The 288335-nt window shown below is 44.9% G+C and overlaps 9 protein-coding genes and 1 pseudogene across 12 annotated transcripts; 6 read left to right on the top strand and 4 right to left on the bottom strand.

Annotated features, from left to right (window-relative positions):
- The first annotated feature begins 1188 nt into the window (after positions 1-1188).
- Positions 1189-2088, top strand: LOC102264686 (developmental pluripotency-associated protein 4). Its single transcript, XM_070388883.1, has one exon. It carries the CDS (start codon positions 1189-1191, stop codon positions 2086-2088), a length of 900 nt encoding a protein of 299 aa, XP_070244984.1.
- Positions 2089-2390: 302 nt separating this feature from the next.
- On the top strand, positions 2391-3856 carry LOC102273631 (poly(A) polymerase alpha-like; annotated as a pseudogene).
- Positions 3857-34414: 30558 nt separating this feature from the next.
- CCL5 (C-C motif chemokine ligand 5) lies at positions 34415-43302 on the top strand. The gene is made up of 3 exons (XM_005899669.3): positions 34415-34646; positions 36155-36266; positions 40777-43302. The coding sequence occupies exons 1-3, from the start codon at positions 34571-34573 to the stop codon at positions 40862-40864; spliced, it is 276 nt and encodes a 91-aa protein (XP_005899731.1). The 5' UTR covers positions 34415-34570; the 3' UTR covers positions 40865-43302.
- A 1347-nt stretch (positions 43303-44649) lies between these two features.
- Positions 44650-61289, top strand: HEATR9 (HEAT repeat containing 9). The gene is given in 16 exon segments (XM_005899699.2): positions 44650-44737; positions 45899-45948; positions 48131-48262; positions 48264-48313; positions 48562-48688; positions 48907-48963; positions 49163-49219; positions 49821-49878; positions 50254-50384; positions 55863-56045; positions 56416-56508; positions 56602-56721; positions 59553-59626; positions 60104-60155; positions 60591-60677; positions 60884-61289. Coding segments are annotated over 16 exon segments (1728 nt in total). The 3' UTR covers positions 61253-61289.
- Positions 61290-68404: 7115 nt separating this feature from the next.
- Positions 68405-98690, bottom strand: TAF15 (TATA-box binding protein associated factor 15). The gene is made up of 16 exons (XM_070390488.1): positions 98555-98690; positions 91542-91581; positions 89953-90004; positions 89786-89870; positions 89601-89703; positions 87302-87495; positions 85925-86045; positions 77537-77571; positions 76900-76932; positions 75502-75611; positions 74330-74459; positions 72055-72147; positions 71389-71470; positions 71184-71272; positions 70428-71082; positions 68405-68735 (listed from the first exon to the last, which is right to left on the bottom strand). Exons 1-16 carry the CDS (start codon positions 98559-98561, stop codon positions 68696-68698), a joined length of 1869 nt encoding a protein of 622 aa, XP_070246589.1. The 5' UTR covers positions 98562-98690; the 3' UTR covers positions 68405-68695.
- A 14897-nt stretch (positions 98691-113587) lies between these two features.
- Positions 113588-139216, top strand: MMP28 (matrix metallopeptidase 28). The gene is made up of 8 exons (XM_070390487.1): positions 113588-113940; positions 124827-124906; positions 125121-125308; positions 131562-131786; positions 134691-134936; positions 136333-136482; positions 136811-136978; positions 138164-139216. Exons 1-8 carry the CDS (start codon positions 113839-113841, stop codon positions 138556-138558), a joined length of 1554 nt encoding a protein of 517 aa, XP_070246588.1. The 5' UTR covers positions 113588-113838; the 3' UTR covers positions 138559-139216.
- A 1220-nt stretch (positions 139217-140436) lies between these two features.
- On the bottom strand, positions 140437-143309 carry C19H17orf50 (chromosome 19 C17orf50 homolog). The gene is made up of 3 exons (XM_070357341.1): positions 143297-143309; positions 140727-141057; positions 140437-140632 (listed from the first exon to the last, which is right to left on the bottom strand). Exons 1-3 carry the CDS (start codon positions 143307-143309, stop codon positions 140437-140439), a joined length of 540 nt encoding a protein of 179 aa, XP_070213442.1.
- Positions 143310-147117: 3808 nt separating this feature from the next.
- Positions 147118-155483, top strand: GAS2L2 (growth arrest specific 2 like 2). 2 transcript variants are annotated; one of them, XM_070390485.1, is made up of 7 exons: positions 147118-147564; positions 147685-147898; positions 149256-149497; positions 150312-150419; positions 151467-151563; positions 152144-152396; positions 152961-155483. In XM_070390485.1, exons 1-7 carry the CDS (start codon positions 147514-147516, stop codon positions 154504-154506), a joined length of 2511 nt encoding a protein of 836 aa, XP_070246586.1. In that variant the 5' UTR covers positions 147118-147513; the 3' UTR covers positions 154507-155483. The 2 variants fall into 2 exon arrangements, with proteins under 2 accessions (XP_070246586.1, XP_070246585.1); XM_070390484.1 differs by having other exon boundaries at positions 147118-147898.
- A 152-nt stretch (positions 155484-155635) lies between these two features.
- Positions 155636-167483, bottom strand: RASL10B (RAS like family 10 member B). Its single transcript, XM_070390486.1, has 4 exons — positions 167222-167483; positions 163827-164190; positions 158670-158794; positions 155636-158090 (listed from the first exon to the last, which is right to left on the bottom strand). Exons 2-4 carry the CDS (start codon positions 164040-164042, stop codon positions 157820-157822), a joined length of 612 nt encoding a protein of 203 aa, XP_070246587.1. The 5' UTR covers positions 164043-164190; positions 167222-167483; the 3' UTR covers positions 155636-157819.
- A 7370-nt stretch (positions 167484-174853) lies between these two features.
- AP2B1 (adaptor related protein complex 2 subunit beta 1) lies at positions 174854-286218 on the bottom strand. Of its 3 annotated transcripts, none has more exons than XM_005899674.3 (22): positions 286074-286218; positions 280263-280322; positions 275779-275884; positions 270829-270964; positions 268903-269148; positions 256131-256321; positions 253861-254082; positions 253210-253330; positions 252985-253080; positions 246062-246177; positions 244714-244879; positions 243346-243444; positions 235251-235510; positions 230750-230942; positions 217143-217184; positions 216263-216409; positions 215462-215607; positions 210564-210693; positions 189633-189717; positions 188622-188708; positions 180486-180640; positions 174854-175675 (listed from the first exon to the last, which is right to left on the bottom strand). In XM_005899674.3, exons 2-22 carry the CDS (start codon positions 280297-280299, stop codon positions 175601-175603), a joined length of 2856 nt encoding a protein of 951 aa, XP_005899736.1. In that variant the 5' UTR covers positions 280300-280322; positions 286074-286218; the 3' UTR covers positions 174854-175600. The 3 variants fall into 3 exon arrangements, with proteins under 3 accessions (XP_005899736.1, XP_070246582.1, XP_070246583.1); XM_070390481.1 differs by lacking the exon at positions 286074-286218 and adding an exon at positions 284957-284976; XM_070390482.1 differs by lacking the exon at positions 217143-217184.
- Between the last annotated feature and the right edge of the window lie 2117 nt (positions 286219-288335).

The raw sequence follows: 288335 nt of genomic DNA, 5'->3' as shown, positions 1-288335 counted from the left end.
GTGCAGGGGACATGGGTTCGATCCCTGGTCCAGGAAGATCCCACGTGCCTCAGGGCAACTAAGCCGTGCTCAAAAGCAATGAAGAGTAGCCCTGGATCCCTATAACAAGAGAAAGCCCATGTGCAGCAACAAAGACCTAAAGAAAACACAAATAGATAAAACTTTCCAGGCAGAGGGCACAACCAGGGCAAAGCCCTAGGCTGGGGACAGTCCGGCTGGAGCACAGAGGTGAGGAGACCAGCACAAGCCGTGAGAAAGTCAAAGGCAGGGAGGGAGTGCTTTGTAAGCCCGGGCAAGGAGCATGCAGTTCATTTTAAGGGAGGTGGAAAGCCATCCAGGACATTTTTAAGCAGCTGAGGGAGAGCATCTGATTGACCTTTGAAGAATCACCTGCACAGACAGGGATTCCTGGGGGGCAAGGGAGACCCCCGCAGCAGTCCTGGCTCCAGGGGATGGTGACTTGGACCAGGAAGGAAGTGGTGGTGGCTGAGGAGATTAGGGACATCTCAGGGGACAGAATTGAAAAGACGTACTGAGAAAGATGGGCTTGAGCTGTTGGTGCAATTTATAGAAACGGGGATGTCTGGGAAAGAGTAAATTGAGGTGGGGGATCAAGAGTTCTGTTTGGCCTGTGTTTATTTTGAGGTGCTAATTAGGTGTCCATGAGGCCATGTGGAGAAGGAAGTTGGCTATGGGAGTTTGGAAGGCCAAGGAATGGTCAAGCTGGAGTATATAAAACCCTAGGGCCAGACGGAGTCAGCCGGGGAGAGTGTGGAACAGGTAATGAGTAATGGGCTCGGGGGCGTTCAAACATTTAGAGACCAGAGCGGGAGTGACACGTAGATGGGCTGGCACAGTGGCCAGGGAGATGGCAGGAAAACCCAGAGGGCGTGGTAACTGATAAGCCAAGAAAATCATTTAATCAAGAGAAAGTTATCAAATGTGCTCAGTGCTGCCAAGAGATAAAGGAGGAGCAGAGACGGGCTTCCCTGATGGTCCCGGAGCTAAGACTCCACACTCCCAACGCAGGCAGCCTGCGTTCGATCCCAGGTCAGGGAACTGGATCTCTCAGACTACAACTAAGACCTGGCATAGAGGAGGAGGAGACTTTTAAAAGAGCAATCTTGGGCCGGAGCCATTTCAGAAGTAAGGAGAGTCTTCATTTTATCAGCCTTGACCTTTCTGAGCATGGAGAGCAGAAACAAGGAGAACAACTCCACAGAGAAATCTGAAGAACCTATGAGTTGCAGACTTACATCAGTAGAAGCTGAAAAGGGACAGGGAACTTCTGGTGAAGCAGAGATAGCAAAAAATTCAGCAAAGGGAACCAAACGAAAAAGAGATACAAAAAATAGCACAGCTTGCCGTCCAGGAGACATGTCACAGCGTTGTGACTGTGTGAAACCTCCGAAGACACCGACGCAGATCCCCATCCCCCCTCTACCTGCTGTCCTGCCGCCTGTCAACCTGGTCCATAGGGACGTCATTCGTGCTTGGTGCCAGCAGTTAAAACTGAGCACCAAAGGCCCGAAACTAGATGGATATAAACGACTCTGTGAATATGCTTACCCTCATCAAAAAAACATTCCTGCCACAGCACAGGAGGCCAGGATCCTGTCACTATCGAAAAGGATAAAGATAGAAAAGGGGGAACTACCACTGGAATGCTCTGTTGAGAGAACGTCTTCTGAAGGGGCTGCTCCTCCTGCACGGGGGCCGCCTGCCCTTGAGGGAGCTCCTCCGCCTCTTGAGGCAGTTGTATCAACTTCTGCCCCCGACTCGGAAGCTGTGTTTGCCGCCTGGAGCAGAATGACAGCCAGGGCCGTGAAGACGGAGTCAGTGCGATCGCAAGAGACTTGTGAGGTCCAGTGGTGTGTGGTCCACGGGAGAAGTCTCCCAGCTAACACAGAAGGCTGGGTTCGTTTACAGTTTCACACTGGGCAGGCCTGGGTGCCTGGAAAACGAAGGAGGGTGTCTGCATTCTTCCTGATACCATCTGGTGACTTTCCACCCCCACACCTGGAGGACAATATGCTGTGCCCTGAGTGTGTACACAGGAATAAAGTATTAACAAAAAGCCTGCAGTGAGATCATAATGCCAGTAAAAGTGTACAGCTATGATTATAATTAATGATAGAGAAGTGACTACAATCAACTCCACGGTGACTTTAGACAGCTGAACTCTGGGCCGCTCCACTCTCTATGCTTCCTGCTCCCGGAGTGCACAGCCTGCTTAGAAGGTTGCATCAAAAAGAAAGCCTGTGAACTTATGGGAAACAGAAGCAGAAGTGACTGTCTCTCCAAAGATGCCCAGCCCTAAGGGAGCAGAGGATAGAGATGGGGACATTTTAAAAATACTAAGTCACTGAGTGGAATTAATTTGCTTGAAAATGCCTCAGGTAAATCTCTACATTGAACAAAATGGGTCTTATAGGCAACAGTTGAAATTTGGTCATATACACCTTAACCAGATGTATCTGGTTAAGGTATTCAACTTTATCGTCACCAGGCATGGTACAAGCAAAAATGTGTTTCCTGACATGATACAATGTATCACTGACAATATTCTTGCCCCAAAGAATCTATTCACAAGGAAGTAATCAGTCCTGATTATGCCTCTTGTCTCAGCGTAATTAGGTGAGCTTACCATCATCTGGGTGTCAGCTACTTAGATGCATCCATCCATATGTAAATATTCACAACCTATGCACTTAAGTTGTCTATATTTTATGTATATGTGAGTTATATATAATTTTTTAAGTGTTCCAGATTGAATGATACATTATAGTGCCTCTAGTAAAAAGGCAACTAGAAAATTTTAAACTTAAAACTTTTATTTTAAAATAAAATACTCTAGGCCAGAGCAGGAGTGAGGTTGGACCAGGGCTGAGGCAGCCAAGGCCCCTCCTTCCCACATCAGTTGATCCTGCCCAGAGTATGCCTGGCTGCCGTTGCAGGCAAGCGGGGTGGAGTATGACTGGGCAGTGCCGCCGCTGAGACAAAGCTGTTTCCAGTTACAAAGCAGGGATCACAGCAAACACCCGCCACAGAAGCACTATGGCATTGCTTCTCCCTTCTGCTTAGCAGCCCCCAAGGAGACTAACTGCCTACTTACACAGAAACTAGTGGAGACTCTGAAGCCCTTTGGGATTTTTGAAGAGAAAGAGGAACTTCAGTGCAGGATTTTAATTTTGGGAAGATTAACCTGGTAAAAGACTGGATACGAGAAATCAGTGAAAGCAATAATCTTCCACAATCTCTAACTGAACATGCTGATGGGAAAATGTTTACCTCTGGATCTTACAGATTAGGTGTACATACAAAAAACTGCCAATATTGATGCATTGTGTGTTGCACCAAGACATGTTGATTGAAGTGACTTTTTCACCTCATTCTATGATAAGTTGAAATTACAGGGAGAAGTAAAAGATTTAAGAGCTGTTGAAGAGGCATTTGTACCAAGTTACCAAACTGTTTGATGGAATAGAGATTGATATTTTGTTTGCAAGATTAGCACTGCAGACTATTCCAGGAAATTTGGACTTAAAACATGACAGTCTGCTTAAAAATTTAGATATGTATAAGAAGTCTTAATGATTGCAGGGTTCTGATTTTATTGCAAATCAATGAAATGGTTTTACGAGATGTTTTACATCTAGTATCAAACATTGACAACTTCAGGTTAACCCTGAGGGCTATCAAACTGTGGGCCAAATGCCACAAAATCTACTCCAATATATTAGGTTTCTTCAGTGTTATCTCCTGGGATATGCTCGTAGCAGGAACTTGTCAGCTTTGTCCAAATGTGATAGCATCAACTCTTGTACATAAATTTTTCTTGGTATTTTCTAAATGATATGTGTTTAGATTATATTAAAATAAAGTTGATTATAGACTCTGAAAAAAAAAAAGACCTGGCATAGCCCAATAAATATTTTTTTTAAAAGAAGAATAGAGAAAAGCTCTTTGGAGTTGAACTTTGAAGGTCATGGGCTTCCCTGGTGGCTCAGAGGGTAAAGAATCTGCCCGCAATGCAGGAGACCTGGGTTTGATCCCTGGGTGGGGAAGATCCCCTGGAGAAGCGGATGGCTACCCACTCCAGTATTCTTGCCTGGAGGATTCCATGGACAGAGGAGCCTGGCGGGCTACAGTCCAGGGGGTCGCAAAGAGTCAGAAACGACTGAGCGACTAACACTTCCACGTTTTTCCTTTTGAAGGTCATCCGTGAGTCGATAAGTCTCAGTGGAAAATAGTGATAGAAGCCCAACCAAAGGGGTCGGGGGAGAACAGAGGTTGCGGAAGAGGGGCCCAGAACACTACAGAGGCAGCTCCAGTAAGAACTTTTCTATGAAGGGAAGCCAAACTTAGGTCAACAGCAGAAGGTTCAAGGGAGGATTTTTAAAGATGTGAGCATCTGAGGCAGGTTTATGTGTTGATGTGTGATATAGTCAGCCTCTCGGAGATGCAGCTTTTCCTTGTTGTGAAATGACTGAAACACCAGCGATCACAGGTTACCAGGAGAGTCACACCAGTTAACATGTCAAGAGGACACAGCGCTAGGCCTGCCTCAGAGCTGGGATTCAGAGCTTGTGAGCTCCCTTCCCTGAGCAGGAAGGCACAAGGCCAGCCGGTTCTCGCTGGTGGGGCGAGAGGACAGCCCTCGGTTCCTACATTCCGATTATGACAGAGGAGGAGAAGCTGGTGGGTGGAAGGCAACCAGATTGTGAACGGCAGGATTGAGAAATTGCAGGGGCCCCGTTGTGTTCGCCCTAAACACACACTCAGGGCTTTCTCTTCCGTTGGCATTGTTCCCAGAAAGGAGCCTTCCGCTCCAGACCCTACAATGGGGGTTTCTTGTCTGAACCACAGAACACGAGCAGCTTGAGTGGCTATTTGGTCAACTTTCCCAAGAGTGATGCCCAGGAGAGAGGCTCATCCTTTACCTCCAGTGCAGGTCTTTGAACCCAGCTCAAAGGGCTGCTTAGAGGGCGGGGACCACCTCTTCTAATTTACTCTGCTCCCACCGCCGGCCCCCCCACCCCCTGTGCCAGGGGAGGGGTTGGAGGTGTTTACTAAATGTCTATTCATGAAATTCACACTAAGGAGGGGGGCAAGGGGAGGGGAGGGAGTAACACTCGTGTTCAGAAGTCAGCGTGAGAGACCCCTTCTGATTGCCAGTCAGGGGGTCAGGGCAAGGATGTGTCACCATGGACATGGTATTTTAAATAAGGTTCCCAGAGGTTAAGGGTTTGCAGCCACTGAAAAGGGATTCTAGGCGGACTTGATCTTAGGAAAATTGGAGGGCAGCGCCACCCAGTGGTTAAAAATCACAGTGACTAGCTGCTGTGACGTATTTTCTTGGGCTCCAAAATCACTCTGGACAGTGACTGCAGCCACGAAATAAGACACTTGCTCCTTGGGGGAAAAGCCATGACAAACTTAGCGTATTAAAAAGTAGATACATCACTTTACCAACAAAGGTCTGTATCACCAAAGCTATGGTTTCTCCAGTAGTCAGGTATGGATATAAAAAGTTGGACATCGAGAAGGCTAAGCGCCGAAAAACTAATACTTTTGAATTATGGTGTTGAAGAAGACTCTTGAGAGTCCCTTGGACTGCAAGGAGATCAAATCACACAATCCTAAAGGAAATCAACTCTGAATAGTCATTGGAAAAACTGATGCAGAAGCTGAAGCCCCAATATTTGGTCACCTGATGCAAAGAGCCAACTCATTAGAAAAGACCCTGATGCTGGGAAAGACTGAGGGCAAGAGAAGGGGGCAGCAGAGAATGAGATGGTTGGATGGCATCACTGACTCGATGGACATGAGTTTGAGCAAACTCTGGGATGTGGTAAAGGACAGAGAAGCCTGGAGTGCTGCAGTTCATGGGGTCACAAAGAGTTGGATACGACTTAGCAACTGAACTACAACAAGCCCCTGTGTATTCTTAAAGGGTTATCACACGTGGCTGTGTCCAGGAAGACCCACCTGTGCGTTAGACCCGCTGCTCAGAGGCCCCTCATGTTGCCCACCTCTTCCAGATTTCTCTCTCCCCTTTTACAGGAGCTGAGGCTTCTAGCTCATGTCGAAGCAGAACAGATAAAAGATCCTGCTCTCAGAGAACTTGCATTTTAGTGGGGAAAAAGTATCCAAATACACACAACGTCAAGCGGTGATAAGTTCTCTAAGAAGAATAAAGCACAGCAAAGGTGCTGGTAAGAGGCAGAAGACAGCGCCGTATGATTCGATAGGACCCCACCCCCCACCCAAAAGAACAGTTTAACATAAACTTGTCTCCCTAGAGAATCTTCGACTTCCAGCCTGGAGGACTGAGTATCTGACATATCCAACAAACTGATCCATCTGAAAACAGATGCTACAAACTCAGAAAATCTTTTTTTAAAAAATGCAGCTGTGAGCATGAGAGATTGTATAAAAAGAAGGTGGATTTTGGAGGGATGTTGAAAGTGGGAGCAAGCAACAGGCAGGCATGCAGTTCATAACGTTTGTGGCTTTGACCTGAAGTCAGCTGCAGTTGCTGCGGGGGATGCCACAGCGCTGGCTCAAACTCTGGTGAGAGAGTCTTTGGTCTTTCTGGTCAGATGAACCAGAGGAAGGAGCCTGAGACAAAAGTGAGGAGAACCCCAAAAAGAAAAAAGTCCGTGAAAGGGAATCCCAAATTCTTTATACAACCTTAGCCCACAGTTTTTAGCCCCGAGGGCATGGCAACCCACTCCAGCATTCTTGCCTGGAAAATCCCCATGGACAAAGGAGGCTGGTGGGTTACAGTCCATGGGGTTGCAAAGAGTCTGACACGAGTGAAGCAACTTAGTGTGCACACACCTGGACAGAACTTGCTTGAAGAAACCTGAAAGCTGCTCACAGCTGAAACTTCAAGAGCTGAACTAAGATCCTAGCCACCATCCTCTGCAGGCAGGAAGCTCACAGTTTGGTTTTGTTGTTATTGTAGTAGTTGTTGTTTTGATGGGAAGATGATTTAAATTTAGTGCGGAGCCCTTGCTTTTGTTTTTTTAAAGATGATCTGCATCGGCCAGTAAAACGCTTCTGTTTTATATTATTCAGCCATGCTACTGCTAAGTCACTTCAGTTGTGTCCAACTCTGTGCGACCCCAGAGATGGCAGCCCACCAGACTCCCCCGTCCCTGGGATTCTCCAGGCAAGAACACTGGAGTAGGTTGCCATTTCCTTCTCCAATGCATGAAAGTGAAAAGTGAAAGTGAAGTCGCTCAGTCCTGTCCGACTCTTAGCGACCCCATGGACTACAGCCTACCAGTCTCCTCCATCCATGGGATTTTCCAGGCAAGAGTACTGGAGTAGGGTGCCATTGCCTTCTGCGTTATTCAGCCATAAAGAGGAACAAATGTGAGTCAGTTGAGCTGAAGTGAATGAAGCTAGGGCCTGTTATACAAAGTGAAGTAAGTTAGAATGTGTGAAAGTCGCTCAGTCGTGTCTGACTCTTTTCGACCCCATGGACTATACAGTCCACGGAATTCTCCAGGCCAGAATACTGGAGTGGGTAGCCTTTCCCTTCTCCAGGGGCTCTTCCCAACCCAGGGATTGAACCCAGGTCTCCCGCATTGCAGGTGGATTCTTTACCAGCTGAGCCACCAGGGAAGCCCAAGTTAGAAAGAGAAAAACAAATATCATATATTGTCGAATCTAGAAAAACAGTACTGATGAACCTGTTTGCAGGGCATGAATCAAATGCAAACATAGAAAAGACTTGTGGACATAGCCAGGGAAGGGGAGGGTGGGACAAATTGAGAGAGTAGCATTGAAGCATATACATTACTGTAGGTAAAGCAGAGAACTAACGGGAAGTTTCTGTATAAAACAGGGAGCTCAACACAGAGCTCTGTGACAACCTAGAGGGCTGGGACAGGGTGGAGGTGTGCGGAGGTTCTAGAGAGAAGGGACATATGTATACTTGTGGCTGGTTCACATTGTTGTATGGCAGAAACCAACACAACATTCTAAGGCAATTATCCTCCAATTAAAAATGTTTTAAATAATTTCTAAATGCTTCCATTTTAAATTTTGTTTTACTGTTTTTACTTTTTCCTCTTTTGTCCCTAATTCTCAAGTTGATACAGAAAATACATCTATCTCTTGGCTAAAATCAGCATTAGGATGATTTTTGACATTTATATTAAAAATATATTATTACAGAGAAAACTGGTTATACACTTTTTTCTGCTGATTTATCTACTTTGAAAATATCATTTTGTTTGATCCAAGACAGTAAAATGCAGAAATAAAGTTTAACACTATGTCTACTCAAAAAATTGAACAGATCTGGCAGCCATGGGTCAACACCCCACATAGTGATTGCCGCTTTTTGCATGAGGCTTGCATTCTCCAGCTGGCCTATTTCACTCTTTTAGATTACTGCCTGGACTCAATGGGCATTTGAGTTTGTGTGCCGTGTCCCTTGCTTTAATCCATCACAACATGTCCACAGCTAATGACTGAAGTTGAGTCTTTAACTCTCTCAAAGAGAGAGAGCTGTGTCCAGGCATTTCTGCATAATTTCTGACTATCCCGACTATTCTATATCTGCAGAAAAAGCAGAAATGAAAAGTGGAGGGCAAGAAACTCCTGATGACATTGTTTGAGCCTCTGGATCAAGCCAGACCTGAAGCTGGGAACCGCTTGCTTTTTCCAGTTCCATGAACCATTATGTTTCCTTTTTGAGTAAGCTCATTTAAGCTAGATTTCTGCCACTTATGCCAAAAATTAGTACCTCCAAAAATTAGACCAGATGGGCCACAGAGTGAATGTGGCCCCTCGTATTACCGAAAGGACAGAGATGTGGCTGCACTTGGAGGAGACACAAAAGCAGAGGTGGGAAAAGGCACTTTCTCCAAAACTAATTCTGGAGGGTTAACTTAGAAAGGGAAAAGGTTGTCTAGGAATTGGCAAGGCTGAGGCATTGCTCTGGCAAGTAGTGAGCTAGATTACACTGTAATGGGATAATCTGAGATGCAGTGAGATTGCGTGGGAGAAGAGGAACTTGCAGTCATGATGAGGAGCCTTGCCCTTCGCGAAGGTCATGTCCACTTGTCATGTCATCCTCCTAATTGGCACCTCAATTTAGAACCCAGAGATACTGCTTTCCCACGCTAGCACCTTTAGGAAACTAACACACCAGCTGGGGCTATCCATTCCCACCATCCTGAGAGATGGAAAGTTTCAGAAAAGAGGAAGTGAGAGTATTATGGATTATGGGGAATTTCCTGGAGAGCCCAGGCTTGAAGTGGACACTTAAATGAGGGTTTCTAGAAACAGAAAGTCTTCAAGGGGCCTTTTGGTCCGTATCTGCCACAGTCCAGCTCTCATCCTGACCTCTGCAGACAAACTTCTCCCTCTGCAGTGTTGCCTGTCGGGTATCAGTGGGGTGTGCCCTGCTCCTCAGTGGGGTCCAGAAACAGTCATCTGCTCAGAAGCTCTCCAATGCCCCCAGAAGGCCATCCCAGCCTTTAGCTAAGGCCTCCTGGGGACAGGGGCCTCCCCGTGAAGGTCTGTCCTCCCGTCCAGCAGCCACAGCCTGCTTCCCCAGCTCAGTCCAGCCAGCCTTTTCCAAGTCCTTTCTGAATCAATCCAGCTTGCCCTGCTTTGCACGAGGCTAGGAACCAAGATGACCTCTGATCTTGGGCATCCTTGCATGAAACCAAGACTCCAGTTCGAGGTTCTCTGCCCTCAGGAGACCCGATTAAACTTGACGCAACCTGAACGCCACAGCCTTGTGGAAGTCCAGACCCCACCCCCAAGATTTCCTTCTATTCCTTTGGCCCGTTTTCTCCCTCTCCAACTGCCCTCCCCAGTGGGGAGTCCCACACAGGTTCAGCAGCAGGTATTGTCATACTGGATCTTCTCCTTGGCAAAACAGTTGCTCTCCCAGCTCAAGAAAGAAGGCAGGGCCAGTGTCTCCTTGGAAGGAGGAAGGCATGAAGTAGAGACAGCTGGAGAACCTGGAAATGCTGCCCCTTCTACTCTAAGAGTGGCAGAAGAGTAGAAGGCGGGACCTCAGGGTCAACAAGTGGAGAGCAGTTTGTCATACAGTTCTCCCTTCAGACCAGAGGTTGGGGGAAACCTGAATTCAGAGAAGCTTGTGTGCAGCCTTAGTCATTGTGGTACAATGGGACACACCACCAGCCAACCACTGATAGATGCAGTATGAATGGATTTCACAGACACGGTTTGGAGCGAAACAGTCAGACTCATGAGGGTAAATACTTTTGCCCATTTTTGTGAAATTCAAGAACAGTCAAAACAGTCATAGAGGGACTTCCTTGATGATTAAGTGGTTAAGACTTCACCTTCCAATGCAGGGGGTGCAGGTCTGATCCCTGGTAGGGGGACCTAAGATCCCACATGTCTCGAGGCCAGAAAACCAAAGCAGAAACAATGTTGTAACGAATTCAACAAAGACTTCTTAAAATGATCCACCCAAAAAAAATCTTTAAAAAAAAAAAAGAAAACAGTCATAGATATCAAATAGTAGTTACTTATAGGGGATTCACTGCAAAAAAAAAATGTGAGGGAGGGAAATCCTGGTGGTCCAGTGGTTAGGACTCTGCACTTCCACTACCAGTGGCCAGGGTTCGATCCCTGTTCAAGGAATTAAGATTCCACAAGCCCTGTGGTGTGGTGAAAAAAGAGAGAGAGAGAACAAGGGAGAAACTTCTGAGGAGCTGAAAATGTTCTTTATCTGGGTTTGGGTGATGACTACACACGCATATCCATGTGCCAAAATTCATCAAGCTGTAAGATGTACACGCTTAGCTGTATGCAAGCCACACCTCAATAATTCCTTTTAATTTTTTTATTTCATTCTTTGGCCGTGCTGGGTCTCCGTCACTGCTCGGACTTTTCTCTAGCTGAGATGAACAGGGGCCGCTCTCTCGTTGCAATGCGCAGGCTTCTCGCTGCAGTGGCCTCTCTTGTTTCGCAGCACAGGCTATAACACGCATGGACTTCAGTAGCTGTGGTTCCCAGGCTCTGGGGCACAGGCTCAGGAGTTAGGGTGCACAGGCTTAGCTGCTCTGCAGCGTGTGGGATCTTCCCGAACCAGGGGCCGAACCTGTGTCTCCTGTACTGGCAGGCAGATTCCCCACCACTGAGCCACTAGGGAAGCTCCTCAATAATTTTTTTTTAATAAGGAGCTGGGGGAACAGTAAAGCAGAGACAGCAGTTCTGTACTATGCTCTTGGGAACTACATATCTACCAGGCACAGGGCAGCTGGGATTGCAGGGGGAGCTGACGTCACCAGACTGTCTGGCTCTACTCTACTGCTTCCTAGCATATTCTATACTGTAATCTACATGGCATTTTTAAATGGGAAACTGGGAATGGGGAGGAGATGGGGAAATGCCCCTGGCTGTAGAGGGGCATGACCCTCTTAAGGACTAACTCAGGCTACTAAACCTAAAGTCACTTCAGTCGTGTCTGACTCTGTGCGACCCCATAGAAGGCAGCCCACCAGGCTTCCCCGTCCCTGGGATTCTCCAAGCAAGAACACTGGAGTGGGTTGCCATTTCCTTCTCCAATGCATGAAAGTGACAAGTGAAAGTGAAGTTGCTCAGTCGTGTCCGACCCTCAGCGACCGCATGGACTGCAGCCTTCCAGGCTCCTCCGTCCATGGGATTTTCCAGGCAAGAGTACTGGAGTGGGGTGCCATTGCCTTCTCCCACACACATGCAAATGCAGGAGACATCTCTCTAGGAGTGAACAGTGAGGAAGGGAGCGCTGTTGGAAAACAGACTGCCACATTTTACTCCCTGTTAGGATATTTAGTGATATTTTCCTATTTCTATCCCCTCTTCCCTTCCCTGAGTCAAGCAGCTAGTGTGCACCACACAGCTCCTGCAGCCCTCACAGGGGAGAGTTGATGCAGGGCAGAGAGCAAAATTGGGGGTCTCTGGCTTGTGTTCTAAAAGCCTATGCCCTCTGCACAAAGAGGATTCAAAGTGCATTTCCTTCATGTCTTCACCAGAATTATTAAAGAGAGTGGATTTCTTCCAGGACAAAAAAAGAGAGTTCTGCTGAGAGTCGGGTTAGTAGGTGCAAACGATTACCTTTAGAATAGATAAACAGGGACTTACCTGGTAGTCCAGTGGTTAAGATTTCCACTGCAGGGGGCGAGTGTTCAGTACCCTGTCAGGGAAAAGATCCCACATGCCCTGCAGCGCAGCCAAAAAGAATAGGATAGATAAACAGCAAGGTCCTACTGGATAGCATAGGGAACTGTATCCAATCTCCTGGAATAAACCTTAAAGGAAAAGGGTATTTTTTAAATGTATGCATGTGTATAAAAGAGACACTTTGCTGTTCAGCAGAAATTAACACAACATTATAAATCAACTGCACCTCAATTTAAGAAAAAAAAGAAAAAAGATAATGAAACACTCATTTAGAAAAAAAAAAGTGGGGGTGGAATTCTTTGCTGACCCGGTGGTTAGGATTCTGGGCTTTCATCACAAGGGCCCCCGGTTTGACCCCTGATCAGGGAACTAAGATCCCGCAAGCCATTTGGCACGGCCAAGAAAAGAAAGGGAGTCTTGGTTTGGGCTGGAGGGAGGCAGGTGCAACCTGGCATCCCAGCACCACCGCCGGGAAGCAGGTGTCAACACAGAGAAACAAGAGCATTGCTCACCACCGGGCTCTACAAAGATGAGGTCACAACCTGCTGAAGAAGCTGCCCGACAGCACGCTCTGAGGGGAAACGAAGCCCACAACAGGATGTACAGACATTTTCTAATTTTCCTTGTCGTGTCTTCTCAGACACACCCCTCATTTAAAAGTGGACATTTAATTTCAAAATACACGGGATTTTTAAGTATCGTTGATATTAATTTTCCATTTTGATATTAATTTCTCCTTTAAGACTTTTCCTCTCTGCAATCACCCTCTGTGTTTCTTCAGTCTTTTAACTTTATTGAGGCTTTCAAAGGCTAAGTCCAAGATTTCTCTTGGTAAACATCACACTGCACTTGAAAACGTGGGTTATTTTCAGATATCTTTTGATACTGATTTCTAGCATAATTCCACAGTAATAAGAGGACAGACTCTATGATTTCTGTACCTTCAGGCCATGAAATTTTTGCACCTTGTATTATGTCCCTATATATGTTCCAGTGTCTCCTGGCTTATAGACTATGGGGACTTGAATAGAATTTGTGTCCTGCTATTGTGTGAAGATTGTATAAATCTTAACTATGTGAATTGGTTCATAGTGCTTCTCAGGTCTACCATATCCACCTTTCTATCTTTTCATTCTATGAATTTTTGAGAATTTGACATTGAAGCTCCAACTTAAAAAGAAAACCGTAATTTATCTACTTTCAAAATAATTGTAATATATAGTAGAACTATATGTAACCTTGTTCTGTATTTTTCAAGTCTGCTGTAAATGTGTTATCAAATTTTCATAATTTAAACATAAAAATAAAGGAAGAAATTGTAATATATAGTGGAATTATGTGTAACCGTGCTCTGTATCTTCCAAGCCTCCTGTAAATGTGTTATCATACTTTCATAATTTATAAAGGAAACAAAGAGAAGACCACAACAAGACGAGACACTCTGTGCCTCAGAGAAGCAGACCTCTCAGTTAGCTAGATGTTTATCTCAGGAAGAATTTGAATGAACTCGGATTCTCACTTCTTCCCATACACTGAACGTCACTAACACCATTCACCAGAGATATCTGTTCTCTGTGACTAGCGGTACCCTTTCACCAAGATGTCTGCCTGACTGCTCATAACCCTCAGCCGATAATCATACATACCCTGGCTTCCCCCCCACACTTCTTTAGAGCAACTTCGCAGAGTGACTGGGAGGCTGGCTCCCAGGCTACAGTCCTCAGCCAGTCCCTGAATGAAACCTGAAGTCACAGCTCACACACTGTGTCTTTTTCTTTAGGCCAACACAGGGGAGACCCCAAAGAAGAAGGGCTGTGGAGAACATTCAGATAGACGGCCCAAGTCCTGGGGAAGGTCTCTGTGTCCTCAAGCAGACCCCAGACTATCGGAACACCATCACACCCGCCAGTCCGCACTAACCCCGGGGAGGAGGGCTCAGCAGTAACTGGTGGTGACAGGTCACCATACAGGGCCCCAATGCCTGGAACACCCCCCCAGAAAGGTGACATTAAAACTTCCAGCAACAGGGCAGGATAAAAATACATCTCAAACCAGGTTATAGTGGTAAAGTTCTCTTTCCTATAAACCTGAGTCTGTAACTTAGATTCCAGCCACAGCTCTAGGAGCTTCTGCATTACTTGAATTGGTTTTAATGATCTGCATGTTTTCTTTGTGTTTTATTTTCATCATTTCCCTTCATTCCCGCATCATTTCCCTTCATTCCCTTCATTCTTGTTACCCTATGTCTCCAGCATGGAAATCTACAAGGGAGGAGTCCTCTGGAGGTGCTCCCACCCTGGCTTCCCTGAGGCTTTGGTCTGCCCGCAGATGCCCTTGACCCTTCATCCTGAGGGTGGACCACAGTAGGACCCCTACCTGCCTCCCTCCTGGGCTCACAGAGCAGCCTGAGGCTCCCGGCTGTGTAACTGACAGGGTGCCTCCCCCACCTCCTTTCTTGCCTTACTACACAGCAGAGTCCCTGCCAGGATCACCATCCCGACCTCACTCCCCAGGGGAGAGAGGGAGAAGGAAGGGGCCCGAGCTCAGGAAACCCCCCAGTGTCTAGCCAGCGCTGGCCTGGCTCATTCTTGTCTGCTCAATCCTCCCAATCCTGCCTGGGAGCCTGAAATGGAAATTCTGAGTCATGAGCGTGCCTCCACTTCCCCTTTTCTAGCTGGAGTCCTCCTCAGCTCTTCCCAAGAAGCCTCCGTTCTCAAACCCATGTGTGACCCACAGCCCTGTCACAGCCCAGCTCCAAGAAGCAAGGGGTGGGGCAGTAGGAAATGAAAAGGAAAATCACACTCAGAGACCATCTTGTTATGTGTCAGGCACCTTACAGTTCAGTTCAGTCGCTCAGTCGTGTCCGACTCTTTGTGACCCCAGGCCTCCCTGTCCATCATCAACTCCCGGAGTTTACTCAAACTCATGTCCATCGAGTTGGTGATGTCACCAACCATCTCATCCTCTGTCATCCCCTTTTCCTCCCACCCTCACTATTTCCCAGCATCAGGGTCTTTTCCAATGAGTCAGATCTTTGCATTAGGTGGCCAAAGTATTGGAGTTTCAGCTTCAGCATTAGTCCTTCCAATGAATATTCAGGACTGATTTCCTTTATGATTGACTGCTTTGATCTCCTTGCACTCCAAGAGACTCTCAAGAGTCTTCTCCAACACCACAGTTCAAAAGCATCAATTCTTCTGATGCTCAGTATCCTTTATGTCTCTTAATCCTAATATCTACCCTGCAGGGCAGGGATTTTAGCCAAAGGGCATACAAGAAAACCATGGAGAATTCAGAATTCAAGCAACTTGCTCCAACACACCCAGCTAGTCAGTGACCAAGCCAAAATTCAAATCCATGCCTGTCTGACGCCAAGGCTCCCAGAGGGACGGATCAATGCCTGATCCACCTTCCCTGTGGTCTCTATGGGCCATCGTCATAGCATCTACACGCCCAGCTCAATGTCCACACCTACTAGCTGAGGAAGGTCCTATGCCCCTGATCTTTCTCCATCTCCGCGGCCACAACAGAGAAATCTTTCTGGTCCAGCTCATCCTTTTAATCCAGGCCACAATTGGATTAAATGGACCATTGGCTGGCCCTCTATAGCAAGCCCCTGCCTCCTGCCTCAGGGCCCACCCCCAGCAAGATGGGAATGCTGGGGAATTCATCCTGAAGAGCCCTTGATCAATGATAGATCCACACTGGTGGGCAGATCACTCAGCTTCTCACTCCACACCATGTCCCAGAGGTCCCCAGGGGACTTTGAGTCCAAGGTGCCCATTATGATCATTTGTTGTTATTTAGTTGTTCAGTCATGTCCAACTCTGTGTGACCCCATGGATGGTAGCCCACCAGGCTCCTCTGTCCATGGGATTCTCCAGGCAAGAATACTGGAGTGGGTTGCCATTTCCTTCTCCAGGGGATCTTCCCAACTCAGGGATCAAACCCATAGTCTCTTGCCTTGGATGGCAGATTCTTTACCGCTGAGCTACCAGGGAAGCCCATTTACAATGGTGGTAATCTGTTCAGTAAAGAACCCTGCAGGAGCATTCTTACTTTTTATGCTCCATTTCTCTGTGTCCCTCCTAGAAATTCCTGGGATCACCTCCAAGGGAAGTTGCTGTTATTCAGTAGCCAAGTCATGTCTGACTCTTCCAAACCCCATGGACTGCAGCACGCCAGGCTTCCCTGTCCCTCATCACCTCCCAGAGTTTGCCTAAGCCCAGTGAAGCACTTGTACTCAAATCCATATCTTGTATTCTACTTCCAGGGGAGACCAACCTCAGAGACGTGTGTGAGAAAGAAAAGTCAAGGATGACAACTCCTAGGTTGTTGGCCTGAGTGGTAGAGCTTCATCATCTCAGCTGAAGCAGCTACTTATCCTGAGCACCTGCCTTATGCATTCAGCTGGGCCCATGACATGAAACATGCCAGTCAACTATCCCAGCCCCAATGTGTCCTGCACAGGATCAGCCCCACGTTACCAATAAGGAAACAGGCTCGATTAAGTTCACCCCTTTGCCCAGGGTCAAACAGCTAGTAAGTGGTGAAACTGGCTTTCAAGGAGCTGAGGGAAGTAGCAAGTTCACACTGCTTTGGCAGGGGCCCAAAACCTGAGGTCCTCACGATCCCTAATTACCAGGAGCCAGATCCTCACTCCCAACAGGAAGGTTCCCCTTTCCTCACAGTAGAAATTCTTTTTTTTTATGATAAGCATTTGATGTTTAATGTAGGTATGCATTATGCCTTTTTTTTTCTCTTCTCATTTTTAATTCTTTTATTGGAGTATGCTGCTGCTGCTAAGTCGCTTCAGTCGTGTCCAAGTCTGTGCGACCCCAGAGATGGCAGCCCACCAGGCTCCCCCGTCCCTGGGATTCTCCAGGCAAGAACACTGGAGTGGGTTGCCATTTCCTTCTCCAATGCATGAAAGTGAAAAGTGAAAGTGAAGTCGCTCAGTCATGTCCAAGTCTTTGCGACCCCATGGACTACAGCCTACCAGGCTCCTCCGTCCATGGGATTTTCCAGGCAAGAGTACTGGAGTGGGGTGCCATTGCCTTCTCCTTATTGGAGTATAGATGCTTTACAGTGTTGAGTCATTTTCTGCTGTATAGCAAAGTGAATCAGCTGGACACATATATTCCCTCCCTCTTAAATGCCTCCCAGCGCCCCCATCTCACTCCTCCAGGTCATCAGCAGCGAGCTGAGCTCCCTGTGCTACATGGCATCTTCCCACTTGCTATCTATTTCTCACATGGTAGTGTGTGTATGCCAGTCCTAATCTCTCAGTTCATCTCATCCTCTTCCCTCTGTGTCCATATGTCTGTTCTTCTGTTGAGATTCTGAATGGTGCTACCATTCACTTTTTCACTGATGGAAAAAGGAAGGCAAGAGAGAAAGGAGAGACAGAGACCAAAAGTACAAAGCGGAGGCAAGAATAAACAAGATCATATCGGCTGGTCTGTAGTGAGTGCTTACAATGTGCTAAATCCTATTCAATCATTTATGTTATCTCAGAGAATCTTGCCAAAGCCGTAGGGGAAGAATTGTTTAACATTATTCCCTATTTAACAGGAGGGGGGAAAGGACGAGTTCAACAGAATAGTAAAGAGAAAATCCACCCACCTGACGTCCTGGTGGCCTGGGTCTAGCTGCACTGCCCTGTGACTCAACCTCCACACTTTCCATTTCTCTTCTTTTCTTTCTTTCTAATTTTTTGACAAAACCATTCCATATCCTACTCTCTGAGCCTTTCCTACTTGGTCCCTGGGAAGGAAATTAAGCCACATAAAGAGGACTGAAGGGGACTTCCCTGGTAGTCCAATGGCTGAGACTCCACACTCCCAATGCAGGGGGCCCAGATTTAATCCCAGGTCAGGGAACTAGACCCCACGTGCCACAGCAAAGATCGAAGATTCCGTGTGCCCCAAGTAAGTCCTGGCACAGTCAAATAAAGAGTTTTGTTTTGTTTAAAAAAAAGGTGGGGGGGTGGGGGACTGAAGCTACAAGTCACAGGACAGCTACATGACAGAAAAGGGAGGGTCCCTCGTGCTTTCAGCCGCACCAGCAGGGCTTTGCAGAGACAGATGCTCTGAGTATCTGCAGCACTGAGGCCAGAGAGCAGCCTATGTGTCTGCAACCCCAGGGGGTGGTTTTGTGGCTGGAGAGTGGTGCGCATCTGCGACAGTGGGGTAATCCGTCACCGTGCATCACGCGGCAGTGTCAAAAACGGACATGCCACCACTTAGCTACACCCCCAAAGACGGATGGATGTACTCTTTGTTCTGGGAACTGATCCCACACTGGTAGACCCATTCCCTCCAAGGATGGACGATGGGAAACCCTTTCCAAGAGGGCCTGGGGATGCAGGGGGCACTGAAGTAACCTCGAGGCCCTGCTGGGGGTGGGGGGCGTGGCTCTCACCCTCCGGGTTCCGGTTACTGCCTGCGGAGGTGTCATCTCACCTTGCTCTGAGCTCCAGAGACTCGCGGTCCGCTCACTGGGCGTGGTCGCCAGAGCCCCTGGTCCCTCACTTCCAGCCTCTGCCCCACCACGTGCTCCTGGACCTGAGTCTCAGCGTGTCCTCCTTCCTTTTTAAGCCACCCACCTGGCAGGTTCTGCTCTGGGGTCATCCGGGGCCCCACCAAAATATCCCCAAAACTGGTTCCCTCCGGCATCTCAGCGACTGCAAGCTGGCAGGAAGCTCAGCCCATCCGCATGCCCTCATAAGAACTGAAGGCTGGGGCTGGGTCCTGCCACCTCTCCCCTCCAGCTCCCAGCTTCCACTGAATTCTCTCTCCCTTCACAAGCAGGGCCCTCATCTCCCCAGAGTAACCCCTCTGCGAGTTATTGGGTGTGAACAGATGTTTACTGGAAATTTGGGCATATGATAGGTTCTGAATGTAGCACAGAATAATTTGGGTGAGAACCTAAAATTAGATATTAGGGACTTCCCTGGTGGTCCAGTGGCTAGGACTCTGTGCTCCCAATACGGGGTGTCTGATCCCAGTTCAATCCCTGGTCAGGGAACTAGATTCCATGTGCCACAACTAAGCGTTCATATGCTGCAGCTTGGAGTTTCATTGCAGCAACTACAGAGCCCATACGCTGCAATAAAGACTGAAGAGCCTGTGTGCTGTAACTAAGACTCAGCACAGCCAAATAAATTAATTAAAAATAAATAAAAAATAAAAGTAGATATTAGCCATAAAAATCCCTGCTTTAAAAATCCACTGGCCAGAGACTTCTCTGGTAGCCCACTGGTTAAGAATCTGCCTGCCAATATAAGGAACACGTGTTTGACCCCTGGTTCCAGAAGATGTCACATGCCACGGGCAGCTAAACACCACGGGGCAATTAAGCCCCAACTGCTGAAGCCCCCACACCGTAATGAGTGACCCCTGCTCACCGAAACTAGAGAAAGCCCGAGTGCAGCAATAAAGACCCAACACAGCCAAAAATAAATAGATAGCTAGATAGATAGATTAAAAAAAATTTTAATCCACTGGCCATTTCCTGACAGAAAAAAAATTAATCTCTTCCTGGCCTGACTTTCTTCCCAAGACCTGGGGCCCTTGGACATCTCCCCTCTACTCCCTCACAACTCCACACCAACTCTCACACTGACCATGAAAAACTCTCAAACCTATTTCTTTCCTTTGCAGAAAAATTAGCCCTCTCTAGACAACAGAGGTAGGGAGAGATAAGGCAGGGAGTCTCCCCTTTTTTAATCAGATATGCCCATTATGCACCTTTTCCCCAAACCCAAAAGTAATTCCCTCCCTAAGAAGATTTTAGCCCTCATTTTAGACCAATCAGCTCAAGTTTAACCAGCTCTCCTGAGACAACATTTCTGTACTGCCTCATACATTTCTGTGAATCCTCACAGTGCAAAGTGGGCAGCATTATTATCCCCATTTCACAGACAAGGAAACTGAGGCTCAGCAAAGTTAAAGAACACAGCCAACGAGTGAATCAACATCCAGGCAAGAACTCAAACCCAGGCAGGCCTTACTCTAAACTCTGTGGCCTCCACCACTGGCCCCCCTTGGAGGAGTGGATGTTTTTGTAGCTGGGAGGAAAACCCCATTTTTAAAACAATTCCCAAGTGGCAGGAAAGGCCAGTGTGCTGCAGAGTCATGTGTGGAGCCAGGAGATAAGAACCCCATGCTGGGGTCATGGCAGCCTCACAGAGCAGGTTTCAGCACTCCTGTTTCTTCCTGAGTCAGGCTCTTCCTTGACCAGAGTCACCACGGCAAACACCAGGGCAAGTCCCATCCTGCAAACAGTCACCCTGGGGCCGACCACAGCATCTCCAGACATCAGAGCTACAGAGAGGCGGCTGCAGACTTGAGGCTCTCCCAGACTACCTAATCACCATGCACCCTTGGCAGGCAGGCACTGTTCCCCCGTGGCTTCCAGGCACCATGCCCTTTCACCTCTACCCAGCAAGGGGCGAAGCCCAGGAGGCCATCAATTCCAACCACCACTGTTTCTTCCCTCCCTCGTGAGAAGAGGTCACCCTGACTTCAGTGACCATGTGTGCAGCTGCAGCTATTCACTGAGTGGCTGCTGTGTGCCAGGCACTGTACACAATGACCTCCTCTCGTCCTTCCAGTCCCAGGACTCAGTAGCAGTCAGCCCGTTTTACAGATGAGCAGACCATCTAGCAAGATGACGGCAGTTTCTTGAACTGTCACAACTTCAGCAGCAGAAGCTGGAATTTGAAACTAAGCTTGTGCAACTGCAAAGCCTGTGCAGTTTCCACTACGCAACACCTTCTCTCGGAGGAGATAGTAATCTCCCCCTCCTTTGCCAGGGTCCAGACATCAGTCTCCTTCTAGGGGAAAGCACAGAAGGCTGTGTTTTGGGGGTCAAAGCACGATTCTAAAAGCTGGTGGGATGAGGGGTTGGGTGAGAGACTGCAGCAAGAATGAGCCTCTGGGTGAGCCATCCCACCCCGGTGAGACCTGGGTCCCTCATTGGACTTAGTGATTAAAGAGACTCTAACACCGAGCCTGAAATGCCAAGGGACTCCCGGGCACTTCCTGCCAGATGACTCTTTATAAAGTGACAGAACATGCACATGATACTAAATTCTGAAGATACAAAAATAGTATCCCTCTGGTGGGGAGGAATAAATTGGGAGTTTAGGATTGACATATACACGCTATTACGTTTACAATAGATAATCAACAAGGACAGGGAACTCTGCTCTATATTCTGTAATAACCTAAATTGCAAAAGATTTTGAAAAAGAACAGATACATGTATCTGTTTAACTGACTCACTTTGTTGAACACATGAAACAGAACATCGTTAATCAACTGTTGTTGTTCAGTCACTAAGTCGTGTCCTTCTCTTTGCAACTGCAGCACACTAGGCTTCCCTGTCCTTCACTCTCTCCTGGAGTCTGCTCAAACTCATGCCCATTGATGCCATCCAACCATATCATCCTCTGTTGCCCCCTTCTCCTCCTGCCTTCAATCTTTCCCAGCATAAGAGTCTAACGAGTCAGCTCTTCGCGTCAGGTGGCCAAAGTATTGGAGCTTCAGCATCAGTCCTTCCAGTGAATATTCAGGGCTGGTTTCGTTTAGAATGCTCTAGTTTGATCTTGCAGTCCAAGGGACTCTCAAGAGTCTTCTCCAACATCACAGTTCAAAAGCATCAATTCTTAGGCGCTCAGCCTTCTTTATGGTACAACTCTCACATCCGTACATGACTGCTGGAAAAACCATCGCTTTGACTATACAGACATTTGTCAGCAAAATGGTACCCCAATATAAAATAAAAATTTTAAAAAGAAAAAAATCAACCAAGCTGGGTGAAGGAGTCATGTAAAAAAGGTAATTTTTTACCAGAAACTTAAAATAAATACTATAATAATTTTGAACGGTTGTATTGTTTAAAATGATACATGTTGGGGCTTCCCTGGCGCTCCAGTGGTTAATACTCGGCGCTTCCAATGCCAGGAGCCCAGGTTCAACCCCTGGTCAGGGAGTTAAGAGCCCACATGCTGTGCAGTGTGGCCAAAAAGTAAAAAATAATAACAATAATAATAAATTAAAAAAGAATGACTCATGTCAATTTTTCAAAATGTACTTTTGTCCTAAATAAACTCACATTTTTCCTTTGGGCTCTGCCATGCAGTATCTAGGGTCTTAGTTCCCCTACCATGGATTGAACCCCGTGCCCCCTGCATTAAGAGCTTGGAGTCTTAACCACTGGACTGCCAGGGAAGTCCCTAAACTCATGTTTTAAGTGTCTGAAAGATTAAAAAAAAAAAGCACTACCTCTCTTACCCCTACCCCCACGCCTCCTTTGCATTGCCCTTTCTGAGAGGAAGGGAAGGTAATTGATACCAGTTTCCCATGAGCCTCCAGAAGAGAACCTGTACATTTACAAGCATAGATGAGTTTTCTTTTTTCACACACATGCAGCAAACTTCAAAAGCTACTCTGTTTCTTGTCTCTTGTATCTTAGAGATCATTTCATATCTGCACATAAAGAACTACATCATTCTTTTTAGTAGCTGCCTAAAATTTCATTATATGGAAGTACCGGATTAATCAGCCCCTTGCATGCTCAGGCCCTTCAGTTATTTTTGACTTTTTGCGAGCCTATGGACTGTAGCCCACCAGGCTCTTCTGTCCATGGAATTCTCCAGGCAAGAATACTGGAGTGGATTGCCATGCCCTCTTCCAGGGGATATTCTCCACCCAGAAATCGAACAAACATCTCTTGCAGCTCCTGCATTGCAGGCAGATTCTTTACCACTGAGTCATGGGGAAAGCCCCAGTCGGTCCCTTCCTGATGGACAGTGAGGCTGTCTGGAGCCTTCACTATTACAAACCATGACTATCTTGTATATATTAAGTTTGTGCACATGTGTGTATGAATGTAAGATAAATTCCTAGAAGTAGAATTGCTAGTGCTTATTAAATACAATATGTGCTTTTAAAATTCGAATGGGTTTTGCCAAGCAGCCCTCCAGAGAGGTGGAAGTGTGTGTAGACCATAGACAATGAAAGGCAGCGCAGAGAGTGCTTTCCATATGAGGAATGACCATTAGCTGCAAGAGACGAGCTGGGGACAGACAGGCAGGCCTGTGCCTGGCCAGACATTCATCCTAGGACAAGTGACAAAGATGAGGCAGGGGCACCAACAGGCAAGCCACCCATTTCACAGATGGCGAAACAGGCAATGGGAATTGACAAGCTTCACCCAGGGTCATGGCCTGGGTCCCTGTAAGCACGGGGCAATTTCCAGACAATATCTGTTTCACCTTCTGATCTCAGCTCCAATCTCTTGTGCTGACTTAGCAAAAACTTGGAGAACCAGCTCCTTTCTACTGTGAACTGAAAGTAGCTGAGCCACCCACGTTGTTTAGGTGTTTCTGAGTCACTGTATTCCCCTCTACAAGAAACCAGGACCTGCTCTCACACACACACACACACACACACACACTCACCCAGGGGCTGTTTCCAACCTGCATGGGGCTCACAGAGCCCTGACCATTCACAGCTCCAAGGTGAGTAGCAGTGATTATCCTGGACATTCACCCACCAGCCTAAAGAACCAAAAATCTCAACAGACCCTCTCCGGGGTGACCAGCTAGGTGGAGGGCAGTGAAGACTGGGAAGAAGTGAGAGGGACACGTGAGCCAGGAGTGTTCTCATTAGCCATTCTGGAGACAGAAGTAAGTATGGCAAAAACAGTTCTCCGTCTTTGCACTTGGAAAGTACCTCCCACCCACTAACTCACCCCCCCTTCACAGAAGTTCCCTGAGTTATACTGGGCAGAGATTCTTATATTCACAGTCCCCGTTTGAGAGATGTTAAAAAGGAACTATGACTTCCCTATTGCTGGAGAGGTAAAGAGACTAGAGGCAGAACCTAGGATTAAGAGGCTTAATCCTGGCCACATCCTGTTGTGCACTTGTGGTGAGCAATCTCCTGCAGTGCACGTCCACAAAAACCATCCCTTGTCTGCCCGCAGGCAAAACGAGTCACTCTGTCCCTGGAAACATTGCTAGAGGGCCTGCAGCGCGTGGATAGACATGAATTCCTCTCTCTGTGTAGTCGTCTTTGTTTCAGCGCCACAGATACATCCTTTGTATGAACACCCAAGAAGACTCTTGGGATATTTCTGACGGATGGGTTTGCACTCTAAGTGCCTGGTATGGCCTCTGGAACGTGAAAGTGAAAGTGAAGTCACTCAGTTGTGTCCGACTCTTTGCAATCCCATGGACTGTAGCCTACCAGGCTCCTCAGTCCATGGAGTTTTCCAGGCAAGAGTACTGGAGCGGGTTGCCATTTCCTTCTCCAGGGGATCTTCCCAGCCCAGGGATCGAAACCGGGTCTCCCGCATTGCGGGCAGATGCTTTACTGTCTGAGCCAGCAGTGCTGAATAAAAAATGTGTTTCTTCAGGGACTTCCCTGGTGATCCAGTAAGACTCCACTCTTCCAATGCAGAGGGCACAGGTTCCATCCCTGGTCAGGGAACTAGGATCCTACATGCTACACAGACCAAAAAAAAAAAAAAGTTTTTTTACTGCGTTTCTTCTGCTGTATTTAAAATAGATAACCAACAATGACCTACTGCTGTAGCACAGGGAACTCGCTTAATGTTTTGTGGCAGCCTAGATGGGAGGGGAGTTTGAGGGAGAAGGGATACATGTTTATGTATGCCTAGTCCCTTCCCTGTTCACCAGAAACTGTTACAACATTGTTAATCAGCTATACCCCAATACAAAATAAAAGGTTTTGGCTTTTTTTTTTTTAAGTGTGTTTCTTGGTTGGCCGAAGGATAGATAGGTAGATGGATAGATGAATGGGTGGACGGTTGGGTGGAGTATTGGTTTAATATGCTTCTGTGTTTGTTTTTTAAGTTCCTCACACAGCATCCATTCTCCCTTCCAAATATCATCTTGATATCCTTTTGTGGACTTATTTCTGCTCCAGGGTATACAGTCTCAGTGGTACTGCAAAGCCCAGAGTTCTGTCCTCTCCCAGCGAAGAAGCAAGCAAAGGACACCAGCTTGGCTGTTTACCCTCCCTCCCCTAGGACTATGAATCTTTAATAGATTGAGATGTGGATAGGAAAAAAATGGCTGGGGTGTATTTATTTCAACAGTGGTACCCTGATGAGACTGTCCGGTAGTACTGCCGCCCAGATACCCTGGTGTCTCACTTGCCCTTTTTCCAAGTCAGGTTCTCCAATGCTCTATCCATTCTGTGAACTACTCAGCATTGCCCCCAGTACAATACCCTCCTGCTTAAGTTAGCCAGAGTTGTTTTCTACACTAAGAAACAAAGAATTTTATTTTTTATTATTTTAGTTGTTTTTGGCTGTGCTGGATCTTCACTGCGGTGAGGGCTTTTTTTCTCTAGTTGCAGCAAGCGGGGGCTACCCTCAAGGTGCAGTGCACGGGCTTCTCATTGCGGTGGCTTCTCTTGTGGAGCACGGGCTCTACGGCGCGCGGGCTTCAGTGGTTGTGGCACGTGGGCACAGTAGTTGTGGCACAAGGGCTTTGTTTTCACGCAGAGCATGGGATCTTCCTGGACCAGGGATCGAACCTGTGCTTCCTGCACTGGCAGGTGGATTCTTAACCACTGAGCCACCAGGGAAGCCTCAGAGAATTTTACATGTTACAGACATAGAAATGAATGGAAAGGTGGCGGGGATGTGGAGGAATGGAAGGAGTGGAAGAGGGAGTGAGGGGAAAGGACCGACCAGTACGGCCTACGCAAGGACTTCACGAGCTAAGTAATAAGGTGAGTCCCTTCCCTTGGACGGGAAGGAAGCAGAGATGATAAGATAACCCCTCAGCCTTACCTTCAGGAGAAGTGATGTGAATCAATTTTAGGGGCAATGGACACGTACCCCCAACTCTCCTCCAGGATACCACAAATCCTCTAGTTTTATATCTTTTAATCGTGAATGGCCTCAGAAACAATACTGTCAAACCTCCACTTCCTAGATGAGGAAACGGAGGGCCACAGAGGGCAGAGGTCTGCCAACATCTCACAAAGAGGTCTGGAGCTGAACTGGGGCCAGAGCCCAGATCTCCTAAATCCCTGTCCCCCCACCCCCCTTGTCACTGCCCAGAGCTGCCTCTGTCAGGAGTGACTCAGGTGCAGAATTTCCAAATCCCATTTTGAGAAAATTCCCCAAGGGGATTTCCTCGCGAATGCCTCGAGAAGTCCTAAGGTCCCTCTCTCTGTGGCCTGAACGCTCTGCGGCCGGGGGTGAGTGGGGGGCAGGTTGAAAAAGAAACAGGAGACTGCAGACCCCCAGCCCCAGGCATGGCTGCGACAGGCAAGAGGTCGAGGGGCGTCTCAGAACCAGCTCTTAAAAGGGGGCAGAATCCAGGCCACAGCCACAGAGCCCTGTGAGATTCTGAAACTTGTGTTACTTCCTTTGTCAATCTGTCTGTGAAACTCTTTGAAAACGGGGTCTGTGTGCTGGCCTGCAGGGCCAACCAGGAAAGGGGAAGTGGGGACCAGGTCTCACCCAGCGGCCAGGCTCAGAGAGCGAGAAATCCAGGGCCTGAGTCTCTGAAATCTGCCACACAGAAGGCAGGAAAGGTCAAGGCAGGCCTGAGTCATTACCGTTTTTTTGTGTGCTTTCTGCCTAATAACGAAATAACACCTGAAATATCTAGCAATGCCTAACATATCCAGCACAGTGCCGAACAGCTAGTGGAAAATCACTGACAACTTCCCTCGCCTGCCCCATGTCTCCTGATGCTGAGCTGAGATGAATACCTCCCCTGAGCAGGGGTAGGGTGGGGGGCCGGGTACCATGAGGGAGGAAACTCTGGAGCCTGACATTTGGGAAAACAGAGAGAAGGCGTTGCTTTCTTTATGTGCTGGTGCCAGGATTGGTGATGGGCGGTCAACTGGTTGCCTCCTTTCATCCTCTGGGGTGTCCCAGGAGCTAGGAGTTTCTGCCCTGTTTCTAGAAAGGAAACTGAAGTGTAGACGAGTTAATAACTCCACCAAAGACACACAGAGAGTAAGTGATCTGTTTGATTTCAGCCCCAAGTTTGTCCTCGCCTTCGCCAGGCTTTCTCCCTAGGGTCTAGGGACACTGGAAGGGGGCTCAGAAAGTGAGCACAGAGAAAGGGGAGCCTCCGACAAACACGCAGAGTAAAACAAAGAACAGACTCCCAAGTGTCAGGAGGAGGAGGCCCTGAAATTGCCCCATCCCCCATCCCCAGCAATTTTGGAAGAACTGATCCTTCTGCCCGGGCCTCGATGCCCCACCTCCAGGGCGCCTTGCGGTGGGCTCCTCCAGTCCTGCCCCCCCAACCTGCCCCGAAGCGAAAGGGGTGAGCACACGAGCAAACACACCGCCTGTGGTCTTCAGCCGCAGTAAACAAGCAGAGCGCACAGCCCCTGTCCTGTGTGGTGAAGGTGCGAGCGGAGGGGAGGCTGAGAAGCTGCAGCCCTTCGACCTCACTGTGGTTGAACCCGGAGAATGGGTGTCATGTTCGGTGCCCTGACAGTGAAATGTACCAGGGGATGGAGAAGGGAAGGGCGGCCCAGAACAGGATGACAGGACGTGCAAACCGCAGCTGGGCCAACAGGCGATACCATGCAGGGCCCCCTGGGCTCCTGAGCACAAGGCTTTCTGTGTCCCCCGTTTCTTTGATTAGAGGAAACTGCCTTCATTCAGCCTCCATGACCTTCCCTGAGTTCCACTGGGCAAATTCAGGCAGTTGTTAATTAGGGAAAGGAGGGGGTAATAGACCAGAGAGAAACAGTCAAGAGCCCCCTTGGGGCAAGGTCCTGGTTCCCCATCAAGGGATACACACTGTATCTTTGAGCTGTTTTGCAGATACAGCAGCAGCAGATACTGAAACCCTCTGCAGGACGGAGAAGTATGGCCTGCTGCCGACCCCAGACCCATTGGACCTGAAGGTTGATGATGCTGACTGCTCCTTACCTCACCACCAACCCATCTGAAGAATGTCCAAGAGCTGATCATGCGCTCTTTCAAAAATTCCTATAAAACTTCTCACTATCCTCCCCAAGTGATTTTGAAGGCATGAGCCTGCAATGACCCCATTTGCCTGGAAAAGTGATAAATCAATTCTTTTCTACTTCACGAAAAGCTCTGTCTCGGAGATTCAGAACTGGTATACAGAGAAGCTGAGCTTTTGGCATCAAAGGACAGGGCAGGATGGAGCAGGAAAACTCTTGAATAGGGGTTTGGATCCTGCTCCCACCTGGGCAAACTCCCCGCATCAGCTGGGAGGCCTCCCCTTCACCTTCACACAGCTGCCCCCTAGAGGCCTCCACCCTCACCAACTGAGCACCTACCCCAGGGGGCCCCAGCAGACACAGGGCGAGACAGCAGCGCACTAGCTTAAGCGGGAGATATTCACTCGTGTTAACGAGGGTGCAGAAGAAAAACACAGAGAGCAAATCTCCAATTTTTTGCCTTGCTGTTTGGTCGCTCAGTCGTGTCCAACTCTTTTGAGACCCCATAGACTGCAGCCCGCCAGGCTCCTCTGTCCAAGGAGTTTCCCAGGCAAGAATACTGGAGTGGGTTGCCATTCCCTTAACCAGGGGATCTTCCCGATTCAGAGATGGAACCTGTGTCTCCTGCCTTGGCAGGCGGACTGTTCACCACTGAGCCATCAGGGAAGCCCCCTCTCTAACTTGTGGATGGAGACAACTAAGGCTCATCCAGAGGAAATGACTTTGCTGCCAGCTTCTCTCAGGGCCCCTGACTGGGATTCCTAGAGGATGGAGGGAATTTCCCTGCTCTGGACATTTTTTCTTTTTTCTTTTTTTTTAATATCCACCAGAAAAGCCAGAGCGGCTCCCCACACAGTCACGAGGGCGGGGAACTCCAGGTCAGAGCAAAGCTTCGGAATCCAGAGGAGATGGGGTTTCACTTTCTTTGCCTGTCTTTGGTTTCCTAACGTCACAGTGTTGGGTTGGGCAGGCGGCCAGTGTAACTAAAGAAAGAGAAAAGGAAAGATTGGGCCAGGAGGGCCGAGGAGAGGCCATACTCGGCTGGGGGCAGTGTGCGTCTGGTTTCGTTCAGGACAGAGAACCAGCTGTCTGAACTTGAGAGACCCATCAAGGATCCTGCTGGGTCTATGAACCTCTTACATGCAAAATGTGTGCGTGTGTCTGGGTCGGTGTCCACGTGTTTGTGGAAAGCGTTCACAGCTTTCATCAGATTCTTAGCATACATACCTCCCTTCGTCCCTCTGCGGGGCTCCGCCTCTCGGCCAGCGGCCCATCCTCGGCGGCCACCCCCCTCGTCCCCGCGATCGGGGGAGGCGCCCGTCCCGCCTAGACCGAGGGGCCAGGGTGGACGGCGCGGTCCGGACGGAAGGAGGGGCGTCTAGAGGGAAGGGGGCGCCCCTCGCAGGCCTCCTGGCCTCGGCGAGCCGCGCCTTCCTCTCCATACCTCGGTGGGCTTCGCCCGCGGGCTGGTACGGGCAAAGGGGAGGGGCAGGGTGCGAACGAGAGGCCGGGGACATCGCAGTTCCCCTTGCGGGGGACGGGGGTGGAACACACGTGAGGTAGGGGGTCGACGCCTTGGTGCCGTATCCTTCCCCATCCCCGGCGCCCGGGGTGGGGTGCGGACGCGGCGGGTCTCCGGGCAAAAAATAAAACAAAAAAAAAGGATGCTTAAAGAGCTCGATTCCCCCAAAAAGGAAGCAACCAATCTCTCACCCTACAGATGAAGAAACTTAGTGCCAGAGAAAGTAAGCCGCTTGCTCCAAGCCAGGATTAATAACATAGCCGAGTTTTGAATGTGGGAGGCTACAGCGTCTTAATCAAGATGCTGTAAGAAGGTATCAAGAACAACCGAGCATTAATGTATTTATTTTTAATATTTTTATTATTAATTTATTTAGTTGGCTGCTCCAGGTCCTAGTTGTGGCAAGAAGGATCTGTAATTCCAGCCTGCCAACGCTTAGTTGGGGCATGTGGAATCTAGTTCCCTGACCAGGGATGGAACCCAGGCCCCCTCCTTGGAAGCACAGAGTCTTAGCCACTGCACCAGCAGGGAAGCCCCTAAACCAGCATTAATTTAGCATCAGTCATGTCCAAGACATTTGTTGGAACGCAGGGAAAGGATGCAATAAACAAATTGAAAAAAAAAAGCATAAGACGTTTTTACTGTATCCAGGAAGTGAAAACAAGAGAAAAGATGACACCAAAAGGAGTCTGTTTTCCCTTGTTCTGGGTTGGCTCCCCCCGCCCCCCGCCACCCACAAACAGAAGCTCCAGAGGGCAGGCCTTTGACTGGCTCACTCCGTGTCCCAAGAGAGGGTTGCCTGGCTCACAGCAATTGTCAGTGACAGTCTGTGGAAGGAGCGGTGTTAGCTAAGCACACTGGCAGGACAGGGAAGGCAGAGGCATCTTCATGACGTTTGTACCTCCCCTGGTCGCTAAGCACATCTGCCATCATCACTTCCCTAGGTCCTCTCAACCACCGTGTGCTGGGTCAGCCGGGCAGGCAGTCCTGGTTTTCAGGAACATAAAATGCTGGGTGAGTCTTAATGATAGTTGCCATTCACTGGACACTCACCCTGCACCAGGTACCAAACTGTTCACACAGGTGTTTTGATTTCCTCCTGGAATCAGTACCTTGGAGCCACAGATACACTGACTCCATGAGTCCAGACTCTGATTTCGCATAGGAGAAAGGGCAGAAGTGAATTACAATTGGGTTCTTCTCTCTCCTCTGCAACCCCACAATCCACTGGAACAACCGAAAGGGAATAAAATATTCCTGACATGCCCACTGCTATTCCTGCTTAGCAACCAGCCCTGCAAACCACATCCCCATTTCCATGACCACTTATATACCGACAGGCACACACACACAGCAGAAAGGTTCACTTGGATTTAAAAACGGGGATGAATGTGGTCCATCTGTGGTTCCCACATCTCTGTCCTTAGCTCGTGTCCCAACTCAGCAGATTTGGCATCCGGGAAAGTACTTTCCTTTCTTCCTGAAAGAGGGAAGCTGAGATCGAGGAAAGGCAACAGAAATGGAGCTCATGTGGGAAACTGAGCCTTAGCAAAGGTTTCAGGATTTCTCCAGAAACAGTGCAGTGTGGTGGAAAGCTAGGAACCCAGACAAACTTGGGTTCCATGTTGAATTCTACCACTTTAGGCTATGTGACCTTAAGCAGGCCATTTAACCTCTCTAAGCCTCACTGACCCCTGCTTAAAATTAGTCTCTAATAAATTCAGGCTTCCCTGGTAGCTCAGCGGTAAAGAATCTACCTCCAGTTCAGGAGACACAGGTTCAATCCCTGGGTCGGGAAGAGCCCTGGAGAAGGAAATGGCTTGGCAACTCACTCTAGTATTATTGCCTGGGACATCCCATGCTCAGAGGAGCCTATGGGCTACAGTCCATAGAGTCACAAAACAGGGGGACTCGACTTTAGTGACTAAACAGCTACAATAAAGTTCACTAATCCATATCAACGGTAGGAGTGGGGGGGTCTGGTTTAAATCAGTGAAGAACCTACAGTATAGAATATCCTTAAAGGGACTGCCATTTCCTTACTCTTAATAATAATATGATGATAATAGCTAATAACATTAGCTAATGTTATGAAGTACTTAATGGGAATTGTACTAAGACCCATACAAGCATGAGCACATTATGGGATCTTAATTGTCTCAACAGCTGTGGGAGGAGCCAGTATTATTATCCCTGATTTATAGATGAGGAAACTGAGACCAGGCAGATGAAGTAACTTGTAGGAAGCTACCTGGCTCATAAAGGAGAAAAACACCAAAGCACCTGCTCTTAACCACTAGGCCCCACAGCCTCCTATGTGTCTGGGGACTAAGGGGATTCTGTGAAGGGAGCAATTCAAACAGGCAGATCATTTTGTGTAGAAGGTTGGATGTTTCTTAAGTGCTTGCAACTTATTTCTTTAAATGACGTGGCCTTTGCTTTCCAAAACTATGTTTTCTATTGCTAATTGATTAATAGGTCAGGCGGTAATAAGAGGATTCTTATAGGTTTAGAACAATAACACCTGGCACCTAGAGAGGATGAACAGCTTAACTTAATGTGGGTCAGTGGGAAGGGCTTGAGCACGGTCATCAGAAGTACTTGGGTTCATAAACTGGTGCCGTGACTAAAGAGAACACTATGGAGGTTCCTTATAAAACTGAAAATAGAGTTACCATACGATTCAGCAGTTCCACTCCTTGGCATATATCCAGAAAAGATGACAACTCTAATTTGAAAAGATACATGTACCCCAGTGTTCATAACCGCACTGTTTACAATAGCCAAGACAAGGAAGTAACCTAAATGTCCATGCTGCAGCTGCTGCTAAGTCGCTTCAGTCATGTCCGACTCTGTGCGACCCCATAGACGGCAGCCCACCAGGCTCCCCCGTCCCTGGGATTCTCCAGGCAAGAACATTGGAGCGGGTTGCCATTTCCTTCTCCAATGCATGAAAGTGAAAAGTGAAAGTGAAGTCACTCAGTCATGTCCAACTCTTAGTGACCCCATGGACTGCAGCCCACCAGGCTCCTCCATCCATGGGATTTTCCAGGCAAGAGTACTGGAGTGGGGTGCCATTGCCTTCTCCGAAGTGTCCATAGACAGATGGATAAAGAAGATGTGGTACATATATGCAATGGAATATTGCTCAGCCGTAAAAGAAGAATGAATGCTATTCTGCTGGAATATGGATGGACTTAAAGATAATCATACTAAGTGAAGTAAGTCAGATATCTTAGATTATCATACTAAGTCAGAGAAAGACAAATATTATGTGATATAAATTATATGTGGAATCTAAAAAAAATGATACAAATTAACTTATTGACAAAACAGACTCACAGATATAGAAAACAAACTTATGATTATCAAAGGGAAAAGGCAGAGGTAGGGATAAGTTAGGAGTTTGGAATTAGCAGATACACACTACTATATATAAAACGGAGAAACAACAACACTACAGTACGGTACAGGGAACTATGCTCAATAACTTACAATGACCTATAATGGAAAAGGATCTGAAAAATAATATACAACGTGTGTGTGTGTGTGCTCAGTCCTGTCCGACTTCTTTGCGACCCCATGGACTGTAGCCCACCAGGCCCGTCTGCCCATGGGATTTCTCAGGCAAAAATACTGGAGTGGGAGTCATTTCCTCTTCCCAACCCAAGGGTCAAACCTGAGTCTTTTACATCCCCTGCATTGGCAGGCAGATTCTTTACCACTGTGCCGCCTGAGAAGCCGGTATGTATATACAGATAGATATAAATTTATCTATACATATATATTTGAATCATTTTGCTGTGCCCCTAAAATTAACACAATTTGTAAATCAACTATGGTTCATTTTTTAAGTCAGTCTGAAAAAAAAAATACTTGGGTTCAAGCCCCACTTCCTGCTGTGTGATCTGAGGACCTTAATGACCTCTTCTGAGGCTTAGTGTTCACTTCTATAAAAGGAGAATAATCACCATCCTGCCTCAAAGTCTTCAAAAGGAAGAAAAGAGACAAGTTCTCCCCATTCTGGGTGATTCAGTCCCCCTCAGCCGCCAAGTTACATATGTGACGGTAGCTAGCAAGAAACATCCTTGGTATAAGATCACATTTTTAAAATTACACTTTTTAGAATGTGTTTGCCTTTGTCACTGTCAACAGACTCTTTTAGATAACTCAGAAGTCAACTTCAGCCCAGGCCAGACTGTCACTAATTCTGAATTACCCAAATAGGAATTGATGAACAGCAACTGTATCTAATGCTCTGAGACAGAAGGAGGACCTTGGGTCTAATCCAGACCACCACTTGGGTTCAGTTTCGAGGATGCCCCAATGACACATCTCATCACGATGAGCAGTACTTCATGGACGGAGCACTGCACTGGGAACGAGGGCACCTGGACTCCCATCTGGTCGTTCTGCCCCTCCTCCTGCCCCGGGAGAAGCAGCTTCTGGATCTCTGGGAGGACCAGGGAGCGCCCTGGCAGACAAAGCCCAGACTGTCTGAGGTGGAAGAAATTTTCTGCCACCGAGGCTTGTGCTGGCTCTTCTCGAGGGCCAAGAGGGAAGTGATGAGCTCATTCTGGATGCGAAGGCCGTGAGAAGACAGAGAGAGACACACACACTCACTCACCACACACACACACACACACACACACACACACTCCCATACACACATATATTTCCGGAGGCTATTTCAGTTTTCTTTTCCGTTTTGTGCAATTTCACTGATGATATCAGCAGCAGTGTGTGGCTGCTATTTGGAAACTCCCCGAGCGGGGGCGCCCCGTCCGCCGGCCTGCCTCCCTATAAAGGGCCGCCTGGCACCCTGTAAAGGGCCAGCCGGAGCTGCAGAGGATCAGCACGCGGATCGCCCCAGCCTCTGCCCACAGCTACCATGAAGGTCTCTGCCGCTGCCCTCGCTGTCCTCCTGACCGCGGCCGCCCTCTGCGCTCCTGCTTCTGCCTCCCCATGTAAGTTCAAGTCCACAGTCCCCGGGGCCAGCCCTTAAAGGACTCGCCCGGATCTCACCTTCTTTTCTTTCCTTTTTATATATTTAAAAAAAAATTATTTATTTTTATTTATTTATTTTGGCTGTGCTGGGTCTTCATTGCTGCATGGGCTCTTCTCCAGTTGCAGTAAGCATGGGGCTACTCTCCAGTCGCAGAGCTTTGCATTCCAGTGGCTTCTCTTGTTGCGGAGTGCGGGCTCTAGGGTGCCTGGGCTCAGTACTTGCGGCTCCTGGGCTCTAAAGCACAAACTCAGTAGTTGTGGTGCCCGGGTTTAGTTGCCCCATGGCTATGTGGGATCTTCCAAGACCAGGGGTTGAATATGTGTCTCTTGCATTAGCAGGGACATTCATTACCACTAAGGCACCAGGGAAGCCCTCGCCCTCTTTTCAACTGCAGCGTTTATACCATCTGACTCCTATGATTTATATTCTTCCACATTGCTTTACTCAGATGTCCAGTTGTCCAGGATAGATCTCTAAGCCACTTTATGGCAGGGACCCCTCTGATCAATTTGTCTGTGTCCTCAAGGTCTACACCCCAAGCCCTGCAGGTGCTCACCGAATGTGGACTGGGGTTACTAACAGGCAAAGGCTGCTCGAGCTGACCTGCAAACACCACTAACTCATGTCTGTCATCACCAGCAGGGTTTCTAAGAAGGTTCTAAGTACTTGACTAAAATCCTCCTGGGACAGTCATACTTTCCCCATTTCATAGATTTAGAGAACAGATAACAAAATCTAATTAAATGTCCACTATGGATCAAGTATTGTGCTGATTGCCTTGCATATCTCATCTTACTCAATATTCTCATCTAATCTTTGAGTAGCTCTCTTTGACAGTCCAGAGAGGTTAAGTAACCTGTTCAGGGTCACGCAGCTAGGAAGTAAGAAAAGTGGTATTCAAACCCAGTTCTTCTTGGCTCTGAAACACTACTACTCTGTTCAGAAATGGCAACTGGCCCTTCCCGGGGGCATCCTGGAGTCACTGACCAACAAAAAGTCCTCCTTCTCTCAGTAGCTTCAGTCAGAGGCTCCCACAATGCAGTATGCATCTTCAGGCCCCTCTTTGGTGTCCTGGCTGAGTCATGAAGTCTGAGTTTTAAAAAACCTCCCCACAACCCAACCTAGGTCTCAAAGAAACCAAGTTCCGAATCCACCGAGGATCCTAGGAGGGCAAGAATAAGGGCGGAGGAACTAAGACCAGCCCAGAGGAGACCCAGCCTGCCCTGAGAGCCCAAGGCATGGGGTTGTGGTGTAGAAAGGAGGCGGCCAGCTGGCCTCAAGGGTTAGGTGAGAGAATCCCCACTCTGGCACTGTGTGTCCACGGCTAAGTGTCTTTACCTCTCTGAGCCTCAGTTTCAGCCAAAGGAGGAAAATAGTCTGCTGGAGATAAATCCTATAAAGCGCCCAGCGCAGTACCCACTGTGCACTGGCGATGGATCCAGGAGTCTCCTTCTTTCCTTCTCCCAGATGCCTCGGACACCACGCCCTGCTGCTTTGCCTACCTCTCCCGCCCGCTGCCCCGCACCCACGTCCAGGAGTATTTCTACACCAGCAGCAAGTGCTCCATGGCAGCAGTTGTGTGAGTCGCAGCCCCGTGGAACCCTCGGGGTGGGGGGGTTGGAGGGAAAACTCCCGCCCAGAATCAGTCTCCCCTGGCAGGAGCCCTCAGAGAGGGCATTCCCACCCACCCTCCAGCTGTTCAAATAGCTGTGTTCTGCCCTCTCTGGATTCAGATTCCCCAGCTATTGTGGAACAAGCTAGACAACGTGTTCCTGGAGGAGCCCCCCGATTCTGATAGGCTAGGTTAGCTCTCTGATCTTTATGGATGTGACTGTTACTTGAACCTGGTCTGCAACATGCCTGGCTGGAGAAGATTGACTCATACATCCCTTTCCAGAAAAGGACCCCAGAGTCCCCCACATCCTGCCCCCAATCAAAGTCACCCACAACCTCAGAGGAACTAGAGAGGGGAGGTCAGAGGTCAAGGCCCTAGTTGCAGCATGTTAAAAAGAAAAAAAAGTTATTGATTGATGAGGAAAAAATAATGAAATGAGATTCTCCTTTAAACACGCAAGCTATGACATTTGGAAAAATTATAATTCTTGCTACCTAGGAAGTTCCTGCTGTGTGTCAAATGTCTTACATGCATTAGCTCTGCATTTATCATAGCATCCCTGACGGGTATGAAGAATTCTCTCCACGTTTCAGAGAGTGAAACTGAGACCCAGAGAGGTTCGGTGACTTGCTCAAGGTTGCGCAGTAAGTGAGAGAGGGAGCCTGTCTCTAGAGCCTCGTCTTTCTACACTAGTAAGATCATTAGCAGTAATTGCTTATGGAGTTTAAGATGACAGAGACTTAAAGAATGAAAACGGGGCAGTCGTGAAGTTTTCTGTATAATGAGGACTTTGTTGTTGTTGTTTGGGGTTTTTTTTTTTTTAATATTTACTCATTTGTTGGGCCGCACTGGGTCTTAGCTGCTGACCTGCAGAATCCTTTTAGTTGCAACATGCCAACTCTTAGTTGTGGCACGTGGGATCTAGTTCCCTAACTAAGGATGGAGCTGGGGCTCCTGCACTGGGAGCGTGGAGTCTTACCCACTGGACCACCCACGATGAAGTTTTTTAATCCAAAAATTCCTGCGGCACTGGCAGAGTTGTAGGATTCAGAGTTGTAGGTATTCAGAGTTGGCCTTTGGTCCTGATGAATTCTTCAAATTATTGCTATACTATATATTTGCTGTTTAGTACTACTAATTTTATTTCTGAAAGCAAGTATTTTTCGGACGGAAAAGCAAAACAGAAAAACCTTCTTTGAGCACCTACTATGGACAGGCAGAGAGGAGTAAACCACCACCCCTGCCCTTCCGGGACTCAGTTAGATGCTGCAATGACCAGGACATCCTACATGAGAACACAAGAGGAGAGAAGGAACACGCAGCGCCTCGGGGCGCAGCTAAGAGAGGGGATGTAGGGCAAGTCTGCGCTGCTTGACTTGGGATCGGACTGAGGGACGGGTGTATCGGGCAGCAGGGATGTTGCCAGAACTCTCTTTAGGTTTTTGTAGGGTCTCCGTGTAGAAAAGCACTGAGGGCCTCGAGGGTCAGCACAAAGAATCAAAAGTGTGAAGTGAGCTAGAACAGGGAAAGTCTAGACAAGAGGGGTCCAGTGGAGAGGCCGTCCACATGAGTGGTACTGAGGTTGAAGAGGACTTGAAGGGAAGGAGAGACAGGGGTGGGGGAACTTCCCAGGCAGAATCAGCAAGCCTGGGAGGTGATGTGAGGTCGGGAGCAAGGAAGAGAGAGGCCTTGAGGGTGATGCTGAGGTTTCAGCCCGCACCTGGAGAAGGGTGGAGCGTGGAGCCCCCTCAAGTCCCAAGGAAGAGCTGTTTTAAAAGGAAGGAATGGGACTTCCCTGGTGGTCCAGTGGTGAAGACTCTGTGCTTCCAACGCGGGGGGCCTGGGCTCCATCCTTGAGAGGGGAACTGAGATCCCAGCAAGGTGGGATGAATTAGATTAGGTTTGACATAAATATCCATGTGTAAAATACAGAGCTAGGGGGAGCTGCTGTGTAGCCCAGGGAGCTCAGCTCGGTGCTCTGTGAGGACCTAGAGGGTGGGATGGTGGGGCGGGGAGAAGTCCAAGAGGGAGGGGATATATGTATACATATGATTCACTTGTAAAGCAATTATACTCCAATTAAAAAAGAAAAAGGAAAAGGACGAAGATGCCAGCACCATGAGCCTGTGGAAGTGCCAGCAGGGAGTGTGACCTGAAGGGTTAGGAGCCGAGGAAACAGGGCTGGGGCTGGAGGTGTGACATTTTTTTAAGGGAGGAGGGGGTCTTCTGATGTCAGAGTGGCATTTCAACCATCTCGGCTGCTCCAGCCAGTCTGTCTTCCCTGGAACCCCAGCTCTTCCACTTAGTAGCTATGTGAGCTCGGGCTTGTCACTTCACCTCTCTGAGCCTCAATTTCTTTGTCTGCAAAGTGGAGGAGAATAGAGGTATTTCCCTCCCTGCGTCAAAGTGAGAATAATAAAAAGAAAAATGAAATTAGACTATCTCTTGGCACACAGGTAGGTGCCTGGTAGGTGTTAACTAATCATCTTTCTCCCCACAAATGTATCCTTAGATACATAGAAGTGAAACTTGATGAGCGAATGCAATTCATCCAGTCACTAACTTTCGATAAACATTCATTAGGCACCCACGGTGTGCCACACCCAGGGCCAGAGACTTGAGGGAGCACATGGGAGGAAAGAGCAGCGATGCCGAGCACACTTGCTCCCCAGGAGGAGCAGGTGAAGGTGGAGGGTAGTCAGGCCAAGACAGGGTCCCCACGGACGCTGGGGGCGCAGGGAGAGATGGCCTGGCAAGGGAGGCTGCCATCCAGTCTCACATTCATCAGGGAGGAGCGGGAGGCTGGGGCACCCTCCAGATGGCGGTTTCCTGGCCTTTAATTTCCTGGCCACAAGCCTTCGGGGCCGAGGAGAGAGGACAGTGAGCCGGCAGGATTTCCTGTATGACACCTGGCTGTCCCAGAGCAGGGTCTGCGTCAGAAGCTCCCTCACCACCCCAAACAAGAAGACAACTCAGAACAGCCCTCTGCTCGATTTCTCTTCTCTGCACGCCGAGAAAGGGGGAGAAAGAGAAGCGATGGGGCGCTCAGAGCGCAGCTCAGAGAAGGCGAAGCAGCTCCCCTGAGAGCACATGCTCTCCATGACAGAGCAGGAAAAGGGGCCAAGAGATCCTCATCCTCATCAGACAACCCAAGCCTTCACTTTGTCTGAAAAAAATCCCAGAAAGACGCAGGAAAGCATCCTGCAGGAGAAGGCAAAGTAAGAGAGGTGCAGGGAAGCAGGGCGAGGTGGAGAGGAACCTGTGAATGAACCGGCGGCCCTGCCGGCCCCTTCCTGGCGCCTCAGTGGAAAAGAACCCGCCTGCCAAGCAGCAGATGCAGGTTCGATCCCTGGGTCCGGAAGATCCCCTGGAGGAGGGCATGGCAACCCACTCCGGTATTCTTGCCTGGAGAATCCCGTGGACAGAGGAGCCTGGTGGGCTACAGTCCGTGGGGTCGCAAAAGAGTCAGACACAACTTAGCTACTAAACAGTAATAACTCAAGAAGCACTGCTGGCCAGACCCGGGGCATCCCCCAGAGAGAACCAGGCTCCCAGCAAACTGGCAGGGCAGGCAGCTCGACGGAGCCCATGGTCCCCAGGCTGCGAGCCCTCCAACTGATACCATAAACACCTGTAGACTGGTCTCCACATCCTGGCCGGTTAATTGCTTTGACAAGTGTTCATATCTCAGGGCCCTCAACCTCTCCAAGCCACCACATCTACTACCAGAACCCCTGGTCTCATGTTGCTCTGATCCACCCTAAAACAGAGGCCCCACAGCACCCCAATAACAACACATATGTAGTATTTTCCAAAACTCATTCACTCACTTATCTCATCTGAGCTTCACAGCAATTGTGCAAAGTAGGGATTATTTCTCTCCATATTTTAGAGGTAAATGTAGATTCAGAGGCCCTAAGAGATTTGCCCAAGGTGATCTAACCAGTGAGTGGTGAACTCAAGACTCACTTGAGTCCTTCTTCCGTTCACCCACAGACGGGTTCCTTTGTGGAGTGGCTACGTGTGGCGGGCACTGTGTTACCTAAAACCACACCGGCGTGTTTGTTTTGCCACCTCGTCTCCCACTTAGTCAGCCGTGACTCAGTTCTGGAGGGTGCCTCTTTTTCTCTGCATCTTCAGCAGCCAGCACAGGTTCTGAAACAGGAAGTGCTGAGAAAGGCTAGTGGTTGACCCGCTCAACCCTGGGCTCCTTGAGCCCCGTATTCCCTGAACTCTCCGGGGTACATGTGTTTGTACAGAGGCGTGGGGGTTACAGTGCACACATAGCTGCTTCTGGCTTGTAGCCCTTTGACCCAACAGAAGAGAAAGCATCCTTTCCTTGAAAGCCACAAACACAATCGTGGAGCTCTGAAAATAACCCACCCGGTATCATTTCTTCCTGGCCTCAGTCCCCCTCATCCCCAAACCTGGCTGTCTCCACACTGACCAAGTCCCCCCCTCTTCTCTCCTGCAGCTTTATCACCAGGAAGAACCGCCAGGTGTGCGCCAACCCAGAGAAGAAGTGGGTGCGAGAGTACATCAACGCTTTGGAGTTGAGCTAGGGTGGAGGACGCCTTGAACCTGAACTTGCGCCAACTCTGCTTCTCGCTCTTGTCCTAAGCAGCTTGGGAGGCTCCCCCGCAATGCCCTCCTCCCACCCTCTCCTGGGAAGGCACAGATTCCACCCCGCGCAGCAGCAGCTGCTGTGAAAGACCCTCAGTGCTCCTGGGGCTCTGCCCTTGTGCACAGGAGGTCTCTAAGCTCCGAGCTCCTGAGCCCCTGCCCACCCACCGCTCTGCAGTCAGAAAGGATGCCGGCGTCTCTGGAGGGGAAGGAGGGCAGGAGACTGGGCTCCTCTGGTCATGGCCCGTGACCAGAGCCCCCATCTCGGTCCCTCACTGGGGAGGGCTGGACTGGCAAATGAGAAGAAATCAGCTGTTCATTAAAATTCTCCAAGCGATTGCAAAGCTGACTCTTGGTTTGCTTTCCTCTCCAGAACCACCCCCTCCCTCGTGAGCCAAGCCTTGGATCCAGGGCTTGACCCGCTGGGTGTCCAGCCTGGATCTGGGGGCTGTGAGCAGAGCCCGGGGGGCAGGCTCTGTGAGAAGGCACGTGGGCAGGACAGGGCAGATAAAGTGACCAGTGGCTTTTCTACTCTGAGTGAAGACCACAGTCACTATCTCCCAGCCCCGGAGCCCCAAGAATTTCTGTCCCTCCCTGCCTCACCCCTCCCTGCTTCCCCAGACCATGGTTGGCCTTTCCGCCTACTTTGCTGGCTTCCACCCAAGCCCACCCGACCCCTTACCTGCAGTGAGTTTCTTTAAGCCCCTGGAATGGGCTTTTATCCCATCCCTCCCAAATACCTCGGTTCTTTCAAATAAAGAGAAGGGGGGATTTTGTGGTTTTCTGCAAGGGTACCAGCACTTTGCAGGTGGGAGTATTCCAACTTTCCCATTGATGTGTTCCTTCCCGTGAACCTGTCTTAGCAAAATATATCTTCATAATTAGAGCAGGCGTTAACTGAGTGCTCACTCTCCACCAGGCACTGCCAGCCCCTTACATCCACCATCCTTCCTCCTCATAACCCTTTGGGACAGGTAGTATTACTAACCCTGTTTATAGTAGGGGAAAACCCTTGGCAGGAGATGGAAATAACTTGCCCAAGGCCCCAAAGCAAAAAAAAAAAAAAAAGGGGGGGTGGATAGGAGGAGGTACAATGAACATTTAGACCCACCAGGGCCAAGGTCCAGTGGCAAAGCTGATGTTTTTTTTCTCTTCCATCTTCAATCTGCAAAATTTCAAACCTACTGAAATTTGCAAGAATATACTTTCCATCTAGATTCAAATATTACTGTATCTATGTGCTTTATCTTTACATATATGTGCATGTGTGACAAACATGTGTCATATGGATGGTTGGCATACACATTTTTTTCTGAAATAAATGTTGCAGATATCATTTCCCCCTTAACAGTTTGTGTACATCTCCTAGTAACAAGACATTCTACAGAACCACAGAATGAGTAGCATTTAACACTGGTATTAATTTCTCACCTACCATCCATGATCAAACCCTCACAACTGTTCAGTAATGCTCTTTGTAGTCATTATTTTGTTTTAATCCAGGATCCAATTACTATTACATATTGAATTTAGCTAACATGTCCTTTAACAGACTTTGTCTTTAAGTATATTGTTATTTTCGTAGGAATTCAGATTGGATTTTTGTAGAATATTTTTGAGGGGGCTTTGTTTGCTTCTCCATAAGGAGATTCAGCTTGAATATTTTCGGCAGAAAGCCACAAGGTGACGCTGTCTTTCTCAATGCGGCCCATCAGGGCACGTGATGTCAGCTTACTGCAAGTGATGGCCCAGTCGGAGGACTTAGCGGCCGCGGTTTCTCAGAGCGAGCTGCCCACTGTGTGCCCACTGTGCCCACTCTGTGCCGAGCATTGGGGTACGGTATAGCAATCACTGCAAGCAATAAAAGGAATTCTCTGTGGTTCAAATGACACAGAACCTTCAACTGGAAGCAGTGGCTCAGCAAGCAGGACTCTACAGTCGGGGTGGCAATGCAAGCTGGTGGCAATGCAAGCTGCTGGTGGCAATGCAAGCTGATGTACAGCTGATAGACTTTGAGATAAAATCTGTAAGGGGTGACATTTCTCCTTATCAATGTTAATTGAGTGTCTATCCACATTTGCATTTTTATTATTGCTGTTCATATAATTTTTTAATAGTTCAAGGGTTTCTTTTATTTTTTAATTTTTGGCAGCACCATACGGCATGTGGGATCTTAGTTTCCCAACCAGGGATCACATCTGTGTCCCCTGCAGAGCAAACATGGAAAATTTAAATGGAGGGCTTGTTCATGCTTCAGATTGCTGTCATTTGGGACTTCCCAGCGTTCAAGTCTGGATGCACGTTTTCAGTTCAAGTTGGTGATGTATATGCTATTACCTTTTCCTGTTGTTTTTATTTTTCTTTTAATGACTGCATATTGAAATTAAACCAAACAATTCTCTATTTAATTTAATTCTCTATTAAATATTGGAATTGCATATTGTGTGTTTGTATCAAGTGGTTTCTGTTAACAAAGCCTTCAAGCCTAAAACAAAAGTAAAATTTTTAGCAAAACAGACCACCAGGGAAGTCCTCATATAGTTTTAAAAACTCACATTTTTTTTCTAAAACGAAATAAAATAAATGTGTTCGTGAACAACAACCCAAAGACTTCTATCTCTTGCTGCCAAAGAAGGAGGTATGTGTATGATTGGGAGAAGGGATAGTTAGGGAGTTTGGGATGGACATGTACACACTGCTATATTTAAAATGGATAATCAACAAGGACCTCCTGTATAGCACAGGGAACTCTGCTCAATGTTGTGTGGCAGCCTGGATGGCAGGGGAGTTTGGGGGAGAGGGATACATGTATATGTATGGCTGAGACACTTCACTGTTCACCTGAAAGCATCACACCATTGTTTGTTTTTTAATTATATTTATTTTAATTGGAGGCTAATTACTTTACACTATTGTAGTGGTTTTTGCCATACATGGACATGAATCAGCCACGGGTGTACATGTGTTTCCCATCCTGAACCCCCCTCCCACCTCCCTCCCCATCCCATCCCTCAGGGTCGTCCCAGTGCACCAGCTCTGAGCACCCTGTCTCATGCATCGAACCTGGACTGGCGATCTATTTCACATATGATAATATACATGTTTCAATGCTATTCTCTCAAATCATCCTACCCTCGCCTTCTCCCACAGAGTCCAAAAGTCTGTTCTTTACATCTGTGTCTCTTTCACTGTCTTGCAGATAGGATCATCGTTACCATCTTTCTAAATTCCATATATATGCATTAATATACTATATTGGCACACCATTTTTTGTTAATCAGCTATACCCCAATACAAAATGAAAAGTTTTTGAAAATTTAAAAAACTTCAGAGGAGACAAAAAAATAACAAGGGCTACGTGAGCTTGAGGCTCATTAAGTGCTTTGACTTTTTTTCTAATTTATGCCTCACCACTGCCCCTTGAGCTCACCAGACAGGCATGGCTTCCCTCCTTTCAGATGAGGAAAGTGCACCTCCCAGAGGGAAAGTGACTGGCTCAAGCCACAGGCCAGTAGATGCCAGGGCTGGGGCTCCAGAGTAGAACCAGAGTGTTCCATGCACCTAGGTGATCTTTTCACTCAACACTCGGAGGCTTCTAGCTCTAGAAGCCCAGACACCTCACTAGTCCCTCTTGAGCCACAGACGACAGGTCTCCCCGAGCTCTGCCCCAACTCTCACAGAGGAGCAGTCCCTGTAGTCCCTGCCCGCCCCCCAGGAGAAGAGGATGGCCTACGAAAAATCAGTCAACATCTCTGACATCAACAGGGCGATGTTCAACTGCCCATGGCTGGAATATCCAGGAAGGATCAAAGGTGAGGTTAGAATGGACAAGAGTGGAGTCGGGGACAGGGACCTGAAAAGGAAAGCTCCCTGGCCCCCACTCCCAGGCAGGAGTCCGGATGATGTCAGCAAATCTATGGGCAGAGTCAGGGCAGATCCTTGGGTACTTTCAAGGCTCTGTACACCCCTCAAGGTAAGTTTCCAGGGCCCTCTAAGGTGGGATGTCTCTGCGACTCCCCAGCTTCTGCTTCGTCACCTGCTCTGCACTCTCACAGTGCCAAGGTTTCAAGGTGTTCCTCTTGCCCACTGTTCTTCTCATCTGTCTGGCTACCTCTCCTACTTGCACTGAAGACTCAGCTTGTGGATAATCTCCTCTGGAAACCCTCCCTGCTCCTCCCCACCAGGTTAGGACCCCTCATCAAGACCACCTATGCCTTTATCCATCCTCACATTTATTTCCCTTTCTTAATCCCCAGAAAATGGTTCTATCTCACCAGTAGACCAGTGGTTCTGAAAATATGTTCCCAGGATCAGCAGCATCAGTATCTTGTTAGAAATGCAACTTCTCAGGATTTACCTGGCGATCCAGGGGTTGACTCTGTGCCACCAATGCAGAGGGCAGGGGTTCGATCTCTGGTCAGGGAACTAAGATCCCACATGCCACTCAGCATGGCCAAGACAAGCAAACAAAAAACAAGATCTCCAGTTTTTTCTAGTGCCACTCAAGTTTGAGAACCACTGACCATTTTTACATTAGAATCCATTGGGAAGCTTTCTAAAATGCCTAGGTCCCTTCCTCGGACAATCTGATTCAATTAGTCTGATGCAGGACTGGGCCATGTTAAAAAATTCCCTCAACTAATTCTAATACGCAGCCAGGGATGAGAACCACTCTGCCAGACCAGTGTGTCTCCAATTTCAACATGCATAGGAATCTTACTCAAATAAAGATCCTGACTTAGTAGGCCTGAGAGATTCTGCATTTCTGAGAAGCTTCCAGGCTATGGCAATGCTGGTATTGCACAGACCAAGACACCAGAAATGTACGAGTCCCTAAAGGACAGGAATTATGGCTTCTTTACCTCCCCGGTGCCTGATATCGTGTTTGCTAAATGCTAATGCTTGATAAATGAATGCCCAGAAGGACAACTCTTTCACTCACCCTTGTCCATGTGGTCTCCTTTGTGCAACAGAACTCAGAAGAGCTGCAGCTCCTGTCCTACTTCCCTGGTCCTGTCACCAGGTAAGACCCCTGACTTCCGCCACCCTGGGAGCCTTGTTGGAGGAAGAAGGTCAGCAGACCATCCCTTCCCATTAAGACTAGTTCATAGAACCCTATGGGCTCCCTGGTGGCTCAGACGGTAAAGAATCCACCTGCCAATGCAGGAGACCTGGGTCCGATCCCTGGGTTGGGAAGATCCCCTGGAGGAAGGCATGGCTACCTCCTCCAGTACTCTTGCCTGGAGAATTCCATGGACAGGGGAGCCTGGCGGGCTACAGTCCATGAGGCTGCAAGGAGTCGGACACGACTGAATGACTAACACAAACACATACTTAGAACTCTACTGTCACCCCTGGGAATGCCACTAACTCTGTGTGACCTTGGACAAGTGGCTTTCCCTCCCTGAACCGCAGGAGTAGCCTCTATCACAAGTCAACCTCTGTCCCGCTCCCTTTGTCGAGTGGCTATGAGATAACATCTGTAAGGCTTTGGCTGTGCAGGCAGTTGCTTAATAATGAGTTATTTTTGAATTTCAGATAAACAATGAATTTTTTTCAACATGCCTATGTCCTAAATATTGCCTTCACTGCCTGGAATCAAAATTCAGTGGGACATCCTGGAGTGTTTTGTTTGTTTGTTCTTAATTGAAGTAGAGAAGTTTATTTATTTGGCTTCTCTGGGCCTTGGCTGTGGCATGTGGGATCTAGTTCCCTGACCAGGGATTGACCACCACCCACCACGGCCAGGTCCCCTGCAATGAAAGCTTGGAATCATAGCCACTGGGCCACCAGGGAAATCTCAATCCTGTTTTTTATTTGCTTGGTCCTTATAAAATCTGACAACCCTACTTAGAGTGAGTCAATGTCCCATTTTCTGAAGTCACGACAATCACCTGCGAACTCATTATGATGGTCTCTGTCACCCCACTGGGAACCACTAGCCCAAGCCCTTTTTCAGAGAGCTGTTGTAGAGACAGGAAGGCTTGAGAAGGGACAAGAATGAATCCTTGTCAAATCTTCAGAGAAACCCCCTGACCCCTCTAAACCCTTGGTCACAAGCAGAGCTGCAGTTTCACAAGTGTCTAAGACAGATTATTTGAAGAAATCCTGTTTTTCCAATGAAACTATTAAGTTCCATGAGGACAGGAATGATAACTGTCTCCCCAGCACCGAGCACTTGGCACATAGTAGGTGCTCAATAAAAATCTGTCGAATGCCTGGGTGGATGAGCAGGAGCCCAAAATACCCCTCTCTTTACTCCACATGTTCCCTGTCCCTGGCCTTTTCATCTCCTTGCCCAGATGGCCTTTTTTTTTCTTTTTGGTTGCACAAGGTCTTCAATGCTGCACACAGGCTTTCTCTAGTTATGGGAAGTGAGAGCTACTGTCCACTGTGGGCTTCTTACTGCGGTGGCTCCTCTTGTTGCGGCTCATGGGCTCTAGAGCGCAGGCTCTGTAGTTGTGGCAGACGGGCTTAGGTGCTCCTTGGTATGTGGGATCTGCCCGGACCAGGGATCGAGCCTGTGTCCCCTGCATTGGCAGGCAGATTCTTATCCACTGGACCACCAGGAAGTCCCCAGATGACTTTCTCAAAGTCCCTTGAAATTCTAAACTAACTGAACTGTGGACAGTTGTCCCTTGGTATCCACAGGGGATACCAAACTCCACAGATACTTAAGTCTGTTGTATAAAATGGAGTGGTGTTTGCATGTAGCCTACACACATCCTCTCTAGATTATTTATAATACCTAATACAATGTAAATGGTATGTAAAGAGTTACCAGGTACATGGCAAATTCAAGTTTTGCTTTTGGGAACTTCTTAGAATTTTTTTTCCCCAAATATTTTGATCCCATGGTTGGTTGAATCCATGGATGTGGAACCTGTGGATACAGTGGGCCAACTGTACTCAGATCAACTTACAGACCAACAACAGTTTCCCAATCTTTATGTCATTAGTCCTTCACAACCACCTTGGGAGGGGTACAGAACAAGGATGATTAGCCCCATTTTGCAGATGAGAAGACTGAGACCTTGGTAGGGTAAAGTCACTTGCCCGAGTCACACAGTTGGTTAGGAGCTGGCTGTGTCTTCAGGACGAGAGGCTGAAGGGTATTTCCCTCGTCTAGTCCCTTCTCACCATGGCCCTCTTGCTGGCTGAGAAATGTCCCCTGTGGCTGCTCTGCCATTCACACCCACCTCCAGGCACCAAAGGAAGAGTCTCCCCCAAGTCCGGAGTGCTGGAGAGAGCGCCCGAGCAAGCCGAGTGCCGTACCTTACTGCTACTACAAGAAGCCCGAGCTGTACACGCACTGGTACACCCTGTATGATCGCCGAAAAGGAACGGGAGGCCCAGAAGACACTGCGGAAAATGAGAGATCACCCCAGGTGTGTTTCGTCCCTTCCTGTTCTCCACGCCCTCCCCATCTTCTAGGAAAGGACAGAAAGAGAAGAAAGGGGTGGAGTGGGGCTGGGGGGCTGGGGTGGGGCAAATCAGCCTACAGACCCCCGAGGAGACCCTGGGGTAGATGGAAGCTGATCTGAGCTGGGCTGAGGACCAGAGGCAGAGGAGAGTCCGTGAAGTAAGGAGGAAGGGAACGAGGGGACCAGGGCTACCTGTGTGATTTCTCCCACAGGTACCTCAAGGAGGGTACCCTCAGCCAAAAGCTCCGTCTCCCCATGAGCAAGCTGACTCGCAGGTCTCCGGTGGAGTCCAAGCCCTTAGACCCTGCTGGGGAGCCCCTGAAGTGGCAAAGGTTAAAGGTCAGGGAACATGGCAGGGGCCGGGGCAGAATGGGGAGACCTCTTTCTGAGGATGCCTTTACCTCGGGCTCACACTATCCTTCCACCCTCAGACCCTGCCGGCAAAATGGAGTGGGGGGAGGAGAGTGGATTGGGTGAGCTCCTTTCACTTTGAAGGAAGCATGGTAGAACTATATTTGTTCCTTTCTTCCCTTCCACTGGCTTCCCTGGATGGGCAGGAACTCACAGAAAGCCTGAAATCTCCCAGGGAGGATGAGCAGCTCTACGCAGCACAGGTGAGAAGTGGCAAGGGTGGAGGGGTGTGGTTACAGGCCAGGTAGGAGTTGGCTGAGCTGGTGAGGAGAAAGATGCTGGAGGTGGAGGGCAGGGAGGGAGTGATGTTCCAAGAACAACCTCCAGCAGTGTCCAGAAGGTGGCAGCTCGCGGCGGTGGTGTCCAAGCTCTCTCCCTTTTCCTCTCCCCCTGTTCCTGCAGGCTCTGGGGTGCCTGGGGGTCAGAGACAAGTTTGTCATGGACGCACTGTGTCAGGTGGTGAGTCTGGGGTTGCACGGAGTCCAGGAGAGGAGGACACAGGGCCCGCGGTCTGCAGAGCCTTGGGACCTGAGCACAGACAGGGCCCCCCACGGTCAAGGACGATGGGTCAGATGCCGGAAGGAGACAGCCGCCTTGTGCGACATATGCCCATCTCATGCCCTTGGCTTCTTTAAAGGGTAACTTGATCTTAAAGGATGGGGAAGGGGGGATCTGAAGATCCCCTTTGTCTGACAGAGAAGTTGACTTTGGGGGTGGGGGTGGGCTGTGTTCTTACCCATAATCTCATTTAAATCTTCTGATACTAGAACTAGTTAGCAGGAGCTGTATTGTTCTAATGAGAAAATGAAAGCTCTGAGAGGCCAGGTGACCTGCCCTAGGCCTCATGGCTATCAGACACCAGATAGTGAGGTGAACAAAAGTCTTACTCCTAAGTTATGGTCCTTCCATCGCATCACCCTGCCTGCACCCGGGTTTGAACATAAACAGGTCACTCGGTTTCCTCATCTGTAAAATGAAAAGTTAAGCTGAGCTGATCCTGAAAGCTCCTGATAGTCCACCACCTTAAGGCACGTTCCCACCCCCTACCCCCTTAAATCAGGCCCAAGCCGGTCCGGAGAAAGTGAAATATGAGGCCTGTCGAGCCCTGGCCATCCTGGGTGAGTGGGTCCTCCCCTGGGTGGGAGTAGGGGCAGGGGAGGAAGCAGGCAGTGTAGCCGCAATCCACCTTTAGGGAAGGACAGAAGACAGTGGACGGCGCCCCCACTGCAACCCAGTCATTGGCAGATCTGGGAGTGATCCGAGGGATTGTTGGGCAGAGCGAGGAAGGTGGGGTGAAGAGGGAGAAGAGGTGGGAGGGAGACAGAGAGCAGGCTCTGGGAACTGCGGTCACGCTCAGCCAGCTGCTCTGGTGTCCTGGGGGGACGGCCGACCGTGGGACCGAGGTTGTGAGGACACAGAGGAGTCAGGTGGAATCTGGCAGAGAGGAGCCGCCCCGGAGGCTCCGCCCTGACCTGAGGCTCCTCCCTGTCCAGGATGCCTGAAAAAGCACGTGATCCAAACTCTCATCAAGAAGTTGAAGGGGCAAAATGAGGGGCAGAGGATGGATACTCTGATAGCACTTCGGACAGCTCTGAGTTCCTGGGCTGCTGTCCCCAGAGATCAGGTGACTGTGGGGGAAGAGTCAGTCCCCGGGGCAAGGTCGGACAGGTCATCAATGGTGCTGGCTGGGGGTTAAGCTGGGGCGAGGGTACCTAGCTCCTAGCTCTGATAAGGGGGGACGATGTCCTTGTGGAGTCCCCTGTGGAATAGGTTGCCTGGACAGAATCACTGGCGTAGCTCCTGAACTGGTCATACCACCTCTGAAAAGCCAGCTTTCAGAGTTGTCATTTGTCCTGCTCTAAAATGGATATAGTAGTTACAGCATCGTTGAGAAGATTAAATGAGATAATATATGTAAAGCACCTACTTCAATGCCTAATTATTTTTTTATATATATTTATTTATTTGGCTGCACCAGGTCTTATTTGAGTCATGCAAACTTAGTTGTGGCACGTGGGATCTAGCTCCCCGTTCAGGGATCGAACCTGGACCCACTGCATCGGGAGTGTGGAGTCTTAGCCACTGGTCTCCATGGAAGTCCCAGTGCCTGTGCTCTTTCAGTGACCACGCCTCATTATTATTATCATCCTTAAAATAACCTGTTAAAGGAAAACCTCTGCCCAGAGGGGACAGGGACCAAGAAAGTCTGCTGACACTACTTGAGATTTTTCCCCTTTAGGGTCCTCTTATTTTGACCCCGTCACTGTTCCACATGAAATAGAATTCATTACATCCACTTACTCAACAAACATATTGAACAGCTATCATGGGCCAGACATCATCCTAGGCCCTTGGGATATGTCAGCAAACCAAAGCAGGCAGAGATCTCAGCTTTTGGTAGAGCTTACATTCCAGTGGGGTGGGGGAAGGGGAGAGGGGAGACATGTGAAAGTGAAAGTCACTCAGTCGTGTCCGACTCTTTGTGACCCCATGGACTATACAGTCCATGGAATTCTCCAGGCCAGAATACTGGAGTGGGTAGCCTTTCCCTTCCCCAGGGGATCTTCCCAACCCAGGGATTGAACCTAGGTCTCCCTCATTGCTGGCAGATTCTTTACCAGCTGAGCCACAGGGGAAGCCCGGGGAGACACGTAATAACCAACAAATTTCATTATATAGTACGTTAGATACAGCAAGTGCAACGGAAGAATTATGTAGAGGGATGAGAGTGATTAGGATGATCAGGGATGAGAGTGATCAGGAATGCTGAGTGCAGATGGAATGAGTTGCGATTTTAAACACGGAGGACAGGGGAGGCCTCATGTGGAAGTCGTCGTTTGAGCTCAAGCATGAAGGTGAGGGGTGAGCCTTGCAGATATCTGAGAGAAGGCATCCCCAGCAAAGGAAGAATCGAGGCAAAGTCCCGAAGGCAGGGGCAGGCTTGGTATGGGCAAGGAACAGCAAGGAGGCCATGTGACAGAAGTGGAGCGGGAACAGAGAAAGCAGGAGGAAATGAAGTCGGGTCAGAGGCGCTAACAGGAGACTGGCGCATGTGTGGCCTTCTGGATGACTTTACGTACTTGAGTTTTCTTCTGAGTGCAATAGGTTTTTGAACAAAGCAATGATGTGATCTAACTTATGTTTCAAAAGTTCACTCTGGGGGACTTCCCTGGTGGTCCAGTGGTTAAGACTCTGTGCTCCCAATGCAGGGGGCCTGGGTCCAATCCCTGGTTGATCCCTGGTCGGGGAACTAAGATCCCTTATGTGGCACAGTGGCCAAAAAAAAAAAAAAAAAAAGGTTTACTCTGACTGCTATGTTGAAGAAAGATGGGCAGGGGATGAAAGGCAAAAGTGAAAGCAGAGAGACCAGTTGTGCTCAGTCACTTCAGTCGTGTCCGACTCTCTGTGACCCCATGGACCATGGCCCACCAGGCTCCTCTGTCCATGGATTCTTCAGGCAAGAACACTGGAGTGGGTTGCCATTTCCTTCTCCAGCGATAAAGTATGAAGTGAGTGAAGGGAGTGAAGTGAAATCACTCAGTCGTGTCCGACTCTTTGCAACCCTATGGACTGTAACCTCCCAGGCTCCTCCATCCATGGGATTTTCCAGGCAAGAGTACTGGAGTGGGGTGCCATTTCCTTCTCCAGAGAGACCAGTTAGGAGTTGTTAAAGCAATCCTCGTGAGACACAATGGTGGCTTGGACCACAGTGGTTGCAGTGGGGTTGGTAAGCAGTTTTAAGTTCTGAATATGTATATATGTATTAATATTTATTGGTTTGTTTTGGCGGTGTCGAGTCTTGCTTGCGGCATGCAGGATCTTGTAGTTGCGGTATGTGGGATCTAGTTCCCTGAACAGGGATCAAACCCAGGCCCCCTTCATTGGGAGTGTGGCGTCTCAGCCACTGGACCACAAGGGAAATCCCCTGCATATATTTTTAAAGTAAAACTCTGACAGGTTAAATGTGAGCTGTGAGAGAAAGTGAGGAAACAAGGAGGAAGCTGAGGCTTTTGGCCTAGAAACGGAAAGGATGGAGTTGTCATCAACTAAGAAGGAGAATGAGTTTCCCTGATAGCTCAGTTGATAAAGAATCCACCTGCAACGCAGGAGACCCCGGTTCGATTGCTGGGTGGGGAAGATCACCTGGAGACAGGATAGGCTACCCACTCCAATATTCTCGGGGTTCCTTTGAGGCTCAGCTGGTAAAGAATCTGTCAGCAGTGTCAGAGACCTGGGTTCAGTCGAACCTGGGTTCAATCCCTGGGTTGGAAAGAAACCCTGGAGAAGGGAAAGGCTACCCACTCCAGTATTCTGGCCTGGAGAATTCCATGGACTGTATAGTCCATGGGGACAGGACTGAGCAACTTTCACTTCACTTCAAGATGGAGAAAGCTGCACATGCAACAGGCTTGGAGGTAATATCAGAAGTCCAGCTGTGGACAAGTTATGTTTGTGACGTCTTCTGGACATCCAAAGGAAACAAATAAGCAGCTGGATATACAACTTGGAGTTCAGAAGCCTGAGCTAGTGGAAGAGATCTACAAGTTGCCAGCATATAGGTAGCATATCATGTCATTCAATAAGATGAGATCACTAAGAACCAAGAATCAAGACTTGGGGCACCCCAGTGTTAAGAGGTCAGAGATAAGAGGAAGAACCAGTAAATACTAAGAAGTAGCCAACAGGTAGGAAGACAACCAATAGAATGGTATACTGAAAATCAAGTAAAGAACATTTATCAAGGAAAAGGAGACAAATCAACCATATCAAACAATATAAGGACTGAGAATCCATACAATGGATTTAACCATGTGGGGATCATTGATTATCTTAACAAGAACTATTCTGGTGGGGTGGTGAAAGTCTGAATGGAGTAGGGTTAAGAGAAAATGGGAGGAAAGAAGGGCAAGATGGCAAGAATAGGCAACTGTCCAAGTTTTTCTGGATAGAGCTGTAGTCAGCAGCAGGGGTAAATTCTAGAAAGAGAAAAAATAGCAGCCTGTTTCAATGCTGAGGATTAACGATCCAGTCGTCAGGAAAATGATCGTTTTGAAGAGGGTGGGAAGAGTTGGGCAGCAATGTTCTTGAGAAGATGAGAAGGGATGAGAGCAAGCACGTAAGAGATTGGCTTTATCTTTTTTAATATTTTTATTTATTTGGCTGCACCAAGTCTTGGTTGTGGCATGTGGGATCTTTAGTCGCACGTGGACTCTTGGTGGCAGCATGTGGGCTCTAGTTTCCTGACCAGAGATCGAACCTGGGCCCCCTACAATGGGAGTGTGCAATCCTAGCCACCAGATCCCCAGGAAAGTCCCCAAGACTGACGTTTTTAGATAGATGGTCATGGTCCACAGTAACGTGGAAAGGAAGGAATATGGGTGCAGGTGTTGAAAGTTGGACAGGAGTGGTGGTAAGTGTCTCTGGAACTTCTTTTCTAGTTGCTTTTATTTTGCTCGATAAAGTAGGAAGCAAGGTCATCAACTTAACAGAATAGAGAAAGAAGTGTTAGAGGGTCCAGAGGAAGGAATATGAATTAGGAAGGTGGGAAAGAGAACTGCCCAGGGAAAAGCAGTCTGACCATTAGGCATCATTAAGGGTCTACATAAGGTTTGTGTTCATATACTTCAAGCAAGATTAGTCATCATAACTTTGATTTCCTCTGGGAAGTGCATGCATAGAGTTGGTGGAGAGTTTAGTACAATAAAGAGGGGGTAAAGGAGTTCAGGGACCATGGAATTGAAGCTGGGTAAAAAGGGAAGAAAGTGAGGAGGAGGGCAGAGTTGCTCAATGAATTGTTAGTCTTCATGCAGTCCAACTTTTTTAATAGAGTGATTTATTAGCATTAAATATACAAAAAACATTCACTTTCATTTTTATTTATAAGAATCTGAAAGTAAGGAATATAAAAGTTACAGATAAATTCTTTCACTAAGAAAAGTTTAAAAAATAAGCAACGGAGATAACACGATATGTCTAAGTGATAGATCTGACCATGTACTTTTATAAACCCTCACAATCCCCCGCATATACATCTATACTTACATAAAAGAACTCATCTTTTATGTAATAGCCAAGTAAAAACTCCCAATTCCTGTTTAGAAGAATTCAATTAACAACAGGAATAAATAAAAGCACTCTGACCACACTATACAAATGTAAGGAACTTTTATAGACAATTTACGATAGAAAAAATACATGAATAACTAACCCACATATATACTCATATACAGGTAATGAAATAAGTTCAAAGTAAAGCTATTTAATATACTCCTTTTTAAAAAACTCATTGGCATATAGTTGCTTTACAATGTTATGTAATGTTACAATGTTTTCACTGTACAGCAAAGTGAATCAGTCATTCGTACATATTGTTGCTATTTAGTCAACAAACTTGGACAAAACATGTCCAACTCTTTGGCAGCTCCATGGACTGCAGCCCACCAGGCTTCTCTGTCCGTTGGATTTTCCAGGCAAGAATACTGGAGTGGGTTGCCATTTCCCTTTCCAGGGGATCTTCCCCACCCAGGGACCGAACCCATGTATCCTGCACTGGCAGGCAAGTTCTTCACCACTGGGCCACCAGGGAAGCCCCGTACATACTTTTTTGGATTTCCTTCCCATTTAGGTCATCACACAGCACTGAGTAGAGTTCCCTATGCTATACAGTAGGTATAACAATAACTGCTGACATCAGAGGAGAACCAGAAAGACAGGAGGAGAGGGAGTCAGAGAAAAGCTGCAGTAACGGGTAACGATGAGTCCCTCTGTGGGAATTAACGGCTGACGTAGCACCAAGGACAAGGTTATGGGAGGAGAGGCGTCGGGTCAATGACCTGTGTATTTTTTTCAAATGTCAAGAGCTGAGACAGCAGAGGTATTAAAGAGAGTAACGCCAACCCATCCACAAGAAAAAGTCATAGAGAAGTGAAAGGCTGTGAGCTGGGAGCAAGTAGATGGGAGCAAGAGGGAAGTGGGTAAACTAAGCTCTTGATAGGAGATTCCTTCTAGGGAAGAGGGAGAAGGGGCTGGAAGCAGTCTTGAATTGCCCTCCTCACAAAGCCTGGCCAGAGACCTAGTCCAAACGGCCCGTCTCCCTCTCAAGAGGACTCAGGTGGAGGATGAAGAGAAGCTGGTGCTGGCGCTGCTGATGCTGATAAAGAAGTCAGGGAACAAGGCGGCGGCGGAGGCGGCCCTGTGCTTGGGGTTCCTGAGGCCCCACAGCAACGTGGCCCGAGAGTACTTGCTGCAGTGCCTGTGTCAAGGGCCGAAGACCCAGCAGATGAAGGTGTGAGGGGCGGGGGGCCGGGCTCCCCGGGGACCCCTGGGGAAACGGTGCTGACTCTGCTGGGCTCTGGACCCTGTCATCCTCATCCCAGAGAAAAGGAGCTTCAGCAGGGAGCACCACAGGGTCCTCTGTGTGTTTGTGAATATGTATGTGGGTCACGTGGGCGTAAGTGGACACAGATCTGTGTATATTCCATTCATTCACGTATGGGCACATGTGTACACACGTGAACTTGCGCTGTCACTCATGAGGCCAAGAAGGAGGAGAAAGGACTCTGCCTGTTTCCTACAAGTTCTAGCCCTCAAGCGTGCTTGGCCATCCAAATGCCTCTTGGTCTGGTATACGCCACCCGCCCTGCCCACCCCCACAGGCACTCACTGTGCTGGTCAAGATAATGGGTGTGCACTCAGCCACAGTTGTCAGGAGCATCCTGGACCAGCTGTCTTGTTCCAGCGTCCTGGAGGTAAGCTCTCAACTGCCTAGTACCCTTCCTGCTCCAGCACAAGGATGTGCTGGGGGATGAGGAAGGCAGTCTGTCCTTTGTGTCTGCCCTCAGCACCGTTTTGAAGCCACGCAGATGCTCAAGGCCATAGGGCTGGAATGGATCCAGGCACATGGTCTGGAAGAACTCACATTTGACCTACTCAGGAGAAAGACATATAATGAACCCTTCTTCGTAAGTGAGACCAACACTCCCAAGCCCAGGCAGCCCAAACCTGTCTCTTCACCTTTCTCTAAAGGACCCCTACCCTGCCTTGGCTCCCACCACACTGCCCCCCAAAGTTCAGTTCAGTTCAGTTCAGTTGCTCAGTTGTGTCCAACTTTTTGCAACCCAATGCACTGCAGCAAGCCAGGCTTCCCTGTCCATCACCAACTCCCGGAGCTTGCTCAAATTCATGTCCATCGAGTCAGTGATGCCATCCACCACCTCATCCTCTATCGTCCCCTTCTCCTCCTGCCTGCAATCTTTTCCAACATTAGGGTCTTTTCCAAGGAGTCACTTCTTCATATAAGGTGGCCAAAGTATTGGAGCTTCAGCTTCAGCATCAGTCCTTCCAATGAATATTCAGGACTGATTTCCTTTAGGATTGACTGGTTTGATCTCCTTGCAGTTCAAGGGACTCTCAAGAGTCTTCTCCAACACCACAGTTCAAAAGCATCAATTCTTCAGCACTCAGCTTTCTATATTGTCCAACTCTCACATTCATACATGACCACTGGAAAAACCATAGCTTTGACTATGTGACCCTTTGTCAGTGAAGTAATGTTTCTGCTTTTTAATATGCTGTCTAGGTTGGTCATAGCTTTTCTTCCAAGGAGCAATTATCTTTTGATTTTGTGACTGCAGTCACCATCTGCAGTGATTTTGGCACCCAAGAAAATGAAGTCCATCACTGTTCATTGTTTCCCCATCTATTTGCCATGAACTGATGGGACATGAACTGATGGGATGCCATGATCTTAGTTTTTTGAATGTTGAGTTTTAAGCCAGCTTTTTCACTCTCCTCTTTCACTTTCATCAAGAGGCTCTTTAGTTCCTCTTTGCTTTCTGTCATAAGGGTGGTGTCATCTGCATATCTGAGGTTATTGATATTTCTCCCACCAATCTTGATTCCAGCTTGTGCTTCATCCAGTCCAGCATTTTGCATGATGTACTCTGCATATAAATTAAATAAGCAAGGTAACAAAATACAGCCTTGCCATACTCCTTTCCCAATTTGGAACCAGTCCGTTGTTTCACGTCTGGTTCTAACTGTTGCTTCTTGACCTGAATACAGATTTCTTAGGAGGCAGGTCAGGTGGTCTGGTGTTGTCTAAGAATTTTCCACCAGTTTGTTGTGATCCACACAGTCAAAGGCTTTGGCATAGTCAGTGAAGCAGAAGTAAGTGTTTTTCTGGAATTCTTGCTTTTTCTATGATCCACCAGATGTTGGAAATTTGATCTCTGGTTCCTCTGCCTTTTCTAAATCCAGCCTGAACATCTGGAAGTTCTCGGTTCACATACTGTTGAACTTAGCTTGGAGAATTTTCAGCATTACTTTACTAGCATGTGAGATGAGTGCAATTGTGCAGTAGTTTGAACATTCTTTGGCATTGCCTTTCTTTGGGATTGGAATGAACCTTTTCCAGTCCTGTGGCCACTGCTGAGTTTTCCAAATTTGCTGGCATATTGAGTGCAGCACTTTAACATCATTATCTTTTGGGATTTGAAATCACTCAGCTGGAATTCCATCACCTATACTAACACTGTTAATAGTGATGCTTCCTAAGGCCCTCTTGACTTCACACTCCATGATGTCTGGCTCCAGACAACACCATCATGGTTCTCTGGGTCGTTCAGATCTTTTTTGTATGGTTCTTCTGTGTATGCATGCCCCCCAAAGCATGCATCACATTTCCCAGAACATAGCTCCTGTCTCCAAGCCGTCTGGCCTCTGTGTGGGCAGTCCTCTCAGTTTAAAGTGCCCTGTTATTCCTCCCTCCCCTGAAAGGTGTAAAACTGCCTCTGCTTTCAGTCCCACTGGTAAGTAGCTGCTCTCTCCTACTGCCTATTAAAATACGATCACCCCTTCCAGACCAGCCCAGACAACACCTCCTATGGGAAGCTTTCCAATCACCACCAACAGAATCATCCTGCCTTCCTGTGCACTTCCTGGCTTTTACCTTTCTTAGAGCTTGCTACAAAGCCAGACACAGCACTAAAGACATTTTTCTAAGCTGTGAATCAGATTGCAGCTCACCTCTGCAAAAAACTTGTTACTCCCCAAGCTCTCAGGAGGGCTTACATAGCCCTTCACCACCCAAGGCCTGCCTGACTCTTTACCCTCACCACACTCGTGCCAAGCCACGCACCAGCAGTGCTTAGGAGCAGCCTGTCCTGACTTATACCCGTGGTCCCAGTGTAATTGCTCAGTGTCCCACTCTGAAGACTCTGTATGGTCACCTAGCTAAAGTGAACCATTTCCTGTTCCCTAACCTCTCTGTGCTCTCTCCTGCCTCCAGGCTTTTGTACCTGCTCTCCCTCTGCCCAGGGAAGTTGGCCCCCAGCCTCTCGGCCTGATTAACTCCTACTCATGCCTCAGGTTTCAGCTGCGGCATCACTTCCTCCAGGAAGTCTTCTTGGAACTCAGACTGAGCTAGGAGATCCTCCTGTTGTCCCTACATTTAGTTCAGGAGTCTGACTGCCTGTTCACTTGTCTGTTTCCCCCACCAGACCGTGAGCTCCCTGAGGCAAGGACCATCCACACAGCACAAAGTAAACTCTCAATGAAGGTTGATGGTCCAGTGGTTAAGACTTCACCTTCCAGTTCAGGGGTTGGGGTTCAATCCTTGGTCAGGGAGCTAGGATTCCACATGCCTTGTGGCCAAAAAGCCAATACGTGAAACAGAAACAATACTGTAACAAATTCAATAAAGGCTAAAAAATGGTCCACATAAAAAAAAAAAAAGTGGGAAGCACTTAAGAGCACACCCCTGAGTCCCTGTCCCACCTTAATCTCTCTTCAGGCTATAAGGCAGGCTGTTGCTGAAACTGTGGAAGAGCTCAAGATGAAGCCCATGATGTTGAACTTGGTGGAGGCGTGAGTGGTTCGGGCTGGGAGCTACCAGGGCCAAATCCTAGGCTGTGGGAAGGGGACAGAGGGTCAGTGAGAGCTGAGAACCTACTGCCTGGTCTCAGATCACACTGCCCAGGCCACTGGCCAGTCACTCTTTGACCTCTGGGCTTTTCTTCATCTGTAAAAAGGGGCTGGTAATACCTACCACTCAGAGTTGCTATTTAAAGCTCAAGTTAAGATGAGGACTTGGAAGGGATTTGTAACCGTAACGTTCTGGACAAATGTGAGTCCTGATCATCACTCAGAGCCCCTTGGAAAACTGTTGTACCGACCTTTCCCCTCCCAGTCCCTTTCCTGACCCAAGAAACAAGAAGGGGACATTAATGAAATTAACATCACTCATCAGCTTTATGCCTGAGTCACTCTGGACTATAAGAAGCAGCCAGTCTTCCTCCCCTTCCCCTTAACTGGACCACAACACACTCACTCCCTTCTCTTCAGGCAGCTGATGAGCTCAAATGCCATAGCACGCCAGGAAGCAGTCATCTCTCTGGTAAGGCCAGCTCCGCAACTCTGACCAGATGTGTTGATGGCTGGGGGAGTGGGCAGTCCAGGAGAGCTACTGAGGGAAGAAAGGGCTGCAAAGTGTGGGGAGGGGGTTTGCCGGCTTTTTTATTTTAGACTTCCCACTGTACCAGGAGTTAAGGGAAAGCTTTTCTGCAGGACTGGAGCTGGGTATGAGAAGGGACAGGTGAAGGGTGTGAGGGGCATTGCTAAGATGTGACAGAAACTATCTTGACTCTTCCGGTGAAAAAAATTGTACCGGAACCCAATGCAGAGGCAGGCCCTCAAAGGTAAGGAAGCAGCTGGGAAGCCACATCTCCTGTCCAGGGAAAGGGTCATCACGAGGGCACTAGAATGGAAGAGAGCATAGACGGGGCATCTTCCTGGGCTGGCTACTGAGGTGCCCTCATCCTGCCTCTGCCAGAGCGTCCTGGGGATCCGCAGCCCACAGGTGTTCCACTTGGTCCTGGACATGCTGGATGTGGAGAAGAACGCGTCTGTGAAGAAGAGTGTAAGGCATCCCTGCCCTCCTCTTCCTCCAGCCTTCCCACTCTCCTCACACAACATGCCCTCTGATGGAGGAGAGGGGAATAAGCCCTTAGACGTTGTCCCTCAACCTCATTTCCTGGGACTCAGAGTGACCTGTGGCCAGAACTCCCCTCCCCCCTCCCAGGGCTGGCCTGAAGGGAGCCAGCCACGGGGCTTGTTTCAATGCAGCTACAAGAAACATTAATTCTTTTGGCCTCCATCGATCCCTGGATCCAAAACAAGCTAAAGAACAAGGTTCTCTTTGTATGTGAGATGCCAAAGACCAGCATGAAGGTGGAGTTCACAAGGTTCCGGAAAGAGCCTGAGAACCCTGAAGAGACAAATATCCAAGACTTTAAACTTATAGAGCTGAACCCCTTGTTTCTTACAAAGTCCAGTGCCATGTTAGACCGACAGAAAAAGCTAAACCCCCAGAAAGGGTCTGATACCCCTGGCTTCCTACCCTCTTTCTCTATATCCCCCAAACACCAGTCACAGGGGCCCTGGGCACAAGGGATCAGAAAGCAGCTCCAGACCTTTGCTGAGACCCCCAACTAGTCAGGTGTTTAGGTCGAGTCCCTGCTCTTTCCTTAAGGGTGCTTCTCAGGCTCGCCTGAGAAAATGATCAGTACTTATCTTCCATGAATAAATGAGCATCACTCTACCTACCATGATGGTTCCCTTCATCATGAGCTGCACTGAAACACATATCTTCTCACTCCTGGCTGGGCCTTCCTTGCTCTCAGCTGCACATCCTTTCCACGAGACAAACCTGCTCTGGATGGCCAGCCTGTCTTCCTACATCAAGTCCTTTGTCTGCACCCAGAATGTGATGACAAAGCCAGAGCTGAGCCCCTGTCCAGAGGGGGCTGCTGAGGAGGAAAATGGGAGAAAATCCTGGAGAGCTTGGCTCTTGGACCATTTCCTCTTATTAACTTGTCCCTCCCCACCACCCCCCCCATTTCCCTATTGGTGGTCAAGAGATAAATTAGACTTAATTAAGACCAACCATCCTCTCCGCTGTCTCTTCTCTCACACCTGCTTTCCAACTCCCTTAGGGTCATTCCCTCTGACAGACTCTATTTACTCTCTAAGAAGTGCCTTAGTGCCTCCCTCATTCTACGAAATGCTTCAGTTTTCCTTGGCCAATAGGACTGGTCACATCAATCCCAACAAGCTATGTCCTCCATTAAAAGGAAAAGCCCAGACTCTGGAGTCAGACAAATCTGAAATCAAGTCCCAGGGCCCATCACTCACTTGATCTTCGACTGTGGAGAAGTTACTGAACCATCCTTACCTACAAAATGAAGGGAATGCATACTACTTCTGAGGGCTCTTAGGATTACGTGCCTGTGTGCAAAGTTGCTTCAATCGTGTCCCACTCTTGGCGATCCTATGGACTGTAGCCTGCCAGGCTCCTCTGACCATGGGGATTCTCCAGGCAAAAATATTGGAGTGGGTTGCCATGCCCTCCTCCAGGGGATCTTCCCGACCTGAGGATTGAACCTGCATCTCTCACGTCTCCTGGTGCCACCTGGGAAGTCAGAATAACACAGAACCTACTGGTGCCTGGTATTCCATAGAAGGCACTCAGGTGGAGATTTCTTTTCTCTATTCCTCTCTTCAGTGTTGCCCTGTGAGCCTGTGACCACCAGAGATTTAAAAAGCTCTGCTACCTTCATTTACCCCTCCGATCTTATTGAGCGGTCAATGAGAGGTCAAGTTCTTTCCATTGAGCTGCAGCTGCTGCTAAGTCGCTTCAGTCGTGTCCGACTCTGTGTGACCCCATAGATGGCAGCCCACCAGGCTCCACCGTCCCTGGGGTTCTCCAAGCAAGAACACTGGAGTGGGTTGCCCTTTCCTTCTCCAATGCATGAAAGTGAAAAGTGAAAGTGAAGTCACTCAGTCGTGTCCGACTCTTAGTGACCCCATGGACTGCAGCCTACCAGGTTCCTCCATCCATGGGATTTTCCAGGCAAGACTGCTGGAGCAGGAAAGGCCAAAGTGAAACAAATGTTCCCTTCTACTGCCCTACATACCAGGTTCTAGAGTAGTCCAGTTATTCTGAATCCAGCATGGTATATGTCACTGAGATTTATCTGCCCACCTGCCCTACCACTTATAAATTCATGCTTTGCTTTACAGAATTTTAAGTAAAAACCAAAGGAATGGTATCACTATTCTGGGGTATAAGCAACACTGCCTCTAATAGTGTGGCACAAAGGCCAAAGATGGAAAAATGATCTTTTCCTCTTTTGTCCACTCTACAGTTTTGCACCAGTGAGCATCCTAACCTAAATTTCCCTGGGCCTTAACAGTGGGTAGAAGTGAAAAGTAAAAGTGGGCTTCCCTGGTGGCTCAGACGGCAAAGAATCTGCCTGCAATGAAAGAGCCTGGGGTTTGATCCTTGGGTCAGGAAGATGCCCTGGAAAAAGGAATGGCTACCCACTCCCAGTATTCTTGCCTGGAGAATTCCATGGACAGAGAAGCCTAGCAGGCTACAGTCCATGGGGTCACAAAGAGTTGGATACAACTGAGCAACTAACATTTTTGCACTTTAACAGCCTGTGGGTACAAAATGAGTCCTTTACTGTATACTTTAGGCTCTCCACTCCTGCAATGTTCTGCCCACAGATCTCCAACCCTTCCTCTTCCACACTTCTGGATCTCTCCAGGGCGGGGGGGTACGGGGGTGGTCTCATTATTCAGCCAAATACCACAGGCTCTGCTCAGCAGGACCTCCATCCTAATTCCACCAGCCCTCACCAGATTTAAGACAGTACGAGCATAAAGGTCTGCATACAGCATCTACCATCTGGTAGACCATCAACATTCCAGTCTTCCCAGTACTAGAGCTACCTAGACCCAATGTTCTTAGAAACATGCTTAGTCCAAGCAACTTCTCTGAGGCCTGAACTGCCCACTCTTCTCAACCATCCGGATCTGCTGGGACTGATTTTCGACACCATCCAAAATGTAAGACCCCTCCTTTCTCCTCCCTTTCTAATGGGATCTCTAGATACTCCCACTAATGGGGCGGCAGGGGGGAATGGATTTATACTGTCTACCTCTTCAAACATTTCTCACCCCTCTGTGTTGTAAGTGAAATCTGGCTCTTGAACTGGCCTCTTCCTGAAACGGCAAATGTTGTTCCACCTCCTGCATTCCTTCCCAATGTCACGATCTCCTGTCATTGTTTCCCTAAGGGTCTTGGCTCAAACTAGCTCTCCCACCCTCTGCCCACTTCCTTATTTCCTCTCGTTCACTGCCTGAATCTTAGTCTTGCTATCACCATCCCTATGGACAACCGTCTTGACACCTCAGCTCCTTGGTCCTTAAGCTCAGCTACAAAGGCTTTTCCCTTCCAGTTACTCCAGCTACCCATTTCTGTGGCCACATTTAGCCCTTGTCACCCCCAGGAATGGCTCCAACTCCAAAATACTCATGAACATCTGTAATACTTTCTGACCCGAATCTCCCATCTATCTAGCTCTTTTTAACCCCACTACCAGTCCTTTGAACCTCATCAGTAACCCTCCCTAAGCTCTTGACTTCCCTACACTGTTAGCCAGCCCCCTCTCACTATAATTTCTACTCAGCCCAGACCCCATCCAGCAACCACTCTCCTCACTAGCCTCATACTTCCACTAGCATCTCTCTCCCTGACTAATAAAACTCCCAACCCTGAATCAAATTGCCTCTGATCCTATAACCAGGTTGCTGATTATGGTGGAGAGAATTCACACATCCATAGACTGGCTCCCCCAAAATACTTGCCTCCTATCTTAACTGAGCCCTTATTGCTCTCTGGCAACTTTATGGTGATGAGTGACGATACTTTACTATTTCCTACAAGTTATTTCAAGCGTTCTCTGTTCTTGTCACATTTCCTACAGTCTCTTCAAACTTTCTATCACATTACCTCCTCAACTCTCAGTAGACTGTTATAATTTCTCTTCAGGGAGGAAAAAAAGACATCAGATGAAAATTACCCCAAATACTTCCCATCTCTGTTGTAAGAATCCTTATACACAGTAGTTAAGAGCACAGGCATAAGGCCAGATACTCTAGTTAGTATCTGATCTCTGTAACTTAACTGGAGATGTGATACTGGGTAAGCTGCTTAACCTTTCAGAGCCTCTGTTCCTCAATGTATCCTCTGAAAGGCCCTTCCAGTAGCAATCAAAATCATTTACACCATTCACCTCTCCTGTGATTTCATATTCAAAGAGTATTTTTCCCTATACCTCTTTGCCTCACAGCATTGTTACAAGAATTAAATGAGTTAACACACACCAATTTCTTATTAAGAGCTTGGTACATAGTAAGCTCCCAACAAATGTTGGTCATCTGTTACTTTTATCAGCATCTGCACTTATTCTTACCTCCAATTACAATGCAAGAAGCACTCTCCTGAGGCAAAATCCTCCAGTGTGGCGATTCCTTCAAGGAATTTAAATACCAATTATCCCCACTTCCTTCCAAGTAGTGCATAAACATAATCAATTCCCACCCGTCTTAATAAAGATAAAAACCCATACCCTGGTCATGTCGCCCCTTCTTACCTCATCCTATTTCTAACCACCCTGCATAACCAAAGTTCTTAAATCGTCGTTCACATCACCTGTCTCCATTTCTCTATTATTTAATTATAAATTATTTAAATTTTAAATTATTTAATTATAAATAATTATTTATTACCCTTTGGGTTCAATTTTCTACCAAAACCACTTTTGCTAAGGCAGTGATTCTCAGAAATTCCTCCCCACCCTCCTGCCCCCACCAGCCAGGGGCATTTGGTAATGTCCAGAGACACATTTGGTTGTCACAACTGGGGACTGCTACTGGTGTCTTGTAGAGGGCAGGGAGGCAGCTAAACATCCTACCAAGTACAGGAGGGCCCCTCACAACCAAGAATTATCCAACCCAAAATGTGAGTAGCACCAAGGTTGAGAAACCCTGTGCAAAGATAATTTACAACTCCATGTTGCTATCAACAACAAATGCTTCCTATAGTGAAAGTCAAAGTCCGGCTCTTTGCGACCCCATGGACTATATACTCCAGGCCAGAAGTCCATGGAATTCTCCAGGCCAGAATACTGGAGTGGGTAGTAAGATTCTCCAGGGGATCTTCCCAACCCAGGAATCGAAGCCAGGTATGACTGAACCCAGGTTTCCGGCATTGCAGGCAGATTCTTTCCCAGCTGAGCCACAAGGGAAGCCCAATACTGGATTGGGTAGCCTATCCCTTCTCCAGGGGGATCTTCCCGACCCAGGAATCGAATCAGGGTCTCCTGCCTTGCAGGCGGATTCTTTACCAGCAGAGCTATCAGGAAAGCCCCTAGTCTTTATATAGCTTGGCCAACTCGAGCACTTGACATCAGTAGTTTTTCTCCTTGAAATCCACTCTTCCCTTGGGTTCCACAGACACCTCACTGGTCATTCAGTCTGCTTCCATATCTTCTATTATCTTTTAGATGTTGGTATTTCTCAAGGTTTCGTCCTAGGCTCTTCTCTCTAGTCTCCAAAACCATCAGAATCAAATGCAGCTTTTGATTTTTAAATGTGCCAGGCCTCTTAGATTCCATTGTTTTGGATTGGAGCCCAGACATCTTTTGCCTTGTAAAAAAGTTTCTAGCTAATTCTAGCATTCACTGAGAATGGAAAAACCACTACTGTCTTGCTTTATCCATATCCACTTCATCCCTTTAATTACCATTTATACATTAATGACTCAAATCTGTAATAGATTCATTTAGTCAGTATTTATTGAGTACCTACCTATTCTGTGTCTGACACTGTTCTAGGTAATCGGGTAGAACAGTGATCAAAAGAAGAGGTTCCCTACTCTCCTGGAGCTTACATTCTAATGGAGAAAAATTAACCACAAAAAGATTCACATAGTGCTAAGTACTATGATGACATTACAAGAGGTGATGATAGTGTGACTGGAAGAAGTATTGTACATAGGAAGGCCAGCAAAGACCTAGGAGGGAGGGTGGGATGTGACCCAACATTGTGGTGAGAAGCAGTCAGCCAGGTAAGCATGAGGAAAGAGAATCCGAGACAAACCATATACAGAAGCACGTTTGGTACCTTTAAGAACTAGGACTGCAGTGGTTAAGGAAGGCTAATATGGATAAATGTTCTATAATGAGGTGGCAGAGACAAAGGCCAGATCACACAGGGCTTTGTAATCCAAGGTAAGAAATTTATAGCCTACATACAATAGGAGGTCACTGAAAGGACTTTAAAGAGACATGACATATAATACTGTTGGCTACTGTATGAAAAATGGTTTTTAGAGGTGCAAGACTGTAGGGGGAGGGAGCCTGCTGCTGCTGCTAAGTCGCTTCAGTCGTGTCTGACTCTGTGTGACCCCAGAGACGGCAGCCCACCAGGCTCCCCCGTCCCTGGGATTCTCCAGGCAAGAACACTGGAGTGGGCTGCCACTTCCTTCTCCAATGCATGAAAGTGAAAAGTGAAAGTGAAGTCGCTCAGTCGTGTCCGACTCTTAGCGACCCCATGGACTGCAGCCCACCAGGCCCCTCCGTCCATGGGATTTGCCAGGAAAGAGTACTGGAGTGGGTTGCCATTGCCTTCTCCGCCCACTACTTCTGACATCCAGCCAGATCTCGTCAAATTTCCCCCTTCATTTCTCAAATCTATTACCTCCTTGTCCAGTCACTATCTGAGCTCAGACCAGTATCATCTCTCACCTGGTGTACCACTCTGTCTCCAGTCCAACCTCTCTACAAGGCAGCCAGAATTTTCCGTTGATGCCACTCAGGTCAGGCCACTCCCCTGCTTAAAATGTTTTAATGACGCCTCCATATGGAGGCGTGGGGAAAACGAAATGTAAGGACCTTATCATGGAGCTGGTTTACCTCTCCATCTTAACTTTTGCATGCCCATTCTTAAATTCCTTCTTCCAATTACAATCATACAGTTTTCAAGTAAATAGCCTGTTCTTCATTCTGTTAACTCTTTGATTTATTCATGTCAGTTTTCTGCTGGAACATCATTTCCTCACCCCAGCCTCTTTACTTTAACCAATTTCCTAGTCTTCTTTCAATACTCATCAAGCCTTCCCAACCCCACCTGACCAGTTAAGTATCCTTTCAACCAGCCATCAAAGGACCTTGCATTTATTCTTACTGTGGCCCTTATCAAACTATACACTATCTGTTCGCTTGATGAGCAATATGTCCAGCATTGATGCAGTACCTTATCCTTGGTAAGGATAGGAGAATATTGTAAAGATGTCAAATAACATGCTCTGTACATTGGTATCTTAACCCTGGCTTGTCAAACCCTAACTCTTCTACACAGCTCTTGTACCTCCATATTCCCAGCATCTAGAACACTCCCCTAAATAAATGATACTCAGCTGTCAACTAACTATATCAAAATTACCTGGTGATCTTAAAATAAGATTCCCAGCTCTACCTCCCCACATCCCACCGGTTTCTAATCCAGCAGACCTGGGATGAGGCCTAGGAATTTGGCATTTTTACAACCTCCTCGGGTGGTTCAGACACACAGTCATGCTTGGAAACTACTATTTTTAACGGAGTAGGAGATCAATAAATATTGTTGGAAGTAACATTTTAATTTCATGAAGTAGAATTCATTTCCTAATTCTTTAGGGTTCAAGTCTGCTGCAACTGCACCCTACGTGTGACCAAACAATGCACTACTGTACAAAAGTCCACAAAACAAGCATTCTTTATTGCAGTATTACAAAACACTTTCCATTTTGGCAATATTTTACAACGCACTTAGCTTCAAGAGTTGAGAAGGAGAAGGCTGGAACCTAAAGGGGGATATTTCAACTGACATTTCTAAAAGAAAAAACTGTCCCCACCCTCCCACCCAAATAAAAATTCAAATGTCACTTAATTTCACTACCCAAGAAGAGGCCACGAGGAAAGCAGCAGGCAAACTCTGGCAATTTCTCTATGGATCTTGTCAGAGACAAAGGAACATTCAAAACAGTCATCAGTATGGTCGGTTGCGCTGATCATTTCTGTAGTCGTTTCTAGGAATGAAAAATAAAGAGCCAGACTAAATTCTAATTTTCTACCAAGTGGGAGCATCAGACCCTTCTTCAGGATGCTGTTGACTAGCATCTGCTTGACAAATTTCTATAAGGATGACAATATGCCTAGTGTATTTCTCTACTTCTAGAAGGTGCTTACTAAATGTCTAATTTATCAGCTTTAAGACACACAAAGTTCCTAGAAGCTTTGCTGTGACTAATTCTCTTAAAAATTTTTTCATCTAGAATAAAGACTAAACCACTGTGGTATTTCAGGTTGGAGACCTTGCCATTCCAGCACTCTAAAGAGAGTAGATTACTGGAATAAGCAAGCAAACACATTCATGTAAGAATTCTGGATCTGCCACTTATTATGTGATCTTGGAAAAGTTACCTAACATTTCTTATTCCATAAAATGGAAAGTACATCTACTCCTGGGGTTGACAGAGGGACTGGAACTCCAGTATACAAAGACAGTTTCACACAATTTGCCACACACTAAGAAGTATTCAGTTGGAGAAGGAAATGGCAACCCACTCCAGTGTTCTTGCCTGGAGAATCCCATGGACGGAGAAGCCTGGTAGGCTGCAGTCCATGGGGTCGCACAGAGTCGGACACGACTGAAGCGACTTGGCAGCAAGAAGTATTCAGTAGATGATCATTACTAATAGGTAACAATTATTCAGTGATTATCATGGCCAGCTGTAATATAATCTAATACAACTCCACAAAATAGAGCTAAATGCCATTAGCCCTATTTTACAGATGAGAATATGATGCTCTAAAGAGTTAAGTAACTTACTTTAAGTCACACAGCTAATAATAAGTGGTGGGGCCAGGATTTCAAAGAAGAAAGTCTGTCTCCGAACTCTGTGCTCTTAACTCTATGCTATACTAATTCTGGCTGCCCTATACTGTTTCTGACATAGAGAAGCTTAGTACAGTAATTGAAATTATTTTCCATCACTGGTTACTCAACTCTTTCTGCCTCTACACCTTTCACGTGCATCGCACACTCCCATCAGTACCACCAGTGATTTTTATTCTGGAAAAAGTGTAACAATCTCCAAAGAAACAGCTGCAAGGTAGCACATGTGACTGAAAAAGCACACCCCTATAAAAGGTATGCTTGCCCCTCAGATTAAGATCAGAAAATTTGGGAAAGAGATAAGAATGTTGATAGAAAATGTTAGGTTTTAAGAAGCATTTTCAAGGTCAGAATTACTGTTAACTATTACTGTCTTCATTTGTATAAAATGAAACAAATCTGGAGAATATATAAGAACTTAGGAGGGAGTGCACCATATAGCAAGCAAGAGAAAAAGTTGATGCCAAGTTTGGCAGAACAAGATCAATAAACAAAAAACTTGGTAAAAAAAAAAAAAAGAATCCCTGATTTACACAGTTTCAAATCATCTCTCAATCTCTATTATCTTTAGCTATAAGAATGCACACACCTATCATACATTATTCAAATATAAAGATCTCAAGAATTTCCAAAACAAAATAAATTTTGGAAATTACTAAGTAGGGAACTAAATGGATCTTCTCCATCCTAACTGAAAGAGCTGACAATGGGAAATTCAAGTCATAAAAAACTGGACAAGAAGAAAATGTGATGAAAGGGGCTTAGATTCTAAAATCTAGGAGCAGTGAGGTAGAAACATTAGCGAATACATTCTAATACTCACCTTCCTCCCATTTTGCCTCCATAGCCACCTCGGTCTCCTCCATAGCCTCCACCTCGGTCTCCTCCGTAGCCGCCACCACTCCTGTCTCCTCCATAGCCTCCACTTCGGTCCCCACCGTAGCCTCCGCTACCACCACGGTCTCCTCCATAACCCCCCCCACTTCGGTCTCCTCCATAGCCTCCTCGGTCTCCACCATAGCCTCCTCGGTCTCCTCCATAGCCTCCTCGGTCTCCACCATAGCCTCCTCGGTCTCCTCCATAGCCTCCTCGGTCTCCTCCATAGCCTCCGCCTCGGTCTCCACCATAGCCGCCACTTCGGTCTCCACCATAGCCGCCGCCACGGTCTCCACCATAGCCGCCGCTTCGGTCTCCACCATAGCCGCCACCTCGGTCTCCTCCATAGTTGCCTCCTCGGTCTCCTCCATAGCCCCCACCACGGTCCCCACCATAGCCACCTCCTCGGTCCCCACCATAGCCACCCCCACTTCTGTCTCCACCATAGCCACCCCCACTTCTGTCTCCTCCGTAGCCACCACCACTTCTGTCTCCTCCATAGCCACCCCCACTTCTGTCTGCACCGTAGCCGCCTCGGTCTCCACCTCTGCCCCCACGGCCTCTGTAGCCCCTCTCTCCACCGTAGCCTCTTCCCCGGAAATCTGCAGGTGGAAATGAAAACCAGTAAGGCCAGCAGAATCATGGAAAGCCTCCTTAATGCTAGTCAAAAGATTAGAAGCAGATGCCGTTAAGGCTGACCCACCTCCTCCTGAGGGACGAGAGTCCTCTGGTCTGGGCTCATTGCACTGATTGCAAGAATTCCTTCGAGCAAAGTTCATATTTCCACACGACCTAAGAAAGAAGAAAAATAAAATGCTCAACAGTTTGCAATGGATTCAGAACCCCCTCTTGCACCTTCCAAATCCAATCCCAACTCCTACATCCACCAAAATAAATGGGATACTTACGGATTAGGGCAAACCCAGTCCCCACTTTTGGGGTCTCCACCTCTCCCCTGAAAGCCTCCACGACCTCTATATCCTCCACGGCCTGGGTAAGTAAGGAGGAGGGAAGAATCAGTAGCAGATATTAACAAAGCAGAGGAAAAGCATCAGATGAAAGAACTACGTGTTCATCAATAACTGGGCTGCTCCCCGCAAATTAACCTCTTATGGCAGAACTCCATGATTCTCTGATTTGGGGTTTTACTTATTCAGTCAACACAGGAAATATGGAAGAAGCTCCAAGGTGCACATTATAGTTCAAATAATGCACTAAGAAACTTCATTTCTACAGTACCCTCCTCAGTTTGAGAATCTCAGTGATAAAGATTAGGTGAGAAGACATATTTCAAATTTAAGAAATTAAGACACAACAGAAATAAGTTGGCAGTAACTGTATCAGGGAACTCACAAACAGGTCAGATCAACTACCAAATTAGGAATCAGTTAAACTGCCTCCTAATTTTCAACTGAAACAAACTGCATTATATAGCTTTCCAAAGGGATTCTAGAACCTTTTTCCATCCTTTCGTAGTTGTTATAACACTTTATTTACCTCATCTTCTATTCTGTATCTCACTTTAAGACAGAAAATCTAACCCTTTGTGTAATGCCTGTGAACAAGAATCTTACCTCGTCGCCCACCTCCACTTCCACCTCCTCTCATGAATTCAGGTCTTCTGGTGGCAAAGGACACTTTAATGATATTGCCGTGGAATTCTTTTCCTAAAAAAAAAAACAAAACAAAACAAAAATAGTTTTGAAGAAATGCTACTCCACATTTCCACCTCTTAACAAAATATAAAACTGCCTCGGAAATTTTTAATTTCAGAGAAATAACTCACACGTTCTCACAGAAATTCAAACACAGTAGCGTTCAAGAGTCAAGGTAACTGTACTAAAATATGACACAATCTACTGAATAGAACAAATTTGTCACTGGGAGACAGTCACTTCTTACTGAGCAAAAAAAAGCTCATGTCTAATCATTTTTACATGAAAGCCAATGAATGTAGTATGCGACCATTTCTTTTTTTAAGGGAATGAGTGTGTGTGTGTGTGTGTGTGTGTGTGTGTGCATGCATGCATATGCACACATATGCCTATTTATACACTGCCTATTGTTGCTTAACTCTCAGTAGGTGAAAAGGTAGAAAGGAAACTCAATTTTTACTATATACTGTTGGTACCATCTGAGGTAGTTATCTTTAAAAATAATGTGTGCATTTGTGAATTTATATGCATGTACATATGCACATATTCTGCTGTCCCAGGGCCTTGGAGACAAAAGTAGCCTTTTCACTTTATATATTAAACAAGAGAACAGACATATCAGAAAAAGGTGCCCAAGGATTCATAAAATAGTTATAAATCTAGGAGTCTTAGCCCCCTCAGCAAATTCTAATTGCTGTGACTGGCAACCTTCCACAGTGTCAAATGGTATAGCAAGCTCTTTGACATAGGAAACAAACCATGGATAAATATTTTAAAAGCTCTACAAAGACCTGGTAATTAAGATCTGAGCTATGGAGTTTCTGTTAAGAGGCTCATTTGCCCTATGAGGGAAAGACAGAGTAACTGTTTTAACCTATTATAAGCTAAATAGTTTTATGAGTCACAGAAACTACGAAACAGAGAAGTGAGGGAGGATGGACCTGGCTTTTCAAAGGCAAGAGGATAAGATGTGCTTAGAGCAAAAGATTCGGAGAAGGCAATGGCACCCCACTCCAGTACTCTTGCCTAGAAAATCCCATGGATGCAGGAGCCTGGTAGGCTGTAGTCCATGGGGTCGCTAAGAGTCGGACACGACTGAGCGACTTCTCTTTCACTTTTCACTTTCATGCATTGGAGAAGGAAATGGCAACCCACTCCAGTGTTCTTGCCTGGAGAATCCCAGGGACAGGGGAGCCTGGTGGGCTTCCGTCTATGGGGTCGCACAGAGTCGGACAGGACTGAAGCGACTTAGCAGCAGCAGCAGCAGCAGCAGAATAAAAGATTAAAATGCAACTATGTACTGGAAGACACAGGTGCAATAATCTTCGAACTGGGAGAAACCACATGTGCCTATCAATCAGACACAATTTACTTCTTCAGAGACAGTGCAGTCCAACTGCCTGAATTTGAGCCCTAACTCTACACTTCTTCTGTGATATTGGAAATTACTTATCTCTCTGCCTGAGTTTCATCATCTGTAAGATGGTAATAAAAGCAATAAAAAAAAACTAACAGGGTTACTGTGAAGATCTGAGTTAATGCACATAAAGTTCTTAGAACTGTGCCTAGCTCATAAACTACAGTAAGCATGCAGTGTTATTCTCCTACAATGGCAGGTGGGTTCTTCCCCACTAGCGCCACCTGGGAAGCCCCAATATAAGGTACAACAAAAACAATAAATGATAAGACATCAAGGAAATAAAAGCATGAGACAAAACTACATTTGGCGTAGAATGATAAAACTATTTTTAAAATACATTTTAAAAAGCTGGAAGAAATACCAGTAGTTTTCTCTATATAGACTATGGAAGCTTTACTCCTTTCTTCTATTTTTTAATATTTTCTTATTTTCAGGGGGAAAAATGTCTTATTGTACAAGTCTTCTACTACATATTAACATTGTATTTGAAGGGAAATTAACCTAAATTTTAAAAGAATATAGTTAACCAGGCCAACCCTTCACATTTCTATGAGGGTGGCCTCAAGCACAAAGGATGACATTAGGAAATATTTTAGACAAAGAAACAGTTCATCTCACTTCCAAAGGTATATAAGAATTCTGGCCTGTATTCTCAATAGGATATCTAAAAAAGTAAATATGAAGATAATCATTGTCTACCAGAACGTATTTTGACTTCAAGACCAGAAAACATTTATCAAAACCACACACTGAAAGTATATGAATGAGGTATACCATCAAACCAGTCAATGGCTGCCTTAGCTGAAGGAGGGTCATCAAACGATACTGTTGCCTCCCCTTTTGGCTTTCCTGTGTCCTTGTCTGTGTATAGATTTATCATTGGTTTTCCAGTCTTTTTATTTGTCTGAGGAACGAACAAGCTGGTGTTAGTATTTTAAGAAAAAGTGATGAACCACACAGAAAATTAAAAACTTAATTTTTTAAAGGAATTCACATATCCATACTATAAATACTACCAACTTAACATAAAAGTGAAGTTATCTGTAGGTTCTGAAAAGGAAAATCTAAAATACATTAAGTGAAAAGCAAACTATAAAAATGATACGTCATACTGTTTTATCCATATATAATTTCCTCAAACCCACAAAGAAATAAACATAATGCTTCATATAAACATTTACCTTGTAAAACTAAAAAAAAAAAAAAAAAAACCAAGAAGAACGTTCACCAAGCAAATAAATTACCAATAAGGCGTACACACTGGATTTGGCTGAGAAGGGAGTGGAAGACAAGAATTTTTACTTTTCAAAACTATGATAATTTTTTTAACATATTTAATGTGTTAATTTCTTAAGAAATGTCTGCTCCCCAAGAGGCGGAAAAAAAATTCAAGTAATTTCACAGACACCCAAAAAAACCTGATTTCAGGCAAATGCTATAATCTACTAACACTGCTCTAAATGCCGCTTTCTAGTTGAAGATGAAAATTTATTAATGAAACAGTGCACAAGACGCTTAAGTACAATAAAGTTATGAAATAAAGCATTATTATATTGGGCAAATATATAGCAGACATTAAATACCAACATAAAAAGTTGTTTGTAATAACTTGGGTTTTCATATGTTGTTATTTCAGAATATAAAAATGTTCACACAATTTCATTTGGTTCTCACAATTTTAGGAGGTAGGCAGAGACTATGTTTAGAGTACTAAGATTGAAAACCAAAGCTGTGGAAGGCTGCGGAAAGGTAAACACAAAGCAAGGAATAAAATCTTTATGCATTTAGCAAATTTACCAAAGGCCTACAGCCAGGGGTGAACACATGCATCAGGGAATTTTAAGAGACAAGTGATACTGGAGTGTGGACTTCTTACATTATTTATGTATCTTAACCAGAATGTTAATAATTATGAGATTTGCAACATAAGCCAACTTCTAACTCACCTTGATGATTCCTATTTGTTTAAAGAACTCCCCCACTTGATCTGTAGACACACCCTCCCCTAGTCCTTGTACAAAGATTGTGTTGTTATCTGAATTATCAGATTCTGAATCTAAAGGAAAAAAAATATATATGATTAATTTTATATACTGCTTAGGTTTAACTATATCCTGTTTAGTAACCAAGAACAGTAATTTATTGTCCAATATTCAACCATTTCTATGACCAAAAGGAAGAGGGACCAATACAGGAAACCTCTTATGATAAACATACAAAGTGGTCACAGTAATTGTTTGGTAGGTCAATTCTTACAACTAAACTTCATGAAAAGTGGCTCAAGTCCACACTTTGAAGATCTTATAAATCTTACTCTTCAAATTCAGATACAGGACTCAAGCTCAGGAAGAGATGAAGAAAGTCAGTATAAAGTAGCATTCCTTTCTTCGGAGGGCTTTAATTCTTTCTGGCTAATCAATACTTTTAAGGCTTTCTGGTAGAAATTCCCCGAATCTGACACTCTGGACTTCCAAGCAAGCCAGCAGAATTGCTCACTTCCCATTCACTGTAATAAGCTTTATATATACCAGAGGGTATAAATAAGAGACAAATGATACTGGAGTGTGGACTTCTTACGTAATCTATGTACCTTAACCAGAATATGTTAATACTCATGAGATAATTAGGGGCACCATGACACACACCTTACCTTACTCACATACTTTTGGATTAGTACAACAAAGTAAGAAAGATGTACAAAAATTCAGTCCATCAAGAGATAATTCAGAAACTGACATCCACATAGAGTACTTTAGCATCTTAATAAAAACCAAGTTCTGATTTCAATATATATTAAAAATTTTTAACTCAAATTTTTAATAATATCTAAATCATAACTTTCAAAAGGCTCCAGGTAGCCATGAACCTCATTTGAAAATAAAAAGGCATGTGAAATTAGGGACCTCTGCGCAGAATAAGACAACTCTCTCATATATGATTTCAGGTTTCTTAGGCCCATTAAGCAGACTATTAATCCAACATATTTTCTTCAACACAGCTATTCTACTTCTAATTCCCCAATGATACGAATCCTCTTGTACCTGATATATAGTCATTAAATAAATAATGCTAATGAGCAACACAAAATCAAGTGTTTCTTCACAAAAGCAAGAGGAGGGAGCAGCGGAAAGCACAAACAGTGATTTTCCTTAGCAAACTTTCCAAACCCCTTGAATTTTTCTTGCTGGAACATCTTTAAAAGGGAAGCTTCCTGGTTCTGGCAATACTATCAAGTCAAATCTTCCTCCTGTCCTAACTCTTCCAAACACACATATTCTTCCTTTGAAAAAATGGAAAACTAAGATTTCCTTAATGGCAAAGTCACAAACTATTATAAACCTTACCAGCATCTGGTCTGGGTCCATAATCCCTGTGACCTAAGGGAAAAGAAAAGAGAAAGAAAAAGAAAGCTATTTAAGGCGACTCATTAGAAATCATTTAAAACAGTAATAATAACCAAGGCATGAAAAGTCAATACTTTCAAAATCCTTGTAAGTAACCATCACAGATTTACAAAGTAAATATATAAACTAAGTTTTATTAAAAGTTTAAGAAATCAAGATGAATGTCAATATTCCCTTAAGCTTGTCCCAGACGGCACCAGCCACTTTGGCGTTATGCTAGTATCACTTTTGTTAAGCTCTGATTGTGAAGGCTGATTGGAAAACCCTAGTAATTTTAAAACACCATGTCAGCTACCTTTATTAAAAAACGTTATTGACAAAATCCAGTGACGGTCTCATTCATTGGTCACCACAGACTCTCATGCAAATTCACTGTGTAGAAACCCATTGGACTATTTGAGATCAACTTTGTCTTTTTAATATTTTGAGATAAATATGTATATAACTTTTTAAAGCACACAACACACACCAGCCTCAACAGAATAAGAAAGGGCTTAGACTACGTCTGCGGGATATTGGTGGCTTTTAGATTTATATAGCATTTCCACTGAAACATTTTGGGATACTCAGCACTTACCACCAAAATTTTTGAAGCCACCGCGGTCACCACCACTGCAGAGGAAAAATTGAAGAAATGATTTCTTCCTTAAGTCTCTAATGTGCTGAGCCCTGGGCTCAATCTACACTTAACTGTCTCAAGTAGAGTGCCCAGGAAACAGTAGCACCTCTAACTTTCCAGTAAATTTCATTTCATAGACTTCAAAATGTTGTTTTCACCTAAATGTTTTCCCAAGGATCTATTTCCACAAGGGTGCCTTTTCAAGAGCATTACAGAACATATCTAATATACTCTTACTTTAAAATCTTCCCAACCCCAAGCCAAAGGGATACTATTCAAATCAACTTAAACTGAAGACACAACAGGAAGAATGCTAAACTAGAGCAAACATTCTTTCCAAGGGGATATTTTTGTTAAATATGAGAAAAAGGAAAAGGCCTAGAAGAATAAAAAGCAAGGTTAAAATTTTGACAGAATGGGAGAGGAAAAAGCTTGAGCACTATGTTCTACTGTGATATCAAACAGTGGGTTTTATGAGATGAGGGAAAAAGCGAGGTACAAATACACACAAAAGTGAGACTGAATGAAAGCAGTCTTAAAAATTCAAATCATTCAGATACCTAGCAAAATGAGCTAGCAGAAAGTATAACTTTAAATTGGCATATGCTAGATCTCATCACAGAACTGCTGAAATTCAAGCCAACCCATGCTCTGCACACCAATCAGGAGACTATGTCAGAGACAGAATGCTACACACTCCACAAGAAATGACTTTAACTGGCAATTTCCACTGCCATTAAGTCAATGCCCCTTGTGTGCATAGCTTTATATAAGAAGTTCTCTTATCAAGGAACTCTTTAAATACTCATACATTAAAAGTCTGTTTCTCTTAACTGAACCATATTATCTTCTAAGATTCATGTGCTGATACGGACATAAAAATAATCAACAAGTTTTCAGATAGTGATACCTAATTTTCTACTACTCATCTTCTACTATAACCCAAGAAACTATTCCAATGTACTGCTGCTAAGTCGCTTCAGTCGTGTCCGACTCTGTGCAACCCCATAGACAGCAGCCCACCAGGCTCCCCCGTCCCTGGGATTCTCCAGGCAAGAACACTGGAGTGGGTTGCCATTTCCTTCTCCAATGTACTAATGTCCCTTTAATAATAACTCTGCCATCAAGATGGGTTTTCTGAGCCATCCTGAGAAAAATCCTCTGAATAAATGAGAAAGAATTTTTTAAGTCTATTCTAACTACCTTGATGTTAAAAAAAAAAAATTTCCCTTGAAACTGGTATACAGTTATAGACACAAGCATCTCAATTTGCTATTAATTTTTATTTGATACCCAGGAAATCTAAAAAGGAGAATAAGCCTATTTCAAGGCTATGCAGACAAAGAGAAGCTCAGGTCTTTCAAGTACATAGTTTCCTGTTGAGTATCTAAGACCTCTCTTTCAGAACATTACCCAAGCCCTCCCATCAACCCATACTTCTAAATGGCCTTTTTTATCACTGCTTAACTCTTTAGGGAAAGGAAGCCAGAGTTCTGAGATTAAACTGCTAAAAATCTTATTAGAAACAAGATATCTCAGATTTCTTCAAAGATGATCATATGATCATTAGAAATGATGATAAAAGAAGTAGTGAAAATATAAAGCCCATATTCCTATGTCAGGACATTAAAATACCCAGAATAAAGTTGTTGTTGTTTTTTTTAAATAGAAATTTTTCACAACTAAGTGCTGGAAGAGATACCACTGAATTATTTTGCTGTCACCTTAACCAAGAATCAAACTGTTCATATCTGGCTGCAATGGGGGGAAAATACACAATTTCATACATCATCTAGTTCCTGGAATATCTATTCTGGCCAGCAATACAACTTTGAACAAATAAGAAGGGGAAAAAAAAAAGGACATACTCCCTGTAAAATATAAAGGGATATAAAATAAATATCTGAATAGGTTTATAATCTCCTATTCCTCCATATAATAATATTTTAACTTAAGTCATCATTACTGAGCACTTTGAGAATTCAACAGCTGAACACTTCAAACACAGTATATTAAATAAGTACCAGTCTTCAAATTAAGAGACTCAAGATATATAGTCTTAACTATCACTAATCAATCTTGAAAACATAGATCAGTCAGTAATTCTCCCTTGGCTTCTGTTTCCTCTTTCACAAAATAAGGGTCTACACCAGGGATCCCCAACCAGTACCTCCTGTCAGATTAGCAGCAGCATTAGATTAGAAATAAAGTACACAATAAATGTAATGTACTTCAATCATCCCCAAACCATCCCCCTAATCCTCAGTCCACGGAAAAATTGTCCTCCATGAAGTCAGTCCCTGGTACCAAAAAGGTTAGGGATTGCTGGTCTCCATCCTTACTATCTGAAAGGTGGTCTATAGAATAGCAACAAAGGCAGAGCCTAGAAGTGTCTCAGAAAAGCAAGCACACCCAGACCTACTGAATCAGAATCTACATTTTAGTAAGATCCCCAAGGAGTTCGTATGTATATTACAGTTAGTGAAGCACTTGTCTAGATAATCTATGATTTTATGTGGGGCTTTCTTTCAATTTCCAGTATTTCAACACTTTTCTTTCCTTATTAACAAAGTTCAATTAATTACAGTTCCTTACCAGGAAACATTGTATTAAATACAGTAAACAAACCTCAAATAGTACCACTACCAAATCAGTTAACAGAAGACGGGCCTTTGGTTACGAATCTTTCTTTCAAATCTTCAGTCAAGTTACAAGTCCCTTTTCTATAAACTAAGCTAAGGCCTCACTAGCAAATTAAGACATGAAGGCATATGAACATCTGAGTCAAGGTGTTTGCCACAACAAATTTTTTCTCTTCCCAGGAAAAGCAAAACTGTACACACAAAGAATTCCTGAAGAATGTTTTAAAGTAAAGAAGTAGAGGTATTTACTACAGACACAATATAACCATACTCAAATTTATGACTGAGTGTCCCCTGCATAAGAAAATCAACTGTATATTCTTGACTCAACTACAGAAATGGTTGTCCCAGGTTCAAAATGATGAGAAGCCTACTCAAGGGTAGACTGAGGGTTCCTTCACTGTTACAGCATTACATACTTAGAGAAGACAATCAGATTTAATTTCAGGTGCTTGTCAAGAAAGAAAATGTTCTTCGACAGAATCTCTATTTCCAAAATTTAATTTTTAAAACTCCAAATATATCTATATTCAAGGACTAAAACTTCCAAAAGTAACAGGGGAATCCAGGAATTTTTATTCTCAGAAAACTCAATACCGAGAGAGAAAAAGCAACATAGCTAAAGTTGAAAAAGATTAGTTCTTAAAAAAACTATGTTTGATTTTTCATACCAGTAGTCCAGAATGTAATTTTTTGGATATGAAGACCAACATTCAGTTCAGTTTAGTTGCTCAGTTGTGTCCGAATCTTTGTGACCCCATGGACTGCAGCACGCCAGACTAATATTAATTCCAAACATAAATGACTCAAGTGGATTTAGATCCCATTTCTCAACAGTAGCTCTATTTGTTCTTTTTTTTTTAAGATCTTTTTGATGTGGACCATTTTAAAAATCTTTTTTGTTTCTGTTTTGTTTTGGCTTCTCAGTCACAAGGCATGTGGGATCTTTGCTCCCCAACCAGAGATGAACTTGTACCACCTACATTGGAAGGAGAAGTCCTAACCACTGAACCACAGGGAAGTTTCAGTATTTATGTTCTATTTCCTCCCATTCCATATAGGTGTGGTAAAAAGGCTTTCTGGATTCAGTACTTATCAACATTTCAGAAGACCAAGAATCTATCATTCTAGAGCTGCACTGTCCAATACAGCATTTATTAGCTATATGCAGCTGTTTGTTGATCTTCTGAAATATGGAGAACCTAAACTGACATGTACTCTAAACGTAAAATACAAAATGGATTTCGAAGTCTTCATATGAAAAAAAGAATGTGCAATATCTCAATTTCTATACTAATAACATGATAAAATATTTTTGATATATTAGAATAAAATTTATTATTAAAATTAACTTATTTTTTTAATGTAGCTACTAAAAAATTTTAAATTACATCTGTAGCTCACTGCTGACCCGCATTATATTTCTATTGGGCAGCACTGTCTGGACTATCACTAGCACACATGCACATTTCCAAGCAAGCTATTCAAAAACTCTTTTAAGAACATTCACAATTCAAGATAACTTTTTGAGACTTGAGATGTTAAAGCCTAAAAAACTACTTAATGTGATGACATACTAATAATGGAAAATGATTATCTAGTTTTAGTAATTTTACAATGCATTCACTGCAATGATAAAGTTAAAAACACTGAGAAAAATTATGGCTTTAAGCTTCTAGTACACTAGAAGGTCAGTGGCATTTTATGTGGTTGGTGCAAAAATAATTGTGGTTTTGCATTGTTGAACTTTGCTATTTGATACTGTAATACACTCAAATAAATGTGATTATGTTATACATCATTTTAATGCACATTTCTCACTTTTTTTTGCTAACTGACTTATTATTTGATGTCTATTTTACATTTATTTTAGACTAGGGAAATGATGTTAGGCAAAAGGCAAGTTCGGGCAATTTTCTTATTCAAAATGTGTCATAAAGCAGCAGAGACAACGCACGACATCAACAATGCATGTGGCCCAGGAATTGCTAATGAACACATTAGTGCAGAGGTGGTCAAGATGTTTTGCAAAGGAAATGAGAGCCTTGAAGATGAGATGTGTGTGGCTGGCTATCAGAAGTCGACAACGACCAACTGCGAGGATCATCAAAGCTGATCCTCTTCCAACTACATGAGAAGTTGCTGAAGAACTCAATGTTGACCATTCTATGATTACTAGGCAGTTGAAGCAAACTGGAAAGGTGAAAAAGCTTGATAAGTGGATGCCTCATAAGCTGACTGCAAATCAAAAAAATCATTTTGAAGTGTCATCATCTCTTACACAACAACAAACCATTTCTCAATGCAATTGTGAATTATGACAAACAGTGGATTTTATATGACAACTGGTGACAACCAGTTCAGTAGATGGACTGAGAAATAGCTTCAAAGCACTTCCCAGGTCAAACTTGGACCAAAACAGGGCCATGGTCGCTATCTGGTAGCCTGCTGACCATCTGATCCACTGCAGCTTTCTGAATCCCAGCAAAACCGTTACATCTGAGAAGTATGCCCAGCAAATTGATTGCACCAAAAACTGCAATGCCTGCAGCTGGCATTGGTCAACAGAAAGGGCCCAACCACACACCATACAACCAACGCTTCAAAAGTTGAATGAATTAGGCAACAAAGTTTTGCCTTATTTGCCACATTCTCCTGACCTCCTGCCAATCAACTACCACTTCTTCAAGCATCTCGACAACTTTTTGCAGGGAAAATGCTTCCATAACCAGTAGAAGGCAGAAAATGCTTTCCAAACTTTCATCGAATCCGGAAGCATGGATTTTTATGCTACAGGAATAAACAAACTTATCTGTCGTTGGCCAAAATGGTTGATTATAACAGCTTCTACTGTTGTCAAAAGATGTGTTTGAACCTAGTTATAATGATTTGAAATTCAGTTCAAAACCGCAATTACATTTGCACCAACTTAATAGATGACAATTAGAAATTCAATCTTTTTTGCTGCAAGTGCTTTTCCAAAGAAAAACATTGTTTCCTATAGTCTTCACATGTTTCTCTTTGGTAACTGGAAAGCTCACAGATGTCTTTGGTCTGAATTCTTTCTGCAGTCAAGCAACAACCTGAGTCTTAAGAATGTCCCATCCTTTACCACCCATCCCACCTTCACCAGCAAACTGTGCCCCTTCTTCTTTAATTATAAACCCAACTAATGTCAGATATTCTTCAAACAGCCCTGAAAGGATATTTTCAATTTTGCTATTTTTAAATAAGATGATTACAAACACAAATGGGAGTGTTAATGAAGACTAACGTAAGATGTTTGGGTATTTTGGTACTTAAATGTAAAACCAAGTACAGGAAAGCAAGCCCTGAAACTGGGCCTTTTTTTTTTTTTTTTTTTAATACTTTACTCCTGTAAGTAAGCTAAAAAATCACATCCTGAACAAGATATTGTGACACATGAAAATTATATGAACTTCGTATTTCAGTACCCATAAACTAAGTTTTATTGGAAGAAAACCATGTTTATTCATTTATATGTCTATAGCTGCTCTGGTGCTACAAGAGCAGAGCTGAGCAACTGCAACAGAAAACATGTGGCCTGCAAAGCCTAAATTACTTACTATGTGGCCTCTCACTGAAGTCTGCCAATCCAGTACAGAAAGTAAACATAAGCAACTACATAAATTTCTTAAAAAGGTCTTTTATGTACATTCCATTTACTAGTGGGGTGGGAAGGGGAGTAGAGGGGGAGGGAGGGAGTGTATGTATATATATAGATATCAACTGGGCAAAACCCCTCCCCACCCCCAAATTCTACCCTGACCTGAACCAGACATTTTGACCTAATATATATTGGGCTTGTCTATAAGATTTTGTTTGAAGAGCTTCTAAGGTTAAATAAAATTTTTGAAAATCAAAAATTTAGCTCATGATTCAATATCTGGGTCAAAAATTATACTGAAATATGTTGCCAAGGAGTTATCAAAGTGCTTAAAACACCGGGGTTGGTTAAGCTATGGATCTTTCCTCCTTTATCAGGAAAAGTCCTTCAACTCTTTGATTCTAAGATAAGTCATCTACCAAAGTTGAAAACATATTTTTAACGACTTCCCTACTCTCCTCCTTCTAAAAAGTGGGATTCTACTATTTTCAGACAGACATAATTTAACAGGTAATCTATACATATAATTATAACCTCCTTATGAAAATTAAACTTATGATATACTATAAAACATATGGCATCCCAAGGCAGCTAATTGTCTAAAACAGGGGTTCCCAACCTCCAGGATCTAATGCCTGATGATATTAAGTGAAGCTGATGTAATAATAATAGAAATAAAGTGCACAATAAATGTAAAACACTTGAATCATCCCAAAAGCATCCCCCTCCAATCCCACTCTGTGGAAATATTGTCCTCCACAATACCAGTTTCTGGTGCCAAAGGTTGGGGACCTCTGATCTAAAACATATTACCTGGAAAAGCACGTAACCTGTTAGTTATCCTGTCTGAGATGCTGTTTGAGGGGTGGAAGCTATGGATAGAGAGTAAGCACTGTATCCCTGTACACTGTTCACTTATATCCACATGATGATACACTATCCTCTTGGATAACGAAGAGGCATACAACAGAGTTGCTCTACCTTAATACATTGACTTTGGCTATTAATCAAAACTTTTAATGTTCAAGTCTTATAAATGTTTTTCAAATATGTTTAGACTTTAGATTTGTTAGATCAAAGCACTGCACACTAAACAGAAAGTCAGTGAGATAGAATTCCTGGCTCAGTTGAAAAATTAACAGTGCTATATGTAACTGATTCTCTCAGGTTACCTCAGGGAACAGATACTCACTCAGTCCCTAAGAAGCAAAAGAGTACTGAGGTATTATTGCCAGTTAACATGCTGCTGACAATTTCAATTCCCAAAGAACACAAATTATCCTTCAAGCCTATATATTTTATACATGAAATTTGCAATGTACAAATTTCATCTGAGGACAGTAAGTGCCAACTATTTTTTCATTCCTGTTTTTAGAGCAAAAGTGCTAAATTTACAGATATACTTGAAAGTAATTTTAAAACCAGCTTTCATAACATATGCCATAAGTAAATACCAAAACCTGGTAAAACAATAAAAAAAAAGGAAAGCTGAATTAAAAAGTCATTCCTTTTCCACAGCTTAGTCTAGACAAAATACACAATGGTACGTGACATTGTACTATTTCAGTAACTATTTACTTAAAAATAGGAACAAAACAGTTCAGTTACATACAATCTTTCTCTCCTCTGCCAACCTCAACTTTATACTCTGCTATTGCTTCCTAATATTTTCCCATCCCAAGGGGATTCAAGATTAAAGAACAGCCTATCTTCCAATCTAGAATTCTAAACTTACCTTTTATTTTCTACAGACTGAAACACTTGGATTTCCCAGAGTCATCTTTTAAATGAGTTTAGAGTCTATAGCTCTGGCATGAAAAATATTGTTAAGTGGTTTAACCACATTATAATAGGGGACTTTTCTCCACTGGTTTTAATACCACAAAAATTAACTGCTAAGAAAATCTATTTTGAGGTAATTTATGTGACATCTTAACACTGAAAATAAAATTTGAATTTCTGTCCTCTTGTCTAGAACATCTCTTTTTTAGGCATCTTAACAAAATCAGATGATGGAATCAAACCAGCTAAAAAAAAAAAAAAAAAAAATGTAGGCATCTGTACCTAAAAACTTACCTTGATCCTGTCATAGGACCTCTTCCATCCTTGTCATATCCCCCACGCCCTCTACCTCCTCCCTGTGACCCGCCATATCCTCTATTATCTTCTCCATACCTACTCACATCACGACGGTCATCTACAGAAAAGAAAATTAACACAAACATACATGAGTAACTTGAAATTTCTGACAAAGGCTTTCCACAACACAATCCTAAATGGCTCTTTAAATCACCTGTGACCTTTAGAAAATGGTACCTGTGCACAAAACTCAAATGCAAGTCACCGTAACACAATCTGGAATTAAATGTATGAGAATTATACCTGTGTCAAATCCCATTCTACCAAAGTTAGCCAGCAAAACGGTGACATAGTTAACACATTTTGATGTGATGGTAAAACGAAATAGTTTACGTACATTAGGTACAGAACCCTAGTTAATTAAAAGAACACCCTAATCTTAAAAGCTACTTTTTTTCATGTCAAAAATATCTGAATGTAAATAAAACACAGATAGGGAATAACCAGATTTTCAAACTGAGAAATAGTAGTGAATATATGCACTGAATAAGGTATTTAGTGAATGAACTTTCTATTTTAATCAGTTGCTAAGTCATTCATTCAACTAGTCAACAAATATTTATTAAGCAGGTATAAAAATGAGTAAGGCAGGACCTTTGCCCTTGAAGCAATTCATTTTTATGGCTGGTCAGATTCTTCAATACCACAGTAAAGATAAAGTGGTATGATGTTAGAGAAGGTTAATATAGGGTCATAATTTTCTCAAATCACATACAGCACCACCACCAAAAAAAGAACTAATAGTGTGAACTTTCCTGTTGTGGTACACTGGTTAAGGTTCCGTGTTTCCACTGAGGGGGGAAAGGTTTCAATTCCTGGTTAGAAACCTAAGATTCCACATGCCTCATGGTGCAGTCAAAAAATACAAAATTTTCAAATTAAAACAAAAAAAAATGGCAGTAGCAGCACTGTCAACTGATCACTTTATTGAGACAACAAAGAAAATTTTTTAATTAGCCACCAAAAAAAAAAAAAAACCACGTGACCATTTGGAGTGTCCAAGAAGTTCAGAAATATCAATCTAAGAAACTAACTTTGATGGATATGAGAAAGAACATATGTTCAAGGTCACTCCAAATTTTTACAGTTGAAATCTATAATTTGTATTGGGTCTTTCAAAACAAAGTTCAATACACAAACAATTCTCTGAAGGTTAAAAAAAAAATAAGAGTGGCGGATTCATGTTATGTATGGCAAAACCAATACAATATTATAAAGTAATTAGCCTCCAATTAAAATAAATAAAATTTATTAAAAAAAGAAAAGAAAAGAAAATACAACCAAAAAAATAAAAAAGAGGTCAGCATATCTTACCTTGTGTGTGGTGGCTGTAATTTTCCCTTTGTGAATGGTAGGACTGCTGGTTTTGATTATAGGAATCATGCTGCTGATCGTAATTTGACTGCTCATCATAAGAGCCTTGATGTTGATCATAGCCTGACTGCTGGTCATATGAATCTTGTTGACCATAGTCTGACTGGTCATATGAAGGTGCTCTTCCACCTTGGCTAAAACAGAGATCAACAACTTAAGTGACTTTACAGGACTGTTTACTGTAGTTAAACCAACTGAGTGATTGCTCTAAGACCTCAACCACATTTACTACTCTTTTCTGGTGAGAATCATCTAGTTTTTGTATCTAGAGAATCTTATCACCAATGGAATGACTTTCAAACAATAATTCTACTATCACTGAAGAGGTGTCGCATTATGAGAAAAATCACACACTTTCGAAAACTATAGAGAAGTAAGAAAATCATATTTAATATTTTGGGGACTACTTTCTTATCTTTAGAACCTTATCATTAGTATACTCTTCTAAGCATAGTATACTCTTCTAATCATATCGGAGAAGGCAATGGCACCCCACTCCAGTACTCTTGCCTGGAAAATCCCATGGATGGAGGAGCCTGGTGGGCTGCAGTCCATGGGGTTGCTAAGAGTCAGACACGACGGAGCAACTTCACTTTCTCTTTTCACCTTCATGCATTGGAGAAGGAAATGGCAACCCACTCCAGTGTTCTTGCCTGGAAAATCCCAGGGATGGGAGCACCCGGTGGGCTGCCGTCTATGGTGTCGCACAGAGTCAGACATGACTGAAGCGACTTAGCAGCAGTAGCAGCAGCAGCAGCAAGCATGTCCAATAGTACAAAATATTGCTATTAGAAACTAGCAATTAAATCAAATTTTTAGTCTGCTGAGTAGAAGGAACTTGCTTTGTGATGCCACTTTTTAACTGAAAAGAAGTCTAAGTATCAAAGAAAACTGCTTTATTATCTCTGGCAATTAAAAAAAGATTCTAAGCAGGTTCTGAGCAATATGGTTATTAATTACCTGCTCTCAGGATGGGAGTGTTCATTGGATTTGAGTTCTAATGTTTTGAGTTACTTTAAAAAAAAAAGGGGAGGGGGGGAGTGGGAACAAAAATGGCCTCCTATCTTAACAGTCACATCTTATTCTGCATCAAGTGATCAAAACACCTAATAAAGATCAGTATGTTCCCCAACTCCCTATCCAAAGCACATGACAACAATGGTCAAGAATCCTAGAATGTCCTTGAGAATGATTTAAACCAAATCTAACATTTCTCTTTGGTCCACACTTAGATGTCTCATTTCCAAAAATGTATCCTTATAAAAAGATTCTCCTTAAATTTAAAACTAACCAATAGGACCTGAAGAACCTGCTAACGTAACATGCTTTTGGGAATAGTATTCCCTATGCCTGTATTCCATTTCTACTTTTCAAAGCACTCTCCTATCTATTAAGACTGATAAATGTGATCTCATAAATCTTTTCCTAATTTCTTCCCCAATGCTTTTATTTAACTGAATTTCACTTATAATAATTTCTTTTGAATAATTTCTTTCCTGCAGAGATAAAAAAATACTAGTGACCTCAATTTCTATCTCACTTTTTAGCTGTGTAACCTGGAAGGCTATATAATCTTAACAACTTCTCTTCACTTTTGATAATTACTGGTACTATCTCATAGTGCATTCCCAATTACATTAGGGAATGCAAAAGCATTTCACAAACTGTAAAGCACAGTAAAAAAAAGTTGCTATTATTAAAATTAATAACAAGGACAGGCCCCTCAAATCCAAAAATTACTAAGAAAAAAAAAAAAAAGACCTGTAAAATTGCTAATATTCACCTACCTATATTAACAATTAAAACATTTTTTAATGTATCTGAAATATGTGGATAGTTTTTGGCACTTTTTCTTTAATATTTTTGTCCCTGAAAAGGTAAGACATTAAAATGGTTAAAAAATAAAATTGAAATAAAAAGTAAACATTGGTAAGTAAACACAGGCAGCTTTTTTATTTCATCTCAGGCATAAAGCAGAGGTCCAAATTTTACTTTTTAACATTTAAATCACGTGCATTCATTTAGAGCTGAACTAATTTTATAAGTAACACATGAAAAGAACAAAATATCAACTGACAATTTCCACATTCTTTATAACACAAAACTATGAAATTCATACTTCATCTATACTTTTCTGAAAAAAATGTTTAAAGCAAGGACTTTTTGGTGAAAACTGTTTAACACCCAAAGTGTTCTTTTCACTTCCCAACACCACCTCAGCATTCTACTGTTTCCTTACCCTCCTGATGATTCCACATTTTGCTGTCCCTGGTTATTGTAAGACTGCTGGCTGTATGAGCTCTGCTTTTGATTCTCATAACCACTGTAGGACTGTGAATAACCTAAAGATTGAATGGATACACATTTAGGAAAGGTTCTGATTTTTTAACTTCTAAAACAGTAAATTTAACAAATCAGTCCAACCTGATTGGCTTTGTCCATAACTGGAGTAGCCGCTATAGTTCTGTCCATATGAAGACTCAGTAGTTTGTCCATAGCCAGAATAGCTCTGAAATTTAGATAAATACAAGTTTCATTGCATATTTAAGATTAAAACTATTTATAAAGAACTCAATTTATATTTAACCTACTTGTGGTGCTTGTCCATAACCTTGGCTGCTTTGATTTCCATAGGTAGAATAACTGTAAAAGAAAGACGTACTACTTGAAAGATACGTGCTAGAATTTAAAAGCTTAAAGAACTCTATCCTTGTTTTCAACTTTCAACTCAAATACAAGCTTTTTTCCTGAAAAATGGTCAATCTGCCTACCTCTTAGGGTCTAAATTGAAAGGTGGTAACCAAAGACTGTCAAAAGCATAAATGAAGTCGTTCCGAGACCTCTTGAATGTCAATCACCAGAAGTTTTGCTTTGACAATCTCCCACAAAAAAAACTTCACCACACCTAAGACCCAACGCTGCCCAAGATAAAAATAAATAAAAATACACTTATTGTGCAAAAAAAAAAAAAAACTTTACCACCAGAGCTAAAAAATCCCAAGAGAATTATGCTTGGGTAGGTGGGAGGCTGGGGATAGAGAGGAATGACTACATGGTAGCAAGACCCATAAATATGTACAGTGAAAAAAAAAAACAAACTCTAAGTTAGAGCTTCAATCAATTTAACTGTGCTCTGACAGATTAATTTCTTCCTACCATTTACCTTAACTTGCCTCTAAGATCCTAGAAGAGCCACAGTGTGGCACTAAATGTCCAGTTTTTAGTGCCTCAGTAATAGAGGTATGTACATCTTCAGACCACTATCACAGAGTAAAAGTGTATTGTACCCTCAGTGGTACATCACAGCCTGGCATAGTTTTTGACTGAATGAAAACATGTAGCTTCCTCAGATCTGAACTTTAATGTTATTGTATATAAGCTTTAACAAGTCAGAAATAAACTTTCTGAATATATGCCAAAGGAAAATAAAAACACCTGCCAAATAAATTATTAGTTTAGAGCTATCAAGTACTAAAAGAATTTAACTTTATAAAATATATTTCATTGAATAAACATTTGCCAGTTGCCTACTACAAGGGTCTATCCTATGAGAATAAAAAAGTCAAATCAGTTTTGTTTTCATTAAGCTTAAAACTTGATGACAGATGATATCTGAGAAGCTCTCCTGAAAATCTCACACTGACCTGCAAAACATTTATAGTATGAGCTGAAGGCTGTATTTCTAGTAAGCAAGAGAATCCTACTACATGTGAATGTATTCACATAAAAACAGACTTTTTATTGTGAGCAGGGCAAGGAGCCTTTTAAAAATACTAAACACTTCTATCATAGCACTTCAAGAAAATCCACTCCAGAAACATGTTAGCATATTGTATACATCCAAAAAATGTTTTTTCTAAGAAGCTGTTATAGTTCAACTGCTTAAATCCTTTTAATAATGATTTCTGCTGAAAACTTTCTTAAAGAAAACAATCTTTACAATACCTGTGAGATTTGTTTTAATCTCTAGGGGGCATCTATATTTACTGATTCAAACAGCCAAAACAAAAATATTTTATAGCACCTAGGTACCTAGGCCAACTCTTTCCCCTTAACAAGCTAATATTTAACTCTTTAAGACGTCAAGATACCAAATCTCAAGAGGGACACCTGACTAAATATATCTTTTTTTCTCAGTTCTACTCATTCATGGTATTATTGAAACGTGCATATACTTTACCTTTGCTGTTCACCCCCAGACTGACCGTAACTTCCAGAATCTAAAACACATAAAAAGAATGTTTAATCTTATTTAAAAGTAGGCTTCCTGCAAACGCTGACTTTAGCTCTTACAGATGAAATGTGATAAGAAAATATTATAAAAAGTAACTACAGAAAGGAAAACTAGAAGTTAAAAATATAGTGCAAGGAAAAATCTGTGTCAACAGTACTGGCTATTTACAGTAATATCTCTGAAAACAACCACTCTACAAATATGTCCTGATGTCACAAAAACCAAGTAAATAAATGAGAAACAATCAGTGAAAAACCCATCCTTTTAACAAAAACTCAAAAGCTCAAACTATACTATCTTTATATACAAAAAGACATCTGTTAAAACTAATCAGGATTAAAAAGAAAAGAAAATACACACTCTAAGAATATATACCATTCCCTTGGCTTGGACTGAACTGCTCTGGCTGTCAGTAGAAACAATAAGATCTCTGAAGACTTGGTAAAAAGCTAAGTCAGCTGTTTAACTCCAACTTCATCAAAGTTTTCAGGGACTTGGCCAATTAGTATATATCCACTGGGATTCTCCTCAGATTCAAATGAATGACCTAACTTTATTAGTGATGAGTAAGAGAAGAATTGGGGCTTCCCATGTGGCACAGTGGTCAAGAATCCACCTGCCAATGCAAGAGTTGCGGGTTAGACCCCTGGGTGGGGAAGATCCCTTGGAGAATGCAATGGCAACCCACTCTAGTACTCTTCCCTGGGAAATCAAATGGACAGAGAAGCCTGGTGGGCTACAGTCCACAGCATCATCACAGGAGTCGGACATGACTTAGCTACTAGAAAAGAGAAGACCTGGGCTTCCCTGGTGGCTAACCGAGGTGGAAAAAAATTGCACATCACTGCCCATAATACTCAGGTGGTGCTAGTGGTAAAGAACCTGCCTGCCAACGCAAGAGATGTTAAGAGACATGGGTTTGATCCCTAGCTCGGGAAAATCCCCTGGAGGAGGCATGGCAACCCACTCCAGTATTCTTGCCTGGAGAATTCAATGGACAGAGGAGCCGGGTGGGCTGCAGTCTACAGGGCTGTAAAGAGTTGAACGTGACTGAAGTGACTTAGCATGCACAAGCCTGTAATAATAAAATGACTAGATGTGTAGCTAACAATCAAATAAGAAATATATGAAAAGAATATAGAATCTACCTGGATCATAAAAAGATTAGATGCATCTCAAAGACTAGATGTATCTAAAATACTAGATGCTTCTATCAAATGGCAAAGGAAATTAGTTTCAACCAATTCAGAAACTAAAAAGGATTACAGTGGAAGGACGGAGTGTACGAGTGAAACAAATATACAAACACTGGGGATATAAAGCTTTAGATTAAATTATATCCCAAGGCACTGATGTGGGTTCTCCCAGCAACAAAGTAGAGCCCAAGATCTTATTATACTTTGGCTCAGGCAAGAATTATAGAAGTACACAGCACACATGGTATACAACCCTAATCTATTAAGTATTAGAGCTTGTAACCCAGTCACTTCTGCTCTCTGAAAGTTTAACTATGACTTCTTTAGCTGGCTGACTTTAAAACTCTAGAACACAGAAATAAGCATATTGACCAACAAGTCTATCCCTTAGTATACTTGACTGAGAAAGTATAGATGATTTACATTCAGAGAAAATCAATTTATAAACTGTATGATAAAAAATAAATTCTAAGGCATTTCTAACAACTGCTCATTATTAAGTACTTGGCACTTGAGCCTTATATCTGGGCCCATGAATTATTCAGAAGTGCTTTTACTTCTAAGTGTACAGGGTTTTGTTACTCTTTGTGGTTCTAATTATATTCCATTGCAGCCAGAAAAAGGTATTTTCTCTATTCTGGGTATTTGTCAGGATTTTGCTTTTCCCCTTGGTAAATACTTTCACTTTCATAAATGCCCCCTATGTGCTTGAAAAGAACTGCATTTTCTAAATGTTCAAAGAATTCTGTAAGATGCTTGTTAATTCTATCATTCCTATTCCTACTGTTTCATCTACCTGATCTATTAATTACTCAGAGAAGTATGTTTAAACTTAAAATTCCCTGTCTCACTCTGTATTTGTCAACAACTTCTCTTTTTTTTTTGCTTCTACATTTTGAGGCTATACTGTCAGGCACAGAAAGGTACATATTTACACCTTCCTGGTGAATTTCCTTTTAACATTACATGAAGACTATCACTAATAATGTCCAAACTTTCTTTTGACTGGTAACTAAGCAATCTTCCTTTTGGTTGATGTTTGCCTGATTAGTCTTTCCTATCTCTATATTTCTTAACAGTTCTTATTCTGACGCTTTAGTGATCTTCCCTGGTGGCTCAGATGGTAAAGAATCTGCCTACAATGCAGAAGCTCATGGTTCGATCCCTGGGTTGGAAAGATCCCCTGGAGAAGGGAATGCTTACCCACTCCAGTATTCTTGCCTGCATAACCCCCTGGACAGAGGAGCCTGGCCGGCTAGTCCACAGGGTCGAGTCAGACATCACTGAGTGACTAACATTTTCACTTTTTGTATCATTTTTGAAAGCATAAATCTATATCAATTTTTCCCAATGTGGAAAATCTCTCAATTGATGTTTTCATATTTTCACTACTGTTACTTTTTATTTATTACTACTAGCCTATACTGGACTCTCTACTTATCAGGGTCTTTTTTTCCCCAACTCCTCAACTTCCTTCTACTGGATTTTCCTCTCTTTCCCCCTCTACTGCTTTAGATGCTCAAATTCTGTTCTTGTAATAAGTTACAGCAGCAATAAGTTACCATTCATTAAAGACTATGTTCAATTTTAACATCCATTTTTGGCAAAGTTCAAAATGATCTTCAACCTCCACTAGAATATAAGAATTTTAATGTTAAAATGCCAATTACAGCCTTCATCTATTATTTTGCTTCCACATTTTTTCCCGTATCATTTGCTTCCACTGTAAAAACTCTATAAATGTAATCATTTTAATCTTCAAGATTCCATACAGTCAATACTTTTTATCTACTGCATTTATTTCCTCTATATTTTTTGCATCCTACCCCTCCCTTCTGGATTTCTTTTTATGTATTCCTTCAGTAAAGGCCTGAAAGTGGTACTGTCTTTTATTTGGATAAAAAATTCAAGGTCATACATTATTTTTCCTCTAAACTTCAAAGATCACTTCATTATTTAGCGGCTTCTTAAAACTTTTAAGAAATCTACCAATCTTACCATTTCCCTATTTCTTCCGATAGGTCTGTTACTGGTATTTCATAAATCCGTAGTCTCACATTTATGTATCTGGGTATGAACTGACTTTTATGTCTCATGTTTGAGACTACTGCTTCTTGATCCATCAATTTTGGAAAATGCTCAACTATCAATTACCATTTTCTCCTTCTCAAACTCAGATGTATGTCAGAGCTTCCCAATCTACTTTCCATGTTTTTTTTTTTTAAACTTTCTGACTGCACTCCAGACCATGTGGGATCTTACCCGACAAGGGATCAAACCCACACCCTCTGCATTGGAAGCACCAAGTCTTAACCACGGGACCACCAGGGACAGTCCCTCCCATGTTTCTTAATCTCTCACTCTTCGTTTTAACCTTCTGAACTGAATCCTGGGTAATTATTAAACCCCATCTATTTTCTACCTCCCTAGTTATTTCTTCTGGCTAGGTCTATCTGCGATTCAACTTAGCCACTTTCTCCACCTCTAGAAGTTACACTTGGTTCTTTTTCAAATCTATGTTATCTTTTTTTCAAGTCTTGGTCTTAGGGCTGATTCTTTTTAAGTTTTTAATAATTTTAAACCTATAATACGCTTGCCCAAACCATCTAATTTGGGGTTCAAATGCCATTTGTCACTCTCATTTTGGTGAGCTGTTTCCCAGAATTCTGCAATGTATTACTGTGAACTGCAAGGTTTTCCCATAAAATTCCTAGTGACCCACACTCTGAAATTTCCTCAGAAAAGGTTTTCATTTGTTTCTACTAAGAACCCCAAGGTTATTATTGCCAGTCTAGAACCAACTTTTACATTAAATTTCTTGGCTTGAGATTTCCTGGACCTCATAACTAGTCTAAATATACGCTGAACTATAAAGGCCAGGTCCCAGGTTACAAATTCTTGGAAAAAGACTCAAGGCCCAGGTTTGTTATCTCCTATGCTGATACAAAGGTTTTTTCCTAGTTCATTCTTTCACTGAAGATACAGTATTTTAAACATCCAGGTTTTATGCAAGTCTCAGTTCCCACTACAAGGCTCTAAAGGTCTCAATATTTCATCTCCTGTGCTTAGTTACTTGAGCAATAAACTCCAACTCTCTGAATACTGTGACCTACACCCCCCTCTTCCGGGAACAGCAAGTTAGCTCTATGCCTACCATGCTGGCTTCTACTTCACTTCTGGCAGCAGAAGCCCACCCTTTGTTTTATGTTAAGTTCCCGCATTTTTAGTTATTTGTAGACAGAATATTTGCAAGTTACCTTAGTCTGCCATACTGCCAAAAAGTATCTTGACTTTGTAGCTTTTATATGTATAAGTGATATCAGATTTGACTTGTAACTTCAAAGGTGTCAACTAATATTTATCTGAGAGTCTGACTCACAATACTTACAATTCTGACTTAATTGTTGATTACGTACACACTTTATTTTACTAGATTTATAAATCTGTCTTGTCAGGCACCTAGAGTGGTTGAGTCAATTTAATAAATTTTTAAGTACAGTTTGGAATGTTTAACAGATTTACATAAACTGAATGTTATTAGTTGTTTAGGAGGGAGTCTGCTGTTAAATTTATTAACTTAAACATTCAAGAATAAGTGAAAAACATCATTCCTTTTTTATACCAAGTCAAAAGTATTATTTTAATACCCAAATTACAAAATGTACAAATATTATCTAACACTAAGTAGAACTTAATTCTAAATTTAGTTGACTTAATGTAGAAACAAGCAAATTATTAAATAGTTCTTTTTGACATGAAAGTCAATTTCAATATTAAAAACACTCAAATTACAAAACAACAAGGATGTGTACTGTCTTGGTGATTTTGAAGATCAGTATTAATGCATTAACCAGCTCACACACTATTATGACATACTGAAAATCATGGATTTTGCAAACAGTATACCTCTAAAATTTAATTTTCCATAAAAGCTATCCAGTCCTACAAAAATAAGCCACTGTTTTAAACCAATAATCACATTAAAAATAAGACAGGTCAGTAGTTCCTAATGAGAACTGTATGCACTGAAATGGTAAATTTCTCCATGAAGGTAGGAGAATCATTTTTAAATCATAGAGAGGTTTCACACCCTCCTTAGAGTGTGTTTACATGTACTTCTGTGGAACTTTACCGAACTTCATTCCAAATTATGCACCTAATTAAATGTATCCCAACATCTACTTGGGGGTAAGAAATTACTTCTCACTTGAGCAAGAATTAAAGAGGTTAATTCTGTGCAATTAATACCCTCTTACAACAGGTAAATGCCTCTTTCCCCAAAAGATCTGACTTAACATCCATGTTAATCTAAGGAATGTTCTTCATTCCCAGGTCCAACCATTCTTGCTAACATGGTCTCCTTTTAGCCCGCTGCTTTCTTTTTGTCACACATTTCCACCCTTCTGCAAAACTGGATTACTTGGAGAAAAGGGATTGCTTTTTTTTTTTTTTTTACTATCAACAGGTTCTCCCTTGGGAAAAAAAAATGTAAAACACTCTGCCAGCAGTCATTTTCATCCCAATCACATGGCTTTCGGGTACGTGTTCTGCTTTTCCACCTCAATAGTAGTATCTAACTCTTGTGACGGTTTCTAGTTAAGTGGAAAGCTGAGTCTGTCTTTCTGTCTTTGCAGCCTGTGATGTACCCAACGACAGAGGACCCTGTGTGGCACCTAAGAGTGCTAAATCAAGGGCAGATCTGGGTTGGAGGAGAATAGATATATGTGTATCTATGGCTGAGTCCCTTTGCTGTTCACCTGAAACTACCACAACATTGCTAATCGGCTATACACCAATACAAAATAAAAAGTTTAAAGTCTGAATTAAAAAAAAAAAAAGAGCAGATCCACCTCCCAGACTATATATTCTGCTTTAGCAGGATCTAAATGGGCTGTCCTGATGAGACCAAGGCCTGTCTCCTCCACACAACGAGTCGGGGGGCTGGGGCGGGGAGGCGGGGGGTCCCTGTATAATTTTAAGTGTATCATTTATCATTTGGTGGAAGACTGAGTTTCCTTTCGTTTGTATGCTTCAACGTAAATGCAACAAGCATCTACACGAGCCCATTAATAATAGACAAAGCTCACTTTCAAGCTCGTGAGGAGACAACTTTAGAGGGTCTGAAAAGATGACAGAGGAGGGTGAACTGGAAGCTGAATTAGATGCAAACACCCCCAACTCGAATCCGGGAGGCTACTACATGAATGACGACATGTAGGATTTCGTGTCAGGCAACATCCTTTTAAAAAGGGCTCCCAGAGCATCAAGGCTCGCACCTGATGAATGGGTGAGTCAGGAAGGCCCAGCTCCACTTCACGGATGGGGAAACTGAGGGACGAGACGGCGAGACGACTGGCCTGAGGCCTCGCTGAAAGATCTGAGGCGAAGCGGAGAACCACAAGCACCGATTCTCTCCGGCTGATGCTCTAATCACGGGCTCCCCCCGCCCCTACGATGGCGTAGCGGCCTCCGCCCCCACCCCGATTCACACACCCTCCCCCGGGAGCCGCACGTCGCCTCAGGTTCCAAGGGCTGGGTCAAGAGACTGGGGGCTCGAGACGCTCCCGCCGAGACTTGCAGACGGAGAGCGTTGGGAGCGTGCGTCCCTTCAGTCCAACATGGCGGCGGCCGCGGCCGCCCCCCCACCCCAGCCTCCCTCAGGGCCGGAGGCTTCCCTCGGGGCCCTCCGGTGGGCGGGAGGACGGCCCAACCCCGCCGGGCCCCTTCTCGCCGCTGCCGCTGCTCGCTGAAGAAGTCACCTACCCGACATGACTAACGGCCGCGGCGCGAAGCCCCCACAGCCCGCAGAGAACAAGGTATACGAGCGCCAGGCGGCACGGCGGCCGGAGCTGTACTGAGGGCGGCGCGGCGCGCTGGGCTCGACTGCGGGGCCTCGGCAGCCAATCAGAGGACAGTGGGCGGTACGACAGCGCCGCGACTCGAGGGGTGACTCCGTGCTAGGACCGCCCTCCGAACTCGGAGGACTTCAGAATCCCTTCTCGTTCCCCCCTCCGTAGACGGTACCATTATTGAGAGGGAATTGAGGAGAGGAAGTATCAACGCCGCGATCGGGACGGGGGCGGAAGCTGAGCCTACCCGGTCCGTCCTGATTATAGTCCTGTTTCTCACTTGATCTGATAGAATTCGAGGTTAGGAAGTGAAAGAGAAGAGGCCTTATAAACATAGGTTATATGGTTAGAAAAGGCCTTTCGTTCTATCAGATTTCTAATGGTATGCCCTAGTTCAGTAGATTTGGGCTGCGCACTGCTTGAACCACCTGGGGGCGTTGGAAGTTGCTCCCAGACGGAAAGTCCTGACGGACCAAGTCGCTTCCCCGTTAACTACCTTGTCGAGGAACAGACTACGAGGTGATACTGGAACAAACGTCTGCCTTAAAATAACACACAAGGGACTTTTCTGGCGGTCCAGTGGTTAGGACTCCGCGCTTCCAATGCAGGGGGCGCGAGTTTGATGCCTAGTGTGGGAGCTAAGATCCCATGTGATATGCTGCGAGGCCAAAAGATTGGGGGGGGGGCGGGGCGCGGAATTCACACACAAACTGAACCCTGAGGATGTGTCAGGGTGAGGAATCGAGCTTTAGTTTTCAATTCTAGGATAATAGCTAATTCTAATTGTCAGGCACCTTCCATCATCTCATTTAATTCTCACAATTGACTAATGAAATACTGTGCCCACCTTACAGACAAGAAGGCAAAATTCGCTTGCCCTGAGTCGCACAACTGATAAATGGCCAATGTGGAATTGGGATCCCGGTTACCAGACACCACTGCCCGTGGGTCTGACCATTCTGTTGTACAGAATAGAGAGGGCTCGCGGGGGCTCGAGCTCTCCAGAGTGAAATGAGGCTGTGAAAGCTCAGAGAGCACACAAGGACACCTTCTCCAAAGGCGACGTGACATCTGAGCCAAACTATAGATGATGACTAGAAGCCAATCACTTCTCTAGAAGGGAAAAGTGCTTTTCACTAGCTATGAAGCAAATGATTCAATATGTTTGAAGATTACCGGCAAGGGGAGTGTGGTAGGAGATGAAGCCAGAAGAGTAGAGGGGTAAAGAGCTGAGATCTTGTAAAGTTCATTAAAGTTTGCGCTTTATCTTGAAGGTAGTGGGTACCTCCTGCCAGATGATTTTAAAGGAAGATCAGATTTGCATTTTCAGGCTGCAATAGGAAGAATGTATGGAGATGCTGCTGCTGCTGCTAAGTCGCTTCAGTCGTGTCCGACTCTGTGCGACCCCATAGACAGCAGCCCACCAGGCTCCCCCGTCCCTAGGATTCTCCAGGCAAGAACACTGGAGTGGGTTCCTTCTCCAATGCATGAAAGTGAAAAGTGAGAGTGAAGTCGCTCAGTCATGTCCGACTCTTAGCGACCCCATGGACTGCAGCCTACCAGGCTCCTCCATCCATGGGATTTTCCAGGCAAGAGTACTGGAATAGGGTGCCATTGCCTTCTCCGGTATGGAGATGAGAGGTGCCTAAAAGCAGAGAAACCAATTGGGTGACCAATGGAATAGTTCTGGTGAGGGATCATAGTGGCCTGGACTTAGGTTTTAACTATGGGGATGGAGGTGAGTGAAAAGATCCCTGACATACATAGGTAGTTGAACGGGCAAGATTTGGTGACCAGTTTGAGTGGGGAAAAAAGCGAGAAGTCCTGGGTAAATTCCACACTTAACAGGTGGATAGGTAGTCATTCACTGTGATAGGAAACAGAAGGAGGAGCACGTTGGTCTGGAGGTGGAGTGATATGTTCAGAATTACTCCCTTCAGGGCTCTCTTGCCTTCTGAGATGGCCCACAGTCTGTGGAATGTGTTTCTTTCTAAATAAATCCACTTCTTTATACAAATATCACTTTGTATCCAAATTATTTCCCAACGAAGCAAGAACCTCAGATTCATCAGGAAACATATGGACAAAACCAGGCGGGAGAATTCAGGGCTAATTTTCAAGTTCAAGTTCCTCATGCTTATCACCTTGGCCTGTGCTGCCATGACTTCATCTTCATCATTAGATGACTGAAGGTCATTGGAAGTGGGGCAATGTCACAGTGCATGTGAATAGTGCCTTTTTCACTGGCATCTATGGCATATGGAACTTGTATGTCTTTGCTCTGATGTTATTGTATGTGCCATTCCATAAGAACTATGGGAAGACCAGTCCAATGATTCAAGCACTCTCAGGCACTAAAGGGTCATCTTGATTGGGATCACACAAGAGAACAGATGGACAAAAGTACTTGTGAAATAGTTAGTGTTAGAGACCACTGTGACCATAGACTCTCAAGAAAAATGCTCCCATTACTGTTGATATTTGGATGATAAATTCTTGTTGTAAAGGGGGAAAAAAAAGAATTATTGCCTTCAGGTAAGAAAAGGAGGCAAGACGTCATCTTTATTCATTATACTAGCAGTAAATGTGAGCTCAGCTCTGGATGTGGAGGGCCACAGAGCTCTATGCTGCTGCTGCTGCTGCTCCCCGGTCCCTGGGATTCTCCAGGCAAAAACACTGGAGTGGGTTGCCATTTCCTTCTCCAATGCATGAAAGTGAAAAGTGAAAATGAAGTTGCTCAGTCGTGCCTGACTCTTAGGAACCCCATGGACTGCAGCCCACCAGGCTCCTGTGTCCATGGGATTTTCCAGGCAAGAGTAGTGGAGTGGGGTGCCATTAGACAGGTCCAAATAAGCAAGGTTAAAGGAAAAAAAATTCTTGTCTTTGAAAGACTTTTTCTTAATGTGGACCATTTTCAAAGTATTGAATTGTTACAACATTGTCTCTATTTTATGTTTTGGTCTTTTAGCCATGAGGTATGTGGGATCTTAGCTCCCCAACCAGGGATCGAACCTGCACCCCTTACAACAGAAGGCAAAGTCTTAACCACTGGACCACCATGGAAGTCCCAGGAGTAAAAATTCTTTCATGACTAAAAATGATGTAGCCATTCAGTTTATAGATCGAGGAAGATAACCCGGAGGAGAAGTCAGGGAGGAGAGAATTGGGTTATTGCTGGTGGGGAAAGCAGAGGACAGGACTTCTAGGTTTTTCTTCCTCTTTTCAAATTTTTTTAGAATTGAAGTATTTTAAGATATGGATAGGGCTTCCCTGATGGCTCAGTGATAAAGAATCCAGCTGCCAGTGCTGGAGCCACGGGTTCAACCCCTGGTCCAGGAAGATCCCACATGTTGAGGAGCAACAAAGCCTGTGAGCCACAACTACTGAGCCTGTGCTCTAGAGCTGGGGAGCCACTTCTACTGAGCCCACGTGCCACAGCTACTGAAGCCCGAGTGCCCTAGAGCCTGTGCTCTGAAACAAGAGAAGCCACCGCAACATGAAACCCACACACCTCAACCAGAGAGTAGCCCCTGTGGGCCTCAACTAGAGAAAAGTTTGCAAGCAACAAAGACCCAGCACAGCCAAAAATTAATTAATTAAAATTATTTTTTAAGTCTAATTTAAGAAAAGAGAGATGGATATGCAAAAACTTGCTCATCATGGACCCCTTCATTTGTACCATGATCCATGCATGATTGCATTCATGCATTCTTCTCTCAGCTGCCATCTCCTGAGGTCTACTAGGTGTCAGGCCCTAGAAGGCCTAGAGATAGAGAAACAGGAAGCAGGGCAACTCCTGTCCTCCAGGAACTGCTTTCTCAGAAGAGGAACAGCAAAACCTGTGATTCCGATCAACTACTGAACGTCCTAGAATCAGAGGGTGCAGAGGGTGTTCTGAACACAGAGGAAGAGCACCTAGCCCACGTGAAGGGTGGAGGGGTGATGAAAGAAGGCTTCCTGCAAGAGATGCGTTCTAAACTGAGCTTTGAAGAAAAAACAGGAATTAACTGGGGGCTGTATATCAGGAACTGGCAGAAAGGACTATTATTTGCAAACACCAGGGAAGAGCAAAGTTCTGGGAATTCTAAGTGATTCAGTCTGGCTGGTCTGCAGAGTTGCAGGGGTGGGGAATGGTGATAAGTGAAAGAAGTAGGCAGAAGTTACATTCTGAAGATTCTGTGTGCCTTGTGGAGGAGTTTGGATGTTAAATTTAAAACAATGGGGAATTTCTGAGAAATCTAATCAAAGGAGTGACATTTAATTTTGTATATATATCCTTTATCTCGTTTAATCTGGACAGCCCTGTGAAATAGACATGTTGTTACGCACATTTTGTAGACTGAACACTGAAGCTTGGGAAAGTGAAATTCATTACCATGTTCACACAGTCAATGAAGAACAGAAGCAGAACTCACGACCAGGCCTTTGGGCCAAACTCTTCTTACAGTGTCTGTGGTCAGAGAACTCTGTGAAACAGAACTCCTCCCAGCTCCACATTGTTCTGGGGCTTCTTTCCAGGGGTTCTTCTCTAATGCCAACATACTCAAGATTGACTCCTGTACCCTACTGCCTTCCAGGCTTTTGCCTGAGGATGATTATCTGCAACAAACTTTAATCCTCACTCTGTGTATCTCCCGGCAGATTCTTCGTATATTTAGGGGGCTTCTCAGGTGGCACGAGTGGTAAAGAACCTGCCTGTCAATGCAGAAGATATAAGAGATGTTGCTTCAACTCCTGGGTCTAGAAGATCCCCTGGAGGAAGGCATGGCACCCACTTCAGACACACGACTGAAGCAACTAGCATGCACACTGTACTTAGGGAAGACAGCAGGTGCTTTTCACACATCAGCATTTAGCAGAATGTATCTGGGAAGGTCTTAGTACTGGGTCTGTTTCTGCCTGATCCATTCCTCGGGTCCTCATTTGGGAAGTTGAATACTGCAGGCTGGTTTCAATTTCAGAGTTTCCTTTAGGTAGTAGCTTCCAGTTAGAATGGTTAGTGACCATCTAGGTGGGAAATTAGGTAGTAGAAAAAAGGGAGGATAGAACTTCCCTGGTAGTCCAGTGGCTAAGACTCCTTTCTGAGGGCTCTTTCTCCTCCCTCATCCCCTCCATTCTCTGCCTGCCACAGCGGGTGTCTCTCCAGAGACCCAGTTTCCCTCGATGACCCTGGCTCCTGGGCTCCTTCCCTTCATCCCTCCAGCATATGGCTGGTAGAGTCTTCTTGCTATTGGTCATTTCTAAGTTGCCTCCACCCAGTCTGACTTCCTAACCCTTCCAGCACTGGAATAGAATGGCACCCCACTCCAGTACTTTTGCCTAGAAAATCCCATGGATGGAGGAGTCTGGTAGGCTGCAGTTCATGGGGTTGCTAAGAGTCGGACACGACTGAGCAACTTCACTTTCACTTTTCACTTTCATGCTTTGGAGAAGGAAATGGCAACCCACTCCAGTGTTCTTGCCTGGAGAATCCCAGGGACGGGGGAGCCTGGTGGGCTGCCGTCTATGGGGTCGCACAGAGTCAGACACGACTGAAGCGACTTAGCAGCAGTAGCAGCAGCAGGACCCTGCAAGGACTGTGATTTTACTCAAGATGAGAAGGGAAGCCAGTAGAGGGAGCCATTTAGCAGAGTGTTAACAGGATCTGACCTGTTTTACCAGTATTACTCCGGCTCCTATCTGGAGAACAGACTAGTGGGCAAGAGAGGAAGCAGGGAGAGGTTATTACTCCCACCAGAGTAAAAACCAGATGACAGGGATCCTTTGCCACTTTTGAAATCCTGTGGAACTCAACTGTACCACAGTTCAAGGCTTGCCTACCTGCTTAGAGGCCAACTTGTTCGTCCTTAGGTTGCATTGTTCATCTCTGAACACCCCCGGCGCCTCGTACAACACCTGAAACAGTAAACACCCAAAAAAATGTGTGTGTGTGTGTGAGAAAGAGAGAGAGAGAGTGAGAGAGGGAGAACTTGTATTGAATGAATAAATAAAAGGCAAAAAAAAAAAAAAAAAGTGGCATGGTTTGTCTACAAACTCCCGAATCTCAAAAACCATATCTACCTACAATTAAAATAAATTTATATTTTAAAAAAACACATGGCATAAAATGAACCATGTTAAAAAAAAAAAAAAACACGTCTAGGACTTTCCTACTTCCCCACGGAGCACAGAGTAAGTGCTCAGTGAGTATTCGTTGAACACTCGAGGCCTGCTCTGTGCCAGGTGTCATCATCACCCACCGCCCACCCCTCGGAGGGGTCCCTGGAGCCCCACACCTCCAACCTTCCTCGAGAGCAAAACTCCCTCCCACAAAGATTAGGCTGACACTCCAGAGCAGAGCCTGGAGGTGGGTGTGTTTCTTGTGAGTGACTGGCTACCCTGTCCTCTGGACAGAGGCAGGCCCTTCCTGTTTGGGGTGGAAAGGAACCAGACACTTTCCTGTTAGCAGGTCTTTTAAGCAAAGCCACAGATGCCAAACAGGTCCTGACCCGGCCTTTCAGGCCAGATGCCTCGAGGTTAGACGGCCTTTATGTGGAAGGGAAGTGGGGCACATGGCCAGATTGGCCAGGCTTTTATTGTGTTCCTGGCAAGTCCCCTGGGCCCTGCTGTGAGTAAAAAACAAACCAGAAGAGTAAACCATGATGACGGTTAGAGCTGACGGTACGACTCTGAGCCAGAAAGCATTTGGGAGGGAATGTTCACGTGATTGTCCTGCAGCAGGACGGGCTTGTGTATACCTAGTGGCTATGACAGCATCTGAGTGTGAAACCCGTGTGAAGAACACATGCATGTCCACTTATGTCCGTACAGCCAACCCCCACCACTTGATAAAATCGAACAGCTATTAATTGTCTAGTTGGGCTTCCCTGGTGGTTCAGACAATAAAGAATCCTCCTGCAACACAGGAGACCTGGGTTGGATCCCTGGGTTGGGAAGATCCTCTGGAGGAGGACATGGCAACTCACTCCAGTATTCTTGCCTGAAGAATCCCCATGGACAGAGGAGCCTGGCAGGCTACAGTCCATGGGGTTGCAAAGAGTCAGACATGACCGAGCAACTAAGCACAGGACAGCACAGAAAAGGCAGGAATTATTATTGACACCCCCCACCCCCGCCTTTTTTTAAATTTTGGCTTTACCGGGTCTTCTTTGCAACACACTAGCTTTCTAGTTGTGATTGCAGCACACAGGCTTAGTAGCCCAGCAACATGTGGGATCTTAGTTCCCCACCCGACCAGAAATCAAACTTGTGTGCCCTGCATTGGAAGGTGGATTCTTAACCACTGGACCACCAGGGAAGTCCCCTATTGTCCCATTTTTAAATGGCAGACACTCAGAGATTGGTTAATTTGCAAAGGTCAACAGAGTGTGAAAAAAGGCAAGATAGATTCAAACCCAGGTCTGTGTTGCACAAAATTTCTTGCTTCTTCTAGTCCCTTAGGAGCATGGCATGTGTGCGTATGTACAGGGAATTAGAAAGGCAGGTATGCTCTTGAATGTGACCCAGGCTGATGAGACCACATCCATCTGTGTTGTAAAGAGGAAATTTCTCTTCCAGAGAAAGAACGGGTTGCTAGAAAGTCAGGGCTTCTAAAATTGACTCTCAGCTTAAAATGCACAGAGGTCAATAAAGAGTCTAAATTATCACAGTTAAAGTCCTCACAACTCTGGGAAATGCGTCCTCTTCAGTTCTCCTGAGCTAATCTCACATCCTCATTATTCCTCTGATTATACCTATTATTGTGGGTTTTGGAGGTTGATCACTCCACTAGCACTTTTCTCCGGAGCCCAGAATTCCTTCTGATAATATCTGTATTGTGTTCTACACACTTCCTGGGGAGGAGGAAGGGGCAGAGACAGAGCTGACTGTTTCTCGTATTATGAAAAGAGAAACTGAGGCCCAGAGGGGCCTCTTCCGGGTCCACATATCCTGACTGATTCAAGGGGTCCTGATCCGGAAGAGGACTCCATGGCCAGCTGCTGCCTCCTGACAGGGAGGAAGGAACGGCCAGACGGCCCCAGCATGGGTTCCTCAGAAGTCCTGTCTACTCTGGGAGGGCTAGGAGGCACTGTGGACCTGAAATGAGCCCCGGTCAAGGAAGGGGGGAAGTAGCTCTCTTTGAAGAGGATCTATGGAAAGGACTAGTTGGGTCAGGAACCTGCTCAACCAAGATGGGGAGGGAGGGAATGAGAGAGCCAGAATCTGGAAAAACCTAGAGCGGTTTTCCTTTTTTTTTTTTTTTAAATATTTATTTGGTTGTGTGGATCTTAGTTGTGACACAAGGGATCTTCCTGAAGTCACGGGGGATCTTTCATTGTGGTGCCTGGATTCTCTAGTTACGGTGCGCCGGCTCAGTAGCTTCGGTGCACGGGTGTAGTTGCCATGAGGCATGTGGGATCTTAGTTCCTCCCCTGCTTTGCAAGGCAGATTCTTAACTACTGGATCACCAGGGAAGTTTCCCTGTTTTCCTCTTAAACATTGGATCCTAGTATTTTTTAGTGATCCAGTAGGTCTGGAGTAGGGCTCAGGAATCTGAGTTTTTAACAAGTGTCTCCAGATGATTTAATGCAGGTGTTCAAGAACTCTATTTTAAAAAACCAACATCTACAATTGACTTTAATGTATATACCTAAGTTTTTTTTCTTTGGTGGGGGGGCCACTTGGCAAGTAGGATCTTAGTTCCCTGACCCGAGATCAAACCGTGCCCTTTGAAATGAAACTAACTACTGGACTGCCAGGGAATTCCCAAGAATTCCATTTTATAAATTTGAACTTGAAGCAGGATAATATAGTGTTTAGGGCCCAAGATCTGGAGCTATACTATCCAGATTTGAACCCTGGCTCCATTGTTAGATTTGTGATCGTGGACAAGTGATATAATCTCTCTGTGTCTCACCTTCCTCATCTGTAAAATAAAAATGCTTGTGTGAGTAGCTATCTCATAAGGCAGCTGAAAAGATACAATAAGATGATTTATGTAAGGCACATAGCACATACATGGTACATGTTAATTTCTCAGCAAGCATGAGCCATTATTATTTGTTCCAAATACTCCTTCCCACCTCCACCCCCACTCCCACCAGAGGAAAAAATAATGATATCGAATAAATAAATGGACTTGTCTCCAGAGTATTATTTTGGATGTAGGTGATTTTGGTTCATGCTTTAGGGATTCCTGCTCCAAAGCCACTCTCCTGCCATCACTCTTCTGATACCCTTGCTGTGGATACTCTCTTTCGGATAAACTGCCCTGCCTTTCTCATTTCCCTTTCCCCCTCAGTCTCCTTCTCACATGGCAAACCGCCCGCCTTCACAGCATCCAAAGTGTCCTCAAGATGTGTCCTGGAAAGTAAAAATATACAGCAAGTTCATTGTGGAGGTGCATAGGCCCCTGGATTCCTGAAGATCATAGAATTTGGTGCTCTGCGATCTATGAGTAGGCTTCAGAGGCAGATGGGGAACTGAGCTTCCTGCTACCCAGGTACTAACCATGGCAACACACTGTCTTTCTAGGAAACAGACATATCCCGCCCAAAGGCATGGTTGAAGCCCAGGGTGGATGTGGGGGTGGGGGTGAGAGGAAGCTTCTGCACAAACTCTTGCAGACACTGCCAAGTCTGATGGCATCTCCAAGTGACCAGAAGCAGAAGTGGAGTGGGGAGAGGTGAGGATGAGATGAAATAATCCAACCAAGGACACCAAGGGAGAGATTTCCCTGGTGATCCAGTGGCTAAGACTCCATGCTCCCAATGCAGGGGGCCCATGTTCAATCCCTGGTCGGGGGAATTAGATCCACATGCCACAACTAGAGTTCAAATGCCACATCTAAAGATCCTACATGCCACAACGAAGATAGATCCCACATGCGGCAACTAAGACCTGGCACAGCCAGATAAGTAAAAATATTAATTTTTTTTAAAAAGATACAAAGGGAAAGCAGAGGAAGTCAACTCCAAATGCAGAAATGGTGCCAGTGTTCAGGTTTCTGGACCAAGGCTAAGCTGGGATGCAGAGAAAGCAGGGTCAGCTCTCCATGTGGCTGAGCCTGTCTCCTTCCAGACCTTCAGACTCCAGAGAACTGCTGCTCCCTGCCTTCCCCTCTCCTGCCAGCACAGCGGAATGGAGAACCCCAGGGATGTGCTGGAGGAAGGGATGGCAAACATTCTGCCTAGAGAAAGAATTGGCAAACCTGGTGTTGATTCCAGCTTGGCCCTTGGTGTCCTTATCAACTGGTGCTCCTCAGAGCTTCCTGCACCAATGCAAAGCCACATCTGGTCTATCAAAGTCCATCTGTTGGTCAAGGACACCATATGCCATGTCATAACTGCAACCTTCTGACACTGCCTCCCACACACACTCTAGGATTGTGTGTGGGAGATAAAATAGAGGATAAAATAGAGGATGCCCAGTTAAACCTGAATTTCAGATAAATGACTAATACTTTTCCCCACTCCAGTACTCTTGCCTGGAAAATCCCATGGATGGAGGAGCCTGGTGGGCTGCAGTCCATGGGGTCGAGAAGAGTCAGACACAACGGAGCGACTTCACTTTCACTTTTCACTTTCATGCATTGGAGAAGGAAATGGCAGCCCACTCCAGTGTTCTTGCCTGGAGAATCCCAGGGACGGGGGAGCCTGGCGGGCTGCCGTCTATGGGGTCGCACAGAGTCAGACACAACTGAAGCGACTTAGCAGCACCAGTAGCAGCAGCAGTATAAATATGTCCCAAATATTGCATTGACACATCATTGTGGTTTTTGTTTAGTCACTTAGTCCTGTCCAACACTTTTGTGACCCCATGTACTCTAGCCCGCCAAGCTCCTCTGTCCATAGCATTTCCCAGGCAAGAATACTGAAGCAGGTTGCCATTTTCTTCTCCAGGGGATCTTCCTGACTCACGGATTGAAACCACATCTCCTACATTGTAGGCGGTTTCTTTACCAATGAGCCACTGGGGAAGAGCTCAAATATCGTGTATTAACATATATATATGTGTGTGTGTGTGTGTGTGTGTGTGTCTATGAGATCTAGAACAATGGTACTGATGAATCCATTTTCAGGGCAGCAATGAAGATGCAGACATAGAAAAAAGACTTGTGGACATAGTGGAGGAAGGTGAGGGTGAGATGAACAGAGAGTAGCATGGAAACATATACATTACCATATGTAAAACAGGTAGCCAGTGGGAATTTGTTATATGACTGAGGGAGCTCAAATCGGTGCTCTGTGACAACCCAGAGGAATAGGATGGGATGGGAAGTGGGAGGGAGGTTCAAGAGGGAGGGGACATATATACACCTATGGCCGATTCATATTAATGTATGGCAGAAACCAACACAATATTGTAAAGCAATTATCCTTCTATTAAAAATAAATATTTTAAAAAAGAAACAAAAAATGACTTGTTAATCTGATACTCAAGCTACCCTTCTAGATTTAACAACCCTTCTAAATTCTGAACCCTTCAGAATCTTCCTCCCCCAGGTTCACCCCAGGACTTGGCCTGAATCTGTTCTCTGTTCTTTCATTAGCAGAGGACATTGGCTTCAGGCTGCCTGCTCTCTGAGGGTAAGACCCAGGCCTTTGTCCACCATCTCCATTCCAGGTAGGTATGCTCCTTACAGATGTGCACAAGGGTACCGGCCAAGAGTGAGCAAAGAAATCCATCCTCAACTCTTTGCCTCACAGGGCCGTCTCACGGAACTGTGAGCCACTGAAGGGAGCTTTTTTCTTACTGATCTACCCAGAGGAACTCTTGCTTCTAATTGGTTCGCCCAGTTTCAGTGCCCCTTCTTCATTGGCTGGTTGGGAGGTGGGCGGGGCCAATTTCCAAAGAGTCCGCCCACAAGAACTCCCGTTTCTAAGTCTGCTGCTAAGTCGCTTCAGTCATGTCCGACTCTGTGCGACCCGATAGACGGCAGCCCACCAGGCTCCGCCGTCCGTGGGATTCTCCAGGCAAGAACACTGGAGTGGGTGGCCATTTCCTCCTCCAATACATGAAAGTGAAAAGTGAAAGTCGCTCAGTCGTGTCTGACTCTTAGCGACCCCATGGACTGCAGCCTACCAGGCTCCTCCATCCATGGGATTCTCCAGGCAAGAGTACTGGAGTGGGCTGCCATCGCCCTCTCCGTTTCTAAGTCTACTGAAGGAAATTCAAGAATCCTTCCATCCAAGTGGCCTCTTTTTCTAAATTCAACGTGTTAGTTGCTCAGTCATGTCCGACTCTTTGTAATTGCCTGGACCCTGAAAGTGAAAGAAGAGAGTGAAAAAGTTGGCTTAAAGCTCAACATTCAGAAAACGAAGATCATGGCATCTGGCATCTGGTCCCATCACTTCATGGGAAATATATGGGGAAACAGTGGAAACAGTGTCAGACTTTATTTTTGGGGGCTCCAAAATCACTGCAGATGGTGACTGCAGCCATGAAATTAAAAGACGCTTTCTCCTTGGAAGGGAAGTTATGACCAACCTAGATAGCATATTCAAAAGCAGAGACATTACTTTGCCAACAAAGGTCCATCTAGTCAAGGCTATGGTTTTTCCTGTGGTCATGTATGGATGTGAGAGTTGGACTGTGAAGAAAGATGAATGCCAAAGAATTGATGCTTTTGAACTGCGGTGTTGGAGAAGACTCTTGAGAGTCCCTTGGACTGCAAGGAGATCCAACCAGTCCATTCTGAAGGAGATCAGCCCTCGGATTTCTTTGGAAGGAATGATGCTAAAGCTGAAACTCCAGTATTTTGGCCACCTCATGTGAACAGTTGACTCATTGGAAAAGACTCTGATGCTGGGAGGGATTGGGGGCAGGAGGAGAAGGGGACGACAGAGGATGAGATGGCTGGATGGCATCACCGACTCGATGGACATGAGTTTGAGTGAACTCCGGGAGTTGGTGATGGACAGGGAGGCCTGGCGTGCTGTGATTCATGGGGTCGCAAAGAGTCGGACACGACTGAGAGACTGAACTGAACTGAGCTGAGCTTGCCAGACTCCTCTGCCCATGGAATTCTCCAAGCAAGAATTTTTACTGGAGTGGGTAGCCATTCCCTTCACGGGATCTTCTCAACCCAGGGATCAAACCTGAGTCTCCTGCATTGCAAGCAGATTCTTTACCGTCTGAGCCACCAGGGAATTCCCACCCCTTCCCACCCCACCACCTCTTTCTAAACGATACAAAAATATCTTGTGTGCTGAGTCCCTAAACCTTAGGATAAGAACACTTGAGTTACATTTGCTTAGATCTTAAGAGATTCCAAATTACCTTTACACACATTAACTCATCTAAACCCCACATCAACCCTCCAGTGGTATAATTGTGCCATTTGCTTTTTCAGTTCAGTTCAGTCGCTCAGTCATGTCTGACTCTTTGCGACCCCATGGGCTGCAACAGGCCAGGCTTCCCTGTCCTTCACCAACTCCCGGGGCTTGCTCAAAACCATGTCCATCCAGTCAGTGATGCCATCCAACCGTCTCATCCTCTGTCGTCTCCTTCTCCTCCTGCCTTCAATCTTTCCCAGCATCAGGATCTTTTCCAGTGAGTCAGTTCTTTGTATCAGGTGGCCAAAGTATTGGAGCTTCAGTCCTTCCAATGAATATTCAGGACTGATTTCCTTTAGGATTGACTGGTTTGATCTCCTTGCAGTCCAAAGGACTCCCAAGAGTCTTTTCCAACACCACAGTTCAAACGCATTAATTCTTCTGCCCTCAGCCTTCTTTATGGTTCAACTCTCACATCCATACATGACTACTGGAAAAACCATAGCTTTGACTAGACTTTTTTTTCTTTTCAGTTCAGTTCAGTTCAGTCGCTCAGTCATGTCCGACTCGCTTTGCGACCCCATGAATCACAGCACACCAGGCCTCCCTGTCCATCACCAACTCCCGGAGTTCACTCAGACTCAAGTCCATCGAGTCGGTGATGCCATCCAACCATCTCATCCTCTGTCGTCCCCTTCTCCTCCTGCCCCCAATCCCTCCCAGCATCAGTCTTTTCCAATGAGTCAACTCTTCCCATGAGGTGGCCAAAGTACTGGAGTTTACAGGTTAGCAAACTGAACCTGGAAGAGAGATAGTAACCTGTCCGCAGTCACTAAGGCAGATAATAAAACCAGTTTACTTTGGCTTACTACGAGTTTGACTAAACTTTTCATGTAAATCATTTCTCAACCCTTACTGAGATTGTGTGGGATATATTCAGCAAGGCACTTTACACATTTTCTCGATCTTCAGGCGACTTTGCAAACTAAATGTCATTCACTCTCATCTTACTAAGGAGAAAACGGACCTCTGCAGTCACAAAGTCGTAAGCTGCAGCCTCCCATTTATAAAACGTGGACTTCATGATGCCAGGTACGCTGCTCCGTTATCTACAGGCATTGTCCTCTCATTAAATGCTCCTTATTATCACATGACGTCGCTATTCTTATTATCTTCATTTACTGGTGAGAAAAAAAATATATTCAGAGAGGGCGAGTGACTTGCCCAAGACCACACAGCGAGCTGGTGGTGGCTGAGGCAGGATTTCCATCTGGAGCTCAAATTCAAGTCTTAAACTCCGGAGTTGGTGATGGACAGGGAGGCCTGGGGTGCTGCAGTCCACAGGGTCACAAAGAGTCGGACACGACTGAGCGACTGAACCGAACTGATCCCAGCCCAGGGCTCCTTCTCTCATACTCCAGGGCCTCCGTCCCCGTCGGCCCAGTTGAAACAATCGATGACCCTCGAGTAGGCCAGAATCCCTCTTCCTCGAAGTCTTAGGTAGCCACAACCGCCAGGAGAAGACGTTTCCTCCCCTGCCCTCCGCAGAGAGATCCGGATCCGCGCGGGGCGAGGCCAAGCCGCCTGCGGAAGAGGCGCCTGTTAACACAACAGCGCGTTCCAGGCGAGCCGGGTGGGTGGAGCCTGAGTGCCGGGGTCCCGCCCCCTTCCCCCCCCGCCCCCACCTCGCCTCCAGGTCCTGAGCCCTCGGATCCGTGGGCAGGCACTGCAGGGCTGGACGACCTCGAAGCCGGCTCGCGACGAAGCGCTGCGGAGGAACCTCCCGGCGCTCGGAGACGGGACACAGGCGAGCCCCTGCGACCTTCCCCTCGGCGCTGGGCCGGCGCAGCGCTGGAGCGTCCGCGGGGGCCCGGGCGCGGCGGACCGACGGCCGGCGGCCCCACGCCGCGTGCCCGGTGCCCCGCGCAGGGGCGGCGGCTACATGGCCGCGCGGGTCGGCCTGCTGCTCCGCGTCCTGCCGCTGCTGCTGTGGGGCGGCCTGGACGCCCAGCGCGTAGGCCGGGAGCTGCGCCGGGAGGCGGAGGTACGCGGTGAGAGCCGGGCGGAGAGGGTCCGCGCGCTGGGGACCGGCCCTAACTTTGCAGTCAGGCCACCCAGCCGCCCCATCTGCGCTGACCGTCGGCGTGACCCTCCCTTGTCCTCCTCACCCTTCACACCTGCACGCGAAGAGCAGCATTCTCTTCCCTCCCACCCCATCCTGAGCTCGCAAGCCGGGGCTGGAACCACACGGACACGCGGATCCGCTCTGGGTTCCCAGGACACGGGGAAGGGGTCAGCGATAAAATGGGGTAGACAGGCAAGAACTGAGGGAGAGGGGACTCCCACACCCTAGTTTGGGGCGCAGCCACTGTCCCTCACTGCCTAGGCTGGAGAGACTTAGCAGTTCATTCATCCGACGCCCAGAGGCCTCCCGAGTCAGACGCTCCTGAGACTCCCGGATTGGTGGGGAGAGGGTACCGCTGGCTGGCCCTGAAACGGGGCAAAGCTCTGGCTCCCTGAGCTGGTGCTGCCGCTGACCAGCTGAGACAGGTGAGCGCCCAAGCTCAGAACTAGTTTCCCATCTCTAAAATGGGTAAGAGGAGCACACACTCTTTTTTTTCTTTGCCCGGCATGTGGGATCTAAGTTCCTCAACTAAAGGTTGAACCTCAGCCCTTGACAGTGAAAGCATGGAGTCCTAACACTGGACCACGGCAGAATTCCCCAAAGTAGCATATTCTTTTTAAAAATAATAACAATAATTTTTTATTTGTTTGTTTTTGGCTGGGTCTTCTTTCCCTGGGTTTTCCTTGCTGAGCCGGGCTTTTCTCTAGTTGTCGTGTGCTGGCTTCTCCTCATTGCCTTGGCTTCTCCTGTTGCTGAGCACAGGATCTAGAGAGCGGAGGGGTGCAGAGGGCTCCAGTAGTTGCTCGGTTCCCAGGCGCTAGAGCTCAGGCTCAGTAGTTGTGCCACAGGGGCTTTAGTTGCTCCCATGCATGAGGGATCTTCCTGGATCAGTGATGGAACCCATGTCTCCTGCCTTGGCAGGCAGATTCTTTACCCCTGAGCCGCCAGGGAAGCCCCAAGAGTAGCAAACTCTTGAGTTGTTTCTAAGGAGCTTTAAACAATGCTTCAGGACTGAACTTGAGAAAGGTGGGTGGGGAGGTGGAAGTGACCCTTAAAGATTTCCCATCTCATTTTTCCTCCCTTGGACTCAACTGCTTGGTGTGGGTGGGACAAGGGGAACTTTTTGTGAAGTGGAGGTAGAGATAAATTTGGGGCGTCTATCGTCTAGATAAAGGTGATTGTAATAATATATACCAGTTTCATTTCTTTCTTCCCCATAGAAGCATCTCTGTATGTGTTTTTATCTCTTCCCTGGATTAGAACTGAATGAAGTCTGCTATTTTTAAGGAGTAGGGATCCAAGTTAGTTTTAAATGACTGAGCCCAGCACTCTGCCTTGAGACTCTTACTCCTCTAATAGCATCATTCCTGCCCGGAAACTGCCAGATGCAAGCTTCTCAGTATCCCTACTCCCCTCCCCTAGAAGAGGGAGAATCTCCAAACATAAGAACCCTGCAGAGTGAGGAGGGCCACCTCCGAACCGCTCTGCCTTCCACCAGCCGGCTCCTATCACTGCTCTGAAATATTTGGAAATGGCCCCGCATCCACGAGTGTCCTCTCTCCAACTCCTTCACTCCCTCCCCTTCTAAGCACTGGTCTCTTGCTCTGTGCTCTCTGCTTTTGCACATTCGAGAACCACTTTATTTCTCTGACTTTAGTGTCTTACAACATCAAGTGCAGAGTCCTTCTGGCCCCAGGAGAAGGCTTCCGTGGACCAAGCCAAGTCTTGTTAAGAGTCCCACCCCACCTCCTCCCAAGTCCAGGTCCCGGGCAATCCTTGGCAGGAGAACAGAGACCGTATCACTGCCGCCCAAGCCTGTGGTGGCCCCAGATGGAGAGAATTTCATTTTGGAGTGTGCTTGGGAAACCTAATATCTAGCAGACTGAGTCTCTTTCCATCTATTTAACATAATTGAAGGGAGGAGATTTTTTTTGTTACCTCTGAGAACAAGAGATATTTTTAAAAGCATGAAGAACTCCGGAAATGTGCAATAGGTGTGGTCCATATATGCATAAATATATACGCAAAGTGCGTCGTGTTGGTATGTCTGTGTGTGTTTCTGTATATGATCAATTGCATGGGCTTCAGTGTCAGACAGACCTATGTACAAAAAACCTCAGGTAAATTATTTAACCTCTATTAAGCCTCGGTTTTCTTTTCTGTATAATGGGGTTAGTAATGCCTATTCCATAAGACTTTGGTGTGGTTTCATGAGATAATGTATGTGAAATGCGTTCTAGGCTCAGCACAGTGCCTAGTATGTAGAAAACAGTCTATCAAAGAAAATTGTTCTCAATGTTGTTCTTGTTGGTGTTATCTTAGAAAGTTGTGACCCCCTGGACCATAGCCTGCCAGGCTTCTGTATACTAGGCTCCTCTATCCAGGCAAGAGTGGGTTGCCGTTCCCTTCTCCAGGGGATATTCCTGACCCAGGAATCAAACCCAGATCTCCTGCCCTGCAAGCAGATTCTTTACCATCTGAGCCACCAGGGAAACAGAGCCTCAAATTAAAGTCCTGGTTTGGTGACTAGTTCTCCTAGAGCAGTAACACAGGACAAAATATGTAAGGCAACTATTTTCAACATTTGACAACAAGGCTATAATTCCTAAGAGATGGTATTGCTATAGCTACGTTACAGATTACTTCAAATTTCAGTGAAGTAAAAGAACCATTTATTGTGTTCCTAGCTACTGTGGGTTAGAATTTCAAACAAGGCCCATCAGGGCAGCTTGTCTGTGCTCTGCAGTGTCTGGAGATGGAACCATCTGAAGGCTGCTTACTCACCTGTCTGGCAGTTGCTGCTTGCTGTCGGCTGGGGGCCTCAGTTCCTCTCCGTGTGGGCCTATCCACGTGGTCTCTGCTTGTGGGCTAGTTTGGGCTACCTCCAGACACGGCAGTGGGGTCTCCAGGTTGAGTGTTGAGAGAGAGAGAAGAGTAAGAGAAGCAGAAGGTGTATGTCTTTGTGACCTAGACTAAGAAGTTTCATGGCATCACTTCTTTTTTTTTAAAGACTTTATCATTTATTTTGGCTGCGCTGGGTCTTCCTTGCAGCGTGCAAGCTCTGTGTTGCAGTGTATGGGCTTCTCTAGTTGTGGTGCACTAGGGCACCCAGGCTCAGAAGTTGTGGCACATGGGCTTTGTTTCAGTATATGGGATCTTAGTTCTCCGACTGGGGACTGAACCCCAGGCCCCCTGTGTTGGGAGCCCGCGGTCTTATCCACTGGACCATCAGGGAAGTTCCCATAGCATCCCTTCTGCTCTGCTCCGCTGACTGGAGCCCCAAGCCCCGGGTGGAGGGGAGGAAACTGAAATCCCGCAGTTGGTGGGAGGGGTGTTGTAGTCACATTGAAAGGAGAGCACGGGAATGGGGGGCGTTGTGATCATTTAGGGAAATACAACCATTCACAGACAGGAACCCCCACAAAGTGAGCCTCCTGATCACCCCAGCTCTCTGCAGAGGTTCAGTTCCCTGACCACAGTGCAGGGAGCCAGTTCCCAGACAATGCCCAGCAGTCCTGCTGAGCTCATAGGCAAAGGTCAGAGTTCTGGAGATGGAAGGAGAGGCACAGCGGAAACATGCTGTGTGATCTTAAGCTTGTCGCTTCCCTTCTCCACTCTGCAGATTCCTTTTCTGTAAAACGAAGGAGTTAAATTTCTTAAGTGACTTTTAAGGTTCTCTCCAGCACTAACCTTCTTTACCTTTGGTATTCCCGTGCCTCTGCGTGTACATGTGCGTATGTTTCATATTCCTATGGCCATGTCTATCCATCTGGATGTCTCTGTGTGCATTTTTTTTTTTTAATTTGAAAATTTTTGGCTGCACCGGGTCTTCCTTGCTGCATGTGGGCTTTCTCTAGTTTAGGTGATTGGGGGCTGCTCTCTATTTGCAGTGTGAGAGCCACTCATTGTAGTGGCTTCTCTTGTTCTAGAACACAGGCTCTAGGGCATCCAGGCTTCAGTGTTTGTGGGCACAGTCTTAGTTGCCCCGCAGCAGGTGGGTTCATCCTTGGCCAGGGATGGAACCCGTGTCCACTGCACTGGCAGGCAGATTCTTAACCACTGGACCACCAGGGAAGCCCTGTGTATATTCTTGTGCCCTGCATGCATGGCTCTGTGTGTCCCCTGTGTGCACACAAAGACATAAAATCAAGGGTTTTCCGGAGTGGGCTTTGCCTGGGAGGGGTCTGACTGCTTACAAAGCTGCATTGTGAACGAGGTCATTGTTGCCCGCTTAGGAAAACCAGGGCTGCTCAAGTAGGAAGCGCCTCCATTGCTGAGTTGCCAGACGGAGAGTTAATGAATGACATCACCACCCCGGCCCCCCTCCCATTCCCGGCCAGGCCCTGTCCTGTTCTCGGGCAGCACAGACTGTCCCAAGGGATCTGTCTGTCTACCATGCATTGCTTGGACTTTCTTTAGAACAACCAGGCAGTGTGTCCAGGACCTGCCTTCCATATCTGTGTAGCTACTCCCATGCACGGGTGCAACAGGGAGCTGGGTAATTTGTCTCTCTGGGGAGACTTTAGAGCTTCTGTGGAATATCCGCCCCCAGATGCAGTGTCTGTTTCTCATACCCTAGAGCCATTTGCCTGACTTCATGTGAGTCAGAAACCCAGAAGCCCGGGTGTGGAAGCCGTTCCCAAGAGCTCCGCTCTGTGACTCACAGGGTGCATAAGAGGCTCTCAAGGGTCTCAGAGGACCAAGAGTTGATGGAAAAGCAGTTGGAGTCTGAAAAAAACAAGACATCTAGTGACAGCTGGATGGTGGAAGCAGGGACACAGAAGAGAGAGACTATTGGACAACTCTCCCTAAACACAACCTTCGTTAGTGCGTTCTTTGTTTTAATATTTTTATATTTATTTGGCTGTGCCAGGTCTTAGTTGCAGCATTCGGGATCTTAATTCCTTGCCCAGGGATCGAACCCAGGCCCTGTGCACTGGGAGTGTGAAGTCTTAGCCACTGGACACCAGGGAAGTCCCCAAGTTGGGACATTATTTTATGCCTTAAACTTAACCCCACATCCAGTGAGGACCATGGCTGCTCTATACAGTCTGGTTATTTGACATTAGAAAAAAGTACAAGATGGGATCTGGCTGGAGAGTGGGCAGCTAATGTTTTCCAACTTCCTTGAGGATGGAAAGTGAAAGAAAGCATGGGGATTACGGTAAGAGGTATCTAGGTTACACCCAGACAGAACTCTGTGAATACTGAACCAGAGACAAGGGAAAGGGGGAGTAGAGGAAGGGAGTCAGAAGAGAAGGGGAGGTCTTCACCCAAAATAAAGGAAAGGGGCCCAGCTGGTCCCACTGCCCTGAGGCCTTCAGTAGGTTCCAGAAGTCAAAGCAAAAGCACTGAATTCTGGAAGCAGATGTTTGTCTTTGTGAAGAACATACTTGAGCGCTGTAGAATCCCTGTGGCTTGTCAGATGGCCCCTTTGGATGTCATGGGAGATGTCATCCCAGCCTCTTTCTTGAAAGCCGGAGTTCCCTGCCTAAGCAGCCTCTTCCCTCTGCTCCTGCTTGCAGAGGAGACAGAAGGAATCAAGCTAGAAATGCCCCTAGTGTTACCTTTTTTAATCTGAGGGCCGTCTCCAAGGGGCCAGAGCAGGCTGATCCTTCAGTTTTAAGGCATCTGAGTCACTTGTTTAAATGTGAAATAAGACTTCCTGGGATAGGTTTTCAAGAATTTGGATTCAAGTATGAGACCCTGTGGACTTCCCTGGTGGCTCAGCTGGTAAAGAATCCGCCTGCAATGCGGGAGACCTGGGTTCAGTCCCTGGGTTGGGAAGATCCCCTGGAGGAGGGCATGGCAAGCCACTCCAGTATTCTTGCCTGGAGAATCCCCAAGGACAGAGGAGCCTGGAGGGCCTATAGTCCAGGGATTTCAAAGAGTCAGAGACAACTGAATGACTAAGCACAACACAGCATATGAGACACTGTACTCCCTTGAAACTTTTCTCATCTTTAGAATGGGAGTAACAATACCTGTCCTGCCTATGTTCTTGTGAGGTAATTGTGACGCTCAAGGAAAGTGAGATGCCCTGAAAACTTTGCAATAGGCAAGGGCTCCCTGTGCTCCTGATGACCAGAAAATATATTTCTTCATGGAACGTGCCAAGAGAGGGCTTGGGCTTCCCAGATGGCTCTAGTGGTAAAGAACCCACCTGCTGGTGCAGGAGACATAAGAGACACAGGTTTGATCCTTGGGTTGGGAAGATCCGCTGGAGCGGGGCATGGCGACCCCCTGCAGTATTCTTGCCTGGAGAATCCCATGGACAGAGGAGCCTGGCAGTCTACAGTCTGTAAGGTCACGAACAGTCAGACACGACTCAGACACGACTGAAGTGCCTTAGCATGCAGGCCAAGACAGAATGTCAGCTATCACCCCCTGCATCTTGACTTAGCTAATAGGGCTGCAGATGTATTGGATGACAAGCAACAATCACACAGAGTCACTATAGAAAGATTAAAATCAAGAGGAAGCATAATATGAGAAGGAGAAGATCATAGGTAAAGCAATGTGGTTTCTTCATGAGCTTGCCATTTTGCAATTTTCCAAGTTGTTTCATATTTGCTGCTGCAGTTCTTTTTTAAATTATTTCTTTCTTTGGCTGTATCGGGTCTTAGTTGCCGCACATGGGATCTTCGTTGCAGCACGCACGGTCTTTTGTTGCGGTGCACAGACTTTTCTCTAGTTGTGGTATTCGGGCTCAGTAGTTGTGGCTCACAGGCTTAGTTGCTCCGTGGCATGTGGGATCTTTGTTCCCTGACCAGGGATCAAACCAGTGTTCCCTGCATTGTCAGCCAGATTCTTAACCAGTGGGCCACCAGAGAAGTCCTTGCAATTCTTTAATATGGAAGATGTCCCGGCCACTCTGTGGGCATGAGACTGCGAGCTGGTCCTTCTTCAACTCATCTACCAAAGGTCCCTTCCAGCAATAAAGTTCTGTGTCTGTAAAGGGGAAAATAACATTTTTAATGATGCAACTATCATAAAACCTTCCCAAAGCTTCCTCTTACTGGATTTTCACAATGCTCCTGTGAAAAACATAAGGCAGTATTCCTAACCCCATTTTATATTTTGGGGCACAGGAAGGTTAAGTAATTCTGTCGGATAGTTCACACAGCTAATGAGTTGCAGAAGCAAGACTACAATAATAGAAGGAACTGGCGTAGATCTTAGCTGTAATCAAATCCCCTCACTTTATTTCTTTTAATATTTATTTATTTGGCTGCACTGGGTCTTCGTTGCATCATGTGGGATCTAGTTTCCTGACCAGGGATCCAACCCAGGCCCCCTGCTTTGGGAGCATGGAGTCTTAGCCACTGGACCACCAGGGAGGTCTTACAACCCCCTCGTTTTATAGAAGACGAAACTGAGACCAGAGAGGCACAGGACTTGCTTAGGGACACACAGTTCTCCACAGCACCAAGAATAAAGTTCAAGTGCTCAGTCCAGGGCCCTTGCCTTGCCCGGCTCATGACTCAGAGCTCTGGGATTCATTTGCTACACCTCACCGCTAGTCTTGCCCTGCTCAGAAATGGCCAGAACTTCCCCTTCCTTCAGGCACTGGGTGGGCTGGGCTCTACACACCCTCCCAGGACAAGTCAGGACAGATGAAGGACTCGAACCCCTGGAATTCTGATCCCTCTCGGCTTTCTGGGTCCGGGGAGAACCATTTTCCTCTTTCTCAGACACCACAGCCACTCCCAGGGCTTTACGGAGGCGACTCCCCAGGAAAGCGGCCCCAGCCCTGAGTGAGTGGGTGAGGCAGGCTGGCACAAACTTTGAGACCTGAGAGGGTGAATCATGGAGGCACACAGCCCTCCAGCTTCCTCTTCGTGCAGCTCCAGCCCTGGGCTCCATGGGGGACATGACGGGGTGGGGGGGAGGACAGGGCAGAGAGAAAACGCGATGCTTGAACCGCGAGGTGGAGAGGAGCCCCGGGGCATGGCCTCCGTGAAAGGGGACGGGGTGATCTCAGGTGCAGCTCAGGGCGCCCCTGAGAGCGCACAGCACAGCCCCCCAAGCCTACGTTTTCTCCTGGCGTCTCTTGGCCACGCTGTCACCTGCATGCGTGCATGCTAAGTCGCTTCAGTTGTGTCTGACTCTTTGTGACCCCATGGACTGTAGCCCTCCAGGCCCTTCTGTCCATGGGATTCTCCAGGCAGGAATACTGGAGTGGGTTGCCATGCCTCCCTCCAGGGCATCTTTCCAAGCCAGGGATGGAAGCTGCTTCTCTTATGTCTCCTGCATTGGCAGGCGGGTTCTTTAGTGCCAGCTGGGAAGCCCCTCCGGCCCTGCTCCCCTACTCTTTCTCCCAGGCAGAGAGGGGAGTTTCTCTCAGCTTTGCAGGAGGAAAACTGAGGCAGGGCAAAAGGGGCACACAGAAGGGGGTGAGGGAGACCTGCAGGAGCAGAGAGCATCTCAGCCCTGCCTCCTCCTCACCCTGAGATGTGGGGCTCCCTCCACTTGACAGAACTTGAGGACACTCAGTATTAAGGGGCCCCTGCCTGTAACTAAAATATTTTAAAATATGTGCATATTGAACACCCCTGGAGGAGGCAATGGCAACCCACTCCAGCAGTCTTGCCTGGAGAATCCCACAGACAGAGGAGCCCGGTGGGCTGCGGTCCATGGGGTTGCGAGGAGTGGGACACGACTGAAGCGACTGAGCATGCATGCATACTAAACATAGAATAACTATAATGGAGTTCTGAAATCCTGATAATCCCCATTATAACATTTCGGTGCTTTTATGGAAATATAAAGTGTCAGATTCTTAACATTTCTTTTACTCATTCTTTCGGTGTCTCTTGGCTGGTGTCCTGGATACTTGTGTGCTCTGCCTGCTGGAAATTCAGCTCTGCCTTGAAACCCACAGATTCCCAAAGAGCAGGCAGCCCAGGACTTCCCCTCTGAGAGACCCCTGAAAAAGCCTCCAGCCCCATCCTGCCCTCCACCCACCTTGCCTGCCAGAAGTACCAGGCGCTGGCAGCCCAGCCAGGAAACAGGAGACGCTGCTAGTCCACTTCCCCTCTCTCCTCCCGCTCTGTCCAAGGCTTCATAGTTTCAGAACCAGAGCCAACTCCCTGATAAGGGCTGGGTGGGTTTGGGGGGAGGAACACAGGAAGTGCCACCCTGTTGGCCTGTGACTCAGTCTCTCCCAGGTCACTCACTCAGCAAAACCACTTCTAAGGAAACATTAATTCCTCCCTGGCTTCCTGCAGAAAGCCACTCTTTCCACCCTGCCCAAGGGAGAGGGAAGAGGCATGGAAGAGAACCAGGCACCTGGCTGGAGTGAGGCAAGTCTGAGATGGAGGGCCTGATTAACAGAGGCACAACTGCCCTGTTCACAGCACTTCCTGTCTCGTAGAGGGGTTGCTTTCCACAAGTCTCTTGTTGATTTCCCCACTAAGGTCGATCAGGCAGATCAACTGTGTATTGCACGTTCACTATATACCAGATGCTAGATGGACAGTACTGTATTTAATCCTTCTGAGAATCCGGTGGGGTTGTTTCTGTTCTCACACTGTGGGTGAAGAAACGGAAGCTCAGAGAGGTCCTTGGCCACCCAGCAGACTCATGGTGGGGAACAGATTCTTGATTTTAAGCCCAGCGGTTATTCTATAATGCCACACTAGTTTAAGCCATAGTCTTCCACATTAAGCCCCTAGAGCTCCTTTAATCCAAGGTGCAACCCCAAACAGTGTACTTATGCAAAGAGACTGGAGAAGGGAATGGCAACCCACTCTGGTATTCTTGCCTGGGAAATCCCATGGACAGAGGAGCCTGGCGGGCTGCAGTCCATGGGGTCACTCAGACACGATTTAGTGACTAAACCACCACCAACATGCAAAGAGAAAGAGGGAAACGGTAGTGCTGAAATACCAATAAGTTAGCACAGAAAAACAATAAAATGGACTTGGAAAGAGTTTGTCTAGAACGAGGGTTCCTTATGGAACAGGGCTGTATTGAGAAGAGGATGAAGAGGTTGCTGGAGATCGAGGTAATGAAATCCACAAAAAGGAGGTGGGATACCTGCAAAGGTTTAGGGGCTGCTTACTTAGTGTGATTTTGTTCCCAACTTGTATCTTTTCCTTGAAGCATCAGCTATGACTGGAGTTGATCTGAGTTAAGAAATACAGCAAAGACAACAAGACAGAAAATTGTTTCTGGATAGGTAACATAGCAAAGAGGGATAAAATGAAGAGTCGATGTGTCTATATAAGAATTCAGGAGCTGAGGTGGCAATTTTTTTTTAATCCATTGATGGGACTTTATTCCATGAGAAGGGCAAATAGGAAGCCCAGTGCCTCATTCGCCTGAGGGGCTGGACTGGTGATAGGCATGGGCAGTGAGTCACACACTTCTCTCCACTGGCCTCCAAGAACTATATCCACAGACATCCCTGGTGGTCCAGTGGGTAAGACTCTGTGCTCCAGTGCAGGGGGCCTGGGTTTGAACCCTGGTCAGGGAACTAGATCCCACATGCTGAAACTAAGGGTTCATATGCGGCAACTAAAGATCCTGCGTGTTGCAATGGACACCCAGTGCTGCCAAATAAACAATAAATTGTTTTAATAAATTAATTGGAAAAAGAACTATATCCAGCTCATCAGTGGTGGCCAGGAACTGAGTCCAGGTTCTGACTCTGATGCCAGGATTCTTTCTCCTATAGCTGATAGATCTGGTTGGGAATAGGATGAGCCTAGACGTGAAGTCTGTGCCATGGACCCTGGGAGACTCAGGAAGGGGAAAGGATGCTACGTTGTGGGGAAAGCTGATGTTCGTCTCTCCCCTAGGCATTCCTGGAGAAGTATGGATATCTCAGTGACCAGGGCCCCAGTAGACCTTCCTCCACACAGTTCAGTAACGCCATCAGGTAAGGCAGAGGGATGTGGAGGACTTGGTGATGCAAAGCTTCGGTCACCTCTGCTTTCCTCCTAGAAGGCTGGTCTCCCACCTGTGCCCAGGAGGTCGTGCTCATGGCTCCCTCCCCTGTGTCCCATCGCCTGCTATCTCCACGGAAGCTCCCTGCCTTCCCCTGCACCAGCCAGCCTCCTGCTGTGGTCCTTTATCTCAATTCCTCCTAACAGGGAGTTCCAGTGGGTGTCCCAGCTGCCCATCAGCGGGGTGCTGGACCCCCCCACCCTGCATCAGATGACGCAGCCCCGTTGCGGGGTGGCAGATACTGACAGCCAGATGCCTTGGACCGAGAGAGTCAGCGCCCTCTTTGCTGGACGCTGGGCCAAAATGAGGCGTAAGAAACGCTTTGCAAGGCAAGGTGAGTACTGTTAAAATCTGGGTGGGTTGGAATTCCCCGGTAGCCAGAAAAGCACTTCTAAACCTCAGACCAGGCTCTGTCAATAACCTCTCTTCCTTAGGGAGGACAACTGGGACCTCTCAACCCAAAGCTCATGTTTGTGAACACAGACATTTAAACCAGAATGATGCCTACATTGATGAACTTTCATTGTGCAGTATTTTCCAGAGCAAACTGCATCAAGCCCACTTGATTCCTTCATCAATTTGCTATGTATGGCAGTTAAACCATCACCATTTCCTTTTATATTTGACTAAAGTTGTTTTCATCCGAATCGATTCTTTTTTCATAAGAATTGTTCAACAAAGATGTGATTCATCGATCAGTTTTATGTTGGCTGTGGTACTTTTATCTTTTTTACAGAGTTATGGAAATACAATTCACATACCATACAATTTACCCACTTAAAATGAAAAATTCAGTGATTTTTAGTATATTCACAGTATTGTGCAACCATCATCACAATCTCATTTCAGAACATTCCCATCATCTCAAGAAGAAACCCCATCCCAACAAGGAAACAGTCTGTAACATCCCCCTGTCCCCCAGCTGTTGGCAACACTGATCAACCTCCTTCCTGACTCTTCGAATTTGCCTATTTTACTCATTTTCACGTCACAGTTTCTGCGATTGTACTTCTCTTTGTGTAGTTTTGGGATTTTTCTCCCCTTCTTTTTCCTCCTCCACTTTCTCCTTCTTTGTCCAAATCTAGTCTTCCAGGATCAGATGTTACAGATCTAAGATTTATGAAGAAGATATGGTTCTTGTCAATTCTTCGTCAATAACAAGTTGGACAGTGTGTAGTTTTAACGTCTTGTCTGTACTAAGTCTCATTTTCTCTGATCAGTTTTTTGCAGTTTTCAAGATTTCTAACAAGATGAGGTTGCTCAGTCAGGTTCTCATCTATTATTAATTTTACTATGAGCACTTAGGGCCATTGCCTCTTTTAATTTGCATGAATGACTTTGGCTGACAATACCCATTAGGAACAGAACAGAAGGCATGCTGGTTTTTCTTTTTATTTCTTAGCTGATTTGTAAGGAAATTGTGGGCCGTTGCCCTCAGCTGTCGGAGGATGGGTGTTTCCAGGTGTTTGCCAATCCGCTGCCACTGTGTCCACATGTGCGGCCCCTCTGGGTGCCCAGTACTGCCCGAACACATTCCTGGTAGAACAGAGGAGCGGTGGGGGGTCTGGACTCTGCGGTCAAGATGTCCTCAGAGTCAGCATGTTCTGCAAACCCCCCTGCTTCTGGACAGCAGAGGGGAAGGATGAGGCAGAATGGAGGAGCAGTGTGAGCTGGAGCAACATCCCGGGATGGATCTCGGGCTCTGAGTTTAGCTGTGTGACCTGGGCTGTGTCACTTGGCTCTGTTTCCTCACCTGAAACATCTGTGAAGGAGAGGCCCTTACTGCCAAGGGGAAGGGACTTGTTGTGAGAATACAGTGGAAAATGGGGCCCCAGGCAGTCTCAATAGCGACAGGCCCAGGCTAGAGCTGGTGTCCCAGAGAATTGAAGCGATGCCTCCTGGGCACTCAGGACACCTGAGCACAGGGATGCTGCCTCCAGGCAAGCATCTCATCTTCTCTTGCCCCAAGCGAGGAACTGATGGAGTCCATTTATCACTATCCAATTTGAAGCATTCTTTTTTTTTTAACTTTCTATCTTGTATTGGAGTATAGCCGATTAACAATGTTGTGATGGTTTCAGGTGAACAGAGAAGGGACTCCGCCATACATGCACAGGGACTCAGATGTACATATACATGTATCCATTCTCCCCCAAACTCCCCTCCCACCCAGGCTGCCACATACCACTAAGCAGAGTTGCCTTTGCTATACAGTACATCCTTGTTGGTTATCCATTTTAAATACAGCAGTGTGTCCATGAAAGAAAGTGAAAGTCTCTCAGCCGTGTCCGACTCTTTGTGACCCCATGGACTAATTCTCTAGGCCGGAATACTGGAGTGGGTAGCTTTTCCCTTCCCAAGGGGATCTTCCCAACCCAGGGATCGAACCCAGGTCTCCCTCATTGCTGGCAGATTCTTTACCAGCTGAGCCACAAGGGAAGCCCCAGTGTATCCCTGTCCATCCCAAACTCCCTATCTCCTCCCCCCATCTTTCTCCGCAGCAACCATAAGTTTGTTGTCTATGTCTGTGAGTCTCTATCTGTTTTGTAAGTTCATTTGTATCATTTCTTTTTAGATCTACGTATAAGGGATGCCATACGATCATTCTCCTTCTCTGTCTGACTTACTTCACTCAGTATGACAATCTCTAGGTCAACCCATGTTGCTGCAAATGACATTATTTCATTTTTATTAATGGCTGAATAATAGTCCATCGTATATATGTACCACATCTTCTTTATCCATTCCTTTGTCGATGGACATTTAGGTTGCCTCCATGTCTTAGCTATTGTAAAAAGTCCTGGAGCATTCCTTTTGAACATCAATCCATACTAAGGCACCTCCTTCCCCATCTCATTGCCTGACACTGTCCCGCTCTGTCCAGACAGCAGTGGCCAGACTAGACAGAGAATTTCCCTCTGGTTCACAGCAACTTGACTTCCTTTACCTCCTCAGTGGGAAGACGTTCCCTAGAATGGAGCTGTGAGCATGGCAGGCAATGAGCGCTTCCTATGCCTTAGGAAAGAAAATGTAATAATTAATGGGCTTCCCTGGTGGCTCAGACAGTAGAGAATCTGCCTGTAATACAAGAGACCCGGGTTGGATCCCTGGGTTGGGAAGTCACCCTGGAGAAGGAGATGGCAACCTACTCCAGTATTCTTGCCTGGAGAATTCCATGGAGAGAGGAGCCTGGTGGGCTACGGAGCCTTGATGATGTGCCAAGGATGGATCTACATGGATTAACTCATTTTATTCAATAACAACTGTATGAGATGGGTCCCCTTATCACCCTCAGTTTACAGATGGGGAAAATGAGGAACCAAGAGCTTGGGCAACTCTCCCAGGGCCACACAGTAGCCAAGCCTTCTTGTCATTGGGAGGATTAAGTGATCACCAGATGTGAAAAACCCCAGAACATGGGTAGGTGCATAAAAAATTATGTGGGTTTCTAGGCCAGTGACTTTCCATGAGGTGGATGAATGCTGTACTGATGAAGTTGGGCTCCACGGTTGCCAGATAAAACACAGGATGCCCATTTAAATTTGAATTTCAGATGAACAAGTAATTGTTTTGTTTTCACATACTTATACTAAAAAAAGTATTTGCTGTTTATCCAAAGTTCACATGGATCTAGATGTTCCATATTTTCATTTTGCTGAGTCCAGCAACCTCATTCCAAGCACCCAGTCCCCTCTGTGCCTACAGGCCTGATTTTCAATGCTCCTGAAACCTCCCAGAGCTGATGCAGGTGAGGGCCCCGGGGGATGTATCTGGGGTATAAAAGGAAGGAGCGGGGATACTGGCTGAGCACCCGCCACATGCCAGGCAGCTTCGTGTTGCTTTTCCATTTGCTATTTCACTTTTACCAGGAGGTGAATCTTACCAACACCACTTTGCAAGTAAAGAAACTTAGGCTTGGAAAGATTCAAATAATGTGATATTCGAGGTTGTAAGCAGAGGCACTGGGATGCTAACCCATGTTCTCTCCATAATGTCAGTTTCCTGTTGGGAATCAGAACTTCAAGGTCCTCCCAAGCAAGGAGTCTAGCTCTCTGCCCTTCCCCATCTCTTTTCCTCTCCCTCCTTCTTTTTGGATTTTGGGGCAAAAGTGTAGGGGGTGCGAAGCCAGGTGCAGCTGGTGGCCTGAGGGTCACCATGGAAACCAGCCTGCCTGGCCAGGAGTTTGGGATGGGGATCCAAAGTGGCCAGCCTGCTCAGAGGACACACACCTAGAAGAAGACGGGGGATAAAGGCTCAGGCTGCTGGCCCAGTGGCTCCTTGCTCCCCTGCCCCTCACCCAGCTCCGCTCCTCAGCACAATTGGTCATCTTCTCTCAATTCCCATTTCTGTTTGCCCTCCCTAGCCTCCCCATTTCTTGCCCATGGAGTGAGGGGCTCCCGTCGCTGAAAAAAGGCAGGAGGAGCTGCCTCATACTTTTCTAGAAGCTTGAAGGTGGCAGGGGAGAGTCTGAGAGCGGCTCATGCATAGCAGGGTAGGGAGGAGCCCAACACCAGCCTGTCCGGTGCCCAGTGAGAACTTGTCAAAGAGAAGTTCCTGGCATAGAGTGAAGCCTCAGGCGGCGCCTCTGGACTCCAGGCCTTCCTCTGCCCTCCTGGGCCCCCTCCCTTCCTTAGATCCTTCCCTCTTCCCTCCCTGAGGGTTGCTCACTGGCTGGGAGAGGTTGGGTGGCCGCCAGGCCCTACAGGCCCAGGAGGCAGCCTTGCCTTGCATGGAGCTTGGCTCCGGGGTGGGAGAAGGGACAGTCCCTCCCCCCGCCCCGTGGGGCGTGGAGGGGTGCAGAGGAGGGAAAGGGCGTTCAGCTGTTCTGCTCTCCTGAGAATTCAGGAGAATTTCAGCTCTTGCAGGGCCCCTGCTGTGATGCAAAGAAGCGATGTTTAGGCAAATTTATAAGCCTTGAGTCTTAGCCAATGTGCCTGCTTATCAGTGTCCGGGCCTGGGCTCAGGGCCAAGCTCCACTAGTCACTCATTGTTTTTTTTTTCTTAAGAGGTTTTATCTTTATTTTTTTCTGTTTTTGTTTGTTGTCTTTTTGGCCATGCCGTGCCACATTCAGGATCTTAGTTCCCCAACCGGGAATCAAACCCGTGCCCCCTGGGTGGGGAGGGCAGAGTCTTGATTCCTGGATGAACAGGGAAGTCCCTACTCACTCATTCTGAGTCCCTTCCTCCTGGTCTCAGTCTCTGCAAAACAGAGAAGAGAGATGGATAAGGAGATGGCCAAACACCCATGACTTCATGCCTTCTACCTGGTTCAAGCAAGGACAGCCCCAGGACAAAAGGACAGGAGGTCTGAACCTTCACCTGGTCCCCCCTCCAAGGAGAGAGGGGGCTGTCCTCCAACACAGTCAGGCCTGCCCTGCCCACTCGTCACCCATGCTCCAGGAAGTCTGGTCCTTTTGGGACAGGTGTGAGTGCTAAGTCGCTTCAGTTGTGTCTGACTCTTTGCGACTATAGCCCTCCAGGGCCCTCTGTCCATGGGATTCTCCAGGCAAGAGTATTGGAGTGGGTTGCTGTGCCCTCCTCCAGGGGATCTTCCCGACCTAGGGATCAAATCCTCATCTCTTGTGTCTCCTGCATTGGCAGGCAGGTTCTTTACCACTAATGGGGGACACTGAGACCCAAAAGACAACGTGAGTAAGACAACGTGATTCGATTCTCTTGCACTCCCAGGAGTCCTGCCTTTGAGCCGTGAGTCTTCCACTTGGGAGTCACAATTTCAGTCTCCGAGCTTGCAGGGCTCAGAAATAGCCCATGAAAAATTCTGGGAGCTGGACCTTCTGAGCACCCTGGTCCTGGGTGCCCGATGAGCTGCAGAGGGACTTGGTTGACTGGGGACACAAGCAAGAGGCCAGAGTCTCCGGCCTCGGGGAGGAACTGCAGTTTGGGGCAAAGGAATAGGAACTCTTCGCTGAATGGAAATGGAAAAATTTGTCTTTGTCAGTGACAAAACACACCCTTTGTTCTTATTTGTTTTCACCTCAGAGCTCTGCAGAGTCCCTGAGGAAGTGAGGGGGAGGGCCGGGGGTCAGAGAAGGACCTCAAATAAATGGGCCTTGTGGTCTCTTGTCAGCGCCAGGCCTGGGGGCACGGGAAAGGGGAGACAGCAGGAGAGTGAGAGGGGTGGGGAAGAGGAGGGGGAGAGGGGAGTCGCGGTTGTGGCCCCTATGGCCCCCCTTCCTCCGCCCCCACAGTAAGGAGGGGCTGGGATCTGCTACCAGCAAGAGGCACAGTTGGTTTTCAAGCTTAGTCCAGACGCTGGGGAAGATGACCCCAGACTCGAGAGTCCTTTGGGTTGGGGACCCTTCCTGAGTCGAGGCTCCACATCCCCCATCACACGGGGACCTCCCCAGGCCAAGCCACTGGACTAGGGACTGTGCAGGATAAGGGTCGCCTTGTCAATCTGAGCACAGTGTCTCCACCAATGGGAGGCTTCCCGGGGCCAAGGCTGTGTCTCCTTCACCACTTCAGGGACTTCCCGGAGGAGGGCCCATCTCCCCATCCAAAGGGCCCACGGGGCCAGCCCCAGGCTCTGCAGCAGCTGTGACTGACGCAGCCTCTCTGGGTGGCAGGCAACAAGTGGTACAAACGGCATCTCTCCTACCGCCTGCTGAACTGGCCCCAGCACCTGCCTGAGCCCGCAGTACGGGGGGCCGTGCGTGCCGCCTTCCAGCTGTGGAGCAACGTCTCGGCGCTGGAGTTCTGGGAGGCCCCAGCCACAGGCCCGGCTGACATCCGCCTCGCCTTCTTCCAAGGGGACCACAACGACGGGCTGAGCAACGCCTTCGATGGCCCAGGTGCTGACACTGAGCCTCTGTCCTACAGGGCAGAGGGAAACCCCCAACTAGGAGAGGCAGTCTGGAGAGAAGGCAGTGGAGGCTTCGCTCTTCCTTCAGGTTTGGCCAGCCTGCAGCTCCCTCCAGAGAACCCTCAGTCTTCCCACCTGTAGAATGGGAACAGTGGTCCCTACTTTCTTAGGCTCCACATGGCTGAAGGGTTGGTCACATGAGGTTCTGCATGGAAAGTGTTTTGCAGATTCTAAGGAGTATTATCTCTACTGGGAGAACCTCTTGGGGTCCTGTCCTCCATACCCTGCCTCTTGTCAGGCCAGTGCCTCTCTGGTTCCCCAGGAGTGGATGTTCCCTCAGACCAAGGCTCTAAAAACACCTGGAGGCCACCACAGCTGCACCCCTACTGTCCCACCACCCACTGTACAGTCACTGATGCAGGGCAAGGGATATTCTATCCTCTCCATGCCAACCGCTTCACATACTCATAGCCCAGACTCTTCTGTTTGGCCCCAAAACTAAAGGCTTACTGCTCTTTAGTTATAATGTAAACTGCCCTCATTCCAGTCTGCCCAGCACTGGCCTTCATGACCTGAATACAGGTTATCTGTGTATCTCCTCTCGGCTAGGGAGGCAAGGAGACCTCATTAGACCCCTTCGGGACTTAAGCCCTTGTGTGGCCTGGGAACTTGGGCCCCCACCTCCCCTGCACCCTCCTACTTTCCATCAAGCCCACTCTGAGCAAAACCCACTTCCAAGCCCTGCTCCTGGGACTCAGGGTAGGACTAGGAGAAATCCAGGCTTTACAAGAATCCACGTGTACCACTCACATGTGTTTGCACATAACTCCCTTCACCCACAATATCGCCATGAGATGCTGATAGCTGTACCCAGGTGGAGTCTGGTTACTAAGACAGCACTGGACTGGGAGTCAGTTCTCTGATTTGAAACTGGTGTTCATTTGAGTTTATGTCTTCTCCATTTGAAACCCGCCCATCTGTCTTCCAGGATTACAGTGAGGGTTGCACAGTAAGGGCTTACATGGCTCAGAACAACTTGAGGCATGTTCAAAATTAGAAGCAAGTATTCCTCCTATGTTGGCTTACCAGTTGGCACTAGAGGTAAAGAACCCACCTGCCAATCCAGGAGACATAAGAGACGGGTTTGATCCCTGGCCAGGAAGATTCCCTGGAGGAGGGCATGGCAACCCACTCCAGTATTCTTGCCTGGAGAATCTCGTGGACAGAGGAGCCTGGCGGGCTACAGTCCATAGGGTCACAAAGAATCACGCGCACACACACATTCCCCCTCAAGGCCGTCTCTCCATGCCCCAGGAGGCTCCTTCTAATGGCAACGTCCCAACTTTTGTTGGGAAGCCTGCTGGGAGTCCTCCCTTAACTCATTGTTGGGAGTCCCTGCTGGCCTGGGTTCCAAGAAGGCCATGTCAGAAGGACTTTCAATGGGCTTCTAAGCCAGCAGCATTGCAGTGCTGTTTGCTGACCCTTGGGGAAAGTGAATTCTGAGGGGGTAGGGCTCTAGAAACTACAAAACTGCCTCTGGACCCTGTTATAAGCTTGAGAATGACTGATCCAGCCCATCTCCCTCTGCTCATGCCTATTACAAGCAGGGAAGCAGAGACCCACAGAAGGCCCTGGCAGAGGGAAGGTAAGAATAAATGAATGGAAGTATTTTTTTTTTTGGCTGCACTCGGAGGCATGCAGACTCTTAGTTACCTGACAGGAGTCAAATCCTAACCACTGGACTGCCAGGGAATTCCCTTTTATATACTTCTTAATAAAGAAGCCTGCAAGGAGATCCAACCAGTCCATTCTGAAGGACATCAGCCCTGGGATTTCTTTGGAAGGAATGATGCTAAAGCTGAAACTCCAGTACTTTGACCGCCTCATGCGAAGAGTTGACTCATTGGAAAAGACTCTGATGCTGGGAGGGATTGGGGGCAGGAGGAAAAGGGGACGACAGAGGATGAGATGGCTGGATGGCATCACTGACTCGATGGACGTGAGTCTGAGTGAACTCCGGAGTTGGTGATGGACAGGGAGGCCTGGCCTGCTGCGATTCATGGGATCTCAAAGAGTCAGACACAACTGAGCAACTGAACTGAACTAACACCTCCCCATAAACACACCCAGCACCCAGATGAAGAAACAACAATACCAATACCCCAGAAGTCTCATTATGCCCCCTTCTGGGGTAACCACTGATCCCTAATCCTAGATCTCTTCGAAAATAAGCAGTAGTTATTACCCACAGCAGGCTCTAAGTACTACATGTGACATACGCATGCGCGCGTGGTGTGCTCAGTCGTGTCTGACTCTGCGACCCCATGGACTGTAGCCCTCCAGGCTCCTCTGTCCATGGGGATTCTCCAGGCAAGAATACTGGAGTGGGTTGCCGTGCCCTTCTCCAGGGGATCTTCCCCGCCCAGGAATCAACCGGTCTTTTATGTCTCCCGCATTGGCAGGCGGGTACTTTAGCACCACCTAGGAAGCCCTATGGGCTGTGCACACATGCCTTTTTAATCTTCAGAACAGCCCCGCGAGGCTCGACTCTCTTAGTCAACATTCTCATTTCTCGAATCTAAAAGCTAAGACACAAAGGCCTTAAGCTATCTGCCCAGGTCACGGCAGCTAGGATAAGTGGTTAAAACCAGGACTGCAAGCCAGGCAGTTTGGCCCCATGCTCTTTGCACACCACGCTGCCTCCGAGGCGTCCAGACCCACAGCCTAGTCATCTGTTCGTTGCTCCACACTTCCGCCTCTGCCAGACTCAATTAGGAGGGAAATCACCCATCAGAAAAGCCGCCACACCCACGCCAACGGCGTTTGCGCTGGGTGGTGGGGGGGCGGGGGGTCGGAGGCGCGGGCTGCCCCTGACCCTCCGCGCCGCCTGCAGGAGGCGCCCTGGCGCACGCCTTCCTGCCCCGCCGTGGGGAAGCGCACTTCGACCGAGACGAGCGCTGGTCCCTGAGCCGCCGGCGCGGCCGCAACCTGTTTGTGGTGCTGGCGCACGAGATCGGCCACACTCTCGGCCTGACCCACTCGGCCGCGCCGCGCGCGCTTATGGCGCCCTACTACAAGAGGCTGGGCCGCGACGCGCTGCTCAGCTGGGACGACGTGCTGGCCGTGCAGAGCCTGTATGGTGAGACCCTCCGGCGCGCACGCCCCTGCGCCCTTACCCGCCCCCTGCGCCCCACCCCCCACCCTCCCGGGACCCCCAAGGCTCGGACGCCGGCTCTTCAAATAGGATTCCCCCCTCCTAAGCGCAGGAAACTGGCTTCCCCATCACTGGTCCTTTCCGATCTGCAGCTTCAGGCTCGCCTCAAAGAAAAACCTCATCTCCCGCTCTGCTGCTTCCCTATGCCTGGTCTCCAGCATCCCGACCCATTTCTGGGCACAGCTCTCCTCTGCGTGCCAATTGTCTGTTCCTGCCCAACCCCCGGCCGCGCAGTAACTCTCATACGCCTCCACCAACACCCTCCCCCCGCCCCCCCATTATTCTTGCTCCCAGCTCCAGTGGCTCATTTCGAAACTTTCGCCTCCACGACGTTGATGCCCACTCTTCCCACCCAACTCCCGGCCCCTCGCCCCTGAGCCTGGGTCTCTGCCTGGCGGGGGACTTAGACAAGGTCTTCCCCAGAATGAACTGACCCGTGCTGTTGCCCAGCGACTTATCTGGACCCAAGGCCTGCCTCGGCCTGGGGGCTGCGTCCCTGAGTACGTGGGGGCGGTGGACAGGGCCAGGATCCCTGGGATCAAGTCTGCGTTTCACATCAGACTAGCAGTTGCTCATGGGCAAAGCATTTCCTCTGTTAAAATCCTCAATTTTACCTTAAAAAAAAAAAAAAGGAGGGGGGAGTAATTTAGGCCCTGCTTACCCCCCCCCACAGGGCTGTTTGTTTTAGTGCCTATGAACATGCTTTGTAGCCCAAGAAATCTACACAAACATAATAATAGCAGCTGATATCTTATGAGTGCCTACCATGGGCCAGGCACTTAACAACACCCAAGAAGTAAGAATCTTTTTATCCACAAGTGAAGAGAATGGGGCTCAGAAAGGTTAAATAACTTGTCCAAGGTCACACAGCTAGGAAGGTGCAGACCAGGATTCAGGAACTAAGGCCAAATTCTAAGCTTGCTGGACTCTGCCTCCTTCTCACAAGTGAAGTGCAGTGATGTAATGATCACTGCCGTCATCATCACAGTCCGGGCCTCCGAACTCTGTGCTCCTGCTATCTGCATTGTCCAGGACTAAGAGGACCCTCTGCCCTTCTTAGTTCCAAGCCCTTGTTTGTTTCCCCACTCCAATTTTACCCTTTCACAGACTGTGGGGTAGGAAAGAGGACTTATGAGTTTGGTGCTATAGTTAACACCAACAACCAAGGATAACTCTTAACCCGCAGCACCCACCCCTGCTCTCCTTCCCTGCACCTGTCAGATAATGAAATGAACCAAAGGGGAGGTCTTGAGCTCTCAACACCTCCCCCCAACCAGTGTGTGTTCTTTCCTGCCTCGCTCCTCCTCCTCCCCCTACCAAGGGAAGCCCCAGGGGGGCTCAGTGGCCATCCAGCTGCCGGGAAAGCTGTTCACTGACTTTGAGGCCTGGGACCCCCTCAGACTCCAGGGAAGGCGTCCAGAAACCCGAGGTCCTAAATATTGCCATTCTTCCTTCGATGCCATCACTGTAGGTAAGATGGTCCCACCGGTGCCTCGCTTTCTTCTTTCCTCCGCCCAGCATCTCCAGGGGTCTCTGGAACTGAAGTACAAGGTTGGAGGGTGGCAATTATAAAATCCAGAAATCCCAAGTCACAAGCGTTCCTCAGGGTAGCAAGCCCAAGCCAAGCAAAACCCTGCTCCCTCCTGCACTTTCCCTTCTGTCCCAGCTGTGTACACGGCATCCTCTCTGCTGGGTCCCTTCTCATCAGTTTGGGAAGCTGGGCTCTAGGGAAGCACCTGCCCTGGAAGGAAGGCAGGAGGCTGACGGTCATTCCTCAACTCTCTCTTGGCTCCGGGCAGACGGACAACAGCGCCTGTACGTTTTTCAAGGGAACCAGTTCTGGGAGGTGACAGCTGACGGCAACGTCTCAGAGCCCCGCCCACTGCAGGAAAGGTGGGCGGGGCTGCCCCCCCACATCGAGGCTGCCGCCGTATCATTGGAGGATGGAGACTTCTACTTCTTCAAAGGTACCAGCCCTGGGCAGAGGAGAAAATTAAGTACTAGCGGGGGAGTAATCTACCCAAGGTCAAAAGAGTGTCAAAGGAGTCTCGCTTGCAGTTTGAACCAGCGGCCCCAGAAACTCTCCCAAGAGATTCCTCTAGTGATGGATTGGGAGGCACATGTGCCAAGGTTGTCCCAAGAGAGAGGGTGAAAGCGTTTCAGAGACGAGGGAGGCAGAGGACAGCTCTGAGCTCTGCAATACAGCAGAAGAATGAATCTTCTTTAGAAACCTAGCTGTGTGAGGCTGGGCCTGTCACAACTCATTGTTGTTCAGTCGCCAAGTCATGTCCAACTGTTTGTGACCCCATGGACTGCAGTCCACAGGGCCTCCCTGTCCTACACTATCCCCCAGAGTTTGCTCAAACTCATGTCCATTGAGTCAGTGATGCCATCCAACCATCTCCTCCTCTGTCATCCCCTTCTCCTCCTGCCCTCAATATTTCCCAGCATCAGGGTCTTTTCCAGTGAGTCAGCTCCTCGCATCAGGTGGCCAAAATATTGGAGCTTCAGTTTCAGCATCAGTCCTTCCAGTGAATATTCAGGACTGATTTCCTTTAGGATGGACTGGATGGATCTCCTTGCTGTCCAAGGGACTCTCAAGAGTCTTCTCCAACACCACTCTTGGAGCTTGAATTTGTTGAATGGGGAAGAGAATCCCTCAGACTTGTTGGGAAAGGAGGATTAAAAGGACATAATGTCTGAGGAATGTGCAGTATATGACATGAGAAAATAGAGTTTATTCATTGATTCAACCAATGTTGAGTGCCTTCTGCACACTGGGTTGGAGGTGTTGGGATACAGTAGTGATCGAAACAAAAATCCCCACCCTCACAGAACTGTTGGTAGTAATGGCATTGGAGAAAGCCCTTGGCCTTGCGGGGAAGCCGTTACTCACCTGGGAGGGGCGTGCTTCCTGCCAGGGATGGGGAGGGGCCTTCAGCGCTCCCCGCCCTCTGCTGACACCTGCTGGAAGTTGAGGCCACAGCAGTTCCTCCTCTGCTGTTTATAACTGATCCGTTTTGGTTATCATGAATACTAACCACCTGGGGCTCCAACTTGATGGGGAGTAGGGGTGTGGGGGGACAGGGGTGGGGTACAGAGCCAGAGGGCAAGAGCAACCAACTCACCCTGGCTCTTCCCACATCCCACAGGGAGTCGATGCTGGAGGTTCCGGGGCCCCAAGCCGGTGTGGGGCTCCCCACAGCTGTGCCGGGCGGGGGGCCTGCCCCGCCACCCCGATGCTGCCTTCTTCTTCCCTCCTCTGCGCCGCCTCGTCCTCTTCAAAGGCACTCGCTACTATGTGCTGGCCCGAGAAGGGCTGCAGGTGGAGCCCTACTACCCCCGAGGCCTGCGGGACTGGGGCGGTGTCCCAGAGGAGGTCAGTGGCGCCCTGCCCAGGCCGGACGGCTCCATCATCTTCTTCAGAGACGACCGCTACTGGCGCCTCGACCAGGCCAAACTCCAGACAACCACCTCGGGCCGCTGGGCCACAGAGCTGCCCTGGATGGGCTGCTGGCATGCCAACTCGGGGGGCACCCTGTTCTAAAGACGCCTCCCACCTCTTAGCGAGTGCCTTCATGGCCAATGTGTGTCCCCTGCCCCAAGGGCAGACAAGCCTCTGAGCCTCCCGCAGAAGCCCAGGCAAGAAAGGTAGTCTGCATTTGTTCCCTGGAGGATGTGTTTGTGCTGTCAAGACATTGCATTCGGGATCTCATTTCCCAACCAGGCCTCAAACCCCTTTCCCCCTGCAGGGGAAGCGCGGAGTCTTAACCACTGGACCACCAGGGAAGTCCCGAGACATTGACCATTGTGGGATCAACTCAACGAGAAGCTAAAAAGGTCCCAGACCCCATGGCCCTTTCCCCAGGGACTCATTCCTCCCCAGGCCTTGGGGATTTTGTCTCTGCCCCAAAGGTGCAGTTCCTGTCCCTGAGACCACAGCACTGGACAACCAGGAAGGCTGCCAAACTCAGCAGAGAAGTTGGGACACTTTCCCAGACTGTTCCTTCCCCTCAGGACCTCCTGACTTGGTCCCTAGAGAACTGTGTCTTATTTAATCAGAGGCCCTGCCTGCAGGAAGCTTGCTTGTATGGTTTGGGTACCAGAGTCTCAAACCTCAGGAGAGTCAGGACCCAGAACAAGGAGACCAATGCAGACCTGCTGGGCCCTGTTTTTTTTTTTTTTGGGGGTGTTGGAATAAAGAGGTGCTCCCAGCGAGTGAGCAGGGGAGCAGCTTCCTTGGACCAGTGTCCAGTGAGAGCAGGTGGGCATGGATGCTGGGGAGGGGGCAACCATGTTCTTTTTCCTAGCCGGGCCCAGTGAGCTGTGCGTGTGTATAGTCGAGATGGGGAGAGGGGGCCTGCCGCTCTCTTCAAAAAGCAAAATGTCCTTCACCCACTCACTCTCCAGGCCAGATGGAGAACCCTGTGTGGCCGCAGGATGACAGGGGCCTCTTTGGAGGTCTGGCTGCTGCAGGCGCTGGGGGCCTCTGCAGACTGGGAGAGCACCGGTGCTGACAATGGCCCCGTTGTCCTGGCCACACACGAAGCATTCCAGGAGCTCCCGCTGGCCGGCCAAGAATAGCTGGGATTCCTGGAGAAGGACCCAGCTCCCCAGCCTCCCTGTCTTCAGTCTCAGCAGGCTTCTGGGCTAACTCTTTAGTCCTGCGCACTCCACACCTTCCAGGGCCTCGTCGGCACACACGTTGACCGCGGTCAGAGCGGCCTTCCCGCCGGAGGGGAGGAAGGTCCAACCAGCTTCAGCCCTCAGCTCCCAGTGGGCATTCCTGGCGCGGAGCCTGCCTTTTTTCTTCTCAGCGCGCAGTGGGGAGAATGGCCTTTGATTGCCCTCGGCTGCAAGGGCTTGGTTCCGCCCCGAGCTGCTGGGAGGAGGCTCTCCGCCTGCCCTTTTCCCTCTGGCTTGAACCCGGGGGAAGGGCAAGGAGGGTTGATCTTTATCACGCTCACCGGGGTCCTCGCCCCTCCTCTAGGCACTGACACTTGGATCAGAGGCTTTATTGGAGGATTTGAGGGGAGAGGCAAGTTTCCCAGAGGGGTTATTTACTTTAGGCGATGCCTCTGCCCACCGGGCCAGAAGGAACCTGAAATACCCAAGAGACAAGTGAGAGGGCTGTGGGCAGGGGACGGGAGTCAGGTGGGCGATGGGCACCGCGTGCTGACCAGGGAGGCGCTGTTGCAGGAACGGACCTCCAGGTGATGATGTTGGGCTCCGCACTGATGACAGGTGGGGCCGCCCCATCGGGGTGCGCCTGCTGGTCTGCTCCGAGAGAGGGCACCCCTGAAGGGAGGCTCTGCGGCACGTGATCGACGTCGGGGAAGAGAGGGGAGGTTGCGGGCATTTGGGGTGGAGGCGAAGATGAACGGCTACAGAGGCAGGGAGTTGGGGGTGGGAGGGTTGGTGGCACTCAGGGGCCGCCGTGGGCAGGCCGCGTCTTCCCCAGATCCGGGTGCTCCAGAACGCAATGCGCCACGTAGCTCGGCGAGCTGTGCAAGTTCCTGCACTTCTTGCAGAAAAGGATCTCGCAGCGCGCGCAGCCCCCGCCGCGCGGCCGCCGCCGCCGCGTCTCCAGCACGCACGGCTCCTCGGGAGGGCTCCGCTTCCTGCGGGGGAGGACCGGGGCGCTCAGGGCACCGCGCCGCTTGCTCGCGCGGGGCGCCCCGGGCATCCCGCCCCCGCCGCGGGGCGCGCCCTCACCTGTCGGCCGGCGCGGCTAGGCCTCCGAGCAGCGCCAAGGGGCTGAACCAACCCCAGAAACCGCTCTCCGCGCGCCGCAGCAGCGCCACCTGCTGGGTGCTGGACTCCTGGCGCAGCGGGTAGTACGACACCGAGCCCCGCTCACGGCCCTCGCCGCCCTCAGCCTCACCGCCGGCCTTGGCCTCGCCCTCGGCCGCGCTCTCCTCCGGCGGCCTCTCCTCGTCCGACTCCGACTCCGACTCTGACTCCTCCTCCGCGGCTTCGGCCTCCGCCTCTGCCTCCCTGGCCCGGGGCTCCTCCAGCTCCTTCTTCCACAAGGGGGCCTTCGCGCCTGCACGGGTGTTGGGGGGTGGGGGGAGATCAGTGAAGGGCCCTCCCTGGTACCCTGACTGTGGCGCCTAACCCGATCCCCGCCCCCAAAAAAGGCAGGCGCCCGAAGGACATGCATGAGATGTGTGGGGCCAGCAAGATTCCAAGAGAAGGTTTCCAGAGTGTGCAGGATTTTCTGGGCAAAGAGGGGCCTGATTTCCTAGGTCCCTGAACTTCCCAGCTGAAGAAGGTTCGGGGCAAGTCTGGTCGCTTCTGTCAAGCTCCGTTTCCCCATCTGTAAAATGGAGAGGAAAAAGTTCCCATCTCAAGGGCTACTGAAAAGCAGGTATCAGATGGAGTCTGTGTGAAGCGCCTGGCCCAGGGCAGGGACGCGGGGCGGGGGAAGCCAGCAACAAGCAGGTGCCATGAGGCTTGAGCCCGGGAATGGTGGTTCATCACCCACTTCCTTCTAACTGGCCTCGGGGTGGGGACTGATGCCTGTGCAGCTGTCAATAATCAGGAAGTGCCCCGATTGGAATTTTAATAGGTGGTTGTCTATATTTTGTTTTCTGCATGGAATGGGATTTCCTTCTTCAGAATGGGCCTTGCCTTAAGAAAGCCCAGCGTCACTTGCCGCGAAGGCGATGGCACCCCACTCCAGTACTCTTGCCTGGAAAATCCCATGGACTGAGGAGCCTGGTAGGCTGCAGTCCATGGGGTCGCTAAGAGTCAGACACGACTGAGCGACTTCACTTTCACTTTTCACTTTCATGCATTGGAGAAGGAAATGGCAACCCACTCCAGTGTTCTTGCCTGGAGAGTCCCAGGGACGGGGGAGCCTGGTGGGCTGCCATCTATGGGGTCACACGGAGTCGGGCACGACTGAAGCGACTTAGCAGCAGCAGCAGGCAGGCAGGAGAGCGCACAGCACCTCTGCATGATTAGGAAAGGGTGCCTCCGATGCGCAGAAAATCCAGGAAAGTGGCGGGTATGGGCGGACCAAGTGGAAATCCACCCTTACCCCCCCACACACACCGGGAAGACTAATTAGGAAAAGGCCTCTATTCATCCTTCCAGGCTTGACCCCAACCTTGCCTGTCGGATTTCAGCCACCCCTGATTCCCCCCTTGCTGATGTTCAGGGCACAAACTCCACAATCCCAAGCAGCAGTCCTGGCAGGTGGGAAGTTCCTGGGCTGACCTGAGAGTAACCTACCAGGAGGTGTCCACCACTCATTCAGCAGACACAGGCCCAGCCCTACCGTGTGCCCTGCGGTCTGCTGGATCTGGGGAGCTAGACTTGCAAGGGAAAAAAGGAGGAGGAGGGCAGGGAAGACACAGCTCCTGGGGTTTTCCCTAGAAAGGTCTAGAAAATTTTCCATTGATCCCTGCCCATCTTGTTTAAAGAGGTTGGAAACAAAGGGGAATGATAATAAAGTTAGTGTTCCAGCCCACATGTACTGAATACCAACTGCACGTAGCCACCTGGCTAACCACATCATACGTCCTGCTGCTTCCCGACACTGTCTGGTAGGTGATGAGGTAGGTAAGAGAGGGGCCTTTGAATTTCAACCAAGACTTCTGAAAGCTTTCCAAAAAGAAAGTTTTTTTCAGAGATTCTACCAGTTCTTGGTATTGCTATAGGTGGAGAACCAAGATCCACTGTCTTTTTTTTTTTTTTTCTGTCCAAGCCACAGTGGCTTGTGAGATCTTAGTTCCCAGATCAGGGATCAAACCTGTGCCCCCTGCAGTGGAAGTACAGAGTCCTAACCACTCCAAGTTCCACTGTACTTTTATTTAGGAAAACACACTTAGACTTCTGGCTGTGAAAGGCCAGAGCTAGAGCGCAGCCAGGAAGGGGTGCTGGGGACATGTGGGAAGGATGAGGAATTAGAGAGGGAGCGTGGGGCTTTGGGGGCCAGGCTGTGGAGTTTGAACTCTGTCCTTCAGCAGTTGGGGAGCCTCTGGACATTTTGACACAGGGATGTGCTCAGAGCATCCTTCAGGATGTTTCCTCTGACAGAAGGAGACAGACAGAGACCCACGTAGGAGTCATTACAGTGGTCCAGGCCAGAGAAGACAAAGATCCGAACAGCAGCAGATGAAGATGTGAGAGAAGATGTCAGAAATATTCAGAAAAGAGAGAGGAGAGGGCTTGTATATGGATGGGTAACTGAGAAAACTTCTACTCTGGGGTTGCCATGGTGATGAGCTTGTTGATCCATCCTGGGGTCGAGAGACCCGTCCTCCAGCTCCACTCACCGTGTTTATCCATTCTCCCCAAAGTCGTGCTGCCCTCTTTCCCTGATTAGGCAGAGGGATTGGTCTGGTCTCTAGGGCCTCTGCTGGATTACAAGGGGGCGGGGCTAGAGTCTCACCTGCCAATAGGATTCCACCCGCAGACTAACTGCCTTTTCTAGAACTTCCATCCCAAACCCTACCTTCTCTCTTGGGAAGGTATTAAAGGGGACAGAGAGTAACTTTGGGGCTTCCCAAGTGGCACTAGTGGTAAAGGACCCACCTGCCAATGCAGGAGACATAATGGGTTCGATCCCTGGGTTGGGAAGATCTCCTGGAGGAGGGCACAGCAACCCACTCCAGTATTCTTGCCTGGAGAATCCCATGGACAGGGGAGTCTGGTGGGCTACATACAGTCCATAGGGTTGCAAAGAGTCGGACACAACTGAAGTGACTTAGCACACAGGCACAGAGGGACTTTGGCCCCCCATAGACTGGGGTCAATTCCCAGCTCTACCACTTAATGTAAACTCTGAGTGTTAGTGAGTTATCTTTCTGACCCTCTGTCTCTCTTTCTGTATGTCAGAGCCATGCAGTACCAGACTTTACCTGGCTCACTGAAAACACGCAAAGCATTATGTCTACTGGCATCACTATTTTCTCCCCTTCCCTTTCAGTTCAGTCCCCATCTTTCCTCCTCCCTGCTTCCCACCCCGCCCACCTCCAGCTCACTGCCTTAGCTCCGAGGAGCAGAGGACACGGTGTCAAGTTATAGGAAGCAGGGCTCAGGTAAGACCCAGGGGTAGCTTCTGGATGTTCGGTATATGTGTGAGAGCTGGGGCTCAGGAAAGGAATAAAATTGTAGAAACTTGGGGAAACTCCTTCATTGCTTGGCCTGACAGTGGGGTGTTTTGGCAGAGTCAGTGGTATTCAGAGGGGCAGAGGATGCAAACCCAAGTCTGGAGAGCCTCCGTCTGATGTGATACAGTTGCTGGAGTCAAGAAGATCCCAGTCTGATAGGGGAACATGACATGGTGCTCCGTCCAGGTCTGAAGTGGGGGCATGGGTCTCTTCCTTCAGGCATCTCCCAGTTTGGTGGGATATAGAACAAAGAGGGCAGACCAGCCTCCAAGAATCTCGTGGGGGTAACACTGTGAAGAACCGTAAAGAATCTAAAATTTTACCCTATGTGCAAGCTAGCAAGTTAGCACACTGTATTTTCCTAGGTGCTGCCAAAACACGTGAGACTCTTGAGTTAGAGATAAAAGACCTCATTACTGATGACGCAGCAGCATTGGGATACCTGTGTCATCTTCTCTTGGCCACTGTCCCATGGGTGCTAGGTAGTACCTGCATATGTAGTGGCTTGCATTGTAAGAGGAACCCTGAGTTTAGGGAACCCTAATTCTTTTTATACTGGATAGTAACCAAACCTGTTTTTTGCTCTGGAAAAAGACACTGTATCTTCCAAGGTTTTTCACTATATAAACACCTTTGAAACACCTCTGCAAAAAATAGGAAAGACCCATGGAGAACGCTCTCCTCCCCAAACCTGAATATCCTTACATTTTCTAAAGGAGCTTATAGCCACCTTGGTTCTCTTTTTAAAATTTATTATTTATGGCTGCGCTGGGTCTTCGTTACTACACCCAGGCTTTCTTTAGTTGCAGCAAGTGGGGGGCTACTCTTCCTTGCAGAGCAGGAGCTTCTCGTTGCAGTGACTTCTCTTGTTGCAGAGCACAGGCTTCGGTAGTTTGGCATGCTGGCTTAGTTGCCCCGCAGCATGGAGGATCTTAGTTCACAGACCAGGGATTGAACGTATGTCCCCTGCATTGGCATTGGCAGAAAAATTCCTAACCACTGGACTGCCAGGGAAGCCCCTAGCCACTTTGGTTCTTGATGGGACATTTCAAAAGCTTACTCTGTCCAATTTAAATGGCTTCATAGAATGGCTGGAAGACTTGACAGGTTCTCTCTTTGGGGCTGGGCCCATCTTCCCTAACTTCAAGAAAACTCTATCCATGAATAATACCTAAACAAGATAGGATCCTATTAGCAAGAAGGGAAACAGCTCCTCTGTCTCGGGGATAACCAGCCTCTAGAATGGCTCCCAATGACCTCTGTTGCCTGGTATTCCCTCTGATGTAGCCCCTTCCCATATGAAATAAGGCCAACCTGGGTCATTGATAGGATGTTGTGGGAATTGACAGAGTGTGACTTTCAAGGCTATGTAATAAAAGACCCTGTGTCTTCTGTCTTGCTCTCTGGAGAAAGCCCACTGCCATGTCACGAGGACGCTCAGCCAACCCCACGGAAAGGTCCATCCATCCATGTACTGAGGAACGCAGGCCTCCTGCCAGCTTCAGTTTTCTTGTTTCCTCATCCATGAAATGGGTACAACCATCATTATCTTGACGCCTTTAGAAGGTAACTGAAAGAAAATTACTTTCCAAAAGGTAAAGCAAAGCCCTACATAGAAACCCTATTTCCCCTCTTCCTCAAATTCCACCTGTCATTGCTATTCCTGGGATATACCAAGTATCCGCCTGCCTGGAGTGTTTTTGGATTGTGTGTTTGTCACAGCACAAGGCTTCAGGATCTTAGTTCCCCAAGCAGGGATTGAACCCTGGGCCCCTACAGAGAAAGTGCTGACTTCTAACCACTGCACCTCCAGGGAATTCCCCCACCTGGAGCGTTTGCCCTGGCTGTTCCTTCTGCCAGGGTGCCCTTCCAGCAGACATCTTCAGGGCTTGCTTCCTCACTTCTCTCAGGTCCCTGCTCAAATATCACCATATCAGTGAAGTCTTTCCCAGCCACCTTACAGAAAGTCCCCCAGCCCCAACCCGTCTCCTGGAGCCCTTCTGTTTTCTCCCTGGTATGTATCACCATCTGACTCACTACAGACTCATTTGTTTATCTGTCATCCATCACCCACCATCATGTAAGCAGCCTCCGTGAGGACGGGGGCTACCTGAAAAGTGAAAGTGTGAGTGGCTCAGTCTGACTCTTTGAGACCCCACGGACTATAGCCTGCCAGGCTCCTCAGTCTCCAGACAAGAACACTGGTATGGATAGCCGTTCCCTTCTCTAGGGGATCTTCCTGACCCAGGGACCGAACCCGGGTCTCCCGCATTGCAGGCAGATTCTTTACTGTTTGAGCCACAAGGGAAGCCCCTACAGCTACATCCTCACGCACTATAATAGCACATGGCACACAGTAGGTCTGCAGGAAGTATTTGTTGAATGCATGCATCCCTGTGGCCATGGAGGAGGAACTATGATTGACCGCCTGCTCTGGAGGAATCATGTGGGTAGAGTAGGGGATGGAGCCGGTTCTCCAGAGAAGGCGGGGATCATGGCACACAGCCAGAGCTGCTGGGAGAATCAATGAAGCTGGGACCCCTCAGTCCTGACAGTCGGAGACTTCTCACATCCATGAATCCTCTCTTCCTCACAACGCCCCAGAGAGGGAGGTATTATTATTCCCATTTTACAGTTGAGGCAAACAAAGGCACAGAGAAGACAGATAGCATGTGAAGGTCACAGGGGGATTCAGGAAAGAGTCCAAGGCCAGACTCTTGGCTCTGAACTCTATGGCTGCATCTATTTCACCCCTAAATGGCAGTGCTCACTGAACTCGGAGAGGCATGGCGCCCACTGGCCCTGCTCCCCTCCTCCCATTCCCCAAAACCCTCCACCGGGGTTGACCAAGTGAGTGATAAGCCAGTCCCAGCCTCTTCTTGGCTTCTTGGGCCCCAGGGCAGCCGGTGCTGGGAAGGGTTAACAAGGAGTGTTTGTAGCAGCCGCTGGTCTCCAAGGAGAGGAAAGCAAAGTGGAGAGGCCGACAGACAGCCAGACTCCGGGCCGGCTGGTGGGGGGTGGGAGGCAGCTAGTGTGGCCTGTCCGGCCCTGGGGGGCGGAGAGAGGAGTGTCTTCCCCTCCATCTGTCCTGGGAGCCGGCGACCTCTGAGCAGACTGGGCAGCTGGGGTGTGAGGCCTCTGCAGGGCTAGCAAGTAGGAAAGTTCTGGCAGGGACTGAAGAATGTGGGGGGGTGGGGGCCCGGCTTGGCCCAGCCCACTGCCGATGGTGGCGGTGGCCAAAGGCAGAGGCGAGTAGCAGAGCCATCCCAGACTCTCAGAGGGTGGAAGGGGACCCCTGAGTCAGGGGGAACCTGCCGAGACCCCACAGGTGACAGGAGTGAAGACACAGCCGCGGCAGAGTGGAGGTGCCCGGCCCAGCCATGCCCCAGCCCCGGGCCAGCAGGAGGAGACCTGGGACCCCTGGGCCTCGGGTGAGCAGCATCCAGCCCTTTAAGTCCAGCGAGCAGTACCTAGAAGCCATGAAGGAGGACCTGGCCGAGTGGCTTCGGGATCTCTACGGAGTGGACATCAGCGCAGCCAACTTCCTGCAGGTGCTGGAGACAGGCCTGGTGCTGTGCCAGCATGCCAACGCCATCACTGAGGCCGCCCTGGCCTTCCTGGCTGAGACACCTGACCAAGCCCAGAGGCTTCCTCTGCCCCGGGCCGGGGTTTCCTATAATGAGGCTGCCCAGCCTCGCACTTTCCAGGCCCGGGACAACATCTCCAACTTCATCCATTGGTGTCGCAAGGAGATGGGCATCCAAGGTAATCCCCCTGTGTTCCCCCACCTCGCAAGACCCTTCTCCTGCCAGGCATCCATCTCCTCTCTGAGGCTCAAGCTGTCAGGGGTCAGGGGTTCTCCTTCCAGATTTGCCTTGGGCCAGCTCCTCATTCCTTTTCATGCTTCAGTTTCCCTATCTCATAGTAAATCCCCAGTAAATCAATGCGTTAAATGAATGATTTGAGCACCTGTCTCTTTGGGGTCATGCACAGGGCTGGGCAGTGAGTGCTGAGAGGCTGAGAACCTATCAGAGCTAAAAGAAGTTGTGGCCCGAGAGAGACAGCTGAGAAGCATAAATTACAGCCCAACTGATAGAAACTCAAGTAAAGCTTCTGTGCCGGGGAGATGGGAGGAAACAGTCACCTGATGAGGCCTAGAAAAACCCAATAGAGGACGGAGATTTGAGCTGAGTCTTCAGGAATAAATAGAAATGTGGGGGGCAGGGAGTTCTAGGCAGAGGGGGCATGGAGAAGGCATGTGTTTGGGCTTCGGTGGAGTGGGGAGGAGGCAAGTGGACCCCAGCCAGTCTTGCTGGGGCTTGCGGGACTCAGGGAGTGACATATCAGCCTTCCTCATCACCTTGGCCCTGGACCAGTGGCAGGGATGAACCTGAATGCTCACCACCCTCCAGCCTTTGGCGGTGGGGATGGGGCGGTGGGGAGGGGGGGTCAGGCCCGGCCCACTAGCTGGTGGCCGCAACAGTATGGAGCAGGCTTGCAGCCTTGATAAAGGCTAGTGTTTTATCGGGCACTTAACCACAGGCCAGACATTGCCTGCAGTCATATAGCTATCCCCACCACAACCCCATGAAACAGACAGCATTCCCATTTTACAGAAGAGGAGACTGAGGCTGGGACTAGCCCAAGGTCATACAGCCGGTGGGTGGGAGCGTCAGGATTCCAAGCTGGCAGCCAGACTCCGGAGCCTGTACTCCACCCTGCCAGGTTATGCATGGGCTAGGGGTTGAGTCTGGGGTGCCTGGTGGTTACTGGAAGTGAGAGACCTGGGTGCTTCTTCCTGCTGAACCCATCCTGGTAGACAGAGCAGAGAGAAGGGCAGGTGGAACTGGGTTCCTTCTCTTGGCTGCATCCCCTCTTCCTGCCCCCACCTCTCTTATTAGGCAGCCACCTGCTCTGTGCTCTGTACCCGAGCAATTCTGCCCCGACCCCTCCGAGGGGCTGGCCTGACGTCAAGATCCTGAGACGCAAACCCCCATCCCAAGCCTGCTTCCCCCACTTCCTGGGGTCCAGGGTGGTCCCAGGGCTCTCCCACGCGCAGCGCTCTCTCCAAGGAGGTCAGCAGGGGGCTCAGGCTGCCCACCCTCCTCTCGCCCCGGACCAGAGGTGCTGATGTTCGAGACGGAGGATCTGGTGTTGCGCAAGAACGTGAAGAACGTGGTCCTGTGCCTGCTGGAGCTGGGCCGCCGGGCCTGGCGCTTCGGCGTAGCGGCACCCACCCTGGTGCGGCTGGAGGAGGAGATCGAGGAGGAGCTGCGGCTGGAGCGGGCCCTGCCCCCGCCCAAGCCCCCGCCGCTGGCGCCCCCTGAGCGACGGCCCTGTCACTCCCGCGACCTGGACCAGCTGGTGAGGACTTGGGCACGCCCCGGGCCCCGCCCCCTCGCCCCCCGCCCCAGCCAGCCACCCCCTTCCTGAGCTCCAGGCCCCACCCCGACACTCCCCGACCCCGTGGTTTTTAGTTAAATCGTGTCCACTCTGAGCCGCCACCCTCCTCGTTTTCATTAGGAATCCAGCACCCTACACCTCTCTCGTTTAAACCCCGTGGGCCGGTGGTTACAAAGGCAGCACCCTCTCTGACGGCTGGGTTCAAGTCTTAGTTCACTGCTTTGCGGCTCTGTGACTTTGGGGCAGATTATTTGCCCTCTCCTCTCTGTGCCTCGGTTCCCTTTTCTGTACCGTGGGGATGTAGCTTTCCCATGCCTACCTTCCATGACCGCTGTGGGTCTTAGGTGAGCCAGTGCAGGGCAAGCGCTCGGCCTGTGTCCCGCACAGCGGGTCCTGGGGTGGGAGTGAACTGGGAGCGACTATCCACTTCCACCACCAAGAAATCGAGCTCAGGGAGGTTTCTTCACCTGCCCAAGGTCTATAGTGCGGGGGAGGCAGTCAGATACCAAGGTCCGCCTTAACCATCACACTCCTCGGCCCCTGTTGGCTGACCCAGGAGAGCGCTGAGCCGTAGGTCACCACTCAAGGTCTTGTTGTCCTTGAGTGATTAAACGCCTTCTCTGCTTGCTTGTCAGCCCCTAGTCCTGACTCTGCAGAAGCCTTGGGGCTGGGGGCTGGGGACAGGCAGGCGGCCCATTGAGCTTGACCCAGAGTGCAAGGGCGCTTGGGTCCCTGGGCAGAGGGGAGGGCTGAACCCAGTGCCCACCGCCCGCAGGTTCAGAGCCTGGTGAGCCACTGCACCTGCCCGATTCAGTTCTCCATGGTCAAGGTGTCGGAGGGGAAGTACCGCGTGGGAGAGTCCAACACCCTTATCTTCATCCGGGTAAATTGTGGGAGGGGAGGTGGAGGGAGCCCAGGGGGTCAGCAGGATCAGGAGTCCTGCGGTGGGACTTTATCTAGGCCTGAAGGTGAGGAAAGGAGATCACCATCCACCTCTAGCTATCCATCAGAAGGCTTTCCCTCTCTCCCTCTGGAAATTCCAGAAGATTTCTGGCAAAGTTGGCAAGCATGTCCCCCGCTCCTATTAGGGCAGTTAGAAACAGCCCCCACCCCCATCTACCTCTGCCTCAGCCTAGTTCAGAGGGGGGGTCTTCAGGCAGAAGTGGGGGTGAAGGGTACGCCCACTTTTCCACCCACAGGCTTGGTCACAGCAAGGGGCCTGAGACTCGCCCCCACCAAGTCTGTGCTCCCTGTATGGCCAGCCGTGGGCCACCGCTCACATGCAGCTTCTGAGCACGGGGTTCTGATGCTAGTACAGGTCTGACCTGTGCCCCCCGCGAGCCCCCTGCCCATACCTGGCCTCCTCACCAGTAAGAGCCTGTGCCCAGGGGTGCAGCTGAGACTTCTCGCTGGGCCAGGCCGCCCATGGGGGCAGAGCCAGCTCCCCGGCCCTCGCCCCACAGCCTGAGCTAAGAGCCCTGTGAAGTAGGTGGGGAAGGACTGTGGTGCCTTGTTTCCTCTGAGGAAGTGGAGGCCTGAAGAGACTACGTGATTGTGACCGGGAGTGAGGCCAGGACTCCCTTGAACTCTTTAAACACACACACCACAGAGCAAAGCCAGGGCCCGTTTCTGATACAAACAGGTGCAGGTCTGAACCCCTTCACGGTGAAGAGAGAGACGAGAGTCCAGGGCCAGACGACCCAATGCTCGTGAGGTCCTGTGTCTCTCTGTGGGGCAACCTGCCATTCGTCAGCTTGGCTTCCACTCTTGACAACATGTGTGATTTGATGCCAGTCACAGGAGGGTCTTGGGCTGCAACCACACACGTGTGTGTGTACATGGATGCGAGCTAGGGCTGAAGGCCCGCAGGCTGGTCCAGGGAGAGGGGACAAACTCACCCTGCCCTCCACCCCACCCTTGCCCCCTGCAGATCCTCCGGAACCACGTGATGGTGCGTGTGGGGGGCGGCTGGGACACACTCGGTCACTATCTGGACAAACATGACCCCTGCCGGTGCACGTCCCTCTGTGAGTCCCCTGGGAGCCCCTTCCCTGTGACTCTGGGTTGGGAGGCCAGGAGCAGAGGCGGGAGGTAGATCTGATCTCCAGGGGCAAGAGGTACGCCAGGGGATGGAGAAAGACACCGTAGAAGGTACCGGTGTGGGCAGCCATAGTGTAGTATCAGTTTACACCACAAGATGACGCCAAAGCCAAACACTCAGAATCAGCATTTGGTCACTGGTGCATGACGCCTGGGTTTAGGTTTGGCTCTGATGGAGGCACCAAGCATGACTTGGAAGGGTCTTTAGTCTTCCCTTAATCTCCATCAGCACCTCAAGACATCCCAAATAAGCATGCAATCTAAGTAAAGGATGTGAACTTGCAATACAAATGCAGCTTTCAGCAAGTCCCCCACCTGGGCCCTCGAACCAGATTTCATGCCCTAAACTCCTCCCGTGAGGAAAATTCTGGTGTTATCACTGTCCCAGTGGGTCCCAGTGTCTCTAATGTGGGATTCAGGGTGGGGAGCAGCTGGGGAGGGAACTGTGGACCCCATCAGCAGTTTAACCCTTTCCTCCTCTCCTCTCTCTGGGGGCTATGTTGGTAGCACACAAGACAGGCAGCTTCCTGCAGCCCCCTGCCCACCCTGTGCAGCACGAAGTGAGGGTGCAGGACGGGCCCTCGCAGCCCCAGCCTACGATGACCATCAGCCGCTCCCAGAGCCCACTGCCCCCCGTGGACTGGAAGACATATACCTCTTCAGGTCGAAAGCTGAGGCCCCCTGCTGTCTCCTCCCCCAGACCCCAGCGTGAACAAAGAGCCAGGCCAGGGGTCCACAGAGAAACAGCACCATTGCTGAGGTACTGGGGAGGGACAGGGCAGGGCCCTTTCCTGATTTGGAGTCCACACCCCCAGAGGCCACCCCAACTCAAGATAAGGGGAGCAGGACTCCCAGCAGTGCGCCATCCCAGCAGGACCTCAGGTGTTCAGAACCAAAAATAAGCACCCAGTACCTTTAAGATCATCTAGTTACATTATACATCATCCCATTTCACAGATGAGGAGGCTGAGGCCCATAAAGGGAAGAGACTTACCCAAGACCTGTCTATCTATTTCATGGTACAGCAGAAACAAAGACCCTCTCCACCCAAAACTGCTGACCTATAGTCATGGGATCTGAAGCAACCTGGGGCCCAGACCAGGCTTCTTTCTGCCGGTTCCCCAAGGAATGGGGGGGGGGGAACAGGCTTAAACAGTATCTGCTCTAAGGAAGCATCTCTGGCAGTCATGGGGGAGAGGGAGTGTCTACTTCATTCAACATGAAGTCTGACCCCCCCGGGAGTTCTGGCTGGGAGAAGGCCATCCCTTCCCAGAGCCAGGGGACTGGATTACAAGACCCTGCAGTTTATGATTCATCCTTTCAGGTGCCAGGAGAAGTCTCTTGCCCCATCTCGGAGGCAGCTGCCAGCTGGGGACAACCTGCCCAGGCCCCAGTCCTCACCCACTCCCAGGGACCAAGACCCACCGTGTACCTCCTTGGGGAAGAGGGAGGAGAGACACCCCCCTGAATCCCCCCGGGGGAGGACTCCCACATCTTCGGTTCATGAGAGGACAGACAGCCGGGGAACTCATGCCAGGACCCCCACCCCCCAGAGAGTCCGAGCCCCCGAGGCCACCGCCAAAGGGACACCAGCAAGAGGACTGTCTCCCCTGCCTTGTTCTCCCAGCCCAGCCAAGCCCGTGGGCCCCAGGCAACCACCCTGGGGTGAGGTTGAGGGTGCTTCCTCGCAGCTCAGGGAGCCAGCACCTGTCTGCTCTCCATCCCCTGTCAAAGGATCCACCAAGATCCCTGTCCAGTTGCCCCCAGCATGCCCCCCAACTCCGGGAAGAGGCTTTGCAGGAACTATAAGTGGAGGTCCCAGCACAGAACTGAAGAGAGGCCCCCTTCCATTAAGGGCCACCAGTGGAGACCTGTCTGGGTCCAGACATGAGCACTGTTCTGTGGAAGAGGGGCAGGAGGACCTGAAGCTGGGCGTCCAGGTGACAGCGGAGGCTGGAGGGCCTTGGGGCCTGGGCCCACAGCACCGGGAGGGGAGGTGCACCCCCTTGCCATTGGGCAGAACCAAGGAACAAGGCATCCATCATGGCCTTGAGGAGGAGCTTCCAACCAACATGAAGCTGCTAGGAATGGCGGGTGCCCGCCCCCAGGGCACTGGGTCTGTAGTCATTCCTCGCAGTGGGGTCTACGTGCCCAGTCTGGGTGGGTGGTGGCCTGACCCTGGGGGTCTTTATGACAAAGTCATCCAAGAGCTGATTCAGGACCCCCCACCCCTCCTTAAAGTGGACCTGGGAGCCTGGAAGGCAGCCCCTCCAGGCTCCCCTACACCAGCTGTAACTGCAGGCCCAGGAAGCCTCAAAGGGAAATTGAGAGCCCAAGAGAGTGGGCTGAGGACAGTGGCAAACCCCAGTGCCAAGGGCATCAGCACAAAGGCCCAAGGAGGACAGGACTGCTCAGCCCCTACAGTGTCTGCCAGCCCAGAATCCCTCACACTTTCACCCTCTGGCCCCAGTTCCGAGAGAGCCAAGGCATGTCCAACCAAGGGCAAGAGAACACTTAGGAAGCCCCAGAGAATCCCATCCATCTACAAGCTGAAGCTGAGGCCCAGGATTCGGCCCCGGAGAGATCACAGGCCTGAGAAGCGGCCATCACGGATCCCCAAGCCATTGACCTGCCTGCCCCTGGGTCCAGTCAGGGCACCCCTCAAAGGCAGGCTGGTGAGAGCAGCACTGGGCAGTAAGGGAGGGGAGGCAACCCTGGTGGATGGAGCCTCGGCAGGGGAGGAGGAGGACAGAGAGGAGAGGAAAGAGCCAGCCGCCCCACTGGAGAGCAGCTCCCCACCTTCGGAGGGCCAGGGGCCCTGGCAGCTCGATCCAGTCCCCCTCTCACCTGAGGAGGAGTCCTGGGTCTGAGAAGATGCTTTCCTCCCTGACCCTGAGGAGGGAAGTGAAAAGATGCCCACGCACTCCCAACTGCAGGAACAAAAGGGAAGGTCCCTCCCCTCAATACAGGGCCTTGGTCAGGAGAGGTTAGAAAGCAAATAGAGACTCCATCTGCTCAGTTGAGCAGAAAGGCAATCCATGAGTCTCGATCCAACTCCAGGATGGTGGGGCTACCCTCTCCCAAAACAGCTCCCCCAATTCCTGCACCCTCTTCTCTGGCCAGGCCCACTTCCACAACTCTTATGTTATTAAACATGAGAGGGTCTGCCCCTGAACCCCCAAGTCTTGAATCCACTCTATGACTGTGGTGATGCAGAAAGGTGTAGCAGCATTTTTCCCATTGGGGGGTGGTGGGGGAGGTAGGAGGGAGCTAAGGGGTGAGAGACGCTTCGCCTTTGGAGGTTCAGCCAACCTTGCCAGACAGCCCTTCTTTCCCAGAGCAGTTGTTGCATCAGCACCATGGACAGGGACAAGGTTGCCCCATACAGGCTCCTGTGGGGCTTGGAGCTAGTGGTAAAGAATCCTCCTGACAACGCAGGAGATTAAGGGATATAGGTTCAATTCCTGGGTCTGGAAGATCCCTTGGAGTAGGGAATGGCAACCCAGTCCAGTATCCTTGTCTGGAGAATCCTATGCACAGAAGAACCTAGTGGGCTACAGTCCACAGGGTCACAGAGTCCAACACGATAGAAGCAACTTAGCACTTAGCAGGCGTGACTTCAAAACTCTACCCTGGTGGTTGGGAGCTGAGATCACTGAGTCAAGAGGGATGGTTGAGAGCATTCTTTAACACATCTACACCCCTTGAGTTAGCACCTCAACCCTGAGTGGGAGGAAGACACAAAACCAGAAGCTGGGCCTGAGTCCACTTATGAAAGTTTTCCCAAGAAGGTGGCAGAATGTTATCCTCTCAGTGGTTTTGATCAGTTGGAGGGTTCCAAGGCAGGGTAGATGGAGAGAGATGAGTCCCCACTCTCCCTTTCCCTTTGTTCTCCTGGTTGACTCGGGCTTTAGGACTGAGGCCACCTCATCACCTGGAGCTCAGAAGGCAGACCCGTAGGGAGCCCCTTCGTCCCCACAGCAGGAACTGAGCCAACACTTTGGTACAGAAACGAGGGAAAACACTCCCTGATTTTTAATCTGACTTCCGATCACAGCGCAATGGGCGTCACACACTCTTCCAGACCCTGTGGTGGGAAACCCTGGGGAGGGAGGGGGCAGGGAGGAGGACAGCGACTCAGAATGGGAGCAGAAGGAATAAAAATCAAAGATCTAGGGTGTAGTGGGAGGGTGGGTAAGGGGGGGCGGCCAGGTGATACATTCCAACTGCTCCAATGGGGGCCAGCCAGAGGCCTGGGTCCCTCACCCTCACTTTAGGTGCCCCGGAGTGGGGGTAACGGCAGCAGGGCAGGTGAGATGCTGCCCTCCCTCACCCATGCCCCTGGTGAGTCAGAGGGCAAGGATGTAGGGGAGAAAGGGGGCAGCCCCTCTTCTTTACCCTCCCAGCCACTCCAAGGTGTGGGGGAGGGGAGCCACCTCCTCTGCTTCAGAGGGAGGCTCAGAGAGGGAAGGTCACTTGCCCAAAGTCACGCAGCACAGCAGGGACCGGAACCCTGATACTGGACCGCCCAAAGTCAGGGCAGTCACGGTGGAGCTGCGTTAGCCCCAGAGAGCGGAGAGGGCATCACCTGGGGAAGTGGAAGGAAGAATCAAAGCTTCCCTCTCACACTGGATCTGGATGATAAGTTAGCCACCCATGACCCCGTCCCCAGACTCCTCTCCATCACCACCCTGGGCTACCTGGTGTCCTGGTCTGTATGCCACAGCTTGGCTACCTCGGAGCTAGCTTGTTCTGTCTCTTTCCTAACAAGGGACCTCATTATCTTCCCACCAGAGCAGGGCTGAGGGCTCAGCCTCAAGACCTTGGCCTGGAGGCAGGGGAGCTCACACCATTTCTCCCGCCCTCCAAGTCCCCCAGTAATCTCCTCAGGCCACTCCCAGTGTCTTCGTTTCTTTTGTTATTTCTAAGTCGGTACAAAACTGACAGTGATCAGCTCTGGTGACGAGAGGTAGAAACTGGCCAGGCAGCTGGAGAAAACGGGGCGCTTTGGGTCAGGGCGTAGTGTCATCAGGTGTTGGGACAAGGGGGCATCAGATCCCAAGGGCCGCCATCTGGGGGTAGGAATGCCGGCATTATCGCCCCCAAGCACGGGAGCAGGGGGGTGCATAATTCTTTCTGTGGCTCTGCCCCTTCCCAGATTAATCAGGGTAGTCTGAGATTCAAGGCAGGGAGGGTCTGGGGCAGTCAGCTTGGGGTCAGATGGGGAAATAAGAATCTTCGCTGAAATAAACTGACTGCCCCCCCACCCCGCCCACCACCAGCCCCTCCCCCAACACCCCCCATCTGGCAGACCACCCAACCCAGAAGGGAATACAGGGCTGAAGCTGGCATCATGTAAATAAATCTATCATTTGGGGCATTCCCTCTCCACATTCTGTCAAGAAGAAAAAAAAAAATTTTTTTTAACCCAGGGGGTGAGCTGGCTTTAGGGTCAGGAAGGGGGTGAGGGGCACCCGGCAGGGACGGACCATCGAGTTAAGGCTGGAAGGTAGGTTGTTGTGTCTCTGGGGGGGCTGTTGGGCGGGGAGGTCTCCCTGGAAGGGGGAGAGCTCAGCCTTCTCCCCCTGACGGACCTTAGGACCTCAACCCTCGGACCCCAGTTGTGATCCGTGGGCCACCCGCATCTCTCTGCCCTGTGCCGGTGATGCTGACGGTCAGAAGGCTGGCCTCACCAAGAAGCTGCCAGGATCCGCGACAAGGGGATGGACGAAATGAGAGCCCTGTGAACGAAGCTGGAAGGTGGAGAGGGTGGGGAACCAACAGACGCGTGGGCGGACAGACAGACAGACACGGGGAAAGACGACGCGGAGCGATGACAAGACACCACACACACTCTCTGGAGAAGACGGGTGTGTGTAGGGGGTGGGGGGGGTCCGGCCAAGGCAGCACCACCCCACCCCCACCCTGCGTGTCCCGCGCGCACCGTGATCCCGGAGGGCGGGGTGCCCCTGGGGCCGGGCCGGGAACCGCAGGAACTACAGCACTAGAAGCGGCCGTCCCGGGGCGGACAGGCGCGGGAGTGGGGACGGGGCGCTGACGGAGACACCCTCTCGCCGCCCTCGGCCTCTCTCCCCCCACCGGGGGGAGGTGCGTGGCTGCGGGTGCGTCTCAGGCCCCACACTGGGCCGTCGGAGTTGTCCTCCCGCCCCGCGCCCAGCCGCATCACATGACGGCGCAGCGGTTGCGGCGCAGCGCGCCCTGGAAGCGCAGGGCGGCGTGCACGTGCTTGCAGCGCGCGCAGCCCACGCTCTTGAGCAGCTCGCTGAAGAGCAGCAGGATGTGCCAGTTGTACTTGGCCGAGCACTCCACGTAGCCGCACTTCCAGGTCTTGCGCACCAGGTGGGACACGTTCCAGCGCGGGATCACACGTCCGCGCTGCAGGTCCCGCTTGTTGCCCACGATGATGATGGGCGTCTCCGAGGTGCCGATCACCCTGCGGGGCGAGGTGGGAAGCCCGCTCAGCACCCCACCATCTCTCGTCTCACAACCCCCGGACCTAAGGTAGGGTGGGCTGTGCCTGATCCCTGTTAACTGCTACCATCCCTCCGTTCCAGGCGCAGCGCTATGACTGGCTTAAAAAAGATAGGTTATTTATGTTCTCCGCGGGACTTCCCTGGTGGCCCAGTGTTGTTAAGACTCCCGCTCCCAATGCAGGGGCATGGGTTCGATCCCTGGTGGGGAAACTTACATCCAGCATGCTGCGGAGCATTTATAATGATAATGTTCTCCCCATTGTACAGACGAGGAAACTGAGGCTGGCTTAGTTATGCAGCCCTGGAAGTCTCCTTCCCGGAGCCTCTGATCTTAACTACTGCACTGGACTAGCCAGCCCATGGTAAGGGTCCCAAAAGGGGTTAATAGAAACAGGGACAGCAAAATGGCTTGAGTGTGTGTTTAACTATGTGTGTGAGAACCAGAGGCACTTGACCTGCCCCCCGCACCCTTTTCACGGGAAGCGGCTGGCACAGGGGCATCCACTTAAGTGGCATTGGGGTGTATCTCAGCCCCTCACCTTGTCTCTAGGATCTGCTGGCGGATGGTCTTGACGTACTCAAAGCTGTCAAAGCAGCAGATGTCGTAGACCAGGATGTAGGCGTGGACACTCCGGAGTCCCCTGCAGCAGGTGTCTGCCCATTCCTGCAACACCCCCAACCACAGCAAGGTCAGAGCAGCCATGAGGGCTCCCTGTGCCCCCTGCCACCTCCAGCGATATGCAGCACTCTCAGCTGCCACTGCACCTTAAACCTTCCACACTCACCTGTCTCCAGGAGGCCAGGCCCCGGGCAGAATCCAAGTGCTCAGTGCTACACCTTCCCCACCTCCAAGCCAGGATAGGTCAGCTCACACTGTCTGACTTCCAGGGCCACCATCTGTCCCATGCATGCCTGGAGCTGAGTTCTGTCTGGTCCCATTTTGTGCCCCAATCTATCCATCCAGTCCTTTGTTTGATTACATTTATTAAATGCCTTTAAGAGCCCAGCCTTGAGCTAGTTGGACCTGTTGAAATCCTGTCTCCCCAGGCCTCAGCACAGATGCCTCCTCCTCCTCCAAGAACCCTTCCTGCAAGTAAAGGACTATTCTTTTCATCATCTATGTTCTTAGAACAGCTGCATGATACCTTGGTCAGAGCAATAGCTCTATATCTTCTCCATCCCCAAGTCCCCCATTCTGTTGTGAGCTCCTGAGAGGACCAGAACCCAGCCTTCCTCATTTTTACATACCTCCTCCCCCTTCCCATCAGGGCCTCACACCTGTAGGCTCTTAGAGGGCTCTTGGATGGCACGGCCTAGGCTGGAGAACTCTCCTTGGTCCTGAACCCCACCTGGACCCAATTCCTGCCTGTAACGCTGCTCTTAGATTGCTGCCTGAGGTGCCCCTTCTCTTTGCTTCACTCTGCCTTCAAGGTTGAGAAGCAGCAGCCCTGAGGTGAAAAAGGTTGAGACCGGATGCCTACTGGGGGCTGATTTAGACCAGGGCCCCAGGGAGATGGAACTTCCTGAACACCAGTGGCAAATTCTCCTGGAAAGGGCTGCAGCTCAAGTTGAACAGGCCCCTGGCAAGGCTGAGTGCACTAAAGGGAAGATTCCTTAAGAGATTAATTAGCCAATTAACCTGCCAGCAGATGAGAACTGCAAGGGCAGCAGAAGGCAGCCAATGTGTGGAAAGGAGGGGCTCCTGGAAGCTTGGTGAGGCAGAGACCTCCCAGGACAAGGAGGATGAGGATTTTCTCTAGGGACCAGAGCCCAGGAAAAGACTAGAGGGAGGCGCAGGCTTGTCTCCAGCACCAGCTTATGAGCTGAACTGGGGTAGGGACCAGGCTTGGAGGACTGCAGCAGGCTCTACACTGCAGAGAAGGATGAAAAGGGGAGACGATTGGGCGACAGTGGGGGAGAGTTAAGTCTGACTCCAGACAAGCGCTTTCCAACTCAAAGGCTTAGAAGCTGCTGCAGTGGATTCCTCCAGGGGGATGATGTGGCATCTTTTGTTTGTGCTGAGTTTTAACTTTGGTGCAGGGGGGAGAAGATGCCGAGGACAAATCCGAAACCACAGGAAACCAGGAAATAGCTTCTCAGGCCAGGATAGACTGTAGTCCGCTGGACATGGGGACCTCTGGGGGCTTGGGACCCCACGTGTTTGCCATTCCTCCCCCATCCCACTGCAAGGAGTAGTAATCAGTGGGAAGTGGGAGGGGTGGGGAAACAGCCAGAGAGGGAACAGCTCTCTGCTGGGGAGAGGGAACAGCTGCCAGCCTTCGAGGGTGATAGTCCCACTGCTCCCCCCAACCTGCTACCTCCTCAAGGGGGCCTTCCAGGCTGCCTCCCACCCACTCCTCTCTGGGGGTCCGAAGAGGCAGAGGAAGAAGCCTCCTGATTGACTGGGTTGTCCCTTCACCCCTGATTGAAGGGAGCAAGCAAGAAAGCTCAGCCTGCCTTCCAGCTAGCTCCGTGCATCATTCCAGATGGTAAAGGGCCATCTTGGGGCTGTGTCAAGACAGGGAAGGAGCTATGGAAACTGAGTCCAGTGCCAAGGACATGGGAGCTGAGGGAGCCACCTGGGTGCCGGCCGTGCATTTGCTGCTCACTCCTTTGGTGGGTCGCACATACCCTCTAACCTCCACTCCCTTCTCTGATAGGAGGAGAGGGACCACAGAAGCAACAGCTGAAGCTCAGGCCCTAGAAACGCCGCCCTCCTAGGCTGGTTCTCATCTGGCATTGGGGTTCAGACAGTAGCCACTGGGATTTCTACTATTTGTTCCTTGAGGCATGCGGATCCTGTCTCAGCATTTCTTGGCACCATGTCCCTTTCTTGTGCTCCAGGGGTGAAGTCTTAGAAATCCTTGGAGAGTCCAAAACTCAGGGTCCACCAGGAAGAAAAAGGCCAATGATCCAACAGAAAGATGGGTGAAGGCACTGATAGTTTTCAGATAAAGGAAAGCAAAGGCCCTTAAACATATGAAGAGATGATGCTCAACTTCGCTCATAATCAGAGATGTAAATAAAAAGTACACAGAGACTCTCCTAGCTCATTTTTCAGACTATCAAAAATACAAAAGTTTGACAATACACTCTCTGGTGGCTTTAGGGAAACAAGTGGTCATGTAACGTCTCTCAAAGGAGCACAAAATATGCACCTTTATATTAGGTTGGCCAAAAAGTTTGTTTGGCTTTTTCCGTAACACCTTAGGGTTAGGGTTATCTGTTTATTTTAAGGGAAAACATGGACAAACTTTGGCTAACCCAACAGAAGGGGAGGGGAATGTGGCACCTTTCTAACTCCAATTGCATTTATTATTTGACCTAGCAATGCCATTTCTAGAAATCGATTCCACGTGTATACCTTCCTATGTACAACATGGGGGCTTCCTTGGTGGCTCAGATAGTAAAGAATCTGCCTGCAGTGCAGGAGACCTGGGTTCGATCCTTGGGTTGGGAAGATCCCCTGGAGAAGAAATGGCAACCCACTCCAGTATTCTTGCCTGCAGAATTTCATGGACCAAGGGCCCTGGCGGGCTACAGTCCAGCATTGCAAAGAGTCGGACATGACTGAGTAACTAACACACACGTGTACAACATGACTGTTACAAGCCTATTCACTGTGGCATTGTTTTGAAGCCAAAATTTGGAAACAACCCACCTGTCCAGCAAGAGGGGATTCCACATATATGTCTCCAATGGAATACAGTATAAGTAAGTAAGTAACGTCGCTCAGTCGTGCCCAACTCTTTGCGACCCCGTGGACTGTAGCCCACCAGACTCCTCTGTCCATGGGATTCTCCAGGCAAGAATACTGGAGTGGGGTGCCATTTCCTTCTCCAGGGGAACTTCCCAACCCAGGGATCACCCAGGTCTCCTGCATTGCAGGCAGACGCTTTAACCTCTGAGCCACCAGGGAAGACCCAATACAATATTGTAATTAGCCTCCAATTAAAATAAATTAATAAAAAATAACAACACACAACATGAAAAAGTACAGCTAAAAACACTAAGACAAGTGAAAATAAATACTTAAAAAATTTTTTTAAAAAAGAATGAAGAAGAGATCTCTAAGTACAGATGTGGAAAGACCTCCAGGTTATAATGTCAAGCCAAAAAAAAAAAAAAACAAGGTGCAGGATAGTTTTTTTTTAATGCAAGAAGGGGAGTGGAATAAGAATACGTTTTCTTATTTGCATAAAGAAATACTGGAAGTATGAATTAAAAAAACCAATGAGAGTGGCTCTAGAGAGTGGAGCCAGAATCAGGGTGGAGGGCAGCAATGGGACTGAGATTTCTGAGTATGCTTTTTGTTTTTTTAAACATAAAGTTTGGGCTTTTAAATTGCATCTTACCAATTCTGAAATTGAAATTACAGGACTGGGGCGGAAGCTGAGCTTTCACTCAGACTACTGTTAGCCTCCTTTGGAGGAGAACAAGAACATCTGACCTTGAACCCACTGCCCTGACCACAGTGTTCCCCAGGGGTGAGGCGTGGACCAGGCTTTTGTCTTTGGTGCGGACACCCCTGGACCTGGGAGAGATAGGTGTCCCCGAGGTTGGACCAAGGCCCTCCTGCCTGGAGTTGCTGACACGATGCCAAGTATGAGCCCCGCTCCTCCCGCCCCCAGCAGCCCCATCAGAGAAATTACTGTATTTGCATAGTGACAACTGGCCAAGCTATAGCCCCTGCCTTCGGGGCCTCCTCTATGTTTGTCTTTCCTGGAGAAACTCTGCATTCTGGTCAGGGGCTTTTTCAGTGAGCCAACCCAACCCCCTCTCAAGCCAGACCTAGAGAGAGGGAAGGAGGACCCAGGTCTGCAGGCAGGACCCTGTGAGCCGGGGTCCTGGGGGCATCTGAATCCAACCCCAGCAGGAAAGGCTAGCCCGGGGGCCAGTTCTGAGCTCAGGGGACAGAGCATCACTTAAGAGAACAGGCCCTTGAGCAAGAGACCTCGTCGGGGTCTCTGGCCTCTGAGTACACACCTTTCCCAAGCCCCAGCCTTTTCTTCTATAGATGATGTGGGTCTGAGGCCATGGGAGGCAGAGCCCAGAATATTAATAGGCATCTGGTGCTCTCTTTCTCTCCACTGCCCCTCACCTGCCGAGATCCCATGCAGTTGAGACATCACCTCCCAGGACCCCCACCCTGCCACACCTGGTCGGATGGATGCCCCCATAAGGGTTGTCTTGGTTCCCCGTGTTCCCTCCAGTCATGACAGTCATCAATATAATTGCCTGTTTGTCTTCTCACCAGACTATGAGTTCCTTGAGAGCAAGGTGCTCTCTGTTTTGAGCGCCATTCAACCTCAGTGCCCACCACAGGGCCAGGCACACATTGAAAGTGAAAGTGTTAGTCGCTCAGTTGTGTCTGACTCTGCGACTCCACTGTAGCCTGTAAGGCTCCTCCGTCCATGGAACTCTCCAGGCAAAAATAACTGGAGTGGGTTGCCATTCACTTCTCCAGGGGATCTTCCTAACCCAGGGATCGAACCTGGGTCTCCTGCATTGTGGGCGGATTCTTTACCACCTGAGCCACATTCCTCAAATATCTGTTGGATGAACCGGTGCACAAATGAATGGGAACCCAGCAAAGCTCTTAAGTGGCAGGTGGTGCAGCGCGGAGCTCTCAAAGCTGGCAGCAGGGTCAGTGCCCAGCCCCTCCTCTGCCCTGGCCCCACGCCATGCCCCCCTACCTGCAGCGTGTTGACCGGGAAGGCGCTGATGGGCGGGAAGTCGAGGATCTGGAGGTCGTGCACGTGGCCGTTCATGACGACAGCAGGCAGGTAGAGGCGACGGGCGGTGGTGGGCACGCAGACCTCGCTGAACTCGTTGTACAGGAACTGGCGCACGATGGCACTCTTGCCCACACCTCGCGCCCCCAGCACGGCCACCCGGTAGGTGGAGACCATGCCTCCCACCCGGCTCCGCCACCGCGTCCTCGCCGCTGCCTGGGGCTCCCCCGGGCTGCATATTCCAGGGGCTGGGGGCTCAGCCACCGTCAGGACCCATCACCGCTGCCCCCTGCTTGCCCAGGGCCCTCTGCGGACTCCACCTGGCCTGTGGGGACGAGAGGCAGGCTTTGGTGGGCTGGCTTCTCCTGGACAGACTTCCTGCACTTTTCCACCTTGGGGAGCCTGCTGGAGTTGTTCTTGCCACTTGGGATGTCCCACCCTCCTTTTTCCAGAGCTCCTATCCCATCTATCCAGAACCTCCCCTTCCTCCCTTCTCCATTCTTCCTGCTATCCATCCCATTAGTGGGAATTGGCTTTCTTGACTTGTGTTATGACCTGACTTTTGGCCGGTCTGACTCCCAAACCCCAGGCAAGGCTGCAGAGGGGAGTGGAAGGAGCACTAGCTTTGTTTCAAGCCCCAGCTTTCCCACAGAGCCCAGGATAAGATGACACCTCGCAGTCTCCTGGTCCTCAGGGGTGAGACTGGGCCAGTGTGTCTCAGTGGACGTGCTCCTGCCATTTTCAGGGAGAGAGAAGTCTTTACTGAGCAGGACATTTTATATGCCTGGCTGCCAGGAGGTACTTGCCAGCAGCAGCCTCTCGGGACTACGATGACCCAAAGTGTGTTCCCCGCCATCTGCCACCTTCAACCCCTGCTGAGAACCCCTGGACTAAAGGATGGCTTTGGCTCTGGAGCATGACACTTGTTGAGCGGTTACTCTAGGTCAGCACGCCCATGTGGTTATCTTTGCTGTTGTTATTCAGTGGCTAAGTCATGTCCAACTCTGCAACCCCATGGACTGCAGCACGCCAGGCTTCCCTGTCCTATACTATCTCCTGGAATTTACTCAGATTCATGTCCATTGAGTCAGTGATGCTGTCTAACCATCTCATCCTCTGCCACCCCCTTCTCCTTTTGCCTTCAATCCTTCCCAGCATCCAGGTCTTTTCCAGTGTTATCCAAAACAATATTCCCAGGTGGTAGTTATTCCCACTTCGGAGAGAAGGCTCAGAGGGAGGAAGAGATGAGCCCAAGGCACACAGCTGGGAAAGACTTTCTACAATGTACTCCTTTCTACAATGTCGGAGTACTCCCAGCTTCCAAATTTAATGATTCTAGTTGGCGAAGGCCACAGGCCAAGGGCTGGGTCTAATTCTCTGGCAACCTTTGAGCTCGGCGGCCTGGCACACAGCAGGTGCCCAGGAAAGGGCTGCTATGGGGTTGAACCTTGCCCTGGCTTCAGTAGCTCCTTGCTTGCTCAGTTTCCAGTGAGTTTAGTGTGGGAATAAATCTCAGCTCTGATGTTTCCTAGCTGCAGGGCAGAGGGCAGATGGCCTGTCCAATCTGAGCCATGTTCTGCACACATATAAAGTAGGGTCATGAGCCCCTACTTCTGAAATAATTCAGGTAAATCTCTTAACCAGGTACCTTCTCTTTCTGTGGAGGATGGTGACCAGGGAAGCAGGTACATATGCCTGGGACTTCCCATCTGCTAAATGGGTCCGGGACAGATAGGTGTGCTGGGCTCTGATAGGGGCCACAGCCTCCAGCACGCGCGCACGCTTTCTCTGTCGGGGCGTGCCCTTTCCCCACGTGCGCAGCAGTCCCTCAGTCTGGCCTGGCTCAGAGGACCCCATCCATTGGGCATGGATGTGCGCACACAGCAGAGTAAACCAAGGGCAGGATTTGGGGTGAGACCCACCAGCTTGGGATCCCCTGCTCTGCCCCTCACCTACAGTGTGATCTTGGGCAAGAAACTTCACAGGGTGTTGTGAGGTTGAGCGTGCACGGTGCCTGCACAGGGGCGAGGGACCCTTCATTCATCAAAGGCTTTCCACAATCCCGGGGGGCCTCCTAGCCATCCCCAGTGGGTCACTGTGCACTGCTGCTCACATATATGTGTGTGTGTACAGTGCTCCCCCATTTTATTGAAGGTGAAAACAAAGATTCAGGAATGTGAAGACCAGGTAGCCCATTGAGCTATCAGTTAAGCCGAGGACCCTCATCTTTTTCCTGCCCCATGCAGTGTCCTTTTCCCAACAAGGGCTTCTCTACTTCTGTGAGCTCCCAACGTGGGGAAGTCCCAGCCCCTCCTCCCCCTAAACCCCTCCAGGGCCCTGGGCCCCTCAGGCATCCCTGGACCCTGTCAGCTTGGCAGAGAGCCTCAGCTGGGTTAATTACATAACCAGCACACGCTGGGGAGGGGGGCATCTTAGGGGAAGAAGAGAGGGCAAAGGATGCAAGAAGACTTCCGGCCTCCCCCTGGGTGTGGCAACTTAAGAGGTCTCTAGGCTGTACCCTACCTGCAGATTCTCCTGGACAACATACTCCCTTGCCCTGAAATCAACCCTTTCTGGGGGAAGAGCTAGGGAATAAAAGCGGGACAACAGTGCTGGAGCCAAGGAGCGGGGTGCAGAGACAGGCCCCTGGGTTGGGGACAGCCTCCTGGAGCCCAGCAGGCCCAAGTGTAGTCCCGTGCCTGACTCAGACATGACCGGGGCCCCCTCCCGCTTCCCAGGCAGGGGTCCTGGGTCTGAGTGTTTATTAATCCAACATCCCCAGCAGCGGGGGGTGGTGGTGGTGGTGGAAGAGGACTGTCCAGAGAAGCAGGGCCCAGGCACCCCTCAGCCTCCCTTCCCAAGGCCTGTACTCTGCAGTGAGTCTGCAGACGGCGCCCAGGGATAGACACTGGGGCCAAAGCCTGCTTCTGGTTCCCCTCCCGGGGGCCCGGACACCTGAGTCCCAGCCCCAAGCTGAGGGCTTGGGGGTGGGGGGTTGCAAGTCCCGTGGACCGAGGCACCACGTCGGCCCGCTGTTGGTGCCCATCACATTCATGTGGGAGTGGGTGGGTGGGTGCGTGGGGGCGTCGGAGGATGCTGGGTTCCCTACGACCTGATTGGTAGGAGCAGAGGGGCGGGGGGAGGCCGGAGCCCTGCCGGCTCTCCGCCTCCAGCACCTTGCAGGCACCCCCCCACCCCCCGCACCAGCGCTCACGTGGCCGCCCCGCGCCGCTTCCCTGCCAGCCTGCCGGCCCCCTCCTCCCTCCGCGTCCCTGGCCCCCATCGGCCCGGCCGGCCCCCCTCCACACCCCCACCGACCCAGCCCGGCCCCAGCCCGCCCGCCTCCCGCCGCTTACCCGGGGCCGTCCTAGCTGCCCCCAGCCCGGGCGGGCCGGCCGGCCGGCGGGGCCGCGCTCCCCCCGGGCTCCGGCGCTGCCCCCTGGCTGGCTCCCCGGCCCGGGGGGAGAAAGGTGCGGGCGCCCCGGATGCCCAGTCGGGGCGGGCGCGGAGCGGCGCGGGGCAGGTGCTGGACGCCGAGGGGGTAGCAAACCTCCTCCGGCCCCGCTCTCCCTCCGGAGCGCGCCGCCCGCTCGCGCCGGGAGGAAGAGGCGGCGGCGGGCGCGGAGCAGGGGGGGGGGCGTGCCCGGCCGGCCTTCCGCTGGGTCCCTGAGCCCGCCGTCTGCACCCGGGCGGCCCGGGACCAATTCTTCCATCCCGAGCCTCGACCTTCACCCCTTCTGACTCTCCCTGCGATGTGTTTAACTCCAACCTGGAGGGGCGGAAGAAGGGGACTGGAGAAGCCCTAAAGACTCTTGCTTTCTCTTGCTTCTCTCCATATCCCGCCCCACCCCACCGTCCCACCCCCACCACACACCTCAGGTTTAGGTCTCCTGTAACCCTTCCCTGTTCTGTTCTGGATGGGCGCCCACCGCGTGCTAGAGGACGTCGAGCCTTCTCTCTTCCACCCCGCAGGATAGTCACCGCCAAGGGTGGTCACTTTCACCCTTCACTGCCTCAGTGAGAGAACAGCGGAGAGGCCAGCGAAGCAAAGCTCATCCGCAGCCAATGCATGACCTCCATGCCCTGAAACGACTGCTCCGCTCTCCTCTCCAGACGAGGAGATGCCAGCGTTTGCCCGCGTCCAGGGCAGAATCGCCTGTATATTTATTCTAAAGAAATCGTGGTCAGGGTCATTGATCATAGGCAGCTAACAATTAAGATCAGGTACTATGTGCCAGACCGTGGGCTCCCACCTTTGCCTGTGTCTTCCAAGTTGACCCTCCCAATACTACGAGGTAGATTCTGTTTCCTCCGTTTTACAGGTGAGATAGTTGAGGCCGAGAGAGGCTGAGTGGACTGTTCTTACTGAAGTGTAAAATGCGGAATCAAAGATTGGGAGTCTGTAGCAGGGCAGCCACTGAGGAACTTGGCTGATGCTCACAGTTTAACCCTGAGACCAGAGGCAGACACAAGGCGCTCGTGTGTGCCCTGTGTGCAAAGTCAAGGTCCCGAGGGCAGGGTAGAGGGAACCGGCCAAGCAATGAGAAGAGTGGCAACATTCAAGGAAGGAGCCTTGAAAGAAGTAGAACTGGAGTGCCAGGGTGGGGAGGGCATGGACAAGGAAGGCTTCAGATCAGAGAATCTGGGGGCGATTCCAGGGCTTTGAGAAGGCAGTACAGGAACCAGACAGAGGGGGCTGGAAATACAAGAGGAGGCTGAGAGGCTGGTTGACGTGAAGTCACAAAGGCCTTGGTTGCCTGGTAAGGAGTTTGGACCTAGACCTGTCTGACTGGGGTGCATGGAGCAGTTTTGTAGCAGGCCAGCAACCTGGTCAGCAATGCAGGTGCAGGGAGGAGGAAGAAGCTGGGAGAAATCTCTCAAGTGTTTTTACCCTCGGACCCAACATCTCCCACTGTGTGACTTTCTATACTTTCTGGTATTCACGTGGGCCCCAGCTTCCGCCAAGAACCGTTTTCTTCCTCCCTGAGGGCTGAGCACCCTCCCTGTTGCTGCCCTTCCCTCTTCCGTCCAGACAGACAGCACAGTGGTTACAAGCCTGGGCTTCAGATCAAGCAGATCTAGATTTAGATCCTGGCCCTACCACTTACTCTGAGACTGAAGGCCAATTACTTGACCTCTCTGAACTCTATGCCTTATTTATAAAGTGGCGTTGTCCCCAAGGCACAAATGAGCCTGTGGTGTGTAGAGTCCACAATGCAGTGCCTGGCATGGAGTCTCACTGTGTGACCTTTTGTTTTTCTTTTGTTTTTACGGACACAGCCACCAAAAAGGAGGCTGAACAACCCCCTGGGAAAGTATTTCTGTTTATGCTAGGATGGCTCCCAGGTGCTGGGGTAAGGTTTTGAGAGGGGTCAGGGCAGCAGCTAGAAGCAAATTCAGGGGCCAGAAGAGCAGGGACCCCCTCCTCCAATGCCACTTTTGTTCTGGTGACATCAGGTTTCCGGGCCCTACGGGATTGCAATGGGGTCAACCAATAGACTCTTAATTTGATTAAATCGTCCAGGGCACCACCAGTCCCCCCACCATTTCTGAAAATATTTCATCCTTACTCTGCCCAAGGATCTCAGAATTTGTCTACTCCCCCAAGTCCATTCTAGTTCTGTTTCAGCCCAAGGAAACCTAGAAAAAAAAAAATCATTCAATGCTCACACACACTTTGCAGCCAGGCTTCTCAGAATTCTCAATTTAGCTCCCCTAGGGGAACACAGAGCCACAGGTTCATTACAGGGCCTCACACTGGCTTGCAGTGGTAAGTCATTTAAAACAATGTATGGATTGCTTTATATGAAACCTGGAATCAAGATTGCTGGGATATGCAGATGACACCACCCTTATGGCACAAAGTGAAGAACTAAAGAGCCTCTTGATGAAAGTGAAAGAGGAGAGTGGAAAAGTTAAAGCTCAACATTCAGAAAAAAAAGATCATGGCATCCGGTCCCATCACTTTATGGCAAATGGAAAAACAGTGGAAACAGTGTCAGACTTTATTTTGGGGGGCTCCAAAGTCACTGCACATGGTGACTACAGCCATGAAATTAAAAGACGTTTACTCCTTGAAAGAAAAGTTATGACCAATCTAGACAGCAATATTAAAAAGCAGAGACATTACTTTGCCAACAAAGGTCCATCTAGTTAAGGCTATGGTTTTTCCAGTAGTCACGTATAGATGTGAGAGTTGGACTATAAAGAAAGCTGAATGCCGAAGAATTGATGCTTTTGAACTGTGGTGTTGGAGAAGACTCTTGAGAGTCCCTTGGACTGCAAGAAGATCCAACTAGTCCATCCTAAAGGAAATCAGTCCTGAATATTCATGGGAAGGACTGATGCTGAAGCTGAAGCTCCAGCACTTTGGCCACCTGATGCGAAGAACTGACTCACTGGAAAAGACCCTGATGCTGGGAAAGACTGAGGGCAGGAGGAGAAGGGGACGACAGAGGACGAGATGGTTGGATGGCATCACCGACTCAATGGACATGAGTTTGAGCAAGCTCGGGGAGTTGGTGATGGACAGGGAAGTCTGGTGTGCTACAGTCCTTGGGGTCGCAAAGAGTCAGACATGATTGAGTGACTAAACAACATATATACATATATATATATATAGAGAGAGAGAGAGAGAGAGAGTTTTTTTTACCACGCAGGATGCAAGATCTTAGTTCCCTGTCTAGGAATTGAACCCATGCCCCATGCAGTGGGAGCATGGAGTCTTAATCACTGGATGGCCAGAGAAGTCCCTAAAGCATTATATCTTAAATCCCAACCCATTCAATTAATATAAAATGCAAAATTTGCCTGAATTTAAGATTTGGTTGGTTAAGTCATTTTGGTTCACTGAGTCACTTTGGGCTAAGGATTGTATGCTCCTTGGAGCCTGTTCACTTTTCTATGGTTAGGATTACCTTGGTGAAAAAAACCCGAGAGGCTCTGTCCATAGTCTGTGGCTCCGGTTCAGCTGAAGACGCCTGAGGTACACACCTAAGACTCCAAGGGATAGGATGCGTGAACCCACCTACAGCATCTCAAGCCCAGAGGACAAAGACCTGAACCTGGGACTCCGCCCTTGCTCCCTCAGAGCCGAGGATCCCACTGGCTTTCAGAGGCTGTCTGGCCAGATCCTGGGGCCTTTAACAGTTAAGTGGAGAGTGAATGAATCAAGAGAGGGGAACCCACAGGCTAGACTTGCACATTCTCCTCTAACACCTACCCAGTGGGAGAAGGTGGGGAGTGGAGTTCTCTCAGTCCCAGAGTGTTGGGGCAGTCCTGTCTCAAAATGATACTTCTGGAAATTAAGTCCATCTGGGTCTAAACAATCCCTGAATTAGCCTTCCCCTTGTTGGCAGCATCAAGAACGGCAGGGCAAAAGCTAAATGAGAAACTGAGATAGCAAGTTTGGAGCCAACTCGGAAACTTTTCAAGAAACATCCTTGTTGCTAATAACATGTCTGGGGGCTGGTGGGGATTCTAGGATTAGTGTTCAGGAGATAGAAATGGGTAACAACGGGGGAGGTGTGATCTTTCCCAAGTGCCACACCAGGTATTAAAATAAACAGGCTCTCTTGCCTCCTGGAGCTGGGGGTGGCAGGGAAAAGAAATCTGGGTCCAAGCAAAACCAGAAAAAGCATCAATGCCTGGGGTGGGAGTAGGAAGGCTCCAACCCGGAGTCCTCAGCTCTTCTGTGGCCTCAGAAGCGATGCACCTGAGAGCTCCGGGTTTCCTAACTTGGCGATCGGTAGGGGGAGGAGGATCTCAGGCGCCCTCAGGTGGAGGTCTCTCGCCAGTGTGCCCTGCTTCTGGAGACTGAACCGCACTGGGATGCAGGGGCTTAGCAAGGCTGGCCCTTGGCCTGGTGGCTCAGAGGAGTGGGATGAAGGGAAGCTGCAGTGAAGCAATAAAGACAGAGGGAGTCAAAAGATGTGGCTTCACCTCCTCTCACCTGAAAAATGGGGATAACACTCCCAACTCACGGGACAGGCAGGCATCTTGTGCATCAGAGTGCTCTGCTATTTTTCAGCTGCCACAAGAATCCCGTTACTCCAGACGAGGCAGTAGGCAAACAGGTGTCTTTCTCTGGCAGGGAGTCTCAACTCTGCACTTTTAGAAACACTTGGGGAATGTTTTGAAATGCAGGTTGTCCCAGGCCCTACCCAACTGGTAAGAATTGTCAGCCTTTCATGAAAGCTCTGGGGTGTGATCAATGTGCACCCAAGAGTTAAGAGCTTCTGCCCTAAGGATTTTCTTGGCCAAAACTGACATTCTTAGCTGGTGAATCCAATCAGATCTCAGTAAGGCCTATCCCTCATCTCTGACTCTGAACCTCCACAAAGACCATCCTGACCCCACTTCCCTGCCAGAGTTATTCCAGTTAGAACTCAGGCCAACTAGCCAGCACGTGGTGACAGCCCAAGAGTTCCTAGCTGCCAAAAGATAGTTTTCATGGTGTCTGAACATCCACGTAGTAGAAGCAGTTTCTGTGCGCAGCCCTGTGCACCTTCCCTACACTGACTGAGGCTCAGGGCATCTGGGCATGGGACTCCTCAGCCTCGCTCCCCCACGCCAGGCTGTGGGGGACTTCAGAGGCTGTCCACTCATCAGAACCAGGGCCAGGGCCTCCGGCCTGGCCACACCTGGCTCGCGTGTCCCCAGCCACACAAATGCAGGTGATTCGATCTGAACTCCTTGGGAAGCTTGATTGAAAGCAGCATTAATTCTATCCACTTGCGAACATGCAGGACTCCAGTGCAGATCCGAGACGCTTTTTATAAACGGATCAGTGAAACGTCCTGGGGAAGAGGACACCGACGAGAAGCTCTGCTGAGCTCCTTCTGCCCCTGTGCCTGGGTGGCTGGCTGCCCCTGGCCCATCTGCTCGGGTCCTGGAGGGGACCTGCCAGGGAAGATGAACTAGCTCCTCTGAGCACTGCCTGCAGCGAATGCCTGAGTGGTGATGGTGGTGGGGACAGCAGCGGGCGCGGGGAGACAGGAGCCTCTGAGGCGTGTGATGCTTCCTCAGGCCCATCTCCACATTTCATCTGGCTAAATCCCCGGGAGGGCCGGGCAGCCAAAAGCCAAGTTCTAATAGCGTGGTTATTAATACCCCATCCTTCCCCTGGCCCGCTGTGTTCTGTCCTCGAGTGTCAGTTCTGGGAACAAAGTACACAGCACAAACTTCATTTTGTGTAAATGAGAGTTTATTGATGAAGACAAAGTCAAGCTTCCCCCGCCCCCCACCCTCCCCCAGAACAGATCCCAACAACAAAAGAATGATAAGTTTTCTTAGGGCAACACTTACCCCCCTCCCCCTTCTCTCCAGTCCCAAGGTTTGCAATGCAGACACAGGAAACAGGCTCGGGCGAGGGCAGACACTCAGGGAATCTCTGACCAGCAAGAGTCCTGGGTGTGTGTGCGCTTGCCGTGCCCTTTGTGAGAGGCTGGGACGTTACAGAGACAGGCTGCAGCGGCGGAGAGGGGACTGCAGGGCAACCTCCTAGTCCCCCGTTCGGCCAAGCTCGAAATGGGCCCCGAGGGATACTGCGGTGGAGGTGACAGGCTCTGCCTCTTCAGGAGGGGGGTCCTTCTCATGAAGCAGAATCCCTCCCCAGCTGCTCAGGGGCAAACCGGGAGGGAGCCTCACCAAGGAGCGGAGGGCTGGCAGACCGGCCGGATCAGCTGTGAAGTCCAGCTGTTGCCCATGACTGCCGGGGAGGCTGAGGAGCTGGGTTTCAGGGGCGGAGGGGCACGTCTCGGTACCACCCCGTCTCGTCTGCTTACCCTGCCACAAGCCCTGCCGCCTGGACCTGCAGTCTGCTTTGAGGCGAGAACACTGCGCTTGGAGCGGGGCCCTTCTTCACTGCTTGCGTCGCACTGACTCCACGAGCAATCTCCCAGCCACAGAGCTTCACCCACCTGCTTTTCTATCCAACCTGGCACCCACCCCCACCCACCATCCTGTGCCACTTCCTGTTCTTCACGTGCCTGAGGGGTTCCTGTCCCTCACCCCAGGAATTCTTCTCGTGGAGAGAGTCAAGGCTTAAGAAACTGCTTTGGGGGACCTGCTCCCCGTAGCTTTCCAAGTGGTATGAGTCAAGGTCATTTCACTTCCAACATGGTTGCAGGGTAGTTTCTGCTGTTTTCTAGGGTTCCTCCTCCTGGATTCACTTTCAGGTCCAAGTCCCATGTGAGGTCTTGGACCCAGGCGCTTCTGATGAGAGCGGGGGCATCTGAGAAGCAGTCTCAGTCATGGACCCGGAATCCCCAGTGCTGGGCAGCAGCAGTGCCCACAGGTGAAACAGACAACCCTGCTGGACAGACTGGTGTTCCAGGCACAGAGCACTCTTTGACAGCCACACCCAATGTGTCCAGGGGGGCAGGGGTTCTCACGTTTCCTGATCTTTTGAGAGAAGAAAAGGACGACTTGGCCCTCTGAGGTGATCTCAACCGCCTGGGAGCCTAAGCAACACAAGTGCTGAGCGGGTGAGAGAGCCGAGCGATGACTGTGTGGCACCAGAAGCTCACTTTCTCCCCACACCCACCCTGCTGGCCTCCAGCACTGAGGGGCCTCCATTCTGGCATCAGGGTTTACCTTCAAGTCCCTGGACAGAGACTCTGCTGCCACCGGATGCCAATGAATGGAGCGCCAGAATCTGCGTGGAGTGTGAGGAGAGCCATAAGGAAGCAGGCACCGGAAAGGTAAGAGAAAGGCATCGAGGAAAGAAAGTCGATGAGAGGGTCCCGCAGTGAGAACTCTGATGGGGATTCGGAGACACAGCCCCCCACCTCTGCTACCGAACAGTCAACAGTCCTCAGGCGGTAACGTCCTGTTTGTCTTTTATCTTTTTCCTTTTTAGAAAAACAAGGTTGGATGAGTTGTTATTTCAAGTAAGTCTGTTTCAACTCTAAAACCAAGATTTTAGATGTCAACTGGACCTGAGATTAAATTAAATCCAGAGCAGGAGATGGGGGTGGGGGTGGGGGGCGCATTTTGATTCCTGAAATTCTTTCGTCAGTGTCATTCTCGGATTTGACCTCGGGAAAGGACTGTGTAAATTCTTCTTCTCAGCCTGGGTGCCTCAAGGCCCCATTTCCTACACCCTCTAGCACCATTCAAGGAAGACCACCATTCCTAGCTGCAGCGCATCAAAGGAGATGAAAATACAGGGCAGGAGGAATCACAGGAAAAGGAGTTTGGAGAGAAAAGAAAGTGATCAGGAACAAGGCTGCCACGAGGTGGCAAGAAACTGTGTCTCTTCCCTCCAGGACTGTGCTTCTCTCAGTTACACACTATCCCTCAATTTCTCGTATGTGCAAAAATATAAAACAATAAAGTGCAGTTTACGTTTCAGTGACACTTTTCCTTGCTTTAATATTTTTTGTTGTCTTTTTCTGCTTTTGAAACGAGGTCTCGATTACAAAATATCAAACTACACTCAAAACTGCAGCCACTCTAAGGACAGCATGGAGAAGCCCACAAGTGAGGACAGAGAGCAGCGGGTGGCACGAGGTGGGAAGTGACTGAAGCAGTGGTTACAGACGGTCACAGGAAGCTAAACTATCCAACAGGCGGTGCCCTAACATTAGCACAGGTTAGACTAGTCACTACCTTGGCGGGTAGCCTCGGTGTGTTCAGGTTCAGATTCTACATGGCGATAACAATTTCTTCCAGTTAAAGAGTTCTTGGCCTGCACCGATCACAGGGTGGCTGGAGGGCACCGGACCAGTCTATTAGTTTTTCAAAATGCTGTCGTAGACCTGATAGATGTACTGGGAGACCTCAGGAGCTCTACACTTCAGCGACAGCTGTGCGGAGGAAAAGGAGAAGGAAGATTATTAGCACGGAGGCTGGCATTCGCTCAAAAGGTATCCACGTACTCAGTTCAAGGAAAGCTCTTTCTGATACAAGGGGAGAAGGGCTTCTATCGTTGAGCAGCCAAACAAAGAGACCCTGCTGATAGGAGGTTCTGTGGGTTTTAGAATTTCAATTTAATCAACGTCAAGCTGTGCTGTGTTTCCACCCACATTCTACGTGGGTCTGCAAAGTTGGGAAATAATTCATAGGAAACACTGTAGGGGACAGATGCTTTCCTGCTTTGCTAGGAGTCACAGGGACCATAAGCAAGTGAAAAGGGAAGGGCTAAAACCCTTAACGTGCCGGTCATTTCATCTCTCTGTTCCAGTTTCTGTCTTCACAAGGATGGTTATCTCAGTCCCAATTCAGGAGGACGGATAACTAAGTAAAATAAAAGCAGGAGCTAGACAGCTCCAAGGAACTAGTCTTCCCTGTATTATAGAAGAGAACATACACTGCTAGCGAATGAAGATAAGAACCAACACAGGTTTCCCTTGTAGCTCAGATGGTAAAGAATCTGCCTGCAGTGTAGGAGACCTGGGTTCAATCCCTGGGTCGGGAAGCTCCCCTGGAGAAGGAAATGGACAACCCACTCCAGTATCCTTTGCCTGGAAAATGCCATGGACAGAGGAGTCTGGTGGGCTGCAGTCCATGGGGTCGCAAAGAGTCGGACACGACTGAGCGATTAACACTAACACTAAAGAGACATTTACCGAGTGTAACTGTACCATTTATGTCAACAGTGTTATCTTTCAGCTTCTGCCTCTTATTCAGGCTGGTCAGATACTTCTCATATCACTCTACTTGTCTATTACCACCTCTTTGTCTAGTCTAACAATTACCAAATTAAAATATTAAAAAGATTTCAATGCTGAACACTGAGATTTTCACTTTGTGGGTCAACAAGCGCAAAATTTAAACCTAGGTTCGGACTCCTGAATTGTACCAGATTAGGCAAATTCACCAGATTCACAATAACGTTAACAAAAGAAGCATATAAATTGCATTAAGAACCAGAACACTTAATCTCTGTTTTCTGTATTACTGACATCATCGCTTGTTTATTAAAGTAGATGAACAAAAGTTGTCTTTAACGATATACCATAAGATTTTACATTATCTTACCTCTTTATTGTCTTATTAGAGACTAAACAATTTAACCAAGTTCAAAGAGGTGAGAATATTTTTGGTAAAAATGTCAGGAAGATGATTGGTCAACCCTAAACTTCTTGAGAAAACTCACATCCTCAGAACTGAGTGAGATTTTAAAAATGCAAAACCAAGCCGAACAAAAAGAACATCACAAGAGGCTCTATTTAAAATTTACAGCTTTAATATACATTCTCTAAGGCATTTCTAGAACTGCTGCTCGACATCCATTAGGAAGACAGTGCTGATACACGTAAAACAAAGTGTATAACTAATTTTAGAATACAAATATAAATAGAAAACGCCCCCCACTTTGGTCCCAGCTGCCGCTCTAGGCCCTCCCTGCCTTTCTGCCCCTCCTCCAGCCTCTCCACTGTCAGTGTTGTAGACAGCTCTCATGGGAAAGTATGCGGGTTCAGAAGAGGAGGAGGAGAGGAAGCTAAAACCAGAAAGAACAGCTAAGGGAGTTAACTCCCAGACTAAAGAGGGGAGTAGTTCCTCCTCCCCCAAATACAGTTCTGTATTTTGTCACATCTTTGTAGCAGTACTGGAACTTCCAACCAGTTGGAGATCCACTTTTGGTTCACTAGTGATAAGAGAATGTTGTCTTCCTCAATAAAAGCCCAAGGTGGGCACTGGCAGGAGTCTAGACGCAGACAATTTGAGCTGCTCTTTGGAGGGGGGAAGAGAGGGAGGGGAGGGGAGGGGGGGGGAGGGAGGGTAAGAAGAGAAGGAAGAATCTCTTTCTCTGGACTGTTCTATTACCTCCCTCCTCCAGACACCCCAGCCTTTAACAACAGGTTAAGTTTAGGGTTAAATCCATTCCTTGCTTTCCAACAAGTACAGTTAAGACAAGCTGGAACACATTAAAAAAATTTTTTTTGGCTAATTCCTAAAGAAAGCAAGAAGGAAATGTACATAAAAAAAGAAGCTAAAAAATCTGATTTAGGACTATGGTCTCATTTTATATGGGAAAAGAGGTCTTTCCAGGATTTTAACTTTTCGAAGCACTAACCTACTTATGTGTCACATCTTTAACACCAACCACCGAGGAATGCCACCTACCTAGACTCGCCTCCCTTGCCTAGGTAATAAGCCAAGGACTTAAACATCTACTTCAGGTTTATGGCCTGGAACACATACTTCTTCACCTGGGACAAGTTATCTTTCTAGGTGAGAAAGAGCTACTTAGAGATTATGAGGGCTCTTCCCCCTGGGATAAACAAACCTTCTTAATGACATATAGTAAGGGGACAAAGGAAGTGATTTATCATGTAGTGTACTATTACTCTGGAGAAGGCAGTGGCACCCCACTCCAGTATTCTTGCCTGGAAAATCCCATGGATGGAGGAGCCTGGTAGGCTGCAGTCCATGGGGTTGCTGAGGGTCGGACACGACTGAGCGACTTCACTTTCACTTTTCACTTTCATGCATTGGAGAAGGAAATGGCAACCCACTCCAGTGTTCTTGCCTGGGGAATCCCAGGGACGGGGGAGCCTGGTGGGCTGCCGTCTCTGGGGTCGCACAGAGTCGGACGTGACTGAAGCGACTTAGCAGCAGCAGCAGTACTACTACTTGGCCATCAAAAAAAAAAAAAACCCAACAAACACCAAATGATTAATATATGCAATGACTTAAGACAGATGTCAAGGATATTATGCTAAGTGGGGAAAAAAAGTCTGAAAAGGATAGGACCTGACTTTATAGAACCCTCTCAAAATGACAGAATTATAGTAATGGCAAACAAACCTATCAGTGATCCCCACGGGTTAGGCATGGGGTGAGTCTGTAACTATAGAGAGATAGCAAGGAGGAGTTTTTTCATGGCGACAGAACAGTTCTGTTCCTGATCGTGGTGGTGATTATCACAAATGTGATAAGATTTCATAGTACTGTACACTCCTTAACCAAATAAACTAAAAATAATGATGTAAAAACTGGTGAATTGTATTATGGGTGTAAGATGTTCTCAATGAGGAAAATTCAGTGGAAGATATATGGGAACTCTATGTACCATTGTTAAAACTTTATGTGAGTCTTAAATTAGTTCCAAATAAAAAGGTTTTAAACATTTTAAATCAACTATGCAACTACTAAGAGGTCTTTGTCAAAATTCCCACTATCCTTAATGAACACAAAGAAGACAGGAAGTGTTCAGATATCTGAATTCTTAGCACAACTTACCTACCAACAACTTCTGCGATCCTGAATAAGATATTAATCATTCTGAACCTTGGTTTCCTTATCTGCAATCTAGGGGTAATCATGCTACTCTAATCTAGCTGAGATGGAATACTGCAGACAATTACATAATGAATGATAAAACACACACACACACAAATACACATACTTTGAGAAAAGTTCTAGGGAAGTAAATGGAGTTATTTTACAAGACCTGATTTTACAGTAGAAACCTGTCCCTCCAGAAGAGCAGACAAGGCTTTCTCTTTCTTGGGGAACTCAAGGAAAATGACAGGATAGTTTCTTACAAAAAAAGACAAACGACTGGCGGCAGCGGAGGTGGGTGGGAGGAGTGTACCGTTTATGGGAGAAGCCTCAAGTTTCTCAGCTCACAAATGCTTGGGCAAAAAAATCTAGTTAGATGGGACATAGTATCACTCACACACACACACACTTGTCCAGCTTACTTCAAGGGGAAACTAAAAATTTTCAGTTCAGGGTGGTACTACTTCCTTGATGTATGCTAATGAACACACATTTGCCTTAAAACTAAGGAATGGAGTCACAGACTTTTCTCGGCTAAATGGCCAAAAAGTTCACTTAATCTACTGATTATAAAGCTTTATCAGTTATTCAATTATTGAACCTTATTTTTCTTATCACTTTCCTTTCCCCTCATTCAAAACAGTGTACAAAAGCCTTGAACATAATAGAAGAATATGATATTTCCCCTATCCCAAGGGTTTTCTTATACTTTACAAAATGCAGATGACAAGCAGCATCTTACTGGGAGACGGTATTTTACAACAGTAAACAAATGGCCAGTGCCTAGGGTATTACGGCTATGCTGATTAACAAAGCAACTGGCTCCTCCCCTAAAAATAAGGCCAGGATTTCAATTTTAGTCCAGCGTGGCACTGAAGAAGTTTTCTAAAGTTCCCTTTCAGGCTATAAAAGGTGGGTCCCATTTTGCCTTAGTTTTTCAACAAGCATTTAGGACATACAATATCACTAAAGAGGATCATATGTACAGGCATTTTGACATCCTTACATCCAAAAGCAGGAATGAGCTTGAAATGAGCTACGAAAACAATCCTCTTAGCGGCCTGTTACAGTGTCACATGCACAGATACGCTAGATGAGCATTAACCGACACTGATGGAGCTGCAGGTTCTGTGAGCAGCTCTGTATATACCTGGAGGAGTCTGAGACACTCCAGCAGCCAGAGGCCCCTTCCTGGTGAATGGGGGCAGAACAAGGTCTTCTACGAATGCAACTGGGGACTTTTTTGACTGCTTGTTTTAGATATCTGGGGAGTGCAGCAACTCCACCAGGTCTTTCCTGGCAAATTAAAAAATGCTAAGAAAAAAAACGAAAGGGCTCTTACCTCCCTCCGTGAACCCATCTCACCCATTCTGAAAAAGGCCTTACCGTGTAATTGGGGTTTCCTGGTTGGATACGTAGCTCAGCCAAAATCCAAATGCCGTTAGTGAGCTTCAGGGATTGGTACAGCATGTCCTGCCCTTCCACATTCCTCTTGGCAATAGTATAAACATTGTTGTTTTGCAACTTGCTGGAAACAGTGTCTAGAAACACAGATTCAAAACACAACACCTTCAGTTACAATACCCAACAAGGAGGCCATGAGCCATGTGTGCTCAATTAGCCCTGATAAGCACCGTCACATGCATGTGAGCACATTTCAGAGAGCCCTTCTCCCACAAGAGAAAAGTGTGAGGAAGCTCTCCAAGTGCCTATGCACCACATTCCAGGCCAGAAAACAGAAGAAGGTGTGACTAAGCAGCAGTGTTTGAGAACTACCTGTGGAGATTATGGTGGGTCTAAGCCATTGGTACCCTTAAACTATTACTAGGAGCTAGACAGGTAAAAATGCACTGAAGTGGACAGAGACAGAAATGGGTGAATGTCTGACTGCCATGTTGGGATTCACTTCTGGAACGTTGGTCCCAGATCCATAGGGATACAAAGACTGACGACTGAATCTACAATACTTCCCAAGTCACTACTACTCCACCACGAGCCACTCCGGCCTCCCGTGCCAGGATCAGAAAAGTGCCAGTTGCAGAAATCCTGCAAATCAAATTTGTTAACCTTGACGTTTAGGTGTTTGTTTGTTTGTTTTAAAGCAGGAAAATGATTTCTTAAGCCTCTGGGGACTATACCCCAAATTAATAACGAAACAAAGTGCCTTAACAAAAGTTTTTGAGAAAGACTGAAGTTGTGCAAAGATGATTACTCCAAGGCCTGTAACCTCGACTGCCACTGAGGCCTTTGTAGCCATCAACACAGGAGAAGAACAGGTTGATGTTTGGGGTCTTCCTTGTGCCTACGTACAGCACAGAGACATGACATTCTAGAATTAAAGGTCATTTCTCTCTTCTTGTTCTCTGACTGCTAACATGAGATGCTGAAGCACCAGAGAAAGAGAAACTTTAAGAACAGAGATGATAAACATCATTTCTTTGTTGATAGTTTATTACATTTGTTTCTAATAAGAATTAAATTACTCAGGAACTAAATTCTCCCCACATAAAAACCAGTCATACTCTATGGGAGAAGGCTGCTGTGATGGATGGTCTTTCTATTCTCCTAGACGGTAAACCCTCTGAGCACAGGGATCCTAGAGTTTTTCATCACTGTGCTTCTCACAGTATCTGGGACACAATGAGTACCTGCCATCAATATCTGTGAATAAGCCTCTGACTCAGGTGTTGGAGATGCCAATATGTGCCTAATGCCATAGGCGTTAAAAAACATTATTTAAGACATTTCCCCAAAGAAATACAAATGGCCAACAGACACATGAAAAGATGCTCAACATCACGAACAGATAGTGATAATAGATAAATGCAAATTAAAACTAGAATGAGGCACCACCTCACACTAGTCAGAATGGCCATTATTTAAAAGTCTACAAATAACAAATGCTGGAGAAGATGTAGAGAAAAGAAAACTCTCCTATGCTGTTGGTGGGAATGTAAATTGGTGTAGCCACTATGGAAAACAATATGGAGGTTCTTCAAAAAACTAAAAATAGAATTACCATATGATCTAGCAATCCCACTTCTGGACAAATATCCAAACAAAATTATAATTAAAAAAGATACATGTATTCCTATGTCCATAGCAGCACTATCCACAATAGCCAAGATCGGCAAACAACCTAAATGTCCATCTACAGATGAATGGACAAAGAAGATGTGGTACATATATACAATGGAATGACTACTCAGCCATAAAAGAGAACAAAACAACGCTATTTGCTACAACACAGATGGAACTAGAGATTATCATACTAAGTGAAGTAAGTCAGAAAAATAAATACCGTATTATATCGTATGTGACGTTATTTGTGGAATCTAAAATATGACACAAATGAACGTATCTATGAAACAGAAACAGATTCACAGACACAGAGAACAGACCTGTGGTTGCCACGGGCGAGGTAGGTAGGGGAGGAATGGAAGGGGAGGTTTGGGTTAGCGGATGCAAACTACTGTATACAGAATGGGCAGACAACAAGGACCTGCTGTAGAGTACAGCGAGCTACACTCAAGATCCTGTGACAAACCATGGCGGAGAAAATGCACAAACATGTATGTGTGTGTGTGTATATACACGCAACTGAAACAAAACGTGTGTTTGTGTATATATACACACACAACTGAAACAAAACGTGTGTGTGTATATACACACACTATTGAATCACTTTGTTGTGCAGCAGAAACTAATACAATATTTAAATCAACTACACTTCAATTAAAACAAACAAAGCCAACTTTCTCTGGGGAGTTCTTTGGTGATCTAGTGGTTAGGATTTGAAGCTTTCACTGCTGTGGCCCAGGTTCAATCCCTGGTCAGGACACTGAAATCCCATAAGCTGTTAGGCTGCCCCCCCCCAAAAATCTGCCAGAAAAACCTCACATCTATTTGTTTAGTTATTTGAAGTACAGTTGATTTACAAAACTGTGTTTCAGGTGTTCAGCAAAATGATTCAGATACTTATATATATGTGTGTGTGTATATATATATATTTTTTACATTCTTTTCCATTATAGTTTATTATAAGATATTGAATATAGTTCCCTGTACTATACATTAAATCCTTTTTATCTGTTTTATATATAGTAGTATATATCACATGTATGGATGTGAGAGTTGGACTATAAAGAAAGCTGAGCGCCAAAGAATTGATGCTTTTGAACTGTGGTGTTGAAGAAGACTCTTATGAGAGTCTCTTGGACTGCAAGGAGATCCTACCAGTCCATCCTAAAGGAGATCAGTCCTGAATATTCACTGGAAGAGCTGAAGCTGAAACTCCAATACTGTGGCCACCTGATTCGAAGAGTTGACTCATTTGTAAAGACTCTGATGCTGGGAAAGATTGAAGGCGGGAGGAAAAGGGGACGACAGAGGATGAGACAGTTGGATGGCATCACTGACTCGATGGACATGAGTATGAGCAAGCTCTGGGAGTTGGTGATGGACAGGGAAGCCTGGAGTGCTGCAGTTCATGGGGTCACAAAGAGTCGGACACAACTGAGTGACTGAACTGAACTGATGTATCTGTTAATCCCATATTCCTAATCTATCTCTCCTCCTTCCCTTTTTCCCGTTTGGTAACCATAATTTTGCTTTCTATGTTTGTGAGTGTAATAAACATCTATTTAGATGTGGTCTAATTTTGGAGCTAATTCTTGCCCTGATGTCTTTCTTCCACATTCAACCCAACAAGCGCTTAGGGCAGGAGGTACTAAAGCCCATTCATTAAACAACTGCATCACTCTTAGTTATGCTTAATTTCCCTCCTTTTATTTCCAGTTTCCACTAACACCAAGCAGAGTAGTTGTAACTCAAGAATGGGTTCTCTTTGAGAAGCCAAAATGTTTATCTCAAGGTCGTTACGCACAAGACTGAGAGAGAAGGGAGCCTCAATATACTGTCTCATCACCTTCTGGGGGGTCAGGCAGTTCTGGCTGTCACCTTGGTTCCCACAATGAAGGGCTCTTGCAGCTCAGACTGAGTTGCTAGGCAACATCACCAGCTGGAGTTTGGCTTACATCTTTTGACAGGACCGTCTTTAACACGAGGAGGATTGCTTTAAGTTGTAAAAGCCATTCCCAAGTTTCAAGGCTCTTGCCCATTTCCAAGGAAACAGAAAATACACACGACAGAATCTTTTGTTGAAGTTCTACCGTGCTGCACAGGCACACGTTCTAAACAATATATAGAGCAAGGCCCAGATGCCTACAGATATGTCATGGTTTTAAGTAAGAGGTGATAGGCTAAGTAAGTGGTGATGGGCTAAAAAAGAGATGATAGGCTAAGAAACGGAAGCACCCAAACACACATACACACTCACCCACTCCAGAATTAAAAAACATGGCCAACAGCCAGATGGAATAAGCAAGTTGAATGGATGGAACTTTAATGTGTTTGGAAGCATTCCGGTTAGGCTCTGCTCCTACTGAATGGCTGTTAGCGTGATTTCTATCAGAATACTGCATGGAGGGAAGAGGGTTCTATAACATAACTATGTGTGAGTCAATTTTTCTGGCTGGATCACATAGCCTGTGAGATCTTAATTCCCTGACCAGGGATTGAACCCACACCCCTGCACTGCAAGTGTGGAGACTTAACCACTGGATGGCCAGGGAAGTCTCTGTGAGGCAATTTTTATAAACCTTAGATTGTAGGTTTGAGCTAGAGGGCTTGAAGGTAGTAGGATAACCAGACTCTGCTAAGTGAGCTCATTAAGAATGGCAATGGGACTTCCCTGCTGGCAGAGTGGATAAGAATCTGCTTGCCAATGCCGGCAACATGGGTTTGATCCCTGGTCTGGAATGATTCCACATGTTGCAAAGTAATCGAGCCTGTGTGCCACGACTACCGAGACCACGCTCTCGAACCTGTGAGCCACAACTACGGAGCCCATGCACACCAGAGTCTGTGCTCCACAAGAGAAGCCACCGCAAGGAGCGGCCCATGCAATGCAATGAAGAGTATTTCCTGCTTGCCACAACCAGAGAAAGCCTACACACAGTAATGAAGATGCTGCACAGCCAAATCAGAAAAAAACAAAACAAAACAATGGCAATGGGAGCCAATGTAAAGAAGCTTCCCAGCCAGACTGGGATATACTTCTTGACAAAACGTCACAGTTCTTTGTGTATGTTTGTTTTTTAAACATATCCGAATTCCTGGGGAAATACGATGGAATGTTATAGCTGTGAGACTTGGAGAATGAGAATGTAATGGTAAGACACTGACATCTGCCCTACAGGCGAAGAGTTTTTATTAAAAGACAGTCAAATACAGTTACACATGCATTAAGATGTAATTTCTTTGGGTTCATTTGTCTCCTACCTCAAATCTGGCTTTGGGTCTGAGGCCTAAAATCTTAGAAGATGGGAATGTGGTCTTCCCTCCCTCGTCTTCCTACTTTAGCTAAGGTCGCACCTCTTCCAGCAGCCGTAAGAGTGAGAAGGTACTCGGAGAGCGGGAAGGGACCCAGCTGGGACACAGTCATCAGCAAGTTGCAAACCACTGTGATTGCTAAAAAGAACACCTTTTTAAAAAATCATTTGAACAACCAAATTGTACTTAAGTGCTGACTGGCAATGCACTTGTATTTATGAAATGGGGAGAACCATGACCAAACAAAGAAACATAACTCACCCTCACCTATTCCCTGTGCCTGAAGAAATATCTGTCCCTTATTAGAGAGCCTAACTAGAAAATACACATGTAACATGTCTCTGAGTTTTTCAAAGAAAAACAAGCACTTAATTTAAAAAATAGGTTTGCAGGACACTTGCCCGAAAGATGCTTTTCTGGATATGGCTGGAGATGCAGCTATTTCTTATGTACTTAAGACAGTGGTCCCAGATATGACTAGTGCCAGGAAGCAAGGAGACCCATACAATTGGGTGCCTTTTCCGAACCAGTATTTTCCAGTATTCACACCACTGGTGACACAGCATAAGCACACTATCATATACACTTTTCTATTAAGAATTGATAAATTATTGAGGCTTAGTAAGAGGGTTTCTTTTCTTCTTTCTTCTCTAGAAGAAATGGAAGAGCAGAAGTAAAAGCTCAATGCTAGGCTGGTCAGTACTTTAAGCCTGCGACTTCCTGTAGCCTCAGAGTGTTAGCACCATCTGTCAAATGTCTACTCTGGCACAGAAAAGCTATTTAAAGGGTTGGTGCTATTGTGATTAGGACAGATCAGCTGGAAAGGAGGTATTTTTAGCTCTCAACCCAGGGTGTTGAATCAGAAGGCACTAAACCTGAAAACGTTCCTGTTAATTGAGCCCTCAGACTGGAAGGAAAAGAAAAGGTTGGGGTAGGTACTCCAGACCTCGGGGTGGAGGCAGAGGAAAAGCTAGAAAGGATCAGCTGCAGAAATGGTCTTTAAGAGATCAGCAGTGATTCAGTGGGAAATGATGGATGGCCTCGAGCTCCCGGAGAAGAGGACATGGCTGGGAATTTTCCCTGGGCTCCGTGTGCTGCACTACCACAGGGCAGGGTGCCACTGGAGAACTGATTCGCTGGTATTTGGAGCACCCAAGGCAGAGAGGAAGTGGCATGAGGCCATGGCTGAATTGTTCAAAACTGAATTTGTTCTGGGAAACTGTTTCTGTTTACATCAGAAGACACAGCTCCACTGGGAGAAAGGCCAGATACCTTTTCTTTGGCAAGATCACAAATGTACACCAAGGTTCGGAGCCCCCATCTGGAAGCAGGGGGATTTTCTTTATTAATCTGACAGGCCAGACTAAAACCCTCAATCATCCAAATTTCCATTTTCTTTTTTGAAAAATCATGTCTCCTTCACACCAGACCTCTGAGACCAAATCTGCTTTCCCAGGACTCTGGCTTTTCTCTGCTGTCTCTAGGCCAGAGTTTTCCTGATCATATGTGTTCAAGGAACACTGGTTCTCCGTAAGATGTTAGTAATAAGCATTTTGTGATTTTAAATTCCATAGGGAAACATTCAGTTGATACTGAGTTACAGTGGTTTCCTCAGTGCGGGAGGCTTCAGCTTCTAGTGTGCTTATGCGCAATGGCAACTTCTAAGACAGGCCCATCATACACTGTACTTCCCAATCTTATGACCACAGAACCCTTTTCTGAGGGACAAATGTTCTCAGGAGTGTAATATATGAAATGACTTGGGACTGACCACACAAGGGTGACTATAATCCTAGCTATTAGCCACTGTGGGTTCTGCAGCGCAAGTTTCCTGAAAAAGAGGTTAAAAAACGTAAGACTGTCCAACCTCCCAACTCGTCAAATGAGGCTTGTGGTAATTAACCAGTGAGCCTAGGAGAGACAGCAAACACCGTCACCTACCTAGAACATGGCATAAAAAACAGCTCAATTTAAATACGATTTTTTTTTTTTTAAACTCAGCAAAAATCTGGTTTTGTTTAATAGCTACATAACCAGTCAGGCTGAGAAACCTAGAAAGCATGTGGTATTTGTGAAGAGAATCAACAAACTGTCATGGCAGTGGACACTACAGAAGACTGTCTTCCTCAAGTACCTCTCCAAGGGCTAAGAGAAGCCCTGTAAGAAAAAAATCTGCCTGGAACACATAGGATGGACCTGTAACAGAGCACACCCACTCCCTGCAAAAAAATTTTTTACCAAAAAATTTTTAAAGAACAAGTTGAAATGCGAAGCCAGTGAGTTGTTTTCTTTCTTTCTGTCTGCCTTTCTCCCAGGGCAACACTCTAGCCACAGTGGGAGGGCAGCATGCCGGAAGGAGGAAGTGACAGGGAATGAAGAGAGGCGGCACTGACTAGCATCAGGTCTCACTCTCATTCAAACTCATGAAGTCTTATATTAACCTCAAGGAGAGACTGGGACAAAGGCAAGACCCTGAACAGCTTAGGGCTCCCTTCCATGCCTGAGGATACTTCAGTGAAACAAAGCCTGAGGCACTGCCAGTGGGTACTGTTTCTCCTCTCCGGTTCCCAGGCTCAAGTTCTAGTGTAATAGTAAAACTAACTACTAAGGCGGCTATAACTTTTTAATGGTGATTAAGGCGGTCATATCGTCATATGACAGCTGACTCAAGGAAAGAAAAAGGCCACAAATTAGGCTTTAATCAACTATGATGTAGTCTTATTTAATAATAAACACAGGATCCCAAACAAGGATCTCAGACAGAGTCACTACTGAAGGCTGATGTAAGAGGACAAACAGCCCTTTTAATTCTTGGGACAGCACATATCTTCAAATGCCAATTACCTGATGCTTAGAATGTTCAAGTAACATGACTGATCCATGTTCAACTACTAGACAATTGGGCATGTGGATCCATTCTAGTTCTTAAATCTGTCAGCTTTGTAGTTAATCTAGTGCCTACCATCAAAACATCCCAAGTGTTTAATGAGAAGTCTGCAAAGTAATATACCCTTTACTCACTAGAAATAGGTAGCTGTGAAAAAAAGAGATAGGTAAAGAGAAGACAGAATTTTCAACTATCTAACTGAATATACTAAGATGAAAATGGAAGTTAGAGTTATCACTCACCAGCATTTAAATGACATTCCTTAATCTGAAACTGAAGCTCATTTTCATTGGGAATATCCTTCCATGTTGCAAGGAAGACCTGGCGCTCTGTGGGGGAAGCAGAGGTAAAGGCTGGGTGTGCACAATCTGGCAACAGTCTGACATCTGAGCCCTCGTACCATTTCCCCTTTGGCGTGCTGGCTCCAGCAGTGCAGCCAGTGGCAGTCTGAGACGAGCCAGTGCTTAGCTATGCACCAGTGCTGCGCTCCAGGTTAATTAATCCCTCATGAGTCGCACTAAGATACACTGGGAAAGACTTTACAACTAGGCTTGTTTTGGCTCCACAGTTTTCCTATTTAGGTGACTCTGGGTAAGTCTTTTGACCTTTCTGATCCTTAATTCCATCATATATTATACCTGCTATACTACCCAAAGAGTTATTGTAAGAATCAAACCAATAAAATGCCAATACAACTTAATATGTATCAATATAAGCTAGTTTTATTAGCTGGTGGTTTCCTAAGTAAGGGAAGAGAGAAATATCAACCACCACATGGGGAGTACTAACAATTTATTATAAATCACAGAATTCGTATCTTGAGACAGTAAGAACTCCGGACAGGGCTAAGTGCTAAAACCTGCACATATTATCTCAAGTCATTACAAAAAACTATTTTTGCTTTGTAAACGTGGAAACTGAAACTCAAAAAAACTAAGCATCTCGCTATAGTCACAAAGCTAACAAATAGCCAAGCTGAGATTTCAATCCACATCTACTTGTCACCAAGCCATTTACTGTCTGCTGTGGTGACTGGCTTATTCAGACAGTGGGCATTGTGATTTAAAGACCAACAGCACAGCAAGATCAACTGTGACTCAGGCAAATACATAATCAGCAGTTATCAGAGCTTTAGAATAGCCATCCCCCATTTTTTTAAACCTCAAGATAAACTGAACTTCTGGGGATACACTCCACCTGGCGTTCAGAGGAAGGGCGAAGGTATATTTGGCAGGACAGGAGGACACACTTACCCATTTTGCCATCTTCTACAAAAAGCACGTTGAGTGGGATGAGGCAGCTGAAGTAGAAGACATCAATATTGTTTTTCACAGCCACCTGCCAGGAAAGTAGGAAGGGAAAATTAGGACATCATAAGAAGGCAGGTAGGAGGGAAAGAACAGTTACTGTCTAGAAATATACCATCCAATTTCCTTCCTCTTTAGGCAGTACAGGAAACCCCAAATTAAGACACACCAGCCCATACACTGGAAAGTATGCCCCTACCTACTCCACTATCAGAGCACCATCGATCGACAACCTGCAACTCTGCCCACTCCATGAGGGATAAATTCAAGGCAAATATTCTATGCCTGTAATAGTCTACTCAGTTATTTTAGTAGTTGCTGTTGCTATCACTAAGTACCTGTATTAACAGGTATTTCTAATCCTCATTATAACTCATGATATCCTCATTATAACTATCCCAAACAAAGTAGTAAATGGTACTCCCCTCTCATTTTCCTGATGAAGAACTGAAAGATTAAGTAACATTCAGGGCCACATTGCAAGCACACAGAAAAACCAGGATTCAAATGCAAATTTGACTCTACAGTGATTTTTCTCTCTCCATAATAACTGGTGTCATAATGCCCTTACCTTTTTTCTGACATGAGTTTTAAAGTGCTTTCTTACTTCCTAAGTCATATGGCTATAAAAGTTTGGGTCAAACACTCGTAAATTTGATGACTCTAAGGCAAAGCCTTTGAGTGAATGAAGAAATGAGTTTTCTTCTCACAACACAAACTTCTGGATGTGCACAGGCTGTGATTCTACCGTGGCCTGCTCAATCCAGCAGAAGCTATTTATATATATATATTTTTAAGCTACAATACATATAATACTTGTGTTTAGGGGCAATACTGTTGGTTGCCCCATTCAGAAACACCATTCAGAAAATCTGCCTAAGCTGAGGCAGATTGTAAGAAGCAAATATGTATGAGGGGAGACATAGGAGAAAAACTGCTTGAAACCATGCTTCCCACTGGTTTCTGTCACTGGTGATTTTCCTATCTATGCTCTTAGTGCCACAGAAAAATATTTCTCTGGGTGAGTTTTACAATCAGTAACCATGACTATTTCTCTTTAAAAAAATAAAGGTAAAAAGTGCTTATCTAGCACCACCATTCTCCTCCCACCTTCTTGGGGGCAAGCATGTCTACACTTATCAACTCATCTTCTCCACCTTAAACAGTAACTTTATTTCATCCTCCATAATTTGGTTTGGGTGTATCTACTTGATATCTTTCTACTCCTTCCCAGAAGAATTTATCAAGTTACTTTCCTTGAAACTTGGGCATTGAAACTTTCAGTTACCAACCCCTAGGAGTTTCTAATCTCTATCACATAATCTGATGCCCAAAATGCTGGGACAGCAGGAGTCCCCAAAAGCTTGAGTCTGGTGAATGCAACCAGAGTAACTAACCTCAGGAAAGAGGGACCTTGACACTCTTTAAGATGTACTAGAGCATCACTTCAAAAAGATTATACCAGCTGCAGGTCTCCGGGAAAGATGTATTTTCTAATTCATCTGGTACTCAGCAGTTAAGAGAAGGGGAACTCTTTACTGCAAATAAGGGCACCAAGAACACCTTGAGGGAGTGCCAGGCCCTGAAAAGGGCATTCAGAAGTGCAAACTGGAGGTGGTACAAGTGGGCTCGTGTGGGTTATATGTCCTCCAGGAGATAATATTAATGATTCTTAACCAAAGACTTATATTAGAATCATCTGGAGAGATTTTTCAAAACAGAATCTTCGACTCCATCCTGTATTTAAAAAACAAACAAACAAACCAATTTCTGGGACCTGGCACACCTATTTTTTGAAAAAGTTTCTAAGAAGACTAACCAGACAAGTAATTAATTTAGAACAATGTTACCTAGGAAGTCCGCTTGAGCGTATAAATAGCCTGTGCTTCTTAGGGAATCCTTAAACCAACTGGAGCCCTTTAACCATGGAAAAGATGTGAAAGCTCTTCTAGGTCAGCAGTGCTAAACCATTCTGCCCTGAGGACCCTTTTGACAAACATATAAAACTCATGCAATGTTTCCACCAAAACTTTAGGGGTTTCAGGAGACCCTAAAGCCTATCCCTGGGTTTCTGCTCTAGATAAATTATCTGAGAAGCTGGCACACCCAAATTGGTGGCAGCAGACACAGTGGTTTTGAACATGGACTCAGGGACCAGACCAGACCACTTGACCATGCTGACTGTTCCTTACTAGCTGTGTGACCCGAGGCAGGAGTACTCAGCTCAGTCTCTTGCCTAAAGAACAGAGATAACCACAGCACTGAATGCATGGGGTCGTTATGAGGCAAGTTAATATTTGCAGAGCACTTAGAACGGTGCCTGACTTACAGTTAAGTACTGTGAACAAATGTTTCCTAAAGAAAAGTTCCCTCTTCTTTCACCATTTTCTGCTGTACACTTTACTCAGAATTTTTCATAATTAAGATAACCACATTAGACTTACCTGAATCTTTCACATGCTCAAATGTAGTATTACAACTATGCTAATGAGAGATATCAGGAGAGATTTTTAAAGAAAGGCTTACTGGGAAACTGTTAGTTTAATGATTCCTCTTGCGACTGTGCTCCTGGTCAAACGTCATCTTCTTATAGGATCAACGCACAGAGCATTCCTTGGAAGAAGTGGTTCATCTCTATTACATTAGCTCTTCAAAATCTGCATTTTGCTGCTCTCAAACTTTTCCTCTTTTGTAGAGTAAAACATAGCCTGTAAAATGCAGGCTAGAACTGCATTTATTTCAGACGTACATGGTTCCCCTGGATGTGGCCCCTGCCTATGTCTCTAGTCCATTTCCTTAACGTCAAGCATATCAAAATAACTTCCTGCTCTCCAAACACTAATGTTGTTCTTTCTGCTTAATATGTTCTTTTCCTAAAGCTTTATCTGTCTGGAAAATATCTATTTAATCTGAAGATTTAGTTCAAGCTTGACAAGGATTTCTCAGGAAGGTTCTAACTCCCCTCCATCGCACCCACACCATGAACTTCCACTGTAGCATAAGTAAGCATTTATCTATGCCTCACCCACAAAACACGGTCTCTTGCTCATGCAGGGGCTCTCATCTTCACTCACATCCCAGTGACTCAATAAATACTTGTTCCCTTTGATTAAAGGGAAGAAGTTGACCAAATGGAATGAAACACTGGTTTCTCAACCTTTTTTTTTTAAACCTCCCTATCACTCATAGGCAAACATCCTTTCACCACTCACACGGCCCACTGGGCACAGGGACACACGACAGGGCAAGGCTGGGGCAACAGGGCGACACGTGGGCTCACCTGGTTCCAAGTCACTGAACATAGCATCTAGGTGTGGGGCAAGAGTAACACAGGTGGGAGACAAAACCCAAAGAATACGAGTCTCTAAGAATATGCCAATAACTCTTCAGGAGTCCAGGCCAAAAAAAGAATCAAGGAAAACACAGTATGAAGCCAGTTCAATTTTAACCCAGATGGCGGCTACTCTGAAATAGAACTGAGTAAACCTTATAGTATGATATTGATTGCTTCAGAGGGAGAAAGGGGAGTTCTTTGTTTTCTTATTTTGAAATTCACTATCCCAACAGGTACAGAGCAGAAAGACTTAATCCAGACAAGCTGAAGAAGTACCTTCTAAGAGCTTTCACAGTGATGTCTAGCCTGCCTATGGCAAATCAATTATCACATACATATCCAACTGCCTACTTAGTATCTTCATCTGGATAACTAACAGATACCTCAAAATGAACATGCCCAAAACCAAATTCTTGATCTCCTCTCCTCATCCCTAAATGGAACCTCCTGCTGACTTTCCAAACCCAGTAAACGAAATACTGCAAGGCTTTCTATGGTGTCTCTGCTTCTGCACTCGTCTTCCCCACCTTCAACACCTAACTTCCCAGCCTCTTCTCAACACAGCATCAGAGTGATCTTAAAATGTAGGTCAGTTCATAGATATCTCCGTGTTTGAGCCTCCAATGATTAGCCAAAATTATAACTGCCTATGGTCAGATGCCTGTTACCTCTCTGCTGTCACATGCTGGGACTCTCGCGTCAGCCATGGGAGCCAGCTGCCGTGCCTTGCACACACCAGGCATGCTCCTATCTCATAACCTTTTGTGTTTCTTCTGTCTGAAATTCTCTCCCACCAGAAATCTGCAATGTTTATTCTGGCCTCCTTTAGGTCTTTGCTTTAATCAAGCATTATCTTCTTATGTAGGTCTTCCATGACCAACGTATTTATGAAATCATACCACCCAATCTCCACCTCCAGGACTCCCTAGCTCAAGCTCTGCTTTTTCTCCCATTGCTCTTATCTGTCACACATTTTTACTGATTTGTTGGTGCACTGCCTGTCCCTGTGCCACATAACACACCTCCAGTAAAACGCAAGTTCCACAAGGTAGGGGATTTTTGTCTCTTGTTACTACTTTCTTCTCAGTTTCTGAAACAGTGACTGGCACAGAGTAAAGGCTCAGTAAGAATAATGACTGTAAAATACATGGCTCTAAGTTCCTGACGGCCACTGGGCTTGGACAAGACATGAACCCGGACTAAAGTTTCCAAAAGGACAGTACTTCTTAAGTTTTTCCCAGTGTACCTCCTTTAACAGAGGAAGAAAGAATGGACATATATACTGGGGTGGAGGTAGGGGTAAGGATCAGGATTAGGGGCACAGTATGAAGTAGCCCATAAGAACAAAATTTCTTTGAACTTCCTTGCTATCCCATAATGAATCCAAGTGTTTTAATATGAAATGTGCCTCTTCACTTATCTGTAAACAAAACTGATGCTCCAGAGAATACACGTGTATTCTTCAGCCTCAAGTACTTCTTAACAAGGTGGTTTTAAACACTGTGGGTCACGACCAATTGGTGATTCTTAAAATTTGTTTAGTGGGACGTAACTGGCATAAAAAAATATAATAGAAGGGACTTCCCTAGAGGGCCAGTGGTTAAGACTCATGCTTCTACTTCAGGGGACGTGAGTTCGATTCCTGGTCGAAGAAATTCTGCACAGTGTGGCCAAATAAGTAATAGAATAGAAAATGTCATAGTGTATCTCACTAAGAGTAAGTAATGGCTCCTGAAACTGTTTTAGTTTTATGTACCGTATGTGTGAATACACTATGCAAAATGTACCTCTTATGTAAGCTGCAGCCAAAATCTATAAAAGCCCTAAATATTCACTCAGCAAATGATAAAGCAAGCAGTGAGGAACTGGGCTCAGTGAGCTTAGGAACAGGGTGCACACCTCAGTTTCTGCTCTGAGGATGCCTAAAGCAGATCCCAGATGGTACCAAGAACCAAATTACTTAAATCCTGTGTTCCTCTGGTCTGCCACGAGCAACATGGGGACACAACAATATTTACTTGCTTCTCAGGGACATCAATAGGAAGAGCAAAAAGAAGTGATTATGAGGCACTTGGAAAACACAAAAGTGGGCTAGAAACGCTTAATAATAATAATGAGTTTTACAAGTTACTTTCAGTGGCTGCTGGGGAAAGAGCAGCCTGACAGCTTCAGCCTGTAACCAGCAATTAGTTTCTCTCCATAGTATAGAAAGCCTGCTGCAGGGGCTGCGGCCCCTTTCTGGCGGCACAGCTGGAGATGAGCAGGCTGAATTAATATTCTAACCTTGTTCCAGTGCGCTCAAAAGTGCTATAAAAAGGTACGAGATGAACTCGGTCTGAACTCTGGCAAATGGGGCCTCTACCTACACCTCTCCCCACAGATCACCACAGGAGGCACTGCCACAAGAAAATTCAAGGCAAGCGGTACACAGCTCACCTTTGAGAGTGTATCATCTACTCTTCTGTGACGTCACTTGTGACCTTTCCCAGTCTCTGAGGAATTTTTTCCCCCTTTTTTCTTCCTCTCTATTTAGCTTTGAGAGAGATTATCTGCAGGCTGGTCGAACCAAGGACCAGGCAGTGACGCCAACCTTCACCAGTTGTCTGAGGAATGATGATTCAGATGTGTTTTAAGCACCACACTATATAGTAACAGAGCCTAGAGGAATGGCTCTGAGTGACAGGTTTTTAATGACACTGCCTCCAACTGTGTGATATGTCATCTGAGACTCAAGCAGAAGAGGCTCTCTGCTAGCTGCTGGAGTTAAATCGACCTGCAGTGCTGCATTCCCAGTCAATGTGAAAAAATACCTATCATTTTTAGTTTAAATATGGTCTTCCACTTCAAATCCTACTGACCAATAAACTACCTGAGACCTTTCAGAGACATCCTGACAAAACAGGTCTATCTATAATATTTGACAGTGTCTGAATAGAGTTAAAAATATAGCAGGAATAGGCATGCAACTCACCATGCGTGTGTGCTAAGTCACTTCACTTGTGATCAACTCTTCGCGACCCTATGGACTGTGGCCCTCCTGGCTCCTCTGCCCATGGGGATTCTCCAGGCAATAATACTGGAGTACGTTGCCATACCCTTCTCCAGGGGATCTTCCTGACCCAGGGATCGAACCTGCCATCTCCTATGTCTCCTGCACTGCAGGTGGCTTCTTTACCACTAGTGCCACCATCCACCATAGAAAATAGCAATTTACTTTCCTCCAATGCTAATTACATTTTAACTTGAAGAAGCATCTTTAGTTTACTTCCAAGGCTAAGATTCAACCAAGAACCCTCTTTTTTTTTTTTTCCTAGTGCACCCAATAGATCAGATGGATGGTATGGCAGTTGAACAGCCCTCAAAGAGTGCCTATCTGCTGTTTATGATAGATAAAAGCCATACCTGTTTACTTTCACTGTTAAGAGTATGTGGCCAGTAGAGTCCTTTACAGGGAAAATTTGACAGGTTCCACTCGTCCCAATAAAAGCAGTAGCTTCAAAACCCTAATTTCTTGGGCAACAACTTGCACTTCAGCATTTGATATTTCCAAGGCTAACTAATGTCTATCTGTACCTCTTTACAGAATAGAGGCTTTCAGAATAGAAGGGAAAGCTCTGAAGAGACCCCCGGATGATCTCTTAAACTATAAATCTTCTAGTGATATTCATAGTACTGGGTTTTAGAATGGGAATGAGAACCTAAGAAACAACCTCTCTTAGCGAGTCTTGTTTTTGAAAGGTGCTACTGCTGCTGCTGCTAAGTCGCTTCGGTCGTGTCCGACACTGTGTGACCCCATAGACGGCAGCCCACCAGGCTCCTCCGTCCCTGGGATTCTCCAGGCACGAATACTGGAGTGGGGTGCCATTTCCTTCTTCAGTGGATGCATGCTAAGTTGCTTCAGTCGTGCCCAACTCCGTGCGACCCCATGGAGAGCAGCCCACCAGGCTCCTCTGTCCACGGGACTCTCAGGCAAGAATACTGGAATGTGTTGCCATTTCCTTCTCCTTTTGAAAGGTGAGGAGAAACCAAAAGCTACTAAAGCTGATGCAGCTCTGCCTCCTCCTGGAGTCCCCATTCTGTCACGCAATCTGCTCAATCTCAGTCTCAGAAACCTCCCACATAGTTTACACCATGAACTGGGGTGTAGGCAGATTAAATCGCCAGAACACCAAAGAGAAGATTAAGATGTAAAGAGGTATAGACAGACATTAGTTTAGAAGACTCTCAGATTAAACTGGTAAAAACTGGGCTTCCCTGGTGGCTCAATGGTAAAGAATCCACCTGTCAATGCAGGAGACGGGTTCTCCTGCATTCCTGATTCAGAAAGATCCCACGTGCCATGGAGCAACTAAGCCACATCTATTGAGTCCAAGCTCTAGAGCCTGGGAATTGAAACGCCTAAGCCCACATGCTGCAGCCACTGAAGCCTGCGCGCCCTTGAGTCTGTGCTCCACAAGACAACACAATGAAAAGCCCGTGGATGGAACAGAGTAGCCCCGGCTTGCCACAAGCCCGTGCAAAGCAATGAAGACAGCCGAAAATAAGTAAATAAATAATATATATTAAAACAAGCCAACAAAAAGCTGTTAAAAACCTCTGATTTAGGCAGGAGTAAATCAGAATGATGGTCTCCAAAAGCTGTATACACTAGAAGAACCCCAAAGTACAGTAGGGTTTGAACTACTGGAATCAAATTCGGTAATTCTCTGCAACTTAAGTTAGACTCTCAAGTACTGCTTCAGAAAAAAAAAAAAAAAAGGCATTCCCGTCTCCTTCAAAGCCATTTGGAAAAAAGTAGAAAGGTCACAATTTTCATGAAAGACTGCCTCTGTGGAGGGACTCTTTCAAGAAGCTTCTTTTCGAAGTCCACCCAAAGCCACCACTAAAGCCAGCTGAACTACAGAGTTAGGTTGAACTCAAACCCTTCAACTCTCAAGACAACCTCCAGTGCCAGCATGTGACACCTCATCCATCCCAAAGTGAATTTCAGTTTAGGATTTCCAATCTTTTTACTGCTTACCTCCGAACTGATAAACAACCACCCCCATTCCCCCAAAAGCAAATTCTTCTGATAGCACATGCAGAAAAATCTGGAATTGGGACGTGCTAGACCATTACCTTTAAAAATTTTTTTCCCTTTTTCAAAGGCAAAAGTTAGACTGTTTTGAGTATTATTTGAAAAGAACTATTTTCTGAAAGCAAAGAATGAACGATGAGATTCATCCACGGGCCAAAGACATCCCTCTCTGCCCTTCCTTTCAAAGTGTGCCTCCTTATCACTTTACTTCCTTCCATCAGAATTAGGAAACAGGCTTTTTTCTGGTCTCCCAGAAAGGTTTGCTTAGCTCCATTTCCTGTCAGATATCTGAACGATTCTGCTTTTCCCTGGGGCTTGAGCACTTACAGAGCATCCTCAAGTTTTCAAAGTTATTCTGAGAATATTATACAAATAATTTGATGGTATTAGGATAATGGTTTAATAGTTGTGTGGTAACAATTTTATTTTGAAGTGGCACAAAAACATAGGTTAGTAACAGAAAAAGTTCCCTAAACGTTAGAACAGTCATATGTTCTATTATCCTAGTTATCACCAGTCCTGGAAATAAGGTCCATTAATGTGCTGTGCCTTTTGAAATTATCAATGAACAGAGTAAAGAAAGCAGTAGCTTCTAATGTTTGTCTGCCCACTAGAGAGAAAAATGAATTTGTGATTGTAGACCTCAGATTAAACCACGACATGACCCATCCAGGTAAAAAGGTATTAAAGGAGCAGTGGGAGGACTGCAAGGCCACTAAGAAACAAGAGGCAGAGAGTGTGTTTAGGGACACCGTTTGCTATGATGAGGAGATGGCCTTGCTAAGTCTGGTTCAAGAACTGGAGGCACCAGATACTTGTAAACACTTTCTTAAATGAAAGCAAAAAGATTCATTCAACAACAAATATTTATTAAACACCCACTGTGTGCCAGGCATTGTTCCAGGCACTGGGGAATAAGTTATGAAGGAAAAAAAAACTAAGACAAAAACTGTTGCCCTTTTGAAGTCTGTGTTCCTGTCAGGAAGCGCTGGGTTAGGGGGTGACGGGTGGGAGGGAGAGAGGCAAAAATGAATTAAGTACAATAAACAGTATTTAAAATGGATAAGTGCTCTGAGGGTCGGGGGAGAATAAGGAAAAAGGGGATCAAGAATACTGGGAGTAGAGTGAGGTGGCCTTATCAGAAAGGTCCTGTTTTACCAAAAGCCTGAAGGAGGCAATGAGTCAAGCAGACACGACAATTGGGAGAAGGAACATCCCACACGTGGGAAACAGCCAATTCCAAGGCCCTGAGGTAGCAGCATACCGGTCAGTCTGAGGATCCACTAGGAAGCCAGTGTGGCCAAGTGGAGTGAGGGGAGCAGTAGCAGATGAAGTCAATGAGGTAGGGAGCAGGTGGAAGACATGGTTGGATCATACAGGGACTTGGGGACCACTGTTAGGACTTGGGCTTTTCTGCTTGGAAAGAATACCAATGCAAGCTCTTCTACACTAGTGATGTAAACACGTGTCTAACAGGGCACTGGCACAGCAAGAATTAAGCAACCATTACAACTCTGCTAGGACCTGTGGAGAGGGTCACTGGCAGCTGTGTGCCTCACAGGGACCACTGGGTCAAGGGAAAATGATGCTAAGATATACTGCATCTGTTCCTGCTCCAGGTAGCTTCCTTATTATTAGTTTTACATGTTAGGCAAAATAAATCAGAAAACTCACAGCAAAGGTAATTTGATCTCTTTTCTGTCAATACAGAACCAACCTGCCATGCTATACTGATCAATTTGGTTACCACCCAGAAACCTTTATCACAAGCCCCAGATGCCCTCCTCCTCCAGCAGTCTTCGACAGAATTACTCTCTACAGTTTCAGATGCCAGAAACAGCCAACAGTATTTTCAGAGGCCTTTCAGTCTTTCCAACAGGTAAGTTCCCCAAACCCAAGGTCTTACCTTAAACAGATTCTGCCCAACCTACACAGACTCTAACCCTAAAAGCAGGATCTCTTTTAGCCTTTACAGCTCTGTGTACCTTGCTATGATGGGCTGATGTGCCCATGACTGCAGCTGTTGCACTACTGAATACTATTTACCATTAAAAGGCATCATGATCTGTTTGCTATGCAGGGCTTACTGTTAAAACTTTAAAGTACATTTTGTACATACTGTACTGAACCACAAAATGGTGAAGAAAGGACTAATAAACTATCAGTTAAAGTTATTAGATATTCCACACCCCAGTCTGGTATGTCATGGGACTGAAGACACAAAGAAAACTCAACAGAAGAATAAACTTCAGTAATGAGAGTGAATGAACATTATTTTAAAATCCTGAGATGAAAGTGATCTAGAATCTAATCTAGGTTCTAGCCAGTTAGAAATCAAGAGGGTTCACAGGTGTGCCTATGAACTGTCTGCTGTATTACTTAACCTCAGCATAGACAAAAAGCAGACACAGGTGGCTGTCAGGTGACTGGGCAGATGGGTAGGCCATTGTGCAGAGACGCTATCTCTGGGCAGTTTTACCAGGGAATCAGGTCATATACAGAAGGGGCAGAAACTATTGTCAGAAACACAGCATGAGCTATGGATTTGAGAAGTTTTGTGCTTTCATATTTGGAGTATCTGCTTTCCCACTCCTTCAGTGGAATGTTGCCACTAAGCCTAAGACCAAATTCACATACTTTTCAAAAATGATTAAATGTTGTTTTCCTTTGTCTCCAATGTAACTGAGTCTAACCACATTTACTAGTGTCTCCACATTTGTTTTCCATTAAAATTAGAATAATAAAACTGACATTTATTTGCAGAACACAAACATAAGTCCTTCCACAAAACTTAGGCTCTCCTGAAGTAGAATAAAAGAGAAAATGAATTCAGACTGGGTATATTTTCATTATAGGTCCACCTGACCAATTTTCAGGCCTCGTGAGTCTTCATTCAGAGAGAAACTTACTGTATAAAACCTGATCTCAATACCATGAAACCTATGTATAACCTCACCCTACAAAACTGTGAATAAAAGATACTTTTCCAATCTCACTGAACATGATGCCACAAGGTATTAAGAGAGCTAAACATGAATGAGGGCAAGATATGGCTCTCAAGTGGGCTTCAATCCAGTTTAGGAAAATCCCAGGGTGTTTCCTTTAATTCCAACCTATAATGTGCCCCAAGGCTTTGTGTAAAAATTATGTGCCACAATGAGAACGTAAGGACTAGAAAGAGGTACCTACTTTTTATTCAGAATTTGAAGTCCTCTACTGCATACAGATCTATTTTCCAATCATCTATCTAACCAGAAATACAAAACTAATTCAATTTTCATCAACTCTTGACTTGCTAACGTGATATAAAGATGGTTGAAATTTTAATAGATGAAACCCACAAATCACTTCTATTACCCTGCAGAACTATGTGAAATTTAGTATCATGTGGCCAAGCATGGGCTTCTATTACTTGGGTAATCATCTCACAGGCTCTTTTTAATGATGACTAGTTCTCAAGCTTGGGTGTTTTAAGAACTGAATTCTGGGTTTTAGGAACAACTGTCTCTTACCATTGAAGCCAGATTTATAATTTGCTAGACCATGTCAGCCTATTAGGATACAGAATTTTTATCTACTGCTTATGTGTGGTTATTCAAGCAGGGCAGCTGCTACTGACAAACATATTCGCAGAAGGGAGTACCAGAAGCCAGTAGTTGAGTTCTGGTTATAGAAAGACAAAAGATGTTGTTTAGAGAATCTTGATTATCTTGACATAAAGGATAAGGAGGTTCTCTATAGGGCCAACTGAGTGAAAAAGGAACATTTAGTATATAAGATACTCTACTTCTCAGATGAGATTAAAGGACACATTTATAGTACTGATGTGACATGAAAAATATATCAAAATTGAAATAGCAATCACGACAAGCAATTTTCTCTTTTCTCTTTGGTGGTAAAATATTTTCATCTTTCATAACTAAGATCTTTCATAACCATTTCCTACAGGTTGTTAATGGAATATTTCAGATTCTGTCCTGTCTATAGGGGTTATTTTCAGCTCTGGATCTATCTGTGACCTGGGAATCTCTTATAGTTTTCCTAAGATCCACCACTTCAAGGACTCAATGTCTGTTCAAGCAGCGTGTGGTCCCATAAAAGCAACCAGAGTGCACAGTCCTCAGCTGTGGATCCTGGAAGACCACAGGAGGCTTTAATATTGAACTTGTTTGGCTTGCACAACAGTCAAGAAAAGTCAGTAAATGTCAAGCTGGTTTGCTTCCTTTGATGGAAGCTGCTTAAAAGGTCTTCCGTTTGGAAGCATTTACCGGTTTTTCTGGTACAATAGCTACAGCTGTAGGCCTTCTGAGTGTGAACGGACATATGTAAGACATGAAATATCAGGGACAGGCACCATCTGCAACTGATTGTCTCATAGGCTGGAACTGCAATGTGGGAGTAGCAAGGGACAGAATTTTCTCAGGGCCATACACTGCCAAAAAACATAACAACACAACCCCCACCCCTCCAAAAAAAAAAACCTTTTGGTGAACAAAGATCTAAAAGACATGAATAAATGGGGTTATAAGATTGTGTCCTTTGCAGCTAGCATCCTTAGCACTTCTTGCCCTAATCATTCAAAGGTTAAATGAACAGGGTTGATGAATACTGCCTTGTTTTAGAAGGGACATTCAAATAAAAAACTGAGACATTATTTCTTTTTTCTGTAATTAATATCCATCCTCTTATTAAACAAAACTTAAGTGGGGTTTAAAGAGGATACAAAGATACATAATAAAAAACCATATACACTAAAGGATCAATTATTTATCTACAGGTTAACCTCTAACCACAAAGAAGTACAGAAGGAAGGAAAGAAGGATTTTTATGAAGGTGTCATGAGACTTTTAGGTAAAGATAGTAGACTTCAAATCACATTTAAATTTTCTTTCTCCTGGAAGAATTCAGCCATAATTAAAAGGAAAAAAGAATTAAGGGTATAAGTTCACAAAGATGGTAAAGAAAAAAACACAGTAGCAACAAAATCTTGGCACTGTAAAACAAATGCTGTTAGCAATAACACTGCACAATTCTCAAAGTCTTAGGACTGGTAGCACCTCTGGAATTGTATGGAGGGGAAATGATGAAGGGACCGTTAAAAAAAAGAGGATGAAGAAACTGAGTCCGAGATCCCCATACCACCCTGAGCTACCTCAGCCCCTCAATAAAACTTAAAGACTGATTCTTTCAGAGGAGATAAGATAGATAGTACTTTGAAGGGAATGCTAGACATGGCTGAGGGTGGTGGGATAAGGGAATTTATGCATACTGAGTGCTGAGACTCTCCAGTCCTCCTTCCCAGTTTAGCTCCCAGGAGGCTGGTAGAAAGCCTTTAAATTCTAAACAGGAGAGTCAAGGATTAATTTTTGGAAGAATTAAGCCAGCTCCCAAAAGACAGACATGAAAGTACTGACAGAGGATTCGAGATGCGTTCGTGATGGGTGGGTGGAGGTCCTACCCTGGATCTTACAGTTTAGAGGGCCATACTCTGATCTTCCTCTGGCCTCCTCTGAACCCTTCTACCCAAGAATCCATGTGGCCAAAGAGACATGCCCAGGTAGAAAACACAGAATTTCCTAGCTAAAAAGCCCTAACACTGTTTCCAGGTCCTGTCTGAGATACTTCTACTGGTCACTTTTTCTGAGGGTCAGTAAACATATCCTCATGCCCAAGGGATGGCCAAAGGGTAGAAGTGGAATAGAAGAAGAGAAGGCTGTGAAACATGGTTCTCCAGTTGTATTCCTGAGTGAACAGAGGCGGAATTCCAGCAAATTCCACCAAATGGAAATCCTAGAATTGAAAAGGACAGTATCTGAAATGAAAGTTATACTGGACAGATATACCAGAATGTTGCAGCCTATAAAAGAAAAGAGTCTGTATACTTGAAGACTTGAAGGAATTACCCATTCTGAAGAACAGAAAGAAAAAACAAAAACAACTGAAAACCAGCCTTAGGGGTTGAGGGGACAATCTGAGGGGACAATCAAGTAGTTACATGTGACAGTGGCGTGTGTATACTCAGTCGCGTCTGACTCTTTGCAACCCCATGGACTGCAGCCTGTCAAACTCCTTGGTCCATGGAATTTTTCAGGCAAGAAAATACTGGAGTGGGTTGCCATTTTCCTTCTCCAGGGGATCCTCTGACCCAGGGATCAAACCCACATCTCTACTGCTCCTGCACAGGCAGGTAGATTCTTTACCACTTGTACCACCTTAGAAGTGGAATTCTGAAGGAAGGGAAGTGAGATACTGGGACTGAAAAAAAACTGAAGAAATAATTTAAAAAAAAGCAAACCACCTTCCTAAATTTGGGAGAAGCTATCAATTTACAGATCCAAGTTCAGTGAACCTGTAGCCAGATAAATGTAATGAAAATACCAAGGTACGTAACAGTCAAGCCACTGAAAACCAAACATAAAAATGAAGAAGCCCATAGATCAGCACTGCCCAACAGAACCTCCCATAATGACAGAAATGTTCCACTTCTGCACTGACCACTTCAGTAACCACCAGCCATGTGAACATTTGAATGTGGCTAATGCAACTGAGGAAATAAACTTTTTATTTTACTTGATTTTAATTAATTTCCATTTAGATAGCTGCATGTGGCTAAGGGTTTATTTTATTGAATAGGGTAGTTAGGGAGCCTTATGAGATATCAACTCATCATTAATATGTGTACTTTACTGATTCAAACAAATAATAATAAATAAATAAAAACAAAAGTTTAAGACACATAGATAATCAGAAACTTGGGCACTGACCAGATATCTGATGTTTAAGAAATTCTTATTAATCTTTAATGTGCACAATAGTTGCTGTGGTTATGTTTTTAAAAAGAAACCATTTTAAATATATACACTGAAATATTTACAGAGGAAATGCTATGTCTAACATTTGCTTCAAAATAATATGGGGCAGGAATATGCTCAGGGAGCAAAGATGAAATGCTACTAACATTGGACTGATTAATTATTGAAACTGAGGGATGAGCACACAGGGACTCATTACATGATTGCTTACTTTCGGAGAGTTAAAATTTTTTCATAAAACGTTTTTAGAAAATAGAGCAAAAAGAAGGACTTCCCTGGTAGTCCAGCGGTTAAGACTGCACAGCCACTGCAGGGGGTGTAGGTTCAATCCCTGCTCAGGGAACTAAGAGCCTGCATGTCACGTGGTTATGGCAAAAAAAAAAAAAAAAAAAGAGCAGGAGATGGAAAATAGGACAAAAAGCAGAAGATTGGTCCAGGAAGGTCAACATTCTAAGAGCAAGACTTCCAATAAGAGAGACAAAGAAAGTGAAAGGAGATCTATAAAAAAGAAAAGTTGCCAGAACTGAAGGATACAAGTTTCCACACTGAAAAAGCGCAATAAGGACCTAGTGCAGTGGGTGAAAAAAGACACAAACCAAGGCATATCACTGGGAAATTTCAGAAGAGGGAAAGGCAAAGGATTGTACAAGCTTTCATTCAGAGAGAACACGGCACAGAAAAGGATCAAGAATCAGAATGACTTCAGACTAGGAGGAAAACTATTTCTCATCTAGAAAGATATACAGAAACCATCATATAAGCGTGAAGAAAAAAACATTCTAAAACATGTAAAGTTGCTACCTGTTTAAAATTTTACTCTACACACCTATCCAATACTTTCGCCACCTGACGTGAAGAACTGACTCCTTGAAAAGACCTCAATGCTGGGAAAGATTGAAGGCGGGAGGACAAGGGGACCACAAAGGATGAGATAGTTGGATGGCATCAATGACACGCTGCTGATGGACAAGGAGGCCTGGCCTGCTGCAGTCCCATGGGGTCGCAAAGAGTCGGACACAACTGCACAGCTGAACTGAACTGAACTGAACACCTATTTTTAGGAAGCTACTGGAGTATGTTCTTCATCAAAATGAAGGAGTAAATCAAGGAAGGAAAAATACAAGAGGAGACCCAACATACAAGACAGATGAAGAGAATAAATCCTCGGGGCTATGGTGAAGAGAGTTCACAGGATGACAGTTTCAGGTGTGGAAGAAAATCATTCCAGATTAAAGCAGTCAAACGGCTCCCAAAGGAGACTTTAAGAGTGAAATTGGTAGGACTATTTTGAAGAGTTTGATCTCACTGGAATTTGGGAATGAATGACAGTTAACACAAAAAATTAAGCAAACAAATAGAGACAAGTCTTAATGGGTAAATATCTAATTACTTATAAAAAGTTTTATGAAGAAAAATAATCACACTATATAGTTCGGCTCTGAGGAGTATATATAATCACAGTAACATGAACAATGAATACTAATTAAAGGAAATCCTAAGACAGTTCTAATCAGGAAAATATGAGGATTGGGAATATGTACACAGATAATGGCCATAAGAAGGCAATGGCACCCCACTCCAGTACTCCTGCCTGGAAAATCCCACGGACGGAGGAACCTGGTAGGCTACAGTCCATGGGGTCACACAGAGCTGGACACCACTGAAGCGACTTAGCAGTAGCAGCAATGGCCATAAGTTGGAAGAGAAGGCTGGGAACTCGGTTTTTCTTAGCTAACTCTAGAACTAGTTAACTCTAAACTGTATATTCACAGACCTACCAACGTTCTCACGGAAGTTCACAGCTTGGTGAAAAAGGAGGCCAAGCAAATTTGAGAACTCCACAGCATCCATACAAAGACTGGGATGAACATGTTATGTCACAATTCTATTGTACTTTTGAAGACACTGACTTGAAGAAGCAGTCACTTGCCAGGTGTCAAGTTTGAAGGAGTATACTGGGAAAATGTTTCTAAGCAAGTAACACAGATGAAACAGATGAAGTGAAAAAGATATCAAAGTCAGAGAAAGCTCTTTTAGACAAAATTCATTTAGACATTTGTTAAGGTTTTTGTTTTATTTAAATACAGGGCATCAATTCTTTTTAAAGGAATATAGTATGCTAAACTCAGGAGAAGCTCCCGGTGGGGCAAGCCAAACTTTGCTTTGTGTAATATTTATCGGAGAAGGCAATGGCATCCCACTCCAGTACTCTTGCCTGGAAAATCCTATGGATGGAGGAGCCTGGAAGGCTGCAGTCCATGGGGTCGCTGAGGGTCAGACACGACTGAGCGACTTCACTTTCACTTTTCACTTTCATGCATTGGAGAAGGAAATGGCAACCCACTCCAGTGTTCTTGCCTGGGGAATCCCAGGGACGGAGGAGCCTGGTGGGCTGCCGTCTATGGGATCGCACAGAGTCGGACACGACTGAAGTGACTTAGCAGCAGCAGTATGCTAAACTCAAGAGAAGCTCCCGGTGCGGCAAGCTAAAGTTTGCTTTGTGTAATATTTATAAGTTGGATTCACAAAGGCTTTTGATAACCAACATTATTAGTACAGTAGATTTTCTAGGTTCAAATTTCTACTAGGTATTTAATGCTCCTTCTAAGGTATAATCTATTTTACATTTTAAGAGAACAGTGCCTTTTTTTCAATAATGGTTCAAAAAGACCATAGGTCAGTAAGCAGTTTGATGATATTTTTAATGAAAAGTTTTTGTACTAAATGCTACATTATAGTTCTGGAGGCTAGTCTGATTTGTCTGTCCTATATATAAATATCAAATTAGCCAAAACAGCTAAAACTTGCACTGCTTCCCAAATTTCATTTCCTAAAACTCTTTTTTTCTTTTCTAATTTTATGGTCTGCAGTACTAGAAAAGCACTAATTTTTCCTGCATGAGCTCTTGAATTTAAACATATATATTTATAATGTTTAAATGTCAATCAATCTTTACCTGGCTTTATCTGGATCTTTATGGTCAAAGCCTATTGAAGTTAAGATCTGACTCTTTATTCATATTGGGACAAGAGCAGAATAGAAGCTGAAAACTAAGGTAACCCACCATCTTCAGTTAATCATTAGTTTCAACTTCCACTAGCAGACATTAAATAGAGCTGCTCTCAGGGGGAAAAACTTCATCTGTTTTCAAGTTTTTGCTTATCTTCCCTATTGGGCAATGCCAATTAAATGAGAAAATAGCCGTAATTATGACATCCTTAAAAGGAAAGAATCCATGGGAAAGCATGGAGAATCAGTAGTTGACTACAGATGGAAAATTTGTTTTCTCTAGAGAAGTTGAACTGCTTTATTACATTCTGCTTAGATGGAAAAATCACAAGTTTTTTTTTAATGTCAGGTTTGTGAAAATGAAAAACTTGCTAGTTCTAATGCGAGAGAAGGATTTGGACTAAGATTCAACCTATTTTATGAGGGTTCCTGGGACTTCCCTGGTGGTCTAGTAGTTAAGACTCTGGGCTTCCAGTGTAAGAGACACCAGTTCAATCCTCAGTTGGGGAACCAAGATCCCACATGCCATGTAGCCAAACAAAAAGATCAACTCACGTGAGGGTTCCCATCTGGGGTGTTCATTTTACTGAATGTGAAGTGGAAATGCAAATAGGGAAGTAAACTGACATTTATTCACAGTTCCCTTTTGGTTTTAGGAGGAGGAAATTTGCCCTGATTTCTGTGACCCAAATTCCTTTTCCTACTGCTACAGTAAAGCATTCTCGCACCCATGCTGACTGACCTCAAATATTTGGCTTGAGGCTCTGTGAGCCAACAGGAGGTTAGATTTCCATGAAAAGAGAGCAGATGTAAATTTGGGTTACTTACTTACTTTAGGATTCTATGTTGGAAAAGCCCCTCAACACATTAGTCTCATCATAGCAGCATAGCCAATTCCTTCTGCACAGTAATCCTTGTTCTGCTCTCCTAGACTGAGCCAAGTTATATTGTGACTCACTCATTGTCACTCTTTATCATCAAACTCTTTGCTGAAAAAGAAGCAGTCAACTACTGAGGCAGCAAGGTAATCAGTCAACTGGCAAGCAGGCCTGGTGTGCTGGTACTGTTCTCCCATCATGGAGAACATTAGTTTCAACTCTTAGTAATTTTACTGTTGCTGTCTCACCATGAGTACTAGGATCCCACACTGGTATTTCCAAGACACCGAGCAATGGGATCCTACCTGAAAAGTGGAAGGTTGTTATTTTTTGTTGATCATTTAAAGCGTATTTTATAGTCTCATTCAGACTATTCTCTCAAGTTCTTGGTAGAAGGAGATGCCCAATCCTCTTAGTTGAGTCTTTTGTCAGTCACAGTACATCATTCCCTTTTTCTTTTTTTGTTAAATTGTGAGCTCACTTTCAGTAGAGATTTTCTTTTCAGATGGGAGTCCTGATGGCCTTGAAGTTCAAAATTGTTGCAAAAGGGCCATTTTTGCATTTGCTTCTGCCACGCATCCCAGGCTCTATCAGTTCTGGTCCAACTTTACACTCATTTACTGGTTTGGAGAATTCTGTACCTATGCAGTATAAATCAGGCTCTGGATTTTTCACAAGAAGCCACCAGAACCCTGGTCAGAGAGAACTTCCTCCCATCACTGGCCTCTGTGGAAATGTGTTTCTAGTTCCCCTTTCACTGAGGGGCTTGCCCTTTCAGGGAGTCAGCTTTATGCAAAGCTCAGTTACAGTTCCCCATCTCAGGTCGGCCCAAGGTGGTCTCTTCTGTCCTTGTGAACATTAAAACCCTCAACTTCCAGGCTTGTATCTGTATTTTATCCCTTCAGGTTGCTGTGACTTCAATTCACATGCTTACTACTCTACCTTCACGTTGCTTAAACCCCAGAAGGCTTATTTCAAACAGAAATTCAAAGTGATGCAAATGAAATCAAACTCTAAGCTAGGACTTAAGCATTCTAAAAATTCAGTATTTTCAAGATAGAGAGGCTCTTATAGACATGATAAAGTTCTAAGCTCCTCTAAGTTGATGTTACACTTACCACATGCATATTATACAGATAACTCAACTATTTATGGCAGTGTGTTCAAAGATGACCTCCACATAGCTTTCCTGAAATCTACTCTTGCTGCTGCAGCTGTTAAGCTGCTTCAGTCGTGTCCAACTCTGTGCAACACCATAGATGGTAGCCCACCAGGCTCCCCCGTCCCTGGGATTCTCCAGGCAAGAACACTGGAATGGGTTGCCATTTCCTTCTCCAATGCATGAAAGTGAAGAGTGAAAGTGAAGTTGCTCTGTCATGTCTGACTCTTAGTGACCCCACGGACTGCAGCCTACCAGGCTCCTCCGTCCATAGGATTTTCCAGGCAAGGGTACTGGAGTGGGGTGCCACTGCCTTCTCTGGGAAATCTACTCTTACAACATTCAAATTCCCTTTTATGAAAGTCTTAAGAAAAAAGTTTGTAAATAACACCTTGAAAAGTTTTTGTTTGTTGAGTTAAAAAAAATTAGCAACTTTCTGTGTCAATGTATGACTTTTGTGTGTGTGTATTTTAACGAAAAATAAGTCTTCTCCACAGAGTCATTTCAAACCCTATTCCATGACTAAATCTGAGAGGACTTGCTTTACATATAAAAATAAAACTGGCAAGAAATCAACCTGTACACTCAGAGTGAAGTAAAAGCCTAACCTGCAGGTTGTTCAGAGGCTCCATCTTCATGACAGGGCCCAAGGTGTTGAGGGGCAGGGAGACATCAATGCTCTGGTTTGGCATCAGTGGTGTATGGATGGCCAGAGGAGTGCTAGGGATGACACCAAAGCTAGAAGAGAGGGTGAAGAAGTCCTAGAGGTTAATTAGGAGGCAGGGTTTAGACACATCTTCAGGTTTCAATGGCTTTTTATACAAGGAAACATAATTTTTAACAAAATTAAATGGAAGGAACAGCAGGAGCTAAGGTGCCCAATTCTAATTTGCTGTGAACACTGGTTACCACATAGCATCTGTTTTCCATGAAATAAATCAGAGGAAGGAGAAAACATTCAGCAGCAGAGAACTGGCTAGCTAATGCCCTGATTCTAAAGTTTTCTTATGTTTATCATGTCACTACAGGGGCAGGTTTGATAAACATCTTTTTTATACATCTGTCTTTAGATAATCCTTGGGAAAATACCCACCCTGCAAAGTACATTACGCTATTTCACTAGCTTGACAACCTGCCCAGTCAGCCCAGAGGATGATTTACAGTAACTCACTTTCTTTTGTCTTTGTTTACTTACATAGGATACAATCATTGGGAAAAAGCCACTCTAAGTAAAGCAGAATTGAACGGCTTAAACATTCAAAACAATATTCCAAAGGACAAAAGACATGCTGTAGACTCAAACCTGGCCACTTTCTTAGCCTAAGGCAGGCAATGAGTATCCACCACAGTTAGACTTCTCACAGAAGCTTGCATGGTAATAATATAAGAATAGTAAAGAGCTAGGAAAAGTCTGAGTTTGAAGTCACATAAAAACAAAAATGTACGACTTCCCCAAACTGAAAGAGAAAAGTTGGGCCACGGGTATAACAAATGAACAACTTAATGATATAAATTTACATTGAATTTATGCTCTAATTAGCCTCAGGAAGAAAGATAAGATTATAATATAACATAACTAGAGTTTTTTAGGCAGTATCAATTTCAGAACAGCAGGAGAAACATTTTCCTTTTCCTAGATAAACTATACTTTAGAGTCCCAAATGTAATAAATGATTTTGAGTAGACACATCAAATCATTCTGGTATTAACATTTATGGGTCAAAAACTATTCTGCCCTTTTGATCTTGCTCTCATGATTCATCTATGTGGAACACCATAGAGAATCTTAAAAAAAGGCTACAGTTCTGATAACTAAGTTTATTGAAGTTGCAAGATACAAGTTCAATATACAAACATCAACTGTATTTCTATATACTAGCAACCAAAGGCAATGGCACCCCACTCCTGCAGTCCATGGGGTCGCTAGGAGTCGGACACGACTGAGCGACTTCACTTTCACTTTTCACTTTCATGCATTGGAGAAGGAAATGGCAACCCACTCCAGTGTTCTTGCCTGGAGAATCCCAGGGACAGGGGAGCCTGATGGGCTGCCGTCTCTGGGGTCGCACAGAGTCGGACACAACTGAAGCAACTTGGCAGCAGCAGCAGCAACCAAAAGTTAAAACATGCTACTTACTGTAACATCAAAACTATGAAACACTTAAATACAACAAAAGATGTGTAAGATCTGTACGTGAAAAATTATGAAGTACTGTAGAGGGAAGTTAAAGATGTCCTACATAAATGGAGAGAGATGCTATGCTGATGGATTAGAAGACTCAGTATTGTTTGTTGTCAGCTCTTCCCCAAACTGATCTATATATTCCCTATACCTTCCATCAAAATCCAAGCAGAAAAAAGACCTAGAATTGCCCAAAACAATTTTTGAAAAAGAACATAGTTGGAGGGTTTACACTATATGACTTCAAGATTTACTACTAAAAAAGACTTTACTTTGACTCTTACTTTACACCATACTGGGCTTCCCAGGTGGCGCTAATGGTAAAGAATCCACATGCCAATTCAAGAGATGAGGAATTCTGGGTCGGGAAGATCCCCTGGAGGAGGGCATGGCAACCTACTCCAGTACTCTTGCCTGGAAAATTCCATAGACAGAGAAGCCTGGTGGGCTACAATCCATGGGGCCGTGAAGAGTCGGGACACAACTGGATATGCACAGTACACCATATTATCTCACCAAAATTATCTCAAAATGAATTATAAAGGGGAACATAAGAGCTTTATTGATTGCCATTTCTATTAGAAAAAAAATTTTTAATTGTACTAATAACTGAAGGTCAGGCAAAGATTTGATAAACAGAACACAAAAAGCAAGACTTAAAAAGGAAAAAATTGTAAAGTAAACTATGTTTCAATAAAAAGCCTGTTCCTTGGAAAACACTAAGAAAGTAAAAGTAAGCTACAGACTGGGAGAAGATATTTCCAAGGCATATCTGAAAGTACTCATAGCCAGAAAATATAAAAAACCTTACTACTTGATAATAGGACAAACAATTTTTTTAAAAAAGAAAAAGGAATGATCTGAGAAAATACTTCATCAAAGAAGATATAAGATTAGTCAACAAGATTATGAAAAAAATGCTCAGTATTGTTAGTTAGTAGAGAGATACTACTATACATCTACAAGAACGGCTAGCACTGGTGAGAAAATGGAAGCTGGAACATGCACACTTACCGTATGACCCAGCAATACCACTGCTAGGCATTCACCCAGAAAAAATGAAAACACAGTTCCGCACAAAGACTTGTACATGAATATTCATAGGCGCTTTAGCCATGAAAGATAAAACTGGAAACAACCCCCACTTCTACCAACTGGTGAAAGGGTAAACAAATCGTGCTACACGCATCACGGAGATACTACTCAACAATAAACAGACTAGTGAAACACCTCAAGGCATTATGCTAGGTGAAAGAAATCTAATGCAGAAGACTCCATACTATGTAATTTCATTTACAAAACATTATAGAAAAGGTATGATTATACTGGCAGAGACAAAGCTACAAAGAACAAGAAAAGAGACATCATAGTAAAAACAGTAAGAGACACAGAGAATAAAATAAGAAAAAGCAAATAAAACAGAAATGAAGAAAAAGGTCACCACTACTCATGAAGCACTCCAGTCAGAAGACCAAATCTAAATCTAATTAAGCCTGTAGACCAATTTACATATACTCAGCAGAATATAGACTGTGGAGAACTCTACTGATAAAAGATCTAATTTCATCTACAAATAAATTTCAAGGAAGAAAGAGGAGGAGGTTAAAAGGAAGAGAGAGGAGGTTAAAAGAGACTTAAGACACGTATCAATTAATTAGTATATATGGGGACCAATGGGATCCTGTTCAGATAAAACAAGCTGTACAACAACAACAGAGAACTGCAATAATCTGCTAATGATGTTAAAGAACTTAATAATATTAATGATATTAAAGAACTTAATAATATTAAAGAATTTTTGAGTTTAATAATGGTGCTGTGGTTATGGGTTAAAAAAAAGGTCATGAGATACATATTCCAATATTTATAGATAAGAAAATATTAGGGAGAAAAACAGTACATGTAACAGACAAAGTCAATAAATACATAATTCTCCAAAGAAGAAAATATAAACAATGGAACAGTACAAAAGGTTAAACACATAAACCCTGAAAACTTTCCAGAGATACAGGACTTCAAGGAACACACTGAAAGGGACACCTTATTCCAGGAAAAACTAACATTGATCAACACAGGGAGTACCCTAGAAAAATTACTGGACTTCAAAACTGTGGACAGTCAAACAAAATGATCAAATTACTTATACATACAGGGAAAAACCATGCTGGTAATGAATTTTTCCTCAGGAATATTAAATGACAAACAACTGTGAAGTAAAACAAAGATCTTGAGTCAAGAATTTTCAAGCATGTAAGTCATGACTTTGACCATGTAAGAATTCAAAGATTGTTGATGAGGCCTTGTTGAGGAACCTACTAGAAGACACACAAGAAATGATCATGGAAATGTAAATAAAAGGACTGGCAGCAAGCACAAACTCAAGAAGAAACAAAGATGAGGATAAAAGTGAAAGAATAAAATGCAGAAATGACAAAATGACAACTGACAAGAATGAAAGGAAAGGAGACAAGCAGGTGGAAAGCTGAACAAGCTCTCATCTATCGTAACTCTCTTCCCCATTATGGCAGAGCTTCCACTGCTAAAAGCAAACTGTCTGCCTCTATGTGATTATTCAGTTAACAGGCAGACTGTCTTTCATATTTTTTGGAGCAGCCAAAGTCCATTCATTTTTCTCACCAAAATGTGGGCTCTAGACACACATTGAAAAGGCACACCTTATTCGAGGAAAAACTAACACTGGTCAACACCAGGAATATCCTAGAAACATCACTGGACTTGGACAGTCAAACAAAAGTTTATACAGTCCATGGAATTCTCCAGGCCAGAATACTGGAGTGGGTAGCCTTTCCCTTCTCCAGGGCATCTTCCCATCCCAGGCATCGAACCCAGGTTTCCCAGATTGCAGGAGGATTATTTACCAGCTGAGCCACCAGGGAAGCCCAAGTTACAAACACTGGGCACACATCTGAGACACACATTGGTTTGTTTCATCACTCTAGCTTTAGTACCTAGAAATGTCTGGCACTCAGATGCAAAATAATTATTATTAACCATATAAATGGATTTCAACTAAAAGTATTTTTTTTGGTAAACTGTGTTAATAAAGACATACTAGTTCTAGAATCCTTTATGGCAGTCAGTCCTGGTTTCCTTATTCCATATGGACAACCTTCTCGGTAGAATTGCCTAGAGCCTCCAGAGTTAAAGCTGACCACTGAAGAGATATACAAGAGCCTTCGCTCAGTCTACATGGAGCATCTGCCAATACAAGAGCTTTTACCCACTGCTTAATGGAACACTCACTTGTTAGACACAAGGTACACTGCTGTCTCAGGATTAAGCTGGGGAACTTAGATTTCTTACCTATTCTTGTTAAACTGAATTGCGAAGTCTGTCATGTGCTGCAGAGCTTTGTTGGTGAAGTTCATTTCCATATAGATATGCCCTTGGCGGTGAGTAAATGTTCCTGAAATCTCCAGGCCTTTAGCCTTTACTGCAGGCAGCCAGACCTAAAATACAGCATAAGGCCCAATGAAATCAGACAGGATTCATCTCACTGCTGTTTTTGAGTAAATAAAGATGAAATTAAGATTTCACTTTGTTAGGCAGTTAAGATGCTGAAATAAGCTTCATTTACAGAAGTTTCCCCTTCCTCTTCTGAATTTCCTTTTGAGCATGACATCAAGAGAGGCTGAGACTAGAAAGATATCAACAACACTAACCTAAATCAAAACTCTAAAAAGGTGCACTAAGACGCATGAAAACCAAGTCTGAGCAATGGCACTCTAGAATCCACATGCAATACCAGTGGAAAAGGAGAGTAGAAGGAATACGAAGTAAAATGTTATGTCTTTCCCTCTCTGCTTTGAACTGTGTATCAGTTCAAAGCGCTAGATAGATTTCAGTGCTGACAAGCAAGGCAATATTTCTAAACTACAGAACAAAACGTAAACGCTTAACATTTCCAATTTTAAGTCTAACTATAAAAATGGTTAATAAGGGTGCTATGGCGCTTCTTATTGCTAGGTTTGAGGCTACCATTCATCTTCCTCATAAATTCTCTAGAACAAGGGCCCCAACCTTGGACTTATTATCAGTGGGAGTAATGCAAATGTTAAACGTTAAGTAATTCAGGTCCTGTCCACAAAGTGTTGTGTTACTTACAGCCTTAGGAGCCACATATCCACCAGGTGCCATGCCTATCCCTGTGGAGAGTTCAAACAGGTCATTCAGACCACTGCTGACCACAGCAGGAGTAGGGGAGGGAGCAAAGGTTGCAGGCACTGATGACGGGATGAAGGACTGTCCCACCTGCAGGGAAGAAAAGGGAAGGGGAGCAGGGAGATCAGCAAGAACAGATTAATAGTTCTTAAAGTGTTGTTATCTATTTTAAGTTATCGGTAAATCAGTAAGAACACACCATAATTATAATATTCTTAGGAGTTTAACTCATATATTCTGTCCTTTAAATCATCATGGTTATTTTTTCATCATTGAAAAGATATACACACTCTTTAGACGTTCTATTAAAAGAGTAATCAGCAGGATCAGGAACACAGTAACCCAAGGTTTTTTCTATTTGTTTCCAATTTTAGCTTCCATGATTCTGTGCAAAAGGCCTATAGTATCCCCAGGAAACTCTCCTGGGGGAGATGGATACTCATACTCCCCAATTCTTTTACGAGGAGAGTCTCACTTGGAGTCCAGCTGTCTCTCAAGCTCTTTGTAGATGACAGAAGAGAATAAGGGTATTCTCACATCAAGATGGGAGGTTTCATTTCCTCTGGCTCTTTACCATCAGGAAGACAAAGAACTCTGTAGACACCAGAGCGCCAATCCCTAAAGACACCCTTACAGCACATGTGATGTATAGTTCCAAAGATTCCAAGTAACCCTACACTACTATCTACTCTTCTTAACACTGCCATAGAGGTTCTGGTGTACAGGGCTAGACAGCAGCGGTGGCTGGTCTGAGAAGGTGCGCATAGGAAAGGCATCAAACGGGGGCAGCGCATCCCATGGTGAAAAAACCGATGGCACTTACTGCCGGACTTCCTCCAATGCCCCCGCCAAGGTCACTGCCAAGCTGAAAGAGAGAAGGAGAGAGAGGAGAGAAAGGTAGAGTTCATTTAGCTAAGTACTAGATGCCCATAAAGAATGTGCAAATTGCTCTACCAAGTTTGCGGGGAACACATGCTATTCAACTTCACTCCCAAAGTCTAAAGAAATTCTAGATTGCAAAGAAATACATCCTAAGGGAACTAAGTAGGGGACATGATGATGTGTGGGAGTTTCGAGAAAACCTGGAAAAAAGATGGAGCTGGGACACCTCAGGGATGTTTCAGATCCAATCTTTCCACTGGGGTACACAGACACAAACCCAAACAGCATTTAAAGAATTTACATATTCCAAAAAGCTCTATCTCCAGGTAGTAATGTTTTGGATACGTCTTATTTTTTAAAAGGAAATTTGAGGGGGAAAAAAGAAAACAAAAATGAAAATGTGCTTTGAACTACAAAAGTTGCTGCCTCACTGAGAAAGTGGGGGCCAAACCATTAGTGAACTGCAATTTCAAGCTCCAAAAATTACAGCTGGAACAAGAGGGATTTTCAGTTTAGAACTTTGCTAAGAAAGCAAACAGCTGGGTTAGGAGGATAGCCTACCTGGGGAGGAAGTGGGAAGGCTTGCCATTTTTCAACTCTCACAGCCAGTACAATTAAGGGGAAAATGCTGTGATTTCTCTGAAGTCGATTATTTAAAAGGATGTTAGCTACTAAAGAATTAGATTAACATAAGTAGCTTGGTGACAGGAAAATAATTCCACATGGTCTTAGCTCTGCCTCCCACCACCCCCCACACCCCGCCAGGGCTCTGATATAATTCACCCTGAATTTCAGGACAAAAGTATTTAAAAGAACTGAAGCTGAAAACAGCTAGCATGAAGAAACATAAAACACACATACACCAAACTAACCGTGCTGTTGAAAAGGCCAACGCCACTTTTTTTGTGTTACAATTTCACACTGTTGCTTCCCTAGTTCTCACTGTGTATCTAAAATTCATCTCTGAATCACCAAATGCCTTGTCTGCTTTACAAAACAGTTTCCTTTATTATCATTTAGTGATAGAAACTTGGAGAGCTCGATGCTATGGATGTGTTAAAAAAAAAAACTGTACTATCTTCAGGATTTGAGAGAGAGGATTTATTATCTTCTCAGTGAACAGATACATAAAACTGAGTTGTCAAATCTCAAAAATAATATATATATTGAAAAAGAATGGGACTTATGACATTCTGTTTCCATCATAGCAGGGGAAAAAAAAAAAACCCCACCCAGACAGGCACTGCCTAACGGGCACAAATAAGCTGCTCTGCACTAGGCTACAGAGCACTCCAAACCTGAGTCAACACTTCCAAAACCTGGTTCTGAAGACTACGTAATGGTTGGACCTGGGACGACATGTCGCAGGCAGAGACAGATGAAAAGGTCATCACAACCAAGACTCTGAGTAACTGGAAACATGACAGCAAACGGAAAGGACATTACGCTTCTGCCTTCTCCCTGTTCCTAGAACAGCCCACATCCAGAGCACGAGAGTCCTTTTATTCAAACACACACTTACATAACGTTTGTTGGAGAAAAGGTACAATGGGGAATGTAAAGATGCCAGGTGATGGGGGGGATACACAGACAAACCAGATCCAGGCTTTACAAACTAGCAGAAAAATAAAACACGAATGCAAAACCATACAGAACATGCTAACACAAAAAAAGCAAAGTTCTAGAGAGAAGAGCCTCCTTTTGGCTGAAGGATAATGAAAAGATGCTTCTGAAATTACAGAAGGCAAAAATGGGAGAGGTTATTTCTCAGAATGTACAAAGGTTAAAAAAGTAGGAATAAAAGCATGATCAAGAAGAATGAGCAGTCTAAGTAGATTGGAGCACAGGGTAGATACGTGTCAAAAAAGAAAGAAGCCATAGAAAACAAATTTGCAAAAGCAAGCTGCTTATGGGAGGTCTTTAGTTTTCAATTTCTCCTTATGAAACTTGGAGGTTTCTTAGAGTATCAAACTTTCTAAGAGTATTAATAACTATCTCAATTTTGTTCTAATAACTATGGCTTTCAACCTTAAAGACAAAGTGGAATCAACCACCTTTTTGTGGGGAGTTGTTGTTCAGCTGCTAAGTCATGTCTGAGTCTTTGTGATCCCATGGGCTGTGTACATCGGGGGAAGGGGACTTTTAAAACCACTGATGCCCGAGTCTCAGTTCCAGTCATAGTGATTTAATTGTTCTGAGGTGTAGCCTGGGCATCAGAATTTTAAAAAGTTGCCCTAGTGATTCCAATGTACAGACAAGGTTGAAAACCACTGCCTTAGAGAATTGACTATTATCTGGAGTCAAACAAGAGTTATCAGTTTAGAAATTACTTTGGAGCTATCTCCTGAATTGAAAAGGAAGCTAGAACTTGAGCAGAAAGAAAAGCCCTTTCTAAGGAAGGCAATGATGCAGAATGTCTCATTTCTCCCAGTGCTGGTTTTGATCTGGTTTTATGACTTTCTGATGGGCTTACACATTCTCCCCACCAGCCATTATCCTCCCTTCTGGGTTATCTCACAACTCAAGTTTGAAAGAGATGGAATTCTTTATAGACCTAGTTGGGACTTGATGGCAAGAAAAAAAAACACACTGGAAGAGAAACAGCAATATTATCAAAGATGCTAAATTCAATAAAAGGTAGTGAAAAAAGGCACTCACTAGTGGTGTTATTTCCAAAGGGAAAAAAGCCCATTTATAGCCCTTATTTTCTTAGATTTCATTCTTATTTGAGCATTATATGAGTATTATCTTAGCTGGACAGGATCTAAATGTACTCTTCCCCGCCCCCCCATGCTGCTTGTCAATTTTATTCAAAACCATATAAGAGAAACTGAAAAGCAATTCTGACACTCCTCCATTTATGTTCAGCTGATCAGATACACCTGAGCTGCAACCCAGACTCAAGATCTCTGATCTTAGAGACAGAGAATGCAAGGGGTATTAGAGACACATAGCCAGAAATAAAAAGGTTCACCTAACTGGGCTATGTCCAGAGAGCACAAGTAAAGGACAATTTCAGTATGCTTTCTAACTAGCAAAACTATAGCTTATTCAGACTTTATTTGGCAGCCTTCCTTTTGACTGAAAGGTTTCTGAGAGGCTATCATCTTCCTCTGAAAATATGACACAGGTGACAGCACAGTGACAGACAAGAGTAACAGGGGCTGTCAGCAAGGGCAGGAGCCCATTCCCCAGCGAGGGCCTCTCCCGTCTACAGTGACAAGCAGATTGAGGCAGATATTAATTGGGGGGTGAGCAGGGGAGGCTACAGAGCCGAACTAAACAAAGCAATGTTGTCATGTTAGCCTGAACCAGCCACTAATGTTTCAGTTCAGTTGCTGGTATTACCCTGAGTCAGACAAGATTCATTTGTTTGGTAATACTTTCTAATCAGGTCAGGTACAAAATCAATCAAACTGCACTTGTAAAAATTCAGTGATATCTGTTATCCAGTGAGCTAGGGGAGGTGAGTGTAAAGTAAGGTATGACTTTAATCTCAAATGCTGTATTATGTTTTAAGTGGTCTTTTGGGGCTATTTACCATTATTCCCAGGACTGCCTTAATGAGGCTGCTATTTTCTCCATGAAGGAAGTAATGTCAACTTGCTTCCCTGGTGGTTCAGGCAGTAAAGAATTTGCCTGCAGTGAAGGAGGCCCAGGTTTGATCCCTGGTTCGGGAAGACCCCCGGAGAAGGGAATGGCCACCCACTCCAGTGTTCTTGCTTGGAGGATTCCAAGGACAGAGGAGCCTGGCGAGCTACAGTCCACAGGGTCGCAAAGAATCAAACATGACTGAGCAACTAACACTTTTTTATAGACCAACTAAATCAGTACACAGGAAGATGAAGAAAGGAGGGGTTATAATTTCAAGAAGAGAATACTTTAAATGCTGCAAATTAAACAGAATTTTCCTAAAGGTCTGTAGTTGATACCCACGTCTAAAATTTCTGCTAGTGGTAAAGCTTCCCCAGCCTCTAATCTAAATCACATTAAATGGCACATTAACAGTAACACTAACATTGGCTACTGCCAAAGAGTGGGGTGCTTCAGCATGTCTGAATTAGTGCTCAAACAGCTCAGTTCGTGTTGAACTACAAAATAATGTATTGCTTCACTGTTCATTCAGTAATTGAATGCAAAGCAGTGATTTCATGGTGACTTATTTTAATTTATGGGCTAAAGAGATTTCAGCATGGATACATGAGTTCTGCTGCAGAACCTGGTTGAGTCAAAAGTTTGAGAGCTGAGTTTGCCTACCAAAAGGAAATTCCTTCATCCAATGGTAACATGCTTTAATATCAGAAGTACAAAAAAAGAATTCAAGACTGAGGTTCTGTAAGGCACGTCTGTCAGACTCTAAGAAAAGGACAAGTCTTGACATGGCCACCAAGTAGAGTGAAAATTAAACAAAACACAAAACCCCATGAATGTTCACAAAGACTAATCTGGGTTAGTCCCCTTGACAAGGTCCATCTGACCAGTCTAAAGTATACCTGTCTGCTTCTGAAACTATGGAGCTGTCTGAGAATATGAAGACATTCTCTTACTTAGAGGTAGCGATCTTAAGCTCACACATTTCTTTGCTCCTTTCTGGAATTACTACCTCTTATGTGATACTTTCCAGAACTGATTTAATTGAAGAGAGTCTAAGAAATGTTTCAGGGCATACAGTTTACCAATAGCTCTGCTAGGCAGGAATCAAAATAGAATGATGTAAAAATAGTACACAATGATTCCCATCACAAACAAAACTTATACCAAAATCTTACTGGCATCAAAAATATCAATCTGTGTTTTTCCTGTCAGTTTTAGATTTTAGTAGGCACACACTATCTCCGAGGTAAAGTATGGTTTTCAGCTGCTAGGCTGCAAATTTTAATCTGATTTTTCACAAAGCTATTTAGAAAAGCACCATAAAATATAACTAATTGAACCAGTGAAAAGAATCTGTAACTGCCAAAACTATTAGACAAACTCATGATGAGAACAGAACAGACTTGATGTGGAATAGCATAAAGGAGTTGAGATTATACAAAATCATCAGAAGACTCCTTAGCTTGAAGGAAAAAAAAAAAGTCTTATATCAACAGAAAAAGATGGTGATGTAATAGATTATTTTCTGAGATGGGACAGGGGACAGAATGTGATGAGAAGTTCCTAGAATGGCCATTACTGGTCTCTTAGGTCAGATATAACTCAATGTTCAATGTAGTAAAAGTCCACAGGAGCAGCTCTGTATCTGGTCTCATCTTCCTTTGCAGTAATTATCTGACGATGTACTTGTTCACAACTATATTCTCAATACATGGAATACAGCCTGACATAGAATAAGCACTCAAATATTTATTGAGTGACTGAATGTTTCACTAACCATATAAGCAGCGCTATTATTTCTTGGGGAGATAATTTTGAAATGAATCACTTCACTGGTGAAAATTATCACAAAATGGATAGAAGGCTGACAAAATTGTTTCACTAACTGCCCAGAGCACCGTTATCTCCATCAACACAGCCAAAACATATGAATAGAACCAATTAAGGGGAAAAAATGACCCCGTCCCCTCTATTCCCAACCAAAGCCAAAGCTTTTTCTAGAATCTGAATGTATTCTCTGAGTGGTTTTGACTGTCAGTTTTCATCACAAGAATGCACCATGCATCATTTTATTGCCTTGAAAGCACTTGCTTTGTATCACAGCTCACCACCAAATAGCTGGGAACACAGGATTTTGTGGCTCTACTTGAAAGAGGGTAAGATTAAGCAATCTTAGTCCTTTTGCTGGAAGACAGATGTATAAACTTATCCAATCCCTCTTCTCATTAATGAATATTTTTATTGTCTTTCTCAAACTTTCAAGTGCCTCCTAGTGGTAAGCTAGCTCAAATTCACATAGAGGGCACCAAATCCCATGGATGGAGGAGCCTGGTGGGCTACGGTCCATGGGGTCGCTAGGAGTCAGACACGACTGAGCAACTTCACTTTCACACATTGGAGAAGGAAATGGCAACCCACTCCAGTATTCTTGCCTGGAGAATCCCAGGGATGGGGGAGCCTGGTGGGCTGCCGTCTATGGGGTCGCACAGAGTTGGACGTGACTGAAGTGACTTAGCAGCAGCAGCAGCAGGAAGTATATCATGGAAAGGCCTAGGGCAAGCAAGTCTTGTGTTTTATCTTAAAACATTCATAAATTTTACATTCTAAGCCTTAATACGGTGTGTTTATGTTGCTTGCCATAGAGTAAAACTTAACACTACAAGATGAGGAACCAGGTTTATCCTGCAGCTTCAGGTGCACCCTATGCTCTGCTGTGTACTCCAGAGATTGTGTACTCCAGTTTGAGAAGGATCAAAGTTAAGTGAGACTGGACTCTATTACGGAAGATGACAATAACAAACTGCAGGAACCACAGGACACTGAAGGTGTGTATAAACTTTAAAGTTTTTAAAAAGTTCTGGGTTCAAAATCCTGACTGAGACTTGCTAGCTATGCGTCCTTCAGTTATCTGTCAAATAAGACCCAATACCAATTACCCTTCAGACTTATATTTTGAGGATTAGAAATTAGAAAAGTTCTAGCACAGAGATTGGCACTTGGTATTTGGTAATTATTCCTCAAACTGCCTGAGACCAGCCTTCACGAAACCTATGCACTGATAAAAGAGACAGTGGTTACAAAAAGCCACTTAAGGATTTACCAGGCAAAACTGGGCTACGATTTACAAAGCTCTCTCCACAACACTTCCAACTCTAAAACTTAAGTTCTTAAATCACAGTAAATCTTTTCCAGAGGAAGAGAGATGGAGATGTAGCATGGATTTCCCATGGGCTAAAGAAACCTCAAAATCATTACTATAATCGTGCATCAGTTAAAATATCTGAAAGGTAAAAATCTGTAAGAAACAGGTAGGATGTTCTGAAAAACATACACTGGGGTCTGGAAAAGGCAGTTTCTCCTCTCTCCTACTCTGTTTTAGCTGGGCACTCTGCGAGCACATTTCTCTGGCAGGAAACCCCTGTCAGCATAGAGAAAGGGCATTCTGGATGACGTTTCTTCTTCATTCTTGATATACAATAGCACCATTTTTCTAAACAGAGTAACACACAGCACCTTGGATGAAAAGAAGGCCATAATTTAGCCAAGGTCTTTGCTGACAGTCTGAAAATAATGGAAACAAATAATCAAGATTCAATTATCACTTGAGTGCTCCTTAGAGATATCACACTCACCAGCACATGTTGTATCTGTATAACGTGTATGCAAGGTTTACACACATGGGTGCCGGGTCATCTCCCATATACACCAAACCAGAAGGGTCTGCACTGTCAGAAAAGCCACACTACCCAGGATGAGCAGTTTCTTAGATTTGGTAGCTGGGGCATCAAAAGACACCCATACAGCTTCTAAAACAAAGAAGTAAAAACCCCAATAACACTGAAACAGTATACTGCACTGCTCTACACATAGAACAGATCAATCTCGTAAGTTTCATTAACTGAAATTCATTCCACATCAAGCAGACAGTGAAGTCTGTACTAACAGAAGGAAACTATGTTTTAAACAAAAGAGAATATGCTAAAGGACAAGGAAAAACTAAGGAGGAAAGTGAAGAGTATATCAGAAATCCATTTTCATTTAAGTACAGTGATACAGAAACATTTTAAAAAATCTGAAGCTCTGTACACATCAATGATTTTCAAAGGCAAAGTGAAGTGAAAGTTGCTCAGTTGTGTCCGATTCTATGCAACCCCATGGACTATACAGTCCATGGAATTCTCCAGACCAGAATAGTGGAGTGGGTAGCCTTTTCCTTCTCCAGGGGATCTTCCCAACCCAGGGATTGAACTCAGGTCTCCTGCATTGCAGGTGGATTCTTTTTTTTTTTTTCTAATTTTATTTTATTTTTAAACTTTACATAATTGTATTAGTTTTGCCAAATAGCAAAATGAATCCGCCACAGGTATACATGTGCTCCCCATCCTGAACCCTCCTCCCTCCTCCCTCCCCATACCATCCCCCTGGGCCGTCCCAGTGCACCAGCCCCAAGCATCCAGCATCGTGCATCGAACCTGGACTGGCAACTCATTTCCCACACGATATTTTACATGTTTCATTGCCATTCTCCCAAATCTTCCCACCCTCTCCCTCTCCCAGAGTCCATAAGACTGTTCTATACATCAGTGTCTCTTTTGCTGTCTCGTACACCGGGTTATTGTTACCATCTTTCTAAATTCCATATATATGCGTTAGTATACTGTATTTATGTTTTTCCTTCTGGCTTACTTCACTCTGTATAATAGGCTCCAGTTTCATCCACCTCATTAGAACTGATTCAAATGTATTCTTTTTAATGGCTGAGTAATACTCCATTGTGTATATGTACCACAGCTTTCTTATCCATTCATCTGCTGATGGACATCTAGGTTGCTTCCATGTCTTGGCTATTATAAACAGTGCTGAGATGAACATTGGGGTACACGTGTCTCTCTCCCTTCTGGTTTCCTCAGTGTGTATGCCCAGCAGTGGGGTTGCTGGATCATAAGGCAGTTCTATTTCCAGTTTTTTAAGGAATCTCCACACTGTTCTCCATAGTGGCTGTACTAGTTTGCATTCCCACCAACAGTGTAAGAGGGTTCCCTTTTCTCCACACCCTCTCCAGCATTTATTATTTGTAGACTTTTGGATCGCAGCCATTCTGACTGGTGTGAAATGGTACCTCACAGTGGTTTTGATTTGCATTTCTCTGATAATAAGTGATGTTGAGCATCTTTTCATGTGTTTGTTAGCCCTCTGTATGTCTTCTTTGGAGAAATGTCTATTTAGATCTTTGGCCCATTTTTTGATTGGGTCGTTTATTTTTCTGGAGTTGAGCTGTAGGAGTTGCTTGTCTATTTTTGAGATTAGTTGTTTGTCGGTTGCTTCATTTGCTATTATTTTCTCCCATTCTGAAGGCTGTCTTTTCACCTTGCTAATAGTTTCCTTTGATGTGCAGAAGCTTTTAAGGTTAATTAGGTCCCATGTGTTTATTTTTGCTTTTATTTCCAATATTCTGGGAGGTGGGTCATAGAGGATCCTGCTGTGATGTATGTTGGAGAGTGTTTTGCCTATGTTCTCCTCTAGGAGTTTTATAGTTTCTGGTCTTACGTTTAGATCTTTAATCCATTTTGAGTTTATTTTTGTGTATGGTGTTAGAAAGTGGTCCAGTTTCATTCTTTTACAAGTGGTTGACCAGATTTCCCAGCACCACTTGTTAAAGAGATTGTCTTTAATCCATTGTATATTCTTGCCTCCTTTGTCAAAGATAAGGTGTCCATATGTGTGTGGATTTATCTCTGGGCTTTCTATTTTATTCCATTGATCAATATTTCTGTCTTTGTGCCAGTACCATACTGTCTTGCAGGTGGATTCTTTACCAGCTGAGCTACCAGGGAAACTCAATGGTTTTCAAAGAACTACCTCTAAAAAAGATAAATAAATAAACCAAGCAAAAACAAACAAAAAAACACCCAAGAAAACAAACCAAATAACAACAAAAAAACACCATGTTAAGAATCACTTGGGCGGCATGATGTGCACATGTGTGTGTGTTTTTTTTAATGTCACAGCTACATACCTACCTCACTCTGGTTTAAGAATAGCAGCTGTTATATGAGTCACTATTATTGATGGACAAAGGCTAGAGCCTTCAGGTAAGTTGTAATAAATAATAATAATAATGAATGAATGGATTGACAAGTATTTCCTGAATAACAGCTCTAGAAAAGTCACAATTCACTAAATCTCAAAATTCTGTAAGTGTGATGATGAAAGAGGGGAAATAAAATCTAATGGGAGGTTCACCAAGATATGAAAATGGAAGAATATTACTGTCCTCTAGTGAATTTCAAGTTTTAAGACAGAGGAACAGAAAATGGATAGATAATCTAAAATACAAGACAATTTTCAGTCTCCAATTATGGACCATGAGCAAGGGTAAATGAACCCTGAGCAAGGGTAAAAGAACCCTGGGAATGAGCAACTAAATCTAAATTGGTCAAATTCAACCTTTGGCCAATTTCTGATAGGCTGGATCACCTAATAGCAAATCACAGTAAGAAAATGTCCTAGAGTTGGGGGTAAGGGGTGAGGTGGGGAGGGACAGAACAAAGGTAAATTCAGAGAGGACTATTCTGTAGGAGGTGCCAAGACTCACCAGAATATAATTCTGTGGTAATCACTATCTTGGCTTAAAGACCAATTTTTAAACTCTCTACCTAACTTTATCTGGAACTTCACTTGGCTCAATATTCTCAGTCTTGGCTGCAAAATTAAAATAACCTGGATATTAAAAAAAAATAACATCATTGAAGAGAAGTGGACAACAGAGGATGAGATGGTTGGATGGTATCACTGACTCAATGGACATGAGTTTGAGCAAGTTCTGGGAGATGCTCAAGGACAGGGAAGCCTGGCATGCTACAGTCCATGGGGTGGCAAAGAGTTAGACACGACTGAGCGACTGAACAACAATAGGGTCCTATCTCTCAGAAATTCTGTTTAATTGTTCTAGAGCTAGGTACAAACACTGCCAGTATATGTATTTTGTAAATACCAATTATGCAGCTAGAGTTGAGAACACAAAGCTTGGAATAAAAGCTAAGTAGCTGCCACGCTTCATTAGCAGCACACCACTGACCTCTATGGGTAAGGTTCTGTTAGAAACCAATGATAAAAGCAAGCAGAAACTTTGCAGAGAGCCTTTCTGAGATGAACACTGACGACGTAACCTGAGTGCTGCTTGCCAGACAACCACGTATTAATAACTCTGATCCAGGCTACATTTTAAATGGGGACCTGGGTCAAATTCTACCGTACCCAGCAACATTCTTCTTCCTAGAGAATAAAAGACAGACTTTTAACAAAATAATTTCAAGAGTTTCATGCCCTCCCTCAATGTGAGGCAGAGTAGGAGCCATCTTTCCAGGAATGTGTTTACTGAAGTCAGGAGAAAAAGTCACGGAGGTTTATCAATAGCTATTCCAACACCAAAGTGAAGTGGCTCACAGTGATTACAGATATTCCATGTCTTTATGATGCAAAATGTTGTCCGCAGACATGGGTGTCTGTTAGAAAAGGAGACTCCTAGGTCATACCCCAGACCAACAACAATTGTCTTGTTCAAGATCTCCATTTGATGTATGTACACATTAATTTGAGGAGCACTGTTAAAAAGGTAAGGATTCATTCAAAAAACAGCACTATCTATATAGATTAAATAAAAACCCTGAGAACTATTTTTGTCTTTAGATAATTTACACAAGAACAATAAAAACTTTTTAAAAATGGCACAGACTACTGCTGCCACAGAAATTCGTCTTTCACACAACCAGATTTAGGTCTCTTCCTTGTGATGTTCTCTTAAAAGGAATCTTGGTTCTTTGAGTGAATATATATTTAACTGCAAACAGATCCAAAGCAAAAAAGAAGGGCTTTTCCTCCTCATTCTGATTTCTGGGATATATTTGTATCGCAGAATAAGCTGAAGAAACCTGCACGTAAACACTTTCTAGGGCTATAACACCAAGAATGCCATTTTAAATCTCAAAGTCAGAATAAGCTAAAATTTAGAATTACAGGAACATTACTGGGCTTACACAGCAACCCCTATATAATATTTAGACATCCAATTATAAAAAGTTTATTCTCTGCCCCAAAGAGAATATCCTTTGCAAAACAAAGAAAAAGCCCACATGTGACTTAGTCTACTACAATCTAAGAAAGTTCTAATCAATTTTCTTCCCGATATAAACTTTCCAGAATTCTATTAGATGACTGGATTGGCTGCATAAAATATAAAGAAAAAACTCACTGGTGTTAAGGACCAGCAAGAGCTAAGATAAAAAGAGTTAAGATACCAAGCCAAACGGAAATAATATTCTCTTTCCTTCCATGCTAGCTAAAGTGGGTCAAGAAACAAGAGGACAGAATCCTGGGCCAGGCATCATCGAAATACAGAGCCTCTTTCTCCCTTCTATCCTTCAAATTTAATTTCTTTGTCTTCTTAGGTTCAATGAGTCCACCATGTTGTAAACTTCTAGAGAAATAAGCAGGGTTGTTAAGGCATAAACGTGAGGATAATTTAACATTTAACTTGTAGTTCATACGTCAACAGAATACGAAGAGCTGTTTCAACGTTTAGAAGGGATTTCTGGGAGTCTGCATGAATATTTCAATATTCATTTGTCAGTCTCCTGAGTCTAGAAAGGAGGCTATAGAGCAATGCAGAATATCACATGAGGAAGCTATTCAGTCAACTCTGTTCATTAAAGAGATCTGAATATGAAAAGTAATGCTTATATTCGCACAAAGACAAAAGGAATGCTCATCTGTGTCACCATTAGCTACGGTCCAGAGCTTGGTCAGTATATAGACCCTGGAAGCAGTGATTTCCATTAGTAAAATGTATCATCCACAGAGATATGACGGTAACCCTATCTCCTTAGACTCTCTGTCAGTCAAAAGTTAATGCACCTGTACTGGCTGGTATAAATCCCAGACATAACAACACTGTTCATAAAGTAGAAGAGAAAATGTCAGTGTATGAAACAGAAAGGAAGGCTGTTTTGTTTATATAATCTCTGAGGACATAATATTTTTGTATCTAAGGCACTGACTTTCAATTTCTAATTCTGGGAAATAAATCAGTTTGTTGGGCATATATATAGTCATCAGGTTGGCAAACATCTTATTTGCAAGTGTCCTGCTAAAACAGCTTAATTCCACCACAATTAAGTATCTAATTTGCAGGGAGCCATGTGATAAGACCTCTTATTTCTCTGGCCTGCCTCTCTACCCAGATGGAAGGTCATCCTTAATATTTCTCATGTATCCTGCACAGCAACAGTAAGTAATTGGCACATATTCACAGACACTTTGGACTTTGGAGCCTTTTAGTATTAGAATCCTGGAAGCTAATTAAATTGGAAGTATGACAGTGTGGAGTGGGAGATGTGGATGGAGAAGAGGAAAAAAGAACCAATCAAGAAGTACTTTCCAACTGTAAGAAAGATACATTAAAAAAAAAACCCAACCACAAATGGCTCAAATGTCTGCCTCAGAATCTTTCAGAATTAGATAAGGTATAAGCCAATAAAATACTGAAATAAAAAAAGGCAAAAGCTTGAAAGCCTCAAAGTAGGATGATCACTATGAGATCATTTAAATGATGTTCAGGTCAAAAGGGGAATTACAGCGGCCATCCAGAGTTAAGCAGCAGGAGCAATAATAAGCTCTGGAAAGGCAACTAGGTTGGTTAAACACCAAAAGTTCTATTTAAAGGCAGGACAACAAAATAATCCTGTACACATGCAAACACTCCCCATACAGTATCATTTAATTCTCTAGAGACACATAATCCTGTCCTTTATCAAAGGACATTGCTCTGCTTGTCATCTAGCTCTAAAAAGGTGAAAGATTAAATGTTCTTCAGCATATCAATCATTAAAAATAACTCCCAAAATTTAAAAACAAAAAGAATTTAAAAGAACTAAAAGAAAGAAGGAAGATGCTTACCAGACTATCTAGGCCTCCTCCCAAGAGATCCACTGCTCCCATCTGCATGGAAGATACCTGTGGCACATTGACTGGGGGACCAAGGTCAAGGTTTAAAAGATCCCCCAGAAGGTCACCCTGGGAGGGAATAACCTGAGGCTGCTCCAGGTTGGTGGCAGTGGTGGTGCCCACAGGGCTGTCTCCTGCATCAGTGCTGCAAGGTACAAACAGAAAGAGGGGAACAGAGAAAAGTCAGTTTTAGCAGAGACTTGGTAACAAGGCAACGAGCCAATGTCATATGCTCTTATACAATATAACCTCTTCAATCAATTTTATATTATACTATATATACAACGACCTCATCAATCAATTTTAATTGAGCACCTACTCTGTAAGGGAACACTGTAATGAGAACTCTGGAGAAATATCTAAAAAAAATAAAGAGAGAAATATATTTCCTGTCTTCAAATAACTTACACTTGAACAAACCAACCCCAAAACCAGTATTGACAAAACAAGTGGAAAGCACATTCACTGCGGAACAGCAGAAATGAGACTGTGTGTCTGTCTGTACAATGACAGACTACAGATGAGATGCAGGCGGGGCTGATTCCCAAAAGCTTCTGAGGATGGTTTTAGGGCTAGATTTTTAAGAATAACATAGCATAGTTATAAGGAACTACCAGGGAGAGACCTTCCAAAAATGAAGGGATAGTTTGTGCAAAGGCATAGAAATAAACAATTTGACTTTTACGGACAGTGAAAAAATCATATTGGCAGGAGCAGACACTGTAAGATTTAGGGGAAATGAAGACGAGAAAAATACAACTCTGAAAACAGGTCTGGAGAGTTAATTTTTATATGATAGGCAATGCTGAATCACTTTTATTTGTTGAACAAAACTAAAAATAACATTTAGAGGAACACTATTCTAGCAGCTGTGTGACAGTGGACTGAAGTTGGGAGAATGGACATGAAGATGAGCTGAGAGTAATTGTTTAAAAAGGGAATAGTGAGTTTTAAGAAAGGACTAGTCCTTTTAACATTAAATTGATTACTCTTAGCTCATCTTCATGTCCACTCTCCCAACTTCAGTCCACTATACACACACCCACTACAGTAATGTTCTAGACCTGTTTTCAGAGTTGTATATTCCTCATCTTCAAGTCCCCTAAATCTTACCAAGTGAAAAAAAAAAAATCTCAAAAGAAAATTTCCAGCTCAGTTGGCTTCACTGTGAAGTATTCCAAACATTTATGCAAAAAGTAAAACCAATTTTAGATAAACTTTAATAAAACAGAATAGAGAATGGCAATTGAAAAAATCTGAAAGTTCAGTTTTGACTATTAAGGAATTATTCCTAACTTTGGCTTGATAATATAATTTTTTAAAAAACTGCTTATTTTTTAGAGATACCAATTAAAGTACTTATGAATGAAGTGATATGAGGTCTGAAATTTAAAATACTCCAGTTCCCTAAAAAAAAAATTGTGGGAGTGATAAATGAAATAAAATTGGCAAAATACTGATGACTGTTGAAGCTGAGTGTTGATTATGTTTTAACATTCTATCTTGTGTGTTTTCTAAGACATAAAATAATTTTTTAAAACAAAAAATATTCTGTAAAAATCCCATTAATAAACAAATGCTTTCTCTAAAAACCCTGGGTAGGTTTTTTTTTTTAATTATTTTTTATTGGCGTAAAGTTGCTTTACAATGTTGTTTTAGTTTATGCTGTAGAGGCAAAGTGCATCAGCTGTGTATTTACATATATCCCCTCTTCCTAGTTAGGTTTTGACAATGCTTGAACAAAGAAGAAAGAAGAATCAAATTCAGAGGAAAAAACAAACAAAAACAAAGAAGCAAAAGACTAGTGATGCTCCTTATAAGAGGAATCTGGAGGGGTAACAGGGAAAATTATATGTTGCTTTCAATTCTGTTAAGTTTCAAGGAAGAAAAACAAATAGCGAAGTTCAATAGACAGCTAAAGCCAAGGAATTGGCAGTCAAGAGTTACAGAAGTAAACCTGGGAAGAAATTCATGCACACACTTCCAGTGAAATAAGCAGAGTAACACTGGGGGTATTGTAAGAATGGGGCAATTAGAGTAAGATGACCAGGACCAAGCTTTGGCTCCACTAATAACTAGTTGCATGCATTGTCCCAGGCAAGTGACCACCTCTCTGAGACAAAGCTTCCTCACCAATAAAATGATAACAAAACAAAGCAATCTATTTTAGGCAGGATCAAATGAAGTGAGTGAAAGTCGCTTAGTCCTGTCCAACTCTTTGCCACCCATGGACTATACAGTCCATGTATTTCTCCAGGCCAGGATATTGGAGTGGGTAGCCTTTCCCTTCTCCAGGGGATCTTCCCAACCCAAGGATCGAACCCAGGTCTCCTACATTGCAGGTGGATTCTTTACTAGCTGAGGCACCAGGGAAACCCAAGAATACTGGAGTGGGTAGCCTGTCCCTTCTCCAGGAGATCTTTCTGACCCAAGAATTGAACCAGGGTTTCTTGCATTGTCGGCGGTTTCTTTACCAGCTGAGCTACCGGGGAAGCTCCAAATGAAAACATGGTATAAACTGTAAAGTTTTGTAATATATCAGTGGTAACCCAGGTGAGCTATTTAAAATCCAAAAAGATGATGCTATTAAAGAATTGCACTCAATATGTCAGCAAATTTGGAAAACTCAGCTGTGGCCACAGGACTGGAAAAGGTTAGTTTTCATTCCAATCTCAAAGAAAGGCAGTGCCAAAGAATGTTCAAGCTATGGCACAACTGCGTTCATTTAGCATGCTAGTAAGGTTATGCTCAAAATCCTTCAAGCTAGCTTTAGCCTCAGTGAGGCAAGAACTTCCAGCTGTACAAGCTAGATTTAGAAAACGGAGAGGAACCAGAGATCAAATTGCCAATATCACTGGATCACAGAGAAAGCAAGGGAATTCTAGAAAAATATCTACTTCTGCTTCACTGACTACACGTAAGTCTTTGACTATGTGGAACACATTAAACTGTGGAAGAGTCTTAAGAGAGATGAGAATACCAAACCACCTTACCGGCCTCCTGAGAAACCTGTATGTGGGTCAAGAAGCAACAGTTAGAACTGGACATGGAACAACAAACTGGTTCCAGATTGGGAAAGGAGTAGGTCAAGGCTGTTTATTGTCAACCTGCTTATTTCACTTATATGCAGAGTACATCATGTGAAATGCTGGGATGGATGAAGCACAAGCTGGAATCAAGACTGCCAGGAGAAATATCAACAACCTCAGATATGCAGATGACACCACTCTAATGGCAGAAAGTGAAAAGGAACTAAAGAGCCTCTTGCTTGATGAAGGTGAAAGAGCTGGCTTAAAACTCAACATTCAGAAAACTAAGATCATGGCATCTGGTTCCATCACTTCATAGCAAATAGATGGGGATTAAATGGAAACAGTGGCAGATTTTATCTTCTTGGGCTCCAAAATCACTGTGGACTGTGATCCACATGACTGCAGCCATGAAATTAAAAGATGCTTGCTCCTTGGAAGGAAAGCTATGACAAACCTAGACAGCATATTAAAAAGTAGAGACATCACTTTGACAATAAAGGTCCACATAATCAAAACTATGGCTTTTCCAGTAGTCATGTGCGGATGAGCGAGTTGGACCATAAAGCAGGCTGATCGCTGAAGAATTGATGCTTTTGAACTATGGTGCTGGTGAAGACTCTTGAGAGTCCCTTGGACTGCAAGAAGATCAAACCAGTCAATCCTAAAGGAAATCAACCCTGAATATTCACTGGAAGGACTGTTGCTGAAGCTGAAGCTCTAGTACTTTGGCCACCTGACGCAAAAAGTCAACTCACGGGAAAAGACCCTGATGGTGGGGAAGACTGAGGGCAAGAAGAGAAGCAGGCAACAGAGGATGAGATGGCTGGATGGTACCACTGACTCAATGGACATGAGTTTGAGCAAACTCCAGGAGACAGTGAAGGACAGGGAAACCCAGTGTGCTGCAGTCCACAGGGTCACAGAGTCAGACGCGACTTAGCGACTGAACAACAAAAGACTTTTTTTAGACGTAATACTACTGCACATTTAATAGACTACACTATAGACCAGATGTAACTTTTGTATGCACTCAGAAATACCAACAAAAAATTTGTGACTCGCTTTATTGCAGTGTTCTGGATCCAGAGCCCACAATCTCTATGGTATGCCTGTATATGTTTTTTACCAAGTTTTCAACTATGGGAAAATTTCTAGCCTCATCTTTTAGAGTCTTAAGCAACCTTCAAACTTTATCCATTCAGAAAGTTTTTACCACAATTTTCTAAAGGCATAATCTTACCAACCCTGAGATTAGAACTCAAAAAGGTCTTTTATCCATTATATGTGTGTAGTCACTAGAATTCAGATGAAGCCCCCAAGGCAGCAGAACAGGTTTACCAAAAGCATAGCAAAGCTTAAGGAAGACCAACTTCGTCTATACAAAGAATCACTTCTCAATCAAACCAAGTTTACCTGCTTACCTCCCATGATGTATTGGCAAGTGTTTGCGATGGATTCCATGACTTCCTTCCACAAAAGCATTGGGCGGCTTATGGTACACTGAGGCCAAAGAACCAATGTGGCAGATTAGCTCATCCAGTAGAGTTGGCTCAATAAGATCTGTCTCCTCAGAAATCAGTGGCTTTTCAGACAAGACTACTTCTTTAGCTGTGACAGGATCAGTTGAGAGAAGGCGCCAATAAATATAGCCCCGGTCTCGAAGGTCAGGATTATCAGAATCCTAATGAAAAGGCAAACACAAGAAGGTTTAAATGTAATTCTTTTCCATATAGAAACTCAAACTGCTGATTTATTATCAAGGTAATGCTGTAGCAATTTATGCAGGGTTGGCTGTTAGAAGATATTTAGACTCAATATGTTTTTAATATACTCATAATTCTGAAATCTCTAACGTTTCAAAGAATTTAAATATAAATTGAGGTTAGTTCTAAGACTCAAATTCAGAAAGGAAGTTGGGAAGAAGAAAATAAAGTTTAACCTAAGAAAAATCAATTGCTTCAAATGTCCTTGGGACATAAAAATGTTTTTAACTGCTATAAATATTAGCAGAATTATTCATGAAACACATCTTACATATATTTCACCCATACCTTCTTTCTTTATTCAAATATTAAGTATCTCCCGTGGAGACACTGGCTAGGCCCCGGCAACAGAGACAACATATGGTGCCTGGCTTCAAAGAGCTCAAAGAACATTAATTATTTATTAAAATATGAGAGGTGCTATCATCTAAATAATAAAAAAAAAAAACTGTTTAAGACAGCATATAAAACTAAGTGCTTCTAAAAGGGTGTGGATTTAGTGTCCTCGTTTCTTTGTGTGGTGGTTTAAATTTTATACATGATTGTGGCTGAGGAAAATTTATTATCAATGCCACAGCACAATTTAGAAATGAATAATATAAAAGTAAGTCTCCCCCAATCACCCAGCCCTCCCCTACCTTAACTCCCCCATCCCCCAAGTACCCATCCATATGAATAGTGCACTATGAGCTCACACACACACATATATTCATTTTACACAAAGCCAGTTTCATCCTATACTCCTCCTCACGCTGCTCTCCATAGTGGCACACACAGCTGTCATTTTTCCACTATATACACAGCACTGCATCATTATTTACTAGTGTCCCATTGATGAACATTTAGATTGCTGCCTCCTTCTCCCTCCTTTATACTATTCAGTTTTGTGGTCATTACAAAGTGGCAGTAAATATCCCGGTATCTACCTCCGAGAGTCTGTCTATATGGTGGCATTCATCTACCCATGAATTGTTTCAGTGGTATTATGTTATTAAAGGCAACAATCAGCCCCATTTCAATTTCTGTATCTAAAACACACAAAGAAAAGTATTTCTTTAAAGTAGGCCAGGGTTTTCCCATGAGTCTGTACATAAGCAGATGAACTGGTTCATAATTTAGCCACTTAAGGCACTTGCCATTCAGCTCAAAACCAGAAATGACCCAGATTGCTTTACATAGATTTTCTTCATCATATGAGTGTTTATTTGAGTGTTGAGTGTTTATTTGCACCCAACATGGATTGCTGGTTAAAAATAAAAAAGTATAAAGAAAACTGAGATACAAGCTAATACAGCATAAAAATGGTAAATTTTATCTCAAGATAATCTTTATCATATTCACAGGTTGCATCACTCATTATCAGAGAAATGCAAATCAAAACCACTATGAGGTACCATTTCACACCAGTCAGAATGGCTGCGATCCAAAAGTCTACAAATAATAAATGCTGGAGAGGGTGTGGAGAAAAGGGAACCCTCTTACACTGTTGGTGGGAATGCAAACTAGTACAGCCACTATGGAGAACAGTGTGAGATTCCTTAAAAAACTGGAAATAGAACTGCCTTATGATCCAGCAACCCCACTGCTGGGCATACATACTGAGGAAACCAGAAGGAAAGAGACACGTGTACCCCAATGTTCATCGCAGCACTGTTTATAATAGCCAAGACATGGAAGCAACCTAGATGTCCATCAGATGAATGGATAAGAAAGCTGTGGTACATATACACAATGGAGTATGACTCAGCCATTAAAAAGAATACATTTGAATCAGTTCTAATGAGGTGGATGAAACTGGAGCCTATTATACAGAGTGAAGTAAGCCAGAAGGAAAAACATAAATACAGTATACTAAACACATATATGGAATTTAGAAAGATGGTAACAATTACCGATTATGCGAGACAGCAAAAGAGACACTGATGTATAGAACAGTCTTATGGACTCTGTGGGAGAGGAGAGGGTGGGAAGATTTGAGAGAATGGCAATGAAACATGTAAAATATCATGTAGGAAACGAGTTGCCAGTCCAGGTTCGATGCATGATGCTGGATGCTTGGGGCTGGTGCACTGGGGACGGCCCAGAGGATGGTATGGGGAGGAGGAGGGAGGAGGGTTGGGATGGGGAACACATGTATACCTGTGGCGGATTCATTTTGATATTTGGCAAAACTAATACAATTATGTAAAGTTTAAAAATAAAATAAAATTGGAAGAATAAAAAAATAAATAAAATAAAAGAAATGTACATATACATTCTTTACTTAAATCAAACTATCTGTAGTATTTGAAATACCATTAAAAAAAAGGAAACTGACAATATCCAAATTAGATGCATTTGTTTTGCTGCATGTTGAAGCAGGAAGTTTGCTCCTGAGGAAGTGTTTATAAATAGTTGACTGAAATCTCCTTAGATTTTCATTTGGAAACAAAACTTAAATATTATAAAACATAAGTTGATTTTTTTAAGAGTAGAATACAAGTTTCTCCGAGTATCACATCAGGAAAGCAATCCCCATCCCAGGTTTTATTGATACTTAAATTCAAAGTTTTAATCTGTACACTCAGTCCCCAAAGCACGTCATTTAAAATCTGTAGACTATGTTTTTTATTACACAATGAAAATGAATACTACACATTACTTAACTGGGAAAATTTTAATTTGTCTAGTAAGTTGTTAAATGTATTAAAACTATACAACACAGCTTAATAATATAATCAAAGTAAAATTTTTTTACTTCAAATTATTTTTCTCATATATCAGCTACATATTTAACCAAAAAAAAAAAAAAAAATTTCTGTGGAGATTCACAAAATACATACTTCTATGAAAAAAGCTTGAGTCCCCCACAAATTCAAAACACTACAATAGGGTAATTTCTAGAGATAGAATCAATGGATTAAAGGGGGTACATGCTATAAATCTTAACAGTGACTTTACAATTTAGTCCTATGAGAAACGAGAAAATGAGTGCAAGTTTTTCATGACCAGAAGTCAAGAGTGGACAAGTATCTCCACTGTCCAAACTCAATTATCCTGAGGGCTAATCTGATAGGCCAACTATCAGCAGGCCTTCACTGACTCACTATTCACACGGAAGCCACGATAAATCAGGCCCAGTCAAGGCTAAAGACAAAAAAACAGAATCTTTTATGATTTTACAGTGTCATGTGTTTGGCGACTCAGAAAATTGTTTGGGATCTACTGTACTGCTACTCCGATAGGCCCTCGTGTGGATCTCAAGAAAATAATGTATTACCCAAAATTTGAGAGCTTCAAAACAATTCTTACCAGGCAAGCCCTAAAACAGTAATTCCTAAAACTATAACATGCATCAACATTTTAACACACCAAGAAAGCCATTTAAAGCACAGATTCCAGGGCTAACCCAGAGTTTCTGATTCATTATGTCAGAAGGGGGGCCCAGGGTTTCTGATTCATTATGTCAGAAGGGGGGGTCCAGGAATTTTTATTTTCAACAAGCACAGATGATTTTGATGATGGTGGTTTCTAGCTCACATATGGAAATACCAAGGTGAAGACTTCTTTCCATGTACTAAAAAGGGTAATTACTAAAGTTTGGACACTTCTCTGTGTATTCTTTATATTTCCTTTAAAACCATCAAAGTGAAAAAGAGATCTTATTAAAGGCATGGATTCAAGGGTTGTTCTTTTTATAACCAATAGTACTTCTAATTATACAACCATTTTACTTAAAATTAGAAGCACAAAGATTTCACACATACTTTCCTGAATCCTCAGCATAGATAAAGAACAAGATTAAGTCTACTATGAAGATAGAGGCACAGTGGTAAAGAATCCACCTGCCAATGCAGGAGACACAAGAGACACGGGTTTGATCCCTAGGTCATGAAGATCCCCTGGAGAAGGAAATGACAACCCGCTCCAGTATTCTTACCTAGAGAATCCCATGGACAGAGGTTCCAAACATCTGATATGGGAAAGAAATCTAGTCAGACAAGCCATTCAGAGGGGCAGTTAACTACATACTTATGCATAAGAGAACCTAAGACTGGTTAGTAATTTTTTACAGGGTCTCCAAGAGAAGAAAATATATGATTAAATAAATAAATACTTTGATAACAAACCCAAACAGGATAGTTTCTCATATACAACCCTTACTATAGGATGATGATACCAGTGTAATTCAGTAAAAACAATTCTAATAAGGGTCAAATCCTTGTTAGATCCCCAGCTCTCTACTAATTTGGCTTGATTCAGTGGTACATCCAACATCTGTAAGAACACAGGGAATTCTCCCTAACACTTTATCTCAGGTAAATAATAACAGTGAGTCTGGACTCTGACAAGAACCTAAAATACAGCTCTCCCATACTGCCTGTTAAAATACAAATACAGAGGTCTTAAGAGAAAAGGGACAGGGTTCAGAACTTGTGAACACAATGGAATCTACCAAGGACACCTGCCTGACTATGAGACTAGTCTTATCTATTCAGAGGTGACTGAAAAGGACCAAGGCAAAAAGTCCTTTTAGAAAACTGTTCTGACTCCATCTTAACAGAGATACAAATGGGTGGTCATGGGTCTAGACTAGGAAAGCTAGAATGCTCAATATAGATAATATTAATAACCACTGCCTTGATGATTACGTAAATTATTCTCCTTCAGGCAAAGGAAGATGCATAAAAGTTAAAAATTCTCTGAAGAGCTCTTACAAATAAATTGCAAAAGATGTCTCTATTTCCAATGGGTATGAATGTCAAGTGGAGTCTCAGCAGTTAAGATGATTCTGAGTATTCCACACACAGCTAAACACAGTCATCTCTAATTTGGCTGAGGAATGATGTCATACAATATGAGCTAAGACAGTCCCTTACCTTCTGAGTAATTCTAGGTGCTGAGTGACCCAGCACTCTCATCTCTACCTATTCTCTTTCTTTTCTACTTGTTGTGGTAAGTTTCACAAGGGGCCAAATACTGCTGATGGTTTGAAATGTAGCCCTCAAGGGAGAGTTAAAATTTGAATACAAAGTAAACATTGTAATAAACAGAAATCCTGTGATTCTTGGAAAATGGTATTTCTGAGAAAGCTAAGAGACTGTATAAATGTGAATTTATCTGTATTTAGGGAGTTTTCTCAAGTATTACACAGGCATTGTTTATGTCAAGTTTACTATTTTACCATCTAGAATAAATGCCAGACATCTTTGGATTTGGTTAATTTATATAAAGCTCTTTCTTTTGCACAAAGAAGAGAGGCTCCAAAGCCTGTAACAAAAGGCAGAAATGAGCTTCAAGGCCCTAAGATGAAGTCAAACACATCACTAATTTAATGGCAGTCACCCTGCAGTGTCTGTAATAAGCCCTACATGATTAAGAAGTGGCAATTTCTATTCAAAATGGCCCCCTGTAGATGACCTATTATACATTAATGTGAAAATGACTTCCTGTGTCCAACCTAACTGCTTTGATTCAAAAGATGACCAATTTCTGCCCTTTGTACCAAGACATGCCTGATCAGTGAGGGACAACCTCCCATCCACTTTTCATAAGGACAGATGGTGAGCCATGGCCTGCCCTTGGCTCCACGTGATCATGTGAATACTTCTTCAAACTGTAATGAGGTCAAGTGAAAGCTTAGAGACTTGGGAAAACAGCATGCTCATTATTTGTTGGAGAAACAAAGAAAACTGAGGTATAAGGGGTGGGACAAGACACCTGCGAAATGACACCTTCGTTTTCTGGGAAATGAATTTTACAACATCCTTTTTTTTTTTTTTACAACATCCTTTAACTCAACTACTGTTGGTCAGTTCAGTTTAGTCGCTCAGTCATGTCCGACTCTTTGTGACCCCATGAATCGCAGCACGCCAGGCCTCCCTGTCCATCATCATCTCCTGGAGTTCACTCATACTCACGTCCATCAAGTCGGTGATGTCATCCAGCCATCTCATCCTCTGTCGTCCCCTTCTCCTCCTGCCCACAATCCCTCCCAGCATCAGGGTCTTTTCCAATGAGTCAACTCTTCACATGAGGTGGCCAAAGTACTGGAGTTTCAGCTTTAGCATCATTCCTTCCAAAGAACACGCAGGGCTGATCTCCTTTAGAATGGACTGGTTGGATCTCCTTGCAGTCCAAGGGACTCTCAAGAGTCTTCTCCAACACCACAGTTCAACAGCATCAATTCTTCGGCGCTCAGCTTTCTTCACAGTGCAACTCTCACATCCATACATGACCACAGGAAAAACCATAGCCTTGACTAGACAGACCTTTGTTGGCAAAGTAATATCTCTGCTTTTCAATATGCTGTCTAGGTTGGTCATAACTTTTCTTCCAAGGAGTAAGCATCTTTTAATTTCATGGCTGCAGTCACCATCTGCAGTGATTTTGGAGCCCCAAAAAATAAAGTTTGACACTGTTTCCCCATCTATTTCCCATCAACTGCTCCATTGAAAGATAATCAAGCAGATAATTCTCAATAATGTTTACATGAATCAATAATCAGATAAGAAAATTATCTTAATTTTTAGTTTCAGGTCTTCATGATGTTTGAGTTCACCGACTGTAAAACATCTGTATTTGAATCAAGTGTCATAAAGTAGCCTCTGACTCTAGCTGTTTTCTTGGCTGTATTTTTTTCAGAGTTGTGTAGTATATTCTGAAAATAACATATTTGGTAGTGCTGTCTGCTTTACAGTATTCCATTAAGTATTCAAATGCCTTATCTATCCATCAAACTTCTTGTCCTTAAAATGGATTCCTGGCATTTCTAAAATGAAATATTGTCAGAGGAAAGAAGAACTTTGCGTTTAACATGCAGTAAATTATGTGCTTTGATCACTTAACAGATAATGTACTGGCAACTACTCTAGGTTCACATTTGTAGTCTCAATTGAGAACTGGGATTCAAGGAGTGTACTAGGTATATACCTCAACTGTACTAATTACAATATTTACCATATCTAATCCTCCAACTGTGCTTATTTTTGATATGAAATAAAGCTCACCAGAACAAAAAGTAAAAAATAAAAATATAAAGAAAGATGACACCTCAGAACTAGGCAAAGTACTATAAAAGGGGTTCAAATTTTGAAATCTACAACTGTAAAGAGATGAAAGAGGAAATGGTAAATTGAGTATCTGAACAGTCTGCTAAAGTCAGCCTGTTCTCACATTCAATTAAGAATATCACTGGATCATGATGGATTGATAATCATTATACTAGTCACATCAAAAAAGTAATTACTTCGATTTCTATGTATCCAGCTTGGGGCCACATTCCTGAAATAAGAACCCTCCCTACGAAGACCAAAAATATTTTATAATTAAGGAAGTAGCTTTAGCACTTTAAAATTACTTTAAGAGAAAGCAACCCATCTAGAAGGCAGAACAGCACACATATCTTTGTCAAAGCATCTACCATCTCTACAGGGTACTTCCATTTGAAAGCTGAAATTAAGTCCCTGTGAGACTCAATGTCACTTTCAGACAGGCATGTCCTTCATTCACACTAAAGAGTCTATTCTAAGTTCAATTTTCACGAATTACCGTTAAAACAGAAGTCAGTCAACTCATTTAAAAGCCATACAACCAGTTCTAATTCAGCAGAATATGTAAAAGAAGCACTGTTTCGAATTTTTTTAACAGAATCTAAAGACTGTACTCTTTACATTGAAAACCTCCCCAAATGAACCTTCTTGGGATAAGTTTTACAATTTCCAAATATTAAAAACAAGACAAATCAACTCCATGCTTTTTCCAGATTTCTTACCTGTGTTGCCAAACTCAAGACCTGCTGTACCAGCTCCTGTGTTTCTGACGGTTTCTTGAGAAACAGCTTCACTATGGCAGTGAGCAGAGTGAGCTGCACCTAAACAAATTTAATAGATAAAGTGAAAGGTATCTGCATTATTCCACACCATCAATTCCAAAGCGGTGTTTCCCCAAACAAGGCCTTTCTGGTTTTGATTAAGAGACAAAGGTTGAAAACTCCACCAATATCAACAATAGCAGTCAAAGGTTTTCATCAACTGAAAAACTCATTAGACTCCTATCTCCAAATTGCATTTTTGGCATCAAAAACTGCCTGTTTGTTTCTGACTCAGATAATCATCTATATTTCTTAAAGTACATGCTAACATGCTGATGGCAATAAAACTGGTTCCTGACCAAATTCCTTATTATTTACTTCCACTGAAAGCTACAACTTTGGGGGAATTGGAGAATCATTTACGATACTGAGGCAAGAGCCAAGACCATAGAATTATGCCAGATTACAGTCAATTAAGAGTGGCTTGCTGAACCATGAAATTACTGTCTTGTATGTATTCCTTGTCAGGGCCTATTAAAATTACTATGATAGAATACATATATGAACTTCAATCTGCAGTGAGTATGAACACAGGGGGAAAAGGTTTAATAATTTATCTGCTTCTCTGGGCCTTTGACTCAAAAGGTCTCTCAAGGTATCTCAATTTTGGTAGAGGACAGATAGAACGTGGGAAGGAAGATTCTTTTCAAAATGCACTTCAAAATGCACATGCCAGCCTTCATGCCAACAAAAACTCCAGCTGTAACCGAGCCACAACCATTACTAACAGTAATGGGGAATCATCTTTAGGTGACAGAAAATTATAATTAACTATCTCTCTAGGACAGTAGTTGTCAAAGCATGGTTCTGGAACAGCAGTATCGCTCTAAGCCAGTAGTTGTCAAAGCATAGTTCTGGAACAGCAGCAGCAGCAGAAGCATCACCACCTTAAACCTTGTAAAAATGAACCATCTCAGGCCTACTGAGTCAGAAACTCTAGTGTGGGTTTCAGCAACCTGTAGCTTTAACAGAGGTTAAATACCAGTGCTTAGGTGCTTCTGCAGCTCATTAAAGTTTGAGAACCACTAGTGTAAGCTAAACAGGCTTATTCCAACAGATATCAGCACAAGTGAAAAAGCTCACCCCTATGGGAGAAAAATGAACATATGCACACATATATACACACCACACACATACACACTATATATACACTACATACTATATATATACATAGATATATAAGTTCAGACACACAAAACTGCCTAACCTTTACCTTTCCTGAAATCCTCCCCCAAACATCTATTTCATAAGGTACAGAAGAGAACTTACTTGGGTGCTTTCATCATGAAAACCCTCCAGGAAGCTCTCTAGTAACTCATCGGCATTGTCAATTCTTTCAGCATATTCTCCCACAATCCAAATCATAGCTGCTCGAGCGTCTGGCTCATCCAGAGAATCTAAGTTCTCACACAGTGTGGCAATGATACTTTCGTATCTAATGTAACAAAATGGACTATGGTTACTGAGGGCAAAACTGAGAACTGTATTTAACAATGAAGGCTAAAAGCAAAACCATGGACAAGGTAGCCACACTTAACAAATTTAGAAACCCAACCCCTCTTTCCTGAGAGAGTGGTAAAAGCATATCCTTTTTCCAAAAATACCATTTCTAGAATTAAAAAATACATTTATATAAAATACTTAATAAACCACTACCTTGTTAAAATATTTCTTCTAATTTTGAGTCTACCATTAAACTAACTTAATTGTAAGTCACTTCATTTCATATGATCTTTAAAGATTAGTCAGAAGCCTCAGCACAATCTATCTCTATGATATCCTATGATATCTCTATGATATCTCTATGATATCCTAAAATGACATTTAGGATGCTTATATGATCTGCTCTTTTTTTTTTTTTTTTAAATTGGAGGGTAACTGCATTACAGTGTTGTGATTTCTGCCATACAACAATGCAAATCTGTCTTAATTATACATATATCCCCTCCCCCCTGAACCTGCTTATTTCACTCTTTCAGATTCTTTAATTGCTTGCCTTCGAAAGCAAATCTGAGGAAGTATATGTTTCACAAACTAAGAGACCTCAACATGAAAATTTTCTGTGGAGTGAAAATGTAGATTTTGCATATCTTAACGGAAGCAGCTACCATACTTGAGAAAAGGTCTAAAACTCTGATAATTTATCGTTACATGTTCTATAATTTTCTAAAACTACTAGGTAATATACAAAGTGAATAGTGAAGCTGTCACCTTCCTGGATTTTACAATAGGGTGGCCATGTTATTCAAACTGAGACATTTCTGAGAGTGAAAAGGGGGCACATTTATTAATTACGCTTGGTAAGAAGCATAAAATGGATTATGCCCAGACATGAGTATCCTATTTAATAGTAACTTCATCACCAAAGAACCTGGTTAACTTTAAAAATATGCCAATCGACAATGCATATTCAGACAGAGCTTCAATTCTTCTAAAAGTGATAAAACAGTAAAAATCAGATTTTAGTCCTTGTGCTCACCAACTTACATGTTTCTGATAAATAAATAAATAAAGCATTTAATTATGAACAAATAATTCTTACCTAGCCAATCTCAAAGTGCCTTATTTAAACATTTCCTAAAGATCTGAGAAGAAGGGCAGAAGTATTTGGACATACTTGTTGGGATATTTGCGGAAAATGTCCCTGATGACAACAATCGCCTCTTGGACCACATAATTTACTTTGGTTTGGATGAGATCAAGCAACGTGCTCACACAGCGCTCTGCAGATTGCTACAATGAAGAACATAATGAGAAGTCAGATTATCTACCCAATAATACAACCTCAACGACAAAAAAAATGGGGGCGGGGGAAAGAACATCCAGGTACATCAACTAAACTAGATGAAAAGATGAGGCATTTAATCATACTGTATTAGACACAGGGTTATCTGATGGAGATGTACAGAAGTTCAAGATACACCCCAAATTTTACTCATTACAAAAGAGTCAGTTCAAGTGAACAAAATCATCTTGGATAGCCAGGATGACAGAAATGAGAAGAAAGCGTAAGTCCAGGCATGAGGAAAGAGTAAGAATGACAGAATACACCAAAGTAGGAGGTCTTTATCTGCAGTTCATGAATGAGCAAGATAGAGGGCATCTTTAAACATCTTGAAATGAAATTGCCAAATTTCATTTGTGCAGACAAGCATATTTCCCAGGAAGAGGGTCCACAGTTTTCACTGCATTTTCAAAGTTATCTGTGACTCAAAAAACCCTAAGGAAAATTTGCCGTCTTTTGGGCTATATAACTGAAAGTTTATGGACTTAGATAAATTTCAATTTTCCATAGCCTATGGCTCAGCCATAAAACAGAATTTAATCTATATATTAGTCTTTTTTTAATGAAAGGAATATGGAAGAATACAAGTGACAAAACTAATGTACTGAAACAATAAATCATAGTTTTTAAAAGAAGAAAGGTAGCAGAAGAGAGATCCCAAAATCCAAGGACTGATTTTTCATATATTATATACTATGTTGGGTAATTCCATTATATGCCTCCTGATAAGATGCAACACGAAGCACACAGCATGACATAAGAGGAATCCTTACCAAAAACAATGAACATGAATATTACCAAACCTCTAGATTTAACTGTGTAAAGGGGATGAAGGAATGAGATAAACATCACTAAAATACAACCAGCCAAATCTAGACTCTGGAGAATTCTACAAGCCTGTTGATCTAGTTTCTTCAATAAATGGCACCCAAATAAATAAGCAAAGACTTAAGAGACATATTAACCAAATTCAATGTGTAGTTCTTTTGAGATTTTGATTTGAACAAGGCAACTGTATTTAGACACAATTATGGAAAATTGAACATGGACTGGACATTTAATGAGATTAAGAATTAGTGTTAGTTGAGTACAGTAGGACTTTGTAGAGGACTTATTAAATATATACACTGGACTACTCTAGTAAGACCATATCTGAGATATGCATTAAAATACAACAGTAACCCACTTCCTTGAAAGAGAAGGGAGAGGAAGTAGATCAGTTGGAAACAGCAATGTATTGATATTTATTAAAGACAGATGGAGGGTACATGAGAGCTCATAAATCAATTTTACTTTAGTGCATGCCTAAAAATTTCAAAACATTCCAAGTAATATAATGAAAGCAAAACTGCATCTTGAGGTTATGTATATAAGGTCATATATATGATGATTCTGTATTCTTCTATGTAGTTTTTCCATTTTTGAATTACATCTTAATTCATTTTCAACTAGTAATTCCTGTGCTATTATTACAAGAGCAAAACAGTTGGGAAATTGAAATAAAGAAAACAAAAAAAATTGTAAGTGGTAAACACCAAGGAATGGAAGATGAGAAAGTAGGAAATTTTAAATATAAAGTCATGATAAATTATAAAGCATGTAAGGGCTAAATTATCAAGTTAGACAGTACAAATAAACTGCTCAGCATAGGACTTGATAAAAAGTGAACATTTACTAAGCCTTAGTTTTAATTTTATAATAAAGATAAAGGCTATCTCCCAGGATGCATCAACATTCAAAAATATTTATGTCTAGGATAGCAATTTTCAAGCAAATTGTCACCTCACTTATGTTGCTTTTGATACAATTTTTAAAACTACCATTAAAGTAGTATGGCAGGCATTTCCCCGGTGGTCCAGTAGTTGAAGAATCTGCTTTCCAATGCAGGGGATGCGGGTTCAATCCCTGGTAGGGGAACTAAGATGCCACATGCCAAAGGGCAACTAAGCCTGCGTGCCGTAACTACTGTGCTTTCATGTCACAACTAAGATCTGATGTAAAAAAAAAAAAAAAAAGCGGTATGGCAGAGGAACAAAAGTAAATATCCAGTTGCTGTACAAAACAAAGGCATTCAGACATACACAATTTGGTATATGATTTAAAAAAAAGGCAACTTTCATAGCTGTAAGGAAAGGATCAAATGTTCTGGTGTTTGATCCCCATACTCTTTATCTTTAACCAAACCATTTCCATGAAAGTAGAAAATAATGGTGAATTTTATATACCTTTGAGGTGAACCATAAATTTCTGGGTGTGCCACTGAAGATATTATTGAGAGAAAATGGACAGAACTCACAAGGAAGTGCGAACTTCCATACATCAAGCTGAGGAAAGAAGTGAAGCAAAAGGCGAGGGAAAGATACATGCAACTGAAAGCAGACTTCCAGGGAACAGCGAGGAGAGATATGAAGGCTTCAATGAACAATGCAAACAGAGGAAAACAAAAGAATGGTTAGGACTAGCGATCTCTTCAAGAAAACTGGAGATTCAGGGGAACTTACAATTATGTCCACGTCACCTCTGGGAGGGAAGAACAGGCATAGGAGAAAGCACTGTTCTACTTTTAACTTCTATTATTTAATGATTTGATGGAGTAAATACATGTTTTTTGTTTGTGTAGGACATAAGTTAGTACCTTATCTTGACCTACACAAATCAGAAATGATTCTGATTGTACTAGAGTTTGTACTCCACGACAAGAAGCCACTGCAACGAGAAGCCCAACTACCCTAAATACAGAGTGGCCACTACTCGCTGCAACTAGAGAAAGCCTACACACAGCAACAAAGACCCACTGCAGCCAAAAGTAAAGACAAGGAAACGAGAAACACCTTAATCTCAACTTAGCGACTTCAGATCAGTTCAGTTGTTGCTGAGTCGTGTCCGAATCTTTGTGACCCCATGGGCCACAGCACGCCAGGCTTCCCTGTCCATCACCAACTCCCGGAGCTTGCTCAAACTCATGTCCATGAAGTAGGTGATGCCATCCAACCATCTCATCCTCTGTCATCCCCTTTTCCTTCTGCCTTCAATCTTTCCCAACATCAGGGTCTTTTCCAAGGAGTCAGTTCTTCACATCAGGTGGCCAAAGTATTGGAGCTTCAACTTCAGCATCAATCCTTCCAATGAATATTCAGGACTGATTTCTTTTAGGATGGACTGGTTGGATCTCCTTGCAGTCCAAGGGACTCTCAAGAGTCTTTTCCAACACCACAGTTCAAAAGCATCAATTCTTCGGCGCTCAGCTTTCTTTATAGTCCAACTTTCATATCCATACACGACTACTGGAAAAACCATACTTTTGACTAGACGGACCTTTGTTGGCAAAGTAATCTCTCTGCTTTTTAATATGCTGTCTAGGTTGGTCATTGCTTTTCTTCCAAGAAGCAAGAGTCTTTTAATTTCATGGCTGCAGTTACCATCTGCAGTGATTTTGGAGCCCCAAAAATAAAGTCTGTCACTGTTTCCATTGCTTCCCCATCTATCTGCCATGAAGTAATGGGACCAGATCCAATAATCTTAGTTTTCTGAATGTTGAGTTTTAAGCCAACTTTTTCACTCTCCTCTTTCACTTTCAAGAGGCTCTTTAGTGCTTCGCTTTCTGCCATAAGGGTGGTGTCTTAATGACTTAGTGACAATCTCTCACAAACAAAATCAAACAAATAAATAAATCTCTCTCAAACAAAATTATTTTATTTATAAGAAAAGGAGGGCCAGTATTTATTTCCTCCTTAAAGAAACAAGTGTATACTGTTAAATATATACAGCTATGATTTGTCAATCATACCTCAATAAAACTGGGAGAAGGGTCAGGTATGGAGTAAAATCTATTAAAAAGGCAATTAAACAAAAAAGTATAAACAAAAAGCATTAAAAAAAAAAAACAGTACTATGAGATTTCTTTTTCAGTGCTCTTTACTGACTCAACAACTTATGCTTACCTTTAACCTAAACAACTTAATATGACAAAAATAGTTTTTTCACCTCAGGCTACTTAAAGCAACAGAGAGACATCTGTACCTACAGTCTTGATTAAAAACAAAACAAAACACTCCAACTCTTAACAATACCCAAAGTTTACAATAGGCCCTGTTCTCTTAGCTAAGCACTAAACCAAAATTCTTTTTTTCTCATCTGTCATATCCTTGAAACCAGCTACACATTAAAAAACGGTCAGGTGCCCTGAGAGGAAGCAGCAGCTCAGTTTGTAAGTTACAGAGAAAGTCTATTACAATTGTGTTGCTGGTTCTTGCCCTTGTCCCACAGATAGGCCAGTTAAAAACAAGCAGTCATGACCTCTCCTGCCCCAGTAACTGTGTCTGGACTAGGCAACTCTCCAACTAATAACTTTCATGACTGCAACAGTTCTAAAGTTCTCAAGCAAATCCAAGTAACTTGAGATAAGGGAACTCCTAGTAAGAGGCAGGATTCTTGAAGGTTGATCTTAAGCTTCCAGAGGAAGTTCATTCCTCACACACTCTCATATTCCCACCAGGGCATCTTGAGTCAAAGGAAGAAGTAAGAGCCACCAGAAGCTCATCTCTTTCAGAAAATGATGGATAACTTTCCCGTTAGTTACAGTAAACAGTACTAACAGCCTCTAAGAATCTAGAGGCTTTAAGAACACTTTCCAGTAATTCCAGGGATTAAAAAAAAAAAACTCTTTTTACTTTGGAATGAGACTTCTTAGAGAGCAATGTCAGAGAGGTTAATAAGGCAATGACATTCAGGAAGTGAAAAGCACAAAATGACTCTTCTGCCATCAGAAAAGTTCTGAAAATTGTCTATATTAGTACCATAAGTAGGCGGCTATTGCTCAGTGAGAAAAGAAAAAAGACAAAAGTTAAGTATGTGAAGTGTGGTGGTAAAAAAAAAAAAAAAGATGGAACACACCAAGATCCAATGAACAGACTTTTCCATTTTTCAGATGGAACAATAGAAGCATGTGTATTAAATATCTGAAGACTCTGAACTGGCAGAACCAGGAGTAGAAACCAGGATGAATTAACTTCTTGTTATAACAACTAGTCTACTAAATGACTTATCAGGGGTAACTATATGAAATAGCACCGACAAAAATAAAAATAAAGAAGGCCAATTAGGAACTTGGCTTTCAGAGATACTTTTCACTGACACAGCATCTGTTTCCTTCTGATCCTATGAAGCACTGGTTGTACTGTACAAATTATTTTAGAACTATCCTTGTGAAATCATATGGTCCAATCTGACTCAAAGCATTGCACACAGTCCAGTAGTAAGAACAAATATGGAACTCTGAATCTACAATATCACTGTGAACAGAAGCCATCATTAATTTCAACAAATTTCTGAGTGAGGAAAAATAAATGGAGGACTGACAAAGCATAGTAATGTAAGTTGCAATCCTTAATATCTACAGGAAGATTTCAACCAAGCTAGAAAAAATCTGCCCTCTAAGACCACAGAGACACTCTTCCAGAGGACTTAACAAGTAACAATCAACTCCCTGTCCTAAAGCAGAAACTTGCTAGTCAACAGCCCTACCTACATGCACAGAAATCCTGACAACTCTCCTGTTATCTCAATCTTAATATAAGTGGGCAGCTGTTTACTATATACATGGTACGTGTGTGCTAAGTCACTTCAGTTATGTCTGACTCTGTGCGACTCTGGACTGTAGCCCACCAGGCTCCTCTGTCCATGGGATTCTCAAGGCAAGACTACTGGAGTTGGTTGCCATGGCCTCCTCCAGGGGATTTTCCCAACAGGGATCGAACCTGCGTCTCTTACATCTCCTGCATTGGTAGACTGGTTCTTTACTACTAGCACCAACTTATGCATCTTAATTAAAAAACCATATATAGACATGCAACCATCACTGTAAAATATTGAAGATAATTAAATTCAAACTGTAGAAACAAAACCAAAACTATAATTCACATCCCCAGAGATTTAGGAAACTATTGCAACCACAAAAAAAGAATGCTGTGAAAAAGTACTAAAAAAAAAAAAAAAGAAAAAGAAAAAGTACTGACAACAAGAAAGAGCAATGAAGGGAGGCTGTACAGAAAAATGGTTGTGCAGAAAATAAGAAAGCAGCCAGTCAGACTGGAACAAGCACTTGAAAGACAGAGGACTGGAACACAGAAGGGCCTAGAAAAGGAAAAGTTTTATAAACTTGATATTATGCTTGAAAAACTGGAAGAAGATAGGAGTGCAATGAAGACATAATGAAATTTAAAAAAAAAGGCCATTATAAACTTCAGGAAAAAAACCAAGTCTCTATAAGAAAATACAATCATTTGTATTGTGTAGTTTCTACTTATTTATAGGCATAATATGCATAATAAGTTTTGTAAGACTCTAGTTGACAGAACAAGAAATAAAGGTATCTCAACTTACAAAGATAATATAGGAACAAAAACCTCATGATGTAACTACACGGGAGAACAGAAGGGGAGAAACAGGAGTGATGGAGTAGATGAACTAATTTATCTCATAGCAGAAAAAGTTAATAGACAATGTCTACAAATGGCAAATCAATAAATAAAAGCGTAAGAATAATAGAGATATGGAAGTTATTAAAATAACTGTAACTATGAACAGAGTTATAAATGATTCCCTTAGGAAAGAAAGAGATCAGGGATAGCTGCTTTTCATTAAAAATTCCTGAATATTTTAACAATGTGCTTTATTAGTCTGATAAACTTAAAAATGTATTTTAAGGAAAGAGTAAAGAGAATACCCAGAATTCTATACTACCAAGGAACACTCACCTCCACCTTGATGGCACACCGCCCAATGGCTCGCACAGCTTTGCGCACAAAGTCAACATCCACCTCTGTGGCATACTCTTTCAGTTCAGCCAGAACCTGTTAAAAACCCATGAAGTGAACAACCATTAAGGATTCTCTGACAATTTTCAGGTCTCGGTATTTCTGAAGATCAGCTCTTAAGATCTAAATTACTAGATCTTAACTTGAATCTACTTTAAGTCTGACCTGAGCAATGTTGGCTTGGGATGCCAAACGAATCATGATGTCCAACTTCTCTAGTTTCACATAGATGGGATCATTGTACTTCACAAAGAAAACTTTTATTTCCTGCTTCAAGATTTCAGGCCTGTGATGTACAGAAATACAGGTAAGCAAAGTGAGGTATATATTGATGTATCTTTCTGAGTCTGCATTAATACCCAACCTGTGCTTCTATCCTCTCCATCCACATACCCCAATCAGGAAAAAAAAAACTCAGAATCTTCCTCTACACTCCTCTAACCAGATCTGTTTAGCAGACTATTTTTATGCTTTTTAAGGGGTAAAGTATATACTGCCAAGAACAATCAGTGGAAACAACCTGATCTAAACTATGGCCTGAACCATATTAAACAGATACTAGCTAGCATACTAACACGTCCTTCAGAAAAGAAACTAAATTATAAAGCAATATCAGGCATTCACTGTATTCATTCACTGTAGGAACACTCTAAAATCAACTGTCAGCCTCCTGACCCTGGGCAAGTTGCTCTACCATAAAATATTTTTATTTCTACACATTAAACAAAGCTTAACACAGTCCTTTTAAATACTGATATCATTAAGCTTAATTCAAAATTACAAACACTTTAATCATCAATTCATTTTTTTCCCAACCTTTTCTGAACAATTAGGTTGATGTTCCTCAGGGCGACGTACTGCACCTCTGGCTCCCCAGACAGCAAAGTGACAAGTGGAGGGGCCAACTTCTTCAGCAGCATATTGTAGTAGTCAGACTCCTTGGGTAGCAACTCTAAAAATTTCATTAGGACTTTTACTGCTGAAAGCACCACTGCTGAGTTGGCATGAGATAACCGGGGAGTTACCCGCTCACAGATGCTGAGGGCAGAAAATGAAAATTAGTATCTTAAATTACAATTTCTGTGCTCAATCCAATCTATAAGGTAATGCTGTCAGAGGTCTCATGGCCCAAGTATCAAGAAATTAGAGAATCAGTTAGAAAAGTCAAAACTCCATGCGTAGGTAAATTTGGGATTCAACACTGCAGACGCCTCATTCCCAGCAAACTACAGGCAGAGCAGGGATACGAGAAGACTTTAGGAAACCAGCAATAGGGACGTTCAAACTGGAAGGAAAATAGCCAATACCCCAAACACTTGAAGCTCACACCATTTACCTTCCTGTTTTATAGTTCTTTCTGTCTCCCCATATTATGTAAGGGCTCCCTGCCTCATAGCCCATTTCTCCTCAACCTATAGGAAGTCAAATTAAGCATTCTGAGAGTTATTTCACAATGAAAGATATCAACCAACTGTGACTGAAGTTTCATTATAAGATGCAGGAGGAGATGGACTGACAGGGAAAACTACCCAACCTGTTGTCTTCAGGATAATAAGGGAATCTTGAAGAGGGTTTTTGGTTGTTAACAACAACCAAATCTTGGAGAGGATTTTTGATTTTTTAACAACAATACCACTGCAATATTCACCCAACCTCATCCCCTTCTCCTCCTCCCAGTCACCTATACTTAAATGTCTCATAAAATATAGGATATTAAATTATCTGTTGAGGGTTCTCCAGAAATTAACCTAATTTTGATAGCTCTTGGGCAACATGGTTGGCTAGCTGACTCAGTTAAGGATACAAGATTAAGTGAAGCTATGTTTTTCTCCCTTCTTCCTGTATCTACTCAGCAGACTTCCTGTCCTTCTTTAGGTCTTTTATACAAATGCCATCTTCTCAAGGAGGCCTTCCCTAACCACCCAATATTTCTTAGATCTCTCCCTTACTTTATTTTTCTCGTTAGCACTTATCATCATCTGACCTATTATATGTTGGATTATATACACATATTATATATATATTTCTGCTCTATGCCTCAGAATAGATTTTCCCTAAGAGCTATGATTTTAGTCTGTCCAGTGCTGTATTCTCAGAGCCCAGAACAATGGCTGGCACATAGCATGGGCTCAAAAAAAAAAACATTTGCTGAGTGAGTAAGTGTGACACGTGAATGACCAAGAGAAAATAAAATTGTATGTAAAGTTCTTTCCAGGAGACACCTGTACTTTCAGTGATGGAAAGAAACTATCAGGGTGAGTTTTGGTTAAATCCAGAAGGAACGATTTCCCAGACAAATGAAGAACATTTATATTATAGCAGCTTGAGCTTCAGCCAGGCAAGGAAGGTTACTTACTACCTACCATAGTTAAAATGAGCCAACAATTCTTCAGAATTACTTTGCCAGAATCACAGTGCCTATATGCACAAAATGCTCAGTAAAAATTGATACAACTCCAATTCTGTACACCAAAATATATGTATGTGTACATGAAATTTAGCAGTCAGTATCTGCTAGCCAAAAAAAACCCTGCCATACTGAAGTGGTAGAGAGCTAAGCAGAACAATTCAGGTGTGCCTTTCAAATGTTCTCCAAATATGTAATTTCCATACCTAATGGAAGACATCATACATACTGCAGGCTCCAATCCACTTTCTCTAGTACTAAATTACAGGTATAAGACAACTCACTAACTAGTACCAAGCCACATACTAAGTATCTTAAAGAATGAGAATGGTCACTACAATGAAAGACACTCACAAACCTTTGCCAAGTGGCTAAGAACTGCTGTATGGGAGATGTGAGAAGGTGATAAGGGCGATTTTTGCAGACTGTTTTAAGTGTGCTGCTCAGAAAAGAAATGACAGATACACATCTCCTCTTAGTAAGAACTATTTTTGCACGGCTTACTCTGCTACCTAAAATGTTCCTAATTAGAGAAAATACCACAGGGATAGCAATATCTATCCCATAAGTCACTGTTTTCCTTATTCCTAACATAACAGACCCTTATTCTAATACAGACACAACAGAACTTACTGAACCAGGCAGGACTCCTAGATGCTACCCAGAGAAACAGACTGACCTCTGAGCCTCCCGGTCATCTTTAGGATTGTAATTAGATAAGCAGTCCAGGATGAAAATCTGGCCCCATTCGGTGCACTCATTCAGGGCTGTCAGTAGCTTATTAATGTTCTGTGGATTCAGATCGAGTAAGTTGCTGTTGGGGTGAGATTCACTGATTTCAGATAGTGCTGCTACAGCATTAGCCACCACCTGGGAAAAGAAGCAGATATGACCTTGATTTGTCAGGAACAGTACAACCATTTCTCTGAATCACTTCATAGATCTTAATTCATAACTGTTCCTGAACATTTTACCTAGTCATATACAAACAGGTAAACTGCTTTCAAAACAACTATTATACCACTACCTTGTGGTCGGGCAACCCAGAATTAAAACAATTCACATATCAGCAGAGAGTCACTCATGGTTTACTATTAAAACATTAATTTCAATAGTACTCAAACCATCAATAAAACTAAGACAAATGAACAGCTATAAAAGCAGTCAAGTTTAGGGACTTCCCTGGCAGGCCAATGGTTAGTCCGCACTTCCAACGCAAGGGGCATGGGTTTAATCCCTATTGGGGAACTAAGATTCTGCATGCCTCGTGGCCAAAAAAAAAAAAGGCAGTGAATTTTAATTTTGAAACATACATTAGGCAACAGAAAGAAGAATCTAGGCCAAATAATTTTATGGGTGTATGGCAGATAGGGAGGTGATTAGTTCAGTTCAGACTCTGTGTCCAACTCTTTGTGACCCCGTGGACTGCAGCACGCCAGGCCTCCCTGTCCATCACCAACTCCCAGAGCTTGTTCAAACTCATGTTCATTGAGTCGGTGATGCCATCCAACCATCTCTTCCTCTGTCATTCCCCTGCTCCTCCCGCCTTCAACCTTTCCCAGCATCAGGGTCTTTTCCAAGGAATCAGTTCTTCACATCAGGTGGCCAAAGTATTGGAGTTTCAGCTTCAACATCAGTCCCTGCAATGAATATTCTGGACTGATTTCCTTTAGGATTGACTGGTTTGATCTCCTTGCATCAAGAGACTCTCAAGAGTCTTCCCCAACACCACAGTTCAAAAGCATCAATTCTTTGGTGCTCAGCTTTCTTCATAGTCCAACTCCCCTTAAGTGTCAGAATAAGCACGTGTGACCCTGAAACCCTAGTTCACTGTAACATGATTTGGGAAAGCACATAAACTCTGTGAAGTTCCATTTCCTCAACTAAAAACTAGAGATAATTTAATCCACCTCAGAGATGAGCTTTAGTTTGAGGATAAAATCAGATGACATAGAAGTGCTTTCTACAAAGATTTAAGCAAAGTTAAGGTGGTAACGGCATGTGGGATCTTAAGTTTCCCGGCCAGGGATTGAACCCACGTCCCTTGCGTTGGAAACGAGGCATTTAACCACTGGACCACCAGGGAAGTCCGAAGCTATTGATTTTAATATCCACGTCACTTGAGTAGTCTGCAGATTATCCCAGCATTTTACCTAGAAGATTAAATTCTAGAGAATATGATTTTTTAAATCAAATAATACACTTCTGACAGTACCCATTATTATGTAAAAGTTAATGATGCCATAAACAGAAATCACCTCCAGCTATAATCTAGTAACCAGGTCAAAAAATTCCAAGATTAAAAAAGCCAATGGTTCACTTGGTAAGTATGGTTATGGATATAATATTTTCTTGTTTTTAAAACAAACCATGAAGGATTATCTAGTTCACCTATCTATCACATGGCAGCATGCATGAGGTTCTTTTCTGACAATTTTTGTTTACCAACCACACCATTAAGCAAAGGCTTTCATGAAAATTAAAAAGCATGCAGAGTGAAATAATAATCTCCATCATCTCAGTGCTTTACATGCAAGGAAAAGACATATTTTCCCCGTATAATAAGCCTGATATATTGGATGACAGGATAAAGGATCAAAATGTCACACTGGAAGACCAAATACTTGTTTTCCTTTCTTGCTGTCAACACATGCCCACTCTTGACCAGTTAGTCCAAAACAAATGTCCTGTCACTGACTTTCTGCCGGTTTCCTTTTCTTGTCAAAAATACTTAAATATAAGGTCTGTTAACAGGAAACGTAAAAGAAAAGGGGAGAATTGGAGGAATTACAAAAAGCAATGGAGAGCAAAGAGAACAGAAGGATACTGAACAGGATGAACAATTTAGAATTCCTCTGCTATCATCATACATAATTGGAAATTAAACCAAGTATATAATGCAGCTAATGAAGTGTATGGTCTGGTGGTAAAATAGGCTACTTTCACTTATCACATTAAAATAAGAAAATAAAGAGGGAAAACTAAACCTGACTAAAAGATCCAGAGATCAGATTACAGGATTATGTTTAGAAAGTCTGCACTGGGAAAAGAGGTCATTGCCAAATGGTCACGGAGCCAATGGCTGACCAGAGGAGATACACCGCAATAACAAAACTCTGATGCTGGGAAAAGAATGAGGGCGGGAGGAGGAGGGGACGACAGAGGATGAGATGGTTGGATGGCATCACCGACTCAATGGACATGAGTTTGGGTAAACTCCGGAAGTTGGTGATGGACAGGGAGGCCTGGCATGCTGCGTTTCATTGGGTCACAGGGAGTTGGACACGACTGAGCGACTAAACTGAACAAAACTGTACTGCTGTTCCTCTAAATCCCTTCTATTCTATTAATACCTTTCCATTTTCATCTCCTAATCTTCACATTCACACTGCTAGATTTTTAGAAACATACTGAGGTGGATCCATAAAGGGTTGCTTAGAGTTCTCCTGGTCAGTAAGCCACGCTCCTCTTACTCTAATAAAAACTTAAAAATGAGCTAGTCACACTGAATCTCAAGGAGGCAAACATTAACTTCAAGACAGTATAGCAGGATTATATAGGACAACTCACTTGTCCTTGCTCTACGCTACAAAGGAACACATCCCATAACATAAAAAAAAAAAAACTGTTTTTAGTTCACCTTACCTCCCCCAATTACAGTCAATTCTGTTCTTTGGGAGACCAACTAAACATCTCACCTCCTATCTCACCTCCATCCCCATAGACCTAATGTAATATGTATCCTTTATAGACACTAAACACAAATATAATCATACATGCAAAAGCATGCACACACATGTATGTATATAAATAAAATCACACTCAATACTAAACAAATCTTTCTCTGCCCTAACGATACACTTCCCTTCAATTTGACAGCTCCACGTGAACCCCTGAAGTCTGCTGAATTCTTTTTAAAATTAGCAACTTGTGTTTTGATTTACCTTATACTATACCTAATAGAACTGGATAAAGAAATAAAAGACAGCAATAGCTAAAATTTACTGAACACTTACTATGCCATTTACCCTCATGCAACTCTAATGTAGTTGCTATCAAAATCTACCTATTATAGATAAGGAAACAGGTTTTAAAAATGAATTTATAAACAGTTAGAGAAACTCAGTGACTTGCTTAATCAACACAGCCCAAAGAGAGAAAATGCTTGAATATGAACGCATGGCCCATATCTGATGATGGAGATTATTATTTCACTCTTCATGCTTTTTAATTTTCATGAAAGCCTTTGCTTAATGGTGTGGTTGGTAAACAAAAATTGTCAGAAAAGAACCTCATGCAGAAAAGAACCTCTGCCAACTACATTTATATAAGTCCCAAGAGCTGTGAAAGAAAAATCAAAGTTGGGCAGCATGATATAATCAAAACATTATTTCCTGGCAGATTTATACAGGGAGAAAAAGGTATTCTCTTACTTTATATATTTCAGAGATAATCACATCCTAGCAGCACTTAATGGCAAGATTTACCATCTGGCTATGAAACCTGATTTATAAGCTATCCCTATCGTATACACAGAAATTCTAAGGGCATACATTTGACCTCACTTTTTCTTTTTTAAAAAGTAGCAAGCTGGAGTGGTGGATATGAGTAAAATAAAAATGATCCTGTAAAGAAAAAAAGAATGCTAGAAGGAAATCTAGATACTCACTGGGAGTGGAGTATCACAGATAGAGGTTTTCTCAGGAGGAATCTCTCACACATTTCCTTGTCCCTTTGAACGATTTCTCTAATTTCACTCACTTTCCTGGTTCCAGAACCCAAGAAAGACAGCACTTCTCGGTACAGTGACTTCCTCCTGTTAACTAAATTACTATTTAAAAGACTTTCATTCCTAGCTATGACCTTCAAGGTCACACTCTGAAAAAAACGCTTCAATTCTCATATTCAATTTACAATCCTTTTGGCTGCTGCCCCTTGAAGACCTGAATTGAAAGCAGTAGAATAGCTAAGCAAATCTATTATAATGAAATGTACAGGTGATTTGTATATTTTTATCCTCCTGAAAATCACCAGCAGTTCAAAACCTCACTTTCTTCTTTATGGAGTTGCCTGAAATAACATGTTCAAGCACAAGGCATTTATTCTAAACAGGTTTCAGACATTATCATCTCCAAGGATATGACTATATGCTGCTGCTGCTGCTAAGTCGCTTCAGTCGTGTCTGACTCTGTGCGACCCCAGAGACGGCAGCCCACCAGGCTCCCCCGTCCCTGGGATTCTCCAGGCAAGAACACTGGAGTGGGTTGCCATTTCCTTCTCCAATGCATGAAAGTGAAAAGTGAAAGTGAAGTCGCTCAGTCGTGTCCGACTCTTAGCGACCCCATGGACTGCAGCCTACCAGGCTCCTCCACCCATGGGATTTTCCAGGCAAGAACACCGGAGTGGGTTACCATTGCCTTCTCCATATGACTATATGGTACCAGCTAATTTTACAGCTCATGCTTTAATCCAAAGACACTGTCCAGACTGTCAACTAATAATACGCTGATTATATGACATTCTAATGTTCTGTTTTCCCCTCTTCTCCAGAATGAGAAAGTTGAATGAATACACTTACCTAGTAGAGTCAACACATCCTATTATGGCAACAAAGTCTGAATACATAGTAACAAGAAAGATTAAAAAATTAGACTCAGTGAAACTCAGTACTTACTTGAGTAGCTTAAGATGTGTTCTGATGAAATGTAAATAAGCACAAAGCCAAAACACTACAAATAAATGTCTACATATGTCCAAGAGGCACTCCTAAGAGTTAAAAGGCAGAGAGTTACTTGGTCCACAGGCCCTAAAATCACACAAATGAATGCTGCAACATGGACAAAACAAAAAGTTCATTATCACACCAGTTATCTCCTCTTTTTGAGAATAAGTAATCCTCTGCCAAATTAGAGCCTGAGATCATTTTAAAAGGGACACTAAGAAATGAACAAGCTGGGATCTTTTAGTACAAACTGAATTACAATATAAAACAGATTCAGGGATTTACCCTGTGGTACAGTGGCTAAGACTCTACGCTCCCAATCCAGGGGGCTCTGGTTCGATTCCTAGTCAGGGAAGTAGATCCCATATGCTACAACTAAGACCCAGCAGAGCCAAATAAATAAGTAAATATATATTAAAAAAAAAACAAAAACAGATCCAGTTTTCCGGAAGCTGCCAACAAAAACTTCTCTAGTTATATCTTTGAACAATTCTTTTAAGAGTAATTCTGCAATGGTGTGTTAACTAATACTGTAGATAGACTTCAGCTTCCATTTGTAGATATGCTGCCCTCAGAACTCCCTAAAAAATAATGTCTGGCTTTAAATAATGTATACAAAAAAACTTTTTTTAATAAAATTGCCACTGAAATATTAACCTTTCTAAAATCATTAAAAACCAACACCACGATTGCTATACAGTAAGGAAAAGTTTGTTTTATTAAGGGCTTACTCTATATCAGATTGATGGTAAAGTGCTTTGCAAGCCTTCTGTCCTCTATCTTTCACAATGATCCTATGATAGAAACACTGTGTATAATCTCCATTTTGTAGATGACGCTACTGAGATGTTCGGGAAGACCATCAAGCTAAGAAAGGCAGACCAGGATACAAACCCAAGTCTGAATGATTCCAGAGCCTGAGTTTTAACCCCCACGCTATAATACTGGGAAAGGAAAAAAAAATCATTTCACAGTCACAAAGCACTTTTCTGTTTTGAGATACCTTGGTAAACAGTGAGTCAACTCTTATCCAAAGTAAGTGGGGAGTGCTACTGAAGGTACTAGGCTCTGAGAACTCTAAGGACTCAAAGGAGCCACTTCCAGAGAAGGCAAGAGCTTAGGGACATCTGTGAAATGGCTGTCTCATTTTCATGTCATTTCAAATGTCATCTTTAGCAATACAAAACATTTTTCATCACTGTTCTAAGCACTTTACATGTTCTAATTCAATTAATTCTCACAAGTCTGTGAAGTAAATTCTATTATCCTCCTCCTACAAGGGCTGAGTTGTATCTCCCCAAAATTCACATTTGAAGATTTGAAGTCCTAACCTCCAGAAACCTCACGTGACTGTGTTTGGGGATCAGGTCTTTAGAGAGGAAATTAAGTTAAAATGAGGTCATTACAGGGGACCTTAATCCAATATAACTGGCGTCATTATAAGAAGAATAAATTTGAATAGCCACCTAAGGAGGGAGGATCATATGAAGAGAAGGAAGATGCCCATCTACAGGCCAGGAAGAGAGGCCTCAGGAGAAGAAACTAAGCCTACTGACACCAGAACTGGGAGAAAATAAACTTACGCTGTTTAAGCTGAAACAAAAAAAGTGAGTCAACTCTTTATAAGAGGAAGTGATTGAATGCAATTTGGTATGCTGAATTGAATGCTGCAATAGCAAAACGACATCTGTTTTGAAACAGGTGAAATAAAGTCTGCACTTCAGTTTATAATAATGTACCAAAGTTAATTTCTTAGTTTTGACAAAGGTACCATAATTATATTTTAATATTGAGTAACCTGTGTGAAGACAAGCATATGAGAAGTTTCTGTATGGTTTTTGAAACTTTAAGTCTAAAAATCTACCCCAAAAAATGAGATTAAAAAAAAACACAAACCCTAAGTTAGAAATAATTTCTAAAATAAAAACTGATTATGATTAAAATCTCTAAGAATACACATAAAAAGATCTTCACAAAGTTTATCTTTTAAAGGAAAACAAAAATCGTTTCCTTCCTCTGTAAATAAAGACAGAAAAGCACTAAGATCAACCAGTGGGCAGGCACGCTTCTAACTAGGCAGCTGCCATGATTCCACTTAACTCAACCACATACATTACTTACCAGGGGCATCCAGACAAAGACTGAACATGTTACCTGCTACATCACTCCTACCCACTGCCCACCACACATTCTGATACTCTCCCACATGCCTAAAATTTGACCAGCTCTGAAACTCCTCCATGGACACTGGGCATGAAGAGCATTACACATTTCAAATTTCACTTCTGTATAATATTCTAAGTTTATAACTCTATTAATCTAGGGATAATAAGTAGTAATATAATTAAAGTACTAAATTGAGGTTATTAATAAACAATTTTACACAGCCCACAAGGACAACAAATATATTCTGACAAAAATCCTTCTTAAATTTGCAAAGTGATCTAGAGACACTTGAGTTTTTCATTATTTACCATCTAAGACTGACAGCAGACCTCCACAAACTAATGGCCTAAATAAAAATTACACTAATTAGAAAGCATGTCATGTTAGGTTTATTCCTCAAGAATAGCTGCTATTCATAAGAAGGAATGAATCTGAGTCAGTTCTAGTGAGGTGATCAACCTAGACCCTTATATAGAGAGAAGTAAATCAAAAAAGAGAAAACAAATATCGTATATTAATGCATATATATGAAATCTAGAAAACTGGTACTGATGTACCCCTTTGCAGGGTGGGAACAGACACTCAGACATAGAGATCAGACTCATGGACACAGCAGGGGAAAAAGAGGGTGGGACAAACTCAGAGAACAGCACTGAAATATGTACATTACCACATGTAAAACAGATAGCGAAGGGGAAGCTGCTGTAGCACAAGTGCTCTGCGTGGTGCTCTGTGACGACATAAGAGGGGTGGGATGGGGGGGAGGCAGATGGAGGGGAGGCGGGAGGGAGGTTCAAGAGGGAGGGGACATGTGTATACCTACGGTTGATTGATGCTGATGTTTGGCAGAAACCAACACAACATTGTAAAGCAATTATCCTCCAATTAAAAATAAATAAATTTTTAAAAATTTCCCCAGAATAGCAGCTACAGTTTATTAAGCATTTACTGTTAGGCATTATTTAAATTTTTAAATAAATTATTCCTTCATGTTCAAAATAATCCAGTAAAACAGGCATTATTACCTGCTTTTATTTTTATTTTTCCAGATGAGGACACTGAAGCTCATTTTAAATAACAGGCTCAAGGCCACGCTTCTAGTAAGCAGCCACGCCAGGACGCCAAGCAGCAAATTTTCCCAACCTTAGCACCACTGATGTTTTGGGATGGATAATTCTTGGCTGCAGAAGACTCCCTGTGCACTGCAGGATGTTTAACGTATCCCTGAACCCTACTTCCCAGATGTCAGTAGCAATCTTCCCATCAGCTGTGACACCCAAAAGTGTTTCCCGACATGGCCACATACCCTCAGGGAGAATACCGCTACCAGTTGAGAACCACTGTCATAACTTCACGTGGCTTCTAACTGCTGGCTAGCACATGGTTAAAATACATACTTTTTCTAAGAAGAAAAGTGCTACTTTTCATAAGAGAGCTTTCCAGAATAAGTTTAAATTAAAAGAAGCTGAGGGAAAAAAAAAAAGGAGCTGCCAATTTAACTAGAGCCTTTGCTAAAGGCCACACTGGGGCCAAGTTCTGAGAGCATGCTGCTTGTGCAGAAAAACCCTCAACAAATGAAAAACGTGACTCTGGGGGTGTTGCTGTTTTAACTAATTCAGTAGTTTGTACTTTGGCTGAGAGAACAGAGCAATGGAAGAGGGGCATTCCCGGGGCAGTTCTCAGAGTGATGACAGAACTGAGAAGGCTTCCAAGACAAGATCAAAGGGGCTAAGGCACGGAGCCAAAGGATTCAGGAGACCTAAATTCACAAACAAAAAGCAAAGCACATGTGGTGGGGCTGTCCAGGGAAGTCTCGGGGAGCAGATTCCAATGTAAACATTAACAGAAATTGGAATATCTCAAAATGCCTCTGAGAGAGAAAAGAAAAATTGCAGTAAGAGGGAAAATCCTAATCTGTGGATAAAAAGCTAGAGAAAAGTCACTATCACCCAAAAGTGTATCTTTCTTGCAAATATCAATTTACGGAGACCGGAACTTTCAAAATTCTGATATGTGTGAAGAAATCATGGGAGTTATCCTCCTCTTGCAGGAAAGTGCTTCCTCATTCTAAGTACACACTTACTTTCAACAAAATGGACTAATAAAGTTGGCCTTTAAAGATAAGCTTAGCTCTAATTCCTCAGAAAAGGTCTTACCATATGAATCTGTACAGATATCAAAGGGATCAGTACCTTTTAAATTAATATTGTAACGGAAATTCCCTGGAGGTCTAGTGGTTTGGACTCCATGCTCTCACTACCAAGAGCCAGTGTTCAATCCCTGGTTAGGGAACTAAGTACACGGTGATGGTATAGTGATGCGCTTAGCTACCTTCCTGGTCAGGGAACTAAGATCCACAAGCAAGGCTCCGTCCACCAAAAAAGTAATCAGATTTTAATTGACATTTCACCTCTGATTTCAAAGTCATTTCTCCAGATGTTCTGGTGCCTCCACATCTAGGATGCCCTTCTAAAGTGAGCTATAAGAAAACTACTCAGGTAGAACCACGAAGCATCAATTCCTTCTGCAAGTGGTTCTGATGGTTGCTGGTGCAGTGCTGCCACCATGTGGGGCAACTTCTGAAAAAGTAGAACAAAATTCTCCCTCAAGAGCAGTAAAACTGGACTCATACCTATCATGAGAATAAAAGGGTTCAGAGGATTTCCTTATTAGAACAGTCGTCAGATAATTAAGGCCTTTATTTGTTCAAAATTTTAACCATTTTCAGAAAACCTAACAGTCCTAAATATATATGTACATATATATTTAAATTATATCATGTATATACATACCCACGGAGGCAGTAACCACTGATGGGTACTAGGGCTCAGAACCAGGTTAGAATTCTGGCCACAGTACCACTAGCTGAGTGACGCTGGGATTATTCTTTAGCTTCTCCAAGTGAGAGTCCCTTGGACTACAAGGAGATCCAACCAGTCCATCCTAAAGGAGATCAGTCCTGGGTGTTCATTGGTAGGACTGATGTTGAAGCTGAAACTGCAGTACTTTGGCCACCTGATGTGAAGAACTGACTCATTTGAAAAGACCCTGATGCTGGGAAAGACTGAGGGCAGGAGAAGGGGACCACAGAGGATGAGATGGTTGGACAGCATAACCAACTCAATGGACATGGGTTTGGGTGGATTCCAAGAGTTGGTGACGGACAGGGAGACCTGGTGTGCTGCAGTTCATGGGGTAGCAAAGAGTTGGACACGACTGAGTGACTGAACTGAACTGAAGTATACACTACTTGATCGCTATCACAGAATAAACTCTAATTCAGAATAACTTCTAGTTCAGAAGATAGGAGAACTACTTAGGCATGCTGCAGTTCATGGGGTAGCAAAGAGTCGGATATGACTGAGTGACTGAACTGAAGTATACACTACTTGATCACTATCACAGAATAACCTCTAATTCAGAATAACTTCTAGTTCAGAAGATAGGAGAACTACTTAAAAAACCTTAAGTAAAAGCACCTATCACTATGCCTGACATAGAATGCACTTTCATCTTTTTAAAATTACTCATTTATTGGCTGCCCTGGGTCTTCTGTTGCTGCGCACGAGGGCTGCGAGTGGAGTGGGGGCTACTCTCCAGTTGCGGTGCACGTAGTCGTGGTGGCTTATCTTATTGCGGAGCACAGGCTCTAGGCGTGAGGGCTCAGTTGCGGCGCAATGGCTTAGTTGCTCCACAGCAAATGGGATTTTCTCAGACAAGATATCGAATCCTGCATTGCTAGGCAGATTCCCAACCGCTGGACCATCCGAGAAGCCTCTCTTTCTTTCTTAATGGTATAAGGAAGGTCATCATTAGCCTTAGGACCTTCTCAGATGTTTGATTTATTATACCTTCCATTCCACCACTAGATACTGGAATTTACTTCACATTCTTATACTCATTCATTTCTTATCAGCAAAATTTGACCCAACTGATAAAAAGGAAAACCAGCAGTCTAAAAACAGCAATACTTCTGGCAAAAAAAACAGGACATACAGTTTAGATGAAAAGTATGGGTTCAAGAACAAAAGCAGGCATGTGAATATATATGTGTTTATCTCTTAGTCCAAGCTTTTCGGTTCTTCACTAAAATAACAAGAATGAAGAGCTCAAACAAATGATTTAAATGTTTGCAAAATAAGGCCAAGGAGATCCAATCAGTTCATCGTAAAGGAAATCAGTCCAGAATATTCACTGGAAGGACAGATGCTGAAGCTGAAACTCCAGTACTTTGGCCAAAGTATTGGCCTGATGTGAAGAACTGACTTATTTGAAAAGACCCTGATGCTGGGAAAGATTGAAGGGAGGAGGAGAAGGGAACAGAGGATGAGATGGTTGGATGGCATCACCAACTCAGTGACCATGAGTTTGAGTAGACTCCGGGAGTTGGTGATGGACAGGGAGGCCTGGCATTCTGTGATTCATGGAGTCACAAAGAGTCAGACACGACTGAGCGACTGAACTGAGAATAAGGCGGGAGAGAGGTATTCCACTCTCAAGCTTGCGCAGGTAGAGTGGGGACCTGAAAATGAATGCCTCCTTAAATTCTGCCTCCTGGGCACCTTCTTAACAAGATGTTCAAGAAAGGAAATAAGAAAAACTTCCTATTTAGAGGGCAGCATGGTCCAACAATTTAATAATCCCTAATGCTACCCTGGGATTTCTTTGGAAGGAATGATGCTAAAGCTGAAACTCCAGTACTTTGGCCACCTCATGCGAAGAGGTGACTCATTGGAAAAGACTCTGATGCTGGGAGGGATTAGAGGCAGGAGAAGGGGACGACAGAGGATGAGATGGCTGGATGGCATCACTGACTCGATGGACGTGAGTCTCAGTGAACTCCGGGAGTTGGTGATGGACAGGGAGGCCTGGCGTGCTGCGATTCATGGGGTCGCCAAGAGTCGGACACGACTGAGCTACTGATCTAATCTGATCTGAATGCTAAACACCTGTTCTAGGAAAATCTTCAAGATACAGTAAAACGTAAGGCATTCCTGAAACAGTTTCTCACAATTCTATTAAGTAGCCTTAAATTTTCTCTAAAAGTTTTCTCAAAGATACTTGTGAAAATCTGCTCAAATCATCTTGATTTGTTGTATAAAAACAGGTTAAGATTATTAAAAGTTATTATTAATTATAATGATACATTAAATTCAAACAGAGACCCATTCATGTGTGACATCTTTAAGTTACCCATATGTAAGTAGGGGGTAGGAAAAGAAAACAGGTAAAACAGACTAGCATGTATTAATAATTATTGAACCTGGTGATGGTAACTGAGTTTATTTTATTTACTCATTTAGTAACTCTAATTTTGAAGATGTTTGAAAATTCCTATAATGAAAAGTATAAATAAGTAAATGGCATATATATACTATTTGTATATTAGGACTTGGTTTTCAGCTCAGTAGGGTATGAGACAGACAATATTTGGGTCCCATGGAAATCATGCTTCACATAGCTAACCTATGGCTCAATGTCCCAAAGATTTATTTTAAACATGCTTTTTAAAAGAGACCCATTTTAAATACTGCTCTCTCATAAAAAAGTGGAAACACATTACCATTGGATTTGAATCTGCTATGAGATCCCGCAGAGAATCCAGAAATCCCTGATCTTCCACCATCTGGGCATTGATGTCATGGAGTTTTGCCACGCAGACTGCTGCTGTCTTCCGGACGTAGGGATCTTCATCCTTTAAGCACTTGCGGAGGGGCTCACAGAGATACTCTGTAATCTTGTCCACCCGGATGCACCCCATGGTTCTGACTGCCAAAGCTCGAATCAGAGGATTGGGATCTTCACAATCCTAAAGACAACAATCATTGAGAACTACTGGTGTACATGGTGTCTAAAACTTAACAGTCTGATTTCTCTAAGTCACAAAAGAATATTTAATTAATGTAGGTTTCTAGTTATAGTCTATATCAGAACCCACATTTTCCAGTACAAAATTTAGTTGCCTATTCAAAGAGATTAGGCTAGGAATTCATTTAACTCTTTTATATAGACAATGAAGACATGGCCTGTAGGATCCGTTCCAGAGCTGGGCAGAAACTCAGACAGCTGGTGTTACTATCCTCATGGCTGTTAGTGACCTGCACTAAAAAGAGAAAAGGGCTCTGGGCTTGTATTCTGCCACAGGAAAAAAACAGAAACTGGAAAGATGTGTCCCACTCCACAAGAATCAAGCAAGGAGAAAAGAGGGCTGGATATATCTGGGGCCTACAGCCAAGAAAACAAAAGAGACTCCAGAAGCTGGTCTGGGCCGCCCAGAAGTTCCTTAAGTGAAGCAGCAGAGAGATCCGCTGAAATCCTGATTAACATACATTCTCCTTTCCTAGCAAGTGCCTCCAAATACAGTACAAATATTAACAGAGCACTTACCATGAAGGAATACCCCTTAGATTGCCCTGTATTAAAAGATTTCTTTAAACCTTATAAACCTATACACAAGCTAACTTTAAAAAAATGTAACCTAAATTATTTCCAATGATATCATACATCTGTGAATCACCAGAATGTTATTTTGATTCTGTACATTTTTTAGCTAAATATACACACACACAAAAAATTCCATGAGAAGAAAGCATAATGTTCATTTTTTTCAATGAACAATTTAATAGCAGCTAATTTTAGAAATGCCGTCTAATTCTTGCTTCTAACATACACTGAATTACAGACAGAGGAAAAAAACAATACGTAAACAAAACAAAAAAAATCCCAATTTCTAACAGAAACAACTTTATTATTATGTTCATCATATCTAATCATATGAGAAATTTAACTGGATATACAATAGTATTAAGGACTTTCTTTGATGGTGAGTTGATTAAATGATTTTTCATCCTTAGGATGTTTGAAATTTGCTTTAAAATCATCCAGCAGGAGAGGAGGCAGGGGTCAGGAAAGCATGTATGGAGAGTATAAGTTAAACAAGACTGGTCATAGGCTGGTAACTACTGAAACCACAAGGGGGTATTTAGGAACTTACTACACTATTTCCTCTACTTGAGTATGTTTGAAAATTTCCATAATAACAACAAAATGTTAATCAACTGTTGTAATATTTATTAAAACAAAATGAAAAGGCAGCTTCTATAGTTTCCACTACTTCTGAAACATAAGCATACTTTCTACAAAGACAAATAGATAAGGCCCCACGTTACTGACACTACAATGATACGCCCAACCTTTGTCTGCCATGGAGGGTTAAGAGTGACACTTCACCTGGCTTTCTTCTCCCATCTGGCAAGGATGTACCAAGCCCACCTGACAGAAGGCTCACCATATGGTCTAACTGGATGACAAATGCCAGCATACAGAATGCTTAAATCATCAACATTCCTACTCGTCGCCAATACTTCTCTAGAAGCCCTCTTTTGGAACAGAGTTTGCTTATTTGCAACGCTAACCATATCAAGAGACACTTCTTAAAAGGCTTTCTGAGATAGAAGAAACTGTTCTTGAGTACCTGAGAAAAAGTTACCTTCACAAAGCTGTTGACAGCCATGATGGCCATGTCTGGCTGACTCTTGGCATAGTTCATCAAGTAGAGATACACAAGCTTCTTCAGTTCCAGATTATCCGTCTGCATACAGTTCACTACATCTGGAAAGAGAGAGCTGAGAAGAAAGAAAGGGAAGGTGAATTGATATTGGTGCCAAGATGTTGGATAGAACACAAAGAAAAAGCCTTAATTTAAAAAAGTAATCTGATGAGAGGACGAATGCAGTGATGATATCACAGAAATGAATTACTCAAGAAACTACAGTAATGGTCTCAAGAAGATACTGAAAACTAGATTTTTAAAAAACCTTTTACTTTGAAAATTTTCGAAGTGGAGACAGCAGTTTAATGAACCTGATGCATCCATCACCCAGCTGTAAATATTGATGCATACCTGATCTTGTTTCATATACAACCTCAACCCACTTTCCCTTCCCCAGTCCCTTCCCATCTAATTGCTCTAAACCATTTCTAAACAAATCCTAGATATACATCTTAGTGTATCTCTTTACAAATTATTTAAAAAATCACTGTGTCACACACAAAAAAGTTAACAGTATTCTTCATACCAATTCTCTGCAGTTTCAAAGCACTACAGTTGCTATGCTTTTCAGTGTGCATATTCTTCCATCTCTAACCAGTGGGAACTTACTTGGTTGGTGTCCTTATTAAAACAGTTGTCAGATAAGGCCTTTGTTCAAAATTTTAACCATTTTCAGAAAACAAAACAGTCCTGAACACGTGAGTGTATGCATGTTTAGTCTCCCAGTCGTGTCCAACTCTGTGACTCTATGACTATAGCCCGCCAGGCTCCTCTGTCCATGGGATTCTGCAGGCAAGAATACTGGAATGGGTAGCCATTTCCTTCTCCAGGGGATCTTCCCGACCCAGGGATTGAACCTGCATATTTTGCATCTCCTGCATTGACAGATGGATTCTTTACCAGTTGAGCCACCAGGGAAGCCCCTGTGTATGCATATACAGATTTAAACTCTATTATATACATACACCCATGAAGGCAGTGACCAGTAATGGGTACTGGGACCCACAACTAGGTTGGAATCCTGGCTACATTACCGCTAGCTGTATGAGTTTGGGATTATTCTTTAGCCCTCTGAGCATACCTTTCTAGATCTCTAACATGGAATAACTTATAATTCAGAATAACCTCTACTTCAGAAGATATGAGAACTATTAAAATAAACAAAAACACTGTTAACTAAAAACATCTATCACCCTGCCTGACACAATGCACTTAAATTTGATTCTCCCTTTTCTTAATGACATAAGGTCATCATTAGCCTTAGAACCTTCTCAGATGTTTGTGTTAGAACAACATTCCACCCCTAGATGCTGGCATTTACTTCTTACACTCATCCATTTCTTATCAGCAGCATTTGACTCAACTGATAAAAAAATAAATGTGCTTCATATTAACATATTTTATAAAGTAAAAATCTATTTTACTTTTTTAAAAAAATTAAGATGACATTGTTTTAATTTCTGCAAATCTCTTTAATGTCTAGTTTAAGCAAAAACTGAGTCCCAATCTCAGGGTCATGGGTTCAAGCCCCATGTTGGGCGTGGCTTTGGGCTTCCCTGGTGACTCAGACAGTAAAGAATCTGCCTGTAATACAGGAGATCCCTGGGTCGGGAAGATCCGCTAGAGAAGGCAATGGCAACCCATTCCAGTCTTCTTGCCTAGGAAATCCTATGGACAGAGAGCTACAGTCCATGGGGTTGCAAAGAGTCAAACACAACTGAGTGATTAACACTTTCACTCACTTTTCACTTTCACTTAAGCAAAAACAGCTGGATTCTCACATCTGCTACTGCATTCAACCTATTGTAGAATGTTGCTTTAACTGAAGTATAAAGAAGAAAACACATCTTCATACACATATATAAATTGCAAAATGGAGTATTTTAATAGCTTTTTCACATAACTGGGTGTTCTTTGACACATTCAGTCAGTTCAGTTCAGTCGCTTAGTTGTGTCTGACTCTTTGTGACCCCATGAACTGCAGCACGCCAGGCCTCCCTGTCCATCACCAACTCCCAGAATCCACCCAAATCCATGTCCACTGAGTCGGTGATGCCATCCAACCATCTCATCCTCTGTCGTCCCCTTCTCCTCCTGCCCTCATATTTTCCAGCATCAGGGTCTTTTCCAATGAGTCAGCTCTTTGCATCAGGTGGCCAAAGTATTGGAGTTTCAGCTTCATCAGTCCTACCAATGAACACCCAGGACTGATCTCCTTTAGGATGGACTGGTTGGATCTCCTTGCAGTCCAAGGGACTCTCAAGAGTCTTCCCCAACATCACAGTTCAAAAGCATCAATTCTTCTGCACTCAGCTTGCTTTATAGTCCAACTCTCATATCCATACAGGACCACTGGAAAAACCATAGCCTTGACTAGACGGACCTTTGTTGGCAAAGTAACGTCTCTGCTTTGACACATTAAAGTCAGACAAATGATCGTTTTTTCCTTTGGTTTTTTTTTTAGTCCACAAATCATAGTTTCTTAAAAGTTGGGTGCAATATGGAATCTGAAACCATATTGATAAACTTTCTGTACTTGATTGAACTAAAATCCATTCATTTACCATTTATTTTGAATGGATCTTTTACCCATGCATAACTTTATGATATACGCACTGGTTATTTGGAAAACATTGGTTCAATGAGTTATGCAGGTCATCTCTAGGTTGTCACATTTCATTCAGTTCAGTTCAGTCGCTCAGTCATGTCTGACTCTTTGCAACCCCATGAGTTGCAGCTCAGTCATGTCTGACTCTTTGCAACCCCATGAGTTGCAGCACGCCAGGCCTCCCTGTCCATCACCAACTTGCAGAGTTTACTCAAACTCATGTCCATCGAGTCAGTGATATCATCCAGCCATCTCATCCTCTGTCGTCCCCTTCTCCTCCTGCCCCCAATCCCTCCCAGCATCAGGGTCTTTTCCAATGAGTCAACTCTTCGCATGAAGTGGCCAAAGTATTGGAGTTTCAGCTTTAGCATCAGTCCTTCCAATGAACACCCAGGACTGATCTCCTTTAGGATGGATTGTCTGGACCTCCTTGCAGTCCAAGGAGTTCTCCAACACCACAGTTCAAAAGCATCAACTTTCACAGTCAGCTTTCTTCGGCACTCAGCTTTCTTCACGGTCCAACTCTCACATCCATACATGACCACTGGAAAAACCACAGCCTTGACTAGATGGACCTTTGTTGGCAAAGTAATGTCTCTGCTTTTTAATATGCTATCTAGGTTGGTCATAACTTTCCTTCCAAGGAGTAAGCGTCTTTTAATTTCATGGCTGCAATCACTGTCTGCAGTGGTTTTGGAGCTCAGAAAAATAAAGTCTAACACTGTTTCCCCATCTATTTCCCATGAAGTGATGAGACCAGATGCCATGATCTTAGTTTTCTGAATGTTGAGCTTTAAGCCAACTTTTTCACTCTCCTCTTTCACTTTCATCAAGAGGCTTTTTAGTTCCTCCTCACTTTCTGCCCAGCACCAAATAATCACATTCATTAATTTCACCACCAATCTCATCAGAAAAATCTCTAAGTATTGGAAACTATCAAGTTCATGATGGGAGACACAAGTTTTCCAACACTCTAATTTTTAAAGTCGAAATGTATCTACTGTCAAATTTTTTCCTTTGAAGTGACAGGTTCACTTTGTTCATTTTTTATAAGGTAAGGTAAGGTAAGTCACTTCAGTCGTGTCCGACTCTGTGCGACCTCATAGACGGCAGCCCACCAGGCTCCCCCGTCCCTGGGATTCTCCAGGCAAGAACACTGGAGTGGGTTGCCATTTCCTTCTCCAATGCATGAAAGTGAAAAGTGAAAGTGAAGTCGCTCAGTCGTGTCCGACTCTTAGCGACCCCATGAACCGCAGCCTACCAGGCTCCTCCATCCATGGGATCTTCCAGGCAAGAGTACTGGAGTGGGGTGCGATTGCCTTCTCTGATTTTTTTTTTTTTTATAAAATATCTCCCAAATATTAAGTCTGATTAACTATAATTTTGTCTGTCAATCATTCTTTCGCATAGAATGGTATTCCCAAGTCAAACAACTGTGCAAGGGATCTTTTTCAAATCAACCGTCACATTCTGCTATGCAGAAGTACTTTATGCAAATTCCTGTTTCATCACATGGAATATTAAAAAGACCTGAACTCAGATTCAAGGTTTACTGAAATAAATTTGTAGTGCTTCATGAAGGACAATCCTAAGTGAAACTGCCCTTTTTTCCTGCAAGCACATGGTGGTGAAGGATACAGTGACTACTGTTATGGTCTGGCACACTGCCTTAATTCAGAATACGGCACCAGCAGTGCAAATATCAACACACTGAAAAGGGCATAAAAGACCTAAGTATTATTACAAGAATAGCTTTGACCTCATGGAATTCATGGAAAGGATATCGGGAATTCTCAGGGGCCTGCAGACTATCCTTATTTCCAAATGGTCCTGCTAAATTACAGGGGGAAAAGAGGGAGAAAAAAATAGACTATTTGGATTTTGTTACCATTGATTTTCATCTTGAATTCAGCAACTCAATGCAGAGTTGTACAGTTGAGGCACTGGCATGAGCCAATTAAACTACACATGGGCTTCTGTTCCTCTGTATATTTTTATCATCTTCTAAAACTACCTTAGCAACAGATTTGTGATTGTGCCAGCTCTCAGGAGGTTTTATGCTAGATCTGTATGCAAACTAAATCAAACTGGTTTCACACTCTTTTAAAAACACCACACTTGGTCACAGTGTTAATATAAAATCAACTACACTTCCTAATGTTTTCAGTGGGACAAACTAATTCTTATACATTCTTATCGTAATAGCCTTAAATGAAAAGCAGTAAAAGCCACTAGAGTTAAGAGTCTAAAGTGAGCAAGACAGGAGAGGTCACCCTTACCTAACGTCTTTCCCCACAGTCATAGCAGCAATCACTTTCTTCACAGCCTCCTTCCTCTTTTCTTTCTTTTCATTGTTGAGTTCAGCCTTTAATTCAAAGATTTCTCCTGGAAGAGAACAAACAGATGAGGTCCCAGGGTCAGAAAATGAGAGCACAACACTGCACTATGTAAAGTAACACCACAGCAGCTAACCAGGGGCAAGGCTGCAACGGAAACAAGAGTTTAAAAACAGCAAAGATGTGGTATTTTTCTGCAATGGGGAGAGAATGGCATCTGAGGGATGATCTCCCATCAGAATTTCCAAGTCCTGAGGAAAAAATAAATGTAGGCAGGAAATAAGTTCACAAATCAATGTTTTCAAACCACAAGAGACTTTTCATTCACTACTCTCAACTCCACAAAGTGAGGATCCAAGGTCACAGAGCTAGCGCGTAACAGAACTGGCCTTAGAATGGTTTCTCCCAACTTTTTTAACTGAAGAATTTTCCAACATTGTCTACACATTCTTACCTGGGAGGGATCTAAAAATACCAATGCTCAGGCTCCATTCTGAACCAAGTAAATCAGACTTTCAGACAGTAAAACTCCTATGTTCATATTTTTTAAAGTTTCCCCAAGTGATTCTAACCGTACAGGGTTGAAAATCACTGCTCTAATCAGTACTTTAAGTTGTCAATGGGATTTAAAGCCCTATCCTGTTCAATCAAGCTAACAACAGAAATAATCATACTGAAGCTTCAAGAATGGTACAAACCAGTCATTTCTAATTGTACACTCTTCAATGACTGCTCAAGCTCTGCACTGTGAAATGCCAGGACTGTCACTACTATTTTAAGGCCTAGGTTCACCTACCTTAAGAAAGCTGGAGCCGAAATAAGAAGATAACAACTCTCAACTGGTTTTAAAAGAAAGAAAATATACTGTAACACTACGAAAAAGAAGCTGACTACTGCCACTTCAACTTCCCATCTAGAGTACTGCCTCATTTTCTTCCGCTGTTCTTAATGTTCATTTCAGCCTCGCTCACCAGTATAGGAATAGTGGGGCCAGCAAACAATGTGATCTGCTGAAGCCTCTAAATGAGAAGGATGAAACCAGTAAGAAGCACCGAAGATAAGCACTAAAAAAGCTTGTTACATCAAGATCTACTGCCAACAAAGCAAACAAATTTTGACAAATATCACCCCTTTATTTGACAGCTACTATAAAAATAGCACAGACAGAAAAGCTGGGCCCTTGAAAGAGTCATCCTCCTCTTCTCCAAGTCCTCTGCTGCCAAATCCAGCTGTCAAGAGTTCTCATCATTTACTTCTGGGAAAAGTAAAAAACAAGCAGCAGGGTTTCAGAAAATCTAAATTGTGAATAGCAGCAGGAGTCGAAGAATCAAAATAGGATGTAACTGAAATTATTCCAACTCCAATAGCATAAATTTAAAAAGGCAGTTCTGGTGGGTGTTATAGGAAGTAAAAGGAACACAATCTATCCATTTTTTAAAATGTGGTATGTGATTCATCTGTAAGTCTCAAACTTGTACAAAAATCCCTGAATTTAAAAAAAGGTTACCATGACCCACTGTAAGAGAAGGTTTGAAGAATTAGGTGAGTTTTTAAATTACATCTTTTTGTATCATTATACACAACATCTGGGCTTCCCTTGTGGCTCAGCTGGTAAAGAATCTGCCTGCAATGTGGGAGACCTGGGTTCGATCCCTGGGTTGGGAAGATCCCCTGGAGAAGGGAAAGGCTACCCACTCCAGTATTCTGGCCTGGAGAATTCCATGCACTGAGGGGTCGCAAAGAGTCAACATGACTGAGTGACTTTCACTTTGACTTTCACACAACATCTAGGTCATCAAAGCACAAAAAATGTTAATAGAAGAAATAAATACATTTCAGAATGATAAGAGAATCAGAAATAAAGCTGAAAATGAATGACCGGGGCTAAAGGATTTTCTAAGGTGTAAGCAATATAAACAGAAGAAGCTGGGTGGAGCCAAGGGGCACTGAGTGAGGCAAGGAATCTCATACATGCTACCGCTTTATTAAATTCTTATCTTTCCCCCTTCTTTCTCCCCTTCATCAACTCTACCAAGCAGCTAGCAATAGCTCTCAATCTCAGCCAAACACTGGAAAAATCTGGGGAGCTTTTAAAACTCCCATCAAAGTCATATCCCAGACCAAACAAATAAAGACATGTGCAGGGGAGGACTGGACATCACCTCCTCTGTTTCACTGGGCCATTTCAATGTGTCAGCAAGGTTGAAAACCATGGACTAACAGCTGATGTAATAAGCAGTGCTCCATGGTGTTTTCTGAATTACAGTGGAAGAGCCTGTTTAGAAGAAAGTGAAGTCGCTCAGTCGTGTCCAACTCTGCGATCCCGTTGACTGTAGCCCGCCAGGCTCCTCCCTCCATGGGATTCTCCAGGCAAGAGTACTGGAGTGGGTTGCCATTGCCTTCTCCAGGGGATCGTCCCGACCAAGGGATCGAACCCAGGTCTCCCGCATTCCAGGCAGACGCTTTAACCTCTGAGCCACCAGGCTGTATCTTTGTTTACCCTTAATTAACTCCAAATGACAGAACAAATGACAAATATGCTTGGGCTTTCTAGATAACTTTCTGGTGCTCCAGGCACTGTACCTGCCCTCCCATTTTTTCTTTTGAAATAATTTTAATCTTACAGAAAATCTGTAAAACTCCCCAATTTCTAATGTTACACCACATTTGCTCTATCATACTTCTTTATATATTTATAACTTTTTTCTGATTCATTCAACAAACTGTAGACGTTACATCTCTTTAGCCCTAAATTATATCAGTGTGTAATTTCTAAGAACAAGGAATTACATTACATAACCATAATGATGAAAATCAGGAAATTTAACAGTAATACATTATCTAATCTATACAGACTTAATGATCTTAATAATGTCCTCTATAGTAATTTTATCCCTATCCCCCTTGGGCCAGAATCCAATTCAGGATCATGCGTTACATTTACTGTCATGTCTCAGTATCCTTTAATCTGAAACAGCTGGTCAGCCTTTGTCTTTCATTATAATGACATTTTTAAAAAGCACAGGACAGTCATTTTAAAGAACACCCTCATTTTTCATGGGTATCTTCTCATAATTACATTGAGGTTATGCATTTTGGCAGCTGTAATTCATAAATAATGGTATGTGCTTCTCAGTGCATCACATCATTTTTATCTTTAACAAAAAAGAGGTCATGCAAAACAATGCATGAGTGCAAGGATAAGAAAATATCAAGTTTCCATGCACTGTTTTGTATCATCTCTTTTTTGTGGTTAAAATTTTTTTCAATCATATGTATTAATATATGCACAGAAAAGATTAAGGATACAGATCAAGTTCCCATCAGGAACAAGAATAGATAGGAAGAGAACTTTATTTTTACTTTTTACTGCTATATTGCTTTAATAATACTCCTTGTTATAAAATGCTTGTTTCCAAGGAAAAAAACAAAAGACTTTGGTACAGCCACTATGAAAAACACTGTGCGAGTTCCTTAAAAAACTAGAGTCACCATATGATCCAACAATGCCACTCCTGGGCGTATATCCAGAGAACATTCTACTTTGAAAAGATACATGCACCCCAATGGTCACAGCAGCACTATTTACAACAGCCAAGACATGGAAGCAGCCTAAGTGTCCATGACAGATCAAAGGATAGAGAAGATGGGACTTATGCACACTATGGAATATTACCCAGCCATAAAAAAGAATGAAACTCTGCCATTTGCAGCAACATGGAGAGACCTAGAGATTACCATACTAAGTGAAGTTAAATCACACAGAGAAAGACAAATACATGATATCACTTATATGTGGAATCTAAAAAAAAATGATACAAATGGACTTACTTACAAAACAGAAAACAAACTTATGGTTATCAGAGCAATGGGGAAGAGTGAGGGGAGATATATTAGGACCTTGGGATTAGGAGATACACACTACTCTGTATTAAATAAACAAACAATAAGGTTCTACTGAGCAGCACAGGGAACTATATTCAATATCTTGTAATAAGCTATAATAGGAAAGAATCTGAAAAAGAATACACACATACACACACACGACTGAATTACTCTTGCGTACACCAGAAACGAACACAACACTGTAAACCAACTACACTTCAATTTTTTAAAAAAAGAGAATAAATGTGCTTCTTCCTCTTTCGCCCTCCTCAGACCTATCAATCTTCAGTGGATCAATCTTGGATCTCTTCCTTTCACTAAAATGTTCAAGTCAAAATGATGTGCATTACAGTTGTATCTCTAAAAACCTATACTCTAAAAATCTGTTCAATACACCTTTCTGTAGAAGCAGCAGATTCCCAGTGAGATGGTCCAAGACATGCATCTCTGAAGAGAGCAGGAGCATTCTACCTGAAGCAATCTTACACCATCACTTTTGAAGAATCGTAAAAAAAAGGCTTTTATCAAGTTCTCATACTTACCCTTTTTATTGGTTGTGAAGTACTTGGAGTCAGTCATGGTTTTGGATCTTTAATGTGCACCTAGAGCAAGAGAAAAGAAAACCTTTATCTGAGTTATTTGGGTCCAACAAGGGATTCAGCTAATTTTAAGAACATTTATATATGAGACTACCTACATTCCACAATGAGTCTCTTCATCCTTACCATCATGGGTGATCCAAAAGGATGCAAGGATAGTTAAGAATGAAACTCTTATGTCAAAAAGCTAATTGGAGCAAACTCCAAAGGCTTAATGGAAGAGAGTGAAAACCTGAACCTATCATGGCTTTATGATTTTATCCACAATTATCTTCTCAGAGCCTCTAAGACCTAAAGCTAGATCTTTCTTTAACTGCATCTCCATTAGCCACTCCAATACTTAAGACAAAGTTTGTGTTGAAAGATCTCCCTATCACTTTCTATTAAGGCAAATCTGACTTATTCCCAGAGTCTCTTAGAAGCACAGAAAAACTGAAAGAGAAAATAATTGTATCAATCTATTCACCATCACATGTATCAATAAAAGGAATCGCTTTCAGAAAAAAAAAAGGGAAGTCTAAATTAGTAGGACAATATTCTTTCATGACAAACATCTAGAGAGGCCTTAAAAATTGTTTCATATTTCCAACAACCTACAATTACCCCCAAAAGTATTCCCCAAAAGAAATGATATCAGTTTACACTTAAAATGCAAAGAACTGAGATATCTGTTTAGTCACACTGAGTATAAAAAAGAATCAGAACTGATCTTAAAACTTAAAAGAACATGGGTACCAGCTTGAACTTTACCTTTCCCTTCCAATTTCCAGAACTAACTCAGCTGACATAAGGCTCCACTCGTAAAACAAAACCAGTATGGACTAATCACATTTCTCCCCAAATAACGAAACAGTGTTTTCTGATTTGAGAAATTCTACAGACTTTGTCCAATGTACTTGATTTCTTCAAATACGTTAAATTTCTGTTAATAATATTCGTTCTGCACTTAAAAAAAGGTATCTTCTTTTTTACCACCATTTTTACTACTACTTATCACCAAATTTACGACAGATGCCCCAGGACCTGCTCATTACTTTCAGGTCAAAATAACATCAGTGATAATACATTTGGCAAATTTGAGTGACCACACCTTTACAAACAATGGTACTTATGAATATGAGAGAAAAGACCTAAGCACTAAACAAATCAACGTAATTAAGGAAAAAAGAGCCACAAAATCATGAAGTAGTGACAAGAGCTTGGCTCAACTTTGTTCTCTAAAATTTACTACTTGGGTAATTTAAGAGAAATTAGACTCATTTGCTATCTTTCCAAGCAGATACTTAATATTTATAATCCTGATCCTTATATACAATAGTGCTTTAGGTTGTAACAGAATTTCACTGAATTTACTGTGTTAAAAGTGAGCTAGAACTCACATAAATCATTATAGAAAACAAGAATTTGTTTTCAGCTTATTTGTTACAATTTAAAGTAACTGTTACAAAGACTTGCCTTATGTAATATTTTCATAATGCCTTTCTAGCAAAAATTCAAAGAATGTTATAATCATTTAATCCATTCACAATGTAAACTAAATGTGAAGTGGGCAAACTGAAGAAAGGAGTCCTTCACATAGGAGACTTGGAATAAATCGGAACTTCTTACCTAAGAACTTACGCATGGCATTGCACTGTGTGCTCAGTCAGTCTGACTCTGAAATCCCATGGACTGTAGCCCTTCAGGCTCCTTTGTTCATGGGATTTTCCCTGCAAGAATACTGGAGTGGGCTGCTATTTCCTCCTCAGGGGATCTTGCTGACACAGGGACCGAACCTGTGTCTCCTGCACTGGCAGGTGGATTCTTTACCACACTGAGCCACCTGGAAAGCCCAAGAACTTACATACACAAAGAGGAAAACCAGTATACAGAAATGATTGCTAGAACGTGACAGGAAGGCCATAGCTCAAGGCCATTATGGTCTCTCCAGGATGTGATTATGCCACTCTAAATCCTATGGGGTCACCAAAGCTTAAAACTTGCTCAAGATTTAAAAACAAAAGCTGCTTGGAATTTTTCATTGTTTCTTTGAAAAAGGGCCCCCAAATTGTTGTGTTTCCTAAAGCACATTCACGCATATTAAATTCCTAACAAATTTTCAGCACACATCTATTACACACTAAATTAACCTAGTCTTAAATCCTACTTTAATAGTGACTCACACAATTTCATTACCTCCCCTAACAATCTTTATCACTGAGGAAGAGATTTTTGTCCTATCCATTGTGAGCACCAAGTGTTCTTAACTAGGGAATAATGTACCAAACCACAAAACTTCAGCGAAGAGGAGAAAGTCAAGTACATCATCTTTAGATACTAAATTAAAAGCCCTGCTTTTAAAGAGAAGGGAGAAACTTACCACTCTCTTCCTTCACTCTGTCCTACACAAGAGTAATGTAATATCCCTTACAGCTACCAGCAGAGAAACATTTTATCATGTTAGCTTCTGCCTTAAGCCAAAGAAACTCCAAAAAAAAAAAAAAAAAAACTAAAATTAAACAAAAATAAAGAGGCAGAATTGCACAATACTGTAAATGTACTAAATGCCACCGAACTGTTCACTCAAAAATGGTTAATTTTCTGTGAATTTCACCTCAAAAGATGCATATGCATGTATTTTTAAATAAGACAATCACATGCCAGAGATGAACATAGATTCTCTAAAACATAGGAAAACATAGGACGGTGAAAACTGCTGTCTGTTTTAGAAGTGCCCCCCCACTCCAAAAAGGCAGCCAAGATAAAGATAGAGCTCAAAGAATAAATAAAGTATTTGCTGAAAAGCCTCAAAAATTTAGCCTGGATGGGAGCGGAGTTTGGGGGAGAATGGATACATGTATGTGTTTGGCTGAGTGGCTCTGCTGACTGAAACTAATATTGTTAATTGGCTATACTCTAACTAAAAAAAAAAAATCAAGTTCTTCTGGGGAGCGGGAGATAAGTTATTCCTCAGGAGAGATCCACAGCAAAGCGAAGCCAACATGGAATTGGAACTCACACTACCTTTTTACCAGATCAAACTAAACAAGTCATCCATCGGCTGCTCTATGGGCTTGAGGTATGGCCTCAGGACATTGTTTTAAAAAATAAATAAGGCTGACACAGTCAAAAGCACAATTTCTCTAACTTTCCTAGCCCAGAGTGTGATGTCACTGCATTTCAGAAAAGGCCTCTCTGTATAGGATTACACATCTAGATTTAACATAACCTAGTTTCTACTAAATATAGGCTGTGACAGTTTTCCTTTCTCAACTATTCCTCCTTCCTTCTGGTGCCCCTAAAGAGAATAAGGTCAGAAAAAAATTAATAGGGGTCTTAATTTCAAACGGCTCTCTGGGAAATAGCAGCTAATTTAGAGTTAGTGAAGCCACTAAATTCACTCTCTTCATGTAAAGTTGGACTTTACACAGCTGGTGCCCATGGGAAAAAGTGAACAGAATTAACCAAATTATAAAGCGGACAGGTCGTTCTAGTAATCTTTCATTACAAGCATAAGGATGAGAAGTGCTAATTAGACATTTCAATAACACATCTTCATGTATCATTTATTGCATACAAAATTACAACAGATAACTCATTACAACAGACATACCTATCATTTCCATTTAAAAATGACTACAAAGTACTCTGCTAGTATCATACAGTAAGAAAAAAGGTCTTAAGTTTTACATCCAATTCTTTTTTTTTTTTTGCCCCCTCCCCTACATCCAATTCTTAATTGAAATAAACTCTGGAAAACTTACGCCTGGATGGAGAGAAAGAAGGAAGAAAAGAAAATGTGTCCTTCCTAATTCGTTCCTTGTTCAGCTTGATTCAGAACTGTGCCTAAAATGTAATCTGTTAAAACACAGGTAGAAAGCTGAGCACCGAAGAATTGATGCTTTTGAATTGTGGTGTTGGAGAAGACTCTTGAGAGTCGCCTGGACTACAAGGAGATCCAACCAGTCCATTCTAAAGGAGATCAGTCCTGAATATTCACTGGAAGGACTGATGGTGAAGCTGAAACTCCAATACTTTGGCCACCTGATGCGAAGAGCTGACTCATTTGAAAAGACCCTGATGCTAGGAAAGATTGAAGGCAGGAGGAGAAGGGGACAGAGGATGAGATGGCTGGATGGCATCACTGACTCAATGGACATGAGTTTGAGTACACTCTGGGAGTTGCTGATGGACAGGGAGGCCTGCTGTGCTGCAGTCCACGGGGTGGCCAAGAATAAGACAAGACTGAGTGACTGAAATGACTGACTGAAAATATAGGTGTGTTTAAAGAAGGAAAAAAAAAAGATGGAAGAACCAGGTTTTCTTGAGTCTCTTAAGTCACAGAATGTTGTTTGGTGGTTAAGTTGCATCCTACTGTTTTGTGACTCCATGGACTGAAGCCCGCTAGGTTTCTCTGTCCATGGGATTTCCCAGGAAGGAATACTGGAGTGGACTGCCATTTCCTTCTGCAGGGGATCTTCCCAAGCCAGGGATCAAACCCACGCCTACAGCAAAGGAGCCACCAGGGAAGCCCTCACAGAATGTCAGCATTATACTAATTTTACCACCCAACTTTCAGTGAAGCTATCTGCAGAACACACTCTACTTTCTGCTTCTTTGGGAGTTTAAACTGTCAAATACCTGTAAACAGTTCTCACCTTCCCACCAGGCTTAGTCACCACTGGCAAAGTGTTACACGTTTTCTTGTACAGCTGCATCTCCTTCATCTGCTGCTTTCTATTATTACCTTGTAAGTGTACCCTGAGGCTAAGCAACAGAAGTATACCAGCAAGGTGATTAATAATTTAAATTGTTCCTCACTGAGACCACTTTCTTGGTCATTCTGTCTTTTCTAAACTTACCGCGGTTTTTTTTTACTTTCTCTTTTAAACCACAATGATTGTTAACTGTGTTTGGCATTTTAAAGACCTTTAAAAGTAAAAAGTTTAATGAAGCAGCCACACTTTATTCACATCGCTTCGTAATCTAGTTAAAAAAAAAAAGTCTGCCCCCAAACAGAAGAATGCTGTAAAAACTAACAGCATGAATAAATTATTTGGATTAAAAAAAAAATGGAATTAACAGGAAGTTCCAGTTTCTCTACCTCTGTCTTAATCCACAGCCTTTCTCAAACCAGACCGTTCCTTCTAAGACCCCGAAGAAAAAATTCCGGGCTAAGATTTACTCCCAAGAGCTTCCCCCTCTCTCATATCGGGTCAATTCTCTGGGTTTTTCTTCCCTTTCTCCGGTGTCAGGAATTCCTCTTCTTTCCCGAGGTGGTCAAAATTCTACGGCTATGTTCCTCCATTACGAAGCAGAGGAGAGGCGTCTCTTAACCTCAAATGACGGACAACGGCGAGGTTTACCCATCTAGGAGCAAAGCTCTGGGGAACCCCTTTTCCCTTTCCTCAGCTGAGCGTGTCCTAGCCTCTCAGAGAACGACCCCAAACCGGGAAGAAGCAAGGTTCTCTCCTCGGCCTCCGGTCTCCGCCAGCCACACCCCTGGCCTCTGACCCTCTTAACCCCCCGACTTCGAACATATCTTTTCCCCAGAGCCCCCTAATTCCCACCCCGAGGATTCCCTCGCCCCGCCCCAGCGGTGGAGTCCTTTTCTCCAACCCTCTTCCTCACAACGGTCACACCCGACGGCTCACTCCATCTTCAACGGTCACGGTCCTCGGATTTCCTCTCCTCCGCCTGTCTCCAACCAAGTCTGGGGATCCCCTATCTCCATCAAAAAGGGACACACCCCAAAGTTAGCCGCCTACAACTCACCGTAGGCAAGGGCGGGGGTGGCAGCAGCGGCCAGAGAGCACGGCCCGAGCGATGTTGTAATGGTTTCCCGCACGTCACGACTCCTTCTCCAGGTCTAAGCCACTGCGCAAAACCCACTCTGCCAGGGACAAAGATGGTGGACAGGAAACTCTTACGTCAGAGAACCTCGCCGTGTGACGTCATCCATACGCGCGAGAGAACGAGAAAGGAGGGACTACTCTCTGTCGCCTTGGAGACGGAAAAGTTTTGCGCCTTGGGAAGAGATCTGAGATCTGGGCTTCGGAGGAAATTCATTTGAAAGAATCTAGTAAACAAGCTGACATTCTCGGGATTTGTTTCCTCACACAAGACCTCTCTAAAAACCTACACAGTCAGTGAAATGCCTTTTGCTTTCTTTAAAAACACAACAAAATCCAGCTAATTCCTTGGGCAGTTAAAAATACACGGACAGTGGTTATCTAGCCCAGGATTATACAGGGCAGTGGAACTGGAGGAGACTGGTGCAAGGAAACGAGGTTGACACGGTCTCAAATTTATGTGTGAATCCATCTGAATCCGAATCCCTGCCCTGAATGTGACTAAGTTACTTGTCTCCTCAACTTCAGTCTTCTTACTTGTGAAATAAAGACGATGATAATAACTCTTACCACTTTATGAAGCTTAAACCGGATTAGGTTGGTAAGAACCCTAGCGTGTAACAGGTGTGCTTTGTTAATTGTTTCAGTTGTTAAGTCACGGCGGACTCTTGTGACCTCATGGACTGTAGCCCACCAGGCTCTTCTGTCCATGTGATTTCCTAGGCAAGGATACTGGGGTGGTTTGTCATTTCCTTCTCCAAGGGGTCTTCCCCACCCAGGGATTGAACCCGTGTCTATTACATTGTCAGGCGAGTTCTTTACCAATGAGCCACCAGGGAAACCTAGGAGTTTGCTTACACAAAACAAGTCCCTTTCAGAAACCAAGACCTAGAGATCTCTGTATCTTCCCCTCAAAACTAAAACTTCCCACCTAAAACTGCTCTAAGTAAAAATAATAAAGTCTTTAGTCAAGAAAGAAGAAGAATGTGAAGAGGGCCTAAGGCAGAAGCTGGGAAACCAAAATGCAAAGGGGACTGAGAAGCAGAGAGGTAGAAGGAAAAGAAGGCAGTCATAATGATTCAGAATGTTTTTAGAGTTCTATGAAAGTATAGGAACTGAATATCAATACTGTATCTCTGAGGCCTCCCCTGAATTTGTTGAATGACTAAATGTATGAGTGAGTGGTCAACAAGAACAGTTGCTATAGAGAAAAGGAGGAGCCAAAAAGTGTCCAAGAATTTAGCAACACAAAGGTCTTTATGTCAGTGCCGAGACCATCCATAGAGACATTGAAGGCAAAAGTCATGCTGCAGAAGTTGGAAGATAACTGGGAGGAAAAGAATGAAAACAGATAACTCTATAAAAAAGTATGACTGAAAAGAAAAGAGATAAGATGGTGTTTGAGGAAGGGAGTAGCAAGGATTTATGTTCTATACTCATACATTTTCTTTACACTATCCCTTTAGCAATACTATGGGTTCAACTATTTTTCCTACTCATATGACTCCTAAAAAACCTATCTCTAGCCTTGACCTATTACCCAAACTTCACCACCAAATTTCTAACAACACTTTTGAGTAATTCTATATATATGCCAAGTCAAAAAAGTACGGGGTAGGGTGGGGAGTTAAAAAAAAAAAAAAAACCTGGTTCCAGGTACAATTCACAGGAGACAGAGTTGTATTTTGTAAAGAAGGTGCCACCAGAAAAATATTTGATTCATACCTCTTCCCCCGTTCAAAAACTTCCAACAGTTTCTCATTTCCTAATTTGTACAGAACCTGTCCTTCTCCTTGGAAGGAAAGTTATGACCAACCTAGTCAAAAGCAGAGACATTACTTTGCCAACAAAGGTTTGTCTAGTCAAGGCTATGGTTTTTCAGTGGTCATGTATGGATGTGAGAGTTGGACTGTGAAGAAGGCTGAGAGCTGAAGAATTGATGCTTTTGAACTGTGGTGTTGGAGAAGACTCTTGAGAGTCCCTTGGACTGCAAGGAGATCCAACCAGTCCATTCTGAAGGAGATCAGCCCTGGGATTTCTTTGGAAGGAATGATGCTAAAGCTGAAACTCCAGTACTTGGGCCACCTCATGTGAAGAGTTGACTCATTGGAAAAGACTCTGATGCTGGGAGGGATTGGGGGCAGGAGGAGAAGGGGACGACAGAGGATGAGATGGCTGGATGGCA

This window comes from Bos mutus, chromosome 19 (assembly GCF_027580195.1).
Source record: "Bos mutus isolate GX-2022 chromosome 19, NWIPB_WYAK_1.1, whole genome shotgun sequence".
NCBI lineage: Eukaryota > Metazoa > Chordata > Mammalia > Artiodactyla > Bovidae > Bos > Bos mutus.
The sequence above is the reverse complement of the archived record's forward strand: the minus strand, read 5'-3'. Positions and strand labels throughout refer to the sequence as shown.

What these genes read in the sequence shown, in the direction of transcription:
- LOC102264686 (XM_070388883.1), top strand. Translation starts at nt 1,189, where the DNA reads ATGGAGAGCAGAAACAAGGAGAACAACTCCACAGAGAAATCTGAAGAA.
- CCL5 (XM_005899669.3), top strand. Translation starts at nt 34,571, where the DNA reads ATGAAGGTCTCTGCCGCTGCCCTCGCTGTCCTCCTGACCGCGGCCGCC. An exon ending in TCCTGCTTCTGCCTCCCCAT is followed by an intron (nt 34,647 to 36,154) that starts GTAAGTTCAAGT and finishes TCCTTCTCCCAG; the next exon opens with ATGCCTCGGACACCACGCCC. An exon ending in TGCTCCATGGCAGCAGTTGT is followed by an intron (nt 36,267 to 40,776) that starts GTGAGTCGCAGC and finishes TCTCTCCTGCAG; the next exon opens with CTTTATCACCAGGAAGAACC.
- TAF15 (XM_070390488.1), bottom strand. An exon ending in AATGTGGAATCATCAGGAGG is followed by an intron (nt 87,496 to 89,600) that starts GTAAGGAAACAG and finishes TCTCTGTTTTAG; the next exon opens with CCAAGGTGGAAGAGCACCTT. An exon ending in GGAGGCAAAATGGGAGGAAG is followed by an intron (nt 68,736 to 70,427) that starts GTGAGTATTAGA and finishes TTTCATTCCTAG; the next exon opens with AAACGACTACAGAAATGATC.
- MMP28 (XM_070390487.1), top strand. Translation starts at nt 113,839, where the DNA reads ATGGCCGCGCGGGTCGGCCTGCTGCTCCGCGTCCTGCCGCTGCTGCTG. An exon ending in GAAACGCTTTGCAAGGCAAG is followed by an intron (nt 125,309 to 131,561) that starts GTGAGTACTGTT and finishes TCTGGGTGGCAG; the next exon opens with GCAACAAGTGGTACAAACGG. An exon ending in CTTCGATGCCATCACTGTAG is followed by an intron (nt 136,483 to 136,810) that starts GTAAGATGGTCC and finishes GGCTCCGGGCAG; the next exon opens with ACGGACAACAGCGCCTGTAC.
- C19H17orf50 (XM_070357341.1), bottom strand. An exon ending in CTAGCCGCGCCGGCCGACAG is followed by an intron (nt 140,633 to 140,726) that starts GTGAGGGCGCGC and finishes CCTCCCCCGCAG; the next exon opens with GAAGCGGAGCCCTCCCGAGG.
- GAS2L2 (XM_070390484.1), top strand. Translation starts at nt 147,514, where the DNA reads ATGCCCCAGCCCCGGGCCAGCAGGAGGAGACCTGGGACCCCTGGGCCT. An exon ending in CAAGGAGATGGGCATCCAAG is followed by an intron (nt 147,899 to 149,255) that starts GTAATCCCCCTG and finishes GCCCCGGACCAG; the next exon opens with AGGTGCTGATGTTCGAGACG. An exon ending in CTGCCGGTGCACGTCCCTCT is followed by an intron (nt 151,564 to 152,143) that starts GTGAGTCCCCTG and finishes CTATGTTGGTAG; the next exon opens with CACACAAGACAGGCAGCTTC.
- RASL10B (XM_070390486.1), bottom strand. Translation starts at nt 164,042, where the DNA reads ATGGTCTCCACCTACCGGGTGGCCGTGCTGGGGGCGCGAGGTGTGGGC. An exon ending in TCCCGGTCAACACGCTGCAG is followed by an intron (nt 158,795 to 163,826) that starts GTAGGGGGGCAT and finishes GGGGTGTTGCAG; the next exon opens with GAATGGGCAGACACCTGCTG. An exon ending in CAGCAGATCCTAGAGACAAG is followed by an intron (nt 158,091 to 158,669) that starts GTGAGGGGCTGA and finishes CTCGCCCCGCAG; the next exon opens with GGTGATCGGCACCTCGGAGA.
- AP2B1 (XM_005899674.3), bottom strand. Translation starts at nt 280,299, where the DNA reads ATGACTGACTCCAAGTACTTCACAACCAATAAAAAGG. An exon ending in ACTGTGGGGAAAGACGTTAG is followed by an intron (nt 270,965 to 275,778) that starts GTAAGGGTGACC and finishes CTTTCTTCTCAG; the next exon opens with CTCTCTCTTTCCAGATGTAG. An exon ending in GATGACCGGGAGGCTCAGAG is followed by an intron (nt 254,083 to 256,130) that starts GTCAGTCTGTTT and finishes TTCTGCCCTCAG; the next exon opens with CATCTGTGAGCGGGTAACTC.